General features: G+C 39.5%; 2 protein-coding genes and 1 long non-coding RNA gene across 3 annotated transcripts; 2 read left to right on the top strand and 1 right to left on the bottom strand.

Annotated features, from left to right (window-relative positions):
• Positions 1-28,362: 28,362 nt before the first annotated feature.
• LOC128543163 (uncharacterized) lies at positions 28,363-62,389 on the top strand. The gene is made up of 5 exons (XR_008365701.1): positions 28,363-28,567; positions 38,187-38,282; positions 48,648-48,720; positions 58,157-58,221; positions 61,726-62,389. It is a non-coding gene; the product is annotated as an uncharacterized LOC128543163 (long non-coding RNA).
• Positions 62,390-112,570: 50,181 nt separating this feature from the next.
• Positions 112,571-158,834, top strand: nr5a2 (nuclear receptor subfamily 5, group A, member 2). The gene is made up of 7 exons (XM_053513128.1): positions 112,571-113,106; positions 114,812-114,930; positions 116,882-117,023; positions 119,267-119,937; positions 136,615-136,734; positions 140,549-140,696; positions 156,734-158,834. The coding sequence occupies exons 1-7, from the start codon at positions 113,025-113,027 to the stop codon at positions 156,979-156,981; spliced, it is 1,530 nt and encodes a 509-aa protein (XP_053369103.1). The 5' UTR covers positions 112,571-113,024; the 3' UTR covers positions 156,982-158,834.
• Positions 158,835-161,979: 3,145 nt separating this feature from the next.
• Positions 161,980-229,832, bottom strand: LOC128542935 (adhesion G-protein coupled receptor D2). The gene is made up of 24 exons (XM_053513129.1): positions 229,797-229,832; positions 229,651-229,678; positions 229,202-229,432; positions 227,713-228,345; positions 227,195-227,308; positions 226,835-226,917; positions 226,409-226,696; positions 226,187-226,298; positions 225,853-225,969; positions 224,094-224,193; positions 223,879-223,990; positions 222,441-222,496; positions 222,234-222,360; positions 220,819-220,922; positions 219,341-219,443; positions 218,928-219,081; positions 218,480-218,613; positions 217,094-217,209; positions 216,178-216,298; positions 194,753-194,794; positions 191,951-192,004; positions 190,077-190,233; positions 175,422-175,504; positions 161,980-162,251 (listed from the first exon to the last, which is right to left on the bottom strand). The coding sequence occupies exons 1-24, from the start codon at positions 229,830-229,832 to the stop codon at positions 162,126-162,128; spliced, it is 3,231 nt and encodes a 1,076-aa protein (XP_053369104.1). The 3' UTR covers positions 161,980-162,125.
• Positions 229,833-231,116: the final 1,284 nt, after the last annotated feature.

Below are 231,116 nucleotides of genomic sequence, written 5' to 3' on the forward strand. Positions count from 1 at the left end.
TTACTCAGTCTTCTATTATTGAATATAATAATAATAATAATAATAATAATAATAATAATAATAATAATAATAATAATTATTATTATTATTATTATTATTATTATTATCATTAAGCTTGGCTAATACACACACAGCAATAATCTTAAAATGTATATTATTATTATTATTATTATTATTATTATTATTGTTGTTGTTGTTGTTGTTGCTGCTGTTGCTACCATATAATAATAATAATAATAATAATAATAATAATAATAATAATAATAATAATAATGGCAACACAAGGAATACAAAGCCTAAAGTTTAATGAGTAATAATAACAATCATTGTATACACACATTTTTAAAGCCATGTAAAAATGTAAAGAATGTATTTCCTGTAAATAATAACAACAAACACATCTTTTTATGATTTATTTGGCTTTTTATGAATGTCTAATATTTACTTCATCTGGTTTCTTCATTGATTGATTGTTTGATTGATTGATTTTACTTTTCTTGATCTTGTATTTAAAATAACATTATGCAAAAAAAAAAAAACAACTCTTGATGTATAATTTAAAAGCAAACAGCAATGTTGGATTTTTTTTTTCCCCAAAAAAGAACTTCTAATATGTTTACAGTCGGCTCTTATTTACCCACAAAATCTGCATGTAGAACTCGAGCAAATATTTGTCGATAAACACAGCTCTGACCTTACTAAACACGATCCAGGCAGTCCTGTGGTATTTTTACACCGACCCGTCCTACGGAAATGGCCGACTCTGACGACACGGCTTCTTCAATTCTCATGCAAAAGAAGGCACACGAAAATAGCGTCTAATTACGGCCGGAGCGTCTTAATGGCAGCATAATTAGAGAACAGCTTCCCGGTGCAAAATGCAGGATTGGTGGGATTTTTATGGCGACCGGGTCGTACCACTGTTACCCCTGACGAGCAACAATGGAGTGGCCGACAATGCAGGGCCTATTATTAAGCTTGTATGTTTGAGTAGGCCAGCTCCCTCTCTCTTTCTCTCTCTCTCTCTCTCTCTCTCTGAGCTCTCAGCGAGGTGAAGTGAGGCATGTAGCACTTACAAAGGCTCTGGGCTCGGTGAAGATAAAGGACTTGGCTGCCTAATCACTGGCCTTAAACTACAGGAAGTTGCTTATTCTCTGAGCCCCCTCGGGCTGCGAAGCAAACCTTTAATCAATGCTGGGATGAGACCAGTCTGGGGCCAAGGGATGGGAGGCAGAAACACTCAGTTTCCAGTGAAGAAAAAGAAAAAAGCAGGAAACTGCGATCTTAACTTCGGATGGAATTTGCTAAAATATCACAACTGTATCATAATACATTTTGTACATTGACACTGTAGTTAGGTATAGTTATTATTAAAAAAAGGAAAAGAAGTGATGTGTTTATTTACACAGAAATTTATGCATATTTTTTGTCACACAGTACATATTCATTTTTATTTTGATTCTGTAAAGCTGCTTTGCGACTATGAGCACTGTTAAAAGCTCTATCTAAATAAAACGGAATTGAATTGAAAAGAATTTGTTGGAATGTACCAAATTAGATTAACACATTTATAATATAATCAGTTTTAAATAGAACATAACATAATTACTGAACATACATTTTATTTATCACAAATCCTTGCTTAATATCTATAGAAGAATCTACTATATGGTACAGAGGGTAATACTGCTGTACCTGTACACTTGTGTGTAAATATAAATCAAAATAAATATAGAGGTTTTATTAAAAACAAAATAATATATATATATATATATAACAGATATGCACAAATATAAGTGTAACTAAAGACAAAAAAACATTATAAATAATATTTATTATAATTGATCATTTTAAATAAGTTATTGATAGTAAGTAAATAATAATTGATCATTTTAAATAAGTTAATATTAATTTATTAAATAAATTAAAAGATTAATATGTTTATTCATGCCATATAAAGAATTTAATTTCCAGTTTATCAAATACATATTATTTAAAATAAAAATTTAATAACTATTGAACCGGAAACTGAGATGCACTCGTGTACAGTGTGTCGTATATTTTGTTTAAGTCAGCGATGGAGTGGCACAGCCAGTGTTCATTTCTAAAGGCCTTTTTTCAGTTAAACTCTTCTGTCTTGCTCATCACTATTGTGTTCTATAAAAGTGATTTAAACAAATACCATTCACGCACCAGAGCAACCAGAAAGTGAGAAAATCACGAATGTAAATAAGTAAAACTTATATTAGAAATTCCGAGGGGGGAAAAAAGAAAAGAAGAATGGTTCCGCCACCTTTCCATCTTCTATACCTACAGCACATACAGTATCTATGGGCCTTTTGATACTGGGTGCGAAAAGTCTTTATGAAAGCAGCTTTTTCCAGTTTGCTGAGTGAAACAGATTCCTTCTCACTTTGAAAGATTACGAGGAACTGGGGTGTGTAGTTTAAACCCTAAAGCTCTGCTATAAAGCCTATAAATACATTCCATATGTGCTCTGTGGCCGACGTGTAGAAGACCACTTCACGTGGTGTAAATGTTGATGAGCTCGACTTAACGCTCCAGTCAGAGTCATTAATGTTTTACTTCTACAGCTCTTAATCTGAAGCTCATGTCATACAGTTTGCTTTGTGTTCAGTAAAAACCTGCTATTGCTTTCTTCGAGCTCATTAAGGCACCACACAATGTTTCCTATCCACACACACACACACACACACACACACACACGCGCGCTAGTTTGTCATTTCTAAAAACTCAAGAACCTTTTTTTCCTCCTTATAATCTACTTGCACTCGTAACCAAACGCCCCCCCCCCCATACCCCCCCCCCACCCCACCCACCCACACACACTTCTATTACTAGTGGTGCGATCTAGGAAATTGCCAAGAGGCCACTGGGCCCCACAACAGGAAGTGACTTTCGGAACAAGCAACGCCTTTGGCCTATAGTCTGAGTGTGCACACACCTATGGATTGAAAGGTATATCTGTCCATAAGTTGATGATAAGGAGTTATTCTTGTATAAAAATCCAGATGTATTTCCCATTCGCTGTTATAGTACCATATGGGTGTCAATATTAACGCATGTGATTAATCTAGAAATTTTAACAGTTAATATTTTTTAGATGGTTTTAGCGGGTCTTGGCTTCGGCTGATGCTGACAGCAGATTCTCTGAGGACTTGTGACTGCAGTCGCTCGATAGTTCAGGACTGAAGGTTCCTACGGTCTGCCTGAGCCTCCAACAACAAACTGGCCTCCATATTAACTTAAAAACGTCAACTGCTATATTGAACTTCCAGCCTCTTAACACACAGTATGAGTGCAGATCAATCCCTGCTCTCTGTTTCACCCAGATGAGGATGGGTTCCCTGTTGAGTCTGGCTCCTCTTAAGGTTTCTTCCTATTGCTGTCTCAGGGAGTTTTTTTCTTGCCACCGTTGCTCTGGCTCAATCCGGGGCAATCTGATCTTTTTGATTTATACACATACACATTTCATACAAACTTCCATAATTTTGATTATGTAAAGCTGCTTTGCGCAAATGACAATTGTTAAAAGCGCTATACAAATAAAATTGAATTGAATTGAAATGATTATAATAAAAAAAAAAATTCCCAGTTTAGTTGTATCGAATTCCTCTCTGCCACTAGGGGGCTCCCACATTAAAGCTACTACTACCACTCAGTTGGGAGGGTCGAGGACTTTACTTGTTTCCTCCGAACCACGCTGACCGCATCTTTTCGAACTGCTCGCTCACACACCGTTGGGGGCAAAGTAACACACTCGGAGGACAGCGCTATTCACTTCTTTCACATGCGCGAGCTCACAGACGCCCCTAATTGGCTGTAGAGCCGTGATTAATGTGGGAGCACGAAGTACCTCTCATCCCTTCCCTCTGAGAGAGCTCGGCCAATCAGCTCTTTCGAGACCTCCGGCTGTGAGAGGTTACAGCATCACCCGGGAAGCGAACTCGCGATCTCAGGATGATAGATCGAGTGCTTTACCACTGCGCCATTCGGAGGGCGAAATGTTATATTTTTAACGCAAAAAAACAAACATTATGGCCAAGTTTGACCCTAATGGCTTCCCAGAATGCTTCACTTCTGTCTAGACTTTCTTCTAAGACACTTCTGTTAAGACATTTCGAGTTCGACAGATTTGAATTCATGAAATATTATAAAACGGCATAATCTTTTTTCTTTAAACACTTTGTCATGCTTTTCTTTATTCCAACATCGAACTTTTTTCAAATTTTCTTTTTATTGGGTAAGATTAATTGTGATTAATCTGGGAGGGCTTTCCACTCGATTTTGAAGCAGAAGTGCTGGGATTTGTGTTTATTCAGCTATAAGAGCATTGCTGAGCTCGGGTACTGAGGTTGGGTGAGCTGATGTCTGCATGCAGTTAGCATTCCAGTTCATCCCAAAGTTCATTCAAGGCCATGTGCAGGTCACTTAAGTTCCTCCGCCCGGACTCTGTGTCTTCATGAGGCTTCCAAATTTGTTCTCCCAAAGTTTTGCAAGAACTATATATGTGATGGTAAAATGTCAAAACCTTTTTTTTTTTTTACCACATACTGTAGAGTGTCTCGTTTCCAGGACGTCAATAAAAGCAAAAACATTCTGATGCCTTTTGAATTCCAGCATCTATTATATGACTATTCGTATTATTTGTGTTATTATTTAAAATGAGGAAATGGCGGTAAGGAAGAGCAGTAATGGTATGCATTGAAACGCTCCTAGTCGCAACACAGAACAGAATTTTGTTTCCATTCTTAGCAGCCGACAGCTGGCTCATCTCCATGATTACAAAGCCTGGCATTAATTTCTCTATAAGCGCATTGCGCTGCATTGAACTGTTTACGTGCTTGGTGGAATGACTGTGAGACCGGGCTCATTCTTGAAGAGAACTTCCCACACTATTTTTAGCTCACAGCCATGGATAGAGGATAATGTGGCTCAATAAATGAGAACAAATGGAGATGAGTATTAGTGTGAGGCACGGGAGGAGTGTACCTGCGACCGCAAACGGTTAACAGCGACAGCTCGTAGTGGATATAATGGCATTAATTACACTATGAGGTCATACTGTTTACATATACGATAAGATTTAGATCTAAACAATTTGTTTTACGTTTCCTTCATATGTTTACCCTGGTTTGGCATCGCTGTAGGTCATTTATTTATCCTTAACATGCTTAATGTTTGTCCTTACCGTGACTCAGCACTCCAATCCGTCACCATAATTTACGGACGCATTTATATTCTTATTCACACGGCTGGATTGTGGTTAGTAAGCTGAAAGTCGGTGTTAGAAAGCACCGAAGCGTAACCTTCTCATATTCAGTAAGATGAGTAAATACGCTGAAATCACAGGTTATCTTCAGATCGCATTAGATCCGATCAGAGCATGCGGAGAGTAATGATGGCACCCGGGTGAATGCGGCTTTCAGCAGATATGTGTTTTTAATTGGAAACAAATGCCATTGATGTTTCTAAAAGGCTGTACAAGTTTAGCTGTGGTGCTGGTTGCAACCTTACATGCAAACCCGGAGTTACACGGCTGTGGTGTACAGGAATAGAAGCAGCAACTCTCATAACTAGTTAGGAATGTGTAATGATACCATTTTATTTAATATATTAAAGAATGATATATCGTAAATGTTCACCCATTTATTCAATGCGTGTCCAAGCCAAACCCAGGCTGAAAACTCATTTTATTTCTCCAGTGTTCACTAGTGCTGGAGATCATCACGATAGAAAGTTTTCTCAGAGCCGTGATCGGGCCGCCTGCTTCACTTCTGAAAATCTGGCCTGTCAGGAACTCCATAACCTTAATGTCCCTAACATCAGGAAATGGCTTGGCGCGAGGTCAGGACTGTATGTGGGGTGTGGCAGTACCTCCCAGCCGAGTTCCTGTTGGTACGTATTGGTGAATGATCTTGTGTTGAATGATCAGTTCCCGCACACAGATGCAACACGTTATCTCTTCAATCTTCCTCTGCATGCTACTCATACCACAACCTAGTGTTAAGCCCAGTCCTTATCCGTATACTGTATATTTAAAGGCATCTGATAAATGCTTAAGCTTGCTATACGTACATAGTGCAGGTTAAATCAGGGAATTAATTAAGACACTTCTGTGTTCGTTTAATCCTCCCTGGATTCAAATCTTCAAGCAAAAACGTCATAAATTAATAGTTATTCATGTGAGACCAGAGGTATTAGCAAGAAAAGTTTTTTTTTCCCCTTTAGAGAAAAAACAGAAAGCATTTTCATAGGGTTTGAGAGTTCTTGCGTCACTGGTGTAACTAAAATAAATCGGATCAAATTTTATAAATTGGATTTGATCCTCTGGGTTTTAAAGACCTTTCAAAATATTAGTACTACCAAGGGGTACCGATCAAACCGGGAAGTTCGATTGTACAGATAAACAGAACACAAAGTTATGAGAGTAATATCAGTAGTATTTCTGTATATGATCCCCTGCTACACTAATGCACTTACGCCAGTTTTTCACTAGTGCTTGGACACCATCAAGGTAAAAAGTTTTCTCATTATGCCGGATCCATGATCAGACTCCCTGCGCCATGTCTGAATCCCCGGCCTCCCAGGAACTCCTTTAATGAACAATGTTGTGGAAATGGCTTGAAATGTAACTTGTGTTATTTTACACTGAAAGCAATCGCTTCATAACACGTATTTGTAAAAAAAAAAAAATAATAACATTCGATTTAGATGTTTGGGAGCATCCAGGATCCGCATACACGACCTGTTACTCTAGAAACAAAAAGACAATAAAACCAGTGTATTAATGGCGATAAAGTCTGCTGTTATAGAAAGTTATTCAAACTGTTTTATTTTTTTTTTCTTTAATAATCAGATTTGAATCCATCCACCATCAGTCTTTGTGACAGAAGTGTGAATTCTAGGAAACAATGTGGGTGGTGCTACTCATAATGATAAACATGGATGACTAACCCCGGGCATTTGCATGCACTAAATATCGACGCTACAGTAGGACACAAGCATGCGTTCGGTCAGATGCTCTGCAGCAATGCATCTTATGCAACATAACCTCCACCACTACGATATTTCAATAAGATCAATATGTATTCAGGTATGTTGTCTCTTTTTTTTAAATAAATATTTTTTAGTGCATATATTTAGGATCATGAAACACAAATCAGGCTTGTTGCAGGTCACATGGTCACGCAGTACAGTATTGTGGGTGTTTTACAAAATATGCAAACTCTCTGTATTCTCAGAAGTCTAATCACGCAGTATGTCATGAAAAGCACAAACTTTACTCATAAAGTGGGCAAAATCAAAAGAAAAAAAAGACAAAGAGCTAAACAGTATACTGTACATAGTCATAAAGGGGCGGCACAGTGGCGTCGAATTAGCACTGTGGCTTTGCACCACCAGTGTCCAGGTTCGATTCCCACCTCAGGGTCTGTGTGCATGGAGTTTGCATGTTCTTTTCATGCTTGATGGGTGTTCTCCGGTTTCCCCCCACAGTCCAAGGATACGCAGATTAGGTTAAGTGGTGTCCAGTTTAAACTGCCTCGTGGGATAGGATCCAAGCTCCTACAACCCTATAGAAAGGATAAGCGATATAGAAGATAGATGAATATTCAATCAGTTAGAGGTTAGCTTGGATATAATATCACTCACTGTCTAAACCACTTCATTCTGTATTCAGGGGGGCTTAGGAAAGCTAGGGCACGAGTCGGGGTACACCGTGGACAGGGTGCCAATTCATTGCAGGGCACACACACCCATACACACACTACAGGCAATTTGGGAACAACAATCAGCCCAACATGCAGGTCTTTGGACTGTGGGAGGAAACCAGAGCACCCAGAGGAAACCAAGCAAGCATGGAGAGAACATGAACACTCCATGCACACAGACCCCGAGACGGGAATCGAACCCGGACCCTGGAGGTGCATGGCAACAGTGCTAACCACTACACCACCTTGGATAAAATATGTTACGTGAGTCTCATTTACGTGAATATTTGTTACGTGAGTGTTATTAACCAGTTGTTCTCTCTTATGGCCATACAGCTGTTTAGCCCCAGTAAGTTCTCATCACGATGTGTGTGTGCGTATGGAAATGATCACGATCATGTTTTCATTATTAAACCCTTTTTTTTTTACCATACGACTTCACCAAGTGATTTCTGATGCATGGAACAGTTTGTAACCCAATTCCAGTTAGCTTGTTGTTTTTTCTCCGCTTGACGCAGATCAATAATTTGACCCTTCTGTAACGGCAACTCTTTTTTTTTTTTTTTTGGCTAGTCATTGTACTGTACGTCATCGTATAATGAAATGCAGTGCAGATAACATATTTTTTTTTGGTAGCTGTGAGACTGGAATGACTAAACTTTTTGTCAGTTCTATTTGCTTTAGTGAGTAAAACCAAATGCATAAATATGAGCGTGTGATATTTATGATGAGGGGAGGGAAAAAAGGGAGTTGTATCTTTAACAAACTGTAGTGACAAAAACATGTTTTGGAAAATTTAGGAATAATATGATTTTAATCAACATTTTTTTTTCCAAGCCAGATATATTTTTTTAAATATAGAAAAAGATCTGATTTCCATTTGACTATTTGTTTTGTTTGTTTTTTGTTTAGCTCTAAAGCCATCAAAAGCATACTACAGATTAAACAACCTACTATGATTCATGAATATAATGTTAGAATGTGTGTACAAGCCAGCTCTACAGAGTGAAGAGATGCAGGGTGATGAGGATGGCAAACTGCGCCAGTGTGCCCGGGTGTGCTTGACTGAGCATGTAGGCCAAACAGCACCGATGCACCACATGTCCCCGAGGAGAGCGATAGAGCGTTAGTGTACACGAGTCCGGGGGAGCCTTGTTCACATTCGTCTGACATTGCCCGGCTTAGAGCACACGAGGCCTTGTGGAGGGAACGGCTTCGTCTTTCGTCATTTACTTACTCTGTAAAATCCTTTCGTTAAAAAAAATGTAAAAAAAAAAAAAAAAAAACATACTTAGAACAAGATGTCGTAACGTTCCACGTACATCTAATGATGGTATTGATAAAAAAAAAACAAAAAAAAAAACACCGCTCATCGTCTTACGGATCAGTCGCAATTTCCTCGCGGTGTTATTAGCATAAATCTCAAACGCCAAATTACTCGCACGCTATCATAAGCTGACAAGCTGAAGGAGCTTCAAATATGCCCACGAGGAAGCGCGCGACAAATTATAAAGTGTGATCTTCTCAACTTGTCAGTGCAGGATGACATCCTGAGCTCTTTAAAAAAAAAGAAAAAAAAAAAAAAGACCCAGCGTGGGAGTCAGGGATCAATTGAGTCTCAGGATTAAGAGCCGTCTCGTGATGAGGACACGCTTTAAGGGAGATGATCTTGCTTTTAATCATCGGTGTTAGCCAACAGTACGTCCTGTAGATCTCATCAGACACGACGACTGGCGACAACCTGTATTTACTTAGCCATCCAGAAGTGCGTCTTCTCATACCGATGATTAAACCTGAGACAAGGGAGGTGGTGAAGGGGACGTGATCTGTGATCTCCTTGTCGTTAATCTACGTGTATTCGATTATGATGAAGTCACTTTTGCCTCGTTTAATGTGACTTCACTTGAGACGCCTTAGTCATCTCAATACTGTTTTCGTCTTCCGGTCCACTCATATAACAACAGAGACGGAGAGAAAAGAAAAGAAAAAAAAACGTATAAATAAATAAAATGAGCAGGAGAATTATTTTGTGATTCTCGTCTTTCGGTGTTGTTTCATGCTAGATTCATTTCTCACCACTAAAAGAAACACATCACTGTTTCATGTTCTTCTTCCTTCCTCTGTCTCTTTTGTTCTGAGCGAAGAGATGACTCTTTCCTCTACTTAACGACTGTTTCCCATTACTGGCCACACAGCGTTACCTCCTCAACCACGTCTTTAACGGTTTCTAACCACTTCCACCTCCGCTGCGCTCACTCAACCCCTCCCTGCATGGTTTTGGATGCACGACGCAGCTGCCATGCGTGATAGCGCTGCGCTCGCTATGATCACTGCCAGTGCTTTAGCTGTGCTAGAAAACAGATGGGTTTAAGCTTAACATGTGAGCCGCGAGATAAGGACGGATGCAGGAGGCAAAGCCCGGTGATGCAAAAGTGATGCAAGTTAGGTGCGAACATTAATGGAAATAATAGGATCTATAGAACGTAGCCTGGACATTTTTCTTATCGTCGCTGGTTTTGATTTTAAGTTCATCATTCAGCAAATGACGTGTAAAAAAAAAAGGAAGTGATTTTAAATAGTCCTGCCATGTCAAGAGGTTAAAGAGAAGAAAAAAATCTCCCAGCTCTCATCAGGACTTAGACAAAAAAACTTTTTTTTTTTGCCACTTTAGTACAAGTTTATATTTTAACGCCAGGTTTAAGAAATGAAATCACTGCTGTAAAATAAGAATCAGCATCAAAAGTAAATGCGCTGAGGCCTGAAGTATTTATAGTGAATACACTGATCTACTGACTTCCTAATCAGAGTGAAGTCATGTCAGGCTAGAGCGGGGTAAAGAAGTGAACATGGCCAAGGCTTCGTCGCTCTTCATGTCCAGTCATTAACTACATTAACTTGTCATCCTGATGCCAGGAGCGAGGACGTACAGCTGCTCAGGAAGTTTCCACTTAAGTCCGATTTTTTAGGCAAAGTTTTATAATATCATTTCTAAGTGTACAGAATAAATTTTTTTAGAAGCAAAGCCAACAGTACTAGTAGTTTAATTAATGATTCTTTTTATTGTTAAAAAAAAAAAGGTTTTCTTAAAATCTAAATTTAATCGTCAAATTTTTGTTATGCAAAAGTAACTCGATAAATGTAAAAATAAAAGTTTTCAGTCGTATCTAGACATTTAGTGACAGTGTATTTTTGTTGTTGTTGTTGTTGTTGTTGTTGTTCTTGTTTTTTTGCACAAATACCCCCCTCCCACCCGCCCCCAAGTTTGTTGCTCAGCCTTCCTGTTCTGCGGCTAGACAGTTGCTCATTCAAATAAAAACTGAAACTGCGTGTTCGGAGGAGGAGAGGATTAAAGGGCGCTCGAAGTATGAAAAAAAATTTTTTTTCATTGTCCATGCGTAATGTTATTTTTCAGCTGGAGCAATAACAGGTACACTTTGTGGGGAGCTCCGAGACTGATGTTTACTTTTTGTTGCGAATATATTTGTAGTGAACCATTTTGTTCCAGGAGCAGACAACAAAGAAATACTGGTCTCAAACACGAATTCTCAAACACCATACAGAAAAAAAAAAAACATAAATAAATAAATAAATAATAATAATAATAATAATTCCCGGTCTCCATGCTCCCCGTACACCCCTGTTGCTTTACTCTGTTCCTCCAGGAGGGTCGTCTCATTTACACAGCCCAGGCCTGTTGTTTATCCTTATGAAGTTGAGAAACTAAAGCTTGGCAAATCTTTGCGAATTCCTCAAACGTCCCTCAGAACAAATCTGTTTCATTCCCAGTGATGCGTTTTGGTTCATTCTGTCAACCAGAACTGAAGTAAAAGAACCTCTTTCCTTTTTTTTTATTAAAAGATACCCTTATTTTGGGCGGGGTGGGAGGGGTGGGGGGGTGTTAATAAAATCATATGCTGGGTACAGATGGAGATTAGGGTCACCGTAAAAGAAACATTTGACTTCTGCCTTTTTTTTTCCAGGATTCTTGGGAAAACATCAGAACTTGTTTATTTATTTGTTTACTTATTCATTTATGTATTGATTAGTTTGTTTATTCATTCATGGACGCACTAATGCTCTTCCGTAGTGTAGAGACGCCGTTGTTGAAAACTGAAGTTTCTCCTTCGGTTATTAAAACTGGCTCTGGTTCTATTTTGTACCTGAAGTGCTTTTAAGCTCTGAGCTGAAATAGCAAGATATGGGACCTTTAAAGCGTGGACATCTACAGTATATACAGTATGTACGTTGTTGTTGCTGTGACATGTTGTCTCCTAACTGGGGGAAAAAAAAAAAAAGCCATGATATAATTTAATTCCAGGAACTACATTGCAGAGAAATGAGATGTGCTTACTTCATATAGACTGACCCTGAATGTGCCATAGCGAGTATTCAGGGCAAAGTCTGAAACGTTGATATGGTCATTCCAGAGCATTTACAAGCCGCTGGAGATAAGTGGCACACAATTTGCGTGTGTGTATGTATGTGTGTGTGTAACTGGGTTGGAAATGGATATTAAGATGAATTACATTAACGAGTGCTGTTCAGAAGTTTACGGTGAGTGTGTAGCCGGATCCGAACATCTCATGGACTGACCTGGAAATATCTGATCCAGAATAAACTGTAATAGTCTGTGACACGCTTGACTGATCCTTCGGAACGACATGTGAGCTAAGTCAAAGAGTTTAAAATAAATACATGAACTTTAGAGCCTCTCTCTCTCTCTCTCTCTCTCGCCCTCTCGCTCTGTGAGTGTGTTTCCTAAGGACCACAGATTCTATTTTGAACCTCCTGTTTACTTTCATATATTTCAAACGTATGAAACCCGCAGCTCCTCCCTGTGAAAGACTAACCCAAGTAAAGCCTTCTGGCCAAAGCACAGTGCCCTCATTCTTCACTCGAGTGTGTGTGTGTGTGTGTGTGTGTGTGTTAAACCCGCACAGACTCCTCTATTGTCGTTTCCATATAGGATATTATAAATTCCACATGATGACAGCGTAATAAACACAGTACATTTTCAGAAATAGAACCGAACATTGTCTTTATTGCAGTTTATCGCTCAGCTTTACTATTTACACACTCAGGATTATTCTCGCATGATTATTGCGGCTTAACTCTCACAACTGTACACATAAAGGGAAATATATATATTTTTATGATTCACTAGAATTAGCACGCATCGTTGAGAAATGGAAAAAGTAGATAAAAGGATAAAGATGAAGTTTTGTCTTAAAACCACTCCAGCGTGTTAAAATTCACTTATACCACTTCAGCGCTGTTATTTCAGCCAAAGTGAAAATATGAACTAATCCCAGTCAAAATATTCACTTTATCTTTTCTAATTAATATCTATTGGTGCAGGTGTTTGTTTACATTGAGACAGTAGCGCATTAGTAGATTATTTTAAAGTAGATTATTAAATCCCACACATAACTGTTCATAACATCACTTTTACTCAACATTTAGATTTCACTGATGGTGCAGATTAAACTTCAGGCAGAGATCTACAGTAAGCCCTGCATTAAATTCTGTCCAGGTGTCGATTTAAGACGCGCCCACAGTTGCATTTTCTAATCCGGCACATGCTGTAACTGCTCATACCTTCATTTTGATTTCATTTATGGTGCAGTTTCAACCTCAGGCAAACACCTAAGCACTGCCAAAGTTTCATTAAATTCCGTCCAGCCAGTTTTGCGTGATGCCGCGATAAAATCTGCCTGGACAGACATACAGATATTCGGACGTACAGACAGAAATTTTTTTCTGAGACTGGTTTCGGTTCCTCCAATGTATAAAACGTAAAGATATTCGAGTTCTGACTAACGTACGGATACAGTACAGACGAAACCTTTTCCCAGTGAATTTGAAATTATTTATACGAGAAGACCGAATTCTTGATAGGGGGGAAAAAACTAAAAGTCAGTCTTCACTCCAGGACGAGTCATACACAGGAGTACAGAAATAGCACTGTGAAGTGGTTACCAGCTCCAACAATGTCATAGGTTCAGATCCCTCCGTACACTAAGAGAGAGAGAGAGAGAGAGAGAGAGAAATCCAGATCTTTGTGTTTTCTTTACTTTGTACATAAAATCTATCTGTAGCACTGATATTGTTTTTACGGAAATCGATAAAATCTCACAAACACTCCTCAGAGGAACCGATGTTATAATTTCCATTAAAGACCTGATCTTCAGTATTTCTTCTCTCTCTCTCTCTCTCTCTGACCGATCGCTGTGTTTAAGTCTTCCAGAAAGGGAAAAGAACTGCAGTGACAGACTGTAGTCTCACACAAACACTGCAAAGCTTTTGTTGTCGAGGTTGGAGGGTGGTGGAGGGGTGGGGGGTACGGGGGCACGAGGCAATCTCGAAATTCTCCCAGCTTGTGGTGGAATCAATTAAAAGACATGCTGTTTATTACCAATTGACTGAAATGAACGCTTTCTGTAGAGGGAATGCTAGGCAATCCAATTTTTTTCGAATGCGGCTGTGAAATGAGGCATCACTTTTACAACTGTTTCGCGTGACAGAGGCTTCTGGTTCCTCGCCGAGCGAACGGAAAAAGAGTCTTCGATTACTACTCCGCGCGCCGCCGTAGACTTTATGCTAATGTCCCGATCCTATGGCGGCGTAAACATTCTTGGAGTGAGTCTTTACAGCCGAATGCATATGACGATCTGTTTAACACTAACACACAAACACACACACACACACACACATATGCACATACACCACACTCCACCACGATTAACGCGACGCCCCAATTCCCAAGCCGACCGCTCGCTGTGTGCGGCTGTATAGATCTGCTTTGAGGTTCTTATCAGTCGCTCCCAGTTGTCGCTATAATTCTCAGACTTACCAACTACACACATTCTTCCGCAGAGCAGAAAGAACGACACCGCGGCCCCGCTTAACTTCACAGCCGACTTCATAGCGGAGGGACTAGGCTGCGGCACGCTGCGCAGCCTGCGAGGTAGACATTAGGACTCGACGTCGGACAGATGTGAAGTTCTTAATGCTGGTAGCTGTGGGCTTGACATGTTACCCGGATTTTTCATTTATTTATTTATTTTTTACAAACGAACACAAATGTTGTGTGTCACACTTTCGAGTTAATGGCACGAGAAGAGATCATCAGCGAGGCCTAGCAGGCATTTCGGTTCAGCTCAGGGCCGCAGCTCGCTGATGCTCAGTGGTAAAGGCTTGTTGCTGACAAGCATCATTAGAAAATGCCCACAATGGCTGGATATTTTTGGGACTTTTGCTTAGTTCTGCAAATGTTTTTTTTTTTTCGAAAAAAAAAAAAAAAAAAAACGTCCATTCAGATTGGTGAACATTTCAGTATTTTAATAATTATCATCATTTAAAATATGATAATAATGTTTCATTTATGCAGCGTCTTTCCAAAAGGCACTTGAGAAAGAGTGTAGTAATGAAGCATGGTCGAATGTAACAAAGGATAATGGGCCTCATTTATCAAACTGGATACCAACAGATTTATTCCTAAATCGTTTGCACCAGCATTTACACCAGAAATTTGCTATTTATGAAAATAAATTCTAAGGGGGAAAAAAAAGGGGTTTGGATCCTGCTTATGCTCCTGTGTATGTGTGTGTGTGTGTGTGTCAATTTACACATAAGGAGACTAAACTAACGCAAACCTTATAGTTAGTGCACTTTTATATTTGGAAAATATTATCGAGAATATTTCTCTATAATTACATTCACAGGATTAAGCAGACGAACTTATCCAGATCGACTTTGGAGTGTCTGTCCAGGAAAGGTCAAACTATTTTACTATTTTAAAATCATTTTACACTGTTTTATCAGCATCAATTAAAAACAAGAAGATCACACACTCACACATTGTCTAATACCGCTATATCTTATATACAGGGTCACAGGGGTTCTGAAACCTACACCGGGAGACTTGGGATGTGAGGTGGGATACATCTGACATGTAGACACACTCATCCATTTGCATGTCTTTAGAATGTGGGAGGAAACCGGAGTACCCGGGGGAAACCCACCAAACCCACAGGGAGAACATGCAAATTCATGCACACAGAGTCCGAGGTGGGAATCGAACCCAGATCCTGGAGTTGCAAGGCGACAGAGCTGATCACTAAGCCACCTTCCAAGAAGATCAAGCTTACAACAACAAATAAAGCAAATCATTCAGTTACGCCTTAATAAATGCCCGAGGACAAGACAGTGTGTCTCTGCGGACCCTTGAAACTGAAACAACACAGAAATCTACCAGCAACACAACACATGACAATTAAACTATATATATATATATATATATATATAAATGTGCTTATATGGAAGCCTTGGAAACTGGTGTGTGTTAACGGGGAGGCTTCAGACTTCGGATATGTCAGGAGGAACAATTAAATTATTTCTAAAATGTAAAACTGTCAAAATGTGTTTTTTTTTTTTTTGTTTTTTTTTTAACCACCGCGTGATCATGTGTATCTGTGCCATTTCTTCGCCAATCTGACCCATTTTTTTATTTTTATTTTGCTAAATCATGTCTGTACAGTTGAAACATAATACATAAAACATAAATGATAAAATGCTCGGAGTTTTAAGGGCTATGCCATGAAACAAATGCCTCAACCGACCCTAGATTTAGTGCTATAATATACAGTACTGTACAGTCAGGTCCATACATTTTGGAACAAAAGCTATGTTTCTTGTCGTTGGGCCCCTGTACACCACCGCCAAATGCAAATGTACCGCCAAAGCACCTCCAGGCATTTCTATCTGCTTGATTAGTCATGGAGCAATGAGGGAACAGGCCACACCTGGCCAGGCTTGTCAGCCGTTTGTTCCATTATTTATGAGCTCCCCAAAATGCGTGTGCGCGTATGAAAATGGAGGTTATTCCTGAAAGCTAGACGGTTTTGTAGAAATCCTTGAATGTTGTGACTTTATTCACATTTTGAGTGTTTAATTTAACATTCTGTCTGGTTGTGTACGGAGGCTAAATGCCCCCCAGCTCCCCCCCCTCCCAAAAAAAAAATCTTTGTACCAATTTTTTATCCCGCTTTATCTATTCAGAGTCGCAGAGGCCTGGAGTCTATCCTAGAATACTTAGGCCACAAGGTGGGATACACCCCGGAGAAGGTGCCAATCCATCGCAAGCCACACACACACACACACACACACACACTACAGGCTGTTTGAGAACACCAATTAACCTAAATCCGGAGGAAACCCACCAAGCACAGGGACAACATGCAAACTCCACGCACATAGACCTCGAGGCAGGACTCGAACCCTGGACACTAAAGGTGCGAGGCCACAGTGCTAACCACTACGCCTACGGACATGACTGTATATTTTCATTTTCATCACAAAAATATCCTTCTCTGTATTTTCAGGCTTAACCCTGATTGCTTACTTTGTGCACATTCCCTTTTATGGCATTTTGTAGGCGTCACTATGTGCAAATGAGCTGTGTCCGGAATACATGAGTGAACGAGCTGTGTGAGGTGATCTACTGTACATGACATGATTTTATATATATATATATATATATATATATATATATATATATATATATATATATAAAAATTAAATCATCAATTTATGAAATGCAAATCTGCTGAAATTTGACTTCGTCATGAGAGCCTTCCCTTTAAACCTAAGTAGCAACGTTAGAAGGCTTTAAAATCTGAAGACATGCTGAAGTGTGTGAAATGGAGCGTCATCAGGCATGTCCTCAGCTCAGTGTCATTACGGCTCTGGCAGGATGATTCTAAAAGGAGGCCATCGTGATCTTTTATGCACTTTTATGTGGCTTAGCATTTAATTATACATCAGTTCAGGGCCTTGGAAGGAGACCCCATCAGTGTGCAGGTACAAACTGCTGCATTATTGAGCACCTCGCTGGCAAAAAGGCTGTGTACAGAGGTCGAGCACGGTCGGTAGCGCATTCATTTAGTCTTGTCTTTCTGTATATGCACAGGATTGAAAGGTATTAATAACTGCGGATTCATTAAAGCACTCGCTCTAAGGCACAGATTTAAAAAAAAAAATCCCATATTTGCTTTTGTCTCACCGATTCTGTGCTAAACTTCAGGGAGAAGTGTGCATTTATCTTGGCCACGCTGCTGTTGTATGTGTTTGGGCATGAACACACAGCCGAATGGGAACTTTTCCAAATCTTCTTAATTTGCACCTCTGGAGCCGTGCTAAGTAGTTCCAGCTGAAGTAAATGATGTCTCAGTATGAGAACCAATGGGAAGTTATAACATGCAGCAAGTAAAGTATGCATGTAGTGTATGCATGCGAGAGCTGGGGAAGAACTTTGGGTTGTGCATGAAGAGTTAAGGCTGTGTGTGTGTGTGTGTGATGTGTTGAAAGGTGGTCAGGAGAGTCTACAGGCAATGACAGGTAAGGCAGCTCACCACAAATGAGGCCTGCGCGTGTACAAACTTCCCCCTAGAGACAGAACAAGCTGCTTTATGAACTACAGCAGCAGCGCTGCCGCATGGTGTAGGTGATCAAGGCAATTATTACCCACTTTATAGTAAATACATGGACATTAATGATCGCAATACATGTACTGTAGGTAGAGCCGAATGCATATCTACACCAGGAAAGGCACTGATGGCGAGCGAGGAGGTCCGGGGTGCGATCGGTGCTCCAGTTCATCCCAATGTGTTGAGTGGGGATAGAGTTCATGCTGAAACGTAATACATAGTCTGTTGTACTGCAAAAATATATACCCCCATCAGTCAAAACATGGGTTCCCCATTTGGCACTGGGATCTTAGTACTGGATCTTTTTGGGTGCTGTGTGGGTTGAGGTTCGGGGCCCCTGTGGATCTGACTTGTTTGTTCAGCGCATTCCATGGACACTCGACTAGATGTGTGCCATGAAAAAGTATTTGCCCCCTTCCTAATTTTTTTTTTGTTGCATATTTGTGACACTTAAGTGATTGCGGTCATCAAACAATATTAATAATACATAATGATAACCCAAGTAAATCCAAAATGCAGTTTTTAAACAATGATTTCATTTATTAATTATTAATATTTTTATAGATTAATATTTTTATTATTAATAAGAAAAATCTGTTCAAACCTGCCTGGCTCTATGTGAAAACTTAATAATTGGTTGGCGGCAACAACTGCAATCAAGCATGTGCGATAACTGACAACAAGTCTTTCACATCAACTGTAGGGGAATTTTCAACCACTCTTCTTTTCAGAATTGTTTTGATGGTTTAACCTGTTTACGGTCATGCCACAGCATTTCGATCTGATTTAAGTGACCAGGCCGCTCCAAAACCTTAATTTTGAGCCATTCGGAGGTGGACTTGCTGGTATGTTTCGGGAACATCGTCCAGCTGCATAACGCAAGTGCGCTCGAGCTTGAGGTCACAAACCGATGGCTGGAAATTCTTCCTTAGGATTTTATAGTAGAGCAATTGCAGAATTCATGGTTCCATCATTTATGGCAAGAGATCCAGGTCCAGGTCTTGAAGCTGCATAGCAGCACCAGACCATCACGCTACCACCACCATGTTTGATTGTTAGTATGTTGTGCTTTTAATGAAACGCTGCGCTAGTTTTACGCCAGTTGTAACAGGATGCACACCTTCCAAAAAGTTCATCAGTCCAAGAACATTTGCCTAAAAGTCTTAGGGATCATCATTAATCAGCGAAAAAACAGAGGTATTAAATCCAGCTAATCATCATGTATACAACATATACACAGGGATGAACTGTTCATAGATTGGAGAAGTTTTGCTCACCAGGCAAAAATCTGAGAATATGGGAAAAGCATTGCTCTATTTTAAGCAGTCTTGAATCGATCACGCTCGGTTGAGTTTGAAACTAGATACCATGAGTTTTCCAGCTCAGCAACTTCTCCATTCTTATGAAAAACACCGCAGCGAGGGTAAATCAGCTGACTGTCGTCTTTCATTCAGCTATACATACAAACATAAGCATACACATAAATGCACAGTCGTCTAGAAAGAAAAAGATCAAACTCAAGCATGAAATGGTTTCCCTCTCAATGCTATTTCCGGATAGGCTCCACCTCCTGCCAGTTATCCTCCACTTCATTTGCGGTGTTTAAGGGAGTCATGGCACTTGATCTATCTAAGCTGTAGGATGGTGTAGAAATGTACATGAGTATTTAAGTCTTTTCTGACTCAACAATCATGTCTTTAACACAGAAAAAATGGATGTAGTGTAGATTTAAGCTTATTGACTGGCAGAGGCCAGTTTTACTGAAAAGAATTATAAGAATTTACCATTTTAATCATTTTAAAACTTTATTTAATCCTTGGCATGAATATCACAGAACATTTCAGAATCATTAAATTTTTTAAGTTGTCACCTTCTCAAAAACATCATAATCAGCACTTGGACAAACCAGACATCATATAAAGGTGTCAAAACCAGAAATATTGTGTAACGTGGCAGTTAAACGTGTTACTAATGCACAGCTATTAGAACTTTCTCTGTCTCTCTCTCTCTCTCTCTCCTCTTGCCTGCACATTAGTAGGTCTGGTTACATTAAAAAGCTAATCTTATCCCTGCAAGCTTTTGCTCTGACACGAGAACTGCGAAAAGCCACCTATTGTACTTCTGCCTTAAAAGTAGAGTGCAGTCATGCTCGGAAACACTGTGACATCTACGAGCTGAAGCACATTCATTTTTATCATCACTAGGAGGGCGTTCCAGCTTTAATCCTGCTCTCCGTGTCCTAAGACTCAGCACACTTTAAACAGCTTAGAGTTGCTCGGAAATCCGCCTCAAATCCGATGACACCGGAGAAGTTTTACAAAGCGGTGAAATATCGCTTATTAGAGCTACCATACTCTTAGCAAAACTGCAAGGAGAGCAGGGGCGCCAAAATAAATGCCCAACAGATTTGACTCCTTTTATAGGTCTCTAAAGCTGCGCTTGATGATGCAACCACAAACTCGAGGCATTTGGTCAGCCGGGAACTTGTGCGCTAACTTCTGGGATTCTCAAAGTGTAAACTGAAGGTGACATGAACATAACGTTCTGTAAGACTTGGCTCATCTGGGGAAAAAGACTGTATAAACGGGTCAGGCGTAATAGGGTAGGAACTCCTGACACGTCATCATCACGTGAACACGCCAAAAACGGGAACGTATAAACTATTAGCAAGCAGTTAAATAAATTAGTAGCAGCTGCATTTTTATTAGCTTCTAAATGCCGTTGGCTTTCTCAACACGGAGTCAAATATTAACCTTTTGATAGGAACACCACCTTGGACTGTGTTGGGACTTCACAATGTGGAACCAATGAAGCTTAGCATCTACTGGAAAGGTGGAAATCGTCCTGGTTCTGATGCCCAGATGCATTCTTCCTAAAGTGGCACGTTTCTAAGTAACAACCACAAGGAGGCGAATAGCATGCCATACTGTAGAAGGCTCTGGGCGTAGGAAGCCAGGTTGATGATGTATGTCCACCACCCAGTGGGCCAGCCTCTGTCAAGGCAGGGATTGTACCTGTGTGTCTCCTCTGTGACAGATGGACAATTGATATGAATTCTCAGCAGGTTCTCCATCATGGAGCACTGCAGTAGATTGATTAACAAAGGTGGGTGATATGAGATCAACCACAAGGTCATTCTGGAAACATCCGAGCAAGAGGCATGTGGGTACTCTAATCCTCCAAATCCTTTTCGCTGGAGTGATTGCTAACAACAACAACAAAAAAAGTCAGTCTCTAGAGAGAGAGAGAGAGAGAGGAAGACCTATTTCAGTTTGGCAACCTGCACCAGCTCATAAATTCGGTCTTAAGGGATTCCAGTCGAAGAGTGAGATGTCATGCCAGGCTCTTGTGGGAGTAAGGCTGGTGAAGCCACCAAAGTAACCTGCCCGGTCCTGTCGATGTGGGACAGCTGTAACTCGGGACTAATCAGAGAGGAATTCTGTCCATTAGTGAGAACAACCTCAGCAGCCACAAGCAGGACTCGATAGTAGAAGTAGAGAGAGACAATGAGGCTTGTGTGTCAGCGTCAGAGCACCACAATAATTGGAAGATCGACCTTGCATTGATGAATTGGTGACCGTGTGCCCTTCGAACCTGTGAGCTATGACGTCACTGCTGGATATTCTACATATGTGGTGTCTCAGTGCATTTCCACCCTGGCAATACATCACCTTAGATACGCATGACACGCTGACTGCATGTCAACATGCTTACCCTTAAATCCCATCTCATTGCACAATAGGCGCTGATGCAGGCGTCTTAACTAGCACACTTTTCAATTTTAAGGGTTTCTGTATCATACGGGGACAGGTGGAGCTCAGTGATTAGATGTTGGACCATCAAGTTTTCACAGTTGGGCCCTTAAACGAGGCCCTTAACTCTTAAGCTTAGTAACGAACACCTGAATAGACATACGGTTAAAAGAACATAACTTGGGCGGTAGCCAAAATGGCCATTTTTTGGAGCGCCACATGATGTAATTTTTTTTCCCAAGTTATTTTTATTACTATCTTATATTTGTTATTTATCTCACGCTGATTTATGAGGATGTTCGTCCATCATACCATCATTGTTTGTCTTTGTCTTTGTAAAATGTCCTTAAGGAACAATATTGCTAAGCGTGTTAACATTGTTGGCAGCATTAGTTAAAAAAAGAAGGTATATCTCTATTTTAATTTTAACACGCAAAAATTCCACTCGTACTTCCTTCCCTCCTTCCTTATGATGAAAATAATGATTACTTCATTATTCAAACATTAAAACTAAGCCAATCACTGCTCTATACAGACTCCGATCACGTACCTGCCAAGGACAATGGCACTAATTTTGCATGTTCAATAATTTCATCTCTTTCACCGTTAATAAATTAGCCCATCTTGCGGAACTACTGGTTATTCTGCTTTTACTTAATTTCTTGTCCTAAATGTTTTTTTTTACAGAAGAATTATCTGGCTACACTTGCCGCTTACTGAATTCAAGGCAAGATGGGACGAGTGAAAAGCGCTGAAGTCATGTGACTCCCATGACGTCGGTCACAACAGTGGATGGTGGAAGCACCGATTACTGACATTAAGTAGTTCGGGGTGTTTTTTAGAGCCAAAGAAATAACAGACATATTACCTGATTAGTACCTGATCACCTGCTTACCTAGCACACGACGGTTTCTGTTCTGCTGATTAGCATGTACAGTATGTTGTGGTATTTAAAACAGGAACAAGCATGTGAAAATGGGTGAAGAATGTTATAAGGATTTTATTTGCAAAAGTTTGATTTACCATAATGTGATCACAGTGTATAAATATTTAATTCCAACTGGATTTGGTGGGGTTTGCTAGTGCTAGCGTTAGCATTCGCACATTCATGGCTTCTGTTGCAAATGAGACGATGCTATGGAACGTGCTTAGCATTCACTAATACTGACTTTTCAAGCTTTCTAATTAATACTCTAGCTAACTAACTGTTCCAGGGTTAAATCCATAAAATGTGTTTATTCAATTCAATTTCAGTTGTATATCGCTTTTAACAACAGTCATTGTTGCAAAGAATCAAAAACAAATGATGGAAATGGAATGTATATGAATCAAAAAGATCAGATAGTCACTGGAAAAATAATGCTAGCATGCTACTGGATGTAACGTAAACAATCCTGTTCCAGTACGACAAAACAAGTCGTGCCTTTGATCAGGGGTTGGAAAAAGTGTTTTAAGCTAAATAGCTTTGTAGCTTGTTGTAGCTGTGAAAAAAAACAAAAAATACGGACTTTCCAGAGGCAATTTATAAATGACTTTAGCAGTTACTAAGTAGACAAAGTGTTGTTTAAGATGCGAGATGTGTTTTCTTGCTGGAAGTGCTTCAGTGACTGGCCCTGTATGTGGGATTTGGTACTGACATTCAGTATGTAATGTCCGCTTTAATGTTCAGAAGTGGGCGGAGCCATGAAGGACAGATGTAATTTACATTTAGGCATTTGGCAGACTCCCTTATTCAGAGCGACCTACATTTTCTTCTAAGCAGTTGAGGGTTAAAGGCCTTGCTTAAGGGCGCAACAGGGTCAACTTAGCGGTCATGGGATTTGAATCTTTCTGAACCGTAGTCCATCGCCCAATTGGTCCAATGCCTTAACCATTTAGCTACCCCTCCCCTTAATGACCTCAGGTGCAGAAGTTCTAGAATTTAAAACATATCCTGGATGCAGCAAAAAAAAACAAAAAAAACTAAAACAAATGCACATTTAAGTCTATGGACAAACCTACTGTACCATGTCCTTCTTGGTTGCATTGAGGCTAATTGAGAACTTGATTGATTGGAGTTTTTATTGTGCCACCAGGTTATCAGGACCCTCCTAAGTCACAGGATGTGCATGATATGAGCTTTATTTATTTATGTATTTTTATGGAGCAGCCTTTCTAGTACTGTATGTTCATTGAATAATTTCTCGTTCTCCTTCCCGCTATTTGCGATTCGTGTAGGCTTGTGGAGTCTTGTACGTTACACCATGGACTAGGAGATGAACAACACTTCATCATATCGCATGTGCATTCGGATGGGCTGCCAATAACAATTGTCTTGACTTGACAAACACACGTTCCCTTTAGTGGCCAGGTGACTTTTTGGGAGAAATGTCCCCCTTTTGAAGGAGGCGGCCGGAAGACCCTTGTGGATATATTATCTGCAGCCCTCAGCTGAGACGCGGAACCTGCCAGGCCTCCAGTGCCAGGCTGCAGGATGCTGCTTCCTCCTGTTTTGGCACAAACTTCAGGGCAGATGCCATTCATGTCTCTCGGGCATGTGAGCGTGTGTGTGCGTGTGTGTGTGTGTTGGATGAAACCTGTGGCTGCAGAGCTTCAAGGAGGAAAAGACAAGCGTGAAATAGACTGTCTGTAACAGTGGAGTGCCAGACAGCCCGGCCTCGCCAACAGATGGAGGTGTGAACTATCAGGACGGAGATATGGAGGTATGTACGGTCAGGGAATCTGCTGCACATACTGTATGTGCTGGATCGAAATAATCGAATGACTTCTTATTGGTGCTGAAATGATTTCTGCTGGAGATATGTTTTATATATTAAGTTTTTTTTAAAAAAACTTAAAGAATGTAAAGTGTGAAGCAAGTTTAAATTTAAAACACTGTCGTGTGACAATGGTTTGCTTGTTCCACGAGCTAGACGCTAGGGTATTGTCTGTCTCTGTGTCACGTTTCCATGGAAATCTGTCTGAGAATGATTAAATCTTCCAAAGGAATCTAAAACACCATCACCTCCCTCTTCCCGTTTGCTACACACACCAGAGCGTAGTGTGTTAAGCCCAGTGCTGGTAACTTATCCTCATCCGTGTATATACTGTATATATATATATATATAAATATAGGATGCTGATAAATGCATGAGCTTGCGTTTAAATCAGGGGATTAATTAAAATACGTCTGCGTTCATTTAATCATCCCACGATTTGGATTTGTCCTTCGACCACAAACCTGTCATAAATCAATAGTCATTCATGTGCAGCCAGAATTTATGCAGAATTTCCTCCATTAACTAGAAATGTTTTTTTCTCTGTACTGAAAGCATTTTCACAGAGTTTAAGCGTTCTTGCATCACTGATGTTACTAGGATAAGTCGTATCAAATTTTATAAATTGCATTTGATCCTCGGAATGTTATAAACGCCTGCACAACGCTAGTACTACGACGGGCGTTCAAGTCAAACCAGGACTTTTGTTTGTACAAAATATCAGAACACAGTTCTGAGTGTTAAAAACTCCCTTTATTTCTCTACATGATCCCCTGCTACACTAATGCACTTACTCTAGCGTTTCACTGGTGCTTGGACACCATCAAGGTAGAAAGTTTTCTCAGTACTCCGGAGTCATGATCGGTATCGCCTGGCCTCTCAGGAACTCCTTTAACGCCCCAAACATGTGAAAATGACTTGCAGTGAGGTCAGGACTGTATAGGGGATGTGGCAATAACTCCCAAACCAAGTTCCTGTAATGTGCGAGTGCTGGTGGTGGATGATTGCGTGTACAGTTCACACAGACAGATGCGTCTCTTATGCAAGTTATCCATCGATTTTAAGGGATTTTCAGGAGTTCTGCTTGCTGAATGTTCACGGGAACGATTGCGGCCTTCTTTAAAACGTCTGCACCGATTTACATATTACAAGTCCCGGTTTGACTTGAACACCTATTGTACAGATAAAAGAATTAAACAGATAGAAGGGATAAGATTTCTCTAATATGTATTAAGGATATTAAAACTTTTTTTTATTAATTAATTTATAAAATGATTCAATTTACAGCATGCAAGAGAAAAAATATATATATTTGACATTTTACTTGTTTTTTTTTCTAACTATATACCACAAATTAATTTTATTTTCTAAATAATTTTTATTCAATGCTCATCTTAAATGCTTAAGTCTTTATTTAACTGCTGGCGACTACTCCGCTCCTCCAGCCCAAAGGATCGATACGTACAGTATATATGCATGCCTGGCTGAGGCAGTGTGAGAAAGGAAATGCGAAAGTGGCTTCTGGTAAATGCATGTATCGCTGGAGCGCTTTCATACCACATGGTAAGGAGTGTTGGTGTGTGTGTAGCTGAGCAACCAAAATGTGAACCACGTAATTCTGAGAGCGAAAATACTTACTACAGATAAAAAAAAAGAAAGAAAGAAAGAAAAAAAAAAAACGCCTACTGGAAACAGGTGCAGCTGCATTCGGAGGGGCTGTCAACACAAACCGGGATAATCAGCTGGCAGTTACAGTGGATAGGAACTGAAGACGAAGTTTCTGTCATGAGATCGAACGTCTGATTCTTCTCGTGCTGCAGCGTAATCAAAGCGAGAAGGGTGATGATGCTTGCATAGAAGCCTGCGAGCAAGCTAAATAGGGCATAGAAGAGAAACTGAGAGAATGAGTGATAGAGATAGAGACAGAGAGAGAGAGACAGAGAAAGACAGAGAGAGAGAGATTGTCACAAAAATTTGAAAACAACTGCACAAGCCACATGGTGCATCGTGGCAGCAGTGAAGTGAATAACACAACATGAGAAAGCTTAGCAGAATATTGATTTAATGCTGCATTCAAGAAGTGGAAGATGTGTGTCCTGTATTACACACGCTCTGTTTAACACATGCTCCCGGCTTTTGCTTTCCTCCCACAGAAGATCATTTAAGCGAAAGCGTCTAACACACGCTTTCTTTGCTCCTCAGCTAAGAATCCACTAAATGCACAAATAAATAAAAAAAAAAATTAATAAAGATATAAAATATCACTACCATGAACTACCAAACATCTTGTGCAATCTCTGATTATCAGACCTTCAAGTTTTTTATGTGATTCTTAATTTTTTTTTTTTTAAACTATATATAAAAAAAAGAAGCAGGAGAGATGCCTACAATTTCATTTTTATCATTTTTTTCTTTTCTTTTTGTGAACGGAAATAATATTTATCATGGCCATGCTGTCTTGGATTTCATGCCCTTGCTTATTGTCTTTCCTATTAAAAGATGTGCAGTTCTAAGATTCCTCTTTCCTCTCGCCACCTTCCATATCTTCTATGTTTTATTAATAAAATGGATCAGAATAAAAACACACCCAGGGAAAAAAAAAGAAAAGAAAAACAAACACTTTTTTACGAACACTTAGTGAATGATTACTTGATGTAACCTTAACATGAATTGCCGTGTTATTTCACATACACATTCGTCCTTATTGTGCTGGTTTACAAATGAAGTGTGTCACGCCCCCTGAAAGTCACATCACAGGTGCAGCATTCGAGCGGCTTGACCCCCTTTACTTCACTTCCCGGGTATGAACTAAAGACAGGAGTGTGATGTACGTTATATGCGGAAAAAAATATGTGCACGTCTGACCATCTTATTCACACATGCCTTTAACTTAAAGTTAGGGATGTTAGGTGATGATGTGGCATATCTGAAATGCTGGCCTCCCAGGAACTCCTTTAAAGTCCCAGCCACATTTCTGTAGTGTGTAAGTGGTGCTGGTGAATGGTTGTGTGTTCAGTTCCCACAGACAGATGGAACGCTTCTGCAAGTTCGTGACGAGTTATCTGAAGGATCAGGTGTTTTCACGGGAACAAAATGCAGTGGACTTCCATTTTATCCGTGTATGGGACAGGAGTGGCTTGGGTTTGGGTATATATATATATATATATATATATATATATATATATATATATAATTATTATTATTATTATCTTGCAAATATAAACACTTTTTGGAAAATATATATTTTCTTAAAAGATTTTTAAACCCATCCATTGCAGACCTACAGCCACAGGACATGACTACATTTTCCACATTCTTCCAACACACACACACACTCATACACACGGTCCTCAACCATTCTTCGGCACATCAGCTCGTCTGCAAGGAGGTTTGGCTTTTTCCACTCGTGTGCTAATCCGATGAATTGAAGGCTAAATCCCAAACGGCTCCCCAGTGCCTGTACCAGCGCCCTCCGCCGAGCGGGACGTGACTGCTGTAGAGCCCTATACAGAGCACTATACATTGACAATTGGGATGGAGCCAAAGGCGAGTTTTATGGGTGCACCCGCTGTCGACCAATGGCGCTGCTCGCCGCAGATCACGTGACTCCCTGCCTCCACTCTTCCCACCGTGTTCAATGTTGCGAGCGCAGGAAACGCTCAAAGTGTCAGAGAGAGCGAGAGACGAGCCGGCGCAACTTTTCCCCCCTGCCCGTGTGTGTGTGTGTGTGTGTGTGTGAGAGAGAGTGTGAAGCGCCCTGCAGCAGCTCTGCCCGGGTTTATTACGTGCTAACGGACTTGCTGTGACCGGGGACGCCGGGGTGACGTCAGCGGAGAGCGGTTAGTATTTAAATGATGTTTAAAAAAAAATTGCAACAACGTATTTTTTAAAAAAGTAACGTCTTTTGTTTGAAGCGGATAGAGTGTCACTTTGAGCGAGCTGTCAATCAAACTCGCCTGCGGGGATGAAAGCACTTAGGGCACTTGTTAAACAAACAAAAACATCGAGTTTGTCTCTTTGTAATTTTAGTGTAATTAAATGTTTATATTCCGGTTATTGTTATTGATAATAGTGTCTGTTGTGAACATGTTTAGGACTTTAAACCCTACTTGCCATTTTCTAATCAGTGACTATGGTTACCACATTTTTTTTTTTACACTTCAGTTCATTATGCTTGTTTTATTTTTATTTTTTAAAATGATTAATATTTTTTTTATTTGCAGGGTGTTACTTTAAATCCTATATGAAATTATATAAATATAAATTATTTAATGTGTTTATTTATTTAATGAAAGAAAGTGTATTGCCTTGCAAATGCACAGTTTTAGCAAAGATAGAGAACACACACAAAATATGCTGTTCTATATGTAGTCAAAATGTTCTGTGTGTGTGTGTATGTGTGTGTGCGCCTGCCTGCCAGTGTACCGCATCGGTCTTTGTCTAGCCTCTCTTGCTTCCAACACCTCCCCCTAAAAGACACACACACACACACACACACACACACACCTGAAGGCTAGACATAATGATCAACAGAGTCCCAGGCAGTCTGGATCACTGCCTGCACCCTTTCTTTTTTTTTCTCTCCTTCATGCCTTCTTCTCTTTTTTTCCCCCTCCTTCTTCCCCCGCCTTCATTTCCTGCATCTCTTCCACTGTACAATCAAGGAGTGGCACGCGATGTTTGTTGGAGGCCAAGTTTTACCAGGCTGGAGTCACACACAAATATACATACACGCACGCACGCACACACATACACACATACACAGGAAACCTAAACTACACTGTCTTCTTGTAAGTGACGGCAAAGGGAGAGATGCACAAGCGCACCCGCTCATGAAAACATGAAAGGCGACATTGTCTTCATATATGAGAGAGTGAAGGAGAAAACCTTCTCTTTTTTTTTTTTCCCTTTCGTGCCAGTTTTAGCATGCACATATGAAATCGCAGCGTAAGAGCCCGGGTCCGCCTTGTGTAGGCGCCACATTTGTCCTGCGCTTAAGATCACATCTGGCCACGTGCATCGACATCTGGAGCCGCTGTTGTTGCTGTAGCAGTTCTATATTTTATATGTAGTTATTTGCACCAGGAGTTGTGGAACTGGATCCTAATATCTCCTAATGTGCATGCGTGCGTGTGTGAGATGTGACTCATCTTTATGATGATCAGTGTGTCCCCTTTACGCCACTGGTGATGAACATTCTCAATTTTTTAAAATTGTTTTTGCATTCATATGCATGTGTGTGTGTGTGTGTGTGTGTGTGTGTGTGTTTGCATTAAGACTTTCTAAGCTGTCTTAAAAAATGTTTATATAGTAATGTAATAGAGTAATATTATATTGTAGTGTAACTGCGAAAACAACAACACTCAGTTTTTTCTTTATCATTTCATTCTTTAAAAAAAAAAACCTCCCCTCTTTTTCCCTCTCCACAACCGTGATCCTTTGAAGGATCATCATAAAAGGCTCAATAGAAGCAACCAGCTGTTTTTTTCTCTTTTTCTTCTTCTTCTTCTGCTTCTTCTTCTGCTTCTTCTTTGCACATTCTTTGAGGCTTTTACCTGCCAGCGAATAGGAGGCCCCGCTTACGCCCTCGCACGAGGAGGGTTGTATTTATTCACGGCTTGAAGAGCCGACGATGTCACCAGAGTCAAGTGTCTACAGCCGGGGTCGGAGGCACGGACGTGGGTTATTGCTCGTCTGTAATTAGGCAAGAAAAGCCGTGCACGCTGTAATGGCAAAGTACACCCAGACTGTCTCGTCAAAGTCAGTAAAAGTCTCCGAGGCGATCATTAGAAGCCGCAAGCGTGCTTCTGCGTATGCAACTCGAGACTTAAAGAATTATCGCAATGTCGCTTCACTTGTCTGACGTTTTTTTTTTCTCTTTCCTCCATTATACTAAACATACAGGTTTTTATTAAGTATTTATTTATTTATTTATTTATCGTTTTACGTACATGTCTTGCGTCCCCCCAGGAAACAATCAGCCATCGAGGAGGTTAATTGTTTTTGAATCTTAATCCGTCTGGAGATGCTGGTGAAACTGGGAGCATAATTGAGCCGCCGGTCGTTCGAGTGGTTATGGATTAAATACGGGGGGGGAAAGAAAAAGCAGCGTGAGAGACGAAGGAGGTGAGGGAGAATGAAGGAAGGAAGGAAGGAGGGAGGGGGGGTGGAGAGAAGGTGGGGGGGGGAGAGAGAGAGAGAGAGAGAGAAAAGTGAAAAGGCCCATGTTGTGTATACCCGCCGCAGGGGTTGTCTGGGAGCACAGGCCTGTTTAGTCAGCGCCCCATGTGAGCTGTGAACCCTGACCTCTAAAATGCCCATCCCTGCTCCAGGTGCACGGCTCGTCCCTTAGTAAACTTACACACACACACACACACACACACGTTCACTGGGCTAACACACCATGACGACATAAAGCTTCCCATGTTTCAGCTCGTCCCATTGTGCAGGAGGAGGGACGCATAGCTGAGCGACGAAGGGTTAAAGCCGTCGTGTCCCAGTTAAAAAAAAAATATATATATATATAAATTCCGAGCTTAAAAAAACACCCTCGCACGCAGAAATAATGTGTTGTTGTAATATTCATGAATGTGTTAATCAGGAGCTTGTAGGGTGTAATTATTGCAGCATTTGATCATGTCGGGGGGGAAAACCACCTCAGGCGGCGGTGACAGCCGCTCCGCGCTGCTAATGCAGTTTAATATAAATGTCTGTGTGGACTGAACCATGATGCAGCCTATTAGCCTCGGCGTGCGCTTACTGAGGCGGTTAATATATACGTCCTGCCGCCATCTGGATGCAGCCGGCGAAGAGACGAGACGAGACGAGACGAGGAGACGTGCAGGACGTCCCGTCTCTCTGGTGGACACCAGCAGCGTTTAGTCATTCATTTAGACGTCTTGTGTCTTTGCGGTGTAGGCATCACCTTTGCGCTTTGAAAATGTTTTCTAATAATCGCTAAGATGAGGTCGATTAGTCGGTTGTGTCACAAAGTCAACTGAAGATCACACAGTGTGATGAGCATCAGTCCAGCGTTAAGTCAGACCGTGAGTCAGAGTTGTCTCTCCTCCGTGTGAACGAGAAAGAATGACAAAGAGATTCCTTTGCTTTCCTCTAGTCACTGATCGATACGCGATAACCGGCCTGCAGCACAGCGATTACCGATTCACACCAGCAACCGCTAGGATCCATCAGATACGAAGAAGAAACTATATTCTGTAGACGTTTTGTTCACCTGGATCAGTAATAAAACGCTGCAAGGATGCGCTGTTTAAGTGCCCAGGCCCGAGGGGCTTCCTCAGACTGACGGGTCGGATCAGCATCCCGCTCCGGGGATTTATTCACTTCACTAACGGATTTAAAATGATCCTGTTCGATTATGACCTGTCATGTGTGTGACGGAGAGAGTGTGTGTGTGTGTGTGTGTGTGTGTGTGTATAAAAATAGCTGGTGCTAGTGTTCCGGGCTGTAATAAAAAAAATAAAAATAAAACGTTATAGTGACCCGAATGCTTTTCTTTTCTCATTTATAAATGATGCATAAAAGACGTCCAGCTGCGGAGAGCCAGTCATTAATATGATGAGGGTTTTTTTAATGACTGTTATTGAAAACACCTAATATTATAGCCTGTGATGTCCGAAGACATCATGGAGAGGCATTTGTAGGAGGATTTGTCATAGCTATCTGATTTGTCATAGCTTGCTAATTATTTATTATCATTATTATTATATTATAATTATATATATTATTAGATTCCTGGCTCCATGAACGAATAAGATTAAATAGTTAGAACATTCTCCTTTTTTTTATTTTTTATTTTTTTGTTCCACATTACCTGGCATGCACGTCTCACAGCCTCCTTCCCTCCATGTCTTTCCACGTTTCAAATCATCCTCATTGTTCGCGCTCTCATGTGCAAGTGATGGAACTAACGCGATTCCTTTGTCCAGATTCAGGACATCAGTCTGTCTAAAAGGTCCGAAGCTTGTTTTGTTTTGTTTTTAAACCAGGACAATACACTCAGAGTTACACCCCAGGGGCCACTCTGTGTGCTCAGGAACTCTCGTGAAACGCCAGGGTCATGAATGGAGGTCTTAGTCTGGGTTAGTCTCCGGAGACGAGCGCATCCTAAATCACTCGGTCCTTCTCCCTGATCGGCTCCTAATGCATGTTTAATCAACCTGTTCATAATGTGTTCGTCCCGGAGTGAAGTCCGCGAGGGGGGGGACTGCATCGGAGACCATCAGGAAGTTCGAGAGGAGACGGTGCAGTGGGTTTAGTTTCCTGCGTTCTGTCTTAGGAAGCTCTCTCGGAGTGTTCACAGGCTCGTGCTCTCTCCAGCACAAGTGTCGGTGTTTGGATCCATTTGTTTGTGGGACTGAGTGAAAAAGCAAACGGGGGGGAAAAAAACAACAACAAAAAAATCCATTTCCTGTAAAATAGCCGGACTGAACTCACCATGAAATAGCCTTTATTCCAGAAATATCCAGCTTTCAGAGCGTGCACTCCTGACTCTCTCTTAAGGCTGTGGTGCAGTGAGACTTTTACACCAAACTCTTTTAAAGTCTACAGACATCTGTAAAGTGATAACTGTGAAAATGTACGGGGGGTCTGATCAGAGTCGTGACATTTAGGAAAATGTTTTGATGCTGTTTACTAAGTGAAAAAGGAAATCAGTAGGCAGAACCAGACTGTGTGTGTGTGTGTGTGTGTGTGTGTGGTTTATTTGTCAGCCTAAAAAATTTATACACATTTCAAGAAAAGAAAAAGTATATATTTTTTAATACTTAATATTATTTTATTGCTAAATTCATTGCTATACATTATCTATTAATATAATATACATAATACTGTTTTTTTTTTTTCCTTTTTCCTTTTTTTCTTTTCCTTACCTTTTCACACACAAAATATGAAAGTAATGTAAAAATGTAAACAAAATCTATGGCAAAATATGACCACATTTATTTTCTGATCTTATAATTATACTCACAAAACATCATTCTTGGAAAAAATACAAACACAAACTTTTTGGTAATGATCTGTATACATACACACACACACACACACACACACACACACACACCAATGTATGTGCATGCATGATCAACAAATAAATGTGGTCATATTTTGCCATATTTGCGATATTTTTAAGCTTTTTCAATATATTAATAAATAAAATAATTCCAATCCGTCGGCAGGCCTTGGGAAGTGTCAAAAACAATTAAGTATGTACAGTTTGGCTTAAATTATGTGCAAATAAAAAAACCTTTTTAATTCATTTGTTTATTTATTTTTTTAATTGTTACATAAGTATTAAAAATCTTAAGTTATTGAATGTATTAAATTGCCACACTATATATTTTTCCTTTATTTAAAATTTAAATTATTATAATTAATAATAATAATAATAATAATAATATGCAAAATGGTAAAAAAAGAAAAATTATATATATAATTTTTTTTCTTATTTTTTTTTCTTATCAGGAGTAAAAAAAAAAAAGTGGAAAAATTGTCTGAGACTGAAAACAGGAAGAGCATAAACATGATGATGTTCGTTTAAGAAAACCGAGTTAATAACTCCAGAATAAACAGATCTGTCGTTTATAAACTCAGCAGTACGTTCAGCTCAATTCCACTTTTTTTCCCTCCTCACATCAGTGTATGTATTTCTCTCTACAGATAAACGAAGGTGTTCTCGTGGTTATTGAAGCTCTATCTGTTTTCTCGTGACAGCTGTGTGTCTTTTGAGAATCGCTACTTCATGATGATGTTTTGTGCGGAGGGAAAAGTAGCAGGTGCATAACTTCAGACCGTTCGTTTCCACGGGAGCGCGTGATGAAACGAACGCTTGTACACCAGGCAGCGTTTTTTCTTTTCTTTTTCTTTTTTTTAGTTATAAACAATACAAACCCAGGCGTTTATGTTTGACGGAAATATTCCGTCTTAATATCGCGCGGTTTAGTTTTACAGTAGGTGGCGGATTATTACCCCACGTCTGGAGGTATGGATGTGAACGCGGCTCAGACGTTTACTCCCATTCATCCTTTTCACATCTCTGCTATAAAAGGATTGAATAGATCTTTCTTTTTTTTTTTTCCAACGCACTGCATTTGTAGTTCCTTAGACGGAACATCCGTCTGTTCTGAACCTCCTTTCAGGTGACGTGAACGATTGGACATCTCTGACACGTTGCTATTTAGAAGAGATAAATGCGCGTAATATCTAACCTGCTGACTTGTTGCACCAGCGGCTATAAATCAGATGAGTGGAATTGAGTAGAGAAGCTGTGGGATGTAAGTGATGTATCATATACACAGACTCGCCTGATCATCTCTGAATGTTTAAACAAACAAACGCTGTGACATTTCGTTCGCACCCCCCAGGCACTTTGTCAGCACACCTTTCGCTGGGATTGTTAAGGTTTCACACAGGGACGCCAAGTGCAAGAAAGTGGCTACAGTGCACGCCAGAAGTCCCTAGATGGTACCGCGGGCTAATTTGCATACAAATTTAACCAGCATGATCACCGACACACTGGGGTACGTGACAACGAGCGATTTTCACTTCAGGTTTTCCTTAATGTGAGTTTTTCACAATATATTTTGATAAATGAGATTTTTTGCAACACAAACTGCTCTTAATCACTTTCGCATAAACACGTCTGCATACTGCACCATGCTAGACTATACCAGTTTAACCAAATACTACACTTTCCGTCAAGAACACGGACAAAAGAAAGCCGTGTAAAGAAAACGGTTACTCGTAAACATTACTGATACTGTATGTGAGTTTGAATCAAGAACAAAGAACAGTGCAGCAGACATTGGGAATGGTGAGATTAATGCCTGGACGTTGGAGAGGGTTGGGGTTAGTGGGTGGACGTTGGAGAAGGTGGGGCTTAGTAAGTTGACGTTGGAGAAGGTGGGATTAATGGGTGGACATTGGAGAAGGTGGGGATTAATGGGTGGACGTTGGAGAAGCTGGGGGTTAGTAAGTGGACGTTGGAGACGGTGGAATTAATAAGTGGACGTTGGAGAAGGTGGGGATTAGTGAGTGGACGTTGGAGACGGTGGGATTAGTGAGTGGACGTTTGAGAAGGTGGGATTAGTGAGTGGACGTTGAAGAAGGTGGGGGTTAGTGGGTGGACGTTGGAGACAGTGGGATTAATGAGTGGATGTTTGAGAAGGTTGGTTTAGTGAGTGGACCTTGAAGAAGGTGGGGGTTAGGGGGTGGCATTGGAGAAGCTGGGGGTTAGTGGGTGGACGTTAGAGAAGCTGTGGATTAGTGGGTGGACATTGGAGAAGGTGGGGATTAATAGGTGGACGTTGGAGAAGGTGGGGGATCAGTGAGTGTCTCTGTGAATGGAAAGCAATGAGTTGAGAATGGTGGGATCAGTATGAGGACGTTGAGAAAGGTGGAGGAGTGAGCGTTTGATGGGCAAAGTGGGATCAGTGAGTGGACTTTGGAGAAGGTAGGATTAACGAGGGGAAAGTTGAGTATAGTGGGCTCAGTGAGTATATGTTGGGATTTGGTAGGAGCACTGAGTGGTCTCTCGGATCGGCCGGAAGAGTGAATGCATGTTGGGAATGATGGGATCAGTGGGTGGACATTGAGAGTAGTGAGATTAGCGAGGCATTGTTGGGAACGTTGTAATCAATAAGAGCAGCGAGTGGTCTCTGTAAATGGGTGGAAGCAGTGAGTAGTTGGTGGGAACAGTGGGATTAGTGAGTGGACATTAAGGAAGGTGGGATTAGTGAGTAGTTGGTGGGAACAGTGGGATTAGTGAGTGGACATTAGGGAAGGTGGGATTAGTGAGTAGTTGGTGGGAACCAAGACGAGGGTGTTTTATTCTCATGACAAGTCGAGTGGGTCTGGTTTGCTTTATTTAAATTCTAACAAACTCTTTTCTCATTAGTTACCAGTGTGTGTGTGTGTGTGTGTGTGTCTTTGCATTGCATGCTTGTATAGAGACTGAGTGTAAGAAAGGTGCTGTATCTATTAAAATTTTAATTAAAAGCAACACACGTGAAAGAGAAAGTTTCAGGACACAACCTGTGTTTTTTTTTTTTTTTTATATAAAAAACATAAAAAACATCTACACTGCAAAATTTTATACCCTTAACAAGTACAAATATTTTGCATCTAAATAAATTGAAATAATATTCCACTTTATTACGAAGTTTTTGTAACTGTAAGATCGTTAAATGTTTTGTTAGACTTAAAATGATCTGACACTCGAATAATTAAAAATTTAAACTCGAGATGTGTAAAAATGTTAAAAAGCAGAGTTAATTGCTTTTAAATTTGTTGCTAGACGCAGTGTTCATATGCTAATTTTTTAATTAAACTTCTGTTTCACATTAGATATTAAATCAGACTGTAAAAGATCAAAAGGTGCTAAAACGAGAAGGTCTTAGCTATATTTTGCAAAATATTTTTTTTTTAAATTAAAAATTGTGCTCGTGTAAGGATGATTTTAAACCCAACCTGGGGAGTGTTTGAGATAATCTTCATCTCAAATCCCTCCATCCGTCCAACCCGATATAATATATTCAGATTCCTAGCACTGAATGCTTGAAGTCATTTTTAAATGTGTCTCTCGCTTCCCAGACAAAGACCCTTAATCCATCTCGGTTGGAAGTGCAGGTCTCTGTGACTGCTGCCCCCTTTCTGATGCCCCCCCTCATTACTGCTGAGTCTACAGAAAAAGCACAGGAATAGTCAAAAAAAGAAAAAAAAAGAAAGAAAAAAAAAAACGTGTGCAAGGGCATGGCTTTGTCTATTCGTCCTGCAGCGTGTCACTGTTTCAGTCTCTCCCTCTCGTTCCGTCTCTCACCCAAACCTTTTCTGTCAAGGCCAGTGGGCGGACGATGGATGGTGGTGGGTGGTGGAACGGGGGGGGGATTGTGGGTACTGAGAGGCAGGGGTTGAACAAAGGAGCACTGTCACTGCTTTTCAGGGTGGCTGAGCCGCTCGGGGTGGGTTATGATGGCGGAGGGGGGGTGCGGGGGGTTTGGGGAGGGGGGGATGCGGGATGCCGAAATCTGCAAATTAAATATAGAAAAGGGGCAGCTGAGAGCGCCGGCGAGCCGCACAAGCAGCGAGTGTTCGCGCAGGCAGCTCAGTGTTTGCTGTTCATTGTACAGTGTTTGTTTAGTCCTCTTCTTTTATCCGTGCAGCTGTTCCCTAAAAAACCATAAGTGAGGGAGCCACAGGGCGATGAATAGAAGCCAGCTGCTCGCAATTTCATGCTAAAGGCTCTCTCTTGAAGTTTACATGTGCTTCCATTAGCTCTCCCGTGCGGGCCGATTAGACCGGGCAGGACGGTTGCGGGGAGCAGCTCGATTGTGCCACCTTTAGCTCGGGTTGTTCAACACTTCAGTTCAGATCTAATCAACTGAAATTAATGGTCTCTCTCTCTCTCTCTCTCTTTTTCTTCTTTATCTCTGTATGTCAAAGGTCAAAGAGCTAGAAGAGTCGGGTGTCCATGAAGTTGTCCCTGAGGAAGTCTGTGTGTGAGATGAACCATTCAGCAGAGATGATGAAGTAATGATGGTAAGAAAACGTTTTTATTTCTGATTCGTTGTTTGTATGCTGTAGAGATGGTGGTGGTGGTGGAGGTGATGATGATAATGATGATGATGATTCAACACAACGCACATGACTTATTAGTTAAAGATTTGATATCTTAATACCCCTTGTTGGAAGAAAGCCATAAGAAGAAGTTTCACCCGGCTTGATGCAAAATGCAAACAGGACGTCTTGCGCCTTTCCTTCAACAATGGCTTTCTTCTTGCCACTCTTCCATAAAGGCCCTATTTGTGGAGTGCACTACTAACTGATTCTCCCACCTGAGCTGTGGATCTCCGCAGCTCCTCCAGAGTTCCCAAGGGCCTCTGAAGTGCTCCTCTGATTAATGCTCTCCTTGCTCCGGCCTGTCAGTCTAGGTGGATGTCCATGTCTTGCTACAGTATGTTGGCAGTTGTGTTGAACTCTTTCCATTTTCGGATAATGGATTGAACAACGCTTCGTGAGATGTTCAAAGCTTGGGATATATATATTTTTTAACTTTATCCCTGACCTGTCTGGTTGTTCTTTGGGCTTCATGGTGTTGTTTGTTCACTAATGTTCTCTAAGAAACCTCTGAGGGCTTCACAGAACATCTGTATTTATACTGAGATTAAATTACACACAGCTGGACTTTAGTAACTGATTAGGTGACTTCTGAAGGCGATTGGTTCCACTGGATTTTAGTAAAGTGGGCTGAATGCAAATGCACAAGAAACTTCAGATTTTTGTTTGTATAAAAAAAAAAAAATTTGTAAACCATTTATCCTTTTCCTTCCACTTCACAATTATGTGCCACTTTGTGTTGGTCTGTCACATAAAATCCCAGTAGAAATTTTTACATTTGTGGTTGTAACGTGACAAAATGTGGAAAAGTTCAAGGGGTATGAATACTTTTGCAAGGCACTGTAATGTCATAAGCACTTTGCTCCTATAAGGCAAGTCTGCTGTTAATCATTAATGTAGCTTAAACATGACGGCGGTGTAATGTGATGCCTCATAATGTACAGAAAAATGTAAAAAAAGAAGCACCGTGGGCAAATCAGTGTTGCACGTGAATCAGTTGTGATGTTTAAACACCAGAAGTCCAAACGTGAGGAGTTAACATGTACAGAGAGCACTGGTCACATGATCACAGCGAGACGTGCACTTGTGACTCTGAATCGCTCAAGATTACAACAATCAACATGCTTATACCTTATATACTGTAAATACACAAACACGGTGTAGCTTTTAAACCGCGCTCTTCATTCGCTCACGATCAGCACCGTGAGCAGCGGCCGGTTTAGCCGACTTTGGAGCTCTGGAGGTTTCAGGCGTTTTGTCCAGCTCAGGATCTGGGGTTATTTGATCAAAATTCCTGGTGATGTAGTGTTTATTTGTTTATCATCTATAGACAAAACACAGATGGGTTTGCAATGTTTATAAACTTAGAAATAAGAAAAGGGAAACATTTCAGACACAATTTTGCTCAAGTGTTACTTTTTTATTTTGAGTTATAATATTTTTATATTGTGTTATACAATTTTTTTTTTTAGTTTGGATTGTCATGTTTTAAGTGGATTTGTCAATTTTGAAAATTGAATTGATTGACACACACAGTTTCTATTATTTAAAACTAAAGGAAATATTTATTGCAGATCATTTGTGGAAATGTGCGTCTCTCTCTCTCTCTCTCTCTCTCTCTCTCTCTCTCTCTCTCATTGTTCTGTAGGTATATATTTAATCTAAACACATTTTTTTTTCTACCATATGCCAGGATTTTTCTATACTATATACCAGAAGTACCAAACATCTGTTAGGTCGAGTTTCATAACCATAATCATACAGTAATTATAAATCAGAAGAAACCGTACCTTTTATTTTGACTTTTAGTACACGCAAGCCAAGTCACATGACTGGAGCATACAGTCCACCTGGAACTCAGTAGTGAGGGGAAGGTTAAATCGTTTCGGTGACTCGGTTCTTTGAATCTCCTTCATCAAAATGAACCAATCTTTTTTTTTTGAGTTCATTTAATCAGAAATAAAATAAAATGTTGCATTTTCAATAAATACAACATTAAAATAAATCCCAATATGGCTACATACACATATTTTGGCTATAGTCCCAGGACATATTATAATAAACAGAATGAGTAGCTCATCTCTAATATCTTCCAGTCTGAGTCGTTCGTTCTTTTAAATACATTGCACCGCATAGCGTCTATGGGAGTCACGTGACAAACGAACGAACGACTCGGAGTAGAAGAGTCATTGAGGAAGAATCACTCAGTTCTGTTTCCTGTACATAACCTACGGAGGTTTTGCGATGATTTGCGCATGCGCGCTCAGTAGAAAATAAACGAATCACTCTCTGAGACGACTCGTCCTTCTGAGTCACGTTAAAGAGTTCAAAAAGAACGAATCTTCATAAACAACCCATCACTAGAACTCAGTAACGTGTGTCTCTGGACCGCTCAAAGGGCATCTCCAACCTGCCCTTTAAACCCTTTCCATATTTGTTTCTCTAAACTTTAAACTCAGACTGTAACTTGTTACGGTTCGGTTTTGTTCTAGTTAAAAAAAAATAAAAAAATGATAAAAACTTCCTGGATTGTCTTTACCCAGAAGAAGTGTGAAAACTCACAGAACGCAACGGAAAATGTTTTCGAGAAGACAATTTCCATAAAATCTCTTACATTTATCACTTTGTCAGTACGAGACGAAATGGAAGATCGCTGCGAGGGGAAAAAGCCGCACGCTGAGCGCAAACTCAAGCGTTTTAGTCCGCGTTTGGAAAACTTCTACAGTCATGCGAGAGTGCACGTGTTATTACTTTATTTATTTATTTATTTATTTATTTAACACCGCCTGTAATATCTGCTTCCCCTCTAGTTTTGCCATGAAAATGGACGGCCAGTGAGAATAACCACGAGAAAAACAAAGCTCAGACTTCCCTTCGCCTTTTCATCCCCCTTTTTTATTTTTTTCTCCCTGAGTTAAAGCAACTGTTTGGATTTCTCTGAGCGATGACCCTTCCAGCCGTTGTCGTCCTGGGAGTCATGCTCTTTCAGCTTCTTCTCTCACACACACACACACACACACACACACACACACACGCACACACACACACACACACACACACACCTCTGCCTGCTCGTCTCTTCTGTAACAGTCTCGCTCTGGAACCAGTGAAAATGCTCCTGCATCCGTTAATCGTTTAACTCGACCATTTAAATTACAGATGAAGTGAAACGTAGAAATACAACAGCCACGAACTCGATTAACATTTTAGCATTTAGTCCCTTTTTTTCGTCCCTGCTTTAACGGCAGTGTGTGCGCTCGAGCTGGCAACGACTCCGCAAGTTTCAGTTCAAATCGATGTGAGTGTCAGCTGATCAGACGCTCTGCAGTATGAGGGGTTGGACTTGAGGAAAATCTGACTGTTTTTACAAAGCGCTGAACGTTCGCTTCCATTTAAACATCAATACTGTAGTGCTGAGTTTGTGATACGAAACGGTCAAGATTTACGTTTTTAAGTTTTTTTCATTGTGGTATCAGAGTGTCGGGGTGAGTGGGTGAGTGTCGGGGTGTTGATGGGTGTTGGTGGGGTGGGTGTGTTGGTGGGTGTGCTGGTGGGGTGGTGGGTGGTTGAATGTCGGGGTGTTGGTGTGTTGATGGGTGTTGGTGTGTGGGTAGTGGTGGTGGGTGGGTGGGTGGGTGGGTGTGTTGATGGGTGTGGGTGTTGGTGGGGTGGTGAGTGGTTGTGGGTATGTGGGTATTGGTGGTGGTGGGTGGGTGTTGGTGAGTGGGTGTGTTGATGGGTGTTGGTGTGTTGGTGGGTGTTGGTGTGTGGGTATTGGTGGTGGTGGGTGTTGGTGGGGTGGTGGGTGGTTGTGGTTATGTGGGTATTGGTGGTGGTGGTGGGTGGGTGTGTTGATGGGTGTGGGTGTTGGTGGGGTGGTGGGTTTTTGTGGGTGTTGGTGGGGTGGTGGGTTTTTGTGGGTGTTGGTGGGGTGGTGGGTTTTTGTGGGTGTTGGTGGGGTGGTGGGTTTTTGTGGGTGTTGGTGGGGTGGTGGGTGGTTGTGGGTGTTGGTGGGGTGGTGGGTGGTTGTGGGTGGTTGTGGGTGTTGGTGTGTTGGTGGGTGTTGGTGTGTGGGTATTGGTGTTGGTGGGGTGGTGGGTGGTTGTGGGTGTTGGTGTTGGTGGGTGGGTGTGTTGATGGGTGTTGGTGGGGTGGTGTGTGGGAGTGTATAGGAGAGGTGTGTTGGAGAGAGGACATCATAAAGATCTTCACACCCTCTAATGAACTGAAACACGTCTATCCTACAATATCAGGATCCAGTAATAAAATAAATACAGACTTCACTTTAACACTTTACTTTAAAAACAACAAAGTCAGCAAATCAGTTCGCTCAGTTTTTTTTTAAGTTCAGCTGTTACTTTTTACGCAGCGTTTCAGAAAAGCATTTTCATTTTTATTTAGATCAAAACCCAGCTGTATTTGTTGTGTAATGATTTTTCCGTTACAGACATGCAAACTTAGTTGTTGTTTTTTTCTCCCTGTAACAAATTTTTTGTTGGGAAAAAATAAAGTGGTGTGGAAATCGCGAATGTCAAAAGACTAAAATAAATGTTGAAAATGGGGTGCGTGAACTTTTGCACACTGTTCTTATGTGGCATGTTTTGTTTTCAGTCTTGCAAATGATCACAAAAAAGAAAAAAAAAGAAAAGACGATGCTCGGGAACTTGAATTTGTCACCCGAGACTGCTGTACAGTTTGGCTCTTGTCGGTCGATTCCTGCTTCGAACGTGAAAAAAAGCAAACGCTGAAGAAGAGCGCACGTCTCTGGCATCCGTCCTTCTATCTGATGTGCTTGTTTTAGGTGGTCTTAGTCTCGTTAATGGATTTCTCTTGACGTGCCGGAGCTCAAGGAGGACTGAAAGCTCTTTACAGCGGTAGAAGAAGAACAAAAGCGTCTTTTCTCGGGGTTGATTAAAGAACTGTGAAGCCGTCTGGAAGCGTTTCCTCCCGAGAGAGAGTGACAGCGGCTGGGAAATGAGTACAACAGTCTCTCTCTCTCTCTCTTTCGGATATTTCTAAATCAGCTTTTCAGCTTTATTCGAGTGTGACAGAATTATGCGTGAGATCCAGTTACGTCTTCAGAACCTGAAACCCCGGACCGGAGCGATGGGCCGTCCCAGTCCTGGAGCATTCGCAGCGAGGATGCGTTTAGAGCGCGAAGATCACGCGCCATTACAGGAACATTACTCTCGCACCCACGGACAAACAGAGAGACAGATTAATACCACAGGCCACATGTGGGAGGTGCACTGTATCGTATTGTTTTCTTTCGAGCGTCCCACTCTCTGCTCGGTTTGATTCAGTAGGAAAATGTTCCACTGATGATAATACAAACATCATCATGTGTTTGGTTAAACTCGGCACCGGAAAGGTTTTCCGATCGAATTGCAGCGAGCACAAAGCAAGGCCGCGTCCTCTCGCACGCCGTCCCCGGGTTTCCGTGACTGTCCCTGATATTGTCACTGTAAATTACAGACTTCCTGAGGCACCAGTGCTCTTTGGTGGAGGCGACAGTCTTTTATTACAGTGTCTGTGACTTTATTACGCCCCTTTCATCTCGATGCCTACAGTACCTCTAGACGTTTCTGTGTATGTGTGTGTGTGTGTGTGTGTGTGTTGTGTGGAGCGGAGTGGCGTTCTTTAACGTCAGCGTGTTCGCGTCTCTCGGGTCCCAACAGCGTTTCAGCTTCCCCTACTGATTTAAGGGTGTTGTAAAAACCTGCAGCCCGGTTCCGTTCCGACACGCCGGCCGGCCGCGCCTCTTCAGAATCGGACGTTATGACCAGCTATTAGGCTTTATCGCGGATCCGTCCTAGCCGATGGCGAAAACAAGGTAGTAATTTAGACCCAGGAAATGGAGTCATAACACTAACAGTCCATTCCCAAGCAAGAGCCGGATCCCTGATGAGCTGAACGCTCGGGTTCATCTGCGGTGCCTTTAACTCCGAGTGTATATAAAGCCCGAGAAAAGAGCAGCGCGGCACGGGCGAGGGAGCCGCTGTTATTTCGGAGCCGTTTCAAGTCGATGACACGCCCAAGGATGGAGACAATTAAAACATCTAAGGCCTTGTCTCTGACTCAGACCACCCAGATCAGACGTCTAAACATGTTTCAACTGGCTGATGCCATGCAGACCGCTGATCAGACTGCCAGAGTGTGTGTGTGTGTGTGTGTGTGTGTGTGTGTGTGGGAGACAAAGCAGTCAAAGGAGTTACGTTTGCAGACGTGGAATATTTAGGGTTAGAGTTTTATCACTTGTCAGTAGTTTTTCTAGTCCAATTGTGAGCACTCTTGTGTGTGTGTGTGTGTGTGTGTGTGTGTGTGTGTGTGTGTGTGTGTGTGTGTGTGTGTGTGTGTGTGTGTGTGTGTGTGTGTGTAATTGTTTGAACCATTTAAGTTACAGATTACAAAACCTTTGTTCTCTAGAGCATAACTTTACACATGCATAAACTCTTGTTGTTTATGTGTTGTGTGTTAAACAGCAGTTGAGATGTTTAATGAATTCCAGTACTGTGAAATCTGCTTTCTTATACGCTGTGTTCACATTACAGGTCACATTGTTTAATTCAGATAAAATTATTATTATTTTTTTTTATTTATTTTTGTCAGATCGGATTTGCGTGTCATCATGTTTGTAAGTTTTATCTGACTATAATGTAATCGCGTCTGTCCACTGAAAAACGGCACTCATACGCACATCCATACGGCTTCGCGCAGGCCTTGAATTTGTGCGACTGTTAATTATTTTTTTTTAAACAATGCATCATGTGATTTCAGCAAAAAACAAAAGCACTCTTGGGATTTTGCTCGTGAGGACGGCGAGCAGTTAGTTCAGAGATCCAGGAGCATGAGGAAAGCCAGATGCGCCGCTTTAGCCGTTTTAGCATCTGTTGCTAGCGCTGCTAATCAGATCTGTGTCACATTAGGGTAAAATAATCTGAATTGAATCAGTCAGGCTGCTGATGTGAACGCAGCCAATAAAACACCACGCCGTGCTCGGAAATGTTAAGTTTCAAGATGTTTTTTTCATGACCATTTATTATTATTATTATTATTTTTTTTTTTTTATATGTTTCAAGGATTTGTGCTATTTTAAAAAAAATTACAATGTTTTTTGTACATTTGTACTTTATTTAAAATTATTTTTTTTAACTTACATTTTTCATATATATAAACAAAAAAATCTAAATATTGCAAAAATCATTTAATTACTGTTAAGTTTCTTTTCAATTAAATAAATATAATTTTTTAAATAATTTAAAAATTTTTTTAAACAAATAAAAATTTCGTCAAATTAATTTATTTTTATTTTTATCATTTAAAATGTACCATTTTATTATGAAGTTCTCACTTCTCTTTATTCCTGCTTCAGTATCTGTTGTAACTAATAAGTTAACGGCCCCCAAAAAGTGTAAAGGATAAAACACAAAAATCCAAATCCCAAAGAAGTTTCTAAACATGTGTCTTTGTCTAATCAAGGGGGAATCTTGTGATGTTTACAGTTTATCATTAAACAATTAACTGCGGTTGATTTTTTTTTTTTACATTTAAAAAAAAAAAAAAATTAAAATTTTTTTCAAACATTTTGAATCCACTTCATCTTCTGCTCGCTGTTCTGCCGTGTAGTGCAACACAAACGTAATTTTATAGCATTACATTATCAAAAGATGTACGCCTTTGACATGCCTTTTTCTCCAAAACCTGTGAGCGAATCAGTCACCAATCAGTTTAGCCAAAGACGAGGGTCGATAATTGTGCTCCTGTTACACCAGACTTGGGAGGACGGGATGAGGTACCAGACGTGGCCAATCGAGTTTAGAACCAGACAATTCTGGACTAATTAAAAAATGTACTTTTTAAGTTTTTGAGTCGAAATATGATTCGACACAAAGTTCATAATGGAGTTTATTTATTATTTTTTTTTTTCCCATCTCGAATTTAAATACATCAATGACTTTGTAAATCTTTCCGCACGAACATCGCAATCTAGAGTTCAGCTCTAAAAGAATTCTAAAAATACTTTGTGTTAATGGTGCGTGTCAGTCAGGGTGTTGTGTTGTGACTCATAACGCTGGTGACGTTCTGCTTGCGACGGCCAACACTAATGAATCATTATACTGTAAATGAATCATATATCTGGGTTAATATGGAAAGAATGTGATGTAACCGTGTTTGTAGTGGTGTTTAAATACATGATCGGAATAAACGCTGTTTAATATTACATGCAGTCACTCGAGTTCCTGTAGTATTCAGCTCTAACAGCTCTAACTTACCTTCTCCCGCATGTCTTCAGAATATATTTTAGCTATTTATTTTAGTTAAATTGTGAATCGACGGCCCTCATCGATCATTCTTTTAGTAAAGTTTGGTGGAAATGTTTTGTGTTCCAAGTAAAGCAAAAAAAAATAAAAAATTAAATCGTGTACCTGATGTTGCTTATTTGTGCTGAGTGACGCCCACAAACCTCCATTAAAGGTCAAGTACAGAGGGTTTTAAAAAAAACCACACACTCAAACTCCCTGCTCTAATCCTAAAGGTAAAGGGAAGGTTTTCACTTCTCTTCATTCCTGCTTCTGTATCTGTTATAACTAATATAACGAGTTAACAGCCCTTCAGCAAAAAGTGTCAGATCTACAGACTATAGAAAAGGTGAACGAGGTGCGAATTAAGCGAGAAGGAAGGAAATTCCTGACGTGAAACAGAGGAGGAGAAGCTCTCGACTCAACCCCGGTCACATGCTGACATGCTGCAGCTGAAGAAGTGTTGAAACGCGACGTCGTACCAAAAGGAAATGGTTTATGAAAAAGCTTTTATCCTCCGGGGGGAAAAAAAACCCATAAAGACTTTAAACATCATTTCGCTCATAAGCGTGGCGCGCAGTAAATCTTCCATCAGTGAAGGCGTTTGGTTTTGGCTCCACTGCTTTCAGTCCGCCGCGATGAGTTCGTTCTTCTTAATTGTATGGATTTGTTTTGGCTCACTGTTTGATTTTCCAAATTTATGCCAAAAAATGCTTGTTTGGTTTTACAGTGGTACCTCGGCATACGGGTTTTATTTAAATGTATTATTTATAATTGCGAACTAATTTATTCATATGAATCTATTTTTTTCCTAAAGCAAAATTCCGTATTGCGAAACGCATTTCCCCGTAGGAAGAAACGTAAATGCTTTAAAAACCGAACTGAAAGCGGCTCCTTTTTTTTTCTTGCTACCGTCCCTGCTTATTTTCTTGCCACACATGGTGCTTTGTCATCACTAGATCTCGCACCAAATGCGTAAAACGCGTAAAACATTCAAACTAATATGTAACCTCACTTTGCTTGGCTTTTCACTGACGCAAACACATTTTGAACGGCTCCCGGACGTACGCGCAACTTCGCCGGTTCGTCTTGGTTTGTTCTCGTGTTTTCTTGCAAAATTTCAGTCCTTAAGGTAAGAATACGTAAGGTGGGGCGTTCATATGACGAGGTACCGCTGCGTTAACGAATGATGGAACCAACTGAAGATGGGGGGGAAATTTTTCTTTTGGGATTCACATACTGTGATAATTTTTTGTTTGTTTGTAGCAATTCAGGTAGATTATTATTATTTTTCTTTTTTCTTTTGATGTTTAATTGATGTACAGAATGTTAAAATGTTGCAGTTCCTCTATAAGCCCAGAGGTGGTTTGAACATTGGGAGGCAGAACAGCGTCCTGTGTGATACAGCATGAGTGAATTATTTAATAAGTTTGTTTAGAAAGTCTGACAACAAAACAAATAAAGAAATATAGATTCAGGACATTTATAAAGATACGGAATCTCAATACAGATTGAATCTGCACCTGGTTATCGCGATATCCTATGGAGTGGTCCTCGGTGGTTCCCATCCCTGGTGCTGACCCGTAACGCAGTGTTGGTGAACCAGCATGAGGGTGTGTTTTTAAAGCTCTTCCAGAAGTCCCTCTGGGTAATCAGTAATCCGAGGTTCACATCAGGTGTACGAGCATCAGTAGGATAAGAAAGTTTCACCAATACCAAACTTCTTGTGTAAAATCTCGTATGAACGGTTGAGTATGAATGAGAAACGGTCACTATGATAAAAGAATAATTGAAAAGTCTGATTTCTGTTTTTTTTTGTGATGCCGCTCCTGAGATTAGTAACCAAGCCTGGTTTTATCGTCGCTCCTACATGTGGGTGCAGTGAGGTTATTTAAGGCTCCTCGCGTCGTACCTGCATTCCTTTAGCGCTTCTTTTAAAGGAGGTGAAACTGAGGACATTGAAAGGTTTTCTGTCTTTCTTTGCCAGCTGCAGCGGGACACGGCATCAGAACGTCAGCGGAAAACACGCACGGATCCGAGACTGACGGAAGTGAGTGAGGGTAAGTTGTTTCATTACAAAACCTTTTTTTTTTTTTTTTTTTTTACTACATTTTTTTTTAAAGCTGAAAAGAGCACAAAACAGCACTTTCTCTGTTCTAACCACAGCAGAAGGAGGCCTCCAGACGGTGTTTGTCCTATAAACCAATTTCCACTTTGTCTCCAGTGTAATCCGTACTTTTCAGTAAGATGAATAAAGCCGAGCAGATTAGAAGCAAAAGAGCCAACGTCACACGCGTCTAACCCCCGCCTCAGCTCGACTGCACCGCTCGCTCACCCCCGCGCGCTCAGTCCTCTTCCGCACCTCTCAGTCTACCCGTCCCTGTCTCCGTCTCGCTGACTGTCTCGTACAGCCGAAATACTAATCTTTATTTCCTCACATCTTTCACATCAAAGGTCCAAGAGCCTCATCGCCGCACCGTACCGTGCTTGAAGTCTTCTGTAAATGTCAGTCGAGACCTGTGTGAGAGACGGTGTGGGACTTCAGTGAGCGTTTGCTCAAGTAGATAGATTGGGACAAGCAGCCGAGACGCGCGGAGAAATCCCATAAAACGTGAGGATTTGCATCTCCAAGCCTGCCGGTGCAACACGCGTACTGTAGCGCTGAGCCGTGGCATACAGACACGCTTACGCTTATGAGTAGGATTTTTAATTAGCCGTGCTCCGTTTTATCAATGACCTCTATTTAAACTTGGGATATACCATAACAAAACAAATTACAGCGGTACCTAAATATACAAATTTAATTCATTTCAATTTAGTTTTATTTGTATAGCGCTTTCAACAGATGTCATTGTCGCAAAGCAGCTTTACACAATTAAGTTTGTTTGAAATTTTAAAGTGTATAAATTAAAATAAGATGGTTAATCTGTTCCGAAGGCAAGTTCTTAAAATTTCGTATTGCAAAACACATTTTCCCAAAGGAAACAATGTAAATGCAGATAATCCGTTCCAGCCAACCCAAAAATATCACCGATCTTACCAATTTCCAACACTATAATCATATTTTTTGCTTATAAAAACAATCAAACCATTTAGAAAAGACATACAAATGAAGTAAAATAAACAGACATTGAACTTTATGTAACTTTAATTTATGATTCCTTTTGGCACCGGCTGCTTTAAAAACCAAACTGAAAGCGGCTCCGTTTTCTTCTTGCTCTCGAGTCCTCGCTAACATTCTTGGGATCCCGGTGTGTGGGTCATCCGCCTCGTATTTTGAAAAAGCTTTGTGTGGCGAGGCAAATTTCCCATAAAATGTTAAACGGTTCCAGCAGAAGTAAAACTGTAATAAGTCCATCTGCTTACATTAGCATTCATTTATACTGAACTGGCAGGACCAGACACATCCACGCACACCAGCACGCAAACCATACACCTGTCAGAGAAACACAATGAGGATAAAGTGAAGAAAACTTTACAGAAACACCTGACCTTTCGAAACACTTCACAATACAGCAGCCTTGAGCGTCACACAGAACAGGAAACAACCCACTTTCAATTAAATCAGCATAAAGTTCTGCAAACGCGTATGCAAATCAAGTTTTAAACCACATCGCTGCTTTAGTATGCAATCAGGTCAGAAAAACTAAAGACGTCCCAATTAAGTAATGCACGCTTTGAGTTTCAGTCACTTGTTTAAATGAATTCACTTTTTTCTTACTCGTTCAGAAGTGTTTGTTGTAGATATTGTTTGAGACACAGGGTTGGGTTTGTACGGTACGGTACTTTGGAAAAGATTTTGGGTGAGATACTTCCCCTGCTGGTTAGCTGTATTAACCTCAGCGCTCCTGAGCAAAGTCGAAGTAAAGAAGCAGACATCAGATCACACACACACACACACACACACACACACACATGGCCTGGCTGATGCACTGCAACACAGAAGCTGTGACTGACCTCGACTGCTAAAGCCGCAAAGTATTTGATGGTTTGAATCTAACAAAAACCCAACTATAATTTTTTACAAAGATAAGATTATGGAAGATAAATTTGGCCTTTCAACAAAAAAAAAAAAAAGAAAAAAATCAGACAAAAATGATTTGCTAATAGAACGCAATATTTTTCTGCTCAAGACATTCCCGCCTGCAACTTCAGTAACATTCGAAACGATCGATAGTTTGGCTTTGGTTGGATTTAAGAATCTCAATTGCTAGCTAATTTTAAGTTACGTTCAGCCTTTATTTGACACACATATACATTACTGCACACTGAAATTCTTTATTCTTTGCATATCCATATGCATATAAGGGTTCAACAGCGGGAACCTGGCGGGACTCAAACTGCCAACCTTCCGATCAGTAACTCAAAGGGTCAGCCAGGATACAGCCCCTCTGGAGGAGATGGGGATAATAGCCTGGTTCAAGGTCTTAACGTTGGTAACTTGGTGGTGCCGGGGCTCGAACCCCCAATTTTCCGATCAGTAACCTATAGCCTTAACTGATTGAAGCACCACTGCGCTTTTTGGTGCATTGTAAAGATCGGCTGTTGACCGAGAGTTTGGTAGTTCACAAAGCTTTAAGAGTGATAACTACTCATTTTTAAAAAAAAGTACATATGTATGTAGCTTTATTATTATTATTAGAATTATTATTATCTCCATACCGCTTATCCTGTGTTGGGTCGGGGCGGCTGACCTGAAGCCTATCCCAGGCAGACGGAAATAGGACGAAACCCACCAGAGAGACAATGCAAACTCCACACACATACAGTAGGAGGCAGGAATCAAAACCCCCAACCCTGGAGGCGCCAGACGTCTGTGCTAGCCGCTAATCCTGCATACAGTACGTTCCCTTGCACTTTTAAGATGAAGTTGCTTATCGTTTCGATGTTAAAAAGCTCTGTTCCCCCCCCAATCAACTCTTAAACACCTGCAAAGAACAGGTGGTCTTTGTCCTGAAAAATAAAATGTGCTAAACATGCTAAAAGGTGTGTTTTTGTTCATGCACTAACCCGAACAGACGGAGTCCAAGGTTGTAAAGTTACTGTTTTAAATCCTAAACCATAAAGGATCCTAAAAAGAGCCAGGAACCAGTGAAATTATACACAAGTGGCAAGAAGCACCGCAATATCACCTGGAATAAAAAGAAAAAACTAAATAATTGTAAACAAATGATATATATACAATACAGTGTATATGTAGTTTAACTCTCATCACTTTTTTTCTGTGAACTCAGTTCAGTGCCCTGTAGTTCTGGTTCTTTGGGCCATGTCATGGCTTTAGACGTACACATTTCACACCAAACTTGATTTAAAATAAATAAAGAGTTAAGTATGACCCCAAAACTCGCAGAAAATTGCTAGCAGCCGCGTTAAACATCAGGGTCCGTAGCTTGACGTTACACAGGGCCTATGCATTAGCCTACAGCTGGTCTGATCACACGTAGGTGGAATCTACCCCGCTCGAGCCGCGTAACAGGCGCTCTGCTGAACCAGCGGGATCCAACCCCCAGCTGGGGGGGTTTGGGGGGGGTTGGGGGTTGCCATGGGAAATTCTGCCTACCTCCTTAACACGGCGTCTGCTTCTAATTTACCCGCAGCTTTGTTTAAATGTGCTTACACTGTCAGTGTCGGGCCTATTAACTCCCATCTGCAATTATAATGTCCAGTTAGAGAGGTTCCACCTGGCTCACATGCTCTGAAGCCGGGGAGCGATCCTGGCTCGGAGTGAAAGAGGCCGTCGCCGTCATCATCTCAAACGGTTTTTGTGATCTTGTTCTGGTTACAGATCAGGGTCGTGTAGAAGAAAGCCGGGAACAAATCTGCCACTCGTGAAAGCGATGAAGTGAAACGTGGAAGAAGAGGCGTAGTTAAAAGGTTGCGAATCTTACGCTTCTTACAGACGCCTTCTCTAAGAGCTTATGCTTTTTATAAGGCGGAACTTGTGAATTCCAGCTTTAAGGCAAAACGCTGGTATTGGGGGGGGGGGGGGGGGGGGGGTGATGTTTATTGTGCTATATCTTCTACGTAAGGGAAGACCATACAGTCATCCTTACAATTAGCAGCTAAACTTCAGGTAATATTTTAGGGAAGAACCATACTGTATTTTGGGTGTGGTGGTGAGGTGTCCACATACTTATGCCCACATAGTGTATTTTCAAGGGAAGCAAACGTTTTAAGTTTTATAAAACGTTGTTGTCAGTCAGGACTTTTCATGGACTTTTAAAGGGATTAAAGTGTCTAGAACAGAGATTAATGCAGTGATGATGATCCTGAGGACGGGGAGTAAAATCATCTACCAGCAAGTAAACGTTCGCTTAAAGAGTCACACCATAGTTTAGGTGATTATTATAGAGCAGTACATGTTCATGTTAACTGATAATATTTTTAGAGGAACCAAGACACCAGCACATACATACTGTACTGTAGATGTTCAGTAGATAAACATCATCATCATCATCATCAGCTGATTGTCTTTTGGATCCTTTGGCAAGAGACCTTAAGTCTAGCCTCAGGTGTCCACAAATATCGTGAAGAATAGTCTGATCTCGTTAGTCCTATATATTTTTAGAGGGTCTGATTTAATCCCTAAATCAGAAAAGGGAGATTCCCGCAGTTAACTAGCTAACTCTTTAACTTTAAACGAATGCACGGTACTGGGCCAACTGATCCAGGAAATAAAGAAGGAAATGTGTTGTGTTTTTTTTTTTTTTTTTTTTTTTACTTTTAAGTATTTCATCTCTTCGTGCCAGTGTGGTGATTTTACGCCACCCCATCATCACATGCTGTGTTTAAAGTGACCCTGAGTCTGAGCCTGTGACCCTAAAACCTTGGCACTGAGAATGACTATCACGTAGGTAGATGTTAAATCATGAATGATGGACGTGAATACGGAGACTTTTATTGAACATGTATGGAAAAAAGAAAGCAATTTGTTGTTATTATATATAAAATTATTAATAATAATAATAATTAAACAAAACGCAGAAGAACAGCATTTATTCCACAAAAGGATACAAAGGATGGGATGTTGTTTATTAAAGAAAACTGGCAAAATTAAAGAATGGCAGAATGGTCAGGGAATAAAATGCAATGCAATATGATTTTATAGAAAATTAATCAAGCATATTCCACCAAACTGTCTTTTTCGTGTTTTTTTTTTTTTTTTGGTGTTTGTTTGTTTATTTGTTTGTTTTTGTTTTTTAAATATATAAACATTGATACCTCTGCAGTTTAATCCGTTTCAGAGGCGCGATCTTATCAATCCAAACATTGTTTAAAAACATGTAAATGAAGTAAAATATGGAATATATAGACATTAAACCTCACTTAGGCTTAATTTATGATTCCTCTCGGCATCGCCTGCTTCCAACACCAAACTGAAAGCGGCTCGGTTTTCTTCTTGCTAACATTCTTGGGACCCATGTCTTCACTAAATCTTCCACAAAATGCTAAAATAACCCACAAAAATATAAACTTTATACTTTATAACTTTTCAATAAAGCAAACAAGTTTTAATCGGCTCCTGGACGTACGCGCGACTTAGCCGGCGTTCTGTTCGGCTTGGTTTGTTCGCTTGTGAACCAAACGTCAGATCTTAAGGTGAAAATCCGTGATGTGGGGCGTCCGTATTCCGCTGTACAAGCATTTATTTTGATATTAGTCACATGCTGCTGAATGCATGTATTTTTTCCAACACAACGTGTAAAGGAGAAAAAAAAAAAACAGTGAAGGATATCAGCGTTGACCCGTTCAGATAGTTTTAAGGTCGTGATTGGTTCAACAGACAATAAAACCTGATGAATAGATTCCCAACAAAGTGTCTTTGCTGGTTTGCTGAACCTTATTCTTCACGGCCAGCCTCGTTATAGTGTTCCTCATCTGCCATGAAATGAGACATTAGACCTTTTTTTTTATTTTTTTTTATTTAGAACTAATGTCAGCAGTATCCGCTATTCGATCCGAGCTCTTCAGATGTCTTCCCGCCGCTAATGGGAAGACTTTAAAAAGCATAAACATCCTCTTGTTCAATGAAAAGCTTTAAAGAGGAAGCCTTACTGCTGGGCTTTTATACAAGTAACACGAGAGTAACAAAAGCTAAACCCTTGAAAAGGAAACATCTGAACATGTGTCTGTTGTTGCCGTATGCTCTGTAATGCTTTGAATCATGGGTCTGTTCGATAAATTCTCATAACACCAGCTATACCGCGACTCCGGCTAGGAAGGTATAAGGGGAAATCTAATCTAGTATTGTTAAAGAGGAAGTAGTGGGAGGCTCAGCAGTATATAAATGTATAGACGGAAAGAAGGAAACGTAGCGAAGGGCGACGTGACATACAGGTTCATGGTTGATGGGTCTCTGACAGAGCGCTCGTTAAAATAGAAGTGTAACTCCTGCTAGTTAAAGCTTCACGGTCACCATGAGCTGTCCCCCAGCGTTTCGTATCGTACGCACCACCGCAAGCCTGCTTTCTGTGCACGGCCTCTTATGAAAAAGTGTTTAGGTTAGCCGAGGGTGCAAACACAACAGGGTTAAGATTAGTCACCAGACATTTACCATGATGCAAAAGCTTTTATAAGCCTTTGTTTGGACACTGTGTTGCAGACAGGCTGTCTCTGCTTCAGCCAGTCGTCTTCAGACCACACTGCTGCTTACTGAGCGTCTCATCTGTATAAATAAAAGAGGGGTTGTGTATGTACGTTGGTCAGAACTCGCTCGTTCAGTGATGTCTTTGTTTCATACATGGGAGGACCTGAAACCACTCAGAAAAAAGTCTGTCTGTCTGTCTGTCTGTCTGTCCAGACAGAATTCGTCACAGCATCAAGCAAAACTGGCTGGACAGAATTTAATGAGACTTTTGCAGGACCTCGATCTCTGCCTGAAGTTTACCCTGCACCATAAATGTTCAGTAAAAGTGATGTTTTGAACAGTATTTTTAATAATCTAATTGACGGAGAGTTCTGCTGGACGGACAGACAGACATGCATTACATGCAGACAGACAGACAGACATGCATTACATGCAGACAGACAGACAGACATGCATTACATGCAGACAGACAAAAAGACATGCATTACATGCAGACAGACAGAAAGACATGCATTACATGCAGACAGACAGAAAGACATGCATAACATGCAGACAGACAGAAAGACATGCATAACATGCAGACAGACAGACATGCATAACATGCAGACAGACAGACATGCATTACATGCAGACAGACAGACATGCATAACATGCAGACAGACAGACAGACAGACATGCATGACAGACAGACAGACGTGCATTACATGCAGACAGACAGACAGACATGCATTACATGCAGACAGACAGACAGACATGCATTACATGCAGACAGACAGACATGCATTACATGCAGACAGACAGACATGCATTACATGCAGACAGACAGACATGCATTACATGCAGACAGACAGACATGCATTACATGCAGACAGACAGACATGCATTACATGCAGACAGACAGACATGCATTACATGCAGACAGACAGACATGCATTACATGCAGACAGACAGACATGCATTACATGCAGACAGACAGACATGCATTACATGCAGACAGACAGACATGCATTACATGCAGACAGACAGACATGCATTACATGCAGACAGACAGACATGCATTACATGCAGACAGACAGACATGCATTACATGCAGACAGACAGACATGCATTACATGCAGACAGACAGACATGCATTACATGCAGACAGACAGACATGCATTACATGCATTACATGCAGACATGCATTACATGCAGACAGACAGACAGACATGCATTACATGCAGACAGACAGACAGACATGCATTACATGCAGACAGACAGACAGACATGCATTACATGCAGACAGACAGACAGACATGCATTACATGCAGACAGACAGACAGACATGCATTACATGCAGACAGACAGACAGACATGCATTACATGCAGACAGACAGACAGACATGCATTACATGCAGACAGACAGACAGACAGACATGCATTACATGCAGACAGACAGACAGACAGACGTGTATGTGGGCTTCAACCTCAAATAATAATAATAATAATCACTAATTACAATAAAGGTCAGCAGATTATTTCGGCTTCGAACTTTGAACTCTTTTCCCGTCATTGACATGTACGTCCAGTAGTCAGATATATACTGTAAGCCTCTGCTCTCCTGAAGCAGTGCCGAGCAGCGCGCTCCGTCCCCCGAGGTCATTATTCACCAACTTCCTGAAATGTTCTCTAAACAGAAGTCTGGAACAGTAGAGTGAAGCTCGGGCTCAGAGATCGATGCACAGTTTTTTTTTTTTTTTCTCTCCTGCTTTTCCACAGCCAGCTCCGTAAACACCCTGTTAATTTCCTGATGAACCGAGTTGGCTTTGTTTCAGCGAATGTGCAAACACAGAAGCGTGCAGCTCAGGAATTTAAAGTTCATTACTTTATCTAAAATGGGTTCGAGGAGCTTTACAAGTAGGTCTGTGCATTTTAAACGGCCAATACATGGACACACTCAGATGTGTCAATCTCTCTCGTCCTCGCTCTCTCTCGCTCACTCACTCACACACACACACACACACACACACACTATCCTGTATTGCCTTTTCAGAATTGAGAGTTGTGCATCTGTGCTTCTGTGTGCAGGAAATTGCTGCCTGGTGAATGCCAGAAGCTCAGACTTATTCTGAAGGATGTAATTAGTAAATCTGGTGTGTGTGTGTGTGTGTGTGTGTGTGTGTGTGTGTGTGTGTGTGTGTGTGTAGGTGTGTGTAGGTGTGTGTAGGTGTGTGTAGGTGTGTGTAGGTGTGTGTAGGTGTGTGTGTGTGTGTGGTTGTGTGTGTGTGGTTGTGTGTGTGTGTGTGTGTGTAGTAAATCTGAATAATCACAACCACACACCATGCATCTTTGTGTAGAATTCTGATCGAGATGTATGTACGGAACTGTGCAAAAGTCCTGACACCCCCCTGATTTCTTCATATTTTGCTTCCGGAGCCAGACTTTCTTATATTTTAAATGTAGTTCTCTGAGTTTCCTCTTATTTTCACTACCTAAGCCGTTCCAGAGGAATGTTTTTGTTTAACACAGTGACCTCTGAATCATTCAATAATAATTTTTTTTTTTATCTAACTTAATGCATGACCCAGTGAGAACCAGGTGCAGATGATTAAAGATGATCAGGCCGGTGATTAGTGTACTGGTGACGCTGGACGCTGAGTTGTCGGAAAAGACGAGAGGGGAAATGAGGTCGCTGCTGAGGTCGTTACGTAAACAACCAGTTGTTAAATCGTATCTTTAGGCACTTTGCAGCCTGTCGCAGTAAAACATGCATGTACATCATTTAATTTTATTTAAAGGACTTGACTTTTGCATGGTACTGTATCGCCAGCAGCACACAGTTTTTTTAAATTATTTTTTTTTCTATGCAAAGTGAAGGCATGTCTATAATATAATGATAATGGTTTTTATTTGTTTGTTTGTTTTTTTAGCATAATTTTGTCTGCCTCGAATCCTGTTTTGAGGATCAGATCTGGCGGAGCTGAGACAATCACAGGTAAACCCGACCACACACACACACACACACACACACACACACGTACGCACACACGCAGTAAGCACCTCTATACTGTCAACCAGCAGTTTTAAAGGACCCATATTTTACTATCATTAAGTTAATATTTAGCATAGGTTTATGTTATCCGAATGTTTTTTTTTTTTTTTTACACCTCAAGCTCCTCTCCCAAACTCGCCATTTCCGTGTCTATGTAAACTAGCTACTGCTGAGCCACTCCCCTCCAGAGTACAGCAGAGCTGAGCAGCAAGTCGGAGGGAGGGGCTCTTCTTATATGAGGTCACAATATGGGGAAAATCCAGTCGGTTTGTTTAAAAGTAAAAAAAAAAGGGCAAAAATTAGAAAAGGGTTTGTTCTTTATGTGCATACTCACACTGGAGACTCATTTGCACATCAAACCATAACGAAAAAGTCCATTTTGTATCAAAAGTCCCTTTTAACCTGAGGACATAACATCGCCCCCCCTACATTGAGTATAAATTGTTGGTTATTATTATTTAGCGTAATGTCGTCCTGTTTAAAGACATGGATTAGTTTCGTAGTCATCAGGTGCTAATAAAGAGAAACAGTTAAGAGAGAGTGCGGCGTACATCACGGCGAAAGACATTAAATGGAAAATAAAAAGATACAACGACGCTCGCTAGATCCATTATTTTTGTTATTGTACTTCAGCAAAAGCTTATTCTACTCACATTGTGTTCGCTCGCATGATTAAAAAAGCCATATTAAGACTCGTAGACACGTAAACATCAGTACTGTATATATCATTAAATCACTGTCACAAGAACGGAAGGTTGTTTACTTTTGTTTAATTAGTTTCCTCTTTAAAGGCTAATATTGGCTTCAGTATTAGACAGTGGACAGTATTAGACAGTGGACAGTATTAGACAGTGGACAATATTAGACTGTGGGCAGTATTGGACAGTGTATTGGACAGTATTAGACAGTGGACAGTATTGGACAGTATTAGACAGTGGACAGTATTAGACGGTGGACAGTATTAGACAGTATTGGACGGTGGACAGTATTGGACAGTGGACAGTATTAGACTGTGGGCAGTATTGGACAGTATTGGACAGTGTATTGGACAGTATTAGACAGTGGACAGTATTGGACGGTGGACAGTATTAGACAGTGGACAGTATTAGACATTGGACAGTATTAGACAGTATTAGACGGTGGACAGTATTGGACAGTATTAGACAGTGGACAGTATTAGACAGTGGACAGTATTGGACAGTATTAGACAGTAGACAGTATTGGACAGTATTAGACTGTGGACAGTATTGGACAGTATTAGACTGTGGACAGTATTTGACCGTGGACAGTATTAGACAGTATTAGACAGTGGACAGTATTAGACAGTGGACAGTATTAGACAGTATTAGACAGTGGACAGTATTAGACAGTATTAGACAGTGGACAGTATTAGACGGTGGACATTATTAGACAGTATTAGACCGTGGCTCAGTGGGTAGCACTGTAACCTTGAACCCCAAGGGTCTGGGTTCAATTCCCACCTCGAGGGCTGTGTGTGTGCAGTTTGCATGCTCTCTCTGAGCTTGGTGGGTTTCCTCCAGGACATGCAGAATAGAAAAAGCAAAAAATTGCCCGTGATGTGTGAATGAGAGTGTGAATGCTTACCAGAAGTCCTACCACAGTCGTACAAATGGGAATCAGCCTTGGCCCCCACAGAGGTGGGAATACCACAGAGGTTCCTATGCATTTATTTTAATGCATTATGCCAAAAATAAATAATCAAATGACCTGGAAAAAGTTTACTTTTATTACTCACAGTAGATGTGAGTAGATACACAACTCAAGTTTTACCTAAAAGGGCACCTTTTTTTTTATTTTTTTATAAAGAAACCTTTAAAAGGGTTTTTATGGTTACACACTGTAACACACTGCACTGCGAACGCAATAGATACTAGACACACCTAGTCTAAACTCATTTATGTTCAGTAAGAGACTGTTGGAGCTCATAATCTCATCTACACATCTGATAGGAACGGAAACATCTGCAATCACATCACAGTGTCAACACCATGACTTTTACACACTCGCACACACTCTGTAAAGCTTAAGCAGTCAGGAGGTTTTTCAGCAGCTGAAGTTTCCACACCTGCACAGCCAGTGTAATGTCTTATTGTGTAATAATCACAGAAAACACACACAGAGTCGAAAGCACACATTCACTGAGGTGTAGAGTCGAACATCTTATAGAGCAGCGTCCCGCACTCATCTCTTATTCATCCCTTATTCATCCCTCACTCAACCCTCACTCATCCCTCACTCATCTCTTATTCATCCCGCACTCATCTCTTATTCATCCCTTATTCATCCCTCACTCAACCCTCACTCATCCCTCACTCATCTCTTATTCATCCCTTATTCATCCCTCACTCAACCCTCACTCATCCCTCACTCATCTCTTATTCATCCCGCACTCATCTCTTATTCATCCCTTACTCAACCCTCACTCATCTCTTATTCATCCCTCACTCATCCCTCACTCATCTCTTATTCATCCCTCACTCATCCCTCACTCATCTCTTATTCATCCCGCACTCATCCCTTACTCATCTCTTATTCATCCCGCACTCGTCCCTTATTCATCCCTCACTCATCCCGCACTCGTCCCTTATTCATCCCTCACTCGTCCCTTATTCATCCCTCACTAATCCCTCACTCATCTCTTATTCATCCCTCACTCATCCCTCACTCATCTCTTATTCATCCCGCACTCATCCCTTACTCATCTCTTATTCAACCCGCACTCGTCCCTTATTCATTCCTCACTCATCCCGCACTCGTCCCTTATTCATCCCTCACTCGTCCCTTATTCATCCCTCACTCGTCCCTTATTCATCCCTCACTAATCCCGCACTCGTCCCTTATTCATCCCTCACTCATTTCTCACTCACTCTCACTCTATCTCTCTCTGTCTCTCTCACACACACATCTTTTACTCTCATTCTCTTACTCTCTTTCTTTTGCTGTCTTTCTCTTCTTTTCACTCTGTAACTCTCTCTCTCACTCTTGGATTTCCTTGTCTCTCTCTACCTTCCTCTGTCTCTCTCTCTATGTCCCTCTGTCTCTCTCTTTCTGTCACTGTCTGTCTCTTTCTCTCATCTCTCAGTCTCTGACTTTCTGTCGCTATCTCTCTCTCTCTCTCTCTCTCTCTCTCTCTCTCTCTGTCTGTCTCTCTGTGTCTCATTCAGTTCAGTTCAGAGGGGTTTTTACATTGTTGCCGAGGCAATTGATTATATTTTTAAATAATAGCAATTAGTATTTATAAACATAAAAATGATAAACATATTAGATATAAAAGAATATCATAGTAGGTGAACAATAAAAAAAAAATCTAACAATATTAACAGTAACAACAATTATCAGGTGACTCTAGTATCTGATCTCTCTCTCTCTCTCTGTCTCTCTCTCTGTCTCTCTCTGTCTCTGTCTGTCTCTGTCTCTCCCCCACAGTTCACATTGTCACTTGGATTAAGGCCAGGTCCTGCAGCGCTCCAAGACTGAGATGCAGTTACTCGGTTGTCACTGCGTGTGTGTCTGTGTGTCTGTGTAAAGTTTAATGTGACCTGACACGGTGAGACTGTGCATTTAACTAGGAGACGGGCTGCCCTTTTTTATTTTTTTATCATACAAAAGCTTTCTTTTTATGCCTTAAGAACAAAACATGTTTAGTTTCTAAAATAAAATTATTAAAAATAAATAAAGACTATATAATTAGGCCGAGTTGATCGTGCTACGTCCTTCCAAGGCAAGTGTTTTATTTGTATAGCACATTTCATACACGATGGTAATTCAGAGTGCTTTACGTAAAAAAGAAGAAAATAATCATAAAAAGAAATAGAAAATAATAGCAATAAAACTGTTTGAATTATTTAAAATTTGATTTAGAATCAAAATAAAACAGTTAAAAATATAAGAAACGTAAAATACAGTTCCAGCGAAAACACAGATGATGAGACGCCGTCATCTCGGGCATGTCCTTGAAGTTGAAGGTCGTATCGCTCCTTGTTTGCCTCGGTGAACATTCAACGCTGTCGGTGAGTTTGGGCTAAACTGACAAAACCATCGACCGTTGACTGTACCCCATGGCCAAGCTCTGACGACGATGACGACGATGACGACGATGACGACGACGATCGTCCCGGGATCTCAGCTCAGGAAGAAAGGAAAAAAAACAACTCTTATCAGAGGTCACAATCAACATTCATTGCTGTCGGTGGGTTGCACTGTGAAGGAAAGCTCACTGAACAATGAATGCAACTGTGTCCTAGTCTTTCTCATCCCACATTAACAACCGGAGATGATGAAATCTTCCGCTAACTCACGTTTAGTATTGCATGTGCCTCGGCGTAATGAAGAATACGACTGTATCTCAGTGAATTACACCGGGCACGGAACTCTGTGCGTGTGTGTGTGTGTGTGTGTGTGTGTGATTTAATAGGGGAATAAAGGATATGATTCATGAGAATAAAGTTTATTCATAATGCCTTTCTGTCTTAATTGGCTTTTCGTATTTTGGAACAAAGCAATGGTTTGTACTTGTGTTCTTCGTCCTTTTCCTGTTTGTTAATAAACTACACACACATTTATAAGAACTTCAAGCAAAATGTTTAATGTCAATTATTTCACTAACCTTCCACTTTTAACTCTACAACGCCAAAGTGTTGACCTACAGTACAGTTCTGCCCTACCCGAGGCTCACCTGAAGGGGGCGGAAGAGGTTCAGTGACATCATCGTTTATCTGCTACAGTTTACACAAAGCAGAGGCAAAAAAAAAAGAAAAAAAAACGCCCCGACCCTTTCTAGGCTAAGCCGAGATTACGCCTCTTTGGCGTTCGTTTCACGAAACTTTAATCCAAATTAAATTGGTCGAGTAGCTGAACTGGATTATAGATCAGTGTTTGGATGAGAGTGCAGACGAACCCCTGTGATGAAGGAAAGAGGCAGTCAATCCTCCGGATTAATTAACATCAGATTACAGTTCAATCCAAACGCCGTCAGGGCGGCCATCTTTAATCTGTCAAGGCTTCCATGTGTTTTTATTTTTTATTTGTGTCATTTTGAGATGTCTAGATGATTAAAAGAAGGAACAAAGTGATGTTCAGACCATAAATAATACAGCGGTATATCGGCATACGGATTTAATCCGCTCCAGAGGCGAGTTCTCGAGGTGTGATTTCGTATTGTAAGACACATTGTACCAGAGGAAATAATGTAAACGCAGATAATCCGTTCCATCCAACCCAAATATATTACCAATATTACCAATTTCCAACATTAATATTTTTGCATATAAAAACAACCAAAACATTTACAGAAAAGATGTAAATTAAATAAAATATGAAATAAATCGACATTGAATCTCGCTTTACATTCGTTTAAGTTTATTCTTGGCTGCTTTAAAACCCAAAGCTGGTCCGTGTTTTTCTTGCTACTGTCCTTGATAACATTCTCAGGATCCATGACCCTGTGTCTTCACTAAATCTTGCACGAAATATATATATATTTTTAAAATTTATATATATTTATAATTTGGTTGGGGGGGAGGGGCGTTTGCATGCCAAGGTACCATTGTAACAAGAAGGAATGTTCAAAAAATAAAATAAATAAAGCGACTGAGTTGTGTACATGTGGCATTTTTCTTTGTTATTCACCTATAAGCCGGTGTTTACTCACTGTCCTCTTTATTACCAACATTGATCCAATCAGCCAATCACGTGGCTTCTTCACAATGCTTAAAACCTCAAAAATACAGATCGAGAGTTCATCTTTAAGTTAATCTGCACATCAAAGAAACAGCATCATTTGTGTGACTTTAACGTTGATGTCGTTACCATATGGACTGATTGAGGTCTTTCAGAAGCTGCTGATCTCCTGAGATTTTCTCACAATGGTCTCTAGAGTTTACACAGGATGCTGAAAACCATAAAACACAGAGTGAGCGACGGTGGGTGAAAACACATTGCTGATTGGTTCCAAAAGTACATAGAGTATTGAGTAGTAACTCTAATAATCATTCTTTGCAACCGTGGTGACCAGGAAAGCTTCCCGGCATGCACGAAACATCACACCTGAAGAATCTGAGGATATCACGGGTACAGTGCGTGGACAGCAGATACAGTACTGTTTATGGCCTATAGATGGGCTGCATTTTGATTCTTTAAGTTCAGGCTTAGATTTGGGACAGACCACCGGTTTCCAAAGACATGCAGAGTTGGCTAATTGCTGCTCCCAGATTGCCCGTAGTGTGTGAGTGAGTGTGTGTGCCCTGTGATGGACTGGCAGCGTGCCCTGGGATAGACTCCAGGTCTATAGCGGTCTACAGAATGAGTGAGAGTGAGTGAGTGTTTCAGAATGTGTTATTGACTGTATTTAAGATATTTCTTATTGCTAAGTTCTTACACGTTTACATCATTTACAAAATGTTTTTTCTTCTTCTTGGGCGCCATATTGGATCATTTGATCTGTAATATCTGGGACAGGTTTTACACTGGAAGCCCTTTCTGTTGCAACCCTCCAATTTTACAAAGGGGACTGGTTTGTCCCAGTGAGACTGGCACTGGCACTGGAAAAGGTACTGGTTTTCCCAAGGACCCACCAGTGACGACTCTCCTGTGGGTAGATTCCCTCTTTTCTGTGTTTCAGATTACATAAGGAACAATAACTTGGACGGTTTTATTATTTAAGGATGTAATATTATGGAAGCTCTTGCTTTCTTCTGTGAAATACTTCGTCCTGGTTCCTGGCGCCCGACATGTTCGGGTACCCAAAGGATTCCATATGAAATCCATATGGACTGCAGGAAAAACATGGAAAACTCCTCCCACTGACATATATACATCACATCACCATTCATAATAATATCATGATATTAGTCACTATAACTAAAGCTGGCGAGAAAACAAACACATGCTTATGTGTGGAGCCAAAACTCCTAATGTGTCCTTTTGATGTGCCATATTTGCCTCCTTTAATAGGCCTCTTTAATTAGGAAATGCAGCACGCTTTGCTACTGTTTCCCAAAGAAAATGAAAAAGACATCAAAAAGCCACAGTGCTGGATTTGGAGAAAGTATGTCTCAGTGTTCTCAGATCCGATGGCTGCGGTTACACACTGGCACCAGTGAAATGTGGAGGATATGAAACACTACACCACAAAAACACACCAGCAATGTGAGGGTGTGAGTTCATTCTAATGGTACTCTGGGACTGTTATTAGATTAAAATCCTGCATCCATTCCTAAACATGAGAAACGCGTAATTTAAAAAGGAAAAATAATAACGTGTTTTTTGGGGTGCTTCAGTTCTTAACATTAATTTACATGGATTACGTTTATTCTGGAGAATTTCAAGCAAAATTTCATGGATGTTAGTGCCTGCATTGAGTATCTCAGGAACGGCTGATTTCCTGAGATTTACACACACACACACACATTACTCTGATGCCAGTTTTGCCGGAGGAAATTGTTAGAGTTGACAGAAAGTGGGCTGCGACTTAAATAATGGCTCTTTACACTCGTGGTGAGCAGAAAAGCATCTCAGAATGCACGGCACACTCACTCCTGAGACAGATGGGCTGAAGCAGAAGCAGAAGACCGCATCGGGTTCCTCTCCTGTCAGCCAAGAACAAGGATCTGAGGCTACAGTGAGCACAGCGTGTCAACGAAACCGGAGTTTCAGTTTCATTGGAGGTCATGAAGCCCATCTGTCACCACGTACAGCCTGTCAGATCACCAGTGGACCACCACTGAGAAGATATTACTGTACCTGGGTGGTGAATCATTCTCAGCGCGGGACTTTATCACTGTCATGATAACCGCATCGATGTGGCGATGAGTGCTGTAAAGTATCTTCTATATAAATATATTGAAACAAATCAATTCATAATAAATAATATATATAAATAAATAATAATAATAAATAAAGTTTTGTCGGTACATTGCTCAGATGGTTCTACATTGGAGGACCAGAAATCAGTCTACGAAACAGTCTGGATAGAAAACAACATAATGAAACTTTAGACTATTAATCCCAATAAAGACCGGGTACTGCACATGCGTCAGACTGTGGGCGCGTCTTAAATCGACAACTGGACAGAATTTAACGCAGGACTTAGATCTCTACCTAAAGTTTAACCTGCACAAAAATCTAAATGTTGAGTAAAAGTGATGTTATGAACAGTTATGTATCGGATTTAATAATCTACTTTATAATAATCTACTACTGTCTCAATGTAAACAAACACCCGCACCAATAGATATTAATTAGAAAAGATAAAGTGAATATTTTGACTGGGATTAGTTCATATTTTCACTTTGGCTGAAATAACAGCGCTGAAGTGGTATAAGTGAATTTTAACACGCTGGAGTGGTTTTAAGACAAAACTTCATCTTTATCCTTTGATCTACTTTTTCCATTTCTCATCTGTGATTCACTCTCCGATTACCGAACAGGGAGTGTATTTGTCTGACCACCAAAGAAGGACAACTCAACCTTACAGAATGGGATTTCTTTGTATTAATAAGTTAGACAGAGAGTTCTGTTGTACAGAGAGACACACAGACATGTACGTGGGCTTCAACCTCAAATAATAATAATAATAATAATAATCATAATAATCACTGATTACCTTAAAGATCAGCAGATTAGTTTTAGCTTTAACCCTTAAACTATTTCTCCCACACTTTACCCGTCGATGACGAGTACTAACGCTAGTTCATTAATAAAAGTGGGTTACTATAAGACTCTATCCATGTATACTTTTAATACAAACCCATATTCTATGTAGTATACACCATATACTGTACATCAGTAGCTATGATGGTGTACTTTACTGTTAATCATGGGTCTTTGGGACTTATATTATATTAAAGCATCTTAAGAAAGCGGCTAAGAAGTCAGCGTCTGATGGTGTGTTTAAAGAAAACATGATTTTATTTCAACCCTGAAGTTCACTCCTAACGCTGGTACAGGAAAAACAAACTCTAAGAAAGTCATTGATGAACAGCAGCAGCAAATCTGAGACAGAATACAAGTAGAAAAGTATTTTCCAGCATTTTTATTTCTGGCACGAAAATATTAAGTCATATCCAGTCAGAATAAAGCAAAGGCAAAGTTACTTCCAATGATGCACATCCAGGAGATCATGCAGCGTGTAATGCTTTATTAGGGTCCTTAGGGTAAAGAGAACGACATGTTAAATTAGTTTATTTTCAGATTTTAACATTTAGGGGGGAAAAAACAGTTAAAACATCAGGGCATGTACAGTAGTGATGTGTGAGGTTTGGAGAGATGCTTCCATCTGGTGGTAGTTCCACAGACATGCTCGAGCTCAACATCAGAGCGGTGTGAAATACAGAAACATTCAGAAACCAGTTTCTATAAACAGTACAATGACCCACCAAAACAAACAAAAAAAGCTTTTGATTTGGTGCCCAGTTCATGTGTAAAAATGATTCCTCATGCTCCCAGAACCACTCTAGAATTATGTTTTATCATAAAGAGTCCTGGAGTATTTCACTGTACCATCAGAGAGAAAAAAAAAAAAAAAACTTAATGGATTTGATAACCTGCTCATTTATTTACGTACAAGACGCCCTTATAGTAGGGCAGTTGGAGCTACCCCTTGTACCTATTCAGTACATTCAGGTGGTCAGCTGACTTCATTTTATTGCCACATAACGTTACTGAGTCTAGACCTGAGCGACTGAAGTAACTCCAGATACACGCAGGACAGTTACACCAAAACCTTAACTGTAACCAAAAGGCGGCAAAAATGTTTTGTGACAATGAGCACTGTTAAAAACACATTATGAATAAAATCAACGAAAAAAAAAGCTTTCTGATGGTATTATTCTGTGAGGACAGTTGGTCAGGTTATAGTAATCATCACACACACACACACACACAAATGTGGGAGTTTTCTGGTTGCAGAAAGGCAGCACCGCATGCATCTGGCCGAGTTGTAACAGATGTGTTAGGAGGAATGTAATAATAGTGATGATGATGATGATGATGATGATGACATGAAACACTGATATAAAAATCAAAATCTTGTTTTTCTAAATGACAATTTTTTGTCTTTTTCCCACTAAAGGTATGCTTTAATGTTAAACTCCTGTACCTCTGTACCAGTCCATGTTACAGAGCCGACGCCGTCCTTCCGGTCCGGTCCGGTCCAGGGCTGCAGTTCTGATGTAATGATGTAATGAACTCTAAATAGAGAAATGAAATGATAACTAAATACATTGTAGTGATTTTTCCCGTCTAATCTAATGTAATGTCCGCTGGTGTTCTGAGCTAACACTGTACAGTTCTTCACGGGATTGTTTATAACACCAGAGAGCAGAGGACAGGGAGGGGGCGCTGACCCACCGGTGACCTCTGTCCCAGAGTCAACCGTTCACATTTCTCACTGGCAGGGTGTGGAGGCTATGTGTGTGTGTGTGTGTGTGTGTGTGTGTGTGGATTAGCACATGTGTGTATGGAGGGCAACTGCATCTTTTTAGCATCTAATGGTGTATTTTGGTGCCTAATGATGTGGACTGAGCCGTCTCCTCGTTCCAAAGCAGTGAGTTTTTACTTGCAGTTCAGGAGATTTACAGACTGTAAAGGAGGATCTCTCTCTCTCTCTCTCTCTCTCTCACTCTCTCTCTCTCTCTCTCTCTCTCTCTCTCTCTTATAGGTGAGTTTGTTTATTTAGGGAGGAAGTACCTCGAGCAAATCTATTCTGATTCAGTATGTTCAGATGTGGCTTTCTGTCTGTCTGTCCTTTTGTCTGTCTGTCTATCTTGCTTTTTATTTATCTGTCTGTCTTTTTTGTTTTCTGTCTGTCTTTCTTTCTTTCTTCATTTTTCTTTCTTTCCTTTGCTGTCTTTCTTTCTGTCTTTCCTTCTGTTTGTCTGTCTTTGCGTCTATGTCTGTCTGACTGTCTTTTTTTCCTTTCTTTCTTTCTTTCTTTCTTTCTTTCTTTCTTTCTTTCTTTATCCACTATTTCTCCTACAATGATTTATCTCATGTGCTAATAAACCTATTTATATTCTGTTTACAGTACACAATAAACAAGTTTAAAAATAAGGAGCACATCTCTCCGAGGCATGCTCTTATAGGAAATTAGTCCACATCACGGTGGAGTCATAGTGCCTGACCCCAAGCCTAACCTCAAAGAAACCTGTTAACATTTTCATAATTTCCCTGCCAGCCTTTTATTCCCTCATTTTAAATTATTATAATAATATGTAAAAATAAAGAAAGCACAAGCACAGCACTGACACTCTTAGACTCTGAAATAAACATCTTACAGAAAGCTTCTCCATAATACTTGCTAGACAGTTCCTTTGTTAAATAACTACACTAGTTTTTTTCTTGTTGCCGATATTCAGCACAACAGCACTGGAGTGCGATATTACTTTTTTACAGCAGTTCCACAAACAGCATTTATTATAATCAGATTATGATTAGTTTGTTTCTTTCACCAGTAATGTTGCTCCGCCACCACATCCCCTTCACATACACCTGCTTTAATTAGCGTTGAGCTGACGACCGGTGAGTAGTGTAAGCGACAGGAGCGAAAGTAGTTCTTAGCGCTACGGTTTAGCCAAAAGGTGGGGAGAATAAACCATGGAGGTGTGGTTGTATAGCAAAATAGCATTAAATGGTGAACTACAGTTCCAGTTCCACGCACCAAGAAGCACCGTTGATCAGGGGTTAAAGAGGGATTTGGGATTCAGCCTTGTGATCGAAGCTAGTTTGCTTTGTAGCTAACGTTAGCGTCAACAGAACAACATGGACATTTCAGGCAGCTGTTCTCTTCTCTTTTTTTTTTGAACCGTGCTGCGACTGACAGTTAGTGTAACTAATGATTGTTATAACACCCGGGACACGGAGTGATACATATAGTGATACAACATCCCAGTGCCGTTACTATCTATTATCATCACTCGTTGAAAGCCTCTTGATCGCAGAATCAGATTTCTAGGTCGGGACTAATTCTTGCATCATGTTTATATAGAGAATTAATCCACACTTACAGATTAAAGAATTCTAAACAAATTTGAGGGGGTGGGGGGGGGGGGTTGTTTATATTTTGACATAAATATCTATTTAAGGTCAACAGCTGCATGACAATAAGAACAAGAAGAAGAAGAAAAATGTTGCCAATAGTTTACTTTTACTGTTATTGATAATAATAATAATAATAATAATAATAATAATAATGTTAATATAATAATAATAATAATAATAATAATAATAATAATAATAATGTTAATATAATAATAATAATAATAATAATAATAATAATGATGATGATGATAAATAAACATTCATTTGCTTTCTTTCTTTTTTTTTTTCCAGAACCAAAAAACATATTTTTTTTGTAATTCTATTTTCCTGTAGATGGCAGTACAGGTCTGGGGACGAGCCTGAAACCAGACCGGATCACACACTTTACATAGTTCCAGCTTCTTATTTTCAGACAATTCATAACAAACGTAAAGCGAATAATAAAGCACAGCTATACGGTACTGTATACACAAATGTATAAACACTGAGTGTGATTATAATGCTTGTACACACACACACACACACACACACACACACATCCAGTGCTGAGATGCTTAACTACAATACAACAACAGATTGTTTAGATTTTTTATTCTCTTCATTTATTCATTCATTTACACAACTGCCCGTCTAATTCCATCTATTTATCGCTTCATTTATTTATTTCATTCTCTCTTTTCCCCGTCTCACATGAATGGGATCCCTGGATACTGAAGCTGCAGGTGCAAGGCCTCTCCAGTGTCAGATTAAAGCTTTGTCATTTCCCAGCCACTGCTGCGCTCACAATGGCTTTTTCCTCATCCTGGTTAAAACCCTTACTTCTTCTACTTGCCTCATGTCTAGTTTCAACCCCTAACAGGTTTTAAATGTCTCTATCCATGACCTGTCCATCGTAGTTGTTCTAAATCCTGATAACATAAAGCTTGTGTCTTTTCGTTTATTTATTTATATTCTATACCAATTTCTCCTGTATACAGCGTCATGGGGGCCTGGAGCCACTCCGGAGAGACTTAGGGCACAAGGCAGGGTACACCCTGGACAGCGTTTGGGAAAAACACAAATTAAACCTAATCTGCATGTCGAGTACCCAACAAGCACAGGGACAACACGCAGGCAACTCCACAGACTCAAGGTGGGAATCGAACCCTCGACTGCAGGTTGTTGTTTTTTTTTTTTTGCCCGTTATGCCATAATTTGTTTTAATACGTATATATACATATAATTTAAGTATACTAAATACTTATAAACGTATAATGTCCACATACTAGGAGTCCCTCTCCATGCTTTCTGAACTGCACAATTTCTATTCTGTTTTTATAATCTCCCTTTGGGATTAATAAAGTATTCTATCTATCTATCTGTCCGAAAGTCTGTTTTTTAGGTTAAGTCTTTGTTAGATACACTTTACAGATACAACATTCTTTTCCTCACATGCCCTAGGTTTCTTTTATTTTTTTTTTGTGAAGGAAGCTGGGGTCAGACATGATTCTCACCCCTGGAGAAGAGCCTTGCAATATCCTCAATAGTGGCAATGCTGGGCCTTGAACCCCCAACCTTTCGAGCAGGAACCTGTAGCCTTGCCCATTAAGCCACCCTTGATTACCACCAGCGAGCGAAAGAAAGAAACATTTAATCATTTTATTTCATTTCCACTAAAAGACACTCCAGCAGACTGACAAACTGTACCGCTTCAATCTACTTTGGATTGGATTTAAAACGTAAATAAGATAAACAGATTATCTTTAAATAATGATCATAAACCAAGGTGCCTTTTCATGCCACCACCCCCAATCTTCTATCGTCCCATTTTAGGGATCCCATGTGAACTTTAGCCTCGGCTTCCTCTTCTTAGCTGACAGGCATACAGTACAGCCGCACCTGGTGTGGTCTTCTGCTGCTTGTGTGTTCCGAGGTACTCTTCATCATACCTTGGTTCTAATGAGATGTTGTTTGAGTTACTGTTGCCTTTCTATCAGCTTGAACCAGTCTGGCCGTCCTCCTCCTCTGACCTCTGGCATCAACAAGGCTTTTTTGCTGGCTGGATATCTTTCTCTTGTTTAGACCATTCTCAGTTAAACCCTCTGTGTGTTGGAAATACTCAGACCAACCTGTCTGACTCCATTCTGGTGCTCGGGTTTGAACTTCTGCAGATCGTCTTGACCGTGTCTACGTTGCCATGTGATTGGCTGATCAGATATTGAAAGCCAGTAATGAAGTGGCTGGACAGGATGGCAAACAGTACAGGATATAGGAATTATTATTCAAATATTACATTATTGTAATCACAACTTATGTACGTACCTTGTGCTAACAAACTGTAGCAAGATAACCATATAGTAATGCTTTAGCAAAGTACTATTACTATGAGATGGCTATGAGAAATGTGACATCGCTTTGTGAGATATCAGCCACATCTACATCAGTCTCTGATCTTATAACCTGAGGTAACAGCCAACGTTGCTCACTGTTTGCCTTTCCATTGGGACATCTATTGATCGAGGGCTCAGATGTGTTCGGACTGACTGTACTTACCAGCAAGTTTTTTAACCAACATGATCTTTACAGGAAATTGGACCGAGCAATGAAATAACACACTGTACCCATTGTTGAGGGGACAAGTGTTGTTCCCATGTTTTGTCTCATAGTGGCGCTTCACTTCACCGCTTGCTATTAGTGCCACTGTTTCGGAACATATGAGACGAACTGGTTTTTATTTTTTAAAACTGGTTTTAAAATTCCTGCAGGATGAATAAACATACATTGTGCTGTTCCATACATTTTTGAAGATTCAGTTTTCATCGTCTACTTTCTATTTTTTTTTTTTTTTTGAGTAAGCCATGCTGTGTTACACTTTCATCTCTGTTTGTTGTGGATTTCGGCAGCTTGTAGGTGCTTTCCCATCATATCTGTGTCTTCCGCATACTATGTCTGTACATGGTAAACTATCACGTTGATCGGCTCTATTGGAAAATTGCTAAATTATTTAGCACTTTAACTCAATTTATTACTTCAATTTTTTATTTCATTATGGTGCAGGTTTCACTTCAGGCAGATACCTAAGTACTGCCAAAGTTTCATTCAATTCCGTCAACCCAGTTGTGCGTGATGCCGCGACAAAATCTGACTGGACAGACATACAGATATACAGACAAAGACTGGTTTTGGGTCCTCCAATGTATAAAATGTAACGATATTATAGAAACTGTCAATTCTGATCAATGTACAGAAAAAAAAACCTTATTTTATTTTTATAGATACATCATCTATGTACTTATAATATCCTCAAGGCAAGCCAAGGCACATGACCTCAGTATTCTGCCACGTGAAACCTTTTTAATTAAACTTGACGGTCAAAATTAGATAGATATTAGCTTCCCATTGGAGCAGAGAAACCTGAAACCTCATGGTAACTCTCATGAGAAGCGTGTTGAAGTGAGAAGATAATGAAGTAGACATCGCACAAGTGAAGTTAATTAGTCAATTAAAGTGCAAAACAGCACAAGAAGCAATTTGTTTATTTACCAAATGTGTTTATTTAGCAAAGCAAGAGCTGCATACGTATTCATTTATGATTTTTTTTTTTTATTAGAAATGCATAAGAAATTTGACTATGGTACAGCATGTATTATAGTTCACTGTAATAAACTTTAGTACATACCATAATATAGGATACTGTAGTAGTACAGTACATTGGCACGTTAGTGGGTACATACTGTGGTAGTGCTTTGGTGTGTACTGTACCACAATACTTTTGCGAATTTCATGGGACTTATTGGGTACCACAATGGGTACAAAAGTTCAGCTAGAATCTAATATCTGTATGTGTTGTACCATATTAAATATTTTAGTACATACTACTGGTATGGTGTAGAACAAGAAATATCATATTACGCACCTGCTGACCCCGGTACATACCACGGTATTCACTTACAGTAAGTACTGTGTTTTAACTTTATATATATAACCATTGTGGGTTATAAACATGTATCCTGGCACATGTTCCACACCACAGTTCCATACTACAGTACAGTTCCATTCTACAATTCATGGTAGAATACTATAGTACATGTACAGTACCAAATAGAACCAAGTACAGTATAAGAGGGATACGTGTACTATATCAGTAAATAAGTAAAATAAAGCATTATGGGTAGCTAGATAGTGATATTAATTGGCAAGCATGATTCTCCAATATTATCTACTTTGCTACAATATTAGCTGAAAATCATACAAAAAATGCCCGAATATTAGCTCGAGTTATTTTAATGCAATAATGTTACCAATATGAAGATATACAGAACATAAATTATATACAATCGAAGTTTATATTTTATGGATTCTGCATCACTGAGATTAAAGTTTTACAAACAACAGCAATATATTACTATTATTATATATATTAATAGTATATAATATATATTATATATATATTATATTTTACTATTATTATGTCATTTTAATATAAAAACTTTAACAGAATATTCTGCAGGATGCTCAGTAAAAATAATTTGCCAAATTCTTTTTCAAACTAAATATGGACACTTAAGGTTAAACTTTGCTTAGTTTTTTTTTTATTGTTTACTGCTCTTCATAGTACAAGGGGTGTTTCAAGTCAAACCGGGACTCAGTTACGAGAGTAAAAAATGTCCTTTTTTCTCCATAAACCATCAAGGTTTTCTTAGTACATGAGACATGATCTGACTGTCTGCTTCACGTCTAAAACCTCTGCCTCCCAGGAACTCCTTTAACAGCCCAAACATGTGAAAATGGCCTGGAGCGAGGTCAGGACTGTACAGTACACATGGCTTCATTCAGCAGAAATGAGTAACAATTTTATCACAAGTCCGGGTTTGACTTGAACACAGCTTGTATTTAGGAACTTAAACAGGATGTCATGTAGATTGTTACTTTCAAACCCAACAAACACTTCCAACATTAACATCTTCCAGGCAAAAGGATCCTAAAGTTACAAGAAATTTAAGTTTCCGGTATCTTATACCGTATGATCAACCATTTTAACCAGGATGATCAAATGGTTTAGAGTTTTTGTAACTGCGGATCATCTTCATAGTCGTGACCTTTAACCGCTCGGTGAAATCCAGTCACATAAGCCAAGGTGAATTTTTAAAAAGCGGTGAAAACTTGTTTCCTGTCTGATGGAGAACTTCTGATGGAAATGCGCTCATGCCAAAACTATTAATTACCTTTTAGCAGGATCGCTTTGAGCCGCTAATCCGGGAGGACGAAGCCCCCTCTTTCCTCTCTTAATTGCCACTCGCAGTTTTAATGAGATATAGAATACGCACAAAGCATGTCTGACTTTGAAAAGGAGCGCTCACCAGTGGCCAAATGTGCTGATACGTCAAGGATAGAACCTTTACCCTGACAGCTCGTCTAACTCGCGAGGCCAATTAACACTTCCTCAGCGAGCGAGGCACGAGCCCTGGTGAGCGCTCCGCATGTGCTGCAGCGGCGTGGTGGAGAATGGGGAAGCGTATAAGGGGCTCAGGTAAACACTGGGTAATCATGGCTGACCACCTAGCTCGCCTCGGGGGATTGTTTTCCCGCACTTTGATTGTTTTTCTCTCATGATGGCGGTTTTCATTAAGTAAATGTTAAACACGTGTCCGTTTATGAAAACATTCATTTAGCATTAACAAGTAGGGTCACGAAAATAAAATCAGGGATGCACAAAATGATTTTTTAAATGCAAATTCGTTCATCTACATGCTCGGAAGAACTAGTTCACTAACCTGGTCCTCGCCTTGATTCTCGCTCTGGTAATAAATGTAAAAAAATAAATAAAAATGGCACAGCATGTGCTACCGCCACCATGTTTCACAGATAATTGGTACGTGTACATTTGAAGTCTTTTTCCTACTTGGTCCTTGTTTTTATTATTCAATTAGACATGGAAGGGACCAGCATTAAGAAACAACGTTGGCGGATAAAAAGATATCCTGAGCACCTTTGCTCTTTGGAGTGAATATAAATAAGCTCCTGGGGAATGCGCCCAGCAGGGTATCGTGGGGAAGCAGCCGGAGGTGGGGAGGGTGGACGGCTGGGTGTGTGTGTGTGTGTGTGTGTGTGTGTTGGGCTTGGGTCACCATCACGCAAATTCGCGCCCAGCGTAATAGACGAGACGAGAAACCCGAGCCACTACAAGATAAACACATGCTCCCTCCGAAATAACAATAGACTCCGATGACCTGTTTTGAGAGCTGTGCTTTAAGGCTCGCTGCACCACCTGACATTGTCATGTGCGGAGTTCGCGTGTGGGTGTCGCGTTACAGGTTAAAACTGGCCTCTAGCTCTCGAGAGTGGACAAACATAAAAGGTAAATCTGGGTAAATGACTTAATGGAGAACCTCGTCAAGCAGGAGCCGAAGCTGCGATCAAACTTTTATAAGGTTTACTCTTTTATAAAGTGAGTGGTACAGTATAACATTTGTAGACGAAAGACAGTGAGAACAAAAAAACACTCACACACACACACACACAGGATCATCAAGGCATGGAGTCTATTTTGCAATGATTGATGCATATGTGTGCACAAATGTATTGCTTATGACAAACAATAATTACTGGGATATACAACAAGAATGCAAACATGAAAAGCATGCAATCTGAAACATGTGCCATTACAGTACTACATTTGTCGAAGTCCCAGAAGGAAGCGTGTGTGTTACACGAGCATATTTGGAGACTGACACAAAATGCAGTTGTATCATGCCGGCCCAGCCTCTTTGGAGACCTGCCAAACCACCCCGATTGTTCTCTCTCTTTCCCCATGTACTCATGTATCTCCTGCGCTCTTACACAACACGATTTTTGTTTTTTAATCAACTTCTGATCGACAAATCGACATACCGTAAATAAAATACGATTTTCTATCACTAAAACGCAGGAGCTGCATGAGGGACAATCTTGTAAATCAGTGTATGAAAGTGTACGCATGCATTATCTACTGTACAGTGTTCCAATGCTTGATATTGTGACAGCTGATATTAGAGATCCATGGATTTGTAGGTACAGAGGTTCCTTCATGAAGACACGGTCAGGGTCCGAGCTGATTTGAGTTGAAGTGAGTTACTTGAAGCAGTAAGCGGTAAAAGTGTAAATGTCAGAGATGTTTCTGGGTAAAGTCATAAAGCTAACTCAGCCATTCACGAAGAAGGAAAGATCTTGAAACTGTGGTCTAGATCAAAAGATTTCACATCAAAGGACCAAAAACTATATATTGTATCAAGCATTATTGTAAATAACACTATTGGTCAGGGTTTATATAGCATTTTTATCCTTAAAATTGGAAATCAGGAATAAAAAAAAAAAAAAAAACAGTTCATCACACACACACACACACACACACATAAACAGAGTATCTCCACAGGGATTGTGTGGGTGTGTTTCCGATACCATTTGCTGTGCTTTTCCTGTACATCCACCTCCATTATTGTCCTCTGTATGGATGTGTGTGTGTGTGTGTGCGTGCATGCATATGTGTGTGTGTGTGTGCATGCATGTGTCTGTTTGGGGTAGTTTAGGGTCCCTCGATGCTAAGCTGTTGAAGTCTCTCCAGCTGCACCCCAAGTCCATAGATTTACAGGTGCGACTCTATCTTTCATCAGAGGAAGTCTACAGGCCGGCTGTTCCTCTCTCTCTCTTTTTTTTCCCTCTTCCTTTTTTTTTTTTAAGGAGGATGTTGGCATTGACTCCATTTAAAAGGCCAAGAGCGCCCAATTTAGTAAATAATCATTAGTCACTGAAAGTGGTTTCATTAGCACCCATGCATTCAATGCATGTATATGATAATTAATATATATATATATATATAATTTGATTTTATTTTTATATAATTTTTAATTGTTGTTGGTTCACTCAGGAGTTTTTTAAACGATAGCTACGAGAGCCCTTGCTGTGATTTGAGCTTTGTAATTTCGAGCTGACACTTTTACAGATTTGTTGACATGTGCAGCGTCGTCCTGTACCGTACAGTACTACTGTAGTCCCAGAGATGAGCCTGTGTACTGCGGCATGGATATACAGTCTCACAGTAGATGAGATATAAATTGATTAACAAACTATTAAAGGCTAAGTAAAAATAAATAAATAAATAAGATTTTACATCCTGACAGTGTGAGTTAAGAGCTCTCTCTTATTCTCTTACTCTTTCTATGTATATACTGTATTAAATGTACTCTTTATACACCAATCTAATACTATGATGTCATTAACTGTGATAAAAGATTGGGCATTTTTCAAGATGTAAAAAAAAAAGTCAATAATAATAATAATAATAATAATAATAACAGTTATTGTCGCAAAGCAGCTTTACAGAATGAACAGAAAATTATGAGAAATTGTGTTTGAATCAAAATGATCATTTTGTCCCTGATGAGCTGAGGGTGACGGTGCTGAGGGAAAAACTCCCTGGGATGGCAATCAGAAGAATCCATGAGAGGAACCAGGTTCAACAGAGAACCCATCCTCATTTGGTTGATAACGAAGAGCAGAAAATGGTTTAATACTAATATATATCAATCACCAAATAAGTCAAACTTTTGCAATTTGACTTCCAGCATCCAAAAACGGGTAAATATTATATTATACTTTTTTCTAACAAAGAAGACTTATAATAGTCAGGAGGTGATACACACATGATATTAATTCAAAACATTCGCACTACAAGCACGATTGGCATATGTAAACTTTTTCTTATGGTTTTTTATTTAATTTTATTTGTTTGCTTGGAAAATACATACATACTGTACATACATATATACAATCTACTACTGCTAAGCATAATAATAACAATCATATATTAAACATCAGAAAATATTAGACAACATTTGAAAGATGTTTGCTTGATAGATAGATAGATAGATAGATAGATAGATAGATAGATAGATAGATAGATATAAATAAGTGTATGTAATATATATATATATATATATATATATATATGTGTGTGTGTGTGTGTGTGTGTGTGTGTTTAAGTCTGTATATATATATATATATATATATATATATATATATATATACACACACACACACACACACAAATATACAGATCTATCTATCTACACACACACACACACATAATGTACTTGTAATGTGTATGTTTATATACTGTATGTAATTTTTTCCGTAAACAAAATAATTTCTTATATTAGCATTATCATATACACATTATTTCATTCGTCGTTATATTAACAGTATTATTAATGCATCATCATAATTTCTTTTTAAAAGCATTAAATCACTCTTAATCCCATTTGCTTTGTTTAAAGGCAATCAGAAAAGCAGCAGATGCCTCGGGGAACATTTCTAACGTGAGCTCCTGTTTCTCTTCTGAAGTGCCGTGTAATAGGCAGAAGGGCAAACATTTTCTTCTTCCCTACTGAGAGCGCGAGAGATTTAATGAGCAGGAAAGCCTACTCAAGCATGTAAAAATTCCACCATTCCGGCCATTATTTCATCGACGAATGAAAGCTAATGGGGAGTGCCAAACACAGCAATGTACAAGGCTTTCTCTCTCTCTCTCTCTGAAATGTCCATAACGGTTAAATCAAACACACATTACACACATTAGCCCGCTGTAAGAGAACAGCAAAAGAGATGAGATAAAAGATCAGGACTGTCGCTATGTAACCACACCGGGGATATCACTCACCTCAACACATCCCTCACCTTCTCCCTACATCCAGGCATTTTTAATTAGCCATGCTTTCTGCGCTTCCTGCAATAGAAGAAAGAAAGTGGATATGTCTGTTGATATGATTTATAATGCGAGGGATTTAAATAGAAGTGAGACACAATCCGAACATCTTTTTTTTAAAGTTTTGCAATAGCTATAAATATTTTTGTCTTTATTTTTGTCTCTCCAGTGTCCTGAATGTCCTAATCATATACACATAAACATAAACACTTGCCTGTGTGTAGTTATTTAATATTGCATGAAAACATCAGACTAAAGTTCCTTAGTGATGAATCTATTTGTAAAGTTTATCTCTGCGACTCCTTTCTTCTCAACAATGGATGGAAAAGTTGCCACCGTCTTTTATCTGTTATGCAAGATGCCCCGGCTCTGCCTCTGAACTTGTCGCCAAAGCCTTTTTCCTGGAAACCACAACCCCATGCACCACTTTTCCTCCCTGTAGTGACACCCTGAGGATGGGACGTCATCATTTTCAACACTTCCTCCAGGCCCGGGTCTCAGAAGGCGCTTTGCTTTGCGTGTTTTTTAGGAGTTGGATGAGGGAGGTGGGTGAGAAACAAACGGACCCGGCTCAGCCGCTTTGATCTTCGTTTCCTGCCTATTATTTACCTCGGTTTCTCACGAACCTTTTTTTTTTTCTTTTTTTTTTTTTTACTCATTCTCTTTACTTGATTACCTCTTGCTTCCTTTACATTTGGCCTGACAAAGACAATATGTTGCTCTTTAAACGTTTCTGAGAGGAAACTATAAAAGATCTGTTGTCACTGCTTCAACGCAGGGCAACCCTTATGAGGTCTGCATTGAGGGATTATGAGTTTTAAAAAGGAGGAAATGCGCAAAAACAAGTCAACCAAAAAAAAAAAATTGCAACCATATTTACAAACACAATATTGTATCATATAGCTTTCGTATCCAAAGTAATAAAATAATGATTGTAGTCGAAGCATTGTCACTGCATGAAATATTTTGTAAGCAACATAGTTGTGACTCATCTGCTAAACATATGAAATAATAGTGTAATGGACTAAAAAAAAATTTTTTTTATCAATTCTATATTTAATTAATTAATTTTAACTGTAAGCAAAAAAACAACCCTGAACTGTTTATTTTTCCTAATGGTGTATAAAAGAAAAGAAAAATGGCTATAAAGTTAAAGAGTTTTACAATTTATAGAAAATAATTCATAATGCAATATAAAAATAATTGCCTTTTTTGTGATAGGAATATCCATAAAATGCCTTAATGAATTAAAGTTAGTTGTTAATGTATTTATAGATAATCAATTTGTCTATGCGTGAACATTATGCACTCTGGATCCTTTAATGCCTTATAGATATAATAATTGTTAATATGTAAAAAAAAAAAAAAAAAAAAAAATTGCATTGCATTTAACATACTGTATTTACGTTGCTAAAAAAAATGACCTTGGGGTTCAAAAGTCTTAAATTGCAAATATTACTTGTGAGTTACTGCATTTAGTTTCTAATATCATATTAGTTATATTTATTCATGAATAACATAAATATAAATACTAAACAATAAATACAGCTTGCAAACATGATGCTACAATATGCACTACATTTGCATATTAATTCCTATTAAACCCATCAAACCAATTGAAATTTATAATATAATATAATATAATATAATATAATATAATATAACATAACATAACATAACATAACATAACATAATATAATATTATTTGTTGCTTGGTGTAACGGATCCTAATGCAAACCGCGTAGCTTTAACGCGAGCATCACTGAGCTGCTAGTATCACATCATTCATGCGTCCATATCATTCGTAGGTTATCATCACCGATAGTAACGACGATATAAAGCGTGTTCCTGTGTAATAAATGCAAATTGAATGAACACGGAAAGTCTTACTCCGACCCGGAGGAAACATGAAAGCGGTGGGAGGATAGGATAAGGCGCGCGCGGCGCTTTGAGTCGAGCTGATCTCAGGGAGAGTGTGTTTGCGCGGAGTGTGTGAGGAGTGTTTGAGGTGGGATGATAAAGGTAAAGGGCAGGCAGTAGCAGGACCTCCAGTGAAGGGCCATTAATCTAAGGGTGAGTGTGCGACACTGACTGCCTGACCGTTCTAGCCACACACAGCCATCGCCTTGACCCTAAAACAGCAGCACCCCGGCAGATCTGCTGAAAAAGCAGCCAGATAAATCAGAAATCGCTTCCCGGAGCGGGACGGGATGATCGTCCTGAGCTGAGAGAGAGAGCAGGTCATTAAGGCGGGTTGCTGCCGAGGGTCACAACGTGCATCCATTTAGTCTCTCGGCATTTATTCTAAGTGGACTTTAATACGCAGTCAGAAGAATGGATTGTTGTTATTCTGTCAAGAAGCACACCCGGGCTGTTGTGAGTACATTCCACGCTGGGAGGTTTCAAACATAGTGTTTTTTAAAGCAACAAAAAAACTAGAAATGATCTCAAGAGAACAAGGTGCATGAAGCAAAATCTGTGACGGATATTATAATCCGATGGAAGCGACGGAGATTTTTATGCAGGATAATCCTATAACCTTTACCTTCCCTGAGCAGCTGTTTTTTTTTTTTTTAAACCATTAAAACCCAGCGCAAATCCGTGCAGGGTTACAATACAGGTCAAAAAAATTATTTTTCAGATATGTCAGGTAGAACAGAAGGTTCGTCTGTAGTCCAACTAGGAACTGTGGAGGCCAGTGGTGACCTTTATATTTATTCCCATTTTATGACCAGAGTAGGAACTCCAACTCATCTCAACATTCACACACTGCAGGCAATTTGGGAACTCCAGTAGGATTTGGACTGTGGGAGGAAACCGGAGAACTCAGAGGAAACCCACCAAGCATAGGGAGAACATGGAAACTCCATGCACACAGACCCCAAGGCGGGAATCGAATCTGGACCCTGGAGGCGCAAGGCCACAATGCTAACCGTTACACTGTTATGATGTGTAAATTAAACCACCACTGGAATATGGACATTATGTCGTAAAAATGTAGTACTCCCAAAATGAACTTTTTTTTTTCTTGGTCATAGAAACAACCAAAAAACAACAATGAAAACATGTGATCATGTGTATTTGTGCTATTTCTTTGCCTACAGTACCCATATATATATATTTTTTTAAAGCAGCAAAACAAATAAAAAGGCTACAATGTTTGCTAATAATGCTAAATGCGTCATGCTAGGAAGTAGTACTGTAAGTAAAACAAATGATCGCTCAATTCAATTCAATATTATTTACAATGGCGTGTTTACCAACAGCCTTTTTTTTACGAAGCAGTTTTTGCAGAGGTCATCCGCATACGATCCCTGCAACGACACAAGGCTCCCCAGCAGCTGCTGGAACAAAAATCATTTCCACTAACGGTTTTTCTACGAAGCAGTAATTAAACCAGTGACCTCATCTTCCAGAGGACCCGAGCGCAGTTAATAGATCACCACGCTGCCCTGACTGCAGATCTATGCTGTTGCTTATCATCAATCAGTGAGCCGAATCCACTGATCTTATTTCCTGATCTTATTAGAGCGTTGTGCCTATTCCTGCCGAGTGAGTGCTCTGGCTGTTGCCTCTGGTCCCTGTCTGCAGATGAAAGGAAAAGGGGGGCACCGGTCACGGAGGGAGAAAAGAAGGCTGGCCGTGGCCCGTTTGAAGTAAGCAGTTGGGAGTTTGATGACAGAACAGTCTTTGGGAATTTAAGAGAGGCTCGGAGTGAGCGTTCCCCCCTGGATGACACCTTCAGGAAGGAAGCTTTTCTCTTTCCAAAAGACCTTGCTTTATTTATATTCCACATTTTCATCGAGGGAATCTTTCAAAGGGAGCTTTTTTTTTTCTTTTCTTTTTTTTTCTAACCCTAGTTACCCTTTGTTAGCCTTTAAGGGCCAATGCTTTGCGTACTACGCTAAAATGCTGATTATTTTTATGCATTAGTGAAACCTGCGCATGGATTATCATTCATGACGCTTTACGTTTTCTGCTTTTGCTAAAGAAATCCAGCTGGCTCATAATCGCTGACCGCACTTCATTCGCCAACGTCATGCGGAGTACCGATACCAGCGTGACCCGGACGTGTGCACCGGACGTCTCCAGCCTGAATCTTCTCCGCTCAGTCGGGATGTCGACCTGCGGCTCTCGTTCGTGACGCGCGGACAAGCCCTCCATCTTTATCTATTATTAACTCAGCAAAGTGGGTGATTAGCCAGCCATCAAAAGAGGCCATATCATTCAAAGCTGTATCAGTGCAGGCAAACAGCGCTGCCGAGTGACCGTTGGCCCCTGGGTGAGACTCCGGCTCCCCCTGGACTAGACTCGGAGACAAATCAAAGACAGGCTAATCAAAGGGGGCGTGTACCTGTTAACCTACCTGTCATTTAAATTAAGTGTCACTGTGCAAGTCTAGATAAGTGACTGCCTTCACGTGTCGAACCACTGCTGATGTATTTGTTAGCAAAAAAAAAAAAAGAAATGCAATGACTGATGAAAATTAGAAATGTTAAATTGTGAACACCATTTGATAAAATGCTCACCAGCCACTTTACACACACGTTTCTGTTAATGTCCAGAATGGGATGAAAATGTGGTCATATTTGCATTTCTATTACCCAAAAAAACAAAAATCTAGTATTTATACAGAAGAGGAAAAACAAAAAGCCCCCCAGTACGTGACAGTTCAAAGGAGAACGAGTAGATTGGTTTTGATCGAAAGCTGGGAAAGATAAGAGAACTTAAATAACAAGAAGAGAAGCAAGTCTGCATGTCGAACCGTGAGGATGAAAAAATAAAATTAGAATTAAAAAATATGGTTTCAGTGTTACGAATTTGGATTCATTTGGTAAAAAAAAACAACCCTCAGATCACAGACAAGCTTAATGTCAAATAATTAATTAAGTTGTGCAAAGTTGAATGATTTCTTCAGCTTAAAACAAAGAAATCCTCGAAATTTATACAATCATTTACATCCTGAAAACAAAGAGTGTTTTATCAGCAATTACGGATGCGACATTAAACTGACAAACGTTTATGAGAAAGTACAGTAGAAGTTTTGTAACTCTTACCTGTGCCGTGAAAAAGTCTCGAATGAACACGGAAAATGTTTGTTTCCATTATTGGAATAAATGATTTAGGATAAATTGATGTAGAATTGAATCAGTCCTGATACAGTAAACTGATGTTAATAAACATTTTAACATGATTTTTTTAAAAATTGAAATTAAGAAAAATTGAAATAAAAATTATGAAAAAATTTAAAAATATTAAATCTTTTTTTTCTTCTCTTTTTCTTTATAGTTTTCATCATTTTCTGCCTTTTTGTGCATTCGGTGCTTATAAGCTGATTTTATGATTTTATGGTCAATTTCCAAGTAAAACTTCACTTACTACAAGCGTGTGTCGTGTTTGTAGTGTATAAATACGGTCGACCTTTAGCACTGTGGCCTTACACCTGCAGGGTCAGAGGTCGATTCCCGCCTCGGGTCTGTGTGTGTGCATGAAGTTCGCATGTTCTCCCTGTGCTTTTTGGGTTTCCCTCCACAGTTCCAAGTCATACAGGTTAGTATTCTAATTGGCGTTCCCAAATTGCCTGTAGTGTGTGAATGTCCTGCGATGATTTGGCACCCCATGCAGGGTGTACCGGTCCTCATGCCCATAGTCTCCTGGGATGAAATCCCGGCCCTGCACGATCTTGTATACCTGATAAAGCGCTATAGATGAGTCATGATTGGTGTTGTCCTGCTATGTTCCAACCAGAGATTCCAGCCTGAGAAGATGATTCACATGAAGCCAACATGACATGAGTATGCCGTCCTTTCCAACCTGAGAGCACGGCCAATTTCGGCCAACTTTTTTTGGCTTCTGTCTATAGATCGCTGTGGCATCATCAGCGGTGGGAACTCGGCGCGTCCAAACTATAGATCGAACAAACACTTTCCTTCACTTGGAAGCGGAGAGTGCTGTTTCAAATACAGGTTTCTATTTTAGTTGTGTGCCGTGAAGGGCACAGCATTAGATTCACATCATGTACCTCATAAATAAGTTTTGTTTTGTTTGTTTGTTTTTTTGCAAAACAAAAGTTAGAATAGTAACAAAACTTATAATAGAAAATGATAAAAATGACTGACACCTTTTTAACAAAAAATCAATGAACAAAATGACGCCCCCCTCCCCCCCGCCTCCCCCCCCCAAAAAAAGAGGATTTTGGACAAACAATTAACAATACAATGAATTTTACTGTAAAATGAAGACTAAGTAAGAGGTTAAATACGCTACGCGTCCCGGTCCTAAAAGAGGAAACTAAGTCGAGAACAAAGCGCTCGAAGCAGAAGCATTCAGACGATCAGGTCTCCTGCCACCGATTAATTAATTAGGAAATTACGTGACATTTGTGCAGTTCTCTAGAGAAATCAAAGCAAGGAAAATTACTTCGTTTGTATCCTCTCTCTCTCTCTCTCTCTCTCTGTCTCTCTGTCTCTCTTGCTCAGTCTTTTCCACTTTGTTTGTCTTGTCATCGCTTGATTAATTTTCTTGAGGTAAATCACAACAGGAGTGTGCATGTGTAAGCTGTCAGTGTGTAGATGTATCTATTCATCACCTCAGGGAGAGTGAGAAAGGGTGTGTGTGTGTGTGTGTCTGCATGTGTGTGTGTGTGTGTATTTGACAGAGAGAGAGAGAGAGAGAGAGACAGGCCCTTGGGTAATCTTGACGGGTGCGGACACAGGGGAGGCTCCGAGCGCCATGTAAACAAGATAGTGATGTCGGATAAGAGAGGCTGATGGTTAATGACAAATGGCTAATAATGCGCGCGGACTGCAGTGCGCGAGGAAGTCTATTGATTATCCTTATTACCCAAAGCATCCGTCTTGAGAGGAGAGCAGGGGGGTGGGAGAGGGAAGGAGGCAGGGAAATTAGCTTGCTCATTCCCAACTGACGGACTGATTGCTTTGAGGGCCCTGAAAGGGACAAATGGATTCTCACACACATGTACACACACTTACGCACACACACACACACACACAAGCGCAAGCATGTACGCAATCTCCTGAACTGTGTTACTATTCTAGCTACTGTCACGTTTATTATATGATCATATCATGTTAAAAAACACAACTTAACACACGCACACACACACACACATATATATATATAGACAGTATACAGTATATATATGCACAGCCGTACTTCAGCATATTAATATAACCCGTTCCAGAGGTGGGCTGTTACGGTGAAAATTTGTATTGTGAAACACATTTACACATTTACAATAATGTAAATGCAGGTAATCCGCTCCAGCCACACAAAAATATTACCGATATTACAGAATTCCAAATCTATTCAAACATTTAGAAAAGACATGTAAATTTAATATAATATGAAATAAATGGACATTAAACCTTTTTTCCCGCAAGAAGTAATGTAAACGCAGATAATCCGTTCCAGCCAACCGAAATGAGAATAATCATATTTCTAAAAAACAATCTATCATGTCAAAAAGATAAAATCTGAAATAAATAGACATTAAACCTCCCTTAACCTTCCCTTCATTAGCGATTTATTAAAGACGTTTCGATAGATGGTCGATTAGCTAGCTAAATTTGCTCGCGATAATGAGAGTAAAGAATGTGTCTCTGGAGTTCATTTTGTGTAGAATCTATACAATTAGAGTAATTGTGACTTAAATAGTACTGTTAATTTTTGTTTAAATAAGAATAATTAACAATAGTTCCTCATGTTTCCAGAGGATCCTGGAATATGTCCGTGCCATCAGGGAATAAAAAAACTCCATAGATGTGATAACCTGGTCATTTAGTACATTCGGGTCATCAGCTGACTTCAGCTGACTTCAACCCCAGGTCATAACACTGACTCCAGAGGCTTGTACAGTGGACACTATGCATGATGGGATGCATCGCTTCATGTGCTTGCCTTCTTACCCTGACACGCCCATCAGTCTGGAAAAAGCTCAGTGGAATAGCTCTGGAATGATGTTTTTCCAACCACATTTCTTCTGCAAGTTGAGAACTATCCTTCCAGGTTTTAATTAAGCAATATCACACGAGAGGAAGTGCTCAGCACAACAACACAAAGTAGTAGTAAACTCTTACCGGAGGGCGTTTGACTCGGAGTTACATTTGGGATTCAGCCTTGTGTTAGAAGCTAGCTTTGTAGCTCAACTTAGGCATAAATAAAACAACATGGAGGCCATTTGGATTGACTTAACAATTAATATTATTAAGTAGACAAAGTTTTGTTTAAAACCACATAACATTATCAGACGTGTTTTCTTGCTAAATAACTGGTTTTGGTTTACGCGGTCAGATCTAATAGTTGTATAATAGCGCATGGGACAGTTCCATGGCCCAGTTTTAACCCCGTAATTCTAATGTTTTAATGCTGGACAATATTACTTTAGTTTACTCTGACCGGCAGTTGTTTAGTGTTCCAGTGTTTTAGAGAGTCTGGACAGTTGAACATCTAGTGCCCCCACCCACCCGTCCCTCTCTCTCAAAGTTGGATTTGATGCAAGGGCAAGGAAACATAACTTCAAGTTTTGATAATTATGGAAAAATATAGTGCTTAGAACTTTTTATGACCAAAGTAGCTTTCTCTTATGGCTAATTGCTATGGACACTCTTCCCCAGCACATGTCACATAAAGTTAGCTCATAAGCTGTGGTTGGAAAACGTCGGGACCACCATGGACTACTTGGCATGTCTATTTACAAGATGAGGTTATAAAAGCTGATAGTTAATGCGCTCGCTAATGTTCTCATGACGTTGCACATCTCGTTTTTAGGTGTCCTAGTTCTCTTGAGGTTCTACCATGGATATGATGGTGCACCCAATGGTAACTTAATACCGTAAACATACCTAAAACAATTTAGGACTTTAGTTGTCCTTGTTTAAATAGCCATAGTCGTTCCCGAAGATGAATCTGACTGTTTTGATCTTATAGAAAATTTGGCTGGTCTCTATTCACCACATCCATCCATCACATGACCAGAACTGGCAACCAAACAGCATGTCTCATTATTATCATTGTCTTTCTTATTAGTGGCATCTCTGACTCATTATTGTTTGGGTCCCTGATTGATTATCTTTGGTGGACATAGTCGTGGTTGTGTAATTTTTTATATGCTCAAAGTGTTTTTATTTATTTTTTTGGCAAACCTTGACAGATTCATCATTTTCCCATACCACTTATCTGGTGTACTGTAAGTTCATGGAGGTCTGAAGCCTATTGCAGGACACTCAAGGTAGAAGGTGGAGTGTTATGAACCCATCACAACGCACAAGAACACACACAATCAATTCGAAAATGCTAGTCACCCTAAACAATATGTCTTTGCACTGGTAGGGAGGAAACCAGAGTCCCTGGAGGAAGCCCATCAAGCATGGGGAGAGCTTGTACCCTCCATGCACAAAAAACAGAGGTTCGATTCAAACCCCCAACTCTGGAGGTTACTGCGTTTTAAACCCCTGAATTTGAATTCCTTTAAGGTGTTAAAAGTGATTGCACCAGAAGTTATTTAATGTTTTCATAGCAACAGGGTTATTCACTAATACTTTTGTAATAATTAAATTTTTGATCATTTTTATAAACTTTGTGTACACAGATCCCGAGGCGGGACTCGAATCCTGCCGGTGCAAGGCGATAGTGTTAACCATTAAGCCACCGTGATGCCTATTATAAATGTTATGACACAAAATTTCAATTAAATCCATTCCAGTTGTTACTGTTCAATGGTGGTCAGACAACAGTCGTGACAACGTTTGTGTATTAATGTCCCAATGTATTACAGCTTCTTCACCTTCCTACTTTACTTTTTATTCGAAGTGGCCAAAAAAGGTATTCAGGTGCTGGCACAGGTACAGTATGTTCCAGCTTTGAAACACGGTGCCCCCTAGTGGACAGAGATGTCTTCCAGATGTAAAAACGGCACCCAGGAAAGAATGTGAACTATGCTGCTTGCACAGCTGCCACGTCCCCCACATGTAGGCATGGACAATGCGTCGAGTATACAGTAACCCATAGTGTAGAATGCTGACTTCTTTAAGCCGGCGAGGTCTACCTGGGTCACTGCAGGACTGCACGTCTAAGCAGAGCTGAAATGAATCTCACCTTCCTGCTGCTTCATCACAATATGGCTGCGAGGTCAGGATGACTACACATATACTCCTATTTCTTCCACCTGAGCGGGCATTTCGATATAATAGGTAGATTTATCATAATATTTGATCTTTTTTTTTTTTTGTAATCATTAAAATGGTTCCAAAAAAAAGGCAAACAAAAAAAAACAACAACATTTTTTTTCAAAGGCTGTTATTCATGATTATTAATTCATCAATTCAACCTAAACACTTAATCATTTTGCTTTGAAAACTTATTTTAAATGTTAGCTAAATCAGATGGATATCAATCACGCTGTAGTAAAAATCCCTTTACGGTTTGTAGTCTGTGGTTATGGCGTGTGGTATCTTCATTCTGGTTCATTACATTGCTGTCAGGGGAACGTGTCTGTAATAATGGAGCTGATCGATATCCATCTTTTCTTTTACTGTAAGCGTGCTAAAGTATTTATGCATTAATTGACCGCCTCGTGCCAAATAAAACCTAGATGACTAAATTGCGAATTGGAGGTCAGCACGTCTTGAAGTGTAATAAATAGCCTTTTTAAAATCAGATGCTGGAATGCTTCCACAGGCGAGCTGCTATCACCTCTGAGGAACATATTGGTCAAATAAATGTGCTTACTTCATGGCTACTTAAATATGTAATAGCTTTTTGCTGATAGCATGCATTAGAGAGTGTATGGACAAGAGCGCACAGGATGAGACGATCAGCCGTTATACAGACACATGTCAAACAAAAGGAAAAGACAGGCCAGCTGTAGAGGAAAAAGTCCCTGCAATCCAATACAAAGTTCTTATACTATATTATTATATACTATTAAGTCGCGTTTTATCTCCTTATGAAACAGTTCCATCTGTATCGGTGCAGTCTCATTTCAGGATCAGAATGTCCCCATTAACAGGACACAGTGTCTCACTCAGTGGACTGATGGGAATGAAAATGATAAATGACATGCTGGTGGCCTTCAGAATCACCATGTCTCAATCATACTAAACAGCCACGAGGGGACCGGGTCTTACATGTCCACTTCTGGATCTTACATGTCCCTTTCCCCTTCCACATCATGTCCCTCTGTGCATCCACATCATGTCCCTTTTCCCTTCTACATCAGGTCCCTCTGTACATCCACATCATGTCCCTTTCCCCTTCTACATCATGTCCCTCTGTACATCCACATCATGTCCCTTTTCTCTCCCACATCATGTCCCTCTCCATCCACATCATGTCCCTCTCTCTGTCCGCATTATGTCCATTCCCCCCTCTCCACCATGTCCATCTCCTCTTTTACATGATGTCCCTTTCCTCTTTCACTTCATGTCCCTCTCTCCATCCGCATCATGTCCCCCTTTCCTTCCACATCATGTCCCTCTCTCCTTTCACATCATGTCCCTCTCTGTCCACATTATTTCCGTTTCCCCCGCTCCACCATGTCCTTTTACCCTTCCACATCATGTCCCATTCCTCTCCCACATCATGTCCCTCTCTCCATCCAAATCATGTCTCTTTCCCCTTAAACATCATGTCCCTCTCACCTTCCACATGATGTCCCGCTCCCCTTCCACGTCATGTCCCTTTCTTCTTCCACATCATGCCCTCTACTCTTCTACACCATCTCTCAATTCCATTCCTCACCATAAAACTATTTCATGTTCCCCAAAATGTCCCTCTGCCCTTTAACACGAGGTCCTTTTCTTCTTCCACATAAATTCATTCTACATCATGTCTCTCTTGCAATGCACATAATTTTTCTATCCCCTTCTACATCATGTACCTCTCTCCTTCCACATTGTGTCCCTCTCCCGTTCCTCATCATGTCCCTCTCCTTGTACATCATGTCCCTCTCTCCATCCGCAATTTGTCCCTCCTTCCTTCCGCAATTTGTCCCTCTCCCCTACCTCACCATGTCCCTGTCCTCTTCCACAATATGTCCCTTTGCCCTTCTACATCCTGTCCCTGTTCCACTCCACACCATAAAACTAATTAATGTTTCCCAACATGTTCCCCTGCCCTTTTTTCACCAGGTTATTTTTTCCTTCTACATAATGTTCCTCTTTTGCCGTACACTTCATAACCCTCCCCCCTTCCTCATCATGTCCCAAAAGATAAATCAATTGGAAAAAGATCTACTTGTAGAAAATCTACTGTTTGGGATGTCTTTATAAAAAAACACATCAGGCTGTTATACATATCAGGCTGTCAAAACAAAGAAGATGAACACACTGTAGTTTTGTGCCACGCTGTGTAGAGATTTCAACATATAGGAAATATAATGCAACTTTAAATGACATTTTAACTGGTATCCAGTGAGGAGAGGCCAGGAGCTTGCGATGGCGCAGGTTTGACTGACGTAATGCAGATTATTATAATCAATACGGGTGATCATGGAAATACAATTCAAACCTGTTGAAATCAATCTGTTTCTAACTTGGCATTGAGCATTCCACATAAAAATGATATAAAATATAACACAAGAAATCTGATGATCAATTCTGTAATACAAGCACGTCTGGTTTCTGATGATTATCCCCAGTGTGCCATGCTTGAAACACTTGGGAGGTACAGCTGAGCTGGCCAGTAGGAAGGGAAAGATGTTGAACAAGCGCCTTCCTCGCCCTGCGGTCTGTAAAAACGGGGCAACAGGACAGCGTGTCTGACCGCCCCAAACTAAACACTGTGGTCCACCACTACTTATGAGAGAGTTCAGAAATCTCGAGAAACATTCAGTCTAAATAAAGTGCTTTCGAAGTGTACAGTACGGATGTAAGCAAAGGTTGGGTGAGATGTTCACACGTCGATCCTGCTGAAAGGAGTTTTATGCCACTCTTGGAACAGATGCTATAAACTTTTCTTCTTTTTTTTTCATGTAAGAAAAAACAAGATTTGCCAGAAGTTATAATAAAACAGGCCATCGTTGTGTTTTTCTTTTTTTAATTACATGATTGCACTGAACCTGTAGAATATTCACTTAATATGAAACAGAGTTATATTTGGACAGAAACGTTGTAACTTATGGCCAGTTTCCCTCAACAAACGCCATGAATTTCCTCCTTTGGATGACGTGATTTAAAGTGGCTTGTGCAGCTGAGGTATTAACTGCAAGCGACTGAGGTGAGACCACACGAGCAGCCCCTTTGGTCTGCCCTGCACGGGCCATATTTTTAGGAACGCCCCACTGTAGAGCTGTCAGATGTAAGATTTACGTCCTCTTAATAAAGCATACGCAGTAGGAATACCACCTACGTAGAAAACCGTTTTCGAGCGTGTTTTATAATTAGGAATCAATTACAGAAAAAGGAAGAGTGCTCAGACTGGATTTAGGATATCAGCTTAACCCTTAACTCCTTGTGTGTGTGGGTCTTGTTGTTCTGCGCATGCTTGTATCCATAAGTTTTGTTTCTGTTTTCAATCCGAAATACATCTAAAAAGTACGTCTCAAGCTTCTTTCCTGCTTAAGGTTAGCATACGACAAGCTTTAGCCTATCTGTTTCCTCCCTGGACCGCATCCCATTTCCGTCTGGCTGCGCAAAAATAGCCGGGCCCTCTGCACCCTTCCATGTTGTTTCTTCCTCTTTGCACACTATGACATTGATCAAGCCTGTTCCTGGACTTCCTATCTCTTCCTGTGGCTGAGAAAACTCTAGAAAAGAATATCAAGATTATTTTTTTTTTGTCCTTACTTGATTTTGCTTCCTATTTACCAGTGGCGTTGAAATATTTGATTTTTATTTAACATGCTGGTTTTAGTCGATCGGTTCTTAAACACTTGAGTTTTTTTTCACATGCATACAGTACATGCATATTGTTTACACCGATCAACCATAGCAGTAACACCATGTGGCATTAACACTCACTCACTTATGGTCCAAACTGCTTAATTCTGTATACAGGGTCAAGAGAAGGTCAAGGTGTGGTACACCCTGGAATACGTGGCAATTTATTGCAAGGCACTACGGGCAATTTAGGAACATCAATTAGCCTAATCTGCATGTGTTTGCACTGTAGGAGGAAACCGGAGTACTTGAAGGAAACCCATTAAGCACGGGGAGAACATGCAAACTCCATGCACGCACACCCGAGGAGGAAATCGAACCCGGACCCTAGTGGTGCAAGGTCGCTATCAAGTGCTATACACTCCTATGCTGCCTAGCATTACTACATTAACATCAATTATGATGTATACCAGTAAACTAGTGAGTGGATCATGGGAACCCAGGCCTGCGGGGACCAAAAAAAAAAAAAAGTCAATACTGGACATGATGGAAAGGTACTGGAACACCCGGAGCACCACAGCCAGGCAAAGAGATGAAGGTCGCCGTCCTGGTCTGCAAATTCCCCAGGTCCCAATCCAATCGAGGACACATGGGACGCATCACTAATGTCCTGGTGCTGGACTCCACAGCAAACCCCCAGAGGACCAGAGGCCCCAGAGGGCCACACCCTCACTGGTGGCACAAGTGGAACCCAAAACCACCTGAGTTACATTTCTTAATGTTAAACCACTGACTGGTCTTTTATATTATTCTTAATATTCTTATATTATTATTGTTTCAATGATAATAACAGTCAGAAATGTCCCTATACTCTATTTTTTTTTATCCACTTGTGAACATTTTGTAGTTTCTACTAACACACAAACGCAGACATAAAATAAACATTCAAGTCAAAAGTAATAAAAAATCATTCAGGATGCACTACATTTTTGCACAGTACTGTATACATACTGTACATGTTAGGAGGAATCCAGGCAGAAACTGCGACGTATTTAGTTCAGTAGCACATGTTTGATATACTGTATGTTTTTATTTTTTTATTTTTTTTTATTAAGAAAGTGCTGCGTCGTGCAAAAGTTTTTAAGAGAAACAGGACATGAGCCAAAATTCCTTCATCAGCTGTGCAAGCAAAGTACTCGTGAACATGTAGGGAGTGAAACCAGTAAATACCTGTGAGTATTAGCCTTCAGTTCCAGGATTCTGTGACTACAGATGAGATTTTTTGTTTTCTTTTTCCCTTCTAAGACTCCGTGCTTTGCTGCCATAGCAACAACTTATAACATGAACAGAGATGTCATGCTAACAGGGTTACAGTACATCTGTCGATGTTTGGGTTTCTCATAACAGAGAGTGAAGATAATTCTTGCCATCCCGACGGTTAACAACAATGATCGCTGAAAAATGTTTCACTTCAATTAATAATAAATCCAAAGAAATTAATAATTCATTTACGAATGAGATCAAAATTGAAAAGTTATATATAAGTATGAAGTGGTTTGGAAGTGAATAAATACAGCACTTTGGCAGATTATCAGATGTGACACAAGCAATTTATATAGGAAAAAAAAAAGTTGCTGTTTCAGAAGGGGTCAAATTATAGGCGTATAGCAAGACAGGAAAACAACTAAGAAAATTAGAAATGACTGGAATTGGGGTAAGAACTGTCCGAGGTGTCATTAGACCCTGGGAGGATAGTGCTGAACCGTCAACTTGGTGAAAGAAACGTCATTGGGGGGAAAAAAAACGTATGTTGATCGATGTGATGAAGAGTCACGGGATTAGGACTAAACAGCTGTGTGTCCATAAGAAAACCACTTAACTAAACCACAGGTCATGTGCTGATAGATGATGAGTCCAGACTGACCCTATTCCAGAGCGATGGGCGTGTCAGGGTAAGAAGGAAAGCCCATGAAGCGATGCATATCCCATCATGCATAGTGTCCACTGTCCAAGCCTCTGGAGACAGTGTTATGACATCGACAGTGTATTTTAATCGATTGGCACCAGGCAGTGTAATGAAATAATCCAGCCAATAGAATTACAGCAGTTCACTGGAAACGTCACTGTGAGTTGTTTACTCTTACAGTATTATTTACAGTAACAGTTACAGTAGCAGTTCTGCACTCTGTGAACATTTTCGGTGGAGGAGAAGAAGGATAATCAATGACAGGGTTGGAAGTTTGGCCTAGTTTAAAAACACTCTGCGGCCTCCAAGATCTTGTTTTATAATCAATCATCAGAATTACATTTTAAAAACTTCCACCAAGAAACTGGGTATTAAAATATTACAGTAGTATAGTTAAACTATTTCCTTTATAAGATCTACGGCAAAGATTGGAGGAGGGAAGAGGGGCTTATGGGGTACATCATGTCTGTACATCCGAGATGTGAATGTGAGCATGTTCCACTTACTGTTTGTTTTTGTTTTTTTCAGAACTTTCATGTGGTTTTGTTAAGATGTTGATCCGCTGCAAACCTCTGCATGTTGATGCTCTAGACTGGTTTCTGTTCTCGCACATAGGTGGTGGAATTAAACTGTTCTAAATGTCTGTACTGGCAATCTTCATAGTATAGTCTGTTTCTTAGATATTTGGGTTAATGCTTCTAATTTCTAACACACACACACAAACACACAGACGCACACACACACACAAAAAAAATAATAATTAAAAACCAGTATTTGACTAATGGTACTTAGTAACATATTAAATGGTATTTAACCTATTTAGCGATGGAAAGTTGTTCTTTGTGCCTCTGGATAAGAACATCTGCATAATACGTAAATGTAAATGAAATGTACACTGGCATACAATGATTTTTACCTTAAGGACAAAAAATTTTCTTTGCAAGAAATTTGCCGTGGCATGCCAAGCATCTCTCGACATATGAACGACCGAGCCGAACCCCCGCTAAGTTGCACGTACGTCCAGGATCCGTTTAAAACATGTCCGCGTCAATGGAGGACGCAAATGGAATTTTTGCATTTAGCACCACGCGTCTCAAGAATGTTAGCAAGGACGGTAGCAAGAAGAAAACAAAACTTTTTTTTTTTTTAAAGCTGCCGTGCCAAGAGGAATCTGAAATTAAGGTTTAATGTCTGTTTATTTGATATCTACATGTTTTTTTCTAAATTAATGATTGTTTTTATATGCAAAAATATAATTCCAGTGCTGGTAATATTGGGAATATATAATTAAAAAGTAAAAAAACTTTCTGGTTCCGGTTAAGAGATGAGAGAGAGAGAGAGAGACAGAAACAGAGCGAGAGACTGTTAAGGAGACTGGTTGGCTGACTCTTAGTTAAAGACGATTCCAATAGAAATTGGACAGGATGATGATCTCCAAATCCCTGTTACAGATTAAATACAGAAGGAATGATGCCCTCTATTGAGGAAAATTCCAGGAAGAACAAAAAAAAAAAGGTGTTTCCTGCTAATGAATTTGATTTGGTTTGAGAATTAACCAATATTTAACACTTTAGTATTTAAACCCTTCCTTCACACTTCAGCACGCCCGTCCTGGTTCATAATTTGAACGTGGCGTTTCTTACTTCTGATGAATGTGCTATAACCACAGGAAGTTTGAAATATGGTAATCCAGAAGTAATCCCCAAATCCCTGTGTGGGCAACACAACTGACTCTGGAGTTTTGCACCGGGCCTCACATTTTTGTGTTTTTCTTCCTTTCTGACATGGTCGGAAAAGTGGGGAGGGATAAAGCACGGCCATGCCAAGTACTGCAAGCAAACCGTGGCCCGCGTGGTTCTTCTCGAAGCCACAGGCCAGTCTGGATTAATTGGTTCCTTTCTATTTTAGGGGGGAGGAGACGTTAATAAACTACAGAATGTTTTCTGCTCCAAAACCACACACTGCACCGTTTTTGCTGAGTTCTGTCTGTATCCCGGACACATTGGCTAGCTGAGACGAAAACGATCGTCTGTATGTCATTATTCAGGCTTTATTTAAAAAGTCAGATTGTTTTTTTGTTTGTTTGTTTTTTGGAAGCGGGACATACCGCGTTCACATCGCCGATGAGACACCTTCACCCAGGGCGGCGTGCATGGCGGTTTCTCACGTCCTCTTAATGTACATCTGTGTGTGCAGTCCAGGTTTTTCTTTTTTTCCTTTATTTCTAAAGACGCATGCTTTTACCTCCTATCCTAATCCTTCGCAAGTAGAGCCAGCACCTCTTTCTCTCTCTCTACTCCACAGACATTTCCTTAATAAAACACAAATTCTCCCAGCACAAAAAAAAAAGCAGCCTCTTTTTTCCTCCAAGCTGAGATCGGGTCTCTGATTAAGATATAACAACTCTTTATAAACGTGTATGGATTTTTTTTTTTTTTTTAAACAAATCAATATTCTATCATCGTTCAACAAAACTGTCACCATTCACGTTTTATAATGTGTTTCAATGCAGGGGGGAAAAAAAACTTCTTTTCAAACACTTTCCGTGGCATCCAAAGGGCTCGGAAATCCTACAATAGACCAAGGACTTGCCATGCAGATGAAGCGTGTTTCTGCTTCAGTCGTTTAGTCGTTTAAAGGACCGCGAATTAGGATGCCACAAGGAAACGAACACTGCAGAAAAATTCTTTTTGTTTCCCTGAAGGGTTGAGACAGGACCCCTCGGTGGCTTTTCTCTCTCTCTCTCTCTCTCTCTTGCTGAAGTCTTTTCAAGCTGCAGAGGACAGACATGCTGATGTGCTTTATGTGGGAAGACACTGGCTGGCTAAAGGCCCTCAGACTGATAGTAAAAGGGGGGAAAAGCGCAAGCCGAACATATTGATACAGGAAATCCCTTGGCCCACCACCTCCTTAGTTTCCTCTCGAGTACCCAGAAAGGTCTGTCTGCTTGAGTTCCGACAGAAATCTCATGTCTGTCGACTCGCCAGGTTTGGAAACCTTTGGCACTGGCAGCAATGGAAAAAAAAAGGGTTGACGTGAGAACTGTTATTATTGGTCGATAAAATTCTTTATCCCAAATAAAAAAATCTGCATCTCTTTCAATTATCAAAAAAAAAATTTGCCAAAAAAAAAAAAAGCTCCTTTGGAATTCTGACTTGAAAATATCAGGTTAATAAAAATGTATAAATCCATCCATCTAGGAACATCTGTAGTCCAACAGGGGACCACGGACACCAAATGGTGACCACTGTATTTATTCTAACGCATTAGCGCATGTAAATAACCTATAAATTTTATTGCATCACAATTTTTGAATGCAAATTAATCATGTGACCGAGTTTGACCCTAATGGCTTCCCATAATCGCAGCACGGTCTGTGTGCCGCTGTGTGCGATAATGGCGCGTTTATAGGATAACTGGGGTAACATCACAAGTTATGTATGCAAGGGGAACTGAATAATCTGTTTCCTCTAATCAGTTTGTTGAGCATTTCTTTATTCCAACACTGCACGTTTAAAATACAAGTTAATCTGAGTATTTAAAAAATTGTGATTAATCGTGATTAATCACAGACTATTAGTGTAATTAGTCTAACCTGCATGTTTTTGGACTGTGGGAGGAAACCGAAGTCCCCGGAGGGAGAACATGCACACTCCACGCACGATCGAACCTGGACGCTGGAGGTGCGAGGCGCTAACAGTGCTAACCACTACGCCACCTTACTGCCAAAATTCATAAATGAATAACTTTATGAAGGGCCGCTTATCATAACGATAACTGAGCCAATTCTAGCTTTATGCACACAGATTATTCAATAATTAACGCAAATTAAAGGGAACGAAGATTCCCTAAAGCGGATCCTACGGGGACACAGAGTCTTCAGGCTCAGCGCAAAGACTCATCGATCAGCTTCCTGGAGACGATACGGGTTTGATGAGAAGGAGAAAGCGTGAAAGAAACTAGCCGAAGAGCTCTACATAGATAAGCCAATACCTGTAGAAGTCAAGGTAAAGGAGTCCATTACCGCGGTGCCTATTTCATAAACGTCAGTAGACTACATACATTTTGAGGGATGGCTCTATTTGTGTTTTTTTTTCTTCCTCTTTCTGGCGCTTTCTCTCTCTTTCTCTCTCTTTCTCTCTCTCTCAAGCCGAATCAGTAATGTTTTCCCATTACAGAGATTTGAAACAAGTTGCTCCTGGGAGCTGCAGTGAACCTGTTGAGGTCAAAGAAGGTTTTTTTTTTTTTAAACTAGGAAAAAATTACTTTTAACAACAACAGTGACCTACTTAGGTGGTCAGAAGAGATGTACGTCTTAGGAACTTGATTTTTTTTTTTTTTTTAAAGAATAATTCACTGAAACTGCATAAGACAGGATGTCAGTGTCACCCCCTGGGGGTAATTGTGGGTGGGGGGGAAGGGGGGGTTGACTGCACTGGACTTCTTCCTGTTTAGAAAAATGCCAGAAATGTTCTCAGTGTATTGACTTTTTTTTTTTTTTTTTTTTGTGCCGTCTAAATCACACTCTCACAATTTCACTTCTACGTTCAGGACGTCTCAGACGGTACACACTCAGACGGTAAAGAACTGTGTTCCAGCATCCACTGAAGTGCGTCCAGTGTGGCACTAAGATCAGAGGAACTAAATCATGACGCAGGAAGGCTCAGGTGTCTGCCACTTTGATGGATGGGTTCCCCTTTGGGTCCCACAGGTTACCGAGGGGAAGACGAACAGCGGGCCGCGTCAGACGCCTGGACGCAGTTGAAACAATGCGGACGAGCCCTGGAGAGTGAAGAAGAAGAAGAAGAAGTCTAAAAATCTAAATAGTGCGTATGGGTGAGCGTTGGATTTAAGAGGAAGCCAAGACTACAGGGTGTGTCTCTAGGTCCTCGATGTGGATCCGATTTCGACATTCTTCCTCTCTGCCACACCTAAGTCCTTAATTGTCTGGCCACAGACAAAATATTTGGAGACCACACCACTATAGCAGCTAGTGCTTAACTCAGGACCAGGATGTTTAAATTGGGTTAAGACCAGACGTCAGTGTTCAGTTCAGTGGTATGCAGCAAATGTACAGTATGAGAGCAGAGAAGTGACGGTCGATCTACGGTATCATACAAAATAGTCCAAATATAGTGCTATAGTGCACATCTATATCAATAAACTGTACATCGGTAGGTTTACGTTTCATACATTGAAGGACCAGAAACCAGAATAGAAAAAAATATCTATCTATCTGTCTGTCTGTCTGTATATCTGTCCAGCCAGATTTTGTCACAGCATCACGCAAAACCGTCTGGACAGAATTTAATTAAACTTTCGCAGCACTTAGATATCGGCCGGAATTTAAACCATCACCATAAACGAAATCAAAATGTTGAATAGAAGTAAAGTTATGAGCAGTTTTGTGAAAGATTATAAATAACAATAGTTTTGACCGCGTATTGCACATGCGTCAAACAGCAGCGCATCTTAAATGGACCGCTGGACAGAATTGAATGAGACTTTTGCAGGACTTAGATATCTGCCTGAAGATGACAAAATGTTGAGTAAAAGTGATGTTATGAACACTTATGTACAGTAGATTTAATAATCTACTTTAAAATAAGCTACTAATGCGCTCCTGTCTCAATGTAAACAAACAAACTGAATATTTTGACTGGGATTAGTTCATATTTTCACTTTGGCTGAAATAACAGCGCTGAAGTGGTATAAGTGAATTTTAACACGCTGGAGTGGTTTTAAGACAAAACTTCATCTTTATCCTTTGATCTACTTTTTCCATTTCTCATCTGTGATTCACATTCACAATTCATAATTATAATAATAATATCACTGATTACTAATTATAAGATCAGTTTAACCTTTTTTCAACCTTTGAACTGTTTCTACAAACTCTTTAACCATCAGCGATGCGTACTAACGCTAGTTTTTTTTTTTTTTTTTATAGAACAAGCCCCAAAGGCTTATCGTTGTGTTATTTTGGCTGACGGTTCCAAAAGAAAAATCCATTACGTACATAATTTGGATTTCCGGTATGGGGAGTCTATAAAGATTTGTAGAAGAAGATCATTTTCGTGGATGTCAGTGGATTTTCGGTGCACTTGTTTCTGATCAATAAAACTCCATTTTCTTTCACACAAGGCTTCCTACTCAATACACCTGCCAGAGGGCTTTAAAAAAAAAACAACAGAGAGGCATGATGCATTTATTATTGGCTGGTACTTTGATTTATCCTTCCAGATACCAGCCATTGAGAACAACTTGACTTTATTTCCCATATATGCACTTTTATTGACATGTAGAGGTCGATAGCTCATTCATCACACGCGGCTGTGCGAGATGCACGATTTGCCAATAAAACGAGAGAAATCTGAACTTTATCAGCAGAACAATTAGTGTTTGGGGTAAATATTAAACAGAAGATTTGACACTGTTAGCATGACTGTACGAGGCAGCCTTTTAGTCATCACGCGGGCATCAGAGTCAGTATCACTCAGTATTTATAACGTGAGTATTTATGACGTAGCTCGGCTTTGATTAGACATATCAGTGCTAAGATTGATGTTCGTTATGACTAGGATTTAAATTGGTAATTGGTTAAAATACGCTGATGCTAACAGAGCTATCGATATGTAGCGTATGTAGGAGGACTGCTAATGCAAATGAGCATCAATATATAGGGAAACCATGCATGAAATATAAATATCCTTCGGCTGCATGACAGAATGGACAGCCAAATTATACACTATACTTCTTTAAATATAAATATTCAACAAGCACATGAAGAGGGAATAGATATCATGAATGCTAAACATGGTGGTACAGTGGCGCAGTTGTTAGCATGATCGCCTTGCACCTCCAGGGTCTGGGCTCGATTCCCATCTCAGGGTCTGTGTGCATGAGGTTTGCATGCACAAAGACAAGCGGATTAGGCTGATCTGTGTTTCCAAGTTGTGAATGCTGACTGGAGATTCTCCCATGGTCAAAAAATTGGGCTTCACAGCCCCTAGTTGGACTACAGAGGTTACTAGATAGATTGAGGGAGAATGCTAAACATATTATCTATAACACAAATCAGGAGTAGGGTCACAGGGGACCAGAACACTTTGGGCACAAGGTGGGGTACACCCTAAATAAGTGTACACCCAATGGGCAATTTGGAAATGCTCATCAGCCTAAATTGGAAGAAAGTGGAATACCCCAAAGAAGCACACCAAGCATGAGGAGAACATACCACTAAGCTAGCGTGGTGCCACTTTATCCTGCCTCATCCTATTCCAGAGAACTCATGGCACAAGGATGGAGTGCCAACCCAATGCAAGGCACAAACACTACTGACGATTTGGAAACACTGATAAACCCAAAACGTGTGCATTTAGGGATACCAAAAAGGACCTGCAAACTTCATGCACACCAAAGCTGAGATCCAAACCCTCTCTGGTCGTACAGTTCTGTACAAAAGTCTTCTTTTAATAAGCTCCTCCTTATTTCTTCATATTGAATGAAATTAAGCTATTAAAAATCCTATTAAATAAAAGAAATGAGAACAAATGTTTTACTGCAACAGGCTACAAAGTGCCTAAAGATTTAAAAACTGGTTGTTTACATATGAATCTCAGCAGCGACCTCATTTCCCCTCTCGTCTGTTCCAACCACTCAGCATTCAGCATCTCCACTATACTGATCATCTGCCATCATCTGCACCGGTTTCTCACTGGTTCATGCCTTAAGTTGGATGTTTTTTTTATGCTTGAATGAATCATAGAGTTTAACAAACAAAAAACATTTTTTGGAATCTGCTTGGGCCCAGGAACTGGACTCAAGACTAAATAAAGAATACAAGAAGGTCTGAGTCTTTGGAAGCAAAATATGAAGAAATAAGGGATGGGTTAATGGTTCAATACTTTTGCACAGTAATATATATATATATATATATATATATATATATATATATATATATATAGATCAACATTTTTTAAAACATAGCAGGCTATTGTCTTTTTTAATTTAAAATCTCTTCTGTGGCGTGCAAATGAAAAAGCAAATATTGATTAAATGAAAATATTCAAAGCCTCGCAATTACTGAACATGCTCTTCCCGTGAGATTGGAGGAGGTCAGCAGAAAGGAGCAGAAGGCATTTTGTCGCCGTGATAAATGGTGCGGTCTGACAGGTCACTTCTTTTGCCCCCATTGAAAGCCACAATTTGTTCCCTGTTCGAGCCGGGAGACGAATCTCTGTAGGAGACAGATTTATCGGTGTCTCCATGAGGTAAAACACCCCAAAGTCCCTATAAAGTGCCTGGATCAGTGCGGGGATAGATTGAACCCCCATTTATATCCGAGCGATTTCTTGTAAAATATTTCACACAGCACCCACGGATTGTGCAAGGAGCCCGAATTCCATCCAGAACGACATTTATTTTCTCACATAATGGCTTGTGAGTAGCTCCGAAAAGATTTTCTTTCCCCGGTACGGTTCATATGTCGCAGTAACACATCAACACAAGGCGTGTGTGAGATTTTCCTCCATTGTGCATGAGAAACATATGGAATGAAATAACTCGACTTTGAGTTATTTTTGTTCCCCTAGTCACCCATGTTTGGAGCAAGATTTTTTTTCTCTCCAATTTTTGCGTTCACAGGTGTTTTGGCCACAGAATCCTCACCTCAAAAAAAATGGCTCTAATGAATGCCAGTGGAGATTTCCTGAAAAGAAGGGACATGGGTGGTCCTCCTCTGTACAGCCCGAACTGTTTCCACCAGCCGCCATACTCAGAAAATATACAACTCTTTCCCAACCTCTCAGATCGCGTAATCCCCACCTCAGCAAGAATCTGCCATTAAACCCAATTTACATCCATACCCGCTCCCCCACCACAAAAAAAATAATAAAAAATCTTCAGCCCATACTTCCATCAATCAACATATTCACTTCGCCGCTCGAGTCTCGTTCACTTGTCACCGGAGCATGTGATTGTTTTGCCTGTAAGCCCAAACCGAAGACGTGTGCTTCATTTATACAGCTCTGCACGTCTATGAGAATGGGGCTGCTGCCAAACAGGAAGAGCGGGCCACAGAGAAGAGGAAGAAATAGACGGAGTACTCCTCGATACAATGCTGGAACGCTCAAGCCAATACAAACACAACCCCGCAGACCTTAACGACGTGATGTCAATATTACGGCTCTTTAGAAATGTTTTCTATGAATAAGAAACAACCTTTAGATTTTCCTTCTGAGCGAGTACCAAGTTCATAAACGCACACTGCGGCAAGTGTATAAAACACATAATGGTGTGAAGGGCACTTTCGGGACACTGTTACATATAAAGATCTTCGGTATCCTGTTAGGGGTCGTAGTGGATCTGTGGACTGGACGATCCTGGGGAACACTGGGAAAATTCATCTTGGAGTAGGAGAGACCATGAGTACAGCGGTATCTCTGCATAATTTAATCCGTTCCTTAGGTGGAAATTTTGTATTGTGAAGCGCATTTTCCCATAGGAAATAATGTAAACGCAGATAATCCGTTCCAGCCAACCGAAAAATATTACCGATATTACCGATTTCCAACACTATAATCATATTTCTAAAAAACAATTCATCATGTCAATGAGATAAAATATGAAATAAATACAGATGGACAACCTGAGAACCCTTGAAATGTCAAACAGACAGGAACCTGAGCTCAGGATCAAACAAAGGACCCTAGAAGTGTGATGAAACAACTGCTGCTGCATTAAAAACTACATTATTACTATTTTCAGTTACCAGAACCAATAATTTCCTTGTGTGGTTTTTTATAACTCGGGTTCTCACGGGTCATAAACACCCACACCTACGAAGTCGTTAACAGGTCGTGTAATAAACGCAAGTCTAAATGAGCTTAGAGTAAAGGTTTCTCCTCTACTCATGTCTCGGGTTTACTGTAAGCTTGGAAACACTTGGAGTAAAGCGTCTCCTATGGGAAGGCCGTAGAAACATGTTAGTCTAATGGGTTAATGATCCTCTCTCAGGTTAGAGTGCCATTAAATGCTGGGCAAACTCTCTCTCCCTTTCTCTCTCTCTCTCTGACTCACTCCCTATCTATCCCCATCTCTCTCGCACACACACACACACACATGGTGTGATGGAACTAATTGATGAAGATTGCTCTCTATCAAAATTGCCCCCCCACCGTAAATGCCATTCCTGTGTGTTGGCTTGTTCAAACAGCGGTCCTGTGTTAATGGTTAGGCAAAGTATTTACTCGTCATTAGTCTGTGGTCTTACACCAGCACAATGCCTACTCTTGATGATGGAAGAAGCAGACAAAGAGAGAGAGAGAGACAGAATGTCCAAGGAGCAAACATTTGAGTAAGACAAACCTCTTAGTATCATTTCTTCCTGATGGCCAAGCTTGGAGATCGTTCCAAAACATCGTCTATAAAGGGTCCCAAAGATCCCACAACCAGGGAACAGGCAAGATATCCACATGATTCCACATACTGAAAAGTATAGCCAGTATACAAACAGGGTAGGTGAAAAGTAACTTTATTTTAAAAAAATTGTCACAAATTTATGTATTGCCTCCACGTCCTCCAGTGCGCACGGATTTGTCTTGTACACCCCCTCCCGTCTAGGCCCACAGGAAAAAAAAAAACATGGAGCGAGATCTGGACTCCATGAGGTCCGTGTTGCCCCAGCCAATGTCCTGGAAAATGCTGGAGGACACACTGGAGGACTCGGTGGCACGGATTCAGGAGGTTCTCAGCCATATCTCATATAACGACTTCCTTCAGAAGACCTGAGGAAACTGGTTGCTGTCACTGGTGCTTATGTTGAAATTTAAAGATTTACTTTCATTTCCCCATATAATAAAGTTTCAATACGTTTTTATTAGAAATAGGGACTTTATTACCATTTTTTAATGCCTAGTTACTTTTCGTCCATTCTGTAGTTATTAGGAAATGAATTTGAACCAGTGCACTTAAAAAAATATATATAAAAATCTCTGCCTCTTCAGCCTTTAAAGGCCATCCCACAGTCCATCCTAATTTATTGATCTCGGGTTGTTATGTGCAATTAGCTTTTATTATGTGTTACAGTTGACTCAGGCAGATATCATCAAGAATGGCAAAATGGCTTAACGGTATTGACAGGGTGATAATTGCCCCGCCGGAGGTGTGCACCGCGAGACCTTGAGCGGTAAGAAAAGAATATCTTAATGCTTCTCCGATGCAGGCAAAAAGATACTTAAGGGTCACCTAGTAGACTCTTATCAGTTCTGAGTCGTTAGCGTAGTGGTGGATTGGGCTATTGCGGCGGAAAATAAGGGAGTAAGGGCACTCAGGCTCGGCTCGTTCAGGTCTTCTGTTCCACGCGGCTGCTCAGGATGTGTGTAAGGAAGGAGGGAGAATGGCCCTCGTAGGGGTCGGGTGAAGGGGAGAGAGGCCAGCGTGTCAGCGTCGCTCCATCACCTGTGATTTAGGGCACATCGTTCAGCTCGAAGATGAACTGGAGGAGATCCGAGCTGATCACCAGGGGTTTATGTGTTTATGAAAACGCACGCACAAGCTGGTGAATGAATGCAAGGACCTTGCGAGGGACTGTGCAAAGTGCTTTCGGTCTTCAGTTCCAATTGTGTACACGAACGAATAAAAATCTACTACTACCCTCATAGCCATTACGCTTACTTATATCCTCAATGGGGATTTTTTTCTTTATTCATATGCACATATGCACAAGGACATATGCTTCCTTTAAATGAAAAAATAAAATTCTCTTGTAATGCCAGTGCCATTCTAAACAGTCTTCTGTGCTTATCTTCAGGAACTATCTACACCCTGCGTGTGGTGGGATAATGTACGGTATCCACCTGACATTCCAACCACAGCTGTTTTCATATTTACTCCCCAGCTCAAGCCAACGCAGATCAAACCCGAACTTCACACTCGTCCGTAGGACCTGGTTTCCTCTATCGCGCAGAAGATGGCGAGAGCCATTGTTGTGTTGTCGGTACACAAACACGCAAGTCTTCCTTGTGGATCTGTTGTTAGCTTTCTCTCCAGACTTTCACCGGCTATGTTTTGACTTTAGGCGAGCACCTGATGGCCGCGCAAGCACCATTGTTCGGTGAAGCTCTTGAAAATAGAAGCATATAGGAAGCAATGAACAATGACTGTTGCTTGACCTACTAATGGATCTAACAGTGCTAGGACATGTTCTCTCTTTCTCTCTCTTGTTTTCCCCCCTCCCGCTGTCTCTTACGGGGACCCAGAGCGAAAAAAAGGAAAAGAAGAAGAAGAAGCTGGAGAGAAAAACATATGGGGTTTAATTAAACACGGATCTGTCCGATTGGACATTCCTTTCTCTGGGAACGCACATGCCTGACAGTGGCGCTCCGGAGAAAGCGATGAAGGGAAGAATGCTAAAATAAACATATCACAGGTAGGACCATGAAACAAACCTGATAACCGAGGGGTATGAGTCAGAAGTGCCATGGCACACATCCCAGCCCTTTCCCAGGCTCGGAGTGCTGTTTACTCTGCGACACACATACACACACATACACGCACACCCTTCTTTCCCCATAATCTCTCTCTCTCTCTCTCTCATCTCCTGGGTTTATGCTTTACAGAGAAGGTCAGCATAACATGGCTTTCACACACTGCAATAGACAAGCCATGGGTGGCAATGACAACATCCCGACTTGCACACATGCAAACACACACACACACACACTCGCACTCAGTATCATGCAAAATAAAGAGTAGCTCTGTCACAGCCAGGAAACTCTGCTCGAGTCCCATGGCTCCTGGCTTTTATCTGTGCGAGTGGAAATCATTCGTTAAGCCACAAAATCTCGATGCGTGATGTTAAATGAATTGCCGTGTCAGTCGTGGTGTTTAGCAAAACTTCAAGTTAAGATTTCGGTGTTTAGATGTGCACATACGTTCCATTATCCTTTATAAACGCTATTATTATTTCCGTAGGACAGAAATGGATTTTGCTCACAATCACTTTTTTTTTTATTTATCTCAATTTCCCCTCAAAACCTTGTGGACAATCTGTAAAGGAACGGTATTAAAACATCCAGTTTCATCTACAGCCAGAGATGCCTCCTGACACATCTGTGAATAAATAAATGAAAATGTATTGCGGTAGGTGTACATGACTCCGGTTTCATTAGCTCCTGAAGCCCTCTCCGTCGAGATTGAAACCTTGACCCCCCGTATGTTAGGACTAGCCATGGTTTATTCTGCTATAAAGAGCTCTGTCTTTAGCGCTGGACTCCACTCAGCGTCGTAAAACGCCACCGGAGAAAAAAGGAAAGAAAGAAGACAGGGCTAAGTTGATAAATCCTCTTGGTAAGCAAAGAGCTCTCAGGTACTCTCCTGTTATCAGTTCCCATCCACTTATAGCAGTCAGGACGGTCATGCTCTGTTGGCATTGTAGCCGCCAGTGTCATTAGGATCTCTCGCCTTGGTCAACAGGCCAGTGTTTACTGAGCCACTCGTCCCATCTTAGCCCCAAATTGAAGCATGTTATATGTTTTTTTTTAATGGTAAAAGAAATGTTGTGCTGAATGAAAAGGTCCAGTTGAACACTGCAGTGTCTTGAAGGATAATGGTTTAAAATGCTTGCCCCAAACTCCTTTTTTTTTTTTAAAACAGAATAAAGGATCGAATATGGTATAGATTATAACAAGGAACATAGTATCACTAAGTGCACTATGTGGTCAAAAGTATGTGGACACCTGTGCACCAAAAGTATGTGGACACCATCACAACCAGGGATGGTGGTGGTGGCTCAGTGTGTTCAGATGCTAAGTTACTGATCAAAAGGTCGTCGGTTCAAACCCCAGCTCTACCAGGTTCTCACTGTTGGGCCCTTGAGCAAGTTGGGCCCCTAACCCTGTCTGCCCTAGGGGCGCCATACAAAATGGCACTCTGACCTCTGACCCCTATAACTAACAAAAAGCTGGGATGTGCGAGGAATAAAGAATTTGACTGTACATGTGACAAATAAAGGCTAACCTTATGCAGTTCTTTGACCTACTGAAGCACTGAAGTCAAAGTTGGAAGCACACAATTGTACAGAATGCCTCTGGTTAGGGCATTGGACTCTGCCTCACCAGGTCCCAGGGTCAAACCCCAGCACCACCAAGTTGGGTTGGCCCTTTTGGGCTCTTGTGCAAGGCCCTTAACCCTCAGATGCATAATAAGATAAAATGTAAGTCACTCTGGATAAGTGCTTCTGCCAAATGCTGTAAGTGTAAATCCATGCTGTAGCAATGCAATTGCATTTAACAGCAGCTCAGAGAACAGACCTGTTCCAGCATTACAATACACCAAAAGAGCACAGAGTTTGCCCAGGTTGAAGTGAAACAACTTGAAAGCCCTGCTCTTATCCTTATACAGTAGAGCACCTGAACACCAGACATCAGTGAATTCAAATTTACAAAGCAATGCTCCAGAATTTAGTGGAATTTAGCAGAGAGGTTATTATTATAAGGTTAATCAGGAACGGAATGTTGAACACTATATGGGACTGGTGGTGGGGTAGAGGTAGCTCTATGGTAAAAGCGTTGGACTGCTGGTCTGAAGGCCCCAGGTTCAAACTTGTTTCACTTGAGCAAGATGTATCTATCCATCCATCCATCCATCCATCTAGGAACCTCTGTAGTCCAGCTAGGGGTTGTGGAGGCCAATAGTGATTAACATTGTGGTAGCACCTCCAGTCAAAATTCACACACTACGGGCAATTTGGGAACGCCAATCTGCATGTCTTTAGACTGTGGGAGGAAACTGGAAAATCAGAAGGAAACCCACCAAGCATGGGGAGAACATGCAAACTCCATGCACACCGACCTCTACGCCCCCTGCCATTGCTCTAATGAAATAAAATCTATCAAAGTCCCTCTGAATAAGGGTGTCGGCCAAATGCCATAAATGTAGCTAAGGTAATGTCAGGTGTACACAAACTTTTGGCCCTATAGTGTACAAATAGTATAGAAGCTAAAAAACAAAGCTGAGTTTCCCAATCTGGTGTATTAGAGAGAGAGAGAGAGAGAGAGAGAGACGGTCTGATGCTTTTTGAGGCTCGACTCAGAATGTTTGCCGAAACAGTTCAAAGTTTGACAGTTTACACGCTTTATCAACCTGTGGATGCGTCCCTTTGATCTCGGCTTTACCGTCTCCCGCGCGCTGCACTGCGCGCTCACCTCACCCCGCTCCCCCCACCACAATCCGTCAGCTCCTGCTTATCTGCCAGTGTGTCACTCTATAACTGGCTGTTATTACGCCGTGCGCGGTCGGTGCGTGGTCCTGCATGCGGGTCACCGAGGATGCGTGGATGCGTGGCGCATCACGGCGAGGTGCGGGCCGTCGGTTACGCGCAGTGCTGCACACTCAACCCCACACCCCAGGCAGTGTGAGAGAAAAACGAAAACGCATTAAATGTTTGAATTTAATCCTAATAATGAGGTCCGAGAAGAAACAAAACGAAGCAAAAAAAAAAATTTAAATGATAATAATCTGTTATTTGATGTTATGGCTTCTGTAGGTATTACTAAGATTCAGCATATAGACCTCATCGTTTAACCTGTAAGTCACATGTGATAAAAAAATAATGATTTCATAATAAAATAAAATAAAAAATATATATTTATTTATTTAGCCCGTATCATTGATTGGAGAAAAAAAAACTGCTCTGTAGTAATAATAATAATAATGTTTGGAAATGTATTGACTTATTTAAAAAAAAACATAATTGAACTTGTGTTTTATATTTAATTAAACGAATGTATTATGTAACATATTTTAATTTATTTTTCTTCTTCTTTTTCTTACTATTACTAGATGTTTCTACCTGAGGTCAAATAAATTCCTAAATTTACTGTTTTGGTAAAAAAAAAAAAAAAAATTGTATTTTTTTGTTTGCTGTTTTCATGAGAGTGTAACTCACACAACAAATCACATGGATTTTATAAAGTCGGATGTTTCCATACAATAATTTCTGATTTAAAGTTATATTACAAAATAGATGCGCAACACTTGGGATATTCTTTCCAAAAAAAAAAAAATCCAAATAATTAAAGAATTCTTTTTTTTTTTTTAGAGAGAATTCTGTTTTTTAAATAGACTGTATAGAGGATATCCACCACACTGTGTCTCCTCAAAACTAAATCCTTCAGTTTCTCATGGGTTAGTGCATAAAACAATACAATAATGTTTAGTATTTCTTACAGCTTTATTATTATTATTATTATTATTATTATTATTATTATTATTATTTTCATTTGTGGTTAAGTGAATGTCTCGTGCCCAGGGACACATCGTTATTCGCACATACAGCAGAGTAACAGAATAATCCTGCGTGTTGTGATTGCTGGGCGCGTACTCACACACACTCACACACACACACACACACAGCCCCTGGAGAAGGTGTTTATGGTAGTTTCATCTCATAACGTTGGACTTACAGGCGCTTTACAGGTCCGTCATTAGCGGTGTTAAACAGCTGTGATCCGGTCAGAGAGAGAGAGAAAGAGAGAGAGAAGGTCCCGGTTCCGCACAGGTCATTGGATAGGGTGTGTGATGTCACACAGGGAGCGCGCTTCGGATTGGTGGATGTGGTGTGGCTGCGGCGTAAACAAAGCGGCGAGGAGAGGTTTGAACTTCACTGTCTCAGTACAGTACAGGCTGCGCGTGGAGAGAGAGAGAGAGAGAGAGAGAGTACTGTGCGGAGAGAGAGAGAGAGAGAGCACGGCGCGTAAAAAAGAGAGCACTGCGCCAAAGCGCAAAGTTGCCTGCTAGTCCACTGGAAGCATAGCAAGCTGGAAAAGAAAAGAAAGTCTTTAGGGGTACTCTTGGTAATCCTTGGCTGATGAGGGTCAGTGCGTTTCTGTAATTTAATCCAAGCCTCTGCGCAGCTCCTCAGTGCCAGGGCGCGCGTTTGGGGTTGTTTGGCCTGCAGTAACTCCGCTCGCACCGCCACCATGAACTTCTCCAAAGATCAACTCTAGTCCCAGACTCCTTACCGCGCGGGATTTCCTGAAGCAAAGCTCGGTGTGTGTGTGTGTGTGATTGTGTGAGTGAGTGAGCATCTCTGGTGTCGGTTGCTCTTGGTCCAGGTGGATCGCCGTACAGATCGGCGGCTCTTCTTCATCGTAGCCGAGCTGTCATGCTGCCCAAAGTCGAGTCAGACTGCCTGGGACTCGCTCGGTCGCATGGGGAGCAGGGCCATATTCCTGCAAACATGCAAGGTAAGGTTAAAAACCAAAAAATTAAGGACTTGGTTTTATATGCCTATTTATTGTTGTTGTTTTTTTTTACTTTTGCACAAGACAGCACAGGAGACACGTGTCTGTCTCATGCACGCTGCAGGACACTGCTACACTCAGACACATCACCATTATTACTCTAGCCATCATTACTGATTTATTTTTGTTCTGTTTTTTTTTTTTTTAAGTAATCATTGCATCCAAGTTGAAGCCTTGTGAAAGTATTTTGCAAAAAAAAAAAAAAAAAAAGAAAAAAAAATATATATAAACTGAAATTATTTTTTTTATTTCACTCAAAAAATTTGGCGAATTTCAGAATGGAATATAAAATTGTTGCGCTTGAATAAGTTGAGGCTTTGGAGTTGAGTTTAAAACAAGTCTAAAACAAGCAAACACACAAAATACATTTGTACAGAAAATTACTTTTATTTGTAACAAAAGGACGTGAAAACAAAACTTATTATTTAGAAAAAGAAATATATACACCGCGGTGTTTTCCTTCAGTGGTGTATTTATTTAAAAAAAAAGAAAAACGATTTATTGTTGCCTCAGTTATTAAACATGATTATCCAAGTGGTAATTATATACCACATTTCTACTCGATTTTTTTTGTTTGTGTTTTAATGTTTGTTTTTTTTTTTTTTTGCGAGTTTATTTATTTATTTATTTAGTTTAATTTGTTTTTGTACAACAATAATAAAAAGCGGATTTTATTTTCTCGGTATGAACGCAGATTCCACGCATATATACATAGAAATTAATAATGTGCCTTATTTAGGTAAAAAACTTTAATGTCTGACTGGGCTGTTTTTTGGCGGTGCAAAGATTTATAAGATTTATAACATTAACACATGCTCTAGAGGATAAAAATGCACCATATAAATTAAAAAAAAATCTATAAAACAGGAACTGTGTGTTGAACAGAAGCAATAAAATGCACTAACTCTAATTAGGAATCATTAACAGACTGCTGTAAAGCAATTCAACTCGAACATTAAAAAAAAAAAAAGATTGAAAAAAATTATTTACATGTCATCCAAAACAAAACGAAATCATAAAATATATTTACTTCTATTTTTGTGTGTATGCAAGCAAACCAATACTAATAATTTTTAAAAAAATATATAATTTGTTTCTACAATATCAAAAATAATTCTCGAAGGTAGATGCGCGAGCACCAAAATCTACCCAAGTTTCCTTTAGAGAGAGAGAGAGACAATGTTAAAGCTAAACGTTAGACTAAACGGATTAATTAGTTTCCCACATGAGCCTGGAGTTCCACAGGAGTTGAGCTTTGGCTCGGCCGACGGCTAAAGCCGGCTCTCCAACCAACGCGCGCGCGTTTCTCCGACCTGCTCACTGTGCGAGCGCTCATGAATATTAATAAGCTTGAAAGTGATGGCTGCCCTGTGTGCCACCATCCTCCACACTCTACAACACTTATTATTATTATTATTATTATTTATTATTATTTATTTATTTATTTATTTGCCCAGATTTCCCTGAAACTCCTTTTTTTTTCTTCTCTCCACTTGTCCACACATCTGCAGGGTGTCTCAGTTCTATAGAACTTTTAGCTTGTTTGCCAAGTAAATTTATAAGAGCTGGTTTTATGAACAAACAACCCAAAAAAAAAAAAAACCTCTGAACTCTGGGTTTCTGTGTGTGTGTGTGTGTGCTTTCGCAGCCCCTCAGTTTAAAATGATGGACTACTCATATGACGAAGACTTGGATGAGATGTGTCCCGTGTGTGGAGACAAGGTGTCTGGATATCACTATGGCCTGCTCACCTGTGAGAGCTGCAAGGTAGGCTGGGAATCCTGCACATCTATATCTATATCTATATCGTATGATAATCATTAAATTGAATTATCACCTATTGTGTTGGATTAACACTTCTTACACTGCTCTAGTGTACAGAATGAACACCTGGCGCACTACATCATTAAACCATCACCCGCCGTGCTCCTTTTAACGTCTACGTTCAGTGTCATTCCATATAAACCCTAGTTCTTTCCATTAATCTCATCCCTGAGATTTTTCTCCGCACTGCAGTCGCACATTGCTCGGTATCAAAGTCCACTTTATTATTATCTACCACGCTATTGCATCATCTAACTCCCCAGCATGCTTCATTTATGGAAATTATGCTTCTTAGTGTAATGTGAAACCGTTTCTAAGTAAACCACACATTTAGGATTTTATTTTTTTTTGTGCAAAGTATTACAGATGTGTGTTTCTTGTTTTTTTCCCTGTTCCATTCTGACGAGAGCGATTAGAAATGCTTATTTCAAAAATAAAAACACACACACCAAAAAAAAAAATCCAGATTACCCTTAACAGAACGTTCTTATTTACAGCTTGCATGATTATTGCATTATTTCTGGTATCTTACATTATAACATCTACAGTAAACTGATACTACTGTATACATAAGTCCGGTTGAATTATTATTTTTGATCAACTCTGTTGTTTTGTTTTTAGGATGCCTGTTTTGTGAACACATTTTTAACGTAGGTGTAGTTTCCTCCTCAGATCATAAATAATCAATCATTTACCCGAGCCTGGCTCATAAATGTGCCCGAGTAGAAATAAATAGCAGTGCAAAATGATTACAGAGGCCGTGGTCGAGTTCTTTGCTTCAGCATTTTCAGTACACTTACATGTTTCATATTACTGTCCCAGTTTTCTTTCTTTTTTTTTTTTTTTTGGTGCAAAAAAAAAACTGTGCGAGCAGTTTGAGAAGTGAAATAAGTGCCACTGGCTTTAGCTTTGGAGCCGACCTTATTTTTAGCTAGGTTCGAAATACCAAAGGAAATATTGCAGTGAGTGTGTGTGTGTGTGTGTGTGTGTGTGTGTGTGTGTGTGTGTGTGTGTGTCTCTAAGTTGAATAAGTTCATGTTTTTTGCTGGTGTGTGTCTGTTTTTTTTATTATTATTATAATTCACTCTGAAAATGAATTCCAACCTGTTGAAGTCAGCTGCTGTAAATTACAGATCAGATTTATTGCGTTTATTTCATAAATAGTGAACATTTTAGAACAATTCAGAGAAGTGATTAAAAGGCCGGTTAAATTAAAATGTCTTAGGGCAATTGTACACAAAAAAATTAGCTTTATTCTTTAAAAAAAAAATATTGCAAAATGTGTATTTGTGATATGCTGAAATAGATTTTACATTTAAAATTGAAAATACGAATTTTAAAATAAAATAAAAAAAACAACAACTGAAAGCTAGACATGGAAGTATCTTTAAAATATAGAAAGTATAAACATGTCTGAGTGTTAAACTGAGCTTGGATGTAATTTTATGAATCAGTTTATTATGGTGCTTTATTACTACATTATTCAGTTTCCGTCAGGTGTTATTCGGGGCATTGCTCACATTTGATTTTTTGACCTTTGACTTGGTTTCTGTTTATTTATGCCCGTGTGAGTTCACATGTCAGAGTGTGTGTGAGCGTCTAAGAACACATGTATGGATCTGTGTTTACACGAGGAAGCCCTGGATGGTGATCATTCAGCGGGCCCTCGCCCTCTTTTCATGTTTCAGCTTGTGTGGCCTTGACACCCCCCCCTACACACACACACACACACACACGCATACTCCTCCGTAAATGAAAATGAGTGTGTGTGTGTGTGTGTGTGTGAGCATGTGTGTGTGTGTGTGTGTGTGTGCCATTTGTCTTTGGCCGAACAGCACATTAACAAATTCAGAGGGGTCAGATTTTTGACATCTTCATTCATCCTGCTCGGCAGGGCTTCTTCAAGCGCACTGTGCAGAACAACAAGCGCTACACGTGTATCGAGAACCAGAGCTGTCAGATCGACAAGACACAGCGTAAACGCTGCCCGTACTGCCGCTTCCAGAAGTGCCTCAACGTCGGCATGAAGCTGGAAGGTAAGAAAAAGAAATGATCTCATCCTCAGATCGCTCTGCTTGGGTTTTTTTTTTTCCCAGGAGCTGTACACGCCACTGACTGTTCAACCAATGCATGTGTGTAATGTGTAAAAATGTGTAGTTTTAGATCTTTAACCACGGTGAATAGTTTTAAAGCTAACTGATATTTGATTCCGTGGTGAGTCCCGAGGCTGCGACCTGATTCGAGCGATTCGAGTCGGAGCCAGGGGAAAGACTTCCAGGCCACTTCCTGTTCAGAAACAAAACTTTTTTTTTTTTTATGCTTTTTAGAAAATCTAAAATTGATTTTTATAGTTCCTTTAGTGTAAAACTTCTCCACCTTTTTTTAAAAAATATTTAATTCAGACATTTTTATTTTTTCAACACAGACACAAAGAAAAAAAAAAAATTTTATGATGTAATTTTGTCTAGAAGTCTTGTTCTAAAAAAGAGTCTGTACAACTTTTAACGTTGTTGTAAATTGCTTAAATGTTCATTTTTTACTAATTTCATCGTATTATCACAGATAAGAGATGTTTTATGTTTTTTTTTTTTTTAACATTACAAAATTTTTCTTTTTATATCAAGTTTATACCTTTTTTACTCACACATGGTTGATTCAAAGCACATTTAAATTCTTTGAACTCACAAAGTCCTGACGTGCGCCTGTTCCGGTCACGTTATCGTTATTTCAATAAGCGACGTCGTGTTCCGCTGTACGAATGCGCTGTTATCACGCGCCGTGTCTCCGTACATACCGCATGGTTCATCGTGCGTGATTTCCAGAGATTTGTTTTTCAGAAGTCTTTACCTGTGCGGTGTGCGTGGCCTCTGCGAAAGTTGAGCAAAGTGTAAAAAAAACAAAAAACAAAAAATCCTAAACTAAGTGTTTATTCATTCAGTTGGCAAAGTGATGCTGCGCACCGCCGAGCATAAAATGATTCCAGTTTCATCAACGTGCGTTATCCATATTAAGCACCACCATGAATCAAACACGGGGGGGCGGGGGGGTGCTCGGTTCGGAACGAGGCCCTGGAGTGAGAAAGAAAAAAAAAAACCTCACACACTCACACACACACAAACACACACAGTCCACTCTCAGAGCTGCTGTGCCATTACATATGCATTGGTATCATAGCTATTCATGTATGTGCATGGAGTAGAGAGCGCGGCGTCGGAGTGGACATGACGAACAGCGTGTCAGGATCCGGCGTCCATACACACACACACACACACACACACACACGCCGTGATGAGACAATGAGCCTCGCCCGGGCTGCGTTTAGCATTCCTGTATATTAAACACGTATAAATCAGACGTCACACTAAATCTCACACACACACAAGACTAATCCGCCTGCACACACACACGCACGGGTTTATACACATTACATACTGTAGACTAAATGCTGATGCAGAAATCCACCCAAGAGCAGAGCGTTCCCACCCGCGTGTCTACGACGTGCATGTAAATAACCGTGTTTAATTAGCCAGCCTGGTTTTCAGGCCACAAAAGCTACAATCGTGCAAGCGTGATTTCCCGGAAGAGCCGAGGATCAGTTTCCAGCTCATTAGTTTCCCTGTAATGTAGAGTCATTAATACTTAAAGTATTAATCATTTTTATTTTTTTATTATTTTACCGTCGTATTCCAGCTTTATAAATATATTTATAAAAAATGCTATGGATGTAGCTGTAGGGGCTTCATAGGGACTGTTACAGGCTTGCTAAGATCAGACACATGAGATAACACACACACACACACATACACACACACACACTGCTTTGACAAGGCCCATTAAAATCAGCTGGCAGCTGGCTTTTTATTTTAATTATTTGATTAATTTCAGCTTCTCCTGCGCCGTGTGTTCTGCAGTTATTAGAGGGCTGTTCTGACAACTGAGTGTGTGTGTTCGTGTGTGTGTGTGTAAATGTTCCCTATTCATGTGTATCTGAGTGTTAAAGCGATTCCAGTTCTCCCAGCTTTCCTCCCGCTGACAGTGTGCGATCTCAAAGAGAAATAATGAAGCGTAAATAATTGACATGTGCTGAACAGACCCGAGCGTAGCGTATCTTTTTTTTTTTTTCTCGTGTCGTGCATGACGGTTATGACTATATGTTGCTTTTTATTGAAATGATGCATGAGAACGGTGGAGGTTTAATACCAGGCCTAAGCGGATATTTAATCTCTGACCGGATATTCTAATCCTGATTTTATAATTTGAATTCTCTGTTTCGTCCCAGCTGTGAGGGCGGACCGCATGCGCGGTGGTCGCAACAAGTTCGGCCCCATGTACAAGCGGGACCGCGCGCTCAAGCAACAGAAGAAGGCGCTGATCCGGGCGAGCGGCCTCAAACTGGAAGCCATGAACCACACCATGCAGACCGCACCCACTGACCTCACCATCTCCTCCGCCATCCAGACCATCCACTCAGCTTCCAAAGGGCTGTCGCTGAGCCACCACCACCACCACCACCATCACCACCATCATCACCAGCACCATCAACATCACCAGCATCCCCAGTCCGGCTCCGACTACGACCGCAGCCCGTTCGTCCCGTCGCCGGTCAGCATGGCCATGCCGCCGCAGGGCTACCAGGCCTACGGGCACTTCCAGAGCCGGGCCATCAAGTGCGAGTACCCCGAGCCGTACGGCAGCTCGCCCGAATCGTTGATGGGCTACGCGTACGCCGAGGCACCGGGCTTTCCGCGCCTGGTAGCCGAGCTGCTCAAGTGTGAACCGGACGAGCCGCAAGTGCAGGCCAAGATCCTGGCCTACCTGCAGCAGGAACAGGCCGGACGGAGCAAGCACGACAAGCTCAACACGTTCGGTCTCATGTGCAAGATGGCCGACCAGACGCTCTTCTCTATCGTCGAATGGGCGCGCAGCAGCATCTTCTTCCGTGAGCTAAAGGTAGGCGAAACTCTATATTAGAAAAGTTTAAATTTACGTTGGTGATTGCATTCTTTTATCTACCGCGACGTAAACGTCTACATCACCCTACGTCACATATATAAATATATAATGTCTACACAACCCTGGTAAAAAAAATAATAAATCCAAAAAATGAGACCAAGATAAATAAATTTGAGAGTTTTTTTTAACCTTTAATGTTGCAACTTTAACCTGTTCAACTCAACTGAAAAATGAAATGAAAGCAGACTGAAACTTTTTTTTGTTTTTTTTTTTAGGGGAGGTAATAATAAACAAATAATAATAATAAAATAAAAAAAAAAAACAGAAAGAAAGTGACTGCATAAATATGCTTATCTTTGAAGTAATACTTTGTTCAAGCACCATTTGATGTTATTGCTTTGATGTTATTATTTGAATTTGTTTTTCAATTGAGTTCTGAAATGATTCATCTTGGGCTCATTTTTTTACATCACAAAACCCTGGCGTTTTAACTGTACATCAGTTATATATATATATTCATCATATATTTTAGTGTATATTTTAGTTACACTGGTTATAAGACCTTATATTAAATGTATATTTACAGTAAAAATGTCTAGATTTACGTAAATAAACATCCAGGTTTACTTTGTAGTGGTTCTAATGGTTTTATTGTCATTTCGCCAGCTATAATTATCATTTAATGATCATTACAGTCACGCTTCTGTACACGTTTAGTCCTAATACTTTTTGACGTAAAGTGCTGAGTGAGGAGAGTGTACAGCTCGGGGCTTCACAGAGACCCAGTGAAGCGGAGTGCGTTGATGCTGTTGCTAAACACTAGCAGCATGGTATCACAGTAACATGACTATGATTATGAAATGTTATAAAGGTTTGCTCTCAGTAGAGAGTCAGCAGGTATAAAGGTTTATACGGTAAACACTGTTAATAATAATACACGTTCATGTAAATGTCAGTAGGCCTTGTTTTGGTGCTTTAGTCTAGTAAGTGAATCAGACTGTGAGCAAGCGTTCGCCTTTCGTCTCACTCGATGTTGAAAAAAAAAAAACGACTAAAAAAACAAGAGAATTCCCACTACACACACACACACACATGGGAGAAAAGCAGCTCTTCCGACACCTGTTTTCCAGATTTGAATAATACCCCCTTTTCCTTTATTGCATGCTCCTATTTATTCGTAACTCCCCGTTTGCATTATTTTTTCCGATTAGATGTTTATATGCACATGTCGAGCTGCTCATTAACCGAAGCCAGCGCACTTACCCCCGCAGCGTCGAGTTTCAATTTGGAGCTCGCTGTTCAGTTTGGAGCCTTTTGTCCGTAATGAAACGTAACGGTCACATGGCTCTTCACCACGCTATTAGCACTAGACCTCTATTGCCTGTCCGCTGCCTCGTCGGTAGAATGGGACGGACTCAATTCAGCGTGGATTAGCATTGTGTCCCGGCTCACTGCTATTATACGCTATTATACTGATAATTGTGGTTGAACTTTGCCTTTCGCCGTGCTGGATAACCCTCGTGTTGCGGTGACCGGCCCACGCTCTTACTCTGGATGATTACTTCACACGGCCCTTGTTAAAAGGTCCCGGGGTGTAGGTGTACAGTTTGACATTAGCGAACAGCAATGGAGGTGTAATTAGCGACGCTCTCATAGAGGTGCAATTTCCAAACGGCGCACCGAAAACAAACCATTTCTCAGAGCGTGCTCCTGACACTAATTAGCGCCGTACTCGTACCGTTATTGTCACACACTAGAAAGAAGGACTTGAGGCCTGTAGATGAATGAGAGGATCCTGACCCGGGTCAACAGGCCTTTCACTGGCGCTAGATTTGGAGCGAAATTGTGCAGCAGCCTCCTGCTAACAGATCAGAGACAAAGTTAAGGTCGTCCTATCTGGTGGAGAAAATGTTGATTATAATGCACGATATAATATTTAATCGTTTTTATGGAACCCAGACTAATGCAGTAAAGTTTATTGCTTCACTTGATACACGGGTTCCTGGTAGGTGACGAGTCAGTTATCATACAGCCTGTAGCACAGTTGATTGAGATTTGATTATTACTGATTATTTTTATCTGTCACAATGATATCAAGCAAAATATGCAAAATATGGGACGTTTTATTTATTTATATATACTGTGTTCATATGTATACAATAAACACCATCTCTCGTCTCTTTTTAAACACCATAAGTGACAACTTAACATCATTACATGTGAACTATAAACTAATTAATGATATCTAAATACGGCAAGTTTAATCCAATTAATTAAATAAATTATTATCATATTACTGCTTTAAACGTTTTGTGTTATAGATCAAATCGTCACTTTTCCAAATCATTATTTTGTCATCGATAATGGTAGTCTTAAAAAGGAGTAATGTAACAATATTCATATTTATTGTGCTTTAAAAAATGTTTGTTTGTTTGTTTGTTTATAAATATTATCACAGTGCCCAAACAAATAATTTGCACTATTTTGTTGCTTTTTAATGATGGATGTAAATCTCCTAATGGTGCTTATCCTCATCTCTATACTGTTTAACAAAGAAAATGTTTGTTTGTTTTTTTATTTGTTTATAAATATCATTATCACAGTGCCAAAACAAATGAGTTGTGCTAATTTCTTGCTTTCTATGTATAGATCTAGTTGGCATAGCCTTTAGGTGTGTGTGTGTGTGTGTGTGTGTGAGATAAAAAAAACAAACAATAACGATAATAATAATAATAATAATACAAAAAAAGAAATATAAATCACGAAATAACTTTGTCAAACACAAGTTGGAAAAACACTTCTCCCCTTGTGCACTCGGCGGCCGTAGTGGATGTCAGTAGACGTTTCATCCGAAGTGTTCGAGGGGAAAAATAATCTGTCACTGACTTTTGTTTGTACCCGATGCTTAACATCCTCAGGAGCGCGCTAATGACAAAGCCGCAGGTAGCGTTTAATAAACAGCGGAAAACGCCAGTGAATATGAGGCTTGTCAGAGGATCTGGGGAACTGCAAGGCCGCTATAAATACACCTTCATCTGCGTCACTATTATTAGCCTCCTAAGAACAAAGGAAATTCCCTGGTAATAGAGTCGGCTCTACGCGAAAAAAAAAAAAACGTCGGCCGAACGTTTAAAGATTCGGTTTCCATAAGGTGGACTTAGTTACAGCGCTCATAAATATTTGTTCCTGAATGGTCCTCTCTCTAAATAGAGCTCCCCATTGTGTTCAAATGAATAAAAGAGAGAGACAGAGAGCTCACATACTCCATAGACTTACGAGGGAAAAAGTTAAACTCTATAATAATAATATTAATGAGTTTATGGATGTGTTGTGAGCGTGTGTTTCGTAAAACATTCCACACTGTCGTGAATACATACTGTACTTTAGTACTTATGGTATAATATGCTAATAGTAATCAGTTTTAGGATGAATTCCTTTAAGGATGAATAAAACAAACCCACACAACTAATTCCATGATCATAAACAGAATATCATTTACACTCGTACGATACACGCTGTATAAAGTAGTTTACATTAATCATACACAGTGACTCATTTCAAAACCTATGCATTGGTGTACATAAGTGTGTGTGTGTGTGTGTGTGCCGAATGCGTGAGCTGGGCACAGAGAGGAGGAGAAGGGGAAACAGATGCACTCGTTCCTTGTTGTCAGACCCGTGCGTGCCTGTCTTCTCCCGGCCCCGCTGTTAGCACTCGACGTGGGGAGTGATTCACGTCCACCGAGAGATCGGCCTTTTCATTCTCATCTCCCTGCCATTGTTTAATAGATAGGATGCATGCGCTGCACTTTTCCTCGCTACACAATAGGACCAAAAATACACAGATTCGCCACGCTATATACGATTCACTATTATTATTATTGTTATAATTATTATTATTATAATTATTGTCACGTTATTCCACACAATAGTGTTGCCAGTGTTAAAAGGTAAACTTCATCACGCGTGAATGAACTCGTTAGGTGTATATTTAGTCCTTCGAGCTGATAAAAGTCAGCCATGCAAGGCTTACGGTTCCTCAACATGTGGTGCACATATTTATTTTTACCTGTTCATGGCTGCTTGGGGACGGTCCAGATATTTCTTTTTTTTTCTTCTCTTTCCTTCTTCACAGTGAAGTGAATGACAATACCAGGCGCAGCGTCATGCAAGCCATGCAGGAGTGCATTACGGCCTTGTTCTTTACGTTTTGGTTTGTGCTTATTGCAAAAGCAGCTGCGCAGAAGTAAAGTAAAGAGAAGAGAAGGCAAGAGACGAGACGAGACGAGACGAGATGGGTTCAGTGATTAATTCAGCTAGTTTTTCACCTGCTGAGAGCGCTCGGAAAGGCGTGGGCTCTAATCGGACCGGACGTTTGATTTAATCATGTGTAATTAACTAATTAGTCTGGGTATTTCTATCGACCTTAAACACACGCGGTAGGTATCGCTAGACTGAACGGAAGCTAAACGCCGTTGTTACTCCTGATTCACTGTTAGTAATCGCACGCACTTGTTTGTTTTTGTTTGTTTGTTTGTTTGTTTGTTTTTCTTCCCCTTTGCTTTTTGGATTTGTCTGAATAATGCATCGCGCATCGCTCGCCGACTGTATAGATTTCGCTGTCCATTAATATTACATGAATTTACTTTTGTAGAAATGCACCCCTCCCTCCATTGCCTGACAGGGCCAATTTTAGGAGTGTGGGTTCGAGAGACTATAATTTCCAACAGAACCCATATCTACAGGAATTAATAAGGCGTTGCAGATGCGATCTGTGAACTTGAAGGCGATTTATATCGTGCCCTTTCTCCTGATGTACACCCATATGTGCACACACACACATATATATACACACACACACACACAAAACATCCGGTAACGGTGCAGGTCAGTCAGGTAGTCGCTGACAAACAGCCCGGTAACTACGTGCGGGCGCAGATTTGTAATGGTGTCCCTGGTCCATTGCATTTGAATTATCCCAGCAGGATCCTGCGTTGCTTTACATTACGGGGGGGCGGGGAGGGGGGGGTGGGGGGGCATGCAGCGCGGATGAACAAGGCACCAAGGGCAGGGGTGCATGCTGAAGGACAGAGGGGGGAAACAGGTGGGAGGTTAATGGCCCCTGGACCGGATCCACCAAGCATTCAGACTTGATATATGGGCTCTGGGCCTGGTCGCGGGCGTAAGCTTTCAAAGATATATTATTTCATTTGAGGAGCAGCGTTCTCATATCCCACATTTGTCCACTGATAGATGATATCCCCGTGCTCACCGGCAGCCACGATTTGATCTGGCGTGTGAGTTTTTGTAAGGCGTGCTCCCGTACATATTTCTCTATCTTTCTCTCACTTTTTTTTTCTCTCTCTCTTTTTCTCTTTTCTCCATCAGTGAAAATGTCTCTCTGCAGGTTTATTGATTAGTAGGTCTATTTTTTTCTCTCTCTCTCTCTATATATATATATCAGGAAGACCGGAAGCGAGCTGTGAATCATCAAATGAAACGGTATTTGTATATATGAATTCCTGAACCGCTCGATGAATTAAACACCACTGGAATGCACTGCAGATTTATAATAATAATAATAAACATAAAAATAAAGAATGCAGATGTTTTCATTTTACATGAAGTCTGTGTTTATGGTCGGTACACATCGGTTTATTGATCGTTCAGCCGGGTGAAGTAAAGCGCTGGCCTGCCTGGTGATGACCGCAGTGTCCCAGTGAAACAGCTGAGCACAGAGCACAGAGCTCGGGTGTCTCTGAAACATCCCCGGAAAGCTGCCGGCGCGCCTCAGAGAGTTGAGGAAGGAAGTGTGTGCACTTGTTAAAAGAAAAGATTTAGGGTCCGAAACTCCCTGCAGGGCCGTTGGAGCGACTCTAGAGATGAACCCCAGCGGGCGGACGGGGGTCTGCTGCTCCACTTGTTGCTTTGATGAAGGATGAAAGCTTGTCGTCCTGGTCCTCGACAGAGTCGTCCACTTTGTTCCCGCTCCCCGTGTCATAGCTGTGGTTTGGAGAAGCCACACAACCAGGATGATACGGTTCAGGTCGTTTAATAGGTTTTCGATTGAATGGGATCTTGATCGGGATTATCACGTAAAAGGTTCACGCGGGATATAGTTCCGGCTTACAGTTCGACAGTCCTGCATGATGAGGACACATTTCGAGACACATTTACTACAAAAACGCTGTTGAAAACGTCATGCAAATAATAAGATTCGGGCTTCTTTGGAGTTCTGAGGTCCCTGCGGCCTGACGGCAGCTCTGCTATTTTCAGACTAAAGTTCATAAGAGCGACAATAAAAATGCCACTCAGATGTCTCGATAATTTGTCCCTTCTCCAGCCACCCAAATACCACCTGACATATGGCACACTAATGTGCGCTGCACTCATAAAGGCCCCGCAGGCTTACACCTGTTCGTACTGACGGGTTCAAAAATGAAGCTATAAAATATGAAAAGTATAAAAAAAAAAAAAAAAAAAAAGAAATTTAGTACTCTGGGACTCGGCTGATATAAAACAGACGCATTAATGTATCTTTTTATTTCTTAAACCTGTTCGGACCTGGTTCTGGCTCTGTTCCTTTTTTCTGCGGCTCGCAACAGCATTTCAGTTTTGCGATTTGCAAAAAAAATCGTCCCACTTTTTTTTTTTCTCGTTCCTCCGGCGTGCCACGCTGATTAATTATCAGCTTGTAATAGGCGCAGGTCCGAGGCTGACAGCCTCTGTCCGCCGCCTCTCTCTATCTGTCAGCAGTTGTCTTCAACGTCTATTTTTGCCCTCTATTCTGGACGTGCTGAAAGGGGCCAAAGACAATAGATAAGTGTGCTGCTCGGAAAGACTGGCATGCGGTTTAAGCTTACACTTATATTTAACCGGCGTGCATGCAGGCTCGGATTTGCGTTCTGCCGAATTGCTGTGTGAGTTTCAGCTGTGCGGTGTTATGCAGAGTTAAGACAAGGCGGGAGCTGCGGGGACCTCAGAAAGGAGAGGACAAAGAGAGGCCACCTGTTTATTATAGGGTTATAAATCACTGCTTTTTTTTTTTTTTTTGTCTTAGTCACTCAAGTTCAGACTTTTGGATGGAGTTTGGGACGTTGGCACGGGACTTTCTTAACCGTTTCCATGCACAATATTCACAGTATACGGGGACATTTTTAAGTTATTTGAAGTGCATTCTTGCTTTATGACAAAAGTGTGTTTTCATGGTTCCTGAAGGAGTGAAAGGGACCTATTGTGTAAAATGACGTGGTAGTCATGAGTAGACATTCAGAAGGTTCTCCAGTGTGTGTGTGTGTGTGTGTGCATAAAAAGCGAGTTGTTTTTATCTTCTAATTGAATCTTTTAATAATTTTTCCATTTTTGTATCGGTCTGTGTCTTTAAACAGGGCATATCGATTTTCATCCCTAATGTGACATCATATAAGCTAAGCCCGCCCCCTGGCTGGGAAAGAGGCGTATCTTAACCATAAGTCTTTTACAGAGCTGTGTGACCCCATGTCAACTGGATTTGTAAAATATGGGACCTTTAAAGCTCAAAACAGACAGATATGAGCATGATGCAGTGACGATGGCTACCAAATCAAAACAACTTATGATTTAAATGGTGAGAGTGCTTGTAAAGCTTTGTACAGCATATGAGGAGCTCTGGACTAAATAACAATATGTGTAGCTGAAACAACGTTATCATCACCCATCTTGTACTTACATCACAATGATTGATAGACAGAAAAGTAACCAGGATCCATGATTTTAGCCTTTCATTACTAATAAATGTATAATGCCCATATAAGGCATTATGAAATATATATAAAATGCACGTGTGCCTTTTTTATATAGTTTTTTTTTTTTTTTTTAGATGGCTAGTTTTTGTGTTTTAAAGCAACAAATAATCTGCTTCTACTGTCAGTGATAAAAAAAAAAAAACAAGAAAAAAGAAAAAAAAAAGAAAGGGATTCACTGGAGGAGAAAAGTATGCAGAAGAACGCGTGCACAAAGCCATCACGCCGGCACTCAGACTGTCCGGCTGAATAATACAGGAGTCCCGGTCGGTCCGCATCAGCTCCCCTCCCCCAGCCAATCAGCAGTCATTTCCTTCTGTCCATCAACATGTCACACGAAAGTAATAAATATCGATAGGCAATAAAGACTCCCATAAATTGAAAAGAAAAAAAATCGAGGGAAAACTCTATATGGGAAATAAAACCAAATGAAAATGTGGCGGTCAGTCTGGGCGTGGGAGCGCGCGGGTGTGTTTGTGTGTTCTAGATTGAGCACCGGCGCTGGATCGATAGTCAGTCGATGCTCTGCACAGAACTCATTTTGAATTTGGAGAGCATTATTTTCTCACTGCGCTCTCCAAGGCAGGAGGTGGGGTGCAGAAGTGCAGAGGTAGAGAGAGAGTGTGTGTGCGTGTGTGTCCGTGTGTGTGCATGTGTGTGTGTGTGTGTGTGTTCGGGTGTACTTCAGGGAGCTCATGCTCCCTTGACTTCATGTATATTAGGAGACTAATGTTCAGCTGAATAATTGATTAGATTCTGTTCTGTTTTTGATAATTAGTTGATGGATTCTTTGCTTTAAACTCTCTGATTCACAGGAAAAGACTTTGAGACCCATTAAATATAGATATGTATATATAGTTTTTCTTTTTTTGAGATATCTGATTTCTTTTTTTCAATTTGAATTCAGTGTTATGAGCACGCTGTACAGGAACGACACTGCTCAAGATCTCAGATGTGCTTCTTATGTACGTCCCTGTGCGATGCAACTGGAGGCAAATCCTGGACAAATTTGAAGTATATATATATATATTAAGAATCTAAATAAAAGTTATTAATATTAAAAACGAGGTTCCTTTGCTAATTATTATAAATACTAAATAATTTGCATTCATTTTGCAAACTGAAATGTTGTATTTATTACATTACAGCCTGAAATATAATATTTCATAATATTAAACTATTATAGGTTTTAATGTATCTTAGTTGTAATAATAATGATAAAACAAATTAGGAAAAAATTCTAAAAAGTTTTTTTTTTATAAAAAAAAATGTGAAAAAACAACAACACTTATTATAATAAATAATTGTGAACTATTATTGGTTTAAATTTTATTTATAAAGTTTTTTTTATCAAAAATTCTAAATAAGAATATATTATAATTAATAATATTAAACTATTTTAGGTTTTAATTTATCTCAGTTGTGATAATGATAAAACAAATTAGGAAATAATTCTAAAAAGTTTTTTATTTTATAAAAAATGTGAAATAAGAAAACAAAAATGTGTATATAAATAATAGTGAACTATTATTGGTCTAAATTTTATTTATAAAGTTTATTTTTATCAAAAATTCTAAATAAGAATATATTATAATGAATAATATTAAACTATTATAGATTTCAATTTATCTTATTTGTAATAATAATAATAATAATAATAAAACAAATTAGAAAATTATTTAATTTCTAAAGTGTTTTTATGAGAATTAAGAATATCTATTATAGTAGATAATTGTAAACTATTGTTGGTTTTATTTGTATTTTTTAAGGTATTTTAATAAAATATTTTTTTATTTTATAGAAATAAGAATATATTATAATGCATGATATGAAACTATTATAGGTTTTAATTTATCTCATTTGTAATAATAGTAATAATAATTAATAATAATAATAATAATAATAATATGAATAATAATAGAACAATTTAGAAAATTATTTCATTTCTAAATTTTTTTTTTCTTTCTCAAAAATGAGAAATAAGAACAAATTAACATTTAAAAATGTGTCAGTCACACACACTGATGAAGTTTGGTCTTGCCCATTTCAGCATTATATTATATACACCACTGCAGCTGTTGTTTTATTCCATACTACACCGTCGTATCGCTCTGCCTGCGTAAGCCGCTTTACACATACACACACACACACACACACACACGAACACACACACACAGGTCACAGGCTATAGATCAGCCTACCGTAAAGCCTTATCTCAGCTCTTCTAGGGGAAACTGCTCTCAGGTCAGCTCATGGACCAGCAGAGGTTACTACCACTGTTTATTGTTTTCTGGCTGCTATAGCATGAAGGCGGGCGCTGGAGGCCACGATCGAACGCAGTGGGTTTTACAGGTCAGGGGTCAGTCTGACGAGTCTGTTAATGTGGTCAGCGTGGGAACTGATCAATCTCCTTGCTCCTGAGATGGAGCCAGTCTGAGATTAACTACGAAGCAGACATGGAGACCTGGTGCCGAAGTATGAGCGTCAGTTGTTATATTTTCTCCGTTCCTTTCATTATTATTATCATACAGGCTTGTTTTCTCTTGCAAAAAGTGTTTTTGAACTGGACACGTTTACAGTATGTAGCGTGCATCAAAACCACGGGCCCCTAACTACAGCTGCTCAAAGCTGATCCCTATGTCATCATTTGTTAACCGTCAGCTGCTCTCACATCATCTGAGTTAAGCTGTGGTGTTCCGTCAACTTTATGAGCGTCTGTATATATAAAAAAAAAAAACAATAAAATAAGAGGCTGCTTTTCAACACATGACTTTCTGAATATCGGACACGTCAAAAAGTGAGTGAGATCTCAGGATAGTTTGTCCACAGAGGACTCTGGGTATGGAGAAATGTGAACCCTGTGACGGGTGGCCGCCTGCTGCTCAAAGTCCCAGCGTGCTTATCACCTCGGGCTGTGGACGCAGGGGAGCAAACAGAGGCCCTGCCATGATAAACATGCAGAGAGATTTCCACTGGATCAGGGAAACGAGAGGGCACGTGAACTTTCAGTCCTGAGCATCTGCAGCACTGCACCAAAGACGAGTGTATTTCTGCTCAATACTAAATGGAATTTTGAGACGGGAGAACTACATGTATCGTTATTATGATCTCATATATATATAAAAGAGGTTTTCAAGTCAAACTTGCCCGATCGACAAGCACAGTACGGTGATGAGACTCTGTAGATGAGCTGCAGTAAAACGTTTGAACGCCTAATCTTTGGATCTTGACGCCGACTTGCGGAAGAGACACATCTGTCTGTGGGAACTGTACACACAATCATTCACCAACACATTACCGGAACTCAGCTGGGAGTCATTACCACATCCCCCATACAGTCCTGACCTTAATCCAAACCATTTCCACATATCTGGGAGTTCCTGGGAGGCCAGGGTTTCATTTACATTTGATCCAGTTGTGTAAATTCGTGCATTTTTATCAACATCAGTGCTGGGGTTTGAACCTGGCACCTTCTAAACAGTAGCCTAATGCGTCAACCACCGAGCTTCTATGTAAAGTCCAATATACTGTACTGTAGGCTCTGGAGGACTGAGAAAACTTTCTACCTTGATGATGTCCAAACCCAGGTGAAACACTGGGATAAGTGCATTAGTGTAGAAGGGGATTGTATGGAGAAATAAAGAGAGTTTTTATTCTCAGAAGTGTTCTGTTATTCTGCGCAGTCAAAAGTCCCGGTTTGGCTTGAACGCCCTTATTCACAGTAAAAAAACGAAAAACAAACAAAAAAAATGTATAGTGAAGTACAGATTAAGAGAACACCATTAATCTGAACGACATCCACTCACCATGACAAAATTAATTTGCATCGAACGGAAGCAAGGGAAGTGTGCGTGGACGGCAGCGGCGGACGAACAGATGTCCACCGAAGATGACTCGAAGCTCCTGCGCCTTTCCTACAGTCTCATTGAAGTGACTTCAAACCCCACCCGTAGGTTTCCCCAGCAGCCACACTAATCCACATCCAAGAAGTCAAAAGGATTCATGTGCCGTCCCCCCCCCCCCTCCTCCCCCACATCTTTATGTAAATGTCATTTTGGGACAGTCTTTTGTGATTCCATTAATCTGGTCATTAAGGCACTTCAAATAAAAAAAAGCTACTTATTAAAAGCAGTTCCAGCTGTGTACCCTCGTTATTCGCTCTTAACAATGCTTGTGGCGCTCTACCAAAAAAAAAAAAAAGCGTGAGATGGATAGACGGGTTTTTGGCTATTTGGTGCACGCGCCATCATCATCATCATCATCATCGTCATCATCATCATTATCGTTCTGGACTTTATTTACTTTGAGAAAATCACTGAGCGTTCCATACTCGGACTTAATCGCTCTACCTTTTGTTTCTAAAAACATTTTATTTCCATCATACACAGTTCAAGACAGTGATTCGTCAATGCCTGGTGATAACTGATTATTCTAAAGATTAAAGATTATATCAAATAAATGTTTAAACAAAAAGTCAGGCTACAGTATGCACAAGGTCTGGAGGCTACCATAACATGAGATGCACCTTGTGCACAATAATTCTCATCATTCCAATGCTTTATATGCGACACGCTTTATATATCAGTAGCGGATATTATTGTGAATTCACATTTTCAGTTCGCGACTTTAATGCATTAAGATTGTTTGGTTTGCACAGCTTACACTGTATGTTTTTGAGAATTGATGCACTGGTTGTAAAGAACCGTGCAGGATAAATTTGTCTATTTTTGTAGCATAGATTCAGCAAGTTGCTAGAAACAATCCTTGGAGATTTTAGTCCGTATTGACATGATACAGTAGCATCACGCTGTGGATTTGCCGACTGATGCGAATCTCCTGTTCCACCACAGCCTTAACGTGATCTATTGGATTGAGATCTTTTGAGTACACTGACCTTACTGTCACGTTCAAGAAACCAATTTGAGGTTTTAGCTTTGTGAGACGGTCCGGTTTTGGCGACGCCGTGCGAATTGTAGCTTCAGTTTCCTGTTCTTAGCTGGCAGGAGCGGCACCACGTTTAGTCCTCTGCCGCTGGTAATGCTGCTGTAGCCCATCTGCTGTAAGGTTGTGCATTCTGAGATGCTCTTTGGCATACCTGGGTTGTAACGAGATGTTATTTGAAATACCGTTGCCTTTCTATCAGCTCGAACCAGTCTGACCTCTGCCATCAAGGAGGCATTTTTGCCCAGAGAACTGCCACTCACTGGATATTTTCTCTCTCCTTCAGACCATCCTTTGTAAACCCCAGAGATGGTTGTGTGTGAAAATCAGATCTGATCAGAAGTTTCTTACACCAGACCAACAACCACACCATGATTGAAGTCACTTAAATCAGCTTTCTTCCACATTCTGATGATCGGTTTGACTATGAGGACACGCCTAAGTGCATTGAGTTGTTGCCATGTGATTGGTTGATAAGAAATTTCTTTTAACTTTTCTTTTTTCGTTGAAAAAGTCGCCAATTGGGTATATATATATATATTTTTTTAGACCCAAGACAGCATCAAAATCAATCATAAAACAATCGAATCGACCCATTCTCATGTACGTATGCAAGACAGCGCTCCTGATATAGATTTCTTCTTTGCATTCTGATCCAGACATATAAATTTGAAAATGTAAATAGGTCAGATATCTAAAAGGGACTAACAACTAACAAGTTTTTTTCCCCTTCAGTCTCATTAAAATTTTAATCGACTTCTCGACCGTCCCATGGCATTCTGGTCCGTGCTCAGTCATACAATAACGACAGGCCATGCTGAAGATCTAACACGACAGTTCTTCCTGACGCTCGCTTTAAAAAACTTTTTTTTTAAACGAGACAATTGACATTTCTTTGTAGCTTTGGCAGATCCTTGATATATTCGACAGATATTCATGATGTACAAACATCTGGAGACAGAGCAGTGTGCGCAGTGGTCTGATACAGAAGAGATGCTCTAGGGAATATTTGAGCGTTTAATAAATTCGGGTGGTTCTTCAATGTATCTTATTAGTCTACTTTTATGTTTGTACTATAATAATATTGTAGTCAAAATACCCAGACAGAGTATGATTCGATGGCGCCCCTTAAGCCCATAAGATAAATGATAGTGTATAGGTTGATTCTTTGCCTAATAAATATGCTTAGTTTCCCTTATGTGTGCATGTGCGTACTTTTCAAACACCCTGAATTTTTTTTTCACCCTGTATGCCAACAGGTGAGTATCAGAAGCCCAACTATTTTCCATTGACACTCTTGATAAGACCGTGTTTGCATGAAACAGGATGAAGGGAAAGGGATAAGGCCCCCCCCCCCCCCCTCGTTTCTCATCTCCTCTGGTCAGCGTACTCCTGGGCTACTCTGTGTAATCATTGATGCCCCGAACCATGAGAGCGACCCAGCAGTGACAATGGAGCTGTTGTTCCCAGAGCTCGGCTTCCAGGTGAACCACGCCACGTCAGGTTCCCACAGTCGAGGGAGCCAGGGAACATCATCACTGAGCACCGAAATAACCACAGGCGATAAAACGGAGGGTAGAGTAACACCTTCGGACAAACAGATTAATTAGCAACCCGGTGACACGGCAGGTGGGAAAGAGGACAGCTGATGTGGGTCTCTGTTCACATGGGAGGACTGATGGAATGGTTAGAAGGAGCTGAAAGACTGAATGTTCAAGGGACGTTTTTGGGGGAAATAAAGGAAGTATACGGAAATGTGCATTAAAAATATGAAAGAGAAACATGTTGGGGGGATTCACGTAGGAAAAAAAGTTTTTAACATGTTAAAATCAAATCATAATGAACCTTTTAGAAATAAAGTGGACAATCAGTAAAGTAATACAGATATACTGTGAAATATTATAATAATGTCTACATGGACAATTTAGTTTATTTCACAATAAACACACAGTAATTATATAAGTTTCCACCAAACCTTAAACAAATGAGCAGACAAATCAAGTTTTCACCATTTTTTTTTCTTGAAAGCTAAAAAAAGTTTTTTTAATTATTTTTTATTATTATAGCACTTTGGTTTTGGGCTTCCGATACTACAATTTAAATCTTAACTAAAATAAAATGTAAAAATGTAAAACACAATAAAATAACTTGCTCTGATAGCACAATATTTACTTATATATATATTTTTTTTTTATGACAACATATGAAGGAGCTGACAAGAAGACACGATAAAAACATAAAAGGAAAAGCAGAATCATGGCTTCATTTATTTATACACACATTAACAAGAGAGCTGATAAGAAAAACAGGTAAAAGTGGAAAACTTCTTACCACTTTCAGAAATATTCCAAACCAATCCCCAACTTCTCCTGCTGGACGTTTAATTATAAAAAAATAGGAAAATTTATAATTTATCCCTGACCTGGTAAAGAATTTACTAAAAAGAAATGAAAGGCTTTTCCGTCCTTTGATCCTTTGGTTACGTTAAAACAGTGTAACAGTTTTAATGTAAAAAATGCATTTGAATTCTTATTCTAAAAATCCATATGAGGACAACTGACTGACTCACACATGAAATAATTCTTTACCTGGACAAGTGTGCCAGGCGTAGACAGAGATAACCGTCATCTACTAAATGTTTAAATTAGTGAAAGAGTTTAGTTGGGTTTAAATGCCTTCACGAACACCACCACCACAGGCCACGAGGACAACGCACTGTAGCTAGTTACAGAAGCTGTTCAAGTCAAACCAGGACTCATGGTGACATTTCTTGATGGCTTAAATCCAAAAAGGTCAAGCTGTAACTGTCTGTGAGAACTGTACACACGATCATTCACCAACTCCACTCGCACATTACAGGAACTGTTGTGAGTTATTGCCACGTCCCCCGTACAGTCCTGACCTCGCTCCAAGCCATTTACACATGTTTGGTCCGATAAAGGAATTCTTGGGAGGCCGGGGGCTTTAGACGTGAAACAGGGAGTCAGGCAGACTGAGAACCTTCTGCCTAGTGCTCTGTATCCAAGCACTAATGAAACACTGTGATAAATGCATTAGTGTATCAGGGGAGAAATAAAGGGAGTTTTTTAGTTACAGTACTCCGGTTGCTTGTAATTAGTTACTTTGTTAAATTTATAACTGGCTACTTTATTCAAATTATTGTAGCTTATGTTTTTGTTTGAATCATCGTAGCTCGTTACTTTATTTAATTCATTGTAACTATTTATTTGAAGTTATTGTAGCTAGTTACTTTCCTGTTACTGTAGGTAGTTAACTGTAGCTACGAAGTTATGGTGTAAAAAAAAAAAAAAGGAAAAATATTCCAGACAAAGTATTATCAAGAAGAAGCAAAAATTCATATTTTAGATACTGTTTACTCGTTTATTCAATTTATTCAAAAAGTTATTTATTAAATGACTTTGTGATTCTTATTTATGTTATATTATCTTATTTATCTTATTTATGTGAATTTAGCAGCAAATACTATAGAATTTTGTACAAGTAAAATTTTGTGTAGAATTACACAATTTAGGTGTAAATTATGAAGTCATTTTAGATAGAAGGATAGATAGAGAGAGAGAGAGAGAGAGAGAGAGAGAGTACTTTATTAATCCCAAAGGGAAATTGTAGCGTATTTTAATATCATAAGTTATTTTTTTATTGACATAAAACTATATTTTTTGTGAAATTGTGCAAACAAATCACAATTTTTGTTTCCTCTCTAAACTTGCATGATTTTTGACATATAAACATTAAAGTGCAAATCTTCCATTCTTTCTTCAACTACCTTAAAAGTACGGGAGTACATGCATATACAGACACGTTACTTGTAACCAGGATTGAAACAGAACCATCGCTGCTTCAGCCAAAAGCCGGGGAAAATAATCCGACTCCAGAGAAGGTAAATGATGCTCACGTTGCTCACGTTCTGTTTTTGTGTTTTTGTGTTTTAGGTTGATGACCAAATGAAACTCCTCCAAAACTGCTGGAGCGAACTTCTCATCCTTGACCACATTTTCCGGCAGGTGATGCACACCAAGGAGGGCTCCATCCTGCTGGTAACAGGGCAACAGGTGCGTTGGAGTTCCTCTGCTCGTTTCTCTTACCTGACCACGTTTGCATCTGCACTCCTCCTCCTCTTCCTCCTCCTCCTCCTCCTCCCTGTAGAGCTCATCAGGCATCTCGTCAGTGTGGATCAACGCCCTTTAAAGTCCTATCGACTGACCGCGTCTGTGCAGTCACTACTCCATTAAAAATAGATTACACTTATAGGTATGAGTTAATGTGATCAGAATAATCAATCGTGCATTTCTTATCAAGTCAGCAGAGCCCGGATAAATAAAACAGCTGGTTAAGCATGCGTGAGCCATCGCGCTCCGAGAGAGGAAGAGAGAGGAGAGGGAAGAAGCTGTGATTTACTTTGCTGGTCTCTGAGGAACATCAGTGGGTGGATGCCTCAGGCTTTTGCTCAAGTTCTCAACACAGGGGGTCCTTTCATTCCATATAGAACACACACACACACACACACATGCACATGCACATGTTTAAATTGCTCATTAGAACTAGATTATTGCCAGCAGAATGCAAAATTTTTATTCCTGATTTTTCGAGGGAAGGAAACATTTGTTGAACAGACTCGCACAACATTACTTTACTATGAGAATAGCGTTGCACAATCAGACAAAAGCTAGACGACTGCATGAGGAGGTTATACGCGAGCCGCGACACAAGGCGGGTTTGTCACCACTGGATCGTCGGCGGTGGATTTCTGGCTGTGTGGCGAGAACGACAGCGCCGTCTCCGAACAGCTACAGCTATGTGAACCCCTTGGCTGTAAATGAATAATACGCGAGTGCTGATATCAGAAACATATGGGGAAGCACATTCGGTTTATGTAAAAGATTTATTATTTAAGTTGTTCACTTTTAGAAATTTTAGATTTTTGTCCTCTTATGAAAAAAAAGCCCTTTAAACACAGAGCATTTTTTTTTTGCATTAATATTTTTTTTTATTAAATATATACAGTATGCATAGAGTGAGAGTCAGGACTGACTGAGCAAAAAGCAGTATATAATATAAAAAAAGTGGTCACACAGGCAAAGAACCAGCACAGATACACAAGATCACGTGTTCTTATGGCTGCTTTTGGTGTTTTTTTTTTGTTTTTTTTTCGGTTATTCTTTTTTTGTTTGTTGCGTTTTTTTTTACCAAAAAAATTAGTAATAATAATAATAATAATAATAATAATAATAATAATAATATGAGCATTTGGTAAAAACTCCAACGTCAGTCCCATATTCCAGTAGCGGTAACAGGTTTCTGATCTGGAGAGCTGAACAAACATTGAGCACCGATTTTTTTTTTTTATTATTATTATTTTTTTTGGTTGGTGGGTAAAAGTTTTTTGCCGTCATTGTTTTTCCCCACGGTGATGGATTTTATTTTACATGAGCGTAACTGATTTTACTCTCAATTTACCTTGAACACACAGTGTAGGACACAATCAAAGGCGAGATGAAAAAGGATCATGGTGAGGAACAAAAAATAAGAAACGATTGATTGTGACAAATTATTTGTGGCCATTTTAAATACTTTACAATTGAAATATACTGTATGTCGGATGCCATATTTTGGCAATTTTTATTTTGTGAAATAAAGTTTAAAACTCCTAAAACTAAAGCGGCACAGATACGTGCCGGCAACACAGCATAGGGCAATGACGATAAAAAAAATAAAAATTAATTAATGAATTAATTAATAAATTAATTAATTAAGTAAAATAAATAATAATAATAATAATAATAAATAAATATATATATATATATATATATATATATATATATATACGTGTGTGTGTGTGTAGAACTCTCAAAATTTACAATTTCTTTTAATAATAATAATAATAATAATAATAATAATTTTATTTTTATTTTTTCAATTATTATTATTTTTTTGGTCTGGAAAACTACCATAAAAACACATGATTATGTGTATCCGTGCTACTTCTTTTGCCTTTGTGACCTTTTTTTTTTATTTTTCTTTGCTCATGTTTATATAGTTGGTTAAAATCGAATAAAACTTGGATCATCATACTGTATATTCAGGTTGTGCTGAAATAAAGAATAAGTCACTCTGTACTGCACAATCCTGAGCCCTACTGTATATACAGCATTTTTATATAAAAAAATATATATAATAAAAGAAAAAACAGCAAAATAAATAATAGCTACAATGCTCTGAGCTACACACACACACACATAGATTTACTTTTTAAGTGGAAAAGGATCAAGTCTAAATTACTGCTTTATTAATTTGCCCATTAAAGGTGCGCGTTTAACATTATTGGTCCTGCGCGTCCGGTTACTGTGTTACTCTACACACGAGCGTAGTTTCCCCTCGGAAGTGTATCGTGTCTTTCAGCCTCGCCGTGAGTGTGAGCGATCCCGGTGTTCAGTGAGTTCTGCGTGGACGGCGGTCTCTCTGCGCTGTGTTCTGGGGGCTGACTGAGAGCAACAGGGTGCGAGCGGGAGGCTGAGGCTCATTTGCATCTTTCGGCTAATGAACAGCTGGTGTTGAAAGAGCCTGTGGGGAGAGAAACAGAAAACACGTGTCCTATTGCGTCCTATTATTCTACAGCAGGCTAAGACTGACAGCCAGGTCACACACACTCACTCACACACACACACACACACACACACACACACACACGCACATATATGCCCTTCCTACAAATTTTAAACATGGCTTTAGTGTTTGCTTGTTTTTTTTTTTTTCATTGTTTTCAGCTTCCTGGCCTTCAGAGGGTCTTATAATAAAACCAACACCGTGCTGTGTCTTTTCTTGAGATCATGAGTTGTGTTAATGCTGCACTAGTGCATGCATGCAGTGGGTTTATCATTTTTTTTTGCCCGTTTTTTTTTTTTGTTTTTTTGCTTTTTTTAATAAAATTAAATTAACGTCATTCAAAATATAGTTGAACATTTTGTGGGAGTTCCGTATTTAAAGCACTTTTCTTTCCCTTCTGAACGTGCTTTATTACGAGCAACATGTTACGAAGGAAGAACTGGTTTGAATTCTCCAGACCGGACATTCATCATATTTACACGATAAATAAATTACGGCCCAGCTACGTTTTTTCTTTTTTTTTTTTTTTTTTTTAATTGCAAATCTAGCTCCAAGGGAGCCCGCCCTGCTCTTAGGAGGCTGGCCGTCTACCCACCTCCAGAAACCCTGGCACAGTCAATTATGGTAATGAATTGTCAATAAATATAAAAATTTAATATGGCCTGCTTATAGTGAGTGGCAGCTAAGGACTTGCCTCCAAGACAAATTTGCTGCTGCTGCAGATATTAAGTGCACCTGAAAGGGGAGGGCCGGGCCGGCTAGCCTGGGGGACCTGCCTGCATGCTTGTGCATCTCCAGACCCCCCCACAAACCCCCGTCCCCCCCTCCCGTCTTTGTCTGGAGCGCGGGTGCAAGGGTCCAACAGTCCGCACGCTGGGGATGAAGAGAAACGTGCTGCTCTTCCCCTGTTTATTTTGATGTTGATTACCATTCCACCCTCACTCCTGTGCATTGTCCCTGCTGTGTTCAGAACACACACACACACACCAAACTGCCTCTGCTCGTACATAGGTGCATAGGAAAGGTATCGGATATTCATGCACTTTCAACTATGTTACTTCTTCCTGTCTCTCTCTCATCTCATTCTTCCCCCCCAGGTCTCGCAAGAATCAATCCCGTTCTTTAGGCTCCATCATGTTTCACGCCGACACTCTCGGTTTCTTCTAGCCGTCAGACGAAGTCTGAATCTGAAATCACAATGCCGCGCGCCGGAGACGCATGTTTCTACACACCACTTACCACTGCGTGCTCTCCTTCCTCCAGGTGGATTACGCGCTGATCGCGTCCCAAGCCGGGGCCACACTCAACAACCTCCTGAGCCGGGCGCAGGAGCTGGTGAGCAAGCTGCGCTCCCTTCAGCTGGATCAGAGGGAGTTCGTCTGCCTCAAATTCCTGGTGCTGTTCAGCTTAGGTGAGTGGGGAAAAGACACGCCGGAGTGCTCGCTCCCAAATAAATCCCAGGGGCGGATGTGTCCTCCGCGCCTATGAGCGTCTGATAAGCTTTATGTTTCACTACCTCAGACTCGCTGCCTGGTTGGAGAGGTCACACGTTTAGTAGCCAAATCCTGCTCTTGATCTTTATGATGCAAAGAGTCGAGCAGGAACGATCACATGTGAGGAGCTGCGATTAATCCTCGGTGATGTCCTAATGCTCGGATTGGGTTTCTCTTAGAACTTTTATAACTCTTAAAACTTTCTAGCATTTTAGCTGTTACTTTTTTTTTTTTTTAATAAACATATATAAAGTTCAGGATTGTTTTTAGTAAACCTGGATATGCAATTTGATGAGTTTTATTTCATTTTAATCCACTATACAAACATGACTGAGCAAAAAATAAATTAATTAATTAATGAGTCAAATAGGCAAAGAACTAGCACAGATACACACGATCACATGTTTTAATTGTTGTTTTCGGGTTGTTTCTGTGACCAAAATAATAATAATAACTCTCATTTTAAGAGTTCTACATTTGTACGACATCATTCCCATATAATAATAATAATAATAATAATAATAATAATAATATAAAAGTAATAATAACTTTTATCCTACCTAAAATATCTGAAAACCCAAGAGTTTGATATCTGAAGTCTCAACGTTAACACACACCGGAAAGACGTCCATATACGCACATATTTTCGATATATAGTTTTCAGTTTTAAGGGTTTAGTTTTAACACTTTTAGCAGTAAGTTTCTTAGCTGTGACTTGTTTTAACTTCTTATTAAAAGTGCATTGATGAGGGTTTGGTCACCGCAGGCCAACGAATGTGTATATAATAATAATACTAATCATAATAATAATAATAATAATAATAATACCATCTTTATGATGGACAATATCATAGTATAAATTTGAGTTATTATCACACATAATCCTCAGATGGTTAAAGCAATCAAGAAAGAAAGAAAGATTTAAATCGATAAACAATTTAGCTTTCAACCTTTTTTTAACCTTTAACAACACCCATGAATAAGTATACAGTACTAAAGCTGTACAACTGCACAAATTTTTTTTTTACACTTCAGGCGCTGATTCAGTTCGAACGCTCGATCAGTCCATTCCTAGATTCATCTGCAGCCTTTTAAGTTAGAATATTTACTTATTACGTCAATTTAACATTATTATGTCATCCTGTCCAAAACGCCACCCAACACTGTCAAACCCTAACCCGATGTTTATGGCTTTTTATATGTTGTTTTTTTTATTTATTTTTTTTATTATTTATTCACATTAGCAAAATACTGAAATATTGATGCAGCGTCAACAGCATTATCATATCACTCTTGTCTCTCAATTCATAAAACAGAAAGAAACAGACAGACTGTTTGTCAAAGGGCTTGTGTGTGTTTGCTTTGCCCTCAGTTTTGTTTTTTTCCCCACCCGCCCCGGCCCGCTTTTGAGCCGCGTTTGCTTTGGAGCCGCTCCACATCCACATCCCCGCGCTTAACAAAGCAACAGAAAGGTGGTGAAGCTGCCGTGAGTTCAGCCGTCTCAGCCTTATGGGGTTTGTGTGTGTGAGGGTGTGTGTGTGTGTGTGTGTGTGTGTTTGATATGGGTAGTGATGGTGGTGGTGGTGTTGTTGTTGTTGTTGTTGTGTGGCAAAGGTTTTATCTGGCAGGGGGATGGGGTTCGAGTCTAAATAATTTGGCGGAAACATCATCCATAATAAAAGACTCACCTGAGGGAAGTGTATCGCCCCCGGCGCTAGCATCAAGCAGCTCGTCAGCCTGACTGTGGGCGAGTAAGAGGCTGGAGATTAGCGCCTGCACTGATTAGAATCATCCTGTGGACAGAGGTGTGTGTGCGCGTGTGTGTGTGTGATCCTTGCCAGATGCTTTTAAGGTGTCACTTAATCAAAGGTTAATGAAACAGAGCGTGAAATTACCCCTTATGAACACTTAGGGCATCCCTTCCCCTCTCTCGGTGTCCAAACGTGGTCAGTTTGTCCCTTCGAGCAACGACACGCTGGAATTTCTACGAAGGCCAGATTTCCGACTTAACGATCTGAAACGTTCTGTAAAGGTCAATTCTACTAGAAAGTTGAAGAACATGAATGGCTGCAGTTTTTTTTTCAATGTCAGGTTCGGCCGGAGTGACTGCACGCTCAGCACAGGGATCAGATCTACTCGTTCCTGGAAGCCCTGCCACTGTATGTTCACCTCCCATCTCTCCGTGTCAATACTCCATGACAAGTGCCTCTTCTGCTTCCGTCAAGTCTCTCACCTGCTTTTTACAAATGAAGCCTTTTAAAGGAAATCAAAGGCGCATTTTCGCCCCGGCTCGACGTGCCATTTCAGACCCATGGCTGTGAGTTGCGGCCGCTTTTATCCGACCCCGCGATCCGTCACTGTCGGTGCGGGGGGTGGGGTGTGTGAGGGGCTCTTTGTAAAGTTAAGTGTCGATAAAGAGGAGGATGGAGACGGCTTGACCCGGGAGCAGCCATTTGTTTGCACAGATTTGTCGAAAGGAGCGATTGCGCCTGTCCGAACGTCTTCGGCACTCTTTCCAACGGATGGAGTGGTTCTTACTAGAGCTGAAGGCTTTATCAATGGGTAAATAATTGCACCAAGGCCATTGATTTCCTGCGCCGCAGAGGCTGAGCGATGATGCTGTGTTGGCAGGGGGATTGCTCGTCGTGGGTTTTTGCCAAGACTTTACACACCTGAGCTGTCACGTGGTCATGTTCTGGGTTCGTTTTGGGGGATAAGGGTAGTTCTGAGATGGCGTTAATTAAAAAAGGGAAGAAAAAAACTTGAATGAATGAATAAATAAGGGGACATGGGAATACTTCATAACAAACACAAATGATTATATACAGTAAATTCAAAAAATAACTAAAGACAGTTCTGGACGATTTGCACCAAATAAGGTGAAAATAATAAAAAAATATTATTAGACGCCAATTGTAGTCAACAATCACACACTACGGGCAATTTGGGAACGCCAATTAAACACCCCTAATCTGCCTGTCTTTGGACTGTGGGAGGAAACCCACCAAGCATGGGAAGACCACGCAAACTCCATGCACACAGGCGGGAATCGAACCCAAACCCTGGAGTCGCGAGGCGACAGTGCCTCCCTAATAGATAATAGAGGCAGGATAAACTTTCGAGCGAATTACTTAAGCACTAATGCGTTACGCAGTTACTTGTGTGTATGTTAGTGTGCATGAAAGAGAAGCTAAAGCAGCAGGTGCATGGTGGATTATGATGGAATTTCAGGATAAAAAGTAAAGCTTGCATTGATTTGCGCTGATTTGCGACAATATGCAGCAGCTCTCGCCGGAACTGGCATGTCCATTCTTTGCGCACCAGCTTTCTCTCTCACTCTCTCTCTCTCTCTTATTCTCTCTCTCTCTCTTTCTCTGTATATATGAATTCATAGTTCAGAGCAAACACATTTATTTGAATTGGATTTGGCTTAAAGGTGAAGAAAAAAAACCAGCCTCCAATCAACCCTGAGTGTTCTGATATCTTACAAATCTAGTCTAGTAAAGGCACTAGTGGGCATACACAATGACCCTAATATTCAAGGCTTGTTTGTGTTTGCTTCCTGTCCCTACATTACGAATGCCAGAAAATCAAACGCTTAACCTGGACAACGTCGGCGACGGGCTCTCTGCAAGACGCTGTCCCTATTAGGGAACCCTAAGAGGCTTTCAGACTTTATCAAGCTTTAAAAGCTGCAGAGATCTTCCAAATCCTGCTGTGTGGAGCAACAGTACCGGCTCTAGTCATTAACGCCATATCAGAGGCTACTATACGCCGTTCTACATTTAACCCCTTCTACGCCTGGGACCTGCCGATGGGTCTCAGATTACATCCTTACTTTAATTTCTGTAATATACACAGGACACACACTATCACTAAAGATACAGATAGTTTTGCTGAATGATTATAATAATAATAATAATAATAATAATACGCTTTAAAATTACGTAAACTGCGGGATTAACGAGCTGCTCCAATCAGTAGCTGCATAAACGTCAGTGTCTGCGTGACTAGAGTACCTACAGCCTCCTGTTTTTATCCTTTATGCTTAAGCAGATATAAATGGCAAATGCATGCAGTGTACAAGGTGCATCGAGACAAATATTACAGATATGCAAGCAATATAGATAAGTATTTATCTAAATATCCGGATTATAGATAAAGATAAGATTGATTCATTGGCTGGAATGCTACGCAACATCAATGCGCTGAAATTGTGCAAAATAGTAGCAAAGCTCAAAAAACATTGTAACAAACTCTGTTAAGAAATTTATAATACAATATATTGTAGCGTTTCTATTGTCAACATAGTTGCATGGATATAAGATGTTTATGATATTTATAATGGCGTAGTGGTTAGCACTGTAACCTCGCGCCTCCAGGGTCTGGGTTCGATTCCCGCCTCGGGGTCGGCGTGCTTGGTGGAATTCCTCCAGGTTCTCCGGTTTCCTCCCATAGTCCAAATATATGCCAGTTAGGTTAATCGGCGTTCCTGAATTGCCCATAGTGTGTAAACATTGACTAGAAGTCCCAGCACGGTCGTGAAAATGGGAATAAATCCAATGGTCACCATCGGTCTCCAAGGTCCCTAGTTGGACTAATACATGGATTGATGGGTGGCTGAAAGGATATTTATAATACATATGATAGATTTTCATTATGTAACAAAAGTGGCCTTACTGGTTGGCACTCGCACCTCCAGAGTGTTGGGGGTTCGAATCCCATCTGTGCTCTGAGTTTGCGTGTTCTCTCCATGCTAGGAGTTATGCATTGTGGGAAAACATCTGATTGTGGGTTTGTTCTGCACCTTGAGCCATAAGTTCCCTGAAATACGTTCCAGGACCCTGCGCCCCTTCCTACTGTCCAGTACACCGCATAAGCGCTATAGATAATGGATGGATATTAAAATATGACCTTATGAAGTTTCTAGACTGGAGCTTTACTCCAGTAAAGTCTGTGCTCATATTGCGCTGTCCACCTGTCCTGTGTCCATCTCTCTTTCTCTCTCTCTGTCTCTCTCTGCCTCTCCGTCTCTTCTGCAGTCTTATTACAAGCTGTCAGTTTATTATAAAACATTAGGAAAGCAGAGGGACACTTGCAGTTACTGTCTTATCGATCGGGGGGATAGATTCTGTGATTTAGAGCCCGGCCCTCCCGTATTTCCACATTCTCAGGCTCCTATTAAGGCCTGTGCTTTCCTTTGGCTATTGATGTATCAACATTAACAGTTACAAGCAACTACAGAAAATCAATGGCCATCTTTTATTACCACCTGCAGGAACCGGTGGCCGGTCGGCGCGTTGCTACTTAGCAGACAAGAGAGCCGGCAACATACTCTCCACATGTCAGCTGTTTCCTAACTGAAACCTGCACTGGAAATATCAATCATATGAGTAGTGGTGGTGTGTTTTCTAGCTTTTCTTGCCCTACGGCCAATCACTTTTCTTGAGCCGTTTGAAGCCAGGCTGTATTACAAGCAGCATCTTGTTTACTGCTGCGTTTTTTTTGTTTTTACATCAGCATTGAAATGTAGCCAATTATGTAGATACTGTATGTTTTATAGATATGTTTAACAAAGAAAAAAGAAGGAAAATGGAAACACTTTTTCTGTCTATCATCTGAATTCGAAGGAATGCTTTTAAAGAGAACAAGCTACAGTACACAGTGAGTGCGTCCTTAAAGATTCATGAGACTCGAAGTCCATCCAGGACAAACACACATAAGCCTTTTGTTTATCCTGATCATTGAGCTGAAGTATATTTTTCACTTTGTCTACAGCCCTTTTTTAAAAAAAAAAAAAAATCTGCTTTCTGATTTTCTATGCTATTCCGTCGGCTTGACATTATACTGTAGCTCTCAGATATCTCACGGACGCAAATGCAGGCGCCCATATAAAACAAAAGCTACGGTCACTGTACAAGCGGCTCTATCGATCAGATTCCGGTCGTTATTTAAACATTGGACGCAAACACATACGAGCGTGTTGCGCAAGCCCTCCCGAGCTCCGTCGCACCTCCGACCCCTCCCCGATCTGTCATTTCTGAATCGATCCCGTGAAAGATTTCACTGCCGCGACCGTCCATAAAAGCTTGCAGGTTTCACAAGAGCGGGAAATATGTAGCAGCAGATCATAGACTCTGGCCGGGCACCAAGTTAAACATCCACCCACCGAACAACTGAGCAGACGATGTGAGACACGAGACACGAGCCGACCCTTGTAGAGCAAATAATTATTCATTTACCGAGCTCTTCGAGTGCTTGCAAACAAACAAAAACAGACAGTGAAATATCTGGTGTACCAACATTGTAATGTAGTCATCTATAATATCATTTATATATTTCCATTTTAACATCACAGTGACAGCATGAATGCGAACATACAGGATTATCACCATAGATAAAGGAGGTGTGTCTCCTCTCTTTTCTTTTCTTCTCTTCTCTTCCGCACAGAAGAGTCCTGGCTTGAACACAAGACCTCTGAAACTAGAGACGGTGATTAAACACAAAGACATGACTGAGCCGACAGCTGCTCCGGCCCGCTCTCTTGTCCTTCTATTGCAGTGCTGTAGTATATTTAAGGGAACAAAGCTCTGGAATGCTTGCACTTGTCTTCCCACTGGAAAAAATGCCGCATCATCAGTCTACCTGTAACGTAAAACCACGAGTCCAGAAAGTGCCATGTAGGGACGGGGACGGGGGGGACGGGGGGACGGGGGTAGTGTTGTTTAGGACTCACTTATAAATGTGTTCGTTTCAGTCTAGGCGTTTATGGAGCTCCATTTATGGATTGGAATACAATACGTACGCTCGTGGTGAGCTCGTCCCAGTCGAGTTCCTTTTGGTCAGCGGTAGAGTTAATTAAAAAGAAAAAAAAGAGTTAATTAATTGTTACATGCACCTTAAAGGACAATGGGTCAAAGCATAGGGTCAGCCAGGATTGAGCGCCCACTGGAGCATATAAGGATAAGGGCTTCGCACAAAGGCTCAACCTGGCAGTGCTGGGACTCGAACCCCTGAGCTTCCAATCTTTGGTGGCTTCCACCCACGGAAATACATTTTGTAGTGGATTTAATTAGCTATCCATCCATTATCTGTACTACTTATCCTGGAGGCTATTCCAGGGCACAAAGCATGGTACGCCGTATATGGTGTGCCAACTGATCATATTGCACAAGCGCACACGTTATCACACACTACGGACAATTTATTAGCCCACAGCAGGAAAGGAAACCCATGGAGCATAAGGGGGATGGGGGAGACGTACGTGCAAACTCCATGCATACAGACCAGGGGCGAGATCCGAACCCCCAGCCCCGGAGGTCTGAGGCCCCCGTGCTCACCAGTAAGCCGACCGTGCCACCTAATTAGCTGTTAAACCGTTAAGATATGAATAGTATTATGTGACGATGTGCAGCGTTACACCACGGTGTAGATAAAATCTGAAATTATATATATTTTCCTCCTTTTATTAGGAGACGTGCTGGAAATGTACGGAATGCTAAACGAGCCCGTTTTTGACAGGCAGCTTACAAATATGTCATGTTATATTACCCGTGAGGTGAAGGAGACCAAGAGCTACTCGCACGGTGGAATAAATTAAACTCAAATTTGCACTCCTGGCTTTCATAACATCTTAGCAGCTTAAGTGTTGATTTGGAAAGCGTGAGAGAGAGAGAGAGAGAGAGAGAGAGAGAATATCTTGGGAGAGATGTGAAGATATCTGTTTCTTTAGTCAGCACTAGCAATGTTCGATAATTAAGCAAGAGCAGGGAATAGAGGGAAAGTGTCTCTTTATGTAAGGGGGTGCGGGTGGGGATCACATTATGGATTAACTGTCCTTCACTCAGAAAATATACATCCCCAGGCACTCTGGTGAATTATTAATTCATATTCTTCAAAAAAGGCTCAAATAAAAAAACAATATTGATGGGCGGTATCCTTTAATGACCTCATTAGGTTTGTGGTTTGCATTATGGCTGTGGGGGTTTTTTTTAGGGGAGGGAAGGGGAGTGCTCCAGGAGTTTAGGGGATAGTTGACCACTGAATGATTTTCTGTCACTTTATCATAAACAAGAAGATTCTGATCTGCCCCTTTACTCCTGTAGGCATGCAATTAGTGGCTGAGAAGATGGGCAGAATGTAAACCAGACACACAGGAGGGTTAGACACTGGGATTGAGAGAGAGAGAACATATTCTCTATTCTTCATATCGGCAAGCGCAGTACAGGGTGTCCCAGACGTCTCCATGCGTAAGGGAAATTATCACTTCCTGATCCAGCCATGAGAATGATTTCAACATGCTGTTCCTTTTCCTTCTTAAAGAGTGCAGAATAACAGAACACAGTTACCGTATGGGAGTAAAGACTCCCTTTATCTCTCTATATAATCCCCTGCTATACTAAAGCACTTCTCTTAGATGCTTGGATACCATCCAAGTTTTCTCAGTACGCCAGAGCCATGATCAGGTCTGAAACACCGGCCCCCCGGGAACTCCTTTAATGACCCAAGAGGAAATGGCTCGGAGCGAGGTCAGGACTGTACTGTACTCTCAGCCGAGTTCCTGTAATGTGCAAGTGGTGTTGGTGGACGATTGTGTGTACAGCTCCTGTGTACAGCTCCTGTGTACAGCTCCTGTGTACAGACGAATGCATCTTATCCGAAAGTTAGCGTCCGCCGATTTTTAAGGATCAGGCGTTTTGCACTCGCTAAATGTTCACAGGAACGACTACACTAGAGCCCGAGCCACCCTCACCTTGTACGGCCTTCTTTAAAGCGTTTGCACTGTTTAAATGTTTTACCGCGGCTAGGAGTCTCATCCATTCATAAGAAATCGCATCACGAGTCCCTGTTTGACTTGAACGCCCCTGTATTTGGAATATATAAGAGAAAGTCTAAAGTTTCCATTATAGACCTGTATATTATTTGTTGATTAGAATTATAATATGGTGTTTTTTTTTTTTTCGTGTTTCATGTTTAGCAGCTCATGCACCAACATTGTTTTTAATCTAAAATGAAGTTAAAGGTCGGAGGCCTCCTGCTCCGGCTGAGACAAAGACTAATGACATTCCAGATTCTTACTTGATTAAAACTAGTCATCTGTTCTAAATTTTTAACCAAAATTAATTATGTAACAAGTATTCATGGCACATGTAGAGCTTAACAATGTTTAAGTTGGCTCAGTGATGAATAAATAGATGCAAATGTTCTTCCCCAGACTTGAGGAAGAAGCAAAGCACCTCATGGCCAGTGTTGGTTAAAAAAAAAAAATAATAAAAAAAAGGGGGCTGATATTTTCTAGTGTTTATTTCATCACACCTAAGGCGGTTTGCCCCCCTCACACTCCCCTCACACACCCCTCATATTTGCCCCCTCCATGTGGTGAGCAGAGCGGGTTAAACCTCTCCTTGGGCAACGCAGACGTCTCCTCTACCTGCAGAACCCAGTGGCGAAGGCATCAGATTGGACTTAATGTATCCCCAGCTGGAGTAGTCCTATTTAATTCACTTTTTTACAGAAATGGGACACTCTGGGCCTGCCGGTCCCACTGGGGAAGCCGAGGAGAAGGCAGCAGATCGAGCCCTCGTATCATACTGATAATACTGACCAGAAGAAGAAGGAGCAGAAGAGAGGAGGGGGAAAAAAAAAAGACAATCCACTCTACCTTCTGGCTCTTCATAGCTTATAAGGTGGCAAAACAAGAGAAGATCTACAGTAATTGATATGCATCATTAAGAGAGAGAGGGAAAGCCACAAAGAGAAGAAAAAGAAAAGAAAAGAAAAGTTTGTCCGGGTGGCAAAGACGAGCTGCAGGCGAGCGTCTTCCTGCTAATAATGAACAGCTTGTTTCTGTGTTAAAAGCGAGCTGCGTGTTATGATCAGACTGCCAAAAGCGGTGTCCGTACAGTATTCACTGTAACTCACCCCACACTTCATGATATAATCAATATTCCTGCCTCCTCCTGCTTGTATTCTCCCAACACGAGCCTTGTTAAATAGATTCAGGAAAAAATAGGGGTTTTGTAAGGGAATTAGTGGAGCAACACGTGGCATCGGGGTTGGATGGATTGATTTTGGGGCAGTAGATAGACAGGGAGTCACGACCACAAACACACACGTTAATACATTTATCATGAGCACCAGGGATCAAATAATACAATAACATCACGATACCTCTGTTCTGGTTCGATTTGTATCATGATTTTATAAATTTAGCAATTTGATATAAAAATTTATATTTTGTTTCTATTTTTAAATCTTTATAAATAGTGATTTTTTTTTTATTATTTGGTTACTACTGGTTACTTTCAGTTACTTTGATATTTCAGTTACTTGGTTAGTATTGGTTACTTTCAGTTACTTTGATATTTCAGTTACTTGGTTAGTATTGGTTACTTGGTTACTACTGGTTACTTGGTTACTACTGGTTACTTTCAGTTACTTGGATTTTTCAGTTACTTGGTTAGTATTGGTTACTTGGTTACTACTGGTTACTTGGTTACTACTGGTTACTTTCAGTTACTTTGATATTTCAGTTACTTGGTTAGTATTGGTTACTTTCAGTTACTTTGATATTTCAGTTACTTGGTTAGTATTGGTTACTTGGTTACTACTGGTTACTTGGTTACTACTGGTTACTTGGTTACTACTGGTTACTTTCAGTTACTTGGATTTTTCAGTTACTTGGTTAGTATTGGTTACTTGGTTACTACTGGTTACTTGGTTACTACTGGTTACTTTCAGTTACTTGGATTTTTCAGTTACTTGGTTAGTATTGGTTACTTGGTTACTACTGGTTACTTGGTTACTACTGGTTACTTTCAGTTACTTGGATTTTTCAGTTACTTGGTAAGTATTGTTACTTGGTTACTACCGGTTACTTGGTTACTACTGGTTACTTTCAGTTACTTGGATTTTTCAGTTACTTGGTTAGTATTGGTTACTTGGTTAATATTCTTTACTATCGTTATCTAGTTAATATTGTTGACTATTGGTTACTACTGGTTACTTCAAGTTACTTGGATATTTCAGTTACTTGGTTACTATTGGTTACTATTGTTTACTATCAGTTATCTGGTTATTATTGGTTACTTGGTTACTATTGGTTACTATTGTTTATTGTTGATTACTATTGGTTACCATGGTTTATCTGGTTACTATTGGTTACTTGGTTAATATTGTTTAGTATTGGTTATTTACTTGGTTACTATTAGTAACTTTTGGTTACTTGGTTACAATTATTGGTTACTATTTGTTGCCATTATAAAAAAAGTAAAGTAATCACTACAGCTTTATACATTGAAAGCTTTATTTAGAGCTTAATATCTGAATAAAAGATGAGTAATTATGAAAGACGTTGAATTTTAATTGTAATAAAATTTAGTTTCAAACATTTGTACTGTATTTGAACTGTGTCATCGGCATCATTGTGATTTATAAAGAAACTTATGAAAATCCTCATCCTAACGCACAGGATGCTGTTCTGCCCACCAACATGTGAATAGTTTATAGGACGCCAGCTGTAAGATTACTGCAACATTTTTTTTCCACCCCAAATGCAAATATATACAGTACAGTACAAATGTCTTTACTAAAGCCTCCACAAATATCTGCTGTAGGGCATGTAGGGGATGTCTTTAAAAAAACAGTTCTTTTATTTAAAAAATACTTTAAAAAGCAGTAAACAGCAATACATGGAACAAAGTCAATAAAAAACCTTTGCTTAAAACATAGTCTCAGGTCTCATAGTCTCGGAGAAATTAGTTTTACTGAACTTCTTACAGTAAAAGTTCTGTCTCATAATATCTTTACATATTTTTCTTTTTTGGCCTACAGACATTTTCATGTAAGAAAAACATCTTTTATTTACTAATGTTTAAAAATCATATATATATTTTAGTTTTTATACTGACTTAATAATGAGGTCATAAAAATAATGTGTAACAAGGTTTATAAAAAAAAAACACGGTTTTAAAGACTTTTGCGCGATGCTGTATCGTAAATTAAAAATTCCCAAAAAAATGTCAGTTGGGCGAAACGGGATTGCATAACTGAATTTATCTTTCCCTCCGTGTCTAATGTTTTTAATGCTTTCATTAAGCTTTTAATCGATTTTACAACACAAATATCTTTTCCGCTATCTCTTTTCTGTGCCCTGGCCATGTTGTTTCTTATTTCCACCTGTTTCGTGTTTATTTCACCTTCTATTACTCGTATTCCGTGCCTCTGGTCTAAGCATTCTGTCAGTTCCTATTCCTAGTTTCTAGTGTTTACTCTAGTAGATTTTTTTTTTCTGTCTTTCAGCCTCACCAGCCTGTTTATGTCTTGAACCTCGCTTTGAATCCGTATCACGAATGCCTTTGCCTGACTGCTTGGCGTAATTTGCTCAGCAGTACTCGGCACAAACAAGGTTTAGCCATTGGGTAAATAATGGTGCGCGATGACCAGACGGCCATTGGCTGCAGCGTCTGAGACGGGGTGTTTGGGAAAGCAGGGGGCCTCCCTGAGCACACTGTGGGCGACGGAGCAGGGTCAGCACCGCCCCCGCCTTTGATTGGCGTCCATCAGGCGGTCGGGTTAATGATGAATAAAAATGACAAGGTGCAGGCTGGGCGCGATTACAGCCTACCATAAAAAAAAAAAAAAGTCAAAGAGGAGCGAACACACCAGGAAAAAGCACCTTGCACTTTGAAACTGCTTTCTCAGAAATACCACCAAAATAAATCCAGCCCCCCTCACCCACACACATACACACATTTCATCACAGTCAGCATGGTACTTCACTCGCTTTTTTTTGTAATGTGACAGTCAACACAAATGTTATTATAAGAATATAATCGTATTAAATTTTAAGTAATAATCTATCCAGTTTATTTTATTTAAAACAAAATATTGGTGCTGATTTTATATATATATATATATATATATATATATATATATATATATATATATATATATATATATATATAAGCTTCTGAAGTTTATGCAACATGGAAGTGACCAATTTTGCTTCCCTTAAAATTTCAAGTTGCTAACTTCAGCCGTTTTGGAGACGATTTTATATGTGCCTCAAAAATGGGTAATTTTCAGCGTTATACTGTCTTGCTTTAAACAATAATCATTTAAAATGCAAATGATTCATATTTCCTTATAAGTATTGATGTTAAAATTGGTGTAAGCCTATGAACTGTAAAAATTGTTGCCAAACTATAAAAAAAAAGGATCCCCAAGCCCCCAAAAAACTGTAGTGTCCGTAACCATGTGACATTCATGTTGCATTATCTTAAGCAATTTTGCACTTTGAGAAAAATAATTTTTTCAAGTTTATCTCTTTTTAATGTTAAATCTAAATTGGCCAATTTTCACCTGAATGACGGTTAAGATCATTGAATGATTTGAAATTAGAATAAAGTTACAGACACTACACCTAAGTAAGACACTTCTTGGCACTAATCCCATGTTTTGGCCGAACATGCAAATCTATAGACGCTTTTTCAGTATTTTTTTTTACCAAACACTACATTATACCAAATAAATCCCTTACACACACTATATAGATACAGTAAGAGAATTATACTGCATAAGACCGACACACAGCAGCAGGAGCGAATGGGGGCGGAAAGTGGATACGAGGGGTCATGTGGCGTGACCGATAGTGAAACGAACAACGTATCGCACAGAACCTAAGGGTCTGAAGTCGAGCTTCGGCACAGCCTCGCTGCACACTCGGGCTGTTTCATGTAAAAAGTTCATAATTAGTCCCACAGTGGCTAAATGTTAGAACAGAGATCGAGATAGAAGATGAGAGCGCCCATCGTGCACCGCTTTAACCTGACTGAGACGAAACTTGTGCTTTTTCTCGCGTTCTTAGTAGGGCATTAAGCTGCTGTGAACAAAATTAAACAAACGGCGATATTCTCTCTCTCTCTCTCTCTCTCTCTCGCTGTGTCTCTCTCTTAAACCTCGTTTCTTGCTTAAAGGCAAAAAGAGCAAGCCGTTATTTTTGAGAGGTTGTTATTTTTTTAAACAACCCTGTTTCATATTCTTTTAAATGCAGCCTACAGTAATTAGCAATTAAAATCAGCCTAATTTGTATAATTTGCTTTAATTAGTCTAAAAAGGACAAAAGGCGCTAATAAATCTCAGTAGTCTTCCTCGCCATGTTAAAATCTGGTAGTGATTTTAATGCACATTAATTCGGACATCAACTACGACCTGAAAACAGTAAACCTACCCGTGTTCGCACCCTCCTCCCAAAAGTAATAAAAAAAAGAAAAGGTGTGACTGGGGTTAAGAAGCATGTTTTATTTCCCGGTTCTCTATCAGGGGTTAATACTGACAGGGGTGAAGCAGAGGTTTTGTAATTGGTTGCCTCTTGATAGACCCCTCCCCCTCCCCCCCTCCCCCCCCCATCCTGAGCTTTGCCCAAGAGTGTCACCCAGAGGGTCACGGAGAACATCCTCGCTGGGGCCGTGAAGGACTCGCTGCTCGTTCTACAGACCTCATTACACACTGAACAATCTCCGACCCCTCCTCCCTGTCTGTTTATCCTCTCTCTCTCTCTCTCTATCTCTCTGTCTCTCTCTCTGTCTATCTATCCTGACCATCCTCTGTTTCTTTTCCGGGGGCTTGAACAGTTTGGATTATTTTGCCAGTGCCAGCTGCCTCATTAGCCGTACCCGACTAACCCGGACCACGCATCGGCGTCAGGGGAAAGGTGCAGAGACGCTCGCTCTCACGCTCAACCTCAGGTCAAAGAAATTAATAAAAGATCATATTGCACAGACTTTCTGATCTGGACTAAATTCGGACGTTCACTAGAGAATCGTTAACACCTCATACCGACCACCTGCAGCCATTTAGGGTATATACGCTGACAATGAATGAGCCACATGCTAAAAGTGAAGCAATTCGAACTGTCAGAAATCAGAGTCTCATTCTGATTTGGTTGTATTTTATAAAATCTTTGTGTTTCGCTCCCTTTTTAATCAAGATGTTTTGAGTGCTGAGAATGTATTCAGGCTCATACACTTCATGATTGCTTCTTATTCAGTAACTTGTAGTAATAATAATAATAATAATAATAATAATAATAATAATGATAATAACAATAATAAGACAAGACAATTTCCTGATTGCAATTTGATGGATGGTGTGATGGATTGATAGATAGATGGATGGTTTGGGTGGTGGGTTGATAATTGGATGGATAAATGGATGGATGAATGAATGGATAATTGGATGGATGAATGGATTGATGGATAATTTAATGGATGGATGATTTGATGAATGATTGGATTAATGGATGGATGATTTGATGAATGATTGGATTGATGGATGGATTAATCAAGGGATGGTTCGATGGATGGATGGATGGATGGATGTATAATTTTTTGGATGAATGATTGGATGGATGATTTGATTAATGATTGGATTGATGGATGGATGGGTGAATGGATGGATGATTGGATGGATGAATGGCTGGATGGATGATTGGATGGATGATTTGATGAATAATTGGATGGATAGATTATTTGAGGGATGGTTTGATGGATGGATGAATGATTGGATGGATGGATGGATGGATGGATGGATGGATGGATGGATGGATGGATGGATAGATAATTTGATGGGTGGATGGATGGAGGGATGATTTTCTGGATGGATGATTGGATGGATGATTTAATGAATGAATGATTGGATGGATGGATGGATGGATGGATGGATGGATGGATGGAGCAAACACATCATGAAGTGCATCATATAATTAATAATATACACTGTGTCCCAGTTATGTGATAAAGATGGCAATTAATATTGTCGCATAAAAACACACAAAAAAATGTCAGAATTCCATGTAGTATTGTGAATTACTTTTTTGATTAATTATCGTTATAATTTTTCTGTAATCTTGTTTAAGTGAGTATTTCCTCATAGTTGTATCGCCTCCTTTTCCTAGATGTGAAGAACCTGGAGAACTTCCACCTAGTGGAGAGCGTTCAGGAGCAGGTGAACGCAGCACTGCTCGATTACGTCATGTGCAACTACCCGCAGCAGACAGACAAATTCGGCCAGCTCTTGCTACGGCTGCCTGAGATCCGCGCCATCAGCCTGCAGGCTGAGGAATACCTTTACTACAAGCACCTGAACGGCGACGTGCCCTGCAACAACCTGCTCATCGAGATGCTGCACGCCAAACGCGCCTGAACCTCGAAGCATTTTTCCGAAATCAACCGACGCGCACACACACACTGCTCCCAGACAACACTCTTCCAGTCGAGCATCAGCAGCCACAGCATCAAAACATGCACTCAGAAGCAGTGCCGTGCTTACGCTGGGATTCCATGGTTCGGGCCAAAACTGAGAAGGAAACGGGGAGCCGATAGACTGATAACGGGGAATCCGTTCCCCCATCCCCCACCGAATTCAAATGACAAATGAAGAAATTTACCAGAACAGTGATGTTATGACCTCTGATCTCTTGGTACAGCTCTGATAAACTTTCTGTGAGCAGCTAAAACTTTATATTTCAAGCGTAATCATTTCCCCTCTCATGAGGGTTCGAGACGGCACGTCTTGTATCTTGTCCAAGACCTGGAGCTGTCAAGATGGCCTTCGAGCTTGAGCAGTAGAATGAAGTCACCTGGTGCATACTTAAATACGTCTCGGTTCAAACAGCAGGACTCGCGTTCTCTTACTCGAGAGGTTAAAACGTGCATTCATGGAACATTTTTTCTTATAATTTTTTTTTTTTTACCTCTGAACCCGTACAAGTTCTTTCATTTTTATTAAGTTATTAAACAGTCATGTTTGTCCGTATGGTTTCACTGACGCGGTGTAGAGGAGGAAAAAAAAAGGAGCACTATAAAACTCTGAGACACTATAAGATCCGTTTCGTTTCATCACAGCGCGACGAAAGACGCCGTTGCAGAGCCGAGATGAAGAAATACTGCCTCGGTCCAAACCAGACCAAAGCCTGCTGCAGAACAAACTCAAGAAACAACAAACAACCTTTTATTGTCAGTATTATGTGAGTCTTGCCTTATTTTATTACCATGCTAGCTAACTGTGCTGATGTGAACTATAACATGTAAAAAATGTAATATATATACACACACACGTATATATATATATTATATATTATATATAAGTATTAATGTAATACAACTAAGCAGAGGTGTTTACATTGATGTGGTCACGTGGGAGAGAACTGTGATGTAAAGTAAAGTGGAGGTGAGCTGAATTGCAAAGCAATGAATTCTTATATAAAAAAAAGAAAGAAAGAAAAAACAAGAAATCTGTTCCTCTGGTTTGTTTTCTTCAGTGTGTACAGTTTTCATCTTTGTCCAGTACTTAACAATGTCGTGAGACACTAAAATCAGAAAGGAAATCACACTTTATATTTGTGCTTCAGGATATTCAGTCATTCGATCAACTGTACCAGTTTTTTTTTTTTTTTTTTTTTTTAATTCCTGTCTCCATTATTTCGCATTTTTATGTTCTCCTTTTTAAATGTATGTCACTGCTTAAACATAATTTATTGTGTAATGCTTTTATTCTTGTGTGTGTGTATATATGTATGGATGGATGAATGAATGGATGGATATGTGTGTGTGTGTGTGTGGGTGTGTGTAAGCACAAAAGCAGTCAATAATGATGTACAATAAAGCATGGTTTTTTCAACAAAAAAAAAAAAAAAAAAGAAAAAACTGTCTACCGAAGACCGGAAAAGTGATCCCGAGACGAAATGAATCATCTGTGCGTCACTGATGAGGGGTTCGTTCAAGTGAAGTCATGTGACCGTGCTTTCATCTCATTCTATACCAAAGACAGGATCTAATCTTGATTAAAGAACAACAGCTTATCATCATCATCATCATCATCAGCGTCTACTGATCAAAGCGGCGGCGTGGACAGTTAGTCAGAGGGCTCGGGATGTCTTACGCAAATATCGGGTCGTGGTGAGCGTTGGGACATTATTGAATGTTTGTCTCAATTATTAATGAAAGTAATTATGTTGGTCTCACGATATTTATTGAATTTTGACATGAAAAAGGAAATAAAAGCTCTTTACTTTGTATATGTTAGCTTTGTTTGTCGAGTCATCTTTCGGATACGGATTCGCCTGTCCCAAATCCACACGTGACGTGAAGTCTCTGGAGTACTGGGAAAAAAACTTTCTACCTTAGTGTAGTAGTCTCACAATTCACTCACTCACTCACTCACTCATAGTTTTTAACACTTTATCCTGTATCCTGGGGGCCTGGAGTCTATCCCAGGAGACTTAGGGCACGAGGTGGGGTACATCCTGGATGGGTGCCATCATAGGGCACATACACACACCTCACTCACACACTACGGGCAATTTGGGACACCAATCAGCCTAATTTGCATGACTTTGGACTGTGGGAGGAAACTGTACACAGAAACTTCTACAGTATAAACCATGTACGGTACTGTGTATACGACAGCCGGACCTCCCGTCAGAGCCGCTGCTCTAGGAAATCCTTTCTGATTTGAAAATTCAGCAGCGCAATAGTTAAATAACCATTTAATGATGTGTGATCTGTGTGTCACACGACCACGTGAGATTACCGTCAGACGTGGAATGATCTGCGGCAGCCTTGTCATATTGAACACCACAGCTGGATCCACATCCTTCCATGGATTGTCCCTGATAATTCAATAAAATAAGGTCCATGTCCCTATTGTCTTTAAGTCATGCAATAATATCACGCACAAACACACCGCCTCATTTTATACTGTTTATTTACATAGAAATAGACAATAAAGAGTGGATACAATGCATTTAATTAGAAAGAAACTGAAAATAAACCTGATAGTCAAACACATGATTGTCTCTTAAACTGGAAAACAAGGACAACTACTATTAACAAATATTAACAAATCGTTGAGCATGTTGAGTTCTTTTAATAAAATATTAACAATAACAATTAAACAAGGAAAGATGAGTACAGACTCATACATCTGAAATCACAGATATACTGTATGGAACAAAAGAAAAAAAATTCAACAGTGGATATAGAATGTCTACACAGCTGTGTGATGTTCTACACCACTTTGGTCAACTACTCTTTGTTTTTGCTAGAAATAAATTAGAGTTGATTTGTAAAAGACGTATTTAAAAAAAAAGGCTTTTTGAGGCTCAATCATGTCCATTTTTTTTCTTTAATGTGATGTAGCAAACGACGAAATTCAAGTAATTAATAAATTGAAATGTGCAGTCTTTCAAACTTAGAGAAATTTAGCCTTTTTTTTGTTTTCCTGTTTGTTTGTTTTTAGACACATACAGGGCTCAGAATTGTGCAGTACAGACCAACATTTCCTTTTATCAGCAGATCCTAATTATGCATTATAATGAATTAAAACTAAATTTGATTCTATTTTAACCAACTATACAAACATGAATGAGCAACCTATTTAAAAATATCACAGTAGCGAAGAAATAGCATCGTTTCGGTCGTTTTTATGACCAAAATAATAATAAAAATAACAATAATAAGAAGAACAACATTTTGAGAGTTTTAAATTTTTGTGTCGTCATTCCCATATTCCTAAAATCCCAAATACACAGTTTGAAGTCTAAAGTCTTCCTGTTAACACACATTGGCAAAGACTATGTAAAAGCATGCGTATATCTTTTGATCATACATGATAGTTAATTAATCATCATATGCTGAGTTGCCGGCACACTGATGTGTGCTTGTTGGTTTTAAAGAGTTTTAATGGTATAATAAAAAAAAGAAAAAGCGTACTGTAACCTGCCTGCGTAAGTATTTATTTATATATATTTATTTAACTTTTTTAAATCACCTTTAGCTTGTGAAGTCTTTAGAAGTGTTTGTTTGTTTGTTTGTTTGTTTGTTTTGATAAGCACATCTTGATTTAGCAATTTGATTTCGATTCCACTCTTCCTCACAAAAAAAACTCCAGATCTATCAATCTATCACCTTGCAATCCATCCCAACTCATTCTACAGGGCTTTGATAGGGCTTAGACCTGAGCTCAGACTGGACCATCCCAAAATGCTGCCTTCTTTCTCTGAAGCCATTTCGTTGTTAACTTGGATTCGTGCTGTCCAACAGAGGCATACAAGTTTTACAAACATACAGAAATTGATTAATATTTGGAGATTTTTGGTTCTTAATATCTTTCCATTGTTTTCTTTCTACCCTACGTAAAAAGAAGCAGCTTCCTAGCATGAAGCTACCACCACCATGCTTCACCATGGGTATGGTGGTCTTTGGGTGATAAGCTATCTGTTTGTTTTTTTCCATTAAATATACTGTATGAGAGCTGTACTGAAGTTAATGCAAAGTTGGGCATGACTATTATATGTAATTGATATCAATGGTTCAAATCGCACATGACTGCCAAACAATTTCTGCTATCTGATGGGTTCCCTGTTGAGCCTGGTTCCACATTTGATGGTCTCCCACTACATGATTGGTCTTCATCTACATTGTCAATGGTGTCATCTCTGCTATATCTGTAGGTCAGTGTAAGGCCATCACCTATAACAAAGAGGATTTTCAAAAAGGAGTCGAGAGGGTTCAACAATGGAGTAACTTTATGGCTTGTGAGACTATGTTGAGAAGAAATTTTCTACAGGAGAAGAATTCTTCTACCAATAACTAATAATAAGTAATAATACCAATATAGGTAGTTTGGATGACCTACAGTATGTCAGTTAATAAAAAAAGTTATGCCAACTTTTGGTACAGCTTTTGTATTTTGTAAAAATATTTTTAAAAAGTTCTTCCTTTAGTCTCATCAGCACTTATCATATAGTTTTGGCAAAATTCTGTCAAACTTGAATGTTTTTTTCATCATAAATAAGGTTTCCATCTGGCCAGCGTAAAGAGTGACCAGTACTCGCCTTATGTTCCTGCAGCTCCTTTAATGTTGCAGTCGGTCTCTAGATAACTTCTGGAATGACCAGTGTATAATAATTAGGTTCGAACATGAGCTTGAATGCAAAAGGTTCGTTCTAAGTACTGTACAGTCATACTGTATGTTCCATTATGAGCATATACTTATGCAACCAGGTTATTATATTCTTTCATCTTTTTCTCTCCACACCCCCCCCCCCCCTTAAATTGTTTCTATTTGGTTTTTATTTGAAAAACCTGTATTTTCTTGCTTGCTATATCACATTAAAGATAAAAAAAAAAGGTCTGACAATTTATCTTCTTTATGACCAATATTGAACCGGGGTGTGTAGACTTTTTACATCCACTTAATAGAAAAAGACAAACAGAATTCATTGATATCTCAGAACCGATATGAAATGCTTCCTGCTCTAGCGAATACAGATTGTTGGTTTCCAGTTAAAGCTCGCTGCCAGGCTGCTGCGGAGACGAGTGTAGTGCACAGCACGAGTGCAGATCTGTGCCCATGGGAACATGAAGACTGCAGGAATCTGCTTTTCCTTTTACAGACCCCACTTGGTTATCCTAAAACACATAAAAACAGACATGAATGTGGCATAGTTAAATGAAGTGCTTAGAAATAATCATATGACAATAACCTCGTGTAAATACAGTCCGCAGGCCATATGATTGAACAAACATATTGTTCATTCAATAAATATTACTTGTCGTCAAGTCCTTATTTAAACTTAATTAATGTATGAGGGACGTTCAAGTCAAAGCGTGACTTTTGATTGTGCAGAATAACAGAATACAGTTATGGAGTAAAAAAAAACTCTCTTTATTTCTCTATATAATCTCCTGCTACACTAATGCACTTTACTAATGCTTGGATAACATCGAGGTAGAAGGTTTTCTTTTCTGGAGTCATGATCAGACTGCATGCTTCACGTCTGAAACACTGGCCTCCCAGGAATTCCTTTACTGGCCTTTAATAGAAATAGCTTGGGGTGAGGTCAGGTCTGTACGGAGGTTGTGGCAATAACTTCCAGCCAAGGTCCTGTAACGTGCAAGTGGTGTTAGCGTCTCTTCCGCAAGTTGGTGACTTTCAAAGATTTCCACTTGCAAAATATCCACAGGAACGACTGTACTGGGCTCTGAGCCGGGATTGTCGGCCGGTCATATATGGGCACACGGCCTTCTTTTACAATGTTTAAGAGTCTTAGCACCATACTGCGCTTGATGTCTTCTGTAAATGTCAATGGGTCCAGAAATTTCATTACAAGTCCCAGTTTGACATGAACGCCCCTAATTTTTAAATCAATTTATTTTTCATTAAGCAATATTTATTTTTAAAATGTTATTTGACAGATGCACTATTTATATAATAAGTGACCTTTCAAGTTTGGGAGACAGGATGCTTAATAGCTTAATAGAGCTGTTATATTATTACACCTAGTGTTAACAAACAGGAACTGCACCATGTGTTAATATACAGTAGGCCCATTGGGGCATGAATCATGCTGCCCCATTCTTGCTATATGAACCTTTTGGTTGCTAAATATAATTACCAAAGTTAAGGTTTACATTTTTTTTCTTAATTTTTTTACATCAAATTATAGAAATTTACAGCACATTGGTGGAATTAAGTCTATTACATTTCCAAAAGCAACAAAAGCAAAGTGTAATGCTGCCAAATGTGCCAGTATTATAAAAATCTTTTTTTTTTTTTTTTAAGGTGGAAAAGATGTAATGGTCACAGTAAGTTTATATGAATAAAAGTACAAATATGAACGTATTCTTATATATGTAAAAGCTCATATTTCATCCTGACACGATATTGGTGCAAACACTACGGTGTAGCATTTTTAATAATAAACTTACAAAACTTATAAATCGAAGTGGAAGAATTAAGGTTTATCAAAGCGTACTTGTTTGTTATGCTAAACGTTTCCTTAATTTGCAATTAAAAAAAGAAGAAGAAAAAAAACACTACAGCGAAGGTCACCGTATTTCATTTAAATACATGTATTATGTATAAGTTTATCTCAACACAGGGACACCAAAAAACACCACTCTGTGTTTTCTATCATTATAAGTCATTAGAGGATTAAAAAAAAAAAAGAAAGAAAGAAAGAAAGAAAGAAAGAAAGAAAAAAAAGGAGGGGGAGATTTAAGTACCTGTTCCTCTCTCTTTCAGACATTCTATTAATTACTTGGACAATGGCACAACTTTAGGAGTAGAATTTTCAATTTTAAATCCAGGACAAAAAAAAAAAAAAAAACAGAGTGCTGGAGAAAGAGAGAAAAAAAAAAACGTGTATGTATTCAGCTCCTTCATGCTATACTGGCACTTAAATCCTACAGCCCTTCCATAAAAAAAAAAAAAAAAAAAAAAAAAAGACTCAAGGTTACGTACGATTGAAAACCCCCACAAACAACCACTTCAGAAATCCATTTAGAGTCAGCGCAGGAGCATCTAATTCAAACATGTTGTTCTGTTAAAATGGTCGCGCTCTGTCTTCAAAAACTCTCCTTCTTTCCCATTCATGTTGATCTGGCCTTTTTGTAAAAGCGATTAAACTCCTATCTTCTGTAGCAAAGACACCATTACAGGAGACCAGATGCTTGGTTCGATTAGGCGGTTAGAGGCGAAAAAATGACCTTTTGTTGTCAGAAATGTTTGGCTGCCGGGGTAATAAAAATAATAATAATAATAATAATAATAATAATAATAATAATAATACACCAGCTTGTTCTGAAAGGTGATGATGGAGAGCATTCGTAGTACGTTTCTTATGGTTGTATATCACTGATATTCAGATGAGACACTGTGGGAATCCTACCATCCCGCGTTTTTTTCCCCCTAATTACCCAATGACCTTTCCCCCCGCTGTGAAGCTGCAGAGGAGTGATGGCCATTTTGCCACGCTGAGATGTGGAACACGGTGATGCGCAATTATTCTGAAATTTTAAAAGAAAAAAGAAAAAAAAAAGAAATGTGCAAATACTTGGAGTTGCCTTTGGAGAAATTCAGCCATCTAAAACGAGAGCTGGGTATATCCAAGGTCAGAGCTTCATTGTGTCTCATCCAATTGAATCCAAACAGACTCGGCGCTTGAGTGTTTCTTTGTCGGCTGACAATGGCAGCGTGGTCTTCAGACACGGCGTGCTTGATAAATCAGCTTCATAATGTCACTCAAGGTCACCTCAGGTAGCCTTGAGGGCCAAGTGCACGTCTTTACCAGTGGGAATAAGATGTCCCGGCCGCCTTTATGATCACACTTGGGTCTCGGTTTTACACGGATCCTGATGCCAGTCCACACCGCATAAATATGATGGAAACGTAAACATATGAATAAAATCTTTTCTTTTTTTTAAATAAATAAATAACTAAGGACTCAAACATACAACACGAACCCCTGTGGAAAGTCCAGATGGACCTCTAAGTGTGTGTAGAGTGTAAGCAGCATCTCCAGTCCTTGAACCTTGAATTGTGACCCAATGATGCAAAGCTCAGCAAGCCAAAAAAAAAACAGACTAGACATCAGCCAAGTTCATGCACAGGCAGAATCACAAGTAAACAAGCAAATCGCCGCCCTGAATCCACGTTCTTTCTCACACACACACACACACACACACACACACACACACACACACACACACACACGCTGGCATGAAACGACCACCTGTGGAAGTTCAGACACAGCAAGTTTGAGGTTATAAAGCTAAAAAAAAAAAAATGAGAAGGACACATTAAAAAATGTTAATGTATTTTTTTATATAAAATAAAAAAAAAGTGCATTTACTAAGGAATGAACTGAATGAATGCTAAAAAAAAAAATTAATTCATTGATGTGTGCGTGCATTTTTTTGTTCTCCGCAAGTACAGTATGCACATTTCCATCAAGGTTAATGAGGAGCTGAATTTGGACTAGGCGCTGTCCTTGATTTATTCTTTTTCGCTACTATAATCCACTAAGCGCGTCTTTATCTACTGCCGGGTACGTCTCTTAAACCGGGCGTCTCACACACAGCACAGGACAATGAGAGAATCCACAAGACAAGGAGATTCGAGGGTATTTCAAAGGATACTGACAAAGCCTACAAGCAGCACCAGATGAGAAGAAGTTTTTGTGTGTGTGTGTGTGTGTCGCGCAAAAGACTTGGCACTTTCTCCCTGTCTTTTTTCCTTGATAAACAGCTGTTCGCAAACACCTGATAGGAAATAAGCACTTATTTAGTCTGCCAGTAGCTCCTTGGAGACTTTGCGGTGGTGGCGTCCCAACTGCAGCTACTTGATATCAGAGGAGTGTGTGAGCCAAGTGAACATGACAAAAAAAAAAGAAGAAAAAAAAAAGCAGCCACATCACATGGGCTGGAGCTCTGGACCATCAAAGGGAATGAGAAGAAAGCTCAAGGGACCTGCATCTGTTCCAGCATGCTGAGGCTGGATCTCATCACCTGCTGAGAGAACAGGCCAAGCCTGTCAAGCTGTCATTGACCTGTGGCAGGCTTGGCCACCCCCTCCTGACACCGATTTGCTTGAGAGTGTGCATGGACTTGACAGAAGGTATCACATCTTGGCTTCACAGCATAGTGTGTAAACGTTAAGGATAAGCGATCGGCCGCAGGTTCGGTGATGTGACTCCATCAGCAATTAGGCTTTTTGAGGAGACTCATGGTGAATAAGTTCCGCAGTCGTTCAGCAAGTTAACCGTTAGTTATCTGAGATGTATCTTAAACCTTGGATCTATCCATCATCTCATCTCTCTCTGCAGAACAACAATTTCTAATTTTCTAATGTCTAATTCTATGTTTTTCCCCATTCCTTCCCTTTGTAAGCTACTTCCCGACTTTAACTGTATGTAGGTCCGTCTATAATCAAAGACCGCAAAAGCCACTCCTGGTACGAAGCAGTTTTGCACCTTATTAAGGTAAAGCCTGAAGTTAAGGAAGATAATTCTGATCCGTGAATGCTAGACGTTGAAAGAGCTAGGGCAGAAGTCTGCAGCCGCAGCAAGTGAATTGGATCGATATTTTTCACAGAGAGAGAAAAAGACAGACTTCTTCAGTGCGAGAAAAGAAAAAGAAATGCTCCTGGCGGTATGGAGAGCAAACTACCAAGACTGACAGAGTACTTATTGTTTTGTTTTTGTTATGTTTTTTTCTCAGACTAAACACAATCTTGTGAACTCTTGCACTTTTCAAGCGCTGATCAAACATTGCCACCACTTGGCAAAAAAGTAAAAAAATAATAATAATCTGATAAACTGGGGAAGATTTTTTGATCGTGTTAGGCAGCAATTAACTACGGTGCCATTATTTGATTATTCGCTGTTCTTACAGTCGTGCACCGGGCAGCTCCAAGGTCTCTCGTTCGATCTGTGGAGATATTCAGCTTTTCAAAATGAGATACAGGTGTATGCACAGATGGTTCGATCGGTGTCTTTGTTAAGGTTCTGTTCAAGTCCTCTCCTTGTCCATGTGTGTATGTGTGGGGTTCTCCTGTTTCCTCCAATTTCCTGAAATGGTAGGTGGATTGGCTACTCTAAAACAGCACCCTAAAGTGTGAATGGGTGTGTGATATATCCATGGACGTTACCATTGTGCGCTGAATGTTATTAAGAAACACTCCGGATCTACAAATATGAACAAATAAATGTAAGTAAGCAACAGTAACATGAAAATATACTGTAGTAAGAGTATATAAATTGATTAAACTTGAAAGTGATTTTATTACTTTAATCTTCAGTGCAGAATGCACATATGGAAATACAGTAAGAAAGCATTACCACTCTATAATAAGGTAAGTAATTAATTACCGCTATAATAACTAAATAATATACTGTAGACTATTTCATTTTTAAAAAGATTCAAAATATGGCTTTTTTTAAAATATATTTTGGTCCATACGACACATCGGAGATATATCCGGCATTTCGGGGGATGTTATGCAAGGGGTCGGGTTGCCAGCTTGATACCCATCATTCACACGCTACAGGAACACCAATTAGCCTAACCTGCATGTCTTTGGACTGTGGGAGGAAACCAGAAACCGTCCAAGCACATGTTCGTAATGTAAACTGGAGAACTTATCACCCAAAGAACTTGATGAATGGTGAAGCATGGTGGTGGAAGCTTCGTTGCTATAGAGGGGACTGGGCTAAAAAAATGATGAAGAGAATGATAAGAAGAACATTCTAAGTAGTGTTGTAATACAGTTGTAACAACGTTGCAATGACATCCATTGTCAATACAACATTGTCAGCATGACAATAACATGAGATAACTTTGAATTAAAGACAACATTGAGAGAAAATTGCACTTAAGACCCCCCAAAAAAACAATGGAATCTGAATCTTTATATAGAGCATTTAATGCTGATCTCACTCACACAACATTCAACCACATCCATGGTCCCTTAAGTTTCGAACAGCGTATTAAGAATTCTTATTGGATACAAGAGCTTTCCAAACGCAGTGTGTGTATCTCATGTCACACATCTCTTGTAATGTGTAATACCTTTCTGTTTCATTTTATTTTAGAAATATGACCATGAGCTGCGTCTAAACTCCCAAATTCCTCTAATGTAAAATGGTGTTTGAGTCCGGAGTCCTGCTCTGACCATGAGTTTAATATTCATATTGTTCTCAACTCATTTTTGCAAAAAATGTCATGTAGTCAACGGTGTTTCAACATCATTTCATTAAAGTAATTCTAACTTTCAAAAACCTCATACCAACATTGCACAAACGCCTGTACCGTTGCCAAATTATCATCACCAAGGTTTGACAACCAAAAATTCCTGTTGTGGTGGAATGAACAGGGCTGTACACGTTGGTCGAGTTGGGCTCTTACCAAAACCAGACTGAGTGCCGTATTACAAGTACAAACGGCTTTCAAAGAGTATTAATTAAAAAGTTTGTACAAGAATGTTACCCTGTCACTGTATGTTTTCATATTTAAATGTTTATAATTTTCTTTTAATAATATTATTATTTTATGTGCTACATTACATCATATTAAAGGTGGAAAAATATTTGACATAATAGATTATTTTTTTCTATACTACAATAGCCACCATTTCTACAGGGTTGTGTGGACATTTAATATCCACTGTATTTAATATGTGTGTATCTCAGGGCACAATCTTCACTAAGCTCAGCGTTTGGCTACTTTCTCATCATGGATCTGGCTGTTTGTAAAATAATATTTGATAGTTCTTGCAGAATCCAGAAAACTAAGGTTTAAAAAAATAGCATGTGTTATACGATATATTTAAGCGATATCTCAGGATAGGGAGTTCGGTTGTGTCGAATATCAGCATGGCGCGTCATGTGGTCATTGGCACGATGTTGCTTTGAAGCATAGTGTGCTTACTCAATCAGATTAAATAAATAGTAAGGGTGCCAGAAATTTGTACAGAACATTTGGTTCAGGGGGTATCCGGTTATTATTTTGCAAATCGCTGTGTTGTATTCATGTTATTATTTGTAGGTTATGAATAAATAAATAAATAAATAGATTATGACTATTTTTAGTGAAATTCAAGAAACAGATACAAATATTTTAAGCTCTAAACACAAAAGTCTTAAGGATTGGCTGACCAGACTTGCTAAAGGACTTTTTTTTTTTTTTGGCAAGATTTTAAATGTTGAATGGTTAGAACAGACAGGAGGGGAAATGAGGTTGCTGCTGAGGTTGTTACTTAAACAAGCAATTTTAAAATTCCATCCTTAGACACTTTGCAGCCTCACACAATAAAACATTGTTCCCATTTCTTTAGTTTTATCTACATCATTTAAATTAATTTAATATGAAGAATTCATAAGGGTCAGAGGTCATATACGGTCACTAAGTATTTAATAAATTTGAGATGAAGAGAGGCTCACTGAGATTATTACAAGTCAGATATAATCAAACTGAACATGTAAAAAAATGTTAATCGAGGTGAGAAATAAATGCAACCTGTGAAGGTATGCAGATTAAAAAGCTTTCATCTTTCTGTAAATATAAAAATTAAAAGTAAACTGAGGATATGTAATTATTTAGCTGTATTTACTCTTGTGCAGGCAGGTAACACAGATCACGGCAGAAAAAAAAAGAGTGGAAGAGCATAAAGCAGCGTCGTAATGAAGCGCAAAAATTTTAAATGAAAAGCTTGTTAAGTGAAAAAGGCTGATTAATGTGGACGCTATCAGATATACGAATGCCCTATATATGTATTTTAGCTATATTTTTTATTTTATTCAATATTATGTAATTTTATTTTATATGTAATTTATTGCTATACATATATATATATATATATATATATATATATATATATATATATATATATATATATATATATATATACTGTATAATGTATAGCAATAAATTACATATAAAATAAAATGACATAATATTGAATCAGTGGATCGCCAGGGGAAGTGGGTTACAAATTTTAAGATTTCTTTTTTTTTTTTGCTATTTTGTATTACAAGATTTAGTATTTGTGAACATAGCAACATGGGTCCCAATAAAGTTAGCGCAGACATTAGCAAAAAGAAAAAGAAGCCATGTGAAAAAAATCATCTCTCAAAAAAGGCTGGTGCCAAAAGGAATAATAAATTAAGGTTAAGTGAATTTAAATGTCCATTTATTACATATTGTACTTCATTTACATGACTTTTCTAAATATTTTACATTCAAACATATGATAATAGGGTTGGAAATGGGTAATATTGGTAATATTTTTGAATGGCTGGAACGGATTATCTGCATTTACATTATTTCCTATAGGAAAATGCGTTTCACAATAAAAGATTTCACCTTAAGAACTATATAAATTTTTAAAATGTAATAAAAGTAGCTTGATATGCAAGGTTCATCCTAAGAGAGAGAGAGAGAGAGAGAGAGAGAACTGCATGTAGGTGACAACTGTGACACAATCACATATCATCTTTGTCATGTCACACTTTTCTGTACATGCTGACTTGGCCCTAATGGCATGTGTAATAGCCAAAGAGGTCACATCCAGGTTGGCGTCCTGCAGATCTAATGGATTTATCTCGGGCTCCTGACCCGTATTGGATGTAAACAGGAAAATGCTTGCAGGAAGGAAGGGCTCCATTTTTCTTTCTTTCTTTTTTAAAAGCTGTATATGCTGGAGACGGCTCACTTGAGTTACAGCAGATGAGAATAATGGACGACATGTAAATCCTTCTTTCTTTCATTCTGGGTAAGTACTGTAAAGCTTGTTTTTTATCTATTCAATAAAGCAGTATTGAATAAAAAATGTGAAAACTACAAATGTTTTATTATGGTCAGCATTTATATTCTATTTATATTCACTATAACAAAAATGTTATATATTTCATACAGTATACTGTAAAAACTAAACGGCTTTAACTAGTAAAAAATGCAACAGATAGAAAAATCGTTTAATTATTGAATTCGTAAAAACTTCGCAAGCTTCTGATCTCTTCACACACATGTCGAGGGTCACCTGAGCCCGAGGTCAACACACGGCCGGCCTGGAGGAAGTGATTTCATGAGTGAAAAGATGTCAGCTTGTTTTCCGGGTTTTTTTTTTTTTTTTCCTTCCTTTCCTGTTGTGCTCTGATAGCCACTTCCTCTGGAGTGGGAGTGGAAGTGGGGTGTTGCTCGCCAATCCGCCCACGGCACAGGCGGATATATCCGTCACATACACACACACATTGCAATGGGGTGAAAAGGGGTGGAGCCAGGGCAGACGAGCAGCTCTATATAGCATGCTGCATGAATGATTAATCAACAGTCAGTCACCAGGACGAGTGTTTCCTTCCTGGCTTTTTTATCTCACGCATATTTCAGAGCCATTCACAGAAAACACACATGTTGCCAGGGCAGAGTGACCCAGACTAGTGGGTTTAGAACGGATGAGCGGTCAACATGTTGGAGCAAAGACTACTCTGAAAAAAAAAAAAAAAAAAAAAAAAAAAAGAAAATGTCTAGTGTTCTATGAGCAAATTAAATATTAGAGGACACACGCACATGTTTTGGTCATACGAGCCCTGAGTGCAAGGGTTGAAAAAAGATGTCAGGAAAACAAGCTGACATCTTTTCACTCATGAAATCACTTCCTCCAGTGTGTTGACCTAAAGCTCAGGTGACCCTCGACATGTGAGAGGAGAGATCAGAGGTTTGGGAAGTTCGCGAATAGCACTGTCGCCTCGCACCTCCAGGGTCCGGGTTTGATTCCCGGACAGATTCGATTCACGTCTCCGTGTTCGTGGATTCTGCATGTTCAATTTAATTCCATTTTATTTATAATGCGCTTTTAACAATGGTCATTGTCTTAAAGCAGCTTTACAAAATGAAAAAAAAAAATTATGGAAGTGTGTAGTATGAGTGAAAAAAAATGTGTTTAGATAATAATGAGATTGTCCCTGATGAGCAAGTCAAGGGTGTCGGGGATGGTGGCAGGGAAAAACGTCCTGAGATGGCAATAGAAAAAAACCTTAAGAGAAACCAGACTCAACAGGGAATGAGTCTTCAACGGACAGCAGGAATTATATATATATATACAATGGAACCTCGGATTGCGAGTAACGCGGTTTGCGAGCGTTTCACAGGACGAACAAAGATTTTTAATAAATTTTGACTTGAAAAGCGAACAAGTCTTGGTTTACGAGTACCGAGTATCATGTATCACACATGCGCTTCTTGTTTTGACGGCGTCATGTGATCACAACTGAGTCAACGATTTTTCTCTCTCTTGCGCTGCGGAATTGTGGGTAATCGTCTCCCCTGCTGGGTCTTGGTGCCCGTCTCTTACTGGTAAAATCAACATCCATGCATGCGTGTACTGTTCACTATAACACTGTAACCACATGTGTGTAAAACATATTTTATTTTGTGTCTGTATGCGTGTGTGTACAACGTGCGTGTAAAACAAAAGCAAGTCTCATTAGAGAGGTTAAAGATCTATTTTCTCTCTGTATCAGCCTGCACTTTGTGTCTTTTTGCGCGAGCGTCATTGGACACCATGCCACACACACACACACACACACACAGACCCCACCTACTTTCGCCTTCACAGACACACACATACACTCTTTCTCTCTGCTCTTCACAGAAACACTGGTCTGTTGCAAATTTTTTTTAAGGTAAAGTGCAGGTTAATTTCTTTTATTTTTACTTTACAGTGGTGATTCCGTTAGTGTGTCGCTCAATTGAGTGTCATTAGAGAGATTTCTTGTTTCTTTTACCGATAAAACAGTGTTTCCGTTGTGTGCATGCGTGTGTGAAAAGAGTGGAGGAAGGGTAACTGTGTAAGACGAGAAGGGGGAGAGGAGAGGTACTTCAGATTCACCCACACACATACACACATACATAGCGCCTGCGTGCAAAAACTGAAACACTTATGTGTCGGGATATATTTTTTTGAAGGTAAAGTGCAGGTTAATTTGTTTTATTTTTACTTAATATTTTGTGTTAATCATTTTCATGTATTTATTTTTTGGGCTGTGGAACAAATAATTTGAGTTTCCATTATTTCTTATGAAAAAATTCGATTTAGTTTACAAGTGTTTTGGAATACAAGCCCACTTTCGGAACAAATTATGCTCGTAATCCAAGGTTCCACTGTATACAATGTGTATTATATTATATGTTCTACCTGTACTTGAATCAGCGTTCCCAAATTTCCCGTAGTGTGTGAGTGTGTATATGCCCTGTGACAGATTGGCACCCCATCCTGGGTGTACCACCACCTCATGCCCTAAGTGTCCTGGGATAGGCTCCCGGCCCCTGCAACCCTAAGCGGTAAAGACGATGAGTGAGTGATTTGATATTATTGTATTAATATTTGAAAGGCAGCTAAGTGGTTAAGGCGTTGGACTACTGATCACAAGGTCCCAGGTTCAAACCCCAGCACCACTCCCACTGTTGAGCCCTTGCGCAAGGCCCTCAACCCTACAATAAGATAAAAGAAAAGCGTCTGCCAAATGCCATGAACGTAAATAAATTTATGAGTGAGTGCTCTGTGGTGGTCTGGCCTTCTTCCCGCTACGGATTCCGTCAGTGGGGTTCAGGTGGCCGAAGCAGCGCGACCCAAGTTGTTCATCGTTCTCTTCCTCTCCTCGTTGAAAGATTAGTTGGAGCAAGTGTCCTGTCAGTGATGGCCCCCAAGTCACAGGAAATAACATCAGTGGCTGGCCGAGTCTAACGAGGATGTGAGACGCCCCGATGGCACATTAACGACCGGCCTCAGACGGCCAGCCGCATCTCCAGAACAAAAGAAAGCCCAGCTGCTTTGATGAGAATCGGTTTAAACGAGAGAACAGCAATAACAATAACATGGGCACCACTTCAAAGAAGACCTCGTCTGCGCTCGGGTTTGAAAGCGCTCACTGTTCTTCCTTATAAAAAAAAACTCCTACTTGTGCGGATGCTATTTTAAGAAAGGTTTGTGAGAATGCTTAACGAAAAGTGAGTGCAACAGATGAACAAGTCAAAAGGTGTGCATTTAGAGAGGAGGAAATGCACTTAAGAAAAAAAGGAAAGATAAAACAATCTTCTCTGTTGTTGGTCAGCAAGTATGAGAAAGTAATGCAGGTGTGAAAAGAAAAAACAAAAAAAAACACCTCCGCTGCTGAGTAACATGCGTGCGAATCGGGAGATCTCTGCGGGAGAGTGTGTGTGTGTGTGTGTGTGTGTGTGTGTGTGTGTGTGTGTGTGTGTGTGTGTGTGTGAATGAGAGAAAGAGAGAGAAGTCCTGTGTTTGACAGCAGGTCCCTTGTCAGGATGTGTAACCGCACACTGCCATAACAGGAAGCTCACAACTCCCTTAGTGACTGACACACCCCTGGCTCGCCGGTGGAAGTCCACACACAAGTGTGTTATCAGTTCAGTAACATTGGTGAATATTTTAATGATTAGATCCGTAATTAACAAATTCCCATCACAAAACCAGCAAAGATGATATTCCACCCTGCATGTCCTGTATGTCTTTTTGTATATCGAAAGAAAGAAAGAAAAAAGACCCTGAAGGACACACAAGGCCCGAATTATACGAGAGTATGAGGTACTTCTGCGTCAAATGGAATCAATATGTCGAAATTTCAGCAGGAGAGCGATGAAATGAAAACGGCAAAGGATGGGCCTGGTGGTGTGGCGTGGTGTTTTTTTTTTTTTTTTTTTTTTTTGCCGCAGCTGAAAACGATCAGTAGTTGTGTGTCTTGGGATCTGTCGCTCTGTGCTACAACAGCGATTTGTGCAGATCGTTTGTGCGTGTTCCAGTGAATATCAATTCAACCCCGGACCCCACTTCAATTTCTCCGCCTCGTCTCGTGTCCCGCGGGACTTCTGTGAACTCCGTCTCCAAGTTCAGCACCTCGGATTGATTCGCGCTCCTTGAAATGCAGCAATTCCATGTGTGATACCTCCGGTGAAGTAAAAGCATTGCATTTTGATGACACACAAAAATGGATGTATAGTTAACGTATATACGAGTCTGGTATAACAAACTCTGTTTAAAATGGAGCTTTTCTTCTGATTGCCACCAGAGGGCCGGTAACCTCCAGAATTTGATTTGAGGAAACCCACTAAACGCGCGAAGAACATGCACACACAGACCTCGAGGCGGGAATCGAACCCGGCACCCTGGAGGTGCGAGTCGACAGATTCAAACTACTTTTTATTTCCTAAAATAAAGAGATATAAAGTAATTCTGCTGCTTCAACCCTACGAACAAGTCATAGGAGTTAAAGTAAGAAAAAGCCTTACCTGTCGAGTCGTGCGAGTGCCACTAGCCAGACAGCTGAGATGTTCTTTCAGGCTGTCATGGACACACGGGATGGAGAAATGCCCTGTGGAGTATGACAAGGTCACATGATGAGTCAGAGAGGGATGGTCAATAGTGGGAATAACACACACACACACACACACACACACATACATACACACACAGAGAGCACTCAGGTCAGCCACAATGATTACCAGCATGTGTTTGTAAGATGACGGGAAGTAAGCCTCACAGTATATACACCTTTCTCATCATTAATTAATAATACACTATATTAAATATTTATTCAAACTGATCAGGGTCAAAATGAGCAGCGCATCTCAGGAACGCTCGATGCATGGTGGGAATGAATTAGTGTTCCATGAATTTATCCATAGCACCATGCACACACACACACACACACACACACACACACACACACACACTCTCACACATGCATTGACACCTAGGGCCAATTAATGTTTCCAGCCCACCTACTGGTATTTTCTGGAGATCAGAACATAAAGGAAGTAGGAAGCTCATAAAAACAGAAAAAAACCTCGGCACAGATCTCAGGGTCGAATTTTGTCGCTGTAAGGAAGCAACTGCGTGTAAAATCTTAAAATCAGCACAAAAGGCTGGACGTTGCTTCTTCTTGAACCAAAGGGTGCTAGGAGCAAGCCTTCTGATCATGTAGTAGTAGTAAGTCATGATGGGCTTTTCATGTCATGTGCAGGGGTGAGATGCTGCTAAGGTTTGAAAAATAAATAAATAAATAAATAAATAAAATCCAATGTGGTTAGGTGTTGGTGTAGAATTCATGCCTTTATATCCTCTAGGCTGGACTCGCTGTGAAGAGTGGAAACAATGTTTTTTTTATCCCGTCTCAGGCAAAGAAAACAACTAAGGAGTTTGATGGAACTGATGTTTAAGATTAAGAAAAAATTAGGAGGTGAATCATGAACGTCATACAAGAAAGAAGTGGCTGAGAAGGAAAAATAATAATAAATGATGAATGACCATGCAGGGAGATCATTCCAATGTTTGGTGAAGTTGCACTGTAAAAACAAAATAAATAAATAAATAAATAGATAGATAAATAAATAAATAAATAAATACATAAATACATAAATCTAAAAAATATTAAAAACCAGAGCTAGTGAAATAAAGAGCATTTCCATACACACACACACACACACACACACACACAGTACACACAGTGTAATGAGAACTCACACGATTGAGACTAAACAGCTGTGTGGTAATAAAAAAAAACACTGGTTAGTTAGTAAATAAAAAAAAAAGATTTTAATTTGTATATAGTATAAAGATTGACTTTGAAGCATGCCACTGCAAGTGCCTCTTTTCTCTCTCTTTTTTCTTTTAACAAAATGACTTTTAATTCTCCTTTAAGACACGTTACGGTTTTCTTGATCAAAACAATAAAAAAAAAATTTTTTAGACTCAGTTGTGACATACAGTATGATCACGTACGACTTTTTAAAAATGTTGCAGTAAAATAACAAACAACCAAACATAGGATAAGCTCTACCTTATGTCCGGCCTAAAGAACGAATTAGACATGAAATTTTACAGCGAATATTATTTTTTTAAGCACAATGTACCTGGAAAATCTACTGTTAAACCCAATCCAAGGTTATATGAATGACGTGATCATTCTAATTAAGCCTTAGGTGTGCAAATCAAATAAAAAACTTAAGGGCCACCAGGTGTGAAACAGTGCATTAATCATCAGTGTGTAACAAGTCATGCATTTGTTTGAATTATTTGGTCTGATTTTAGGAAGTTTTTAGGCACGTTCATGTGTCTAGTTGTCCATAGATTATACATAAGAGTCACTGATCTGTAAATATAGATATATACAAGGAAATAGTCATAATACAAAAAAAAAAAAAGTTACTGCTTCAGAAGGGCCAAATTAAAAGAAAAAGCAAAGAAAACAACTAAGTGGACATAAAAGGATTATTAAAAACCGGAAGAATGTGTTGTGTTGAATGATGCTGTGTGGGTTAGGGGGAACACCACTTGTTAGTGAGACTAATCATAAAACAAGACTTTAGTTATCTAGGAGCATAAAGATTGGAGCGATGGAAAAAGGCCATGTGGTCTGATAAGTCCAGATTGAGCCTATTCCAGAGTGATGAAGCGACTCACCCATCATGCATCGTGTCCACTGTACAAGGCAGCGTTATAATCTGGGGTTGATTCACTTGCTCGGGTCTCGACTCAGCAGCTTTATGTGGCAATAAAATGAAGTCAGCTGACAACCTAAATGACCAGCGTCTCACATCTACGGAGGTTTTATTCCCCGATGGCACGGCATGAACTTGTGCTGTTTTTAACGCTAAATTATATTGGAGTGTGCAACATTTTTGCCAGGGCAGGTCACACAATATAACAATAAAGAATTTCATTTGCTATGTTTCTTCACATTGTCTGCATGGATATACTGTAATTAGGTGAATTATTAGCATTGCAATAATGTTGGCCAGGAAGTATATTTGTTTGGTCAACTATTTGGGTTAAACATCTTTTCTCTCAAGTACTGTAAAAGCCCATGTCTGGTGCCTTATGATTTATAATTCTGTAAAATGAGACGTTACAATGCTGTGCTTTGCATATTAGGCATCAACATCTGGATTTCTGTAAAACTTCGTGACACTGCCTTCTTTGAATGGCTAAAAAGCCTAATTTGTTCAGATTTGTGTTCCACGAGGCTTCACTAATACTCGAGAGCTCAGCAGATCGTCGTTTCCCACTGCTGAGGGCTGCGTCCCAAACTGGTAAAGTTCTCCGGGTTCACATAAATCTATAATATCTCTGAGGGCTCGCTGGAATGTATATTGTGGCTAAGTGAGATGTACAGTCCACGCAAGTCGGATGTCATGTCGAGTTAAGAACAACACAGGCTTTCAGTTCTGGCTGAATAAAACTCACTCGCTTTTGCTTTCAGTCTTCTTGGCAGATTAAACCGAGTCAGAGTGACCGATACTACTGGCATGGATGGTGCTTGCTCCAGTTCCACCAATGCTCAAGGTTAGCCTGGGTAATTTTTCTGATGGCAACATTGAACTATTCATTCTGGCTGGTGTGGATAGGATGGATTCGCACTAATTACGCTGTTATGTAAACTTGGGTTACCTTGAGAGAAATTCCTGTTTTATGATTTTAAAAAATAAAGAATAAGTACAATAAACTATGCAAAGGATTTTTTTTTTTATGTGGCGCTGTCCAGATCAATCGTCAAATTCCTGGAATTATGGTCATGCAAAAAAAAAAAAAAAAAAAAAAAGCTTGTTTAATATGACATTAATCACTAATGTGAATGTAAAGCATATAATTATGAAACGAACACCTATGTCTTGATAAAGAAAATCTGAGACTTGTTAAACTGCAGCTTTTACAGTACAACTTAATATCTCGTTTAATATCATGTTAAACACAATGCCCTATTTTTACTGTGTACAATATGATTAGTGATTTTATTAAAACTTTAAAAAGTTGAAAAATCATGATAAAATCTAATACAAATCGATATGTTATAATTGTAAAAAATAAAAACAAAATTAATAAATTAAAAATCAGAAAGAAATCCATTCATCGATTAAGTCATGACGAGAATCTCAATAAACATTATAGGTGGAGTAATTTTATGCATTTATAGATGTTTAAAAAAAAAATCAGAAATGAAAAAAAAAAGTCTTTTAAAGTTTTCTGGGCCTCATTTGTTTTTTTGGATGAAAATGCATTTATTCATAAATCATCTGTATGATCATTAACACAAAAGAAATTTGGTATTCATGAAAATCACATAAAAAAAAGTCCTATTTGTGCTCCTGAGTGTGTGTAAATTTATGCATAAAAAGACAAACTAATTTAAACCTCAGTGGATCTGCTTCAAATCATAGAATCTGCATAAAGCGCTGCAGTTTTCAATACAGCCGTCTATACACTGTACACTGTTCAGCTCAAACGGTTAACTTCAATTATACAAAACTAAATTAATTTACATTAATCACATTCATTTGGAAAAATAAAAAATATTTATAATATATAGTAAATATTAAATAAACTACAGTAATATTTATTAGTTAATAGTAAATTTTTAAAACATAAAGGATAGCAAGTCAAAATAGATCTGTAAGTTTACAGAAATCTTAATAAAAAGTGTCAAAGGCTTTTAGTGACAATGACATTTAAATTATGCAAAGAGTCAATATTTGTGGTGTTGATTTTTTAAGACCTTTGCAATTCGCCCTGGCGTGCTGTTAATCAACTTCCGGTCCACATCCTGACTGATGGCGCAGCCCATTCCTAAATAATCAGTGCTTGGAGTTTGTCAGAATTTGTGGCTTTTTGTTTGTCCACCCGCCTCTTGAGGATTGACCACAAGTTCTCAATGAGATTAAGGTCTGGAGAGTTTCCTGGCCATGAACCTAAAATTTCCATTTTTTTCTTCCCCGAGCCACTTAGTTATCACTTTTGCCTTATGTTACCCAAGGTGTTCCATCGTGCTGGAAAAGACATTGTTCATCACCAAATTGTTCCTGGATGGTTGGCAGAAGTTGCTCTCTGAAGATGTTTTTGTACCATTCTTTATTCATGGCTGTGTTCTTAGGCAAAATTGTGATTGAGCCCACACATGACTAGTCTCAGGAGGCATTACAATTGGCAAGCTTTTCTTCTCCGGACAAGCTTTTTGGGGAAAGGGGATTTACGAGAGACATTACCCCAGGCCTTAGCAGCCCAATCCGAGTACATTGTTTCGGGAAATATCAGTCTGTCCCTGATGTTTTTACTGAAGAGAACTGGCTACCATCGGTCCTGTGTCATGCCAACAGTAAAGCCTCCTGAGACCATTCATGTGTGGGGTCGCTTCTTAGCCAAGGGAGTGGGCTCACTCCCAATTTTGACAACAGGTATGGAACAAAAACATACTCTGATGACAACTTCTGCCAACCAACTAAGAACAGTTTGGCGATGAACAATGCCTGCATCATCATGCAGCACCTTACTGTCAATGAAAGCCTTTGACACTTGTAAAATGCTTGTAATTATACTTCAGTATACCATAGTAACATCTGACAAAAAACATTTAAAAACACTGAAGCTGCAGATTTGGTGAAAATAAACATTTGTGTCATTGACAAAACTTTGGCCACGGCTCTAAGTCGCATCTGTTTGTCATGATGTAATTTATGCTCTGCAACATTTTATTAAAGCCAGCACTAAGTGTTTGATAAGTGACCGATCTGGTATGTCTCAAACTGCCATGCACAGTGCAGGCGCTAGTGTGCTGCACACCAACAGCAGGTGTCCCATGACATGTAAACTATACGACTAAAAGTAGCTAAAACACTAGGAACCAATTTCTCCATGAATGATTGCTGAATTCCATTTAATTTCTTTCTTATTCGCGTTGGACTACAGTTTGGAAGGTCCCAGGTTCAAACCCCACAACCACCAACAAGTTGCCCCTGTTGAGCCCTCGAGCAAGGCCCTTAACCCTAAACTTAACCCTCAACTCCTGATGCATCTCCGTAAGTTGCTCTGGACGCTCTAAGGGCGTCTGCCAAATGACTAGACAAAGACGTAGATGTATCTGCTTAAAGTCTTTATATTGAATTGAACGAACTTTGGGGAAAAAAATTGTAACAGCACCATAGTGTAAACAATGGTTCTTTTATATATAGGGTATTTTAAGGATATTACAATAACCATAATTTGCACTTTTTGCTATAAATGGTACTTAAACCTCGTTTCGCTTGGCTCTTCACTGACAAAACAAGATGCATATTATATATTGTTTTGAGCGGCTCCTCGAGGTATGCGCAACTTCAGTTCAATTCAGTTTAGTCCGTTTATTCGTATGCTGAGGTTTCACTGTATTAATCAGGGAGGGACAGAGCAACCAGAACAAATGTAGTGTGTTTTCATGAACTGGCAATTGATCAGAAATATCTTTATTGCTCCCTTAATCATCTACATGGGGTAAGAAGGGGGGTGAGAAGAGTGTGAAACAGAAGATGATGTCCAAATATTATAGACTCCAGCTAATTTAAGGAGTCTATAACCTGGAAAAAAATGGCAGAACTCGGATGATTATTTGTTTATTATGTAAAACTCATATATACAGTAGGAGTTGTTATCTTATCATCTATACCGCTTTATCCCGTATACAATTAGCATAATCTGTATGTTTTTGGACTGTGGGAGGAAACCGGAGTACCCGGAGGGGAAAAAACCCACCAGGGAGAACTTGCAAACACCATGCACACAGACCTGAGCTGGGAATCAAACCCGGCACCTGAAGGTGCAAGGCCATAAACAAAAAAAAAAAGTGTAAGCTCCTTAAAAACATGCTACATGGCTACAACTTAAACTTACCATCAATGCTCCTGATTCTTTCTCCAGGGTACATTTTACATCAAGAGTAGTCGTGAAAGTGAGCTTTAAAATGTATGTGAACAATAACTAGATTCTTGACTGTGCAAAGAATCAAATTAGTTTCTCTTAAAAATGCCAACTCTAATCCAAAGGAACTGTGCTAGCTTTTTAAAAAAGAAAAGTTCAAACAAAACTAGGGCCAGGAAGTTTTTACTTTTTAGAAAAAGGGGGAAAAAAAGTGGCCGTGTTTCTTGGCCTGCCCTCGCTCATTCTCACACTGAGACAAGCCAGACACTGCAGGATAATCACAGTCTAATAGGAGAGAATATTGAAAGCAGCAGCTCAACAACTGGATCTGCTTTCCCTATCCCTCTCTCCTTCTTCTCTTCCAAAATGTTAGCACATGGGCCGCATGAGATAGCGATAATTTTATGAAATGCTTTTGATAATCAACCATTATAAAAAACAAGAAACATGTTGCCTAGCAATCATTTACTCCTTCCTTTCGAGGCTTCTTGAGAGAACATTAAAAAATGTTGGGGGGGGGGAGAAAAAAGCGTCGACGCGAAGACGTAGCAGGAGACGTCGCAGGCGCAGCTGTTTTCACAACCTTAACTGGCAGGCACAACAAAAATGAACAGATAAAAAAAAAAAACACCCAGCCAAAACAGACTTACATTGAAAAGCCTGTCTCTAAGAGGAGCTGGCGCACACGGAAACACACCTGGTGGCTTTATTCGCATGCTTTGTTGATGCTGCTGTTGGATTTTTTTTTCTTTTCCTTTCTTTATTTTTTTCATATTATGAAGTTGTAAGGTTGTTCCCTCTCAGGTGTCCTATTTGCCATGCATGGATGTTGGATGCTGAAAGAATTACATGTCCACATACCAGCCTCTTTCTAATGATTTCCTGCACCTGCACATCTGCTGCTGTTTTAATTAATACTCGAAGGAGGTTCGTCGGGACTAATCAAAAGCATTGTCACTTCGTTAAAACGAAAGTCGATCCGTTTCATGATTGCGATCGGGGGAATTCTCTACAAAGACATTATTTAATCACCCCTTGTTCCATTAAACAATGTAAACGATCAATGCAAGAAACACGGGTAGGTTTTTTTTGTTGTTGTTTTTTTTCCCTGAAATATTGTTACTTTGAACACAATTAACACAACGCAAGATTTTTTGTGTTTCCGTGCCGGCCCGAGCTTTGCCGCGTTCCTTTTTCATATTTGGCTCCTTGCCGAGCTGTGCTGCGACGCCCTCGCTGATTTATGGGCGACGGCTGACCTCTGAGACCGTAACACAGTGATGGGTGACTGGCTCTCAACGGTAAGCTACTGGCACTTGACAAAGTGCCGGGAGCAGAATGAATTTACTTCTCTTTTCCTCAATCATCAACAGGCATGGCGGCTTGCTGCCCTGACCTCCGTCTCATCCTGACTGCTATAACAAGATCTCGGGCAGGAGAGCGAGACACTCTGGAAGAGAAAGAGAGAGAGAGAGAGAGAGAGAGGTGGGGGTACTTGAAAAATTTACTGTCACATCTACTTTCCAATGAGCTCCAGTGAGCACTTCTTTCACCTTCAGGTTGCTTTGGTAGTCCAGGGAGGGTGTGCGAGAAAAGCCATGGAGTGAGAAAGAAAGAGAGAGAGAGACCGACAGAGATAAGGGAGGGACTGGGTCAGCAGGGACACCGTGGAGCATGCAAACTTTTTTTAGGAGTTGATTTTTCCTAAGCTTATAGTCATAGGCACCTCTTGTACTGTGCAGTACGTCTAGGTCCGTGGACCTTCATCACCAGAATAACACCTTAAAGCCTGTTCAATTTAATAACCAATAAATCTCTATAAGCAATGAAATTTTACTTCCCTTGCTGATGACAGTCACCAATCACGAAATCTGTTCGGATGAATCTTTGGCGGTGATTTTCAAAGAGACATCAACGAATATGTTCTAACCGGCGTAGTTATTTATTTATCTTTTCCCCTCTATTTAATTGATGCACGCTTCGAGTTTAACGCAGCAATCCATGAGGTTTTATGGTTGTTACAATAGCATGGGGTGGGGTTGTAAATTCGCATGGTACAAATGCATAATTTTCTAAAGTAGGGTTTTAAATTATCCTGCAGTGTAAATGTTGGCGCAGTGCCTCAGCTAAGAGATGGCGGGTTATAATTGAAAATAAAAAAGCCATTTAAAAGACATTCAATAAGGCAGTGGGAAATTGATCAGGCTATAAAAGCTGTCCTCTCAGGGATGGGAGATGAGTACACAGCCTGAGCACGAGGCAGCGTCCTGATTTCGACAGCCCTTACCTTCAGCCCATCTACGCTGGGTACACAGCAAGACTGAATGTTTCTAATATACATCAAGAAAAAAATAATTAATATACAGTACATACTTAAATACGAATTGCAATTAAGTTCCATTCTGCAGGATAAATTCAAAGTCCGTTCTGAAAATTGATTTTCTGGTTCGTTACATTTTCAACAAGGTCTCAACATGAATGAAAGCATATGTGAGAGGGAAATAAAGAGAGAGAGAGAAAGGAAGTTAAAAAAATATTCCACCACTGCTTCTTTAACTTTCAATTCTCCTAAGCATCCCTGCTTCACAGCCTCTAGCTATTGCCTTTCTCAATCTGTCCCTTGAGACGCAGGAGTTATGGGCCCTGTCGATTGAAGAGAAAGGGATGTTATTCCCCTGTCACCCCTCAGCCGCTCCTCCGCCAGCACCTGCCCTGATCTATGGCCGCCATGTTGGGTGACAAGTGTCTCGATGCGCCATTGGTTTCAGCCCACAACCCCCACCCTGAAAACTTGGACCACCTTCTTCAACCTGCCAGACCCCCTCATCAACAATTCATAATTCCTCCGTCGCACCACAGAGCTCCGGCGGGGCCGGAATGTAGCACGCTGTTTTAGATGAGGTCACCTCAAGGTACAGGAGCTATGGACTGAAAACTTTGATTTAGTGTTGGGACTGGAACTGAGCTGAGACCTCTGTGAACAGTTTGCATTTAATTCTCCTTCGTCAAAAGGTTAATAATTTCGATCCGATACGATAATGAATCTAAAACGAATTTAGAAAGAGGAGGAGACGGAAAAAGAATTCCATTGGTATTGCCTAAGCGGGATTGGCAAGACGCAAGACTTTTGTGACAAGGTGTGTTCGGTACCGAAATTTTTATTTGCTCTGTTCATGAATGTTCAGGAAGTTAACTTATATGGACCAACCTCTATTGACTTTAGAACCAGTAGTTATTGTACCATAAAACAGAGTTCTTCCATAACTCTGCATAGTGATTTTTGACGCTAATACAGCTAACAGAGGTGATGATGCTAATAGCCTACGTGCAGCTTCATAACAACATGCAAGCGGATAGCGCTTTGCTCTGCGTGTATGCCATCCCTGATGTTGCAAGAGTTTCCCCTTACTAGTAGGTTCTTGTCGCCCTTTATGGCAGAGTGCTCTATCAAAGAGACAGATTTCTAATTCTAATTTCTAATTGGCTAGAAATAAATTAGGAAGAACAACCCCCACCCCCTAAAAAGGGTATAAAACGTTATCCAGATTTCTCTAATACTAAATATTAATAATAATATTTACACTATTTGGCAGACGGCCTTATCCGGAGCAACTTACTTAGTTGTTTCAAAACTCGAAAACTTAGTTGAGGGTTAACAGGCTTGCTTAAGGGTCCAACCAGGGCAACTTGGTGGTGCTGGGGTTTTAAACCTCGAACCTTCTGATCCATAGTCTAATAACTTTGTTAGCTACGTTAGCAAAAACTACCTAAAAAATCTTCACGTATAAAATGCCCAGGAATTCCAGCAGTACAGTTGTTTTGGCCGAACTTCCAAACTTCTTCCCTTCCCCAAAGGTTTCGGATAAAGACCCAATTTCGGATAAACCGTCGATGACAGATGGATGGTTTGGCTGATTCCCATCCTTCCTCATGCTTCCTTTCCTCATGCATCATTGCAAATACATGTAACACAAACTTAGTGGAAACTGCTATCTGCCCTCTTATACATACATGAGCTCATAGACACCCAGGATTGGCTTTGTGAGAACTACAGACAAGATACAACCTTCTCCTCTCTCGGTCTCCTGGCTGTGGATGTGGTTTCGACACACCTTAGGCATAACCTTGATAGTCCAAAATGCTAAAGTGATTTCGAAGATTGTTACCAATTCCCAAATCATCTCACTGTTGGACACGCCTGGGCAGATTTCATTAAAGACTAAGTATTGAGGACATTTTCATCTTAAACATAAATACAGATCGACACATGAGGAGAGAAAGTAGAGTCCTGACATCTGTCAACAATTAAGGAGAAGGTTAGTGAGACGATGAGGATAGCCATCACTTACCGAGAAAGCCAAGATGAGAAATCCTATACATGAACCTGCCTAGGGTTAGGTGTGATGTGCAACAACAACTAAAGAGTGGTTTAGATGCCAGGTGGCAGTGTTGTACCCTTCAGCGGCAGCAAACTCGCTACTGGCACTCTGACTGAATAACCAGACTCTTTCATAAATAAATAAATAAATAAATAGCTCTAATGGATGGTGGGCTACACAAAGCTGCCATCCATCAAGGGTCCTTTTATCACACATCATTCCGCAGTCATATGTATAAAGCAGCGAGCCAGCCGCACAAACATGCCTTATGAACTTGAAGTTGACATGATCTTGGAGTTGAAATTTGAAACTTGTTGTGAAACTCTTTATCTATCATTTTTTAAATTAGTTTTCATAGTAGCATTAGAAGTGTTTTGTGCGAAATGAAGAAAGACTATCACCAGTTTGAGCGAGGAATGGGGCAGGAATGTAAACAGCATCTCGAGTGACAGCGCTCTGTGCTTGCTGTTTATTTTGCTATTTACAAGAAAAAGCTCCAATCAAACGCTCAGATACTGCACTCGGCAGCTACGCAACTTTATTCTGAACCGCATTTTCACTAAACATTCAGCTCCTTTAAACCCTCTTTTCATGCAGCTGCCAAGGTCAGCTCTTATATGCGTAGAAACACTTGCATTGATGTGATAAAGCACATTTCATTTGGTGCAAAACATGCATAGTGTACATGTTTTACTTTGGTGTCATTTAAAAAAATATATATATTTTTTTTAATATTGTTTTTGTTCCTTACACTTGTAAGTTTCCTACACAACCTGGCAGTCACACAAATGATTCCTCGTGCCTTCCTTGAACCACTCTGGAATATGGCCGTGCCATCAGGGGAAAAAAAGATGTCTATAGATGTGATCATTCAGGTCGTCGTCTGACTTCATTTTATTGCCACATAACGTTACATAGTCTAGACCTGAGCAACTGAAGCAAGTCCAAATCATAACCTCATTTCCCCTCTCGTCTGTTCCGACCACTCGGCATTCAGCATCACCAGTAAACCAATCCTCGGCCTGATCATCATCTGTCATGATCAGTGAGAAAAAATCAATTGCGACACCCTGCGGATTAATACACCATTTCCAACGCACCCAGTCATTCAAACCTGGTGGCCCTTACGTTTTTTAGATTTGCACCGTGAAAGCTCATTTTAATGATCGTGTCATTAGTGTAACCTTGGATTGGTTCTAACATCAGATTTTCCAGGTACGCAGTGTTTAAAAGAATCATATTTGCTGTAAAATGTCTAATTCATTCTGTAGGCCGGACAGATTGTGGGCTATTTCGGAGCTTGTTATTATAACATAAAAAATATAGCAAAAAAAAAAAAAAGTCCATATCATATGTCACAGCTGAGTCTTAAAAGAAAATTGAATTATTTCGTTCAAGAAAACCACAACAATGTGGCTTAAAGGAGAATTAAAAGTAATTTTGTTAAAAGAGGCCACGTCTATTCAAAACGAGTAAGAGTGCGCTGGCATGCTATATATTAGCGTGATGACCTTTAACCTTCTGTCTAAACATAAACCATGTAAAGAGACCATTTTTCCTTTTTTATTTATTCGTTTCTTTTTTTTTTCCCACTAAAAACTCACTACTTGTCACAACTCAACATGCACTTGTGCTTTCCATCATGCCTTGAGATTCCATCATCTCCGGCACACAATAATATCTCATACACTTGGTAATGCTCGGGCACTGGAAATATTTTGAGCAAGTATAAAGCAATGAAAATAATAATAATAATAATAATAATAATAATAATAATAATAAACATTCTTAAATGGTTTGCGTTTCTTGTGCATGCTTCCACAAAGCAGTACTTGACCTTGGGAACATAAGGGAAACTATGTAAGGATGCCACATGCGCAACGCTTAGCAACATAGACACAACCATACACACATGTGCAGGATGTCTCGCTGTATGTTTTCTATCTGTATCTTCTTTTTCAATCAATCAATCATGGGACACATTGCCTTGGATGTGTTATAAAAGAAACAGGAAACACCCTTAAAATAATGAACTAAAATAATTAATTAAACTTCTTTATTTAATTGTTTAACATACAGTACTGTGCAAAAGTCTTAAGCTTTATTTTTATCACTTTAAACTAAATGAAATGACGTAGATTATATTATAGAAACAGGAACAAAGGAACTGCACAAGTGCTTGAAGATACAATTAAAACAATTGGTTGTTAATGTAACGACCTCAGCAGCGACCTCATATCCCCTCTCGTCTGTTCCATCACCAGTACACTAATCACCGTCCTGATCATCTGTCATCATCTCCACCTGTTTCTCACTAGTTAGATGGGGTTTTTTTTATGCTTGAATGATTTAGAGGTCACTGTATGGCTTAACAAATAAAAAACATTCAATGAAACTGCTCAGGTACAGGGAGGGACTGGACTGAAAATGAGTGGCAGAAGAAGCATTGTTCAAAATAACATTTAAAATATAAGAAAGTCCAGTTCTTTAAAAGCAAAATATGAAAAAATGAGAGAAGGCTCAAAACTTTTGCGCAGTACTATGCATAGTATAAAAGTTATTTAGTATAAATAAGAGTAATTAACAGTAAATAATAGTAATTTTTATACATTACATTAGGCCTAAACATGGTATTAATGCTAAAAAGTGTCTCACCCAGGTAAAACTTTTCAAACAGGATCATATAACGCCATTTTTCATAATATTTAATGCTTCTTATCTCCGGATCCATGCTTAATTTTTTTTTATAAACATACATAAACATTTATATTTTTATCAAATAAAAGGAAACACGTTTGCTAAATACAATTTTTATGCCCTTTTATGTTTTAGTGTCCGGAACGTTTTTTGAATTTTAACGATCTTAACTGTCATTCAGATGAAAAGACATAAACCTGAACAAGTGTACTACTCTAAAATGCTGAAGTGTAACTGCATGAATTTGACATGGTTACGGACACTACAGATTTTTCTGTGAAAAAAAAAATCCTTCATTTTGCACAGAATTCTTTAATTTAAGCATAAATAAATTTTTAAAGGTCATATGCTTTAAGAAGCTTATGCCAATTTTAATATCAATACAAAAATATGAATAATTTGCATTTTAAATGATTATTGTTTTTAAATGAGACAGTGAAGCACATATAAAATCATCTCTCTAAAGCATCTGAAGTTAGCGCAATGTAACACGACATTGCATAAACCTCAGAAGTAGCTTGTGTGATACACACATTTTCTGTATTATATGTATAACATAAAAAAATAAATCAACACCAACACTGTGTTTTGGCCGATTATAAATATACTAAACATTATGCAGAATGTTTGAAATCAGTTCTCAGAGCTGAGCTGCAATAAATTAAACTGGGATTTCATTTTTTTTTTTTACACTTTTTTTTTAATCAAGCATCAATCCCTAAATGTTAACTTTGTAAGTTATGAATTAACGAGGTTAGCCTCCCCCCGTATCGACGCCCCAGCTGTAAAAATCTCTCCCCTTCTCTTCTTTCTGGAAGAATCTAGTTGGCATGCAGCCCCTTGCCAATTACCGTGATGCAACCCAATAATGTTGAGGTCAGAAAAGGCAAACGGAGCTCTGCAGTCTGCCGGGTCTGGAGAATGTTACGGCCCAAAACAGAGCTGTCATTCTGAAGTTCAAGCTCCCCACCACTCACTATTCTTTCCTCGACTTCTAATGCAGCACAGATTTCTCTGCTTTACATATCCACTTTCTCAACCACCCTACCACACACACACACACACACACTCATAACTTAGACACATAGACATGACTAAAAAAAGTGTTCTGGTATGACGAGTAAAACCAAGCAAAGAGTCACTTACTCCCAGTGCTGAGACTCAGACTGCTGCAGTGGCTGGATGTGGAGAGGCTTCCCGGCTGATCGGAGCAGAAATCATGCCGACCCAAAGCGCCCGGTACCGGGGAGCTGCCATGCTGAGAGCTGGTTATGGAGCTGGACGGTCTGGAGCTGCTACAGTTCTGGGAAGAAACAGAGATCGTTAATTAAATGACGTAAACGATCCTTATGTTAATATCTATCAAACACAGACACATAACTCATTTTTTTGCCAAGAAGAGATGCTTCACACCAAAAAAATCTCTTCTATCATCTTTCCTGAAATCATCGATGCAATCGTCATCCAGGCATGCTTGTTTGCTCTTTATTTCACGCCATTGGAAACGCACACATATGCAGTCGGTATAACCCGACTCGTTTCCATCCTGTATCGTGTCAAAACTTGAATTAGGATCAAAAAACTAATCTGCTTCCAATTTATATCTATATTTCAGCACTGTCATGGACCCGGACCCTGCGAGTATTGAAAGAGGGGTCGTTTTTTATTTGGCCGGTACAACTGACAGCTTTATTCCTCCAAGCAATCTGCCACAGTGTGTACAAGTGTGAGGTCATTCAGGTCAGGAGACAGTCGGAATTAAGCGCGTTAACACGGCTGGTCCGGCCTGCTCCAATATATATATATATAGGGAGAAAAAAACATGTGATCAAAGACGCTGGAGGGTTTGTAGGCTTTGCACGTCAAAAAAACAAATTTTATTTAACCACAAAAAAAAAAAATCACACACTAAATCAAATTGTAAACAAAACAAACACCCGGTTCTTCTCTATACCTGATAGGATTGTATACACTGTGTTTCTGTCCGCTAAAGATGAGCACATGTTGTGCGTGTGTGTGTTTGTGTGTGTGTAGAGTCATAGCACTAGATACAGAATGTCTCCCCATGGATTTATGAAGCAAAACAGCACCAGCGATACGCAGCATACAGCTCGCATACTGTCGACTTAGGAAATTGTTAAATTGCCCAGAGAGGGCAAACGGGGTCCCGGTGCTAATACAGCATGTTACGATATATATCAGCCGCTACCTGGCACTGGCGTTCGGGGCACCAGTCATTTTTTACTCAGCCTCAGTCTCTTAATGGTGTCAGATCTGTCAAGTTGGGGTCAAAGGCAAGAAGAAGGAGGGGTTGGGCTGGGGGGGGGTGGATACTAAAATCAATCTACCTTTAGAAATTGTCTCATTCGGCCGGCGATGACCGGGTGCCGCGCCCGGACCGGGAGGGACAAACTGCCGGGGGCTATAAACCATGACTAGCCCGGAGAAGAGTTAATATGATCATTCATAAAGGGACAACTCGGACACGGTGGACTTAATGGGAAGTTTGTGTGTGTGTGTGTGTGTGTGTGTGTGTGTGTGTGTGTGTGTGTGTGTGAGTGTGTGGAGCACAAAGGTGAGGGGGACACGGAGGAAGCGGCTATTAACTACTTTTAAACTACAGGGGCTAAGTGATCTCCAACGAACAGCAGCACTGCTTATAAATACTCAGCTGACAGTTTAATATCAGGGGACAATCTTGTGCGGGATTAGAAAACTTGTAACCCTGGCCCAGGCGCTGACATTACCGGGATTGAGGAGGCCAGAGTGCAAAAAAAAAAGGGGGGAAAAAGAGGATTATGGAGGAGAACTATCATTTATTTACGTATAAATAAATAAATAAATAAATAAATAAATCTAACTATGGCCACCAAGGAAGGCTGTCCTCCATCAGCTACATTAAAATCAAATGTCTTAGAAGTTTATAGAAATGTATTTACTGTAATTTCTCCGTTCGTTCTATAAACATTTGGACTTAGACACAGATGCATGAACCACTTTGGGGGTTTTTTTCAGCTTACGGAAAAATTCTGCGCTTTCCTTCGCTGCTTGAGCCTGTTAACCGTGCTGCGGATCTGTGAAATAAAAAATAAAAAAAGAAATAAAACAACCCAGTGAGAGAAATATACTGTACATACATATACATATATACACACACACACACACACACACATGCATGCATGCATGAAACCGAACAACAAATGACGAGCAATTGTGTAAACGTCACTGCGCATAACAGACTCAGAGCAGGCGCAAGCGTTCCAGTTCGTCACGGGTAATGGGAGATGAAAGTGACATGCAGAGCCGCGAAAGTAAAGAGAGCGGCCTGGATCATCATCTGTCGCCTCGCGCCGAGTGCCGCGGAAATAAAGTGCTGCAGGAGAGAGCAGGAAACGATTGCGTTTGTTCAGTCAGGGGAGAAAAGAAAGGAAAGATAGATATTGATGGAAGCAAACTTGGAAAGAACATTTTCATAAGAGCGCTGCTAATCCGGTAAACATTTTATTTGTCAAGTTCAAATGTGGAATAATAGTATATAACATAACATAGGTGGCGTAGTGGCTAGTACTGTGGCCTCGCACCTCCAGGGTGAAGGGTTCGATTCCTGCTTCGGGGTCTGTGTGTATGGCGTTTGCATGTTCTCCCCGTGCTTGGTGGGTTTCCTCTGGGTACTCCGGTTTCCTCCCACAGTCCAAAGACATGCCGATTTTAAGATTTTTGTAACGTTATGCACTTTCAATGGTAATACCATGTGACATCGACTCATGCTAATTATAAATAAAATGTTGCCATGTTAGCAAAAGGCTGATTGAATCTTACATTTGCTATTGTAATTTTATTTTAATTACTAACCCCACGCTAGCAGCAGTTACCAGCAGATCCTTTAAATATTAGACGATGCAAACTGGATCAGACCTGATTAAGCTGTGATGCACAAGTTCACTTTTTTGGGGAGGAAATTTGTGCTGCATTGGCTTTTTTATGGGATCGGACCGAAGACTGGAATAAATTTACCTTGGGTGCCTGTGATCCTGTAACAAGTTTACTGGAATATAATTATATGGTTTATGATATACAGTATAACTAGTATATAATCAGTGTCATTCAATTCAAATGGTGATGGAGGTAGTGTTGTGGCTGATCAGTATTTTGGGGGTATTTCTATAACTTTATAACTTTAAACCAATGTTTAATGCAAAATGTAAATATTTTGAATGTAATTAATGTATAAGTTACCTGGTGTTTTTTTTTTGGAATAAAGGGAAAGAAAATGATGTCATCGAGAAGAAAAAGCAGAGGAAGCATCACCTTATTAATATACAGTTATTACTGCAGAATAAACACTTCCTTATTGAGGGGTTTTGATAAATAAATATATAAATATTATATTATATAAATATATAATAAATATATAATAAATGATACATAATGACACAAAACACGTCCTCCATTTAGACCTATCGGATTAATTCATTTTCAGAATCATAATTCAGGATTTTATTCATGGTGTGATGATCTGCGGGTTTGATCTGCGACTGATAGAAGAGAAACAAAAAACAAAACAGTGTAGAGAAAAAAATTACTAATCATAATAATAAGTCAAGAGCAAGCGGGAGAAAATAATGTAAAAAAAAGGGAAAGATTAATATACTTTATATTTACAAAACCCCTCTTTGAAAAAGGTAATAAAGCAAACATGGGTTGCTCACAAATTGTGCAGACCCCAGGGTCAAGGGAAGGCTGTAGTTGGAAAATAGATTCAGAAGCACTAAAAAAGCCACTTAAGCAAGAATGCGGCGATGATTTATTCTACGTTGCGTCGAGAGAGTCCACAGAGAGGGAGAAAGACTCTGCCGTGGCAAAGCAGGGCTCTGACTCAGGGCCACCTCCTCACCTTTTTTTCTTTTTTTTTTTAGAGAGTGAAAAGGGATGAGTGAAAGAAGACAAAAGGAGGGGAAACGTTTAGCCTGTGCCAGGGTGCCGGAGGTGGTGGAGGGGGCAAGTCTATATAGTGGGAGGCTGTGACCTTGTGCACACTTACTAAGCTATGCAAATGCTTCCTTTTTTTTCCCCATTTTTTGACAGCATCCTTGAATGTGATTTTTTCCCCCATTGGTCTGCCAATATTCAGTAAGAAATGTTTAATGGAAAATTATTTTAGTTCTTTAAAATATTTCAAAAAGAAACTTTAGCCCAATGCAAATTCGGAGCGTGTCCTCCATGCATACAAATATAAAAGATGATCTATAGCCAGATCTTATTCCATGCATTATGCCTGTTTTTATTTTGAGTTCAGACAGGACGATTTACAAAAAAAAAAAAAAAAAACTCATGCATTAAACCTTTTAATATTTTATCCTCACCCCTATAAATTTCCCTCTCAAACAGCATCTAAATGTTGTATGACATTACCATGCGTCCTGAATATATTCATGCTCTGTCTCTCTCTTTTGGTTTGGTTTTTACCCCACCACTTCCAGAAAAGGTGTCCCGGCCTGGCAGGGACTTAACGTCAGGATGTTAAATGGAGGGCTGTGAGTTTAAAAACTTAAAGAGGCAGTGAAATATTGTCCAATGTGCTTGAGGAATGACTGGCTCTTTACTCTGCGTGTCAGTGGTTAATGGCAGATCTGGATGCATATAAGTTAGCCCAAGCATGAAGGGCAGTGGGACATCCATGTGTTGGGGGAGAGGGAAAAAAAAGAAGGAAAAAACAAAAATAAAAACCAAAAAAACATATCCCATTGGTGAGGAGGCATCAGAAACTTGTCATTTCTCTCACTCAATCAGTCAGTCAGCCTTGAGACACACTGCAGACTCACCTCTGTGTTGTACACGCCATATATCAGGAAGATAAAGAGACCCTGCGGAGGGGAAAAGGGAGGAAACAGAACAAAAAGAACATAGAAGAAAAATGCTGTTAAGGTTTCATTATTATTATTATTATTATTATTATTATTATTATTATTATTATTGTTGTTGTTGTTGTTGTTAAAAAGTATATGCAGAATACAAAAAAAATAAAATCCAAACAACTTAATATTTTTTTTAGTTCATTTAAGAAAAAGAAAAAAAACTTTTGTTCACAGATAATACCCCGACCGCTTATAAAACCTTATAACCCAAGGATTTCTCTGTTTTTTTCTCACATACTGTATGAGCACCTTAAGAACCTGAAGTGTTCACTTTACTCACTTAAGCCGAGACCCGGGAAAGAACAATCAGCAGAATAGATAAATGTAGAATAAAAAATCTTAGAAAGGGAAAAAACTATTCGAAACTACTTCGAGTCCACATCCAAAAAAAAAAAAAAGAATATGATGAATATAAAATGTCCTTGGGTGGACAATGAGTGGTGAATATTTATCTTTTTATTTATTTTTATTTCCAGCATTGTCCCTTTTTTGAAAGGTTACGATGTGCATTTACGGTTCAACACAATTCTGCTCGTTCTAAAGGACGCGACTGACAAAGAGGATTTTTTTCTGAATGGGATCGGAAGAACTTCCCTGTTCGACTGATAAGCACTGAACGTAAAGAATGGAAAACAATATTTTGCTTTCAACCCAAAAAGGGCTGTTCCACGTGTATGACACGTAACTGTCAATCAATCGATCAATCAATCAATCAAGAGTTTTGTAAAATCCAATTTGCTACAGCGAGAACTCAACAGATTCATTTAGACAAATTGATGGAGGCCCAAACTCAAATCTGGACTCAGTGGGTGTCAGTTCGCTTCATTATCCAAAGTCATGTGGAAAGCTTTGACCTGAGGGATCCTCGCTATATTTATGATCCGTGTCAAGATTCCTGGATTTAAGAGTAATGAAAACCATTAAAAAAAAACTTGCTTATTGATGCTATAAGTTAGACGTAATACCGTACAGTATATCCATGTTTTAAATCAATAAATTATACAGTTTTGTCCTTAAACAAGCTTTGCTTCTTGGCTTACTGAACCAACACCCAGCGGATCGTAACTTACTAATGCGTAACTTTTTTTTTTTCTTTGCACTCCAAATGTTTTTGATTAGCATATTTTTGATCACGATGCTTATTCCTAATTAATTTAGTTCTGTTTTAACAAAGTGGGGAGAAACATTCCTTATCTACAGTATCTATATATATATATATATTTACAAAAAAAACACAAAAACACAAAAAATAGGAACCCACAAGCGATTAGAATATAATTGAATTTAAAAACAAGTATCATCAAAACGATGAACTGCTTAAAAATGTTAATCCGGTAATATCAAGTGCAAAACAACTATAAAAATAGAGCGGATGTAAATGTGTTTCGTTTTTGTTTTTTGTTTTTCTCTTTTGAACTCGTCGAAAAATGTCTGCTTTCAAAGTATAGCTGGAGATCAAACAAAGCGTGCGCATTAATTAGGAAACAATTGCATGAGTAAAAAAAAAATGATAAATGAATAAAAATCAGTAAACAAAAAGTGCTTTCTGTAAACATGTTACCCGTGAGACTGGGGTGATGGAGCGCAGACTTTTTATTTGCATAACCAGAACACGCACTAAGTAAAGGAAGAAGAACGGAGACGTTCCTAAAAACCAAAACTAGTTACAATTCTGTATATTCGTGTGTGGACAAGAAGTCAGAAACTTTGCACTCGAAAACCTGAAAAACAAACAGAACTGCTTTTTTATTCCGCTGCCGTTCGATCTTTTGCCTTCGAGCTGAAAAATCAGTACAGTTTAAAGTCCTTACTGTACATCAGCACTTACAATGCTCTCTCTATTCACCTGAGCAGAGACTACACTGCATCCTGCGCTGCCATGAATAAAGGCTCTCGCTCGTCATTACGGGACAACAGACTCCAGAAATTCATCTTGCTTTTCACTTAGTCGTCTCTCATCCTTCCTTTATGGATGTGTACCTTTGAGCTTTTACTTACTTTCCCTCTCCATCCTGAGCGTAATAAATGGTAATCAATTTTCACAGATGACCACCTCGTCTTTACTTCCTCTCCTTTTCCTTTCACAGTCTCCTCTAATGCACGACAAAAAGTTGCAGGCTAAAATCCCCACAAAGCCATTTTTATTTATGATGCTGTCCTTGGTAACCGAAATTTCAATGTAGCGAGATGAAAACCATGATTAAAGAGACGCAGTGTCGAGGCGATGGGTGTCGGCGGCGGCGGCTGCGGCGGAGGTGGTGGTGTGAAAGAGAGAGAGAGAGAGAGAGAGAGAGAGAGAGAGAGCATGACAGCTTTCTGTCATCTGAGCGAATGCTTTGTGACATTGCAGTGTAAAATATTTACCGTCACTTACTTGGCGGCAGAGTCGCCGGTGTCGTTCCTGGAATTAATATTTACGTTGCGTTTTTTGGTTACACGCCTCAAAACTGGGTTAATTTTAGAATACATAAGAATAAAGACGCACAACTGAAAATCCAACGATGCAACAACAGTGCTAAAGTGGAAGAACAAGATGTTTTTTTTTTATATCAGGCTAGCCAGCTAATCTTAGCACAACGTTACACAAGCTAACATAAACATAAGGGGTGTTCGAGTCAAACCAAGGTGTAAAACCACTCCTAGCCGTGTTTTAAAGAAGGTTCATGAAAGACGATACACACAATCGTTCACCAGCACCACTTGCACATTACAGGAACTCGGCCGGGAGTTATCGCCACATTCCCCCGTACAGTCCTGACCTCGCTCCAGGACATTTCCACGTGAAGGGGTTCCTGGGAGGCCAGGGTTTCAGATGTGGAGCAGACGGTACGATCATGTCTCCGGCGTAATGAGAAAACTTTCCACCTTGATGTAAGTGCATTAGTATAGCAGGAGATTATATAAAGGAAATAAAGAGAGTTTTTACTCTCATAATAACCGTGTTCTGTTATTCTGTACAATCAAAAATCCTGGTTTGACTTGAACGGGGGAAAAAAAACAAAGAACTGGCTAAACTCTGGCATCAGGACAAACTTATTGTGCTAATAATTAAGCATTTTTCTCCCCACAGTTTGTTTACTGGACTCTCCCATCATATGGCAGGTGAAGACTAACATGTGCTTTAGACGTTTTTGAAAGTGCTATCCATCATTTTCCTCATGCGCGCCTGATTGACTAGTTTCAGCTTGATTTTTGCTCCTTCGGCTCCTGATCTCTAGAGGAGACAGCTTTTCTGTTCCACCACTTAGAATGTGAAATGATAAAATAACAAAACAAAAGACAAGGTTGCTTTGTTGCTCTCATCTATAATCTCAATTTTAGCAACCCATAGTTATATAACATAATAATCTATAATCTATAATCTGTGGAATACATTTAAATATATCTCTTTGAGACGCTCTAAGATTATTAATTCAATGATTAATTCAAGAAATGAAAAGACAAAGTTTATGATGTTCTGAGTCTTATAATTAAGATTAATAATAAACAGTTGTTTTCTCATTTTAGTGTGACATAAAAACAACAGGGGAACGGGATCTGCTCTGCGGAATGGAGGCCGTGCGTGATCTCGGGTTCGCAACCAATTTCTTCATTTTGCAAATAGCGCAACCCGGAGTTGACACGAGGAGTATCAGGTGTATTCGTGAGTGTGTGAGGGTGTTGTGGTAGTGATTTCGCGCACAAGTTGAAGGCTAGGTAGGGGTTACGCTCAGGGGAACTTTAAAACAGCGGGAATCCGAATAGCACTCAGCACACCCCAGTCATTAAACAGCTGGATGCAACAGCGTGACACACACACACAGGAGAGCCGCGTGTGGCCGCGTGGAAGGTGTGTGGAGTTTTTGCGAATAAGTGGTTTTGCAGAAAGATATTCCTAGATGAACAGATGAACAGCGCTGTCTGTTAAACGCGTATTTTTGTAAAAGTGTGAGTGTTTCTTCTGATCTGTTCCCAAAATAAGTTCAGATGAATAAATTAAACCCAGGAGCTATTATTAGGGAGATAAATAAAGCTCTACTGTGAATTAGGAAATAAAATGCTAATGGCCTAATTTAGTAGCCTCGTTTTGTCTGGAAAATCCATTCAACTTATTTCCAAGGTCGACAAAAACACGCAGCGCTGCGTGCTACTTCAACAAAACTAAAGAGGATGCACCACAGCTAATCAAATATCAGATATTCTATTCAGGCCTTCCTTTTAATCTTTGTCATTATTATTATTATTATTATTATTATTATTATTATTATTAGACAAAACAGGGGAACATGCCTTTTTTATTTGCTATTTCAGTCCCTACGAGGTCAAGAGAGTCGGGATTTTCCTCGTGTGAGCAAGAAGACCTCATACATGTGGCTGTAATTACAGTAATAAGAGACAAAATGCTTTAAAAAAAAAAAAAAAAAAAAAGCAACAATAGAAAAAAATGAAAGAAGAATGTACAAATTTTTTGGAAACCTGCCCTTAAAAAAAGTTTAAGTAAATCAAGTAACCAAGTATGTTTGTTACTCCATTCCTTGTTGATGTATAAAGTCAGGAGGATTATATAAAGTATAAGACGGGTTATAATGGAGGCGCTGCGTGATGCAGAAAACAGAACGGAAGAGCGAAAAGATCACAAACAGCAAAGAATGAATAAACAGGACACATCAAGCATAAGGGCACACAGTGACTCGAGTTACATTATGACTAGTTTATCTGTTTTTCAACGGATCAAAGTCACACAGCTTGGATAAAACAAAAAAAAATGCAGAATACTAAATATTTTAAATATTGCATTCAATAAATACTGAATGCTTGTGTGGGTATTTTAATAAAAAGATAAATAGATAAATACATGATGAGTATGACAGCAAAATGAGATCATATTTTAGCAGTTTTTGATTTAATTTAATTTTTTATTTAAATGAGCATAAAGTGTTAGAAAATATTTTGTCATTTGTTTCATTGATCACAAGAGGGATAAAAAGCACAAATTGTAAAAATTAATGTCTAAGAAAGAATTTTTTATTATTTTGCAAAACGCTATAATTTAAGTTGTGTTGCACAGAAAACCTTTTAAATTATGAAGTTTCAGAAATGTTAAAGGAAACATTAAAAACAATAGAAAAACAAAAGTATGTTTCTTTTCCCTATCATTATCGGTTTCAATTCAGTTTTTTTTATGCCTGCAGATATTATTAATTTTGCCAAAATGAGAAAATGGCAACAAATTTTTTTTTACAATTTTTCTGTCAAACTATTCCCATTTTGTTTTAAAGTTTTACCAACATTTTACATCTTATATTAAACTATGAATCACACATTTCTAAAACAACATTAGACAGGCTACTCCAAGTTGTCCGAGGTGTGAGCAAAGTGTGACTGGTTTCCATCCCAGGGTGTATCCAGACTCAGAGTCAGATGAGTGAATAAATGAAAAGAATATATACAATATATTAGGTACATTAGCTAGCCACTTTATGGTGTAGGCTTTGTGTATCTCAGAGACACTGGGTAGACTAGTACAGGGTGAATGCTACAACAGCACATTTGTTTATTCGTTTTGATTTGACGTCTCAAGATTTTGCCAAAATCCTCATTTGCATGCAAGTTGAGTTTGGAAGCTTGATCACGGAAAATATCTCTTATGTCAGGCTAAACTGCATGTACAGCTACATGCCTGCTATAGTTATAAATTGTACATTTTGCTAAACTTAAAAAGACGCAGGATTTTAAGAATTAAATGCACATGTTTGTCGTAGATGTGTAATAGTATGCAAAAGTAACAGTTCAGTAAGTACTCTTAGTTTTGCATCCAGTTAAGTAAAAAAAAAAACATAAAATTTATTTTCTTATTATTATGAATTTAAACTTGTAAAAACTTATCAAGCTGCCAACGTATCCACGTACAGCCCATATTTACCTGAACGCAAAAGGATTGCATGAAAAGGCACCTATTAAAATTTCTAAGTATCTTGGTGCTGAGTTGTTTAAAAGTAGTAAAAGCACATAGTTACTAAAGATAGTAATTTATAGAAAACCATTAAAATGCTTTAAAATTAAAAGATTAAAATATTTTATATATATATATTTAAAACATTATTCCCGACTGCTGATGGTGCTTTCACTATTTATTTATGTTATTTTATTTTATTTTCATTTTTGTTTAGTTTTTTGCACAACTCAGTGAACACTTCTTTTTATACAGAGTGAATAAAGAGCGTAAATGTCCTGCCATGAATTCGTTTTAGGGTTTTATTTCCAAATCAGATGTTTTTACTGTTTGGTAGTGACATTAAATCACTGTGGCTGCTCTCAGCGTCGTTATTAAACAAAGGAAAACTTCTGAGTTATACTGTGCATAATAAATTTTAACTTTAGATTAATCAATACGAAGACATACTTGTGTGTTAAATATAAAAGATTTAGGCATTTTTAACACAAAAATATACATCATCCACTCGAGTTAGATTCCTGTGTACAAATTCATCTGTCAAACACTCCAAATGCAGTGTTAAAATAATAATATTTTTTTAAATGTTAATCATAAATTTCATATCTCTAAAATGATATTTGAATATGTGCTATAAATACTGTATATATATTAACAATGAGATCACTTAATTAATAAAAGGGGCAGAAAAATGTAAAAACCAAAAAAAAGACTCTCCTTTTTTGTTTTATTCATTCATTTTACACACAATCACACAAAAATCATAGGTAGCTTTAATGTTCTAATAAAAAATACTTTAGCTCAGTTTCAGTGAAATAAAGTATGTGAATATGAAACTAAGCTACCGATATTTAATCTGTTTTCTTGTTTTCTTTATTGGGGTAGGTGAGATTACAGCTCTGTGTAGGTGGGATTTTATCAGTATGATCTGGCAACCCTAAGAATGGTTATAAGAGAGAGGTTTTTAAAAAATAGAAAGTTGAATTTGAACTTTTTTTTTTTACTCAGGTATGAGGTTTAAAACTGTATGATGTTTAAACTAATCAGATTATTTCTCTTGTCAGATCCCAGTTGTTCCTGTTCTCCTGAGTTCAAACACATCACAGCTTTTCCATTATAGTTACTGATTGAATTTCCCATATACAAATTCATCTGTCAAACATGCCAATGTTAGAAATGACATGATTCTGACCATGCGACTTAGCATTTAGGATGCAATGTTAATTCAATAAAAAAATAAAAAAATAAATGATAAAATGATCAAATAATAATTATTTTAAAATAATTTATAAAATAAAATAAAATAATGTAAAATAAAATAATATTTTTAGGTGTTCCTGTTACTTTAATAAAAATTACAAAATTATTGTTATTTTATTTATTTGTCTTTATACTATTTAGTGTTGCATTGGTGTATTATTCTTATTAATTATCTTATTTTTAACAACATAATGAAACAAATAAGATACATATTGAAATATAGTAATACTGTATACATTGGTAATCCTTTATAGGATAGCAGTCTCCCAAGGAAGTCCAAGACCAATTTTTTCTATTCCTTCTGGACGTACATGCAACTTGTGTTCCGTTCGTTCGTTTGTATGCCAAAAATGCTTTGTACGTCGAGGCAAAATTTAAATTCTTGAAGTAAAAAATTGTATGGAAAGGCATGCCGATGTCTTGGGAAGGCATTCGTATGCTGAGGTTCTACTGTTCGAAACAAAATAGTCAAAGCAATAAAAACTATTAGTATCTGGTTACATCATCGCTAATAAATTCATTCTTGTTGAGTTATAAGGCACAGTTGTGTCATAACAAATTATCAAGACCTAAATCTTTAAACTTACATAAACTATACCTACTCTTATAGTATTTTTTAGCCCTGAAACACCTCCTTAATAGGGGCTTGTAGGCTTGTAGAGGCCAGCAAATCTGATCTTTTGTATTTTAAAAATATAACACTGGAATGAAATTAAAAGATCAGATTTGATCTTTCATGCACATATATTTGAAAAATAAAATGTGTCAACACCCATAGCTAAACAAACCCTTTCCTACCGACAGCCTAATGTGCAGGAATTTCACGCTGATTAAATTTCACATTCGGACCTCCTGCCATCTTAAACATCAAGATAATAGTTTTGCTCTTGCTTTCCAAACTGACGATATAACACAACTACTTCATTTGCATCAATCAACACACGGAGCAGTTGAAACGCCACAGAGGACCGGGAACGACTTTGGTGCACAGAGCTGGTTTTTAACAACCTCGGAGAGACGGGACACGACAACTGTTCGGCGGTTCAGAGACTGAGGGAAAGACTAAAGAGGACCTAGTTACGGAGAAAACGCTGGAAGAAGAGCGAGAGATTGCTCTGGGAGAAAACATTCTAGGTGAACAAAAGGAAACTGAAATCCAGACAAGAAGACGATAGATGAGCAAAGCGGAACGCTCACAAGGTCTGACCCAGAATGCCTGTAGCAGCGGGGAGAAAAAAAAAAAAAACAGTCCGAAGAGAGAAGGATGGAGGAGATCCACGGGCCACCCCATGAGGAGTCGAGCTAGCTGAGGAGCACCACCGAAGAGGCAGCCGAGGGAGGAGGAAGAACAGAAGGAGGCGGAGGAGGAGGAGGAGGAGGAGGAGGAGGGGAGAGTTATTAACTTAGCCCTGAAACACCTCCTTAATATAGGGGCCAGCAGTGATGGCTAACAGAGCCTGGCAGAGGTGACAGCTCTTGGACCTGCTTGAGGAAATCCAATTGAAAAGCAGCCAAGAGGAACAACAAGCGCAAAACAGATGTTCCCACTAGCGCTGCGTGCAACCGTGTATACAACAGAAATACCTCAGCGTCCTCCCCGATCTGACACAACCATAACAATCGGGCTTTATAATAATACCCATATTCGTGTGCTTTTCCGCATTCTGCAAAACAGAGGTATAGGTCCGTTTTGGGTTGTTGTTTTTTTTTGTGTGTAAAATAAGGAAGACCTGGTAATCAATTAAAGTTGCAGACTTCTGCACCGGTGTTACGGTTACACTTACAGTTACAGTGTACAGTCAGGGACTCGCTCAGATCTGAGGCCAAACTTCTGCATCGCCAATACTCATAGGAGAAAAGTACATCATGGAGCAATTTGCTGCATACACTGCAAAAAAGTGGGACACGACCTCTGTAGGAAATAAGAGTAAATTAGGCCGGATTTTGAACTTTCGAGCGCTGAAGAAAAAAAAAAAAAACCTGTATGTTCCTTCTTCCCACAGTAGCGCAAAGTTCTTCGTCTGATACCGCTCTGGTGAAATCTGATTGGTCGGAGGACAAGGGTTTATGTAATCACAAATACTCATGATAATATCTATATTAATTATATTAATACTTATTAATTATTACTAAAAGATTTGTTTCTTCATTTTATATTATTTATTAATTAACAGGTCAGGCTCAGAAACGTTTATATATTTAATATAATGTGTAATATATATGTAATTACATTTATAATATTTAATAATTACATATTAATAATTACATATATCCTGACTATTCATATATTATTACATATTACATATACATATATAAAATGTATAATTATATTGATTATGACGCACTATTCGATAACAAGATACAGAACTTGTCAAATTTCTAATTTCAAGTTAACGTTTGTTGTTGTTTTTATCTGTAACAGGACAAGATTAATTGTTATAACAATTGTTGTTAAAATACATTTAGACAAATATGTTGATCCTTTTTTAATGTAATAAAAAGCAAATAAGAAGAATAAAAATACTACTTTAAGGCATGGTGTTAATAGAAAATAAACAATTTGGCTTCAAACTGGGTCACATCAATCACACCAGGCCAATGTTAATTATTTTTATTTGACAGAATGCATTTTTATGCTTTACTTGATATTTTATTATTATTAATAAATTTAATTTAATATTACACCGCAGTCCTTTACGTTTCTGAGATGGACGGTTGTGTTCATATTTAAATGTTAGTCTATGCAAATAATTCTTTACACTAATGACTATTAAAGACATGAAATGTTTACTAATGAATATGTTCCTAAAAATATCTCTTTGATGTGATTCAAAAGTTTACTAACTGCAATATTATGACATGACAAGAATGCAAATATTTTGTTTTATTCATTTATGTTACACAAAGGCATAACAAAAAAATAATCAAAGACAGCTTTTGTGTGCTAATATTTTAAAATGTTACCGAGAGTCACGGTTCGGATCGTATCACAGTTTTTGAGCCATGGCTCGGACCATTTTTCTGATCAGCAATAAAAGGGGGGGGATGAATATAATTTTGCTTTCCATTTATTATTTATAAAACGCTTAAACATGAACGTTTGCCCACATTTTTTAATGAAAACATCATGATCCCTCGATGTTTCAATAAAACAATATGTTCATTCAAACTGTAATGTAAAAGTTCTCCCACTTAAAACGATGAGAGAGGCCTGTAATTTTCATCATAGGTATACCTCAACTATGAGAGACAAAATAAATGTAAAAAACCCAGAAAATCACACGGTAGGATTTTTAAGGAATTTAATAGCAAATTAAGGTGGAAAATAAGTATCTGGTCACTAACAAAATTTATCTTAATACTTTGTTATATACCCTTTGTTGGCAATGACAGAGGTCAAACGTTTTCTGTAAGTCTTGACAAGGTTTTCACACATTGTTGCTGGTATTTCGGCTTGTTCCTCCATGCAGATCTCTTCTAGAGCGGTGATGTTTTGGGGCTGTCGCTGATCAACACAGACTTTCAACTCGCTTCAAAGACTTTCTATTGGGTTAAGATCTGGAGACTGGCTAGGCCACTCCAGGACCTTGAAATGCTTCTTATAAAGCCACTGCTCTGTTGCCCGGGCGGTGTGTTTGGGATCATTGTCATGCTGAAAGACCAAGCCACGTTTTATCTTCAATGCGCTTGCTGATGGAAGGAGGTTTTCACTCAAAATCTCACGATACACGGCTCCATTCATTCTTTCCTTTACATGGATCAGTCGTCCTTGTCCCTTTGCAGGAAAACAGCCCAAAAGCAAGATGTTTCCACCCCCGTGCTTCACAGTAGGTACACTGTATGGTGTTCTTTGGAGTATTCTTTCTCCTTCAAATATAAAGTTCTATTTTGGTTTCATCCGACCATATGACATTCTCCAAACCCTCTTCTGGATCATCCAAATGCTCTCCAGCAAACTTTAGACGGGCCTGGACATGTACTGTCTTAAGCAGGGGGACACGTCAGGCCCTGCAGGATTTGAGTCCCTGGCTGCGCAGTGTGTTATTGATGGTAGCTTTTGTTACTTTGATCCCAGCTCTCTGCAGATCATTCACTTGGTCCCCATCATTTTGACCCCACAGGGTGAGATCTTGCGTGGAGCCCCAGATCGAGAGAGATTATCAGTGGGCTTGTACGTCTTCCATTTTCTAATAATTGCTCCCACAGTTGATTTCTTCACACCAAGCTGTTTACCTATTGCAGATTCAGATACTGTTTGAGTTTGGGAACAGGTGTCTTTTATACTGATAACAGATGCCATTAATACAGGTAACGAGTGGAGGACAGAGGAGTCTCTTAAAGAAGTTATAGTTCTGTGTGAGGCAGAAAACTTGTTTGTTTGTTTGTTTGTTTGTTTGTAAGTGACCAAATACTTATTTTCCAACATAATTTGCAAATCAATTTTTAACAAATCCTACAATGTGATTTTCTTGATTTTTTTTTCTTAATTTGTCTCTCATAGTTGAGGTGTACAGGACAGTGGTGAGACCAGCAATGCTCTACGGCTTAGAGACAGTGGCGCTGAAGAAAAGACAGGAGGCAGAGTTGGAGGTAGCAGAGCTGAAGATGTTGAGGTTCTCTTTGGGAGTGACAAGGATGGATAGGATTAAGAATGAGTTTATCAGAGGGACAACCCACGTTAGATGTTTTGGAGATAAAGTCAGAGAGGCCAGATTGAGGTGGTTTGGACATGTTCAGAGGAGAGATTGTGAATATATTGGTAGAAGGATGCTGAGGTTGGAACTGCCAGGCATGAGGTCTAGAGGAAGACCAAAGAGGAGATTTATGGATGTAGTGAGAGAGGACATGAAGTTAGTTGGTGTGAGAGAAGAGGATGCAGAGGATAGGGTTAGATGGAGGCAAATGATTCGCTGTGGCGACCCCTGAAAGGGAACAGCCGAAAGACAAAGAAGAAGAAGTCTCTCATAGTTGAGGTATACCTATGATGAAAATTACAGGCCTCTCTTATCTTTTATCTTATATATACACAAACTACTGTTCAAAAGTTTGGGTTCACTTTCTAACTCCATGATGGTTCCTGATTTTTATTTCTTTCTACATTGTAAAGGAATGCTGAAGGCGTCCAAAAAATGCATTAATCTCCTTTGAACAGTTAATGGTGAGATGTTTCTGCTACTTTTGCTCTGTAAAGACTTCATAACGCCTCTAATCTGAGGTGCTGGTTGTTAATTGGTCATTTTTTTAGGCTGATAACTCTAAATGAACTTCTCGTCTGCAGCAGAGGTAGGTTTTGGTCTCGCCCTCCTGGGACGGCCTTCATGAGAGCCAGTTTCATTATGGTGCTTGACGGATTTTGCAAATGCACTCGACAATACTGTTCTTGCAAGAATGATTACAGAAAGGCCGACCTCTGTGTCTTAAAATAACAACTAACTGTTGTTTTTCTTGTTGTTGCATAATTACCTAATTCCATATGTGTTATTTAATAGTTTTGAAATCCTCAGTATTGTTGTAGAATGTAGAAAATAAATCACTGAACAAAAACAAAGAAATTTGCAAGTGACCCCAAACTTTTCAACGATAGTGTGTATATATATATGTATATAATTTAAATGTGCACTAAACTTATTAAAATATATATAAAATCTAATGCCACTTTTGTGTTAATAAAAAAATAGCCATGTCCAGGCGGGATTTTGTCAGTGTGATCTGGCAACCCTGGGGAAGCACAAAATGATTATGAGAGAAAGCGGTTTCACAATAGAACGTTTAAAACTCTATGACTGTTAAACAATTTAGAATTATTTCTCCAATCAGATCCTTGCGTTCCTGAGTTCTAACACATCCCGGGTTTTCTATTATAGTTAGTGATTGAATTTCTCTTATGTCGCCTTCAAACCTACTGAAGGATCTGTTAGTGTACCAGTCTTCTAGGTTAGTAAACACTTTTAAATATAAGGTCAGAGTTTTCAATTCGAGACGCAGCCAATGACAACAATCAAGGCAACAGTGGGAAGAGCGACAAAGGCCGTCAGTGTGTTTAACATTTAACAGTGTATTCAATCGCTAAACATTTTACATTTTGACTTGGAAAGCTGACAGACGGGGATGTTTTGGCTTTGACGTGCCATTTAGGGGAATGCTGCTTTTAAGTTTTTTGAATGCAAGCGTGTGTGTGTGTGTGTTTGTATGTATGTATGTATGTATGTATGTATGTATGTGTGTGAACAATGCCACAAGCCTTGCCGCTGTTTCTGCATGAGCACGCGAGTATAAACCAGAACCCTCTGCTTCACATCAGGACATAATGCACCATCTGGACGAGGATGATTTTAGAACAATATATTAAAAGCTAGTTATTTATGTTATGCAGATGTCTGGTATAATTAATAACATTAGAATAAAAGTTGTATATCATCAATCTGGAATTTAACAAAATTGAAAGAACATTCCCACTTGACAATGGCAAAAGAATTTCCCGGAACTCCTGGGATAGTTCTTAGTGGCCATTTTTTTTTATTATTAATTTTAAGCTGTAAAATGAGTTCAACATTAGAACAAATCAGAATTAATGCAACTTTCTGTAGTTTTTCCGAACGGCGTGCTCCAAAAAGGACTGAAGACTCTTCACCGAAGCCGTAAACGCTTCACAAATCCGGATAACGGATCCGCTGAGAAACCGTATCCCAAAAACTCATGGTGCACATGTGTTAGAGAGAAGGGGAAGGGGAGAAAAGAATGGTAAACAAACCAGTTTTTAAACAAGACAATTTCATATCGAAGCGCCAAGTCAAACATCCCTGCAGAAAACTGAGACGAACTTTCAGCACATGGGTCAAACCGCACGCTTTGAACTCGGAGAGGGAAACGGAGCCTGTGTGCCAAGAAGCTGTTTAATTAAAGGTACTTAGGTGTCCAGGAGACGTTTCTGAGTGCCCCGCTTGTCAAAACTCGTGAAATTATACAAGCAATGTCAATCATGTATGTAATAAGTACATAGTTTCCACTGACAGTAGAAAAAAACGTAAGGATTTAGGCGTTTAAGACGGAGGAGCCTGGCCTCGGGTTCTCCTGACTGAACGCAGGCTTGTTCTCAGTGACGGAGAGCAGAAAAATCGCCTGACTAAAGCACCGTGAGCCGTGTTGATGGTTCGGGGTGTGAACAAAACCGCAACGACGGGTAGAATATTTCCCAACTGAAAAAATATCTGATATCGTTCGAATCCAGAAATATAAAGCGACTGCAGGATGTATTTTATGAGGACGGCAGAGACGAGGACGACTGTTGCAGGAGGACAGGAGCAGCTGTTTCACCTGGAAATAAACTGGGTTACAAAAAGTAAAGATTCCAACTGAGTCTCAGTGCTACTGTATATGTGTGTGTGTGTGTGTGTGTGTGTATGTACGCGGGTCGAGTGGGCCGCGGGTTAACGATATGTGCCACGGTTTTCCCAAAGCGCATCAATCCTTATCAGCTGGCGCCGTGTGTGAGCGTCACATGCAATCACAGCTGACTATGGATGGCGGGAGATCAAAGTGAAAACGAATGGTAGCTCGCCGAGGTGAGGACTTCATATATCTTCGTTTTCCAGTCGCTTTGTTTCTCACAGTCCCAGGCATCTCTTCAACCTCACGGCGTCTCCGGTCCTGAATTATTGCGAATGTTGACATTTTATTGTTTTTTGTTTTTTTTTTCTAGTCAAGAAGAAAAAAAAAAAAAAAAGAGAGAGAGAGAGAGATTTGTTTAAATAGGCCATCGATTAAACGGCGGGGGAGAAAAGTGCTCCATTTGATAATCATAATGATCAATTATGAGCTCACTTAAAAGCTAGTTAGTGTCACTGCTGCTATTCATTACGATCATTTCATGGCTTTCTTCATCTGCTAATGAGCTCACTCAACACGGGGGTTTGACATGCACCGAAATGGCGTTTAGGGTGAGTTTCGGGCCTCATACTGGGCACAATTCAAAGCCCTGTGATTGGCACATGCTTTCACTTAATGAGGATAATTACTAAGAATAACAAAGCGGAGGCCTGCGTCTGCACAGTGTAAAGATTCATGGCTTGAGACTGGTCACACAGGATCTGACAGGCTTTCGGAGGGGGTTTTTTTTTTCCCCCTTTTCCCCACCTAGGGTGCCAAACACTTAACACAAACCATGGGCCTCCTTTGCTTTTTCTCTGTCCTGGCACCGCACGGCCGACGAGAACCAGATTAATAAGAATCAGCGTGTCCTGGTAAACACTCGTTAGGGGCCGAGGAGAGCAGCGAGTCCTGGAGGAAATGACACGATGGGTGGGGCGCGCCCGCTTCGGCGTCCGAACCTCGGCCCGGGCCGACAGCCCAGGAAGGGCGAGAGGCCAACGTGAGAAAGCTGCTCTTTCTCTTGTCTCTCTCTCTCTCTGTTAGTCCTTCAGATAAAATATGCACAAGATTCCCTTTTGGTAAGAAATAAAGCTCCAACATCAGACGCTCCATTTCAATTTGTTAGATTTAAGTGTCAGCCACAGTGGAGAAAGATCTACAGCGAACAGACGCATGGATAATAAATACACCAAGCACTTGTGTTTATTTCGGGGTCCATTCCAACACAGAAAGACGATTTCAGTTGCAAACTGGGATTGATCGTTTTTCTTAAAAAAAAAAAAAAGAGAACTTTTTTCTGCACTCCTACTCTGACCCAGTTCTTGCTAATTGTTTGCAAAGCATACATCAAAGCTGAGCAAACAGTCGACAGCGATTCGATTAAAACCGAGTTAAAAGATCTACACGTCGAACCCCCAAACCGCCGCTCCGTCTGAAAACCTCCTGACAGGCCGAGATGGGAAAACGTTCACCTTCTATATAAAACAGGTATTGTTTTGACACCGACAATTTGGGTGTCAGAGGGGTGTCTGAAACCAGAGAAAAGTGGGGGAATGGTGAAAGTGTGTGTGTGTGTGTGTGTGCGTCTTGCGCCGGGGTGGTAGGTGGGAGGTGGTGGGGCTCTTAGGGGGGTCATGAGGTCAGGCCCGGTGGGTCCTGAGCTCCCCAGTCTCCTGCCAGGCGAGCAGCAATGGTTTGCTTTCATATGACACACACATTATTACTAAATGGAGCTGGCAGGTAATTCTAAAGCAAATAAATGTGGGTGGGTGCCAAGCTCGACATGCTTTTTAGTGGTACATGATCGAGGTGAAATTCCCTTCATTCTTGACAGGAAGAGTGGTATTCACCGTGGTTATCTTTGCATAAATTCCTCTAATAAACTGCACATTTTTCCCTTTGGAGCTCAAGCGCTCTTTGTGCCTCGGTGTCGCGCGGATTTTTGTCGGTGCGTTTAATCGTTTAATGTGCAAAAAAAATAATAATAATAAGTGTAGTAGTTTAAAAGATTGGGGACCACACACACACATTCACACACACACAGATTCACACACATGAAATGTAATAAACATTACACAAATTACTGTCACAACAAAAAAAGACGGTGCAGATGCAGATGCAAATAATATAGACATTAGGACCTGACACGACCTGTTCAGCCCCCTGACCTTTACAAATCAACAGACAGAGAGACAGAGAGACAGAGAGAGAGAGAACGAGAGACAGAGAGACAGAGAGAGAGAGAGAGAGAGAGACAGAGGGAGAGAGACAGAGGGAGAGAACGAGACATGACTGAATTTCCTAAAACACATTTTAAATTAGACTTGGAATGTGATTGATGTTCCGTGTAATTACTGCTGCTGTAGAAAGTAATTTTTTTTTTTATTAAGCATAATATAAAATAATGAATGTTAATATGAACAATTATTAATGAATATTTTACAAAGTGACAAATGTCAAAACGTGTCAAATTCCAAAGACTCAGTAAATTGCTTTTATCAGATCTTTTATATTCTTAGATTCTTTATATAACTATTCAGAAATGTCTGTGTTCTCATTTATTTACACTAAAAAAAGGGTAAAGACATACTGATAGTAATATCTCGGTCACACACACATACAGTATATATATACAGTATATATGTAGTACAGTGTATAAATATATATAATTCACTGTGACCCCATATGATGTCACTATACAGTATAGTAAGAGTACATATACTGTATAAGTGTGTGTATATATATATATATATATATATATATATGTGTGTGTGTGTGTGTGTGTGTGTGTGCTTAATTGTTTAATTTGCAACAAAAATAGTAGTAGTTTAAAGGAATAGGGATAAAGGAAAGACAACACACACACACACACACAAATGTATACTATGCATATATACATATATATATATATATTATACATATATATAGAGTATATATGCATGCATATATATAAACATATATATATAGTATAAATGTATACACTATATATATACTATGCATTATATATATATATATATATATATATATATATATATATATATATATATATAGAGAGAGAGAGAGAGAGAGAGAGAGAGAGAGTATATATGCACACTAATATGCCTACACTACATACAGTATGTGTGTCTGAAAAATTCCATAACATTTTAAACACAATAAAAAATATATATTATATACATAACGATATATTTCACACTTAGCAAGTTTAAGACAATAAAATATTAAAGGTAAGAATAATCAAATGAACACAAACTCAATGTCACACACATCTTTCAAAACACTAAATAGCTACAAATACATGACAAAATATATTCTACATATAAAACTGCATATAAATATTTTCACCCTCTTTAAAACTGTTATAAATTCCATCTGAGTGCAACACAAACAAAAGGACCCGAGACTGTGCGATCGAACCCAGCACCGAACTTCACACTTCACACTACACACTACACACTCGTTAACGAGCTTCAATAAATCAACACCGAAACAACATCACGCGCTACGCTTCACACACCCCAAAAAAGTTTGTGACCCCGGGCCTCTCCTCTGCTCCCTTTCTCCTCGAAAGTTATTGATAGGGTGGAGTTATGGGCTAATAATGCAACAGACAATGCATGGCGGGGGGCTATTATACCACCGGTAATAGATAGTGCTGAGCTTTTGAATGACATTGCGCCGAGATTGGATGACGGAGACGGTGGTGATTTATGGACGAATCAAGCGCTTCCTCCTCGCTCAACCTTCCACTTGCGGAGTGATAAAGGAGAGCACGAGGCACGGCGTCGCAGGTTCATAAATAGAACCCGAAATCACTGAACCTGCCTGTTTGGGGTGTTTTATTTTTTTAGTTTTTTTTTTTTTTTTTTTAGACATCCTTTGTCACAAAACCGGATCTATAGGTATGAAAATTACACACAGATGAAGATTCTGCAAAATAAAAATAATATAAAATAAACAGACTCTCACATACACACACACACACAGATGAAAGATTTTGTAAGCCGCGGAAAAAGACGAGCGGATCAGTAAGAGTACGAGTGAGCAATGAAAAGGGCTTGTCAACATTATCTGCTTTATTGATTTCACCGTAAAACTCTCAAGCTTAAGGTTTATGTTGTTTTTGCTGCCTATTGAAAATACAATGAAACACGGACGAAGGCGTTTCATAAACACACGTCCCGGGTTTTGCATCTCGATTCAAGACGCCGTCTGTCCTTTCATAATTTCACAAGACAATTTCAAGCCCAGGAATGTATACACACGTCACTCAGAGACTAAAGATATCCGTAGCACTTCAAACATTTTCACTATTGCTTTGCATTTACTATTTTTTTTTATAAATATATTATATAGTGCAATATACAGTGACATCTAATTTTTTTTTCAGCACAACTTAAAGTAATGTGATGAATTGAATTGTATTCCTTTTTAATCTATGATACAGACATGACTGAGCGGAAAAAAATTGCACAGTTACATAAGATCGCGTGATGCTATGGTTGTTTATATGAACACAAATACAAGCATTTTGTGAGTTCCACATTTTTGTTCTGCTGTTCTCAAATCCCGGTAGCAGTAACGTGACATATCCGAAAACCTAAACATACAAATCAATGTCTGAAGTCTCCTTCATTGACACACACACACACACACACACACACACTGCAGGACGTCTATATAAACACTTTGGTCATTGAACAACTGCGTTGCTGGCACGGATCTGTGCCACTTGGGTAAAAAATCTTGTACGCTTCTTTTACTTGTGAGTCGGATCGCTCTGAGGTTCATTTTTAACATCTTGTGTATGCACGTAAAAATATATATAGATATTATTAAATTAAAGTATAGGTTTATGCTTGTGCTTGGTGGGTTTCCTCCGGGTAATCCAGTTTCCTCCCACATTAGCAGATTAGGGTAACTAGAGTTCCCAAATTTACCTGTAGTGTATAAATGCGCGGATGGATGGATGGATGGATGGATGGATGGATGGATGGATATTCCTTACACACTGATTCATCATTAGACAATCATTAGGATTGTTTTAGTGTATAGCTAAAATAATTTTTTTAAAACATCATCCATCATATCTTTATGACGTCTAACAGACAATACAATGGATATATAATTAAACAGGCTAATTAAGGTATTTCTTCAGAAAGGTAAAAGAATGAGCAGCGTTTTGATACCGAAGTCCTTGCATATGAAGCCGCTCGCGCTGGTCGTCAGCTGTTAGGAATTTTACAGCATAAAGATTCTTTACAATTTCCTTAAACAACTCCAACGTATAGACCATGATATGTCGTTTCTGTGGCTTTTCTCTGACCTGAATCGCTTTTTAAATAATCTCACCTTCATTACTACTCTGGCGAAAATATTTTCTTAATTAGCCGGGAGAGGAGGCGTGCTATTTATAGCGTGGTGTTTAATGATCTGACTCAGGCTAAATCTCTATTGATTTTCCTGTTAAATATACAGCTCCATTGTAGACGCAACTGATTAAGCAACACAAATTACCAACACGGTAATTAAACAGCGTGGAAAAGAGTTGCACTTTTTCACAGGTGATATATACAGTACAGCCGCGGATATATTGATAATATATTCTGGCTTTTATTAGAAAATATTCGTAGACATAATATTGTTCATTGTTATTCGTTATTATCGTTCATAATATTGTTCAAAAGTTTTGTGAATAGTGAAGAAATGTCTTAACAATGGAGTAATGAGAATTTTATTGCATTAATATTTATTTTACTTGCTTTTTGTCTTTAATGCTTCTTATCTCCTGATCCATGCTTCGTTTTTTTTTTTTTTTATTTACACATTTAAATTTATTATATACACATTTATATTTTTATCAGATGAAAGGAACACATTTGCTTAGTACAATTTCATGCCCTTTTATGTAGTGTTGTGTTCGTAACTTTTTTCATTTAAATCCTTTAATGATCATTTAATCATCATTCAGATGAAACTTGACCAATTTAGCTTTCATCCTAAAAAAGTTTATTATTCTAAAATGCTAAATTGTTAAGATATTGCAAGGTGAATTTGACACGGTTACGGACACTACAGATTTTTTTCCTTTTAAGGCCTTTACCAAAAAAAAAAATTAAGCAATAATTTTTATAGATTAGATGCTACTAGAAGCTTACATTGATTTTAGTATCAATACTCATGAAGAAATATGAATAATTAGGATTTTAAATGAATATTGCTTGAAGCGAGACAGTATAACACTGAAAAATGGCATATTAAAAAATCATCTCTCCAAAACAGCTGAAGTTAGAAACCTGAATTTTTTATGGAAGCAAAATCAGTTACTTCCATGTTGCATAAACTTTAGAAGTAGCCTCTTCGACGCACACTTTTTCTGTATTATATGAATAACTTAAAAAAATAAACTTATTTAAATTATTTAAATTTAACTTAAATAAAATTATATGGATCGATGCGAATACAAATAAGTGTGTGTGTGTGTGTGTGTGTGTGTGTGTGTGTGTGAGAGACTAAATTAATAAATCAGTAAATATAGTCACTGTCTTGTCTTTTTTTCAATTAATAATTGTTATTAATATGGATTTATTATTATCTCCATTATTTAAAAACCTAAACAAGTTAAATACGTAAGTGTGTTTGTGATTCAAAACCCAAATCTGCTCTCACTATGGAAATATTCACAAGGTTTTAACTTTTCTGACCAACTTGCGAGAGAGAGAAATGGAGAGATTGTGTGATGGATGTGATGGGTGTGATGGGTGTGATGTACCTGCAGTGAGTTGAGGATGATGAAGATGTAGGCTATGACGATGGAGAACGGCACAAGAACTCCACACAGCCAGGTCAGGCCTAAAATTGGCAGCAAAACCATCACTGCTTTTACCGCCGCCCTGTGAAACACAGCAGATCTATTACCATCAGCGCGTCTAGGCTATATCCCACACACACACACACACACACATACAGAATAAAAGTTCTCGCAAATATTACTTTCCTAATCGGCCTGCCAGGTCCTGCCTCACCTCCACCCTCACTGGGCCGCTCGGCAACTCCTCGCGGTCACTCCGAACCTGACAAGCGCTACTGCTTAGTTTCAGGTTGTGACAATTTCCACGCTAAATCACTTTTAATTCTGTTTAGTATAAAATTACCGTCCAGTTCAAGTGACTGTTAAAACGAACCAGCTGCGAGGGAAGTCGGCCTCGGCGCATGAAGGAAGCCGGTGTTCGATTTTCCCTCGGCGACCGACGGCCACCGGCTTTCAACGCCTGCATTGATATTCGCTCACACAGACCTACTGAGATTCACAGTGAGGCTGCTCATGCAGGAGACCTTAAAGTGTCACAAGTCTGCAGTTTCACTTTCACGCCGTGTCTAGTCCACTGTGGCGGCGTAATTACCCGGGCTGTTTACCAAACCACGAGGAAGCCAGAACTGCTCGGAAAATTTTTTCAGTTAAGGGTGTTTCAGTTGGTTCACGTCGAATATTTATATTATTTCAATTTAATTCCCATCAAAACATGAACACCTTCAACCCTTTGAGGGAAAATTTGGTAGAGAAAAGCAATAGGGTTACAGCCATAATTAACAGACAGCTGATTTGTCATCATCAGTTAAGGAAGGGCGCCACCATGTGGTGGCCGAGGATGACGAAAGAGATTTTAGAAGAGAATTAGAAACTTTACCTGATCTGCTCGGACACCTGTTTGATAGGACTCGTGCTGTCTGCCATCATCAGAGATCTTCTCTTGGCGGTGGAGGTGGTGATGATGACAACACGCGTCAGCACCAGGATGTTCACCTGCAGGATGACAACAACAACAACAACAACAAATTCATTTAATTATAAGGAAAGCCTGGATGACACACGCAGGTATAAAATACAGTATAATGCCCACAGTGCTGTGTAAATATCTAGTTTACTCAGTACGGAATTTGTTAAAGCTGTTTTCAATAATCTGCATTACTGTTAAACAGCATTACTATTTTTTCCATCCATAACCTGAACGAATGAACAAATGTCTGTAAAGAAAGTCCAGGCTATACTGTATATTACATACTAGACCGTTTTTTTGCATGAAAAAAAAAAGCATAATAAAACCTCCTGGGTTTTTTATGAAAACCACAAGATGTGAGTATGGCAAATAAACCAGAAGAAGCGGCTCATATTCTTTGGGATATTCAGTAAAACCTACCTACCTCGTGCTTGGTGGGTTTCCTCTGGGTACCCCGGTTTCCTCCCGCATTCCAAAGACATGCAGATGTGTGAATTAAGTGTGCAATTAGATATTGTTATAAACTTATATTTAATCAGGATTTTTTTTTCTTGATCTAAATGCAGGCAGTGTTCTATAAATATCTAATTTCTTTAATACAGATTTTGTTATAATTGTTTATAATGATGTATAATTATAGAACTGAACACTTGTGGATCGAACGCTGACATTTTTTAAAGCAAAGAGTTTTCACACCAAATGTTGCCAGTGGGTTTTTTTTTAATCATTTTTTATTTCATTAATGTTCAGTTCCAGTCATTTTTAAGGCATCATTGTTTTTTTTTTTTTTGGTTTTTTTTGGTTTTTGCATGTGCATAAGTTTGCAGTTTCAGGATACCATACTGAACTGTGAATTTAGATCAAGTAAGATGCATTCACCAAAAAAAAAAAAGAAGTATTTTTTATTAAATGTAAGATTAAATATAAGACTATAACAATACTTGCCAGCTCCACACCCGATTGTAATTCACGCACTACGGGCAATTTAGGAACGCCATTTAGTCTAATCTGCATGTCTTTGGAATGTGGGAGGAAACCAGGGTACCCAGAGGAAACTCACTAAGCATGAGGAGAACATGCAAACTTCGTGCACACAGATCCCGGAGGTGCGAGGCCACACTAATCCACCGTGCCGCCATAACTTTTATATAAAGACAAATAATTGTCTTGAGATCACATATGTACTATATACAGTATATGTATATAGACTGGTAATGTTTAAAAGGAACACAAAAAGTCAATCACAATCCCAATGAATATAAACCTCGATGTTGAGAGAAGCAGCATAATTCGCACCGTTATGATGAAGATGACTGGACCTACGAAACCCCATATGACTCCGTTGTGTGTACTCAGCCAGCAGTGGTCGTCTGCGGTGTAGTTCCCCGAGGCCGAGGCCAGAGTAACGGAGACTATCAGGACAGGCAGACCTGGCAGAATAAAGGCATTATTATAATCAGAACATGCATATTAACCTTCATGTTATTCTTTTCAATTAGATCGAATATTTTTACTACACTAGATCGCTTGATTGTTTCATGTAGGAGAAGCCAACCCTAATATTTACGCTACTCTGCCGCACATTCTTTTCCGTCACTACGTATTTCACACTTAGATTTTATGTAGATTTCTGCTGAAATGCCAAAAAAAAAACGACGAGCCTTCTCACTGAACTAATCAGCAGCCCTTCAAATATATAAAGCATACAGTAAAAGGTATGCACTGTAAGGATCAGGCTCATTACCCCAGCCAATCAGGTAGTAGTACTTCATGTGGCGATCCTCGCTCATGTTAACGATCACCACCTTGCTCCAGAGCAGCAGCCCCTCCACCAACATCCAGCTAAACGCCGCCATGAAGAACAGATGGAGCAGCGCCGCTACCATTGTGCAGGCCACCTACAGGCACGGGGGGTCACGGGGCAAACCAGGTCAAGATGTAAAGCAATCACACGGCAGTCACGTGACGATTATGGAAGCAGCAGGGCTGCAATGCTTGGGTTTATAAAGCAGCTTTTATTTTTATATATAAGAAATTACTTCAGACAGTATGCATTTGGACATTATATGTAGAGATGAGTTTATAAGTTTCCTTAACTTGAGCAAGTAGTACTCATGTATTTGACTTATACATGAGTACTTTTTTTGTCGCACATACCTTGTTATGAATGGCCGAGCCACTGCAGAGAAGGAGTATTTGGGCCAGGGTCAGAGAGATGAAAAGATTCTTATGGATGGATGTCCTCGCTGATTTAGGAATACTGCACAGACACGGGACACCTTATTCATTTACACAATTTAGCAAATCATTTTCATTTACAGTACATACGAACGCCGTCCCTTATGAATGGAAATTTTGCAAGAAATTTGCATCGGCATATGAACCATTTTCGGCATACAAATGAACCCCAGTTGAGTTTAGATTTTATTTTATTTGCTTGTACAGTGGTACCTCGTGAAACGCATTTTCCTATAAAAAAATAATATAAATGAAGATAATCTGTTCCAGCCGCCAAATATATATAAATTACCAATATATATAACAATATATAATATTAGCAATATTACCAATTTCACTATAACACTATAACAATTTTTTTGCTTATAAAAAAACAATTAAACTATTTACAATAGACATTTAAATGAAGTAAAATCTGAAATAAATAGACATTAAACCTCACTTAACCTTAATTTATGATTTCTCTTGCTTTAAAAACAAAACTAAAAGCGGCTCGGATTTATTCTTGCTACCGCCTTTGATAACATTCTCGCGACCCCTGGTGCCGTGTCTTCACTAAATCTCGCACAAAATGCAAAATGCGAAAAAAACACAATAAAAAAAATAGTAAACTCGCTTCGATTGGCTTTTTACTAATGCAAACAAGTTTTTGCCAACGGAAAATCGGCTAACGGAAGTATGTTCTTGCAAATTTTGAGCTGGGGCGTTCGTATGGCAAAATGCAAGAAATATGCAAAAAGTATAATTAAAGCGTTGGAAATTGGTAAGACTGGTAACATTTTTTATTTGGCTGGAGCGGATTATCTGCATTAAGAACTCACGTCTGGAGCAGATTACATTTGTAGGTTCTGCTGTACTTTTTTTAAGCAGACTAAATGTGTATAAACTGATCAGGCCCAAGTAGGCCATAAATCTCTTTCTGAAATCAGCTTGCTCAATACCGTACTGATCAGTCTCTCCCAGTGTGGCCATTGTGCTTAATTAACTCCACTGTAATGTAACCATAAACTCTCAGCTCTGAGGATTGTGTGTGTGATTAGCTGCTGAACACTAATTACCGGATTAGCAAAGTTCAATACTGGTTCTGCCTCAAAAACCGACTAGTATTGATCCGTGAATACGCTTCAGCCACAAATGTAGACCAGAGACTTACAACGTGAAGCTTATAGTACAGTAGGAACAGTATACGTTATAAGGAATTAACTCGGGAATCTTCCTGAAAATGAATGAAATCTTCACATTACATTTCTTCAATGTATGGAATATGGAAGTTTTTTGGGGTTTTTTTAGAGAAGTAAAAAAACCCCAAGTATTAAAGTATTAATACACACTCACACACACAAACACATTTACAAAGGTACCACTGCAGTGCCATCGTATCCTTGGAAACCACTTACTCTAGCACGGTAAGCAGCATCAAGGTCACCACAAGAGCGCAGAGCGATGCTCCTGATCCTATAAACGTCAGCTTGGTCAGAACCATCTCCTCTTCTTCACTCCACTGCCGAGACAGACACGAAAGACAAATAAAAAACATATAGATTCTCTCTCTCTCTCTCTCTCTATCTCTCTCTCTTACACACTCATCAGATGTCTAGATCAAGTCCCCAGTAATAGAACTAGATATTTCCTGCAACTGCATGTTGTGTGTGTTAATTAAAGAATTATTATTATTATTATTATTATTATTATTATTATTATTAATATTAATATTGTTATTAATAATAATAATAATAATAATAATAATAATAATAAATCAGGTTTAGTTTTTTTTTATACAAAACGTGTAAGCATAAAGTTTCCTGACCGACTAACGGCCTAGAAGTAACACCCAGTTATTATTTACCAGAAATTATTATTGATTGACATGTTAAATTACATAATTTTATAACAGGCATCTCTAATGATCATTTGCAAATTTTTGTCAAATCCGTATTTCTTCTGTAAGCGAACAGAGACCTCTGCTGGACGGAGCTAGAAGGTATTCAATGCAGTGATTTACTCTCACTCTCACTCTCACTCGTTCACTCCTCACTCATCCTATTGGACCTCTGTAGTCGGACCTCTGTAGTCCAACTAGGGACCGTTTAGACTAATAGTATTTACCATTGTATTTGTTCCTATTTCACGACACACACACACATCACACACACATTCACACACTACAGGCAATTTGGGGGACGCCAATTAGCTTAATCTGCATGTCGTTGGGAGGAAACCCACCATGCACGGGAAAAACATGCAAACTCCATACACACACACCCCAAGGCGGGAATCGAACCCGAATGCAAACCGCGACGTCACCGGAGCGCAGAATGATACATTAAACAACTTAAAAGTAATTTACATGGTACGCAAGGGGTGCTGGGATTTAAAGAGACAACCTTCTGATATGTGGCACTGAGACATCACAACTTGCACAGATAACTTGTGTCGCATCAATGCAAACTTTGAGCGACATGAATTAATAGTGTTAATAGGTTTTGAGGAACAGATCTGAAGGTTGTGTGTTCGAATCCCAGCATTGCCATGGTTTGATTCTAGATTCTCATCATCTTAGGTTTTTGCTTGCATTAATAAAAAGTATGTATGGGATTATGACTTACTCTAAACTATGCAAAATATTACAGTACTTAAAGAGTTGTTTACTGTACAATTTACACTAGTGTTTGTAATAAATGACACCGATAGTTTAAAAGCCTCTTATGAATATGAATCTTAATATCTCCTGTATATACACTGTATATATGATGTAACTCAACAGATTTAACAAAACTTTATAAAAAAAAATATTATCATTTTAATAGCATACCCCGCCTCCCATGTAATTCATAAGAATGGCAAAGTTGGTGGTGTGGTTGCAGAAGCAGGTGGTGGCGTTCGGTTCCGAGTACAACACTACACAGCCCTTGTCTGACCAATCACTCACACTGGAGGTTCTACGAAACAGTTTATAAAAGTTAGACTTGTTGCAACTAGTCATTTGGTTTTAATAAAAAACACCTTTTCATGTACTTACATTTCACTGACGTTCCAGAAAATGCATAAAGGTGTGACCGAATTGTTGGACTCCACCTACGATGAGAACAGAAGTGTGATGTCATGCTACAATCCAATAACCGAGACAGTGCTGTATAATCTTTCTGAGACTCCAATCTATACATACTGTACTTATGTCTGTGATACGGGTACATCTACAGTCTATTCCAGATCGCCTGTTTACATTCGGCACATATGATTATTAACAGTACTGATCTGAATTTTGTTATTTGGTTGTGTTTGGATTGCACAATACAATGCAGAAAGCCTTCGTTATTGCGAGTATATCTTCAGGATCAGGCATTGAGATCGAATAACAAACAAACAAACAGGATTGTTACAGCCTTAATCATGTTTTTGCTTTATTTGGTCCACTAAAGCCTCATAAAGCTTTATTAATATTTTCTATATATATATTTTTAACACGTTATTCTAAACTGCCTGGATTATTCATATAATCAAGATTCTGGATGAATTAAAACATAATAATTTATACACCATATATCAGGGATGGGAATCACTACGCACCACCCGATCCTATATTATTACGATACCTCCATGGTGATTCAACTAAAATTGGGATTCTATAAGTATCACGATTTTATAAATATCCAGATTCAGCGTTAAATTTTTTCCCAATTTTTCTTAAAATTTTAAACCTTTAAAAAAAATTTTTACGATTAAATAAATGCAGTCCGTTCCTTATAACATTAGTTTCCTCATTTAAAAACCCAGCGCAGCATTTAAACCAACCAAAATAACTTAAACATTTAAATTCAGTTTAAATTTTAAAAAAAAGCTACATCGTTACTGAGCAGCGCGTATCTCTTTCATCCGCCATAATTATTATTTCTGAACAAACTTAGCAATTCACTCCTACTGTACCACACGGGATGAAAATGTGTGAATAGTGAATAGAGTGCGCCACCTGTAGGATTAAATAGAAATTATAAAGTTTTACCTTTTTAAAAGTCTCAAAACTCCACTCTGACAGTGAGCCCACGGGATGAGTGGCTGCGAGGACTTTTTAGAAAATTTAACGCCATAAAAATGTGTTTGGTTGCGCCATTTAGAAGCTCTGCGCTCTGTACAGAATCGTTTATATCTGAGGCTGATCGGCCGATCACCGGTCATGACCAATCAAACCGACAACCAGCCAATCCTGGTCACTGGCCGATCGACTGGTTCATCTCTATTATATACATAAAAATAGTTGGGTTTTTTAAAATAGATTTTATTATTATGACGATACATGAATCACGATCAAGAGAATCATGATTTATAACTGAATCGATTTTTCCCCAACTCTATTATACATTACATGCAAATGAAAAAGAACAATATCCCAGGTACACCTCATTTCCAGACAGTTCATTTTTTCTTGTGTCACATGGACAAACACGAAACATATCTCGTACCAATCGTATAGTAGACAGAGTGTACTGCACAGACACTGGAACATTCTCTTCCTTGGACACGTCTCTCACTGTGGCTGATATGACTCCTGTAGCCAGGTGACGGATCACGGATCTAAAACACACACATCAGAAAGGTTTTTATCCATGATATACACCGATCCTAAAAACAAGACGCAATCTGATGCGTAATATTCAGCAACATTAAAGGCTCCTACTGTCCACTCTCTGTGTCTGTAAACGCTGTGAATTCAGCTCTGGACAGCACTTTTGTCATGTTCCTGTAGTAAGCGTGAATGAACATCACATCCTTGTGACCTGCAGAGGACGAGTGTGTCGAGTGTGATCATCAACATTCAAGCAGCATTATTATTAACAGATACAGAACGTAATGTACACACAGGGAATTTAATTCACACAGTGAAACTCTCACATGTTTTATTTTGATGATTACAGCTTACAGCTCATAAAAGTAAAAATCTAATACGTCAGAATATCATAATATTTTATTCCGAGTTTGAAAAGATTGTCAAGCGAGGCTGATATAAGAACTTGGAGGCCTTCACAAGGAGTGGAGTGAGGCTGGAATCAGTGCATCAAGAGCCACCACGAAGGGCTGTCTTCAGGAAAGGGGCTACAACTGTAGCAGTCCTAGTACCGAACCACTCTTGAACAAGATCAGAAGTGTCTTACCTGGTCTAAGTGGAAAAAGAAAGTCTTTTGCGAAGAAATAAAAATTATTTGGAAATCTAGATAAGAGGTAAGACACTTCTGATCTTGTTCAAGAGTGGTTCGGTACTAGGATTCGCATTTCCACAGTTGGTGATGATTTAGGGTGTCATGTCAACTGCTGATGTTAGTATACTATGTTTTATCAACTCCAAAGTCCAGGAGATTTTTAGAGTGCAGAATGCTTCCACTTTCCGACAGAGTTTATGGAGATGTTGTCTTGCTTTTCCAGCATGTGCCAAAACTACCAGCAGGACTATCCACAGTGCCATAACTACCACTTACTGGTTTGCTGATCATGGTATTCCTGTGTCAGCCAACTTTACTGGCCAGCCAATTTACCTTAGCTGAAGAGTTTAGTCAGGAGGAAGATGAGAAACATGTCACCCAACAATACAGACGAGCTGAAGGCTGCTATCAAAGCAACCTGGTCAGCAATGACGCCTCAGCTATGGCTTACAGCGATTGCTTGCCTCGATGCCCTAATGCAGTAATTTATGCTAAATTAACATATTTTTTCAGAAATTCGGTATGTTTTTTTTTTTATTGATCCTGGGAAATATTCTAATATTTTGAGATACTGGATTTTTGATTGTCGTAAGCTGTAAGCCGTGATCATTGAAATCAAAATCCAAATACATTTATTATTTCTATAAATATTTCACGTTACCTGTAACGGATCTATAATATACAGTATGTGCATTTAACCTTTTCACTTTAAACTAAATCGCAAAAGTAAATTAGATTTTTGAACGCAGAAACCAGTTTTGCTTAGAAAAATTATATGACCTACAACTATTTTTTGCGTATGTATTTTTTTTTTATGTCCTGTTGGATATAAGGGCTTTCAGATCCTGTAAATCTTGTATTTTTGTATCATTGTCACGTTACGACAACATCCTTTGAGGTTTAGATCTTGAGCCAGTATTTAGCTTGCTTCGTCATTTCGGCTGAATAATACAGCTAATACATAATGTGGACAAAAGTATGTGGATACCTGACCATTGCATCCATAAGGGATTCTTCTTCAAAACCTTAAAACACACAATTATTTTTCTATGCTGTTGCATTACAAGTTCCATTCACTGGAAGTAAATATGTTCCACCATTACAGTGAACCTGTGCACAACTCCACCTCCATGAATACATGATTCGACAAGGTTGGAATGAAAAAAGCAGCTCTACTTTCAACCCTTTTGAACACATGATGGACTATATGTGGACTATAATTAAAAAAACATTTCTCACCCATGGAATAAAGTCTCTGGACTTCTGTCTCTGAAATGAGGATTTCCTCACCCTCAGTGGGTTTATACGCACTTTTGAAGTTGTCATGAGATAAGGTTTGTGGCTCGAGTCGAACATCTGCAAAAACAACCATACCCACATCATTTAATATTTACCAGGTACTGTATTTACATAAACCCGCATCAGAGTGCTCATTGGGCCGTTATAGCAATCCGTAAGGGTGAAATAATGAGTGCTATGCATATATTTATAACTAAATCTTTTCGCACATAGAACTTCATAACTCTCAGTATTTAATTTCTATCCTTGTGTGGAAGCAGCCAACATACTTTACCCATGTTTTTGGTGAAAAGCGTAAAGTTTTTCTTATCCGGAAAGATCGAATCAGCCAGAGCCCAAAGTATTTTTTCAATATTCTCAATAATCATAAATGGTTTAAGGTTAATCTGTGAAAAAAAAAAAAAATACACATATTGAAGTACAGAACAGAATTTTTAAGCACATATTGGCATTACGCATGTACAGTATCTCACATCAGTATAAACCAAAAACATACGCCTAATGACTTTATATCCAGCCACTGCTGGGCCAAGACAGAATCAATAAGTCCACTGGCTATGATCATGTAGCTGGAAGCCATGGATCTGACGAGCGCTGAAGGAAGCGATGTTTTATTAACTTGAGAAGCGGCACCCTTCTCAATGGTTTGAGTGAGGTGCATCATGTCCAACGGCGTGATGATGTTTGGATCGGTCTCGATAGCCTTCAGCAGGGACTGAGCGAGGGCACTCAGCCACTTTAAATGATGTTCTGTGGATGAGGAAGAATTATGGTCCTCTAACTCCTACGGAGAGGAGAACGTTTAGTGGTCTTCAGAGTAAACACGATAAGGTAAACTCTGATAAGATAAAGCTGTAAAAAATGTATAAACAGCCAGGATGGAGTTGATGTGTAAATCAAATGGGGAAGCTCCCACACTCACGGGGTTGTTGTGAAGATCTTCGCTGAGTTGTGTAAAAAATGGAGTCTTGTGAAATCTGGACATGCCAAAATCGTCCACGACTTCTACGGGCAAAACAAGACATGGGATTGTTAGCAGAAAAATAATCATCTTACACAATTACCATAAAAAAACAAATCACCTTTGAATTGAGACATTTCTTTTGATGGAACTTTTACTTTAATAGACAGTATTGAAGTAATAAATCAAAAGCGTTTTGGTCAACAATACTCCTTAGTTATTGTCTTTGCTTTAATACGGGCCATTAATTTGTATTTTTTCTCTGTATATAAAGAAACCTTATCCATAGTATTCACACATAAGCTATAAAAAGTATAGTACCTTTTATAAATTGACATACGCCTCTTCTTTGCAAATTACAGTTGTCCCAGGTCAACACTCCATTGTCAGGGTGAAAGGTTACACAGTCCTCATTCTCTGGAAATTGGGACCGCTCTAAAGGAAATCATATAAAAGTGTAAACTTGAATGTGAACAAACAGATTGAACTGGGTGGTCAGTTAAATACGATTACATACACATCTGCAGATCATAAGCGAGAAATTGTGATGTAGTGTAAGAGCTTGGAGTGTGTTCGTCATGGGATGGGAATGCACTGTGTTAGAGACAGTGTTTGCTCTGAAGGGTGGTATTCTGAATTATAGCATGCTTGATATATTTATGACCGTTTAGGGCCGTTTCCCAGCTACAACTTGGCTCCAACTCATTTTGACATTGGGAGCAACCGAGAAGTAGAGCAGCAGTGGAAACAGTTACGTACAATGACTTGCAGCTTAATCCATTCAAATGATGCCTAAAACGACGATAAACAAAAAAACCCAACAGTGTGCTTTACAGTACCTTGACACTGGATATACCCCCACTGAGTCTGGAGGCCGGTTGTCATCTCCAACTCTGATCTCTCCCATCTGAAAAGCAGGCCGGAAGAAATGAGCAAACAGTCTTTTTCCATGGTTCGGATTTCCCCGTCATCCAGCACCTGATCCCACAAGTTCAGCTGAGTAATGCTGCCACAGAAGGCTTTGTCACTATTGAACTCGCTGCCGAAAGCGTCTTGTTCTTGGCCTATGATGAAAATTCCACCGCCCCGAATGTGGCCTGATGAGTAGAGCGAAATACCACGTCGGACTTTGTGACCATCCACTGATATTGTCCATTTGCCACCCATTCCAGTCCAGCTCACACATACGGAGTGCCAGGAGGCATCGTTGGTGAAGGCTGATATATATGGGCCATGGTGACCGTGCACCATCAGGGCGAGTTCAATGTTTCGGTTCGGCAGGACTTTGGCTCGGAGCTGGAACTCGTTGATGTAAGAGCGACACGAGTAAGAGAACACGGTCAAACCGCCATGGCAAGAGGGACTAAAATAAAGCCAAAAACAAACTGTCACAGCCGTCATGTCCGAGAAATTTCGCAACAAACGGGCAGATTGGAGTTCACTTCTGTTCAGGAAGTTCAGGATTAGGGTACCTTGGAGGAAAGATATGGCAGAATGTGAATATTTGTCGGTAATATTATCAATTATATTATTTATTAATAATTTCATCAAGACTAAAACATGCTCTGCATGTGGTTTATAAAAAAATAATAAAATTAAAAACTATATTGCCAAAAGTATTCCCTCGCCTTTCTTCACATGCATATGAACTGGAGTAACATTGAAATGATGTTGGCCCTTTGGCGGCTATTACAGCTGCAAATTTTCTGTGAAGGCTTTTGATGTAGAAGAACTTAACTGGCCTACACAGAATCCTAACCTCAATCCAATACCTTTGGGATGAATTAGAGTGGAGACTGCGAGCCAGGCCTTCTCGTCCAACATCAGTGTCTGACTTCACAAATGCGCTTTTGTAGAACGTTCAAACCTCCCCATAACCACACTCCTAAACCTTTGTGGAAAGTCTTTCAAGAAGAGTTGAAGCTGTTATAGCTGCAACATCATATTAAACCTTATAAATTAAGAATTGGCTGTTACTCAAGTTCATCCCAGCCAAGTGAAGCCTTGTTTCAGGATGAGTCTCATGAACAAGTGGTTTCCTTGTGCACGCACAGCTGTTTAGTCCCAGTCCTGTGGGTCTTCACTACATTTTAACCATGCATCTCCATTCATGAATACTTCCAACCAATTCCCTCCACAAGGTTGGCGGTCCAGCGCTGTCCTTATATATAATGTTTTAAAAGATACTTACGTAACCAAGTTCCAGTTATTTCAAATCTCTTTAGTTGTTTTCTTTGCTTTGATGCGGCCAATTTATTTGAAATGGAGACTTTTTTGGGGGGCTAGGCAGTGTAAAATCGAGGAATGTGGTATGTGGAGATCACTCACCGTGTACTTCAGTAACTCTTTTTGCAATCCAGACAGGCTCTGAAATGTTCACGGAGCGTAGAAAGCCGGTCATCTTTTCTTTCTCTTCGGCACCGCGTACGACTGCCAGGGATCCCGACCTCTCGATACACTGCTGATTGACGGCATGCCAGGGTAGCCTGGCTGGATGATACTTATAATAAACTTCCTCATTTGCCCGTAAACTTGTGATTTCCACATTAACAGCAAGAGCTGTAGACAGAGATCACATCATGGAGTGGAAACACATCCAACTTCAGCGTCATACTGAATTTATTTATTTATCTATTTACTTATTTATATTTATGAAATGCAACACAAGTCACAGTGTACAGTTATAATTTGTTGAAGAAGCCGTACAAAAATGCTTATGAAAAGTGAGTAATAAGAAAGGAAGCAAATGTGCAAAATATGAACAATTAGGCTGATACCTCCTCCAATGCAGTGCTGAATCAAGACCTATAAAGCACAAACAGCACATTATATACTGTATGTATGTATGTACAGTACAGTATATATATGTTACACCCTGAATAACTTCTGAAATGTTGAAGATTAAGAAGTCAAATGTACTCACAATGACATTCGAGCAGAGAAGTTTCAGGAAAAGCATCCTGGCAAGAGAACAGTCTAGTTTATTAACCTATCTAAACAATTTACACCCAAGGCTTAAAGAATTCCGTACATTATTTAAACCTTTCCTACGTAGTGAAAGTCTTGAAAAAAAGCTCAGCTGATGAATAATTTAATTATAGAGTAGAATAAGTTATAAACTCTGTCTTACCTTTGAGTATGGTTTTCCCTGTTTAAAGGTTGAGAAGTTTTCTGTTGAGAAGTTCCTGCCTGTTCTTCTTGTTCCCTGGAGTTCAGCTCAGTTGTGTGTGTGTGTGTGTGTGTGTGTGAGAGAGGGAGAGAGAGAGAGAGAGAGAGAGAGAGAGAGAATTACCATGTACATGAGCCGGACAGCTGTTGTGTGTGTGCGTAAGCCAATGACACGCGTCTGGCTGCTGATTTAAATAACTAAAGAGGAGAACCCTAACAAAAAACAATAATATTAAAAAAAATAAAAGTATAGCTCCATCCATTCATTTAACTGGGATGGATGGACTGGGTCGCGGTTCCAATAAGGAACCTTAAACTTCCCTCTCCACAGCCATCTCAATCAACTTTGATTTGGGGATTTTCCAATGAGTTCAGTGTGGAGACACACCTCTGTCCCTCCTCATTCTATGATCGTGTCCCCAGAGCCAGCCTCTGACACCCCGGGTCTGATCCGTCGAGGCCCTTGGCGCTCAACCGCCACCCAAATCACAGCGCACCCTACTCTATCGGTTGGTCCCTTGAGTGGTGGGTCCACATTAAGAGATGGGGTTGTAGCCCTCTTTTGGGTTGTAGCCCTCTAACACCCAAAAGATGGGTTGTAGCCCTCTTTTGGGCCCCGTGGGTTGTAGCCCTCTTTTGGGTCCCGTGGCTGACCCGGTCACCAAACCCTCACTCCTCTGTCAGGGCCTTCTGTCTGGGCTTGGCTGTAGACAGGGGCCCTGTGCTTCTTTCGGGCAGGGTCACCTCTCTCCCTCCTTTGTCTATCATGGGGTCAAATTTTGAACCAGTCTGGCCCCTCACCTGAGACTAAATTGCCTTGGAATCCCAACCAGGAGAACATGCAAAGCTCCCAGGTTTATATTTTTGGTATTTTGCTTCGTCCATGTGCCTTCTGGCACATCAGATGATGGATAATCCCCACCCTGGAGATAGATCCACCATTTCTGTGGCAGTTACTTAAGGGTTCGGGTTGTCAGCTCGCCACCGGACTGTCATTCGCACATAACGGGCGATTTGGGAACGGCATTTATCCTAACCACCATGTCTAATGAGAGGAAACCAGAGTACCAGAAGA

Source organism: Clarias gariepinus, chromosome 15 (genome assembly GCF_024256425.1).
Source record: "Clarias gariepinus isolate MV-2021 ecotype Netherlands chromosome 15, CGAR_prim_01v2, whole genome shotgun sequence".
NCBI lineage: Eukaryota > Metazoa > Chordata > Actinopteri > Siluriformes > Clariidae > Clarias > Clarias gariepinus.

Bases quoted from the DNA above. Each gene is read 5' to 3' on its own strand.
- nr5a2 (XM_053513128.1), top strand. From the start codon at position 113,025: ATGCTGCCCAAAGTCGAGTCAGACTGCCTGGGACTCGCTCGGTCGCAT. The intron at 114,931-116,881 runs GTAGGCTGGGAA...CCTGCTCGGCAG, and splicing joins TCACCTGTGAGAGCTGCAAG to GGCTTCTTCAAGCGCACTGT. The intron at 117,024-119,266 runs GTAAGAAAAAGA...GTTTCGTCCCAG, and splicing joins CGTCGGCATGAAGCTGGAAG to CTGTGAGGGCGGACCGCATG.
- LOC128542935 (XM_053513129.1), bottom strand. From the start codon at position 229,832: ATGCTTTTCCTGAAACTTCTCTGCTCGAATGTCATT. The intron at 223,991-224,093 runs GTAGGAGCCTTT...TGTGTGTTTTAG, and splicing joins ACAGACACAGAGAGTGGACA to ATCCGTGATCCGTCACCTGG. The intron at 217,210-218,479 runs GTGCGAATTATG...GTCATCCTGCAG, and splicing joins CAGTCATCTTCATCATAACG to GTGAACATCCTGGTGCTGAC.